The sequence below is a fragment of the Callithrix jacchus genome, chromosome 18, assembly GCF_049354715.1.
Source record: "Callithrix jacchus isolate 240 chromosome 18, calJac240_pri, whole genome shotgun sequence".
In the NCBI taxonomy this organism is placed as follows: Eukaryota; Metazoa; Chordata; class Mammalia; order Primates; family Cebidae; genus Callithrix; species Callithrix jacchus.
The window spans coordinates 40,590,448-40,839,675 of record NC_133519.1 but is presented as its reverse complement, the minus strand read 5'-3'; the positions used below and the strand labels follow the sequence as shown (position 1 = coordinate 40,839,675).

Genomic DNA, 249,228 nt, shown 5'->3' with positions numbered 1-249,228 from the left:
AGTCTCCCAGTGAGGGTGAATGATTCCCTCTGGCTGGTGGACCGTTCCTTCTCAACAGTGCCCCAGCTTCTCCCTTCTGCAGTCTGCTTGCCCGCTTGGACAGGTCCTAGCTTGAATTCAAGCTAGTCTTTCTCTCCAGAGGCCCACAGCGGGCCCATTGGCACCATTTGGATCTTATTTTTCCCTAGAATTAGAAGAAAGCAGCTGCTCTTCTTGCTCTGCAGCCAGTGCCCCCAGCCAGCCAGCTGCTCACATTTTTTATTTTCCAGGCTGGAATAGACACCAGTCTCCTGGGTCCTCAAGCATCAGGGGGCACATGTCAGGCTCCAAAGACCCAGGGAACCCACACTCCCTTAGAGTGAGGTGAGAGGTAGACACCTCACCTGCCCTCCTTCAGGGGGCTGGGGTTCACAGCGCACAAACAGCTCTCTCCAAAAACCTTCACAGGTTCCTCCAGCCCCTGCTGGGGGACAGGTTCTCAGTGCCACCCACTGGTTCTCCACTCCCTCCCTGGAGTGTTGGCTTGGTCTGGAACCTGCTCTGGTATCTGAGATCACTCTTCTAGGCCTTGACAGAGGCTCTTCCATGTGGAAGACCCTTTGCACTATGCCCAGCATCTCACTAACATGCAGCACATGTGGAGAAACACAAGCCAAGTCCCTTCTACGAACAAAGCCATGGAGAGAGACAACAGAGGTCACTGAGATAACTCCTTCTGGAGTGTGCTCCTTAGCTGGGGCCTGTCTGGGTCTGTCTGGACTGCTGTAACAAAGCACCATAGAATGGTGGTTTATAAACAACCGACACCGATCCTCACAGTTCTGGAGGCCGGAAGTCCAGGATCAGCGCGCCAGCACGGCCGGGCTCTCTTCCAGGTTGTGGACTGTTGGCTGCTTCTTGTATCCTCACACGATGGAAGGAATGCTGCCTAGCTCTCTGGTTCCTGGTAAAAGTCACTAATCCCATTCACGAGGGCTCCACCCTCATGGCCTAATCACCTCCCACAGGCTCCACCTTTAAATATCATCCCATTAGGGTTAGGGCTTCAGTATGTAAGTTTTAGGGGCTGAACACAAATAATCAGTCCATTTTAGAGTCTGTCCTCGTCCCCTATCCAAAAAGGGGAATAAAGCTGGAGGGAAAGGGTGGGGACATGCTATGGGTGCTGCCTTCCCTGTTCATGCCTTATTCCACAGCACAGAGGGACATCCCAGTCCACACCCCAGCTCACTGGCTGGATGCCCAGCCATGGAAATAGAAAAGCCACAAGCCTGAGAGCCTTTGACTGGAGTTAGGTGAGCACGCGCTTCCTGATCATTTGGACTAGGGTCACGTGAGCATGCTCTTCCTGACCATTTGGGCTGCGATGCCAGATTGGGTTTGAATCTCAGCTTTAACTCTTACAAGTGGTGTGATTCTAGGAAATTTACTTCCCCCTGCCTCAGTTTCCTCATCTGTAAAACTAAAATAATGACAGAGTCAACTGCTTGGGGTCATTACGAACATTAAGCAGGGAAGAATGTGGCACATAGTAGGCCCACAGTGTGTGCTAAGTGGCATCATTCTCTCACATTGGAATCACCACGGAGTCAATTCAGCACCTCATTCATAGCTCACTTGCTTCTCAGATAAACGCAAAAGAAAAACACTCAAAGCAAATGATATAGAATCAACATCACATCCCTTCCCTACTAAACTCTAAAATCCCTGAAGGTAGAGAGAGACTGTAATTCCAGACCCCTGGGTCTCTTTTGTTCGCTGCCCTAGTTCCTAAATATTTATTGGAAGAACATTACATCTGCAAATATTTTTTAAGCACCTCTTATAGGTTAGGCACTTGGGCAGATTGGGGGTGGAGGCAAGAAATCTAAAACCTGGACCCTCATTGAACTGACTTGATTCTTAGAAAGACTTAATGCTTTATAAGCCTTGGCACTTACGAAATGAGTGGGACAGAAAGGAAATAGCTGCATAATGAGAAGCGGCTGTGCTAATAGGAAACACTCAGGGGCCAGGCACTTCATCAACAATTTAGATGCTTTATCTAGTTGGGTCCCTGCAACGGTTCTTTATTATTATTATTTTAGAGATGGATCTGGAGTACAGTGGTGCTATCATAGCTCACCGCAGCCTCAAACTCCTGGAATCAGCAATCGTTTCACCTCTGCCTTGTGAGTAGCTGGGATTGCAGGTGTGCACCATTATGCCTAGCTAATTAAAAAAAATTGTTTTGTAGAGACAGTGTCTCACTATGTTGCCCAGGCTGGTCTCGAACTCCCGGGATCAAGCATTCCTTCCACCCCAGCCACCTAAGTAGCTGGAATTACAGGCATGCGCCACCAAGCCTTGCCCCTGCAACAATTATATGAGGCAATGTTTGAGTTTGCTTGGGCCACCAAAACAAAGTACCACAGACTGCGTGGCTGAAACGAGTTTTGTTGTCTCACAGTTCCGGAAGCTAGAAGTGCAAGATCAAGGTGCTGGCAGGGTTGCTTTCTTCTGAGGTCTCTTTCGGCTTGTAGATGGCTGCCTTCTTGCTGCGTCCTCATAATCTTTCCTCTGAACCCTAACCCTTGGTGTCTCTTCCTCTTCTTATAAGAACACCAGTCATAGTAAAGCCCCATCCTAATGGCCTCATTTAACTTAATCACCTCTTACAAGTCCTATCCCTAAATACAGTCATATTTTGAGGTACTAGGGTTAGCCTTCATCATAGGAATTTGGGTAGCTCAGTTCAGCCCATCACAGACAGATACTGTTATTAATTCCCACGTACGGGTAAGGAAACCGGAGCACAGAGAGGTACTTCCATGATCTGCCCAAGGCCATACAGTGTGTATGTGACAGAATTGGGATTTAGAACCCTGGGTTTAGAAATCCAGAGCTGGTGCTCTGAACCTCTACTGTGCTGTGGACTAGATGGAAATATGGGGAAGGGTGGGAGTGGGGCAGGTGCCCAGGTGACGGGATGGCAGGGGGGAGGAAATGGGGGTGGTGGGGTGTTGTCAGGTTACAGGATGGCACAGATGAGTCCATACCAGTGCCGATCAGCTAGGGGTGAAGGTAGGAGGAGAAATGGGAAGGTCAGTTCTCTGTCTTCTGCGTGCTCAGAAATGCGGGCTCCTGGAGAAGCTGGAGGGCTGGTGGGAAATGCTGGCTAAAAGACGCTGCAAAGTCCACTAGAAACTGGACTAGCCAATTCTCCGCCCAAGCTGTTTGTTTCCTGGCAGCGGGAACAGGCACAGCCATGCACATTTGTCTTGCTTCTCTCCCTTTGCACTCTCTCCCGCTCTGATTAGGTTGGTCAGTGTGCTGCTTTCTCCCAGGGCACAAGCAGCCCACATCCTCGAGCATGTCATTCTTCCTGGGGGGCGGAGTCCTGGCCCTACCCACAACTCTGAGGACCAGTGTTGCTCCATCCCCTGAATCTGCCGAGAACACATCTGTGGGGTGCAGGCTGCAGACATGGTCTTCTCCAGGAGAGAGAAGTTGCTCCCATCTCCTTACACACTAATACCAGCCTGCAGGCGCCACGAGTGGCACAGCGCTCTCCCCAGAGCCATGTGATGTGGCAATAGAGGTGGGATTTGGATGTGGACGGGCCTGAGTTGGAATCCTGATGCTGTGGCTTACTCTGCGTGTGTGAAACACCAGGGATGGTGCTTGGCTGCTCATAGCCTCAGTTTTCTTATTAGACACATTTCCAGGCAGGTTGCTGCAAGGATGAGAGCTGATGTGCAAAGCATCTGAAGCAGGACCTGATACTGAGCAGGTGCCTCAAAATTAACAGCTGTGAGTATTGGAGATACCCTGGCTTGTAGATATCTGAGCACTAGGTCTCTAAATCTTGTCTGGGGATCAGAGGCTGTCGTGGAGCAGTTAGGAGCAGAGAGTCAATGGAGCTGGGTTGATGTAAGTGCACTTGCAGAAAAGGAGGCCGTCTGTCAGCTAGAAACAAAACGAAGTGCCTTTCATTCAGAACGGTGCTCTGCCCCAACCAGGGTGTTAGCAGCCCACCCCAGGTGCCCTATGAGCTAAATATAACAGGGCTCATGCACTGCTCACACAGGCTTTCACTGCAACCCCCCAAATGCAAGCAGACTAACTGGATATTTGAGTTGGCAGAGTTAAAAACAAAAGAAAACACAGCATAAAATCCCTGAGTCAAATCGACTGATCACGTACTTTCGACATGCTCTTATCCTGTTTGTCCTGGGCTGACCAGAACTGTACTTTTGGCTTGACTTGTGGGAAACACTGGAAACAGAACTGATGTGGATGTTCTCATTCAAGGTGTAGAGTTTGTAAGTGGCTCTGGAATAGATTAAAATGAAACCCACCTCAATGTCAGAACAGCTGCATGTAGGTTTGCTGGGATATTAAAGGCAATGGTTTTCGGCGTATGTTCTAAAAATGAAATTGTCAGGATTTTCCAGTAGGTGCTTTATTAGGCCAGGTTTTTTTTTTTTTTTTTTTTTTTTTAACCGATAAGTAAGGTTGATTGAAACCTGTAACTTCTCAGGGCCTAGATTGGCAGCATCTCCCGGGAAATAGCAAGGAAGGGGTGAGGAGCTGGGAATGGGCTGTGGGACTGTGTGCATCATAATCACATCCAAATCACAGCAGCCTAGGAGACAGTGGCATGCTGGGTCAGGGCAAACCTCCTCCCCTGTCTCCCTGCAATATGGGAAGAAGGAGAGTTGGCTTTTGGGGATGAATGTGGAGTGGGCACTCATAAACATTCTTGGCCCTTGCTTTGGCCATGGTGTGGTTGAAATGGGGCAGGCCCAGTGAGGACTGGTCCAAGATCAGAGGGAAAATAGGCTTGCCTTCTGGACTCAGGGGCTGCAGTTGCTGTGATAAAGTGACTTGCAGAAGAGGAAGGGAGCTAGGGGACCCTCGCTCATCCCACCAGCCAATGGCCCTTTGCAGGCGACTAAGTGGAGAGACTTGTTTCAGCCAGGAGGACACATTCTCATGCAGAGGGGCAGCCCCTGGGCCTGCTCTGCAACCATGGAGATAAACTTGCTCTGTCAAGGGAGCAGCTGCTGGCCACCTGCTCACCAGCCCACGCCAAGTCCTTTTTTGAGCAGGAGTGTCGGAGCCTGACCCCTAGAATAAAGGGCTGGAGGGACAGTGGTGAGAGAGCACAGTGTGTTTTTGCCAGCCTGGGCTATTAGTTCCCCAAAGTGGCCCAGGTGCCCGCCCCACCTAAGGTCCCATGCACAGGGACCTCTTAGCATGCTGAGGTCCCATGCGTAGGGACCCCCTCAGCTGTCCTTGCCAGCTGACCTTTTTGTCTCAGCAGCCCCTTGACCTGCTCCTACTTCCTTGTACCAAAGCTAGAGCAGCTAGCAGGAGGCTGGGCAGGGGTTGGTGAGGCCAGGCCACTGTGGAGGAATTCTGGGGCTTTAGCCCCCTCTCCCTTCCCCTCCACAGGATCACATGCAGCCTATCCTGCAGGCCTGATCAGAACCAATTGCTGCCACACTGCCTCTACTGTTGATTCTCTCCTTTTTACCAAGACCATAAACTCTCGGAGGGCAAGACTCAAATCTGATACTTCTTGGCCAAGACTCTTATAGGATACATGATTAACACCTACATGTTCTGTGATGCATCAAGGTGACACGGGGCTGTCCTTCTGTGCAAAGATGATACCCTGACCCTCTATCTGTACGGTTTCAGTATTAGGGCATTTTTCCAGCTATGATTCACATTCTCCCCTTATCTCCCTTGAAGTCTTCAGTACATTCCACCAGAAGAAGGCCGGGCTGTGGGAAGATCTGTGGCCTTGGGAAAGAGTGAGACTCCTATCCCTGAGCCTGAAGGGACTCTGGAGGGGGGTTTTATGGGCCCGGCCATGACTTAAATAGACACAGATTGGTGAACCCTGTAAGCCTGAGGGCAGCGAACAGCTGGTGTGCCAAGGGCATATTTGCCTGGTAATTTTAATTATTTGAATGCCCATCTGCCCCATCGCTGACATCATAGTGCAGCCGAAGGTCTTGTTTTTCCTTCCTGTTTCATGCGCCTGCAGCATGGCCTTGCACTCGGGATAATTAAATGGCTCTGTGGGTGGCCTCACCCTAATTCATGGATGTATGGGTTGGGGTGGGGGACAGGCTGGGCCAGAGGGCCAGAGCCCTCCATCAAGGGATCCTCAGGCTTTGTGTCCGTGTTCTGTGGAGGAAGGCGGGGCCCGGCTGGGGCAGAGCCTGGGCATACCTTATTTGATGGGAGGAAGTAAGTGTCTTGGGAACAAGCTTGTCCTGAAGCCCAGGAGGATTTGCCCCTCCCACAACAACTCTCTGAGTCCTGGAGATTAAAGGGTTCTTGTTCAGAGCCAGCACCAGAGGTTTTCTAACCTCCGGGCTTCCCAGCATAGGCCAAGGCAAGGAAAACAGGTATGCAAGTGCCCAGAGCCTTCAGGAAACAGAAATTCTTGCCTCAAGCTTGGGTAGTTTCCTCATCACTCTGATTTCCCCCTACATCCCCTGTCCCCATTTTTTTCTTTATAGCAGTCCTGGATTCAAATCCTGATTCTGGTTATTTACTTGGTGTATGATTTTGAACAGTCTCATTAACTTCTGTTAGCCTCAGTTACCTCATCTGTAAAATGGACCCAGCAACTCCACTTCTAGATATGTAAATCTCAGAAACATTTTTATAAGTGAACATGGGAAAACACATACAAGAATATTCTTAGCACCACTGTTAGCAAGATCAAAAGACTGGGCTCTTATGAGAAGAATGAGAAGCATAAGCTGTGGTACGTGTGCACAGTGGATTTCATAAGGCTGTGAAAATAAATGAACTCTAGGGATACTATTGTAACCATATAGATGAAACTTAGCACAATAATATTGGGGAAAGGCAAGTTCTTTTATTATAATTTAAATATAATTAAAATAAGAAATATGTTTTAAGGTTTCCATATACATGCAATAAATCCAAAAGAGAGCAAGGAAATAATTGGGGATGGGGTTGTATTGGGTAAGGGAAGGGAGGGAAAGGACAGGGAAGGAGCAGATGAGTAGATATAAGTTACCATCAGTGTAATTCCTGGGTTGAGTATAGGATCAAGGCTATTCATCAAATCACTAAAATAAGTGATGGAAAGAGAGAACAAATAAATACCTAAGACCCAAGCATGTACCAATAAGGAGAGCTTGAAATGAATCAAGGATTACAAAGATTAATTTAATTTTGTGCACTGAGGTCTATTAGCAAATATGGTTGCAGGGATTGTGGGATTGCATTAAATGAGATAATGTACATCATGACCTACTAATACACTAGCTGTCATCTAGTAGGTGTTCAAAAATAAAGTTAATCTCTCTATTCTCCTAGCCAAGCAGGGGCTTTATCTTCGTTCCCATCATTCAGGATTCTTAGTGCTTTGATCCTTTATGGCTGAATCCTAAATCACCCACTAACTTCCTTCCCTTTCTTCCCTCCCTTCCTCTACCCTCCTGCCCCACCCCAGAACAAATAAATCTTCTCTGTCCTACGTTACAGAGTTGCGGGGACAGGATATATGAGAAGGCTTTGAGTCTACGAAGTGCCCCCAGTATACTCTTGTTTTCCTGTGTGCCCTGCATTCCATCCGTGGATGAAAAGAACAAGACACAACTCTTGAGCCTAGGTAGCTTGCAGTCCTTTGTGAGGCTCACATATATGGGCACAAGCCATGCCCTTGGTGTTCAGAGGGGAGAGATTGTGTGATATGTAATATTCTAGGAGGAGCCTGGAGAAGGTGGCCTGAGGTTGCACCTGAAATGATATCTGTGGGCTTAATGGAAAGTACCTTGGACTTGGACTTGGAGCTATAGAATCTTGCAAACAGTCTCACTCGCTGGCTGTAGGTGGGCAAGTTACTTAGCTTCACTGAGCCCTGCTTTTCTCATCTGTGGAATGCAACTTGGAATGCCTGGAATGTGAAGAAAACACACACACTCACAACCAACACAATGCTGAGCACAGAGTGGACATTCCAAAAATGTTTCCTGAATCTGAACCCCATGTCCTCTCCAGAGCCCTAGTTTCCCTCTGGGAGATTGGCTGGTATGCTCACTCCAGCTGGAGTGGAAACGGCTTTGCCAGATTTGACAGGAAAGCATCACTTTGACTTTCAATGCTGACAATTGGTGGGACAGATAGGTGACATTTGTCATGGGTTGGGAGTGGTTTCCTCATTCCCATTCATGTCTCCTGAGCCCTATATCCGTTGGAGTAGCACACCTGGAAAAGATGTGACAAGTCACACACACAGGTGCCTCTTTTCTCAACCGTGTGCCACATGGAACCAAGGGAATCAAACAATTAGAGCAGTCCCGGGCGGGAAAAGAGATCTGAACAGCAATCCTGGAGAGCCCGATGGTGAGGGAAGCCGCGGGAGAGGATTGATTAGGGGAACTGGTGATTTTACAAACCACAGGCCTTTGAAAAATTGTTAGGCTTCACCGGAGAAAGTTACTTCTTTTTACCAAAAATGTTACTTAGCCCAGCCCATGATTCATGATTTAGTCTGTGAGACAGATAGGAAGCCTGGAGTGAACTCTGCCATTTATTTTCAAGACAGAGATATACTGAACACCCATTCTGTGCTGGCCATGGTGCTAAGCTTTTTATATACTTAAAAAAAAATCTTCACAGTATCTAACCATTCAATGTCTCCAAATATTCATTTTCTAGGTAAGAAACAGACTTGCCACAGTTTCTTAGGGCAGATGGGGTTACCCAGAGATAAACAGCAAAAATGTGGGTACAGAAACCAGGAGTGGGTGGAGGTGATGGACGGCGGTGGGCGTTGTCCACTGCCACAGACAGGAAGTGAGGGCATCCTGTATCTTAGGTCACCCCTGCCTGTCTAACTCAGAGGCGGGGGTGGTGTCTGCAGATTTTGACCAAGGCACATTTATGAGACTTCGGCGGGGGGGAGGGGGGTGGCTCTAGAGGTCCCCAGCTCAGTTAGAAATATCTCTGCCATTCATTACTGACCTTTCCACAGAGCCAATCCTGCCACACGACGTGGTAAATGGAGGATGACTAATGTGTGCCCATCACAACAACCACATTTACATTTAGCTGAGACAAAAGCCTCAGTTCCACCAAGTCGGGATAACGCTTGGTGAGATTCTGAGCATCAGTCAGAATTTGGGAGAGAAGGAAGAGTTTATAAAAGGCCCTTTGGGTGCCCTGCACAGCATGCAGGAAGGGCTCGGGTTTGTCCTAGCTGAAAATGTGACCTGCCTTCTCTTCTCCCCTACCCTCCCACATATTTGAAACTCTGGATATTTGCTTGTCTTTATGTCTTTGTGAGTAGGGAAGATATTTGGGAGCTCTTTTTTGAGATAAGGTATATGAAAGTGTTTTATAAATAGTAAAAGCTTACATAAGACCAAGGCGATGCTTTTATTACTGCTTCCTATGGAGCTGGCTGCAGAAGAGGCCTCTGATCTCACTCCCAATAGGAGCCTTTCTCCATTCACTGGAGCCCAACCCAGATTGGACACTCAGGAATACATCTTATGTAAGATTTGGCTAAATTGAACAGAGCCCATCTTTCCAGTCCAAGTTGGGTTGCTTTATTTCAATTAAAAGTTTCTATTGAGTGTTCAGAATGTGCTCAGACACTGTACATAGCTAAAGATACAAAGGAGAATAATATACACATGATTCCTATCTTTAAGGAATTTATAGTTCAGTGGAGTGGCTTAAAAAAGTGGAAATCTTTTTGTTAAAGAAAACTTTAGTTAAAACTTCAATACCTAAAATGAAAAGGGAGCTGCTTTGAATAAGGTGGAGGTAGAAGCAAGGAAAGGCAGAGAAGGTAGAGGAGGAGGAGGGAGGCCAGGGTGCTGTCGGCTGGACCTCACCATGGCCTGCAGAGGCCCTCGAGGGTTTCTCAGAGGCCAGTTCAAGCAGCAATAATTTCCATAAGGCTTCTAAAAGAAAACAGGAGAATATTACAATGGCTTGAGGAGAAGCAAAAATTTCTTAGGACATAAGAAGCTCTAAGCATAAAAGGTAAAAACTAATAAATTGGCTGAGTGTGGTGGCTCACACCTGTAATCCCAGCACTTTGGGAGGCTGAGGTGGGCAGATCACCCGAGGTCAGGAGTTCAAGACCAGTTTGGCTGACACAGTGAAACCCCATCTCTACTAAAAGTACAAAAATTAGCTGGGTGTGGTGACACATGCCTGTAATCCCAGCTACTTGGGAGGCTAAGGCAGGAGAATTGCTTGAATCCGGGGGGTGGAGGTTGCAGTGAGCCAAGATCGTGCCACTGCACTCCAGCCTGGGCAACAGAATAAGACTCTTTCTCAAAAGAAAAAAAAAAACTGATAAATTCTATTATATCAAAACTGGAAATTTCTACTTATCATATAATGCTGTTAAATAGGAGAGCCAGTTTGGGAGAAGATATTTGCAGTACATATATCTGACAACAGACTATGTCAATAATATGTAAAGAATTCCTACAACTCAATATAAAACAAACAAAATACAATTTTCAAAATTAATAAAAAGACTTGAACAGACACTTCACAAAATAATATACATGAACGCCAATAAGCCAGATCAAAACCTGGTGAACACCATCAATTGTTAGGAGAATGCAAATCAGATAATTTGCCAACAGTTTGCTTTGTAAACAGTGGTGCCAGAATTGGAAACAGCCTGTGCCCTTCCCTGTTCCATGGATCTCCAAGTACGTTTTTCTACTTTAGTTATACAATGTTTTTTTTCCTATCCCTTCTCTGCCTCCAAATTATTTTTATCTACAGCACTAAAGCCATGAAGAGACAGCTAGATTTCCATAGATGTCAATGGTTATGTAATTCTTCACTTATGGCCCTGGAGGCCTCTTTTCTAAGTTCACAAATGACATATTAATATTTCTCTTTGCTAGGGAGCAATCTCCCAGTGAGCTGCACTTGCTGCCCTCTGTAAACATGAAACACACATTACTATTAGTGTATGACCTTAATGGTTCTCTCCTGCCCATAAACAGCTGCACATGTGAAGTATAAAGGACAACCCAAAAGAGTGTCAAGAGGCCTCTTCTCAGAGCTGTAAGAGGGTCTTCCAGGGACTGGGGACCATTTGGAAAAAGAATGCCAAAACCCACAGTGAAGTTCCACTACGTATCCACTAGAATGTGTAAAATGAAAATCCAGATAACAGAAAAGGGTTGGCAAGCCTGCAGTAGCATGGCTGCAATTCTTAGACAGTGCTGGTGTGAATGTAAAATGGTACAAAGCGCTTTAGAAGGCAGCGTGATAGTTTCCCATAAAGCTAAATATATACCTTCCTTATGGCCCAGCTGCTCCACTCACAGGTCTAAAAACATATGTCTCCAAAAAGACATCGCTGCAAATGTTCCTCACAGCTTTATTCACAATAGGCAAAAACTTGAAACAACCCAAACAAGCAAGACAATGAGTAAGAAATTGTGGTGTAGTCGTACTGTGGAATTCTACTCAGCAATGGAAAGAGAGACACTACTGATAGATGTACCAGCTCAGATGAATCTCAAACATATGCAGTGTGCAGGAAGCCAGAGGCAAAAATACTATGTTCTGTATCAAAGTCTAGAACAGGCAAACTAATCTACATTAAAAAAATCAGGAGATCGGGTGCAGTGGCTCAAGCCTGTAATCCCAGCACTTTGGGAGGCTGAGGCGGGTGGATCATGAGGTCAACAGATCGAGACCATCCTGGTCAACATGATGAAACCCCGTCTCTACTAAAAATACAAAAAATTAGCTGGGCATGGTAGCGCGTGCCTGTAATCCCAGCTACTCAGGAGGCTGAGGCAGGAGAATTGCCTGAACCCAGAAGGCGGAGGTTGCGGTGAGCTGAGATCGCGCCATTGCACTCCAGCCTGGGTAACAAGAGCGAAACTCCGTCTCAAAAAAAAAAAAAAAATTAGACAAGTAGATGCCTGGTTGGGGACAGGGTGGCAGCGGGAAATTGGGAGAGGGTGCAAGGGAACTATCTGGGGGGATAGGAATGTTCCATGTACCAATAGTGCGGTGGGTTACACAAACACATGCATGGGTCAGAGCTTCTTGAATTAAAACTGTTAAGATCCCAGCATTTTGCTTTCTGTAAACTATATCTCAATATGAAATGTTAGGCAATGACATTCTGGAAAATAAAACTGTAGATGGTAAAAAGATCAGTGGTTGCCAGAGGCTTTGGAGGGCAGAATGGGCAGAGCACAGAGGAGTTTTAAGGCAGAGAGACTACTCCGTGTGATACTGTGATGTGGATGTATGTCATTAATATGGCATACATTATGTCATATGAATGCATGGTGCCAAGAGTGAGCTCCAGTGTGAACTATGGACTCTGGGTGATAAGGATGTGCCACTGCAGCTTCCTCTGTTGAGACAAATGTTCCCCTCTGGACAGGGATACTGATAATGAAGGAGGCTGCGCATATAAGAGGCCAGGGATCTATGGGAATCTCTGTACCTTCTGCTCAATTTTGCTGTGAACTTAAAACTACTCTAAAACATAAAATCTTATTTTAAAATATATTAGGTAAAGAAATCACTAGATTCCTATTTCAAGAAGGCAGAGTCGAGACCTTTCTGCACCCTTCTTTCTTAAAAACAACGGGCAAACAGCTAGAGTAAGAGACAGCAAAATAAACTTTAGCTCATTGCAATTAGATAACATCTGTAACCCACATGGAAACAGACAGCAGAGGAAGGATGACAAATGACTCAGCAGAGAGGATGGAAGCCAAACTTGAGCCCAGAGGGTGAGCGTGGAAGGGAGAGGTGGGGGTTAACTGACAAGGAGCACGTTCTTCACCTCAAGAGTCCCTGAAAGGCTCAGGTATAGAGGGATCAGCAGGAAGGTGGGCAAGGGCGATGCTGATGGAAGCAGGACTGTCTGTGAGCCTGCTGAGAAGTGCTCACTTTACCCTCCCCTCCACTTCCCTAAGATACCATCTGTATGAACCCACAAATTCCTTCTCCTTTTCCTTTTCTGTAAACCTGAACACTTCTAAAGGCTTGGGTCTGGGAAATCCAAAGCCAGGAAGATCTGCAGGCTACTTTTGTTTTTCTAGTTTGTACAATACTTGCCTGACAAAATAAGGTGCGGAGTCAGCTATTTGCTTGAATGAAGGGAAAGTGGAAATTTTAGGTAGAAAACACACACACACACACACACACACACACACACATTAATATTGTCAAATATCTTCTAGCCACTTACACATGAATATTTTAATGGCTTGTGGATTATCCATTTTCTAGTATTATACCTTGTGCAGTATTTCCACCTTAAATACATCTGGGAGGTAGGGCAGACACAATTATTTGCTACCATAGTGCAGATAAGGGGAACTGAGGCATAGAAAGGTTACATGACTTGTCCAAGGTCAAACAGCATGTTACCGTGTAACCAGAACAACAGCCCTGGACTCTGGACTCCAAGATCAGTATTTCAGTCTTCAAGGATGACTGCTTATTGCTCTTCAAAAATATGAGCAGACAGCAAGACAATGAATAAGAAATTGTGGTGTGGTCATATGATACGATTCCATTTATGTACAACTCTAAAAAATGCAAACTAATCCATAGTCACAGAAAGCAGATCAGTGACTGCCTGGGGATGGGAGGGTGGGGAGGAGGGAAGCAGGGATTACAAAGAGGCATGAGAGACTTTTGGGGTAACGGATGTGCCCACACTTTTGATTGTGATGATTTCACTAGGTGTTTGCATGTGTGAAAACCTGTCAAGTTGTCCACTTCAACCATGTTCACTGTATGCTCGTTGTCCCTCATTAAAGCTATTTTGAAAAATATGGGCGGAAATGACTCGCTGGGATTTCCTGCAATAATAATTTTCACCTTTTTAACATTGACATAACATCCAAATACATGCTAGACATATAGAGGGGATATATGCGGAAGGGTACAAAATACCCCTGCCTTCATGGGGAAAAGCTTGAAAGAGAGGGTTTCAAACAGCGAAATAAACAGAACAAACATTTTCCGAACATCAAACTTGTTATCTTTTTCGATCCTCACTAAACTCTACATGACAGATATTATCGTCATATCCATTTTCCTGGTAGGAAATTCTCAAGCCACTATTAGCTGGGGTTTGAGGGAGCCAATAATTAACATCTCTGCTTTTCACCCACTTCCTGATTTCGGAACCCTCTGACATAGGAGTCAGACATCTGATGATAAAAACGTTAGCTTTATTACAGAAAAAGCTGGTTTTGAGGGCTTGGCTAAGAGCCATATGCTGCCCAACGGGTCTGCTAATAGATTCTCCTGAATTGAACTTAATTCTTAAATTGCAGACTTCCTTTCAGGTTCCATTAAACTTACTTTGAAGTAGGACTTGCTGGCCTCTTGGAGACAGGACACTCCTGAAGAGAAGTGGGTACGTCTGCTTCCTTTTTCTAAACTCACCAATCAATTAGTTGCTACTTCTATGGGTAGGGCTGACTAAATTTAGGGAGAAGTTGGGGAGAGAGGCCACAATTACAACTTTAGGGCAGCACCTTCTCACGAAAACACAGGAATAAAAAAGAAATGTTCCCCTAAATGGTTAAGTGGGAGTCAGACCCAGATTCATGTGCCAAAGCATTTATTTATTACACCGATAGTTTTCATTCCAAAAAATTTTGTGCAAACTAATTGATGTGCACGGAGTCCTAAATTAAATGGACTAAGAGACGTTAGATTTGAATGAACACAGTGGTGAAGTTTTTGCTCATGGGTAACTTTTTATATTCTTCCATTCATTTGGATAGCTTTTGTGCACCTTCCCTGCGATAGGCCCTGAGCCCATCACTACGCAGGCCGGGACAAATGTCCTGGTCCCTCGCTGTCCTCAGGGAGCTGGAGGACTCATCAGCCATGCCCAAGTCTCCGCCCTGGCCTCAGCTTTCTTTTTCAGCATATCGTCTGTTGATTGATTCCTTTTGTGCCTGCTGTAACCCACAAATAGGATTTCTCTTTGAGGCCTCGACATACACGCCCCACTCCCTTTCTCATCCTCTACCTGGAATCCAATTCAATTAAGCAAACATTTTTGAGCATCTGCTGTGTTAGAACTATGAGAGGAACAATATCCAGCTACAAGATCCTGTAAAGCTTGGCCATTAAATGTCTAAATCCTATCCATCCTTCAAGGTCCACTTCCTCCATGACGTCTCCTTAGGTTTCTCAATCAGCTGTAATCACTGGTATTTGCCTCTTTGGAAGTATTTCAATTGTAGCTTGGAATGATGCTTTCACCAGCTGATTAAGGACTCCGCAGCCACATGTACCTAAGGGAGCACAATGGGAGCAACCCATAATTCCATGACTCACCTCTATAGCCGGGTCCCTGAAAACTGAGTCTTTCATTCCCTTGCCTAAAGTGTTGCTGCCCAGCATACAATGGGCAGGAAAGGACATAATCAATGGATGGCAAAGACCACCACTTGCTTGGCCTCTCCCTATACCTTGCTCAGCTACCTCCCCCCGAGTTCACCTTTGCCTCAGACCTTCCTGTTGCCATGGCTATTGGTCCTCTCCCCATACCCCTCCCCTACCCTCCCTTTATAGCTTCTGCACTTCAAGCTTGAATGAGCCTCAGCTGCAGATGCTATCACCTCCCCTTCAAGCCCCAGACCTCAACCTTTCCGGTCCTTCCTTTCATCCCTTCCCACAGCCCTAACCGTTCCCTTGGAAGCCAGAGCTGCTCTGTCCTGGGCCCAGAGCCAGATTACATTTTGATGCAACCCAAGGGACTCTTTGGGGTTTTTTTCCAGGCCTAGGCTTATCAAATGTCTCACCAGACCAGGGAATATAGTCAGATCTCTTTTTCTGCTGCTTATACAGGAGGGAGAATTGGGGGAAGTCTCTTCTATTATTAGAGAAATTTTGGTTTGCAACAGAAATTCAACTCAAACCAGCACGAATGAAAGGGAGTTTTGGTAAGAATACTGAACATCCCATGGAATCTGTGAGCAGAAACTGAGCAGAACCCTGAGGAATGCAGAAGCCCATCTTTCCTCCTCTTTCAGTTTCTCTCTGTGCTCTACCTTTCCCTCTTCTTGCAGACTGTTCTCTGTTTACCAGTGCACATGGCAAAAAATGGCCAATAGTTCCCACATTTATATCATCAATCTTAACACGAAGACACCGAGAGGGAAACCAATCTATCCCTCAGCCTGGAGTCCAAAATTCCCAGGTAAGAAATGGATTGGCCCAGGTTAATTTGAACGCACCCACTTTGGTCAAGGAGGCAAGATTGCATTATCAGGGTGCAGCATTTCTGCTGTGACTATGTGGATGCAAGAGGGGAGGGGAAAATTTCTAGAGAGGGGTACTGGGGTCAAAATTCAAAAGGTGTCTTCCAGGCCCTCTCATGGAGCAAATTTTAACAGTCACCCCTCTAGGAAACTGGATCCCCCCATTCTGTATCTAGCCACCTAGATGCTATGGCTGGTAATATGCCATTTATAGCTGTATCTTCTGCACCGCTCCTCACCCCTCCTTAATCTCCTGGAGGGCAGCGGCATGCTTAGGGTTGTATGTGCCCCCAGTGCCTGCACCCAACAGGTTCATCTCATGTCTGCTGAGAAAACATAATGCTTACATGTACTGGCAATTGTTCTAGGCCCTCAGCACATTAACTCATCTCATCCTTGAAGTAACCCTATGAGGTAGGAACATGTGAGGAGGGCAAGGAGGGTATGTAACTTGTCCAAAATCACACAGCTAGTTGGTGGCAGAGCCAGGATTCAGTCTGGCACTCTGCTCCTAGTTCCTAGCCAGTAGAGACCACCACCTCTCCATCCATGTTTGGTGAGTTTCCACCTTGATCCTCAGGTTTTTCTCAAGGGAGCCAAATCTGTAGATGCACATGGGCAGCGGTGTTCCTGGATAAGAAGGGAAAGCAGGAATCAGAAAGTACGTGGCCCTTCCAAGGTGGAATTGGCTACTCTCTCTTTCATGCCCGTACCTGACCTGTGCACAGGTAGCACTGGAAACTTTTTCCTTCACCGATTCGTTTGTGTGTCTGTTTTACATACATGACCAGTAGGATTTGTTTTTAAATTTACTTAATATACTTTTATGTAAAATAAAAGTATTGCTGGGCAAGTGATTTTAAGTTGCATATGTAGAAAAAAATAATGAAATTTACTGTCTCTTATTCACTTCCCCTCTGGCCTACCTCCCTTTCACCGGTGAAAACCACTTTCGGCTTTAAGGTCTTCATCTGTGTTTCTCACTCACAGAGTATGTGGCTGTCTCTTGAGTCATTAACTCTAGACATTAGTTATAGACTTCCTATTATGGTAATGAAGATGGTAAATTCACATACATTTTCCTCTTTTCTTCTTTTAGCTGCCTAGTACCCCAATTTCTGGTTAACAAAGCTTTTGTTATTGTGATTGTATAAATATTGTTTATGATTAAGCCATGTGATATATTTTAATTACCTGTACATTCTTGCATATTTTTTTCTTTTTTCCTGGAGTTAGTAATTGCCTTTAATTTTTATTTGTTTAGCTTTCTATCAGCAGCTGACTAAGCCTTTTCACGTGCTCCCACAGCTGTGTGAAACATGGCTCAATAACATTACCACATTGTCAAGCCTATCAGATTTTCCTCCCCTCTGAGACGTCTCTCCTGGAGCTCTTTGATCCCTTATTCAGGGCTGGTTGCTCTCTAGGCCCTCTGTTATCCAACTCTGAAGAGCTCCGTCCACCTTTCTCTTATCTCCTGAGTTCTGCCTTCCACTCCATCCTCTTTCTTGTTTTATGGACTTATTTCAACAAAACATTTTTTCATTTTTTGAGATGTAGTTTCGCTCTTGTTACCCAGGCTGGAGTGCAATGGTGCGATCTCGGCTCACCGCAACCTCCGCCTCCTGGGTTCAGGCAATTCTCCTGCCTCAGCCTCCTGAGTAGCTGGGATTACAGGCACACACCACCTTGCCCAGCTAATTTTTTTTTCTATTTTTAGTAGAGACGGGATTTCACCATGTTGATCAGGATGGTCTCGATCTCTTGATCTCGTGATTCACCCGCCTCGGCCTCCCAAAGTGCTGGGATTACAGGCTTGAGCCACCACACCTGGCCTTCAACAGAACATATTCTCTAATGTAGCTTTCTAAGAAAGGATGCCATGGGAGATAATTTTTTTGAGACTTTTCCGACTGAAAATCTTCATTCTCTGCTCAATTTAGAGTTGGGGATATAGAATTCCAAGTTGAAAATGATTTTCACTGGGCGTGGTGGCATTAGCCTGTAATCCCAGCAACTCTGGAGGCTGAGGAAGAGAATCACTTGGACCTGGGAGGCAAAAGTTGCAGTAAGCTGAGATCATGCCACTGCACTCCAGCCTGGGTGACAGAGTGAGACTCTGTCTCAAAAAAATCATTATTATTTTATAATTATAATTATTTTATGTATTTTAATAATATTGTATACAATTATATATTATATAAAATATATATTATAATGTATCTTTATATGATTTATATTACATTATTTTTATATATAATTATAATAATAATAATTATTATTTTCACTTAGAACCCTGGAGGTGTTCAACATTGCTATTGGGAAGACTGGTGTCATTTCAATTCCTGTGTATTATTTCTGATCTGTTCCCCAGATCCTCTAAGTTCTTAGGACCTTCTTTGTATCCTAGGGTTCTGAATTTATAATGATGTCTGGCTTTTTATATTCAATACAAGTGAGGGCTTGGTAGCCTGGTCCATGTGGAGACTGACACTTTGGGGATGGTTTGCTTATAGCAATTCTTTGATAATTTCTTCCCATTGTTTTCTTTCTGGCATTCATATTAGTTAGAAATGAAACTTCTTGGCTTTATCCTTTAATTTTCTAATTTATTATTTTCTAATATACTTTTTTTCCCCCTGACTTTCTGGAAGATTTCCTCAACATTGTTTTTGAACACTTCTGTTGATTTTTTGGTATCATATTTTTAATTCCCAGGAGTTTATAATTTTTCTCTGTTCCTTAGAAAACAAAGTTCTGTTCTTGTTTTATAGATGCAATATGTTTTCTTACTTCCCTGAGGATATGAATGATGGGTTTTGTTTTGTTAATTTGTTTCCCTTCTATTCTGTTTCCTGCATTGTTCGTGTTTCTCTTGGGTTCCATTTTATTGTTTATTTTAGTCTTTTTCTTTCAAGTTCGGGGCTTTGCTCTAAGGCCTGGTGATTCTTGATTGTTCAGTCATATTAAGAACCAAGGCAGTAAGAATGTGACTGAGAGCTCTGTGTGCATGAGCAGGACTTTTACAACTCCCTGCTTTTTGCCATGGCGAAGCTCAAATGTCAGCATTTGGTCAGCAGTGGTTTGATCTCTCCACTGGAAAGAGATTCTGCTGGGGCTGGGACATGAAAGAATAAATAGCTTCTGGATTATCAAAGCAAAAGCCACTTGGGTGTGTTTTCCAGAGGCATTCCTGGGGACTCAGTGAGAAGCTAGAGGGGAATGGCTGAGAGGGTGAGGGGTCCACAGACACACTGCAAGAGGTTCCTACAGACCAAAAGAAATAGTAGAGCAGCAGAGAGCCACCAGACCTGAGCAACATGTAGACAGGGATTGGCTGTCTCAGCAGAAACCTGAGTTGACAGAAGACCAAACACCAGACGGCCACTCACATCCACTACTGGGTGCCTTGGCATTGTATGAAGCCTTGTAATCTTGGTGCCACTCACGGAGAGGTGCTTCGAGAAGGTCTGATGTCTTGTTTGTTTGTTTTGTTGCCTAAGAGTCTGCACAAGGAAGACTCTGATTGAGAAATCAAGTTAAGCTATAGGAAATAGAGAAAATAGTTTGTGGACTGAAATTCATAACTGGTATGCACCATTTGCATAATCAAGTTAAGCTATAGGAAATAGAGAAAATAGTTTGTGGACAGAGATTCATAACTGGTATGCACCATTTGCATAATCAAGTTAAGCTATAGGAAATAGAGAAAATAGTTTGTGGACTGAGATTCATAACTGGTATGCACCTTTTGCATATAAACAAATGCCAAGTGTATCAAATAATAATGACATTAAATCAATTCCTAGGCTCCAAATGCAGGACTTCTGAATAGGTGTCTTAGGCTCTCCGGCTGCCCTCAGCCTCTACATTCTGAGTCTAGGTTGTGTCTATCATTGGAGGAGGCAGATGTTTCTAATGGCATCACTGCAGTCGTATATCATTTGGGAATCACCAACTCTATGATGGGAAAGTTAACTAAATGCAGCTTAAACTGTTGACATTTCCGGAGGGAATTTCAGTCTTTCAGTTTAGGAATCACACATGTGATATATACAGAACACATGGACTGGGTTCTTAACTCAAGCAATCACAGGAAAGATGGGGGAACCGGGCTCACTTTCTTCCCCATCCCTACCCAGGGGTCTCTAGGCAGGGCCCCACTGCCTCTGGAGATGTAACCACAGTCGCAAACAAGCATCCAGGGCAGGTGTCTGACAGTTGCAGAAAGGCAGGGTGAAAAGGAGAGATGAATTCAGGGCAGTGAGGCACATTCCAAAAGGGACTGGACTCTTCCCGAGCTGGTGAGCAGCAGCCCTCGCTCCCCTCCTCCATCTCCCTGAGAGCCCCAGCACTGAGACAGTGTGTCACCATATTTTCAGCAATTCTGCTAAGTTGTGTCTCAGAGAAGGGAAAGAAAAATCTCCAGAGGTTTGCATGTTTGATTCACACCTAACACAGCAGCTGTCTGCTGCCAGGGGAAACACTTCTGTGTAGATTTCCAGCAGCAGCCACAGACGATCTGAAACCTTATTGCCAGTTTGCCTGTCGTGTTTTCTCAGGTCTTGGGGAAAAGTGTGAATGATGTAATGCCACTGTCCCCTCCCCCCACCTTGCTAGAAATGACTCAGGCACTAGCACTTTGGAAGAAAATAGAATGATCCTGGGAGGGCACATAGCAAGAGGGAGCAGCAATCTCTCCATCACACTCAGAGGTGAGATGTTTCTCTCTTCATAGATGCCCAGATTGCAGTTCAAAAATACTTTGTGCTTATCTCAAAGGGCCCTAAACAGTGCCTCATTAAAATCTCATGGCAGCCTCATGATATATACTAAAGACTCTGCTCCGTATTGCAAAGAGAGAAAGTCCTGAAAGGTTGGCTGGGGTAGCCCACCTATAACCAGTAACAGAAAGGCCCAGAAATCCATATTTGTTTTTGTTGCCTCTGCCTCTCCTCTTTTTTTCCTCATTCTTTCTGACCATATTACCCATTTTAAAGGGCTGCTTTTTACTATACCACTAAGTATATGCATGCAACGTGATTAATAAAAACCAAGAAAAAAATCAAATTCACAATACAAGTGTCTTAGGGGATGATCTTTTTATCAAGCAGTAATTTTTTCACTTTATAAGATCATTCCCCTGGGAATCCCTTAATCGTGAGCTTCCTCGGTATCTTTAAATATTGACTTACAGATTGCTGCTTGCCAAGAAAAGTAAGGAAGTGGGGGCAATAAAACTTTAAGCTAAAGTGCCTGGTTGTCAATGAGAGCTGAAGAGCAGCTGGAGATTAACAATGGTTTCTGAAGTGATGATGTAATCCAGTCCGTATAGAATCAATTCACAAACATTCAACTCACACATGCGTTTGTGTAAAGTGAGCCCTACCTGTAGCAGTATAAACCCAGAAGGGTAGAGCCTCAGAGGGACTTTATGGAAGCTATGTGAGCTAAAGGTCGGCGGGGTGGAGGAGTCTGCCTTGACACATGAGGAACCAACTGGCCTCACAGAGCTCATCTACCTGGGAGGATGGGACAGCTGCAGTGGTCAGGGTGTCAGGAGGGTCTGTAGGTGGTGGGCAGGGTCAGGGGGCGGTAGAGCCCGTGCTCATAAATTCAGGTGGAATGTCCCCTCTCCCCACGTGTCATGGCTGGGATTTTGGAGCAGGGATCACGTCTGTGGTGATTATTTTTTTGCCTTTCTCCTTTGGAGTTCAAATTTGGACTCCACCCCTTCTTACTCCAGAAAGCCTGGACAAGATTCCTAACAAGGGCTTCTGAAAATGGGGAGAGTAATTAATTACCTTGCAAGGGGTAGCCTCAGAAATGAAGGCTTACTTCTGTGGTAGATTTGCATATAAATAGGCACTAAATATTAGTAGCGACTATTTTTTTTATTGGAAGAGAGGCTGAAATGCTATCAGAAGGAGAGAGAAAAGGCTGCACCAGCCAAACGGGGTCCTGCATGTTTGAGGGGACTTCAATAGAGTGGATGGATTGTAAGTACTCCTCCCCCTCGAAGCCCTCCTCCTCCCCCTCCCCTGTGCTTAGGTCTGCATGCTCAGCGGCACTGTTCCCAGTGCCAGCGGCTGTGCATTGCCCAGTACAGCTTGGAATTTTGCATCAGAAGCAGCGGGGTGCCGATTAGGGGGTGGTGATGCGAAGAACTGGGGTGGTGGAGAATCCGCTGTGGCGTCAGCGGTGGCGGCCGCATCCGGTTTAGGGCGGCAGAGCCAGCGGGGTTTCTGGGGAGTTCCAGCGTTGGTTGCGGAGTAGGATGTATCTAGCTTTCAACAGTAGCACCTGTTTGGTCCTCATCAAAGTGGTTTAGTGGAGGGACTTTTGGCTGCCAAACCTCCCTTTGTTCTTGTCTGTATTCTAAGACGTCCTGAAATTTCTGTGGGTTACCCCAAACTCTTTGGTTTTTTCTAAGTCAGAGAGAGTCCATTTCTGCCCTTATGAACAGAAACTCCATTCCAAACTATCTTGCTGAAAGTAGTTCTTACTTTTACTCACTTCCTTTACGGCATGAATCTCCACTGGTAATTATTTCACCAGTTTGAAACTTGTTCATGATCATTCTTTCCTTCCGGAATGTAAGCTACTTGAGGGACCTCGTCTGCTGTCCTCACCACGCCTCTCCCCGCCAGGCTCCTAGGAGCTGCTTGGCGGCAGGGAGCGGTTAAGCCCACAGAGGCTGGAGCCAGACTGCCTGGCTTTGAATGGTGGCTCTGCCATTGTGAGATTAACAGCTTCTACTTACAATTGTGAGAATTAAACCACTTAATACAGGTGCAGAGTGCCAGGCACGTATGTTTATGAATGGATGCACTTAGCAGAAATTCGGTTGAGAATAGCGGTTGTTTTTCAGAATTTTAAGATCTTTGTTCCATCACTTTAACCCCCACACTCTGGGAGCGATCCTTTCCCTAGGGTCAGGCTGAAAGTTTGCCAGATTGGAATTTAGTCTGCTGGGTCACAGAGCCAAGGGCCCAGGCTTCAAGGTGATGCTCCACTTCTGAGCACTTTAGGCCGCCCACGTTTTGTTTTGTAAGAATCCCGGCCGGGTGCGGTGGCTCACGCCTGTAATCCCAGCACTTTGGGAGGCCGAGGCGGGTGGATAACGAGGTCAGCAGATGGATATCAGCCTGGCCAACATGGTGAAACCCCGTCTCTACTAAAAATACAAAAACAGCTGGGCGGGTGGCGCCTGCCTGTAACCCCAGCTACTCAGGAGGCTGAGACCGGAGAATCGCTTGAACTCGGGAGGTGGAGGTTGCAGTGAGCTGAGATCGCGCCATCGCGCTCCAGCCTGGCGACAAAGCGAGACTTTATCTCAGAAAGAAAGGAAAGAAAGAGAGAGAGAGAGAGAAAGAAAGAAAGAAAGAAAGAAAGAAAGAAAGAAAGAAAGAAAGAAAGAGAGAGAGAGAGAGAGAGAAAGAGAAAGAAAGAAAGAAAGAAAGAAAGAAAGAAAGAAAGAAAGAAAGAAAGAGAGAGAGAGAGAAAGAAAGAAAGAAAGAAAAGAAAGAAAGATCCCAAACTGGCCCTTGGAGCATGGGAAGTCGTGCTTCTCCGAAACCACTGAGTTCTGGAGACCCCGCGGCCTGTCGCCCTTTCCCCGCAGCCTGAGCTGATTCCTGGAAGACCCGCGCCTTCCGGAGCCGCAGGCCGCGGAGCTCACAGGAGCATCGGAGCAGAGCATCTGGCGAGGGGCAGCCGGCCAAAACGCCGCGTTCCTGGTGACTGCGTTTCCCTGGCAGGCACGAGTTCGCGGCTCGGCGGCCGCGGCTCTTCCGGGGCCGAGGGCTGCAGAGCGTGAGCCGACGTGTGTGTCCTGCGCAAGCCGCTGATGGCGCCACCGAGCCCGGGGCGGCGAGCTGCGGATATTTGCTGCTCTATTTTAAGATTCCCTGTCCTGTCTGTTTCCGAGCAGTTGTCACTTGGTCAGAGGAAAGGGAAAGCGGGGGTGGAGACAATGAGGCCCGAGCCTCTGGAGCTCCTTACCGCTGGGTGGAAATTCCCATCCCTTGTGGAAGACAAGCGCGGGCCCCTCTCCCAGGACTCCTCTGCCCCCTCCCCCAAAACAGTGATTCAATTCTTCCCTGGTCACGGCAGTCTCGCTCATGTTAATAACAAAAATAAGGACAGTGCCGCACTATCTGCATAACATCTCAGACTTTGCAGAGGACTTTAGCACTTCTCAACACTTTCCTGCTTTTTTTTTGGAGATGGAGGTGCGATCTCAGCTCACTGCAACCTCCGCCACCTGGGTTCAAGCAATTCTTCTGCCTCAGCCTCCCGAGTAGCTGGGACTACAGGCGCAAGCTAACTTTTTTGTATTTTAGTAGAGACGGGTTTCACCATGTTTCCCAGGCTGGTCTTGAACTCCGGAGCTCAGGCAATCCGCCCGCCTTGGCCTCCCAAAGTGCTAGGATTACAGGTGTGAGCCACCGCGCCCAGCCTCAAACACTTTTCTTCATTTCTTGGCCAAGACCCATTATTACTCCCTGTTTCCAAGTCAGAAAACAGAGGCACAGAGAGCTTAGTGATTGGACGTAGTCACACAGCCAGGTAACCATAGGACCAGTCACAGACGCTGGATCTCCTGAGTTTTAAACTACGGTGTCATTCAGTCCATAGCCATTTATGGTCTTTCCTCCCGGCCTCGGCACCTTTCCTGTGCCCAAGAGCTTCTGTGTTATAGAGAATGAAGCACCAAAACATAGTGTAATAACTCTGGTATCTTCCCACTTTGGTGGCTTACTGATTCTCAAGTACAGCCTCATCTGAGAGGACATTCAGGTGTGCAAACAGTTACTGAGTGCCTACTGTGTGCAGCTACTGTACTTTTACACAGCCTATGGGAGAAGTTTCTTAGCAGACAGTTAGAGTGAAATGTGATAAAGTTGTTGGTAAATGCACAGTATTAGGGAAATAGAGAAAGAGGTAATCCACATGGTCACCGGGCAGCCTTTACAGCTTTTCCCACAACTTTTTATTATACAGATTTTCAGGCATGCAGAATATTTGAAAGATTGTCACAATGACTACCACTTCCATTCAACCAGTGTAGAATGTAGATAGAAAGAAAGATAGAGATATTGCCTCAGAAGCAAAAGTTTTTCTCTCCCCTTTTCTTGCATTCCTCTATCAGTCTCATGCTCTCATAAGACCAGCCCTAGGAACTAGAATCCCCCCTTCTCCAAGGCAGCCCTAAAAACTAGAACCCCTTTTCCCCAGAGCCAGCCATAATACCTAAAATTATTGTTCTCACTTTATCTTCATCTTTCAGCGTAAAAACTGTCCATGAAGAAATGATTGATCTACATTGTTTGATTGTAGCTCATGAGACCGCTGTTCCAGAGAGGGTCCTGCCCCACACCCAGAAGGAAAGCATGAGAAAGAAAATGTCTTGGGCCCCTCCAAGCTGGAGACTGCTCAGGGCCTCCTATTCTATTCAAAGTCATCCCTCTGCTCACAGAGACAGCAGAGATAGATGCAGATTCTGATTGCCTCTTTTGGAAAGACTTATGGGTAACTCAAAAGAATGCAGCCATTTGTCTGTCACCTACCTGTGACTTGGAAGGGAGTCTTGCTTTGAGCTGTCTCCACCTTTCTGGACGGAGCTAATGTGCTTCTTACATATATCGATTGATGTCTCATATCTCCCTAAAATGTATAAAACCAAGCTGTGCCCCGGCCACCTTGGGCACATATCATTACTTCCTGGGGCTGTGTCACAGGCTCATCCTCAACCTTGGCAAAATAAACTTTCTAAACTGACTGAGACCTGTCTCAGATTTTCTGGGTTCACAAAGGAATGCATGCTCAGAGAGGCCAAGAAGAATCCAGACCCACAGGCCTTGCTTGGTTTCCCCACTGGTTCTATTAGCATTAGATCATCCCCTTTTTGTCCAATTATTTCTATGTGGCTGTCCATATTTTGTTGTACCTAAGCATAAAAGTGGACAATTTCAGCCGGGCATGGTGGCTCATGCCTGAAATCCCAGCACTTTGGGATGTCAAGGTGAGTGGATCATAAGGTCAGGAGTTTGAGACCAGCCTGGCCAACATGGTGAAACCCCGTCTCTACTAAAAATACAAAAATTAGCTGGGCATGGCAGCAGATGCCTGTAGTCCCAGCTTTTCGGGAGGCTGAGGCAGGAGAATCACTTGAACCCGGGAGGTGGAGTTTGCAGTTAGCCAAGATCGTGCCACTGCACTCCAGCCTTGGGAACAGAGCAAGACTCCATCTTAAAATAAAAAAAAGTGGACAATTTCCACTGTGTCTTTGGGTCTTCATTCAGAAGGCTCCTGTGTACTCGCATAAAATAAATTTGTGTGACTTTTATCCAGCCTCATGTCAGTGATTTTCAGTGAACCTCCAGGGAGCCAAGGGCCTTGTCCTTAGTAAGATAAGGAGAGTAGCCTCAGGGTCAAAGGCTGCTGAAAGCCACAGTACCTAGGCCCTCATTAAACTGCACCTAGGCAGCTGAAGGTCCTTTCCTCTGCCCCCTGCCACCCCTCCCAAGATGTGAAGATTAGACTGAACTGTAAGAGAAGGTAAACATTCATTTTACAAATTCTCTTGGAGCTGGGAATGTGAGTGTTTCAGAACTCAGAGCAGGAAAGAACTTTCTGTGACTCTGGGAGCTGGGGCTGGAGGAAGTCTGCAGCATAGGTAGCTCATGCATGGACACTGCAGTCAGATGACCCGGTACCAAATCGTGGCACCATCCTTCCGTCCCTTCCTCCCTTAACCTCTCTGTGCTTCAGTTTCCCCAGCTATAGAAGAGGGTCAGAGGACCTTCTTCAGAGGTTACCCTGAGGACTAGATGACATGAGGACCATAGTAGCTACAGATGTAGAGCACAGAAGAAGTGTGCACACCAAATGTAAGTGACTTGTCATTGTGCTTACTGCAGCCAGGGTGTTTGGGACGCCTGGGGACTTGGATCCAGAAAGTTCCCCTGTGGTCACACTTGAAGCAGCACAGCTAGATGGCTGGTGGAGGAGGCGTGGCTCACCCAGGCTCAGTCACACAGCTCACCGCGTGTGCCCCCCTTGCTCAAATGTGTGGGGCCTATTAGGGAGAGCTCATTTCTTTCTCTGCAAAAACATCATGCACCCCCTGCTGTGCTCTTCCCTCTGTCCACCTGGGCCTGTTTCTAGGACAGCTGCTGTGTCAGGGACTGAGGGCCTGGGAGCTTGTGAAAGGACCACCTGTTCCATTGCTTTCTCCCACCCTCCTCCCCCGCCCCTACTCTTCCAGCCCAGCCTCCCAGCTGCTCACACATCACACCACGTTTCTCCCTCTTCTCAGGTGTTGTGAGCACATTGTGAGAGGCACGCTCCCTTCCAGCTTGTCGCCACATTACAGCTAGTGTTGGTGCTTTTTTTGAGCCACTCCTGTTTTCCTATAAAATGGTTTTTCTTCTGTGCCGCTGCACCAGACTGTACCACCCCCACACCCCGCTCTCGGTGTTGACACGGGGACTCATGGACGGTGACTCAAAGAAGGAGGGGGGACCCCACAGAAAGTAGGTCCTTAACTCCCAGGAGATGACAAGGCCCCTCCCATGCCTCTGACCTGACGTCTCTGCACATCTGTGTGATATTCACATGTTGGGGCTTGCTGTTCCTGGGGTCCTTATGTCTCATCTGGGGCCTAGGTAAGCACCTAAAAATCTCTGACTACAACAAGGAGGAGAAATGGCCTGAAGTAGCAGCCAAGGTCCAGAGGGAGAGATGCTCAGAGGCTAGGGGACAAGGGGACAAGGCATTGAATAGCCCCAGGGTTGGACCTTGTGGATACAATTGGGTTTCCATCCTGGCACTCCTGTTTACTAAGTGTGTCACTGTGGGGAGATTGCTTACCCATGAATGTCTGTTTCCCATCTGTACAGGTGGCATCTGTAAGGCCGTAAGCCTCGTGTTGGATCATGGGAGGCCCTAAAAATGGCAATTTCCTTTTTTCTAAGTTAGGGCCTAGGGGAGGACCAGACATCAACCTCCCAAGCTGGCTGAAATCGTCCTACTATCCGACACAGAGCTGGGGTCTCCCTAGTACCTGCTGCTCTGGAGTTCCTAGGAGAGGAAGAGGAAGGAGGCAAGGTAAGCTGGGGGCTTTTCACACTCAAGGCCTCCAGAGGGGTAGGGAGGATTGGCACAGGTGCCATGTTCGTTTGGTGTCTTGCTTTCAACTCTAGCTGGGCCCTGGAGCCACCGACGTCTGCTCGACCCTTCCCTGATTTTGCTCCAGTTTGCTCTGCACTGGGAGACTGTAAGCCTCAGGGGGAGGGGAGCGTAAGGGGGCTGTAGAGTGATAAGTTTCAATGCATAATTCAGCCCTCCTGGGACCCATTTCCAGAAAGTGGACTGGCTGAAGTTTGGCTGAGAAAGCCTGCAATCCAAGGATCTGGGTGAGGCAGCGTTGACAGTTAATGTCCAAGGACAGTCACCGTATCTGGAGTGGGGTTCATCCACTCATTATTTAGTGGAGTGCCTCTATTGTATCAGACACTGCGCTAGGCACCCCGATTTGGGCCTCCAGGCCTCCCTGATGCCATTTTAGACCTGTCTAAGTAAGCACCCACATCTCAAAGGCAGCTTTGGAACGGAGGAGAGAACAATGAATGTCTTTGGAAACAGAGGTAGTCTGATTTGTTGGGTTTTCCAAGAAATGAGGTTGAGTGGCTACTCATAGAGGTTTCCCTCTGTGAAGGTCTTTCAGTTCCAGTTCCCTGTCCCTACATACCACACACACACACACACACACACACACACACACACACACCCTCTGAGAGTAAAACAATGTTCCCTCCCCACCTAGTCCATATACCATGTTCTTCCATTGACGTAACAGGCCGAAGAGCAGACTGCTTTCCTCTTGCCCACAGTGTCACCCATCAGCACTGGCTGTGGTCTTGGCTAGAGTATACAGTACGGGGAGCAATGGTCAGAATCCCTCCTCTACTCCCAGATTAGTGGTGGCACCTGTTAGATTTCTTCCGGTGCTCATTTACTGCTGGATATTGAGGCACCATCTGGGGTGCAGTCCCTGTCTGACTTTCCCGTTCTAAAATAAAGAAGGGCTCAATCCTCAGTTTGCAAAGGACTACGGGATGGGAATATAAACATCACCTCCTTTCAGTCATTTGCAAATCCCAGGCCTTATATTTTCCCCCACTCTAATCTTTCTGGCTGGCTTCCCAGGGCCTTGGAAATTATTAAATGAGAAAAATGCAGATTCTAATAAGCCTTGTTTCTAAGTCTTAGTGAATGGAAATGAGATGCTCTCAGAAAAATGACTTTTGTGACAAAAGCGACGAAGGCCATTTCGGAGGAGGTGTGGTGAGAAAGAGGAAGATATTTAGAAACTCCGGCTTCTTGGGTAACTCTTACTTTGGAAATGGAAGTGTTAGGATGAGATGGGCCCATTTATTGCTGATGATTTACTTGGTACTTTAGGACATGCAACAACGTGATGGCGAGGGTGGGCAGGGGTGGGCGGGGGTTTGCAGGTGAGAGTGGAGACAGCACGGGCTGGCGAGCACAGGGAGAGGTGGATGAGGCTGGATGCTGGCAGGCAGGGAGACGTTGGGAGCCTGGAGGCAGGTGGCTTGTTATGTTATGGGGTGGGGACCAGTGGACCTTACAGCCAGGCAGATATGCTCACAAACACTAAGACCTGGGCCTGGGAAGGGCTGAGCCAGCATGTGAAAACCAGGAAAGCATAAACCTCAGAGGGCCAAGGGCCATCCCCCAGCTCTCAGGGTCCCAGGAGGTTGGGGAGAAACAAAGGTGCTTGGGCTCTGACGTGTCCTGAAGATTTTGGGAGCTGCCCCTGGGCTCCCTCCCAGCTGGGACCCAGGCTTTTCCATGAGCAAAGGAAGATGGGACTGCCTCGGCTGGAAAGGGTGGCAGGGGAACACAGAACTAAACTCTGAATTGTTCTGAAAAAACAGAAACAAAAAAACCCAGATTCTGACTGAGGAACATTAGCAGAGAAAGGGACTCTCCACAGCCACACTTGGGAACTGTATACACAAGGGACTGGAAAGTGAAGCAGCAGAAAAATCCAGAGCCCGTGACGACATCACAGCTAAGGGCAAAGATGGGAAGTGGAAAATGTGAATGGGGAGAGAGGAATGGAGTGAGGAAGAAAGAGAGGATACAAGGAGACAGAGCTGCAGAAGACAGCAGGATGAGCTGGAACATTGCGCCATGATTCCCCAAGGACGTGTTTCATTCTTCTCATAGCAAGCCAATTCTGAGTTCCAGAAAACACCACATGGCAAGCCCACACAGTATTTGCTTAGGAACACAGGTCTTGGAGTTGGACTATCTGAAATGGAAACCCAGTTCCACCACTTGCTAGCTTTGTGGCCACAGGCAGCTTACTTAAGCAATCTTCGTTTACTCAATGTAAACAGCGTTTACTCAAATGTAAAATGGGGAAAATCCATTCCTCATCTTGTGCATGTAATTGTGAGCATCAAAAGAGATACTTCAAGTCAAAGCATACAGAACAGAGCCTGGCACATAGTAAGTGTTCGATAAACGTTAACTTTTCTTATTTGTGTCAAAACAGAAGCCGTGTATCCAGCCAACATTTATGGAACATATGCAGAGCTGAGCATGGCGACGGGGCTGAAGACAAGAAAAAGAATACCAAGTCAATGGTCCCTGCCCTCCAGGAGCACACAGAAGAAACAGACTGTAAATGGATTCTGAGAGTACAGGGCAACAGGGATGGCTCAAAGGAGGCCTGGCCAACTCTGCAGATGGGGTGAGGTGGGGGGAATTAGGGTGGTATGAACTTCCGGGACTGAGACTAGCGGTCGCCTCTGTCTGGGGGAGGACTTTGCTGGAGCAGGCATGAAGGAGTGGTGGAAGCCAAAGCTTGATTCCATGTTGGTTACATGGGTGTATACATTTGTCAAAACTCACTGAATTGTACTCTTAAGATTTTTGCATTTTATTATATGTAAATTACATCTCGATATGTAAGTAAAATCAGTTTATTGAAAAAAAATTTTTTTAAATGAGTGGTAGAGGAAGGGGAAGTACCTTCAGGCCAAGATAATTTTATGTTCAAGGGTTTGTGGGTATAAGGCAGCATGGTGCCCAGGGTAATGTGCCAATTGCTGAGTTTGGCTGGAATTTAGGGCGTATAAAGGATGTGAGAACAAGTGGTTAGAACCTTACATGCCTTACAGAGGAGTCTAGACATCGTCCTCCAAGTCTAGGTTTGTGGGGAGTGCGGAGGGAGGGAAAAGAAGAAGCCAGAGAGGACCAATACAGCAGCAAGGCAAGCTGCACCAATACCCTAGACACTAATCAGGAAAAAGTCACTTCCTACATCCAGGCTGAACTTGGTCAACTTCTCCTGCCCAGGAGGAGAGGGTGCCCAGAGTGTTTGTCATGAACCAGCAGGGAAATGTCCCCAGTGATTGTCTATTTCACTTCTGCTGGAGATGATCACTGCTTCCTCATTCAGCGGCCTCAGGATATACTCTTAAATCTAAAAGTGGCATCCAGTTGTGTCCCACAACCCTAAATGCTTCTGCAGCATTTAATAAAAGGTTTAGTTTTTCTGCACCTTTGCTGTACCTCCAAATGACAGCAGCTTTTCCTGTTTCTTTAGCTTCTTTCTTCCTCCTACCTCTCCTGCTTCTCACTAGCTACCACAAATCCATCACTTTTTTTCAATACTGTCAACCCTCTCTGATCGGCCTCTTCCCTTGGCATCTGTTTCTGTGACAAACAACAGTTTCCTTTCACTTTCCCTGCTCCCCACAATGCAGTTCTGTTTCCTTAGCCAGTATATAAGGTCCTTGAATTCATACATGTCAGTATATAAGGTCCTTGATGTCGAAAAAGCTATTGTCTTCCCATCAACTTGAGAATATAGTAAATTCTTAAGAAATGTTATTTGTAGATTGATGATTGAATTTGGAGGATCGAAACCACTGTGGGGATCATCTGAACTGAATCAGAAAAATGGAGGAAGTGTTCTCATTTCCCCTTATTATTTTCAGTAGACAAAGATCCCCACCTAGACTTCTGCCTCCATGGAAAGGGTGGTGCTGGGGGTGGGGGCTGAAGAAGATGAAAGGCAATATGGCTGGGATGCTATGGGAGATTTAATCTTGACCACAGCTTTGCCCAGATTGCTGACCCCAGACGACCCAGGGTGCAGAGCCACGCCCCCATGCCGCCATCCATTAAAGAGATCACAGCTGCTCTGGGAGTGCTGGGCAAAAATGAGGTCAGGTTTTGTCAAAGCCAGTGAAATTCACAAGCCAGCTCAACTCGCTGGATTTACAGCAACTGTCAAGTCATCCTGCATTACCAAAACTGCAGATATGAACCGACCTGCTGGGAAGAGAATTTGGGATAAACTGTGAACTTCAAAAAGTTTCTGCCTGGAAACTGAAGAGGTTACCATGGCAACGAAGAGGCAGGTTGAACTCGGAGAGGGACGTTCATCTGCAGTAGGGAGCTTTGTGCTCTCAGATTTGCTGGTCTGTGCACTGTGCATCAATTCCTTTGTTTCTTTTGCAATGGCGTGATCTTGGCTCACTGCAACCCCTGCCTCTGGGTTCAAGCAATTCTCCTCCCAAGTAGCTGGGATTCCAGGCCCCCACCACCATGCCCTGCTATTTTTTGTATTTTTAGTAGAGACGGGCTTTAGCCATATTGGCCAGGCCGTTTCGAACTCCTGACCTCAGGTGATCTCCCTGCGTCAGCCTCTCAAAGTGCTGGGATTATAGGCACGGGGCACTGTTCCCAGCCTCATTTATTTTGCTTTCTTTACCAGAGCAGGGGAAAATACTAGCTCAGAAATTGGGAGACAGGGTCCAATTCCAGCTATTTCCAGTTCCAGCACATTTGACTAAGAGTGCCTCAGATACTTTAAGTTTTGTTGTGTGTAGGCAAAACGAAAATTAAAAACTCCCTCTGGCTATTTGCAGAAATGCAGAAAGGATGGGAAGGTTTGAGATCTCCAAATAATTATTTTATTGTTGTCACGTGACCATGCCCAGGGTGATCCAAACGTGGTGCTACTGAGGATGAAACTGGGTTTGATCCACCCATCAGTTCACATCTGTCAAATGGAGAAAACTGTCTCACAGACAACACCTACCTCCCAGCTGCATGGTAAAAGCAGGCCTTGAGGCCTGAGCTGCAGCAGGTCAAACGACCTTCACCTGGTGACCAACTTTTCTGGCACACTGCCCCGCTGATGGGGCTGGAATGAATGAAGCTGCCAGAGAAACACAGATGTTCAAAAGGCATCCTTCCATTGTCTGCACTCCGTGGCTCTGCTCCCAACCCTTGTTCATCAGCAATCCCTGCCCCAAACCATCCCAGCCCTGCACTTGTGAGATAGGAAGAACGAGAGCCTAGGTTGGCAAGACGGGGCGAGGGTGGGATGCTGGCAACTGAGATAGTGCTGCAACAGGACTGTTGTCCCAAACCCCTATTGACTCCAGTGGGGATGGCACCATGTTCAAGAGGCCAAAGAAGAGACCCAGAGCCGCCAAACAAGACATGAGGTTTTACTGGGGGCTGACATACAGAGGAGAGAGTTCACCGTCAGCAGACTGGACAGGAGAACCTCAGATCCCAGAAGCAGCAGGCTGGGCAGGGGAACCACAACTGTTTGCAAAAGGCATGCAGTTTATATAGCATTTCCCTTTAGCACCCTTCCTTAACAGCTTCCACCTGGCAACCTTCATTCAACCCAGACTCAGGGCCTCCATTCCCTGTATGGCTCATGTTCCATGGGTCGAGTCAGGGGCTCAGGTGTTCCTCATCGACAAGGAATGACTCTCCAGGTTGGCTACTCTGGGTTCCTGAGCTTGGAGCACACATCAGGTGTGTCACCACACAGCGCCATTCTCAGAGTATACTTCAGTTATTGCTACCAGGTGTGTTTGCCACACGGGAAGGAGCTGCTGCTGTGCCTGCCTCTGTTCTCCACTAATTAACCAAGAGGTTTGGGAAGGGTAACAACTGTGTCAAGTGGTATGTGCCTGTAGTCCCAGCTATTTGAGAGGCTGAGGCGGGAGGATCTCTTGAGCCCAGGAACCAGGGATTTGAGACCAGACTGGGCAACATAGCAAGATCCTACATCTGAAAGCAACAAAAAAGCCCTCTGCAGAGTGCTGAAGTTTTGACTAACTGGGTCAGCTTCTACAGGTCCTGGTTCAACAGCAACTCTGTGTTGACAAATGGCCCCTCAGTGTCTTGTGATTTTGGCCTCTCTTGCTCCAGTGGCCTCAACCACGACCTCACAGGTCTCACCTTACCCCATTGTGGTTTTTTCCCTTTCCTTCCCTTACTGCTTTTTCTCAGCCTTCTCACTGAGCCCTCTTAGGTGGGGAACCTGTTTTTCCCTTGCTTCTCTTTTCTTACCCTTGGCTTCCAGGAACATAGAGCAGGCCTTGCTGGGGAATAGCAACTCTTAGATGTCCCTTATGAAATAAAATCCTATACTATATTCCAAGAGGCACAAAAGCCCACTGTTTTTCCTTATTCCTAGCAATCCCAGTATCCTTATTAAGTAAAACTGAAAGCTATTGTAACATTTGTTGAGTGCTGACTACGTATTGAGCACTGTTATATAAGCACCTTTTATGCTGTCATGGATGCTGTGCTGTGCCACCCAGTCTTGGGGACTGTGGTCATCATTCCCCAGGGTGTTAGTCTCTCCCAGGAATGCTCTTGACAAAGGGAGCTGCCTTATGATTAAGCTGTCTCCTTGGGCAGCTGTATGGAATGATGGTCTTTATGGGGTCACCAGGGCCTGTCCTCTTGCTTCAGTAGACAGTTCCAAAGGGCCAGCTGAGCTTCAGGCCATTCCCTGGAAGCCGCTGGGGTCTCTCTTGAAATGGCATGGCCTTCAACTCCTCCCTCTGTCCAAACCTGCTTCCTTTACTTGCTCTCAATTCTGAACGCTCTCCCCAGTAAACCCCCTGCACGCAAGCCTCTGCCTCAGAGTCTAGTTCGTAGGAACTCAAACTAAGAATTAATTTATTTGGTTCTCACAACCACCTTATGAAATAAGTTGTTCTCTTCCTAGAGACAAGGACATGGAGGCACAGAAAGGTTAAGCAGTTTGCCTAGTCTCCCATCAGTGACTGGCAGAGCCGTGACTGGAAACCTGAAAATCTAACTCTAGACCCTGTACTCTTACCCTCACATGCAGCCTCTTAATAGCAATCCCAAAGGGAACTGAGGGGTGTTGGGGGAGGATGTAATGCCTTTATGGGAAGGTGAGGAGAGAGGCAGGGCATTTATTACCTTTATCTCAGAGATGGAGACACTAAGGTAGCAACTGCTTAAACCCAGGATGGTCCACCAGTTATAGCTGTGACTGGATTCTAACCTTTTCGGGTGCAGGGTTGGGGGGGGGGCCGTGCGGGGAAGGGGAGGGGGTGCAACAGAAAAAGAATGATAAATTCACATTTGAATTTGGGAGTCAACACCTACTAACTGAACATCTTTGAGCAAGTTATTTAATATGAGTCTTAGGTTATGTGCCTGGCACATAGTAGGTGTTCAACAAAATCATCAACCCATCCCTGTCTGTCATCTCCAACTGTGATCTTGGGAAAGTTTCTTTAGCTTTCTGATTCTCACCTGTTTCAACTATAAAATGGAGATGATGATGAAGAAGAGCTTACTTAGGTCCGTGTCCATCGATCGGGGTAAGAGCCCCGTAAATGGTACTTATCGGTATAATCGGATGCTGTTTTGCCCCAGCGTGCACCCTGTGCGCCGTCCTTCAGGACCCAGCAGGCTCAGACTTGCCTGGGATCAAAGCCCCGCGTGCCTCCCGGACCCACCACCCCCATGCAAACCCTCCCAACACGACACCGCTGCGTGAGTTTCCTGCTGTTACTACAGGTCGGCGGGTTTTTTTCCCTAGGAAACTGGGTGCGCACGTCTCATCCCCGTGCCAATCCTCTTGCCGCTTCTCCTTCTCCACGCGGCGCCCTGCGGGCGCAGGGTGCAGCGCCGCGTGCTCCAAGATGCAGCGAAGCTGAGTCCGGCACGGTCTGGCTGCTGGCCCAGCCTCCGCCGTCTCGGCGCCCCGCCCCGCCCTCCGATTGGTCAGAGCGCCCCGCCCCGCCCCGCCCCTCCGAAGGGATAAACGCAGCGGCAGCGCAGCCTGGGCGCATGCAGGCTGCTAACCCCAACCCCAGCACACTAGCACCTGCTACTGCGCCTTTGCTTTCTCGCGCTCGAGGACCCTCCTGGAGCCCGCCACCATCCTGCCCACTACGTGCTGCCTTGCGCCCGCAGCCATGTGCCGCACCCTGGCCGCCTTCCCCAACACCTGCCTGGAGAGGTAAGGGGAGCTTGTCCAAATGCTTGTTGGAAGTCCCACCAACTTCTAGGGAGTGGAGCGGCAGGCCTGGGGACCTAGGTGGGCGCGGGTATGGGGCGCTAGAGACTTGAGAGGTAGAGGCGAACTTGATGCCACGTGCTCAGATTCCAGGAGCAGGGAGAAAGCAGGGGGAAGGGAAGCGAGGGCCTGCTGCTTGCTGCCATCCCCATCCTCTGACAAACTGCAGTCGTGCTCAGGTGACCTGCTGAAGAGCCGGCTGCAGGAAGGCCACGTTGACATTTCCAGGCAGAATGGAGCCTGCCCATTTCTTAAGCACTTGGTTTTCATTCCTCAGCCCAGAGCTAGGGGCATGGCCCCCTTTGCCCCTAGCAGGCAGGGAGATTTTTTTTTGTGGGGGGGGGGTCCCACTGTTGAGGGTGTGTCCATGTTTCAGAGAGCTACTCAACAGCTTCCAATTGTTACTGGCTGGCAAGGAAAAAGTAAAGATGAAGGCAGGAATCAGTTTCCACACAGTTCAGAAATACTTCTGAAAAGAATGCTGAGTTCTCTTCTGAATCAACAGGCATGAAGAGAGAGAGATCAGTGTGACTTTAGGATAAAGCCCATATATGCAGTGTGTGTATTACCCAGAAAGTGTAAGACCCACCACCGCATAGCTCAGACGGTGCTGTCGTCGTTTTGGGGTTGATGATGCTGTGAAGAGAAGCACATTTGGGCCCTGGGAACAACCAACAGTTCCCAGGAACTCTTGAGGCTAAAGTTTCAGTGGGGCCGCCCAGAACTCTTCTGGGATCCACAAACCTCTCCACACTGGCTGAGCAAATGAGAACCCTTTCACGTTTGTGATTTGTTTTCCAGAGCCAAAGAGTTCAAGACACGTCTGGGGATCTTTCTTCACAAATCAGATCTGGGCTCCAATACTGGGAGTATTGGCAAATTCGAGTGGAGCAGTAAACACGGCAAAGAGAAGTAAGTGTTGCTGACCAGCCCAGGGTTCCTAGTGGGAAGGGAGCGGGGAAAAGGAGGAGGGAAGTTGTCACGAGGAGGGAAATGCAAGGAGAAGCCAGGACATGCTAAGTGGACCTCGGCATCCCCTCTCTAGAGATTTTAGCGGGACTTGTCGCTGGTCTGTTATGACTACTTGGCTCATGGGTGAGTGGGTAGGTGGCTCCAGGGCTCCAAGTCCATCCACAGATGAGGGCACACAGGGCATGAATGTCTAGTTACCAGACTCTCCCACCTGGGCGTTCATTGCACATACGTCCGGGGCTAGGACGGTGTCCAAGACTGCTTGAAGTTTTTATTAATGACTCTAGCATGCGCCTTGCCTAGAAACCCTTTCATACTGGCTATCAACAGTACCAAACTCTGGAGTTATGTGTAGATGTCATCTCTATGAGCCCCAGTTTCCTTGGGGAGGTATACAAAACAAATCTTTGAGAGTCAGGGGAATCGAAATAACTTTGGGCAGAGAAGAGACAGCCTTAGAGATATTGACTGAGGACTAAGGAGTCCCTAACTTTGATTTCTGGTTGCTGAATTGCTCTCTAGAAAACACAGTGCTTACCCTAAGTCCAACTAAGAGTTTGAGGTGTCAGCTTCAACAATCACCAAGCAAGTCTTTGTGTGAATTTTACTCAACTTTCCATCAGAGTTCTGGCTAGAATTTGTGCTATGCTTTACTTTGTTGATTTTTTTTCTTACTTTCTTTTTTTTCCTTTTTCTTTTAGTAGAAACTTCTCAGAAGATGTGCTGGGGTGGAGAGAGTCGTTCGACCTGTTGCTGAGCAGTAAAAGTGAGTAGGAGCCTTTTGTGTCTGTCTGTGGGTGGCACGTGGGTACTCACGTGCTTTGGAGCCAGGCCCAGGACTGCTGAAAGCTTGGGCGGAATAATAGTAGTAGTAATAATAATAATAATGACCCCTAGTGTGCCAGCCTCTATTCAACGTACAAAGGCAGGTCCTTTGTTCAAGAAAATTATGTTTAAAAATAGGGCCATTAAGTGAAATTGCTGTCCTTTCTTTAGTTGCCTTCTGTCCCTTGTCTGACCTGTTTCCTCCTTTCTCCCACAACCCAGATGGAGTGGCTGCTTTCCACGCTTTCCTGAAGACCGAGTTCAGCGAAGAGAACCTGGAGTTCTGGCTAGCCTGTGAGGAGTTCAAGAAGATCCGATCAGCTACCAAACTGGCCTCCAGGGCACACCGGATCTTCGAGGAGTTCATATGCAGCGAGGCCCCTAAAGAGGTTAGAGCCCCGCCATGCATATGAATCTGCACCACCCTGCCTGCTCCTTCCCCTCTGAGAGTCTGGGCTAGTGGGGAGGAAGGTGTAGAAATAGAAGGGCCTTACTTGACACAGGGGTGAGTGGGCTTCTGTGGCCAGAGACTAGGAAAGCCAGACTCAATGCCACTCCTGGGTCTTCACCCTGTGACTCATGATGGGGCAAGATGGGTTGGCAGGATTTTTGGCTTCAGTCCATACCCACCTTTATAAACCCGTCCATTTTTAAAGGCTCAAAACACTCACCAACTGGAGAGAGAAGGTTAGCACGAGGACCTTACATAACCTGGCTCAGTCCCCAGGCTGACCTGCCTGAGGCTTGCAGGTCTGTGGTCTGTGATTTTTTTCTAAGTCTACTTCCCTCCTGGCCACTACGCACGGTGGCTGCATTCGATAAAGAACACAGCGCCACCTGGTGGAGAGATCAGAGTAATGCCTTACTTTTGTACCTTGTTTTTGTTTTCTGACCACTGATCGCTTCCACATAATTCGGTAAAGGTATTTTAAGCCCCAGTTATATTCAAGACACTTACAGTCGCTGTCTATGTCACAGTTAACTAAACAAAGTTCCTTACCTAGTGGAATTATATTTGAATGGGGGAAGATGCCAATAACGAACTAGACAAATATACGCCAGGGGATGAGCTTTGCACTCATAAAAACACAACAGGAAATGAGAGGCAGGGAGTCCCAGAGGTAGGGCCTGGGAGGAGTAAGGTTTTCCATTCTGCAAAGGGAAGTCAGGAGGGGGCTGTTTGACATGGTGACAACAGAGACATAGAAGAATTCAGGGAGGGAAGATCATTCTAACACAGGAAGCAGCAAATGCAGTCACAGATGAGGAAGCAGGCCTCTACAGAGCAGGCAGGAGCAGGAGATGATGTCAGACGGGAGGCAGGTGGCCAGTGTGGCCTCTGGGAGCCCAGTGGGCCCAGAAAGCTCTTTGGCACTTCCTCTGAAAGACAGGAGGAGACAACAGAGGTGTCTCTAAAGTGAGCTGGGTTTTAAAAGGCTCACTGTAGCTGCTGAGCAGAGAACGGACCATGGGGGTGGGGGTGGGTGGGGGGGGCGAGGTAGCAGAGGGACCAGGTAGGAGGCCCCAGTGCAAATCCCAGGAGAGCTGAGAGTGACTTGAAGTCGGGTTGCTTTAGAAGAAAGGGTGAAGGGGGTTGCATTTGTATACATTCCCAATAGAGCCTCATGTTCATTCTGTTAGTTCGGAGCGACTGGAGGACAGACACTGGGTTAGATGTGGGGACATGCCCAGAGCTGAAAAGCTAGTTAGTGATCAGCTCAGGAGCCCCTGCTTCCTGATACAGTATCTGATGCTCTTTCCGATGCCTGGCCCGCCGCTGTCCTCCCTCAGCATTGCCCACCCTCCTCCCCAACTCATCTGTGCATGACTCCTTCCTGCAGGTCAACATTGACCATGAGACCCGCGAGCTAACGAGGATGAACCTGCAGGCTGCCACGGCCACGTGCTTCGACACGGCTCAGGGGAAGACACATACCCTGATGGAGAAGGACTCCTATCCACGCTTCCTGAAGTCACCTGCTTACCGGGACCTGGCTGCCCAAGCCTCAGCCGCCTCTGCCCCTCCGTCTAGCTGCAGCCTGGCCGAGCCCTCACACACCTGAGTCTCCATGGCAGTGAGGAAGCCAGCCGGGAAGAGAGGTTGAGTCACCCATCCCTGAGGTGGCTGCCCCTGTGTGGGAGGCAGGTTCTGCAAAGCAAGTGCAAGAGGACAAAAGAAAAAAAAAGCACTCCAGCAGCCTGTTTGGAAAACAGCAGCCTCTCCTTCAGATACTGTGGGACCCATGCCAGAGAGGGGCTGCCACCTCCAGGACCTGTGAATAAGGGCTAATGATGAGGGCTGGTGGGGATCTCTGCGGGAAAAGGTGGTGCAGGGGTTAGCACCGGCTCTTGTTCTCACCGGAGAAGGAAGTGTCCCTCCTAACACTCCTGCGTGTCAGTCCGGCCTTGCAGTTACATCAGGGCCAGCACGCTTATGAGTTGTTTATACCTCAAACACTGGCCCGTGAGCCCTTTCCAAGTCAGTGGAGAGCCCTGAAAGGAGGCTCCCTTGAATCTGTCCCGGTGCTCTGGGTGGCCCCCTGCAGGTGGCCCTGACCCTGTGTTGCAGCAGGGGCCAGCTGTGAGCAGGCCCGTGCCGGGGGCCTCTTGCTGGATGCCCTCTCTGAGCCCTGGGCTGCCCTTGGAGGCAGGGCCCAGGCGAAGACAGTGTGGAGGCCTCAGGGAGTGGCTTTTCAGCTCTCATGCCTCGCAGCATGGAACGAGACAGAAAAGGATCTTAGGAGACAAATCTCTTGGCAGTCCCTGAGAGTCCTGCTGAAATCGAGCCAGTGTGTTTTGTGGGTATGAGAACAGGCAAAAGCAGATGCCCTGAGATTGAAGGGAGCCTCGTGTTTCTTTCCTGCCGACGTGACATGCACCATTGAAGTAGGCAGAGGTGGCACAGGACCATGGCGCCCTCGGACAGAGCGCAGAAGCTGCGGGGAGAGGCTGCTTGGAACCGCGGGACTGTGGGAAGTCAGAACCTGCTTGTCACCTCAGGGCATCACCGAATACACATTTCGTGATGGGAATCCTGCAGCAGAGCCCAGGCTGGGGAGGTGAATTACCCAGGGCAGCCCCCTTGTGGCCCAGGATAATCAACGCTCTTCTCTCTGCACCCTAGCTCCTCCAGGAGATTACTTAAGTGTATTGTATCGCTGGTTTTGTGCGATTGTCGTAGCGTGTTGTTTTTGTTATTTTGGTGCTGTTATTTATTATTGTAATTTCAGTTTGCCTCTACTGGAGAATCTCAGCAGGGGCTGCAGCCTGACTGTCTCCCTCTCTCCACCAGACTCTACCTCTGAATGTGCTGGGAACCTCTTGGAGCCTGTCAGGAACTCCTCAGTGTTTAAATATTTATTTATTGTGACAAATGGAGCTGGTTTCCTAGATATGAATGATGTTTGCAATCCCCACTTTCCTGTTTCAGCATGTTATATTCTTATAAAATAAAAACAAAAGTCAAATATGACATCCTGTCTCCAAGTGCTGTGTGGGACGGGAAGAGGGGAAGTGCCGGGAAGAGGGGAAGTGCCGGGGAGAGCTCTGGAGAGGAGCTGGCTTTGGGAATTCCACAGAACAGGCAGAAGCAGTGGGAGGGCTCAGTGTTCACCTGGGACCTGCCAGAGTCAAGAGAAGGGGATAGGTCCTAATGAGGGCTATTATGTTCAGTGACTCTTTAAGCTCATGACAGCCCAGCTTGTGTTGGGCTGTTGTGTGGATTGGACCAGGCTCAGCCCACTGTCATTTCAGAGCCCATATCTTTTGCCCACCTGACTGGGACTCAGCAGGAGCCATTCCCAATTCTGCCTATAACAGTGCAGGGGTCAGTGCCCCTTGGTCAAGTAGCAGGGCACCATCGGGGTCACTTTTGTAGCATTTTTACTTTTAAAAGTAATTTGTTATTACATCCAATGACAAATATTTCACAATTTATGTTCAAGAAATTATTATTCTTGTATAATTTCATCGAAGTATCTGAGATGAGGCACATTGAAGCCACTCTATACATGAGGCTGCTCCATTCCGTGGGCCTAGGGAATAAGGGTTGAGCTGTGCACGAAAGAATTTGGGGATAGGGAGACAGGCGTGATGGCTCCTGCCTGTGAGCACTGAGGGAGGGAGGCTGTGAAGGTGGATCACTTAAGCCCAGGAGTTCAAGACCAGCAAAGTCAAACATTAGCAGACGAGGTGGCACATGCCTGTTGTTCCAGCTACTTGGGAGGCTGAGGTAGGAAGATGGCTTGAGCTGGGGAGGTCAAGGCTGCAGTGAGCTGAGATCACTCTACTGCACTCCAGCCTGGGGGACAGAGTGAGACCCTGGGGGCAGGTGTGCAAGCATCGAAATCTGTTCTTCCTCTGCCAATTGGCTGCGTGCTCTCCTTTTCCATCCTATGAGTCTCTCTCATTTTTGTCTCATTACTACTACTTAAATTTTTTCCCTTCCCTCTTGAATGACCTGTTTCTATACAGATCTAGACCTGACATGGACCTTTATTTCTCCCATGTTGGTAGTCTGAGTAAAGCGATGGGACTTCAGGAACGTGGGGTAGAACACACCATCTAATCACATCTTAAGCACAGATCTAAGGAGTGATTCTGTGGACACCGGGGCAGGCCCTGCCCTCTGTTAGTCCTTACAGCAGCTCTGTGGAGTGGATCTGAACTCTATCATCCAGATGAGGAAACAAGCTCTGAGAGGGAAGGACATGCTGGGGGCAGCTGGCCAGTGAGTGGCAGAGCAGGTGCCTGAACTCAGTTATACCATGGGGGAGTCCAGTCTGTGAAAGATGATGGGTGGAGGAATATGACGGATGGGAGGATGGAGCAGAGGACCCAGGGAGACAGGGAGGTACTAACACTTGCCCTTTCCCACCACTTTCCTTCCATTTCCATGTCTTTAACATGCACGTATCGAGTGCATCAAAATCCCACGGACCCAAATGGGTGGGTCCAGCTTCTCCACAGGCTCAGGAGACTTCCTTAGAGGACTCTCTCACCCTCTTCAATCTGGGATACCACAATTTCGCGGCGGGTCTCCCTGCCCCAGCCTCTCCCTGTGCTGATTCATTTTCCAAGCTGTGCCAGTCTTCAGCTCTAATGCACAGATCTGAGCTCTCCGTGGCTATATTAAAACCCTTCAGTGGTTCACTTTGACTCTAAGATAAAGTCCAGCTTTAATCATGACGCACAAGGGGCTCTCTGACCTGACCCAAGTCCCTCTCCAGCCGCATCTCCTGCCTGGACGGCCTTCACTGTCAAGCTCTTTCCTTCTCATTTTTTGTGTGGCTGCACATGCTGTTCTGTCTGCTTAGAACACCTCTTCCTCCTCGTTTTTTAGAAAATATTGGGGGTTGAGCAGTGAGGAGGAGAATGTCAACATTCAAAATTCAGCAAAAACGTCTTCTCCTCCATGAAGCCTTCCCAGATATCCCCGTACAGAGTTAACCGCTCCCAACTTGCATGATTCTAAAACACACTGTCCTTACTTTCATTGTAGCACGTGTGGACTTTCTCCGTAACTTCTCTCTTCACCACTCTTGCTGTCCCATTACACCAAACTCTTCAGGGTCAGGGTCATATTATTCACCTTGGTGAGAGGGGGCAGAACAGGGCACAGCAAAGCTGTGGAGTCGGAACATTGGGTTGAAATCCTGGCCGTTCTGACAGAGCAAGATTGATGTAATAAATACATAGTTTAACAAATCAACCTAACAAAAATGTATAAAACCATTACACGGGTACAAAAAATATATATTAAACCTTTATGAAGGTTAAAATATTTTATTCCATTTCATTAAAAAAAAACACCTAAGACATTTCACAGTATTTTTAAATTTTATTTATTTATTTATTTTGAGACGGAGTTTCGCTGTTGTTACCCAGACTGGAGTGCAATGGCACAATCTCGGCTCACGGCAACCTCCACCTTCTGGGTTCAGGCAATTCTCCTGCCTCAGCCTCCCAAGTAGCTGGGATTACAGGCGCGCACCACCATGCCCAGCCAATGTTTGTATTTTTAGTAGAGACGGGGTTTCACCTTGTTGACCAGGATGGTATACTATAATTTTGAGATGGAGTCTCTATCTGATTTCCAGTACTTAGCACAGTGCCTTGTATACAGTAGGCATTAGTCAAGTCAAAAAGTCTTTAGACTTTTAGAAATGGCAGGATCAGAATTTGAACTCAGGATTCTAAATCTACTTTTTTTTTTTTTTAGTATAGCTGCTTCAATACCATATTTCGTCTGACGTTTAGAGCGTTCCAGAATTTCAGCTAATGAAATGGAAGGCTGGAGGCATTAAGTAAGCCAGTGTTTTACAGGGACCGTGGGATTCCTGCAAACCCAGGTCAGCCAACGCTGTTTTCAAATACGTGCCCTGTGACTGTGCAAGGCCGCTCGTCTTTCACCCTCTACTGCCTCACTGTGGCCATGGCAGGCAATGCAAGCTTTTAAAGTGGCTTCTTCCTTTGGAATTATACATCCAATGGCTTTAATTGGTTTCACTACAGTTTCATTTATGAATGCACTTTAATAAATGTGAAATTTTAATAGAAATGAGAATTATTAATATCACTACTAAAGCAGCCCAGCAAATACAGGAGTTAAGCCAAGATTTCTTTAGTTTATAGAGATGAAATTATCTTTAAAAACGGAAGCTGGAAGGTAGAGAGAAAAAAGGTGTCAGGACCTATTACCGTGCTGATGCAGAGTAATTTGCTGTCACGAGTCCTTTAAATTGTTCCAGTTATTCAAATTGCTTTAAGGAAGAAAAGAAAGATTTGAAATTTAAATAACTGAGGCGTGCTCCTAAGGGTAAGAGAAACACACCGGTTAAGTGCTGGACAATGGAGCTGGAGACCACATCCTTTAGAAAGATGTTTCTTGATTTACAATGTTGGTGATTTTCTTCTTTCTGTCTTTCCTTCCTTCCTTCCTTCTCTCTTTCTGAGATGGAGTCTTGTTCTGTCACCCAGGCTGTAGTGCTCTGGAGCTATCTCAGTTCACTGCAACCTCCGCCTCCCAGGTTCAAGCAATTCTCCTTCCTGGGCCTCCCGAGTAGCTGAGAATACAGGCAGGCACCACCATGCTCAGCTAATTTATTTTGTATTTTAGTAGAGACAGGGTTTCACCATGTTGCCCAGGCTGGTCTTGAACTCCTGAGCTCTGGCAATCCACGGCCTTGGCCTCCCAAAGTGCTCAGATTATAGGCGTGAGCCACCGCGCCCGGCCAATGTTGGTGATTTTCAAGCTTTGATCTGTAACCTGAATGATTTAGTCTTTCAGAAAAGTGATAGTGTGTGGATTAATCTTGTATTTGTAATGGGATCCCACTTAAGGGGCAGTTTCATGCTGGGGAGTAGAATTGCCTTAGCTCAGTTCATGTCATGGTTCCAAGGGGCAGCCTCACAGGCTGCATGGTATATCCTAACCGTAGAGTCAGCAGGCTCGGAAGTCAGCAGCTGGATTCAGTTCCACGTCTGCTGCTTGTCAGCTGAGTAAACAGCAGCACATTACTCAATTTCTCAGAACCTCACTTTTTCCTGTAAAATGTGAATAACAATAATATTGGCTTCATAGGACTTTGGTGATGACAATGAGAACATCTGCAGAAAATATTTATCACAGCACATGTGATAAGTGTTCAAAAATGGTGGCTGCTTGCATGGGGCAGGCACTGTTCTAAGTCCTTCACATATGTTAGTTTCTGTAATCCTCATTACACTGCTATGAGTTAGCCATTATTATCATCCTCATTTTACAGACACAGAAACCAAGGCTTACAAAGTTTAAGCAAATTGCCCAAGAGCTAGAAGTAGCTATTGCTGTGTATCATCCAACCTTTGTTTTCTTTATTTTCTCTTTCCCTTTCTCTTTCTCCTTCCTTCCTTCCTTCTTCTTTCTTTCTTTCTTTCTTTTTCTTTCCTTCTTTCTTTCTTTCTCTCTCTCTCTCTCTCTCTCTCTCCCCCCCCCTTCTTTCGACAAGTCTCATTCTGCCACCCAGGCTGCAGCGCAATGATCAGTTCAACTCCATTGTCTTCTCACCGAGATCTAAGAAGGGCTTTTGTTAAGTAAAATACAATTTATTCCTAAGCTTAGAGAAAATCTCTGCAGTCTCAGGGGTCTTTCTTGTCAAAAGAAGGAAAGATTAATAATTCTAACATCTTGAGTGTGGGAAGGAGGGAGCTGGAGGGAAAGCGGGAGCTATCCTTTCACTTTGCCTTGGCCTTGGTTTCTCTCTCTATGTTCCCAGCCTGGAATTCCCGTCCACTGCTGGAAGGGGTCTCCTCTGTTCTTGGTGATTCCATCTTCAGAGTCTGGGCCTCTGAACACAGCAGCGACTGAGGTCTCTTTGTGGACAGACTGATCTCTCCTGCCAGGACTGTTGTCAGACTCCATCTGTGTCTTGGGGCACCCTCCTTGGTACTCCCAGCTCCCATGGAGCAAAACAATTCTGCAGAATGCAGCAATGAGTAGATGATGTTATCCCATGACTGCGGTAGAACAAGACAAACTAAGGCCACTTCTTAGTGAGGGCTGAACACGAAGCGAAGAAAAGACGGCGTGCCGCCACAAAAGTAACCAACACGCCTCTCCTGGGTGACATGAGCCACTGCTGTGTCTTTAGCAGTGACAGTGTAACTACGCTTCGTTCCCCGTGATTCCTGGATGATCACAATGAAGGCAGCAAAGTGCCCTGCTTGCCGGCACCACTCAGCTGAGAACAGACCTCTATTTCCTTAAACCCTCCCTCAAATCACCTGACATAAAGCCCAAACCCTGTAAGTATCCTGCTTCCCTCTTAGAAGATATTCTGGGGCTGGGTGCAATGGCTCCCACTTACAATCTCAGTGCTTTGGGAGCACAAAGCTGGAGGATTGCTCGAGGTCAAAACTAGCTTGGACAACACAGTGGGAACCTATCTCTACAAAAAAAAATTAAAAAATTAGTTGGGCATGGTGGCACATGCCTTATGATGGGTCCTAGTCACTTGGGAGGCTGAGGCAGGAGGTTCACCTGAGCCCAGGAGGTTGAGGCTGCAGTGAGCTATATGATTATAGCCGCACTCCAGCCGCCGCACTCCAGCCTGGGTGACACGGCAAGATCCTGTCTCTTAAAAAAAAGAAATCAGCCTGGCCGACATGGTGAAACCCCGTCTCTACTAAAAATGAAAAATCAGCTGGGCATGTTGGTGCATATTTGTGATCCCAGCTACTTGGGAGGCTGAGGCACAAGAGTCACTTGCACCTGGGAGGTGGAGGTTAGAGTGAGCTGAGATCACACCACTGCACTCTAGCCTCAATGACACAGTGAGATTCCGTCTCAAAAAAACAAACAAACTACCAGAAAAAAAGGGGAAACTGTTTCTCTGCGATGTTCAGTGATACAGATCAAATACTTAGAGCAAGTTACTTAACCACGTTATGCTTCAGTTTCCTCATCTGCAAAATGGGGACAAAAACAGTACCTATGTCATAAGGATAAGATTAAGTAATTTAACATATGCAACGTGCTCAGAACAGTTCCTGGACCCTGTTGAAGAGCTCTGTAAATGTCTGTCATTAACAACATTGTCCACATCTTCACCACTCTTACTACTATCGTTAGTTCCGTAGCAAAGCAGCATGGGCCAGGGCGTAGAGGTAGAAGCCTATGACATAAGGTGATGGAGAACGGGAGGCTAGCACTGATCATGCACGAGAAGTAGGGACAGGCCGGGACTGTACTGTGACCTGAAATCATGATTTATTGGGTTTTTCAACTGTTTATGATCCATTTCTGCTTGTTAAGACGCAAAGTCCAAGAAGAACTTCATGAGGAACCTGTGTGGTAGATCACTCTATGCCAGACACACAGAATAGTCACTAGTTACACAGTCAGCGCTCAACCTTTTTTTATGAGATAAAGTCTCACTCTGTTACCCAGGCTGGAGTGTAGTGGCACTATCTCGGCTCACTGCAACCTCCACCTCCCAGGTTCAAGCAATTCTCCTGCCTCAGCCTCCTGAGTAGCTGGGATTACAGGTGCACACCACCATGCCTGGCTACTTTTTGTATTTTTGGTAGAGACAGGGCTTCACTATGTTGGCCAGGCTGGTCTTGAACTCCTCAACTCAGGCTATCCGTCTGCCTTGGCCTCCTCAAGTACTGGGATTACAGTCCAGTGCCCACAGACTAAGTATTAATTAAACGAATACTGGGTTAAGGATTTTGAACTGTGTCCTGGAAATGATGGTGAGTCAGTGATGCAGGGTGGGACAGTGGGAGAGGGACTAGGAAGCAAGTCATCAGTCTCTTGCTATACATGATGACGAGGGCCTGACTCATCATTCCTCTGCAGATGAAAGCAAGGAACTCGGTGTTGGGATGAGGATGAGGGGTGGCCTCCAGGTGGTGGTGCCATTTGTGGAGATGGAAAAAATAAGATGGGCAGACAGGAAAAGATGAGTGTTTCCATTTGACACATGTTCAAGATTTTGGTCTAAAGCTCAGCAGAGAGGCTGGGGCTAGAGAGCGGGGTCTGGGAGTCCTCGGTGTGTAAGGGCTGGCAGAGGCCTCCGGTCTGCATGGCGTGGCACAGGTGGTTGTCACGTGACCACGCACTACTTGCTGTCCACAAGCTCAGGGCTTTGTCTCCCCAGAAAGACTGGGTATTCTTTGGGGATGGGAACACTTTCCACTGCGGCATGACGTACACAGTACACAGCTCAGTGCTAGGAAGATGGTCAAGAACAGAACTTGTAGAGCAGAAAGGAACCTTCAAAACCTTCTTGCAGGAGAGAACTGAGGCCTGACATGGTTGAATCACATGTCTGAGTTCACTCAGCTAAGCAGGCACAGAGCTAGCTGTAGGACCAGGTCTCCAGGTGCCCTTCTGAGGAGGCCACACTGCCTCAGGGCTGTGAACTGAGTGAGCTGGGACAGGTCACAGGGCCCGGGCTTCACGCTTACTTAACTTCCGTGAGCCTCAGTTTCATAATCAACAAGATTCTCAGGAGTTAACTGGGACCTGCTGCCTGTAAAGCATTGTGTCTGGCACACAGTAGGTGCTCAATATGGGTTTACTTTCTTCACATATTGAGCACACAGTAGGTGCTCAATATGTCTTTTACATTCCTTTCTTCCAAGAAGACCAGGAATTGCAATGATAAAGAAAGGATGCAAGAGTGATGGATGGAGCTGGCTGCTCCCACCTGTAAGGTTGCAAGACTGAGAGGTGAGCCACATGACCTGGGGCATCACATTCCTCATCAGCAGACCATAAGTGGTCATTGCTTTCCTCCAGAAAGTGTGCAAGCAGAAGCTCGGCTCCTGTTTTTCTCCTCTTCCACAATCCTCACTCCTTTCCAGGCTCCACCCTCCTGGCTCAGTGACGCAGCAGGAGGAAACGGCTCAGGTTGCAATCAGTCTTCCAGGCACAGCGGCTGGCAAAGGAATAATGGAGATGCCTGAGTTGAGAAGGTAAGGCAGGCAGAAGGAGGGAAATCAGAAAATCTCGAGAAGTCGATCTTGAAGAATTACTGGGCTTTGGGGACTGGAGAGGCTGGGGGCGGGAGGACTTGGGATGTGGGAGGAGAGCTCCTAGCCGTTGGCTACCCCGAGATATCTTCCTCCAGAGCCCTTCCAAGGTTCTGTCACAATCCACGCATCGTTTATCCGTGTCCCTGGTGTCTCAGGCATCTCTGGTCGCGTAGAGAAAATGAAATTGAAAGCAGAACTGTCTGTTGCAATACGTCCGCTGGCGCGCCTCCTCTCAGCTCTGATGTGTCACTCAGCGCTTCCTTGACTTCTCCTTCTCGGCTTTGTTCATGCCAGCCCCCCTCACATCTGACTGTAACCGGGACTGTCTACACAAACCCTTGTTTGAAGTGTTTGTGTTGCACGATTAATTAAACCTCTAAGAGGCTAATCAATTAACCTCCGAGGCTTTGAAACTGTCAAGAGTGGTGATTGCTGAAAAAGGGTTACTTTGTGAATTCTGTAGCAGCTGCAGTTATTTAAATATTCAGGTAACAGTTTTGGGCTGTCTGATGACTGCATGGAATCTGTAATTCTCAGATCTGATTGACAGTTGGACGAAATTGATAGCTGCCAGTTGCCTCTTTCTGTAGTAGCTATATGCACATGCGTAGGGAGAACAGAATCCATTAAGCAGTTTATTTTTTCATAAAAGGATATAATTAGCTTTAACATTTATTGAGTGCCTAATATTTGTAACACACTGTACTTTAATGTACTTTACACACATGACTGTATTTATTTTTGTCCCCATTTCAGGAAATAGAAAATTGAGATTCAACAATCTAAGGTTACAGGAAGTAATAGTAAAAAATTACACAGCCACAAGCTCCAACTTAGATCTCTCTAAGGTCAGAGTACAAGCTCTTTTCACTACTGCAGATGTTCCTTGACTTAGGATGGGGTTATATACAGATAAACCCATCCTAAATGGAAAATATTGTAAGTCAAAAGTGCATTTAATACCCCAATCTACTGAACGTGATAGCTTATCCATCCTGGCTTACTTTAAATGGGCTCAGAACACTTACATTAGGCTACAGCTGAACAAAATCACTTAGCTCGAAGCTTATTTTATAATAAAGTGTTCAATGTCTCATGTATTTATCAAATACTATGCTGAAAGTAAAAAACAGAATGATTGTATGTGTACTTCTACTGAATGTTTATTGCTTTTCTACCACTGCAAAGTCAACAATGGTAAGTTGAATCATCATAAGTCAGATATTGTCTGTACTTTAAATAGGGGCACACGGTTGTACAAAGAGGACATGCTCAGAGTCAGCAAATGCAGTGACCAACGCTTCCGGTGACATAAGAAATGCAAAGGGAAAAAGACCATGAAATGTATTTTTCCTATTGAATGAGGGTTTTTCTTGTTTTTATTGATAAATAGTTGGTATACATATTTTCAGGGTCTTTTTTTTTTTAAAGCCAGCTATCTCTGGTAAGAATATATTTATATGACATTGAGAACAATTTGTTAATATAGGTTAAAAATCCTAAATACAATCATATCTTTTGAATAGTCATTGAATTCTTTGAGGTCTATCATACAAAATCTATCATAAGAAAATAAACTAAAATAAGCTGAATTAGCTGCAACATCATTTAGAATTATTTAAAAATTTTAATTTTAGGAAACGCTTTAGAACTTTTTTTTTCTTTTTGAGATGGAATTTCACTCTTGTCGCCCAGGCTGGAGTGCAATGGCACGATCTGAGCTCACTGCAACCTCCATCTCCTGGGTTCAAGTGATTCTCCTGCCTTAGCCTCCTGAGTAGCTGGGATTACAGGCATGCGCCACCACACCTGGCTAATTTTGTATTTTTAGTAAGATGGGGTTTCTCCATGTTGGTCAGGCTGGTCTCGAACTCCCGACATTAGGTGATCTGCCCACCTTGGCCTCCCAAAGTGTTGGGATTACAGGAGTGAGCCACCGCGCCCGGCTAAAACTTATTTTTGAAAACCACTCAGTGATAGAGAAATAAAACAATTGTATGATTTCATATTATGCCGCCATGAACAACATTTTACAAGACTTTGCAATAATATAGGAAATAACTTATAGTATGGCATTAAATGAAAGGAAGCCCGGGTGCGGGGGCTCAAGCCTGTAATCCCAGCACTTTGGGAGGCTGAGGCGGGTGGATCATGAGGTCAAGAGATCGAGACCATCCTGGTCAACATGGTGAAACCCCGTCTCTACTAAAAATACAAAAAATTAGCTGGGCATGGTGGTGCATGCCTGTAATCCCAACCACTCAGGAGGCTGAGGCAGGAGAATTGCCTGAACCCAGGAGGTGGAGTTTGCGGTGGGCCGAGATCGTGCCATTGCACTCCAGCCTGGGTAACAAGAGCGAAACTCCGTCTCAAAAAAAAAAAAAAAAAAAAATTAGATAAAATAAATGAAAGGAAGTAGGATACAAAGTTACTTACAGAGTATAATTCCAAAAGTCTTAAAAACTCTGTAGAAATACACTAAAATATTAACATTGGCTGTTTCTGGGCATTTGGACTAGAGAAATAATTTTATAATTTTGAATTTACATATATTTATAATATTCTGTAATGTAAAAGTTTTATAAGAAATAGATATATTTAGAAAAAAATACTAGTATAATTAATTTCTCTGATTCAAGTGTTTTCTCCCTATTGTAAAATTACAAAGCACCTCTCTTCATCCCCAGGTGGAATGTCAGAAGACTGAGAATCTCGTGCCTTGCTCATGCTGCTGCTCTGTTGCCAGAAAATCCCACTTTACACTCAAAGCTTCTTCGATTAAGTGCAAGGAGATAAGTTTGCATTTTCTCCGAAAAAAGGCAAAAACTGGCAGCAGGTGGCATTTACCGTCATGGAGACTGGGGATCATAACAACCTCCAGGGGGAACCGACATCCTCCGGCAGTAGAAGAGCTACAGTGGAAGACGATCACTTGCTGATTGAAGCTGTTCAAAAGGAAGATGTTGGCCTGGTCCGGCAATTGCTGGAAGGCGGGGCCAACGTTAATTTCCAGGAAGAGGAAGGGGGCTGGACAGCTCTGCATAACGCAGTACAAATGGGCAGGGAGGACATTGTGAAGCTTCTGCTTCTTCATGGTGCTGACCCTGTTCTGAGGAAGAAGAATGGGGCCACCCCCTTCATCATTGCAGCCATTGAGGGGAACGTGAAGCTGCTGGAACTTTTTCTTTCTAAAGGAGCAGATGTCAACGAGTGTGATTTTTACGGCTTCACAGCCTTCATGGAAGCCGCTGCGTATGGTAAGATCAGAGCCCTACAATTCCTTCATGAGAGAGGAGCAAATGTGAATTTGAGGCGAAAGACAAGGGAGGATCAAGAGCGGCTGAAGAAAGGAGGGGCCACAGCTCTCATGGACGCTGCTGAAGAAGGCCACGAAGAGGTCTTGAGGATTCTCCTTGATGAGATGGGGGCAGATGTCAATGCCTGTGACAATATGGGCAGAAATGCCTTGATCCGTGCTCTCCTGAGCTCTCGCAATAGGAATGTGGAGGCGACTACACGCCTGCTGCTGGACCACGGGGCTGATGTCAATGTGAGGGGAGAAAAAGGGAAGACGCCCCTGATCCTGGCAGTGGAGAAGAAGCACTTGGGGTTGGTGCAGAGGCTTCTGGAGGAAGAGCACATAGAGATCGATGACACGGACAGTGAAGGCAAGACGGCGCTGCTGCTTGCTGTTGAACTCACACTGAAGGAAATCGCTGAGTTGCTGTGCAGCCGTGGAGCCAGTACGGATTGTGGGGATCTGGTTATGATAGCGAGGCGGAATTATGACAGTTCCCTTGTGAAGTTTCTTCTCCATCATGGAGCCAAAGAACATTTTCACCCTCCTGCCGAAGACTGGAAGCCTCAGAGCTCACGCTGGGGGGCAGCCCTGAAGAATCTCCACAGAATATACCGCCCCATGATTGGCAAACTCAAGTTCTTTATTGATGATAAGTACAAAATTGCTGATACTTCGGAAGGGGGCGTCTACCTGGGGTTCTATGAGAAGCAGGAAGTAGCTGTGAAGACGTTCTGTGAGGGGAGTACACGTGCGCGGCAGGAAGTGTCTTGTCTGCAAAGCAGCCGAGAGAACAGTAACTTGGTGACCTTCTATGGGAGTGAGAGCCACAGGGGCCACTTGTTTGTGTGTGTCACCCTTTGTGAGCAGACTCTGGAAGCGTATTTCGATGTGCACAGAGGGGAAGCTGTGGACAATGAAGAAGATGTGTTTGCCCGAAATGTCCTGTCATCTATATTTAAGGCTGTCCAAGAACTACACTTGTCCTGTGGATACACCCACCAGGACCTGCAACCACAAAACATCTTAATAAGTGAGTCCCCAATCCTCAATTCTCTCTTAGCAACTCTGAGGTCTTTCTTTACAAAAGGAAAATCTTTTCCTTGCAGAGAGGAAAGGACTAGAGTAAATGTGGATTATTCAATTTGAGGATCATTACAACACATTCATAATTACAGGGCAGTGTCTCCTGCTACCAATCATACTGGGTTCTCTTAGTCTACATGGAGGTTGGCAGATGCCAATAGAATACCAGGCTAGCTTTATGCTTCCACTGGCACAATAAACTGATGAAGGCATTTCATGGATCAAACTAGCTCCAGAAATTTGAGACTCCTAGAGGTGAGTTCCTTCAGACTTACTGGCAAAACTGAGGTCAGAACTGAGGCTGTCAGGACAAGATATGACATAGTGAGGACACAGACCCCAAGGCAGAACAAGTTAGAATCCACTGGTCCAAGCCAAGCAAAGGAAAGAAAAATAACATTGAGGGAAACAAGCAGAGGTGACCGTAAATCCCCAGGAAGCAGTCCGGGGCAGTGGAACAAGCCAGGGCTTTGGCGATGATTCGGGTGGCTTGAAGCCAGCCTCAGCAGTGTGTAGCTTTATAATCTCAGACAAGTCACTCGATACTGTGAGCCTCAGTTTCCTCACTTGAGGCTGATAATGCCTCCTTCATAAGTTTGCTATGAGGACTACGTGCGATGATGAAGTAGTAAGTCATTCGGTGTATCACAGGTGCTCAAGAAAGGCTGTTCTCGCCTAAAGGTTTAAGCAGAATACGCACCCGATCCATAGACATGCACTGAGATTTAAGCTCGGTGTGAGGGAACAGCTCCTTTACAAATCTGTGCTTTTGGACACAGGAATTGCATGAATGAGGAGCTGCTTAAATTTATCCTCATCCCTTCCTATCCATTGGCCTGGAAAAAATAAAATGTGAGTGCTGCTCTTGACAGATACCTAAGAGATAAATACAGTGTTGCACATGGCGGTGTTTTGAGGGGTGAATGGCAATACAGATATAAGGTTTATTATTGCCTTCCACAGAGATGATGATTTGTACAGCATGTTACATGTTTACATAAATCAACTGACTCTCACTTTATGGAGAATGAGTATTTTCAGTGTGCCTCTGCAAACTTTTCTTTAGATTCTAAGAATGCTGTTTACCTGGCAGATTTTGATCAGAGCCTCAAGTGGACTGGAGATCCACAGGAAGCCAAGAGGGATCTGGAGGTAAGTTCTACAATCCAGTTTACCTTTCTTCTTTTGGCTTCCATATTCTTTCATGTATTAGTCAGTGTTCTCTAGAGGGACAGAACTAATAGGATATATGTATATATGAAACGGAGTAAGGAGAATTGATTCACAGGATCACAAGATAAAGTCCCACAATAGGTGGGCTGCAAGCTGGCGAACAAGGGAGCCAGTGGTGGATCAGTCTGAGTACCAAAACCTCAGAAGTAGGGAAGCCGACAGTGCAGTCTTCAGAGTCTGTGGCCAAAGACTACAGAGCCCCTGGCAAACCACTGGTGTCAGTCCAGGAGTCCATAAGCTGGAGAACTTGGATACTGATGTTTGAGGGTAGGAAGCATCCAGCACGGGAGAAAGATGAAGGCCAGAAGACTTAGCAAGTCGTCTGCTCTTTCATTTTCTGCCTGCTTTATTTTAGCCATGCTGGCAGCTGATTAGATGGTGCCCACCTGGACTGAAGGTGGGTCTGCCTCTACCAGTCCACTGGCTCAAATGTTAATCTCCTTTGGCAGTATCCTTACAGACACACCCGGGAACAATACTTTGCATTCTTCACCTCAGTCAAGTTGACCCTCAATATTAACCATCACAGTTCATTACCTTATTTCCTATAGGCAATAGGAGGGCATTCTATTTTTTTTAAAATTGTGCTTTAAGTTCTGGGGTACATGTGTAGAACGTGCAGGTTTGTTACATAGGTATACATGTGCCATGGTGGTTTGCTGCATCCATCCCCCTGTCATCTACATTAGGTATTTCTCCTAATGCTATCTCTCCCCAATCCCCCCACCCCCTGCTGTCCCTCCCCTAGCCCCCTACCTCCGACAGGCCCTGGTGTGTGATGTTCCCCTCCCTGTGTCCATGTGTTCTCATTGTTCAAGATTCATTTACGAGTGAGAACATTCAGTGTTTGGTTTTCTGTTCTTGTGTTAGTTAGTTTGCTGAAAATGATGGTTTCCAGCTTCATCCACATCACTGCCAAGGATGTGAACTCACCCTTTTCTTCTGACTGCATAGTATTCCATGGTGTATACGTGCCACATTATCTTTATCCAGTCTATCATTGATGGGCATTTGGGTTGGTTCCAAGTCTTTGCTGTTGTGCTGAAATAAACATATGTGTGCATGTGTCATTATAATAGAATGATTTATAATCCTTTGGGTGTATACCCAGTAATGTGATTGCTGGGTCAAATGGTATTTATATTTCTAGATCCTTGAGGAATCATCACATTGCCTTCCACAATGGTTGACCTAATTTACACTCCCACCAACAGTGTAAAAGCATTCCTATTTCTCCACATCCTCTCCAGCATCTGTTGTCTCCTGATTTTTTAATGATCGCCATTCTAACTGGCATGAGATGGTATCTAAATGTGGTTTTGATTTGCATTTCTCTAATGACCAGTGATGACGAGCTTTTTTTCATATGTTGGCTATATGTACTGTTCATATCCTTCACCCACTTTTTGTCGGGATTGTTTGTTTTTTTCTTGTTTGTGTAAGTTCTCTGTAGATTCTGGATATGAGTCATTTGTCAGATGGGTAGATTGCAAAAAATTTTTTCCATTCTGTTGGTTGCTGATTCACTCTAATGAAAGTTTTGTTTATTGTGCAGAAGCTCTTGAGTTTAATTAGATCCCATTTGTCTATTTTGGCTTTTGTTGCCATTGCTTTTGGTATTTTAGTCATGAAGTCCTTGCCTATGCCTATGTCCTGAATGTTATTGCCTAGATTTTCTTCTAGGGTTTTTATGGTGTTAGGTCTTATGTTTAAATGTTTAATCCAATCTGGAGTTAATTTTTGTATAAGGTGTGAGGAAGGGATCCAGTTTCAGCTTTCTGCATATGGCTAGCTAGTTTTCCCAACACCATTTATTAAATAGGAAATACTTTCCCCATTACTTGTTTTTGTCAGGTTGGTCAAAGATTAGATAGTTCTAGATGTGTGGTGTTATTTCTGAGGACTCTGTTCTGTTCCATTGGTTTATATTACTGTTTTGGTACCAGTACCATGCTGTTTTGATTACTGTACCCTTGTAGTATAATTTGAAGTCAGGTAGCATGGTGCCTCCAGCTTTTTTTTTTTTTTTTTGCTTAGGATTGTCTTGGCTATGTGGGCTCTTTTTTGGTTCCATATGAAGTTTAAAGAGTTTTTCTCCAATTCTGTGAATTGAGATGGGGATAGTTTGATGGGATTAGCATTGGATTTATAAATTACTTTGGGCAATATGACCATTTTCACTTCCTAACCATGAGCATGGAATGTTTTTCCATCTGTTTGTGTCCTCTCTTATTTCCTTAAGAAGTGGTTTGTAGTTCTCCTTGAAGAGGTTCTTCACATCCCTTGTTAGTTGTATCCATAGGTATTTTAATCTCTTTGTAACAGTTGTGAATGGGAGTTCACTCATGATTTGGCTGTCTGTCTGTTATTGGTATATAGGAATGCTTGTGATTTTTGCACATTGATTTTGTATCCTGAGATTTTGCTGAAGTTGCTAATCAGCTTAAGGAGATTTTGGGCTGAGACAATGGGGTCTTCTAAATATACAATCATGTCATCTGCAAATAGAGACAATTTGACTTCCTCTTTTTCTAATTGAATATGCTTTATTTCTTTTTCTTGCCTGATTGCCCTGTCCAGAAGTTTCAATACTATGTTGAATAGGAGTGGTGAGAGAGGGCATACTTGTCTTGTGCTAGTTTTCAAAGGGAATGCTTCCAGTTTTTGACCATTCAGTATGATATTGGCTGTAGGTTTGTCATAAATAGCTCTTATTATTATGAGATACATTCCATCAATACCTAGTTTATTGAGAGTTTTTAGCATAAAGTGCCGTTGAATTTTGTCAAAGGTCTTCTCTGCATCTATTGAGATAATCATGTGGTTTTTCTCTTCGGTTCTGTTTATGTGATGAATTACATTTATAAATTTGCGTGTGTTGAACCAGTCTTGCATCCCCAGGATGAAGCTGATTTGATGGTGATAGATAAGCTTTTTGATGTGCTGTTGGATTTGGTTTGCCAGTATGTTATAGAGGATTTTTGCATCAATGTTCATCATGGATATTGGCCTGAAATTTTCTCTTTTAGTTGTGTCTCTGCCAGGTTTTGGTATCAGGATGATGTTGGTCTCATAAAATGCATTAGAGAGGATTTCCTTTTTTTGTATTGTTTGGAATAGTTTCAGAAGGAATTGTACCAGCTCCTCTTTGTACCTCTGGTAGACTTTGGCTGTGAACCAGTCTGGTCCTGAACTTTTTTTGGTTGGTAGGCTATTAATAGCTACCTCAATTTCAGACCTTGTTATTGGTCTATTTAGAGATTCAACTTTTCCTGGTTTATTCTTGGAAGGGAGAGTAAGTGTCCAGGAATGTATTCATTTCTCCTAGATTTACTGGTTTATTTGCATAGAGGTGTTTGTAGTAATCTCTGATGGTAGTTTGTATTTCTGTGGGATCTGTGGTAATATCCTCCTTATCATTTTTATTGCATCTATTCACTTCTTCTCTCTTATCTTTTTTGTTACTCTGGCAAGCGGTCTATTTTGTTGATCTTTTAAAAAAAACAGTTCCTAGATTTATTCATTTTTTGAAGGATTTTTTGTGTCTTTATCTCCTTCAGTTCTGTTCTGATTTTAGTTATTTCTTGTCTTCTGTTAGCTTTTGAATTTGTTTGTTCTTGCTCCTCTAGTTCTTTTAATCATGATGGTAGAGTGTCAATTTTAGATCTTTCCTCGCTTCTCTTGTGGGTTCTTAGTGCTACAAATTTCCCTCTAGACACTGCTTTAAATGTGTCCCAGATATTCTGGTATGTTGTGTCTTTGTTCTCATTGGTTTCAAAGAAAGTTTATTTCTGCCTTCATTTCATTATTTATCCGGTAGTCATTCAGGAGCAGGTTGTTCAGTTTCTGTGTAGTTGTATGGTTTTGAGTGAGTTTCCTAATCCTGAGTTCTAATTTGATTGCACTGTGGTCTGAGAGACTGTTTGTTATGATTTCCATTCATCTGAATTTGCTGAGGAGTGATCTTCTAATTATGTGGTCAGTTTTAGAATAAGTGTGATGTGGTGCTAAGAAGAATATATATTCTGTGGATTTGGGGTGGAGAGTTCTGTAGATGTCTATTAGGTCCACTTGGTCCAGATCTGAGTTCAAGTCCTGGATATCCTTGTTAATTTTCTGTCTCGTTGATCTGTCTAGTATTGATAGTAGGGTGTTAAAGTCTCCCACTATTATTGTGTGGGAGTCTAAGTCTCTTTGTAGGTCATAAAGAACTTGCTTTATGTGTCTGGGTGTTCCTGTATTTAGTGCCTATGTATTTAGGATAGTTAACTCTTGTGGTTGCATTGATCCCCTTTACCATTATGTAATGCCCTTCTTTGTCTCTTTTGATCTTTATTAGTTCAAGGTCTGTTTATCAGAGACTAGGATTGCAACCCTTGCTTTTTTTTTTCTCTCTCCTTTTGCTTGGTAAATCTTCTTCCATCCCTTTGTTTTGAGCCTATGTGTGTCTTTGCATGTGAGATCGGTTTCCTGAATACAGTACATGGATGTGTCTTGACCCTTTATCCAATTTGCCAATCTGTGTCTTTTGATTGGGGCATTTAGCTCATTTACATTTAAGGTAAATATTGTTATATGTGAATTTGATCCTGCCATTTTGATGCTAACTGGTTGCTTTGCCTTTTAGTTGATGCAGTTTCTTCATTGCGTCAATGCTCTTTACCATTTGGTGCATTTTTGTGGTGGCTGGTATTGGTTGTTTCTTTCCATGTTTAGTGCTTCCTTCAGGAGCTCTTGTAAGGCAGGCCTGGTGGTGATGATATCTCTCAGCAGTTGCTTGTCCATAAAAGATTTTATTTCTCCTTTGCTTATGAAGCTTAGTTTGGCTGTATATGAAATTCTGAGTTGAAAATTCTTTTCTTTAAGAATATTGAATATCGGCCCCCACTCTCTTCTGGCTTGTAGGGTTTCATTTCTGCTGAGAGATCTGCTGTGAGTCTGATGGGCTTCCCTTTGTGGCTAATCTGACCTTTCTCTCTGGCTGCCCTTAGCATTTTTTCCTTCATTTCAACCCCGGTGAATCTGACTATTATGTGCCTTGGGGTTGCTCTTCTTGAGGAATATCTTTGTGGTGTTCTCTGTATTTCCTGAATTTGAATGTTGGCCTGCCTTGCTAGGTTGGGGACATTCTCCTGGATAATATCCTGAAGAGTGTTTTCCAACTTGGTTTCATTCTCCTCATCACATTCAGGTACACCAATCAAATGTAGATTTGGTCTTTTCACAAAATCCCATATTTCTTGAAGGCTTTGTTAATTTCTTTTCACTCTTTTTTTTCTCTAATTTTGCCTTCTCACTTTATTTCGTTGAGCTGATCTTCAATCTCTAATATCCTTTCTTTTACTTAATCAATTTGGCTATTGAAAATGGTGTATGCTTCACAAAGTACTCGTGCTATGTTTTTCAGCTCCATCATGTTGTTTATGTTCTTCTCTCTGCTGGTTATCCCAGTTAGCATTTCATCTAACTTTTTTTCAAGGTTCTTAGTGTCCTAGCATTGGGTTAGAATATGCTCCTTTAGCTCGGAGAAGTTTGTTATTACCCACCTTCTGAAGCCTGCTTCTGACAATTTGTCAAACTCATTCTCCATCCAGTTTTGTTCCCTTGCTGGTGAGAAGTTGTGATCCCTTGGAGGAGAAGAGGCATTCTGGTTTTTGGTGATTTTAGCCTTTTTGTGTTGGTTTCTTCCCATCTTTGTGGATTTCTTTACCTTTTGTCGTTGAAGTTGGTGACTTTTGGATGGGGTATCTGACTGGATGTCTTTTCTGTTGATATTGAAGCTATTTCTTTCAAACAGTCAGGCCCCTCTGCTGCAGGTCTGCTGGAGTTTGCTGGAGGTCCACTCCAGACTCTGCTTGCCAGAGAATCACCCACAGGGGGTGCAGAACAGCAAAGATTGCTGCCTGTTCCTTCCTCTGGTAGCTTCATCCCAGAAGGGTACCTGCCAGATTTCAGCCAGGCATTCTATTTTAACCAGGAAAAAAAGAACATTCTATTTTAACCAGGAAGAAAAGAGCATTCTATTTTAACCAGGAAAAAAAGAACTGACTCACATGTTAATCTTTGGCAACACCCTCACAGACACACCCAGGAGCAATACTTTGCCTCCTTCAACCCAATCAAGTGACACTCAGTATTAACCATCACCTTATTTCCTATAAGCAATTAGAGGGCATTCTATTTTAACCAGGAAAAAAAGAACGTTCGAGACTTTCTCCATCTTCCTCACTGTCCTGACTCCCCTGCAGACCATGGCATTTCCCTGGGGCTCTCCCACAGCAGAGCTTTCAAAATTACAAGGGGAAGGCGCAACAGCTTGGGTCAGTGTGGAGCTGGCCATCGTTGTGGCCCCTTACTATATCTCTTTGAATCCCTCTTCTTCCACTACCTTAATAAGTAAATAAATTGAGGGTGCCACGTCACTTCTCCAAATACCTCCAGGAGGCAATTTCAAATATCTCCAATATTCGTCAAGGGGTTATTTTTCTACCTAAGAACAAAGTAAGTGAAGTTTCTTTCCCCACAAACAGAAACTCATGGGCTACACTCTGAAGAAGACTGGATACTAAGGTTCTCTGAAAACTACTGGGAGGAGTGAGGTCAGTTCTGTTTGAAGAACCTAAAAGCTTGGCCAAAAAGATTAAGACTCTGAAATAGCTGTTGCTCCTTAGAGGACATGGAGATTGGCCTGTGTGGACCAAAGCCCCCAGGCTGATTCTGACCCTGTCAGAGTAGTTCTTTCCTGGAGAGTTTTCCAGGGTGCTGCACTTTCAACCCACTGGGCAAGAGCTCTCCATCCATATGTCTGGCCTCCTGGTTTGGTGGCACCAGATTTCAGCTCCTTCCTTGACTCATGGCTAGTGCAAAGAGTTCTTTAGGCAAACTTCTGCTTTCCTTTCCTCCTGGCCGTGGCCTAACCTCTGGGGTCATCACTGTGCCTCTCCTGGCCTGGACTGGCTCTTTTATTTGCCGCATGACGTAGCCCCAGACCCAAAGTCCCAGTTCCCAGCCAGGCTTCCAGTTCTCCCTTTGTTTAAAGCATTCTCCCTTTGCCCAATTTATCTATATTCTGTCCATACATTTAAGGCCCAGCTATAATCCCTCTTCCTCCAAGCAGTCTGCCCTGACAACTGTGACTCATACTTACCTTTTGCTCTTCTTCGTAAAACTAAGTGCTGTGGGCTATATACTACCTTGGAGAGGTCTCTATGCACAAATCTGTGTCTTCTCTCCCTAAGAAGCCTACAAACTCCTTGAAATTTCTCCTGTCATCTTCTGTTTGTTAATATCCTGCACCACTCCTTCCAAGCTTATCCAAATAATTCATAAGCACCTTTGGCTTGATTTACGGCTTTTGTGCAGGATCTTGGACGGCTGGTTCTCTATGTGGTAAAGAAGGGAAGCATCCCATTTGAGGAACTGAAGGCTCAAAGTAATGAAGAGGTGGTTCAACTTTCTCCAGATGAAGAAACTAAGGACCTTGTTAATCGTCTCTTCCACCCTGGGGCACATGTGAGGGACTGTCTGAGTGACCCCTCACATGTGCCCTTCGGGGACTATCTGAATGACCTGCTAGGTCATCCCTTCTTTTGGACTTGGGAGAGGTAAGTACAGTTTTGAGCAGATGTCGCATGCCTGCAGGATGGAGAGGGTGAGGTGGTGCAGACAGACGTCCAGGGTGTAAATCAGCAGACCCAGGCTCTTTTTCAGCTTGGCATTTACTGGCTGTGTGTCCTTGGAGAGATGATTTAACCTCTCTGTAGTCTGCTTTTCATTTCTGAGGAATAAGGGATGGAGGGGAGGAAAGAGATCCTTGCCTCCTCCATCATGCGGAATTTTTGAATACATGTTTTGGTTGTATTATTTTGGTTAAAACCCAAAATATGGCCAGACATGGTGGCTCATGCCTGTAAATCCCAGCACTTTGGGAGGCTTAGGTGGGTGGATCACAAGATCAGGAGTTCTAGACCAGCCTGGTCAGCATGGTGAAACCACGTCTCTACTAAAAAGAAAAAAATTAGCTTGGCATGGTGGCAGGTGCCTGTAATACCAGATATTCAGGAGGCTGAGGCAGGAGAATTGGTTGAACCCAGGAGGCGGAAGTTGCAGTGAGCTGAGATCATACCACTGCACTCCAGCCTGGGTGGCAGAGTGAGACTCCATCTCAAAACCGCCCCCACAAAAAACAAAAAACCTCACAAAAGGCCAAAAAAAAAAAAAAAAACCCAGAATCCACCCAAATCTAAAGTTTCCTTTTCTCTGGAAAGAGTGGGAGGAATGGGATGATCATGATCATTTAGTCTTCTTCAGCCGCTATAGGACACTTCGGAACGTGGGAAATGAATCTGACATAAAAAAACCAAAACCTGGAAGCGAGATCCTCAAACTGCTGGAACCTGGGCCATCTGAACCTCCCACAAGTTTTGACAAGTGGACGACTAAGGTATGAACAATTCCTATGGTGCAGGGATTATCCCAGGAATAAGAATCCGTGTAAAGTTTTATGTTAGTTTTTCTAACTTAGTTTATACCAGTGGTGGCCAACCAGAGGCTGAAAGAGGTGATTTTGCCTCCTGCCCCCCATCCCTAGCCCTCTAGGCTCCCTGCCAGAGTATCTGCTCCCCCTTTTAGAGTCTGGCCTTCTATCTCTCCCATCCAGACTTACACACCCCTGATAGACTGTTATTCAGACTCCCCCTGGATGGCCTTATCCCAGCCCACCAGCCTTTCTTCACACTTGGCTGATAATTCTATTACCATTGTAACAAGAGCATCCGAGTAAATAGAGTTTAATCCAAGGGAAATGCTTCACCATGGGGCATATCAGTCCAGGTACAGCCTGGCTGCCTCCACTGCCTGTGAACAGCCCAGCTCTCAGGATCCACACACAGACCTACGTTCTACCAGGAGAAATAGTCTATGAAGAAAAGACAATCTTTCAAATTGCTCTCTTTAAGAAAAGTTCCACCTAACTTGCATTAAGAACTCTACAAAATTATTCACCATCTCATTCATCTAGTCAGTACTAACAGAACTTTCATTATTAATTAACAAAAATCTATACAATACCAATTATGTGTTAGGCCTATGCGAGGCCTTGAGCATACAAAGCAGAATACAGTGTATCCCTGTGGAGCTGAGAAGCCCATGGAAATGATGCTGTGGGATGTGTGCTTGGCATCCCAGGTACATGTGCAAAGCACTGTGGGAGAATCCATAATCTTCAGGTCTTGGAAACCAACAGCTTCCTTTCCTAGGCCTGTCCTGGGACTCTGCTTCTCCTGATTCTTGTTTTGCTTTCCTTCCCTCACTGGTCTCTAGACCTCACATCACACTCATAATTACTGGCCATTTTTCTTGCTAACCTGAAATTCCATGAAGGCAGACACTACTCATTGTCTTGCCAGTTATTGCATCCCTGGCATGGAGTAGATGTGCCATGACTCTTTACTAAACGAATGTCTATAAAACGTTGGCTAACACTTTAACTTGTAGAAACAGAGACATTTGAAAGCAGCTATGATAGTGATAGCTAATGATTATGTAGTGCTTGATCATGTAGCAGCCTTAGTTCTGGAGACTTTACACGAGTCACTGCATTAAATCCTATCACAACTTCAGAGACAATCTATATTTTGCAGATGGGCAAGCGGAGGCACAGAAAAATAACTTTTTCAATTACACAGAACCAGTAAGGGGTGCACCAGGATTTGAAGCCGGGAAGGACGGCTGCAGAGGCCGTATCCATATGCTCAAGCCACACCACTACACAAAGCTATGACGGTGTCAAGTCCAGCAGCTCATTTAATCAACAAGGAAATGGAGGCTCAGAGACCACACTCAAATTATGCATGCCTGGACAGTCAGAGATTGGCAGAGCTGGAAAGAGAAACTCGTTCTTTTATTTCCCAATTTATTGGTTCTTTTCCCTAAATTCCATGGACTTATATTGAATTTTGATAGACTTCAAGTTTTACCTTTCAATTCCCGTTTCATACTTTGTTTTTCTGTCGACTTGCCCATTTTCATGGTCACACAATTAATTTTGTCAGCACAGGCCCGGAGCCCCAGTTTTCCAGCTTGAATGAGTGTATTGGTTCTCAACTTGCCCCATCCTGCCATACGTACGTGCTTGGGATTTCTCAGGGGTGCTCTGCACAGAGTGCACCGGGCCAGTGTCAGCAGCATCCTCACCAGCATTGCTCTTTTCATCACTTACTCTTCCTAAGTGACCCGCTGGATTCATGACTGTCGCACCTTGATCTCGTAGCCCAAACTCTTTCTAAATATGAGAGCCATCTATGGCTCTGTATCTATGAGGGTGACAAAGAAAGAGGATGACATTACTATGATATGAAGGGACTTAACCTGGACACCTGCAGGCAAGGAGAAACAAGTAACCTTGTCCAAAATACAAATTTAAGGAGGTACAAATACAGTTTTGTTACACAGATATATTATGTAGTGGTAAAGTTGGGCTTTTAGTGCAACCATTACCTAAATAATGTACATTGTACCCATTAAGTAATTTCTCATCCCTCCCCCTCCTCCAACCCCCCCCACCTCTCCGAGTCTCCACTGTCTATTATTACACTCTGTACATCCATGTGTGCACGTTACTGAGCTCCCACTTACAAGTGAGAATGTGTGATATTTGACTTTCTGCTTGTGAGTTATTTCACTTAAGAAAATGGCCTCTAGTTCCATCCATGTGTCCACAAAAGACATGATTTCATTCTTCCTTTTTGTGGCTGAAATATATATATAAAACATTCATTTTTTACATAGAAAACATTTTCTTTATCCAATCATCTGTTGATGAACACTTAGGTGGATTCCACATCTTTGCTAGTGTGAATAGTACAGTAATAGACATATGAGTGCAGATATGTTTTTTATATAAAATTTCTTGGGGCGAGTGCAGTGGCTCACACCTGTAATCCCAGCACTTTGGGTGGCTGAGATGAGTAGATCACTTGAGGTCAGGAGTTTGAGACCAGCCTGGGCCAACATGGTGAAACCCTGTCTCTGCTAAAAATACAAAACTTAGCTAAGCATTGTGGCACATGTCTGTAATCCCAGCTACTTGGGAGGATGAGGCACAAGAATTGCTTCAGCCTGTGAAGCAGAAGCTGCAGTGAGCTGAGATAGTGTCACTGCACCCCACTCTGGGTGATAGAGTGGGACTCTGTCTCAAGAAAAGAAAAACCACAAAGAAAAGGAACAGATTCTTTTGGTAGATATTCAGTAGTGAGATTGCTGGATCAAATGGCAGTTCTATTTTTTGTTCTTTGAGAAATCTCCTTACTGTCTTTCTTACAGGTTGTACTAATTTGCATTCCCACCAGCAGTGTATAAGCATTCTCTTTTCTCCGCATCCTCACCAACATCTGTTATTTTTGACTTTTTAATAGCAGCCATTCTAACTAGTATAAGGTGATATCTCGTGGGGTTTTAATTTGCCTTTCTCTGATGATTAGTGATGTCCAGCATTTTTTCATATGCTTTTTGGCCATTTGTATGTCTTCTTTTGAGAAATGTCTATTCAGGTCATTTTAAATGGGGTTATTATTTTTATTTTTCTTATTTTATTGTTGAGTTATTTGAGTTCCTTGTAAATTCTGGATATTAGTTCTCTGATGGATGCATAGTTTGCAAATATTTTTTCCCATGCTGCAAGTTGTCTGTTCATTCTGTTTATTTCTTTTGCTGTGCAGAAGTTTTTAGTTCAATTAAACCCCATTTATCTCTTGATTTTCATTGCTTATGCTTTTGAGGTCTTAGTCATGAATTCTTTGCCTAGACCAATGTCCAGAAGAGTTTTTCCTAGGTTTTCTGCTAATATTTTTATAGTTTCAGGTCTTACATTTAAGTCTTTACTCCATTTTGAGTTGATTTTTGTATGCAGTGAGAGATAGAGGTCTGGTTTTAATCTTCTGCACATGACACTCTAATTTTCCCAGCACCACTTATTGAATAGGGTATGCATATGCTTTTGCCGACTTTGTCAAAGATCAGCTGGTCATGGACATGTGGCTTTATTTGTGGGTTCTCTATTCTGTTCCATTGATCTATGTGTCTATTTCTATACCAGTATTGTGCTGTTTTGGTTATCTTAGCCTTGCAGAATAATCGGAGGTATATCATACACAATGTGATGTCTCTAACTTTCTTCTCTTTCCTTAGGATGGCTGTGGCTATTTGGGCTCTTTTTTTTGGTTTCATATGAATTTTAGCATTTTTTTTTTCTAATTCTGTGAAAAATGATGTTAGTATTTTGATGAAGATTGTGTTGAATCTATAGATTGCTTTGGGCAGGATGGTCACTTTAACAATATTAATTATTCCTTTTGGAAATATACCTAAGAAAACAAAATAATAATAATAATAAACACTCACTTTGGCCATGGTTGCCAGGCCTGGTTTCAGTCTGAATAGCCCTTTTTAAGAAAGAAATGTAATCAAGTATGAATTTGAAAGGGTGGCCACAGGATAAAAATATTGTGTAGTATAATGAGCAAATTTCCTAGTACAGTAGTCAGAGTTTTTAACCATATTTTAATATATTTAATTTCTTATGAAAACAATTTACTTGGAAAATACAGACACAAATTTGAACATACTTATAATCTTACATCCAGACAAAATTATATATTTTTTCAATTAAAAAAATTTTTTAATTTTTTTGAGATGGAGTCTTGCTCTGTTGCTGAGGCTGGAGTGCAGTGGTGTGATCTCAGCTCACTGCAACTTCTGCCTCTTAGGTTCAAGCGACTCTCCTGCCTCAGTCTCCCAGGTAGCTGGTATTACGGGGGCACCAACACACCTGGCTAATTTTTGTATTTTTAGTAGAAACCAGGTTGCACCATGTTGGCCAGGCTGGTCTCGAACTCTGGATCTCAGGTGATCCGCCCATCTCGGACTCCCAAAGTACTGGGATTACAGGTGTGAGCCACCACGCCCAGACTAGACACAGTTATAGTTAGCATTTTGGTATACAGCGTTTACTTCCATTTTTCTACTATTTTGCCTTATGAATTAGTTGGTAATTATAGAATATATGAATAGATTCAAATTTATATTTTGTCTTTTGGTATTAATATTCCATCAGGATTTATTTTGTGTTGCTACCATATTTTTGTGTTTTTTTAGATTAATAAATATGTTATGAAAGAAATGAATATGTTTTATAAAAAGAGAAGAAAAAATTGCTACGAGAACACTGTGGGTGATCTGCTGAAGTTCATCCGGAATTTGGGAGAACACATTAATGAAGAAAATAATAAAAAGTAAGCATCGTTTTCATTCCTATACCTTATATGTGGAATGAGAACAATTTAAAAAATCCAGTTCTAGTTTCATATCTGTGATGGAAAAAAGAAAATTCATTTTGATGAAAGAAAAGTAATTCCTTCCCTCTGTAAAGGGCTCTTTCACAATGGCCTTACAACTGAGGAGGGGCATGTCCAGCAGGCTCTCGTCTTCCTTGTCATTTTTTTGTTGGAAAAATGGTAAAGGAAATTTAACAGGACCTAGTGACTCCCTTGTGTGAAGTAACACAGGAGACTGGATGGCTGGATAAAGTGAATGTAGAGTTATATGTGTCTAAAAATAGCCCCCATGATTAGATCAGCTTTTGCTGCCAAAAGTGTTAGCTGCAAACACAAAATACCTGGCAGTTCAGGGCTCTTCTGGATTTTGAAATTGTAGGTAGAGGATTGTGGCATTGCATTATTTCCATTGTGTGAATGAACAATTTAAAGTTCAGAAAAACTGTGGCCAAAGGTTGCACAATGAGTTGAAGAGTGAGGGGAGGAGTCTTGCTCTGTCAGATTCCAAAGTCCTTATTCATTCTGTTAGACATCAAGAGAGCAAAGAGATCATCAGGGCTATATGCTGTGAAGTGGGAAGAATAATTTGGGGCAAGCAATGTTGAACCGTTGGTGTTTTATTTCAGGATAAAATTAAAAATTGGAGATCCTTCCTGGTATTTTCAGAAGACATTTCCAGATCTGGTGATCTATGTCTATGCCAAACTGCAGAACACAGAATATGGAAAGCATTTCCCCCACACCCACAGTCCAAACAAGCCTCAGTGTGATGGAGCTGGCGGGGCCGGTGGGCTGGCCAGCCCTGGGTGCTGATAAACTGAGTTGTTGGAGTTCAGGGAGCTGCTTATCAGCTGTAGAGTCCTTGGAAAGTCACAACGCTCTGGGTCTTTTAACTCACCAGCCTGCTTGTGAGGTATGAGTTGCATAGCTGATATGTCAGTCCCTGGCACAGTGTATTCCACATTCTGTAACAAAAGCAGTATATGCCCAGACTGCACCAGTCCATAAGCTTTACCCACTAACTGGGAGGCCATTCTGCTAAGATTCCTTTTGTCACTTGCACCAAAAGAATGAGTGCCTTGACCCCTAATGCTGCATATGTTACAATTCTCTCATTTAATTTTCCCAACGATCTTGCAAAACAGGGATTGTTATCCCCATTTAAGAAATGAGGAACCTGAGACTCAAAGAGTGTGAGCTACTGGCCCAAGATTATTCAATTTATACAGAGCACTGTATAAATGGATGTGGTATTGTTGGTACTTCTCATTTGGGCACCTTAAAACTTAACTATCAGCTGGGGCTCTTCTGGATAAGGCCCAAAACATATATAGGGACTTCAGGAAGCTCATTCATTCATTCAATATTTATTGAGCACTGGGCGCATGAATTCCATTCCTTCTAGAACCAACTGCATTGGTTTTCCATGACCTCAAGGCAGTAGTTTTCAACTGGGGGCAATTTTGCCCCTCAGAGAGCATTTGGCAGTGTCTGAAGAAGTTTTTGGTGTCACAGCTTTGTGGCGGGCATGCTATGGCAGTTAGTGGGTAAAGACCAGGGATGCTGCCAAACCTACATTGCACGGGACAGCCTCTGCAACAAATTATCCAGACCCAAATATCAATGGTGCTGAGGGTGAGAAAGCCTGCCTTAAGGGGCTAGGATGCTTTTGAACTAGCTCAGAGCCCAGTACCGTGGAGTATGTGGACTACCCCACAGAGGAAGAACTCAGATTTGTTTACTCTGACTGGATATGTAGTGATGGAATTCCTTCCAGTGTCAGCCCCTCAGGCCGATGGCGATCTTTTCTTGACTTCGTATCTTCACTGTCAAGCAAAAAGTCTGTCAAGTGGGAATATTCAATAAATATGCACTGAATGATGAATGGACTGTCTTTGTACGTGAATAATAATACTGCCTTGCATTTTCCAGGTGCTTTATAATGTATACATTACATCTGTATATTTTATTTCATTTAATTTTCAAAACAATCCTTTAAGGTCAACTTCACTATCCTGTTTTGCTCATGAGGAAACTAAGGTTAGAAGCATTTTGATTTACTCTAGGACATATAGCTGGGAAGTATTTCTATCTTGATTTGAACAGATTTTCTGGTGTTAAGTCTGGCGTTCTTTCCATGACTCATTGTGGTGATTTAGATGGAGCTCTGTAATGGGAATAAAACAGTACCTTTAAGTTCTTTCTGAAAAGGAGGTGTCTAGCAATGGATAACTAGATATCACTGAATGAAATTAAATGTTGGTTAGGAACACATTTAAGGCTTAAAAAATATGTTATGAGCAGCAAGATTGCTTTAACTTTTAAAATGAAGCTTTGGTTGTCTGATTTGTAATGAGTACCTGGATATGTCAATCAAAATGCCCACCTGTGGAGCTTACTCAATAAAACTTTAAATCATCTTATTTAGTCTGATTTTCTTTAAGCGGCATTTCCACTTAAGGGAGTGGTGAGATCTGCAATAGAAAATGCTTCCTAAACAATACCTGGGTAAGTTTTAAGAAAGGACGTCCTGCTCTCTGAAAATGGGAAAAGGAGCTATTTTTGCCTCTCTGGTTATTCTGGAAAGACGTGGGCCTGGCGTGCAGGGAGAGAGAGAATTCCCCACTGTTTGGATTCTCTGAGTTTCCGTTGACACTTCTCTACAAACATTTCTCGTTCAGTGGTCGTCACCGCAAACATTTCATTGAGCATGTAGTTCATACCAGGTCCTGCGTTAGGCAGGCCGATTCTGTGCCCAGGCTTGCCAAGCAGAGGAGGCAGCTGTATAGAGGAGACAGGAGGTTGCCCACCCAGAATGCACCAGACAAGCAACACAGGTGAGAGCATGATGGTGATACTCAGAAAGCTACAACTCATTGAGCTCGTACTCTTTCCGAGAGCCTTATACTTTCCAGCAATACCCATGATGATGCCATGAGTTGCGGTTATTGCCAGCTTATAGAAGAAACAACTGATGCTCAGAAACAAGTGGTAAGTTGCCCAAGTTCACTTCCAAGTAAGTGGAAGAGCCAGGATGCGAACCCAGGTCAGTGAGTCCACAGGGTGTGGTCTTTCTGGAGTGTCACAGACAGTGATTCCAGGCAGGCTGGACTGGCCACTGTTCAGATATATCAGGGCACTCATCCAGTTCTCTCCATGGAAGCCTGGTGCCAAATCCACCTGTCTCATCAAGGTTGATTCCCTGTCTTCATCAACCTAACAATTTAATTAGGTTAAATTGCGCAGTGGCTCATGCCTGTAATCCCAGCACTTTGGGAGGCCAAGGTGAGCAGATCGCTTAAGTCCTGGAATTTGAGACCAGCCTAGGCAACATGAAAAAACCCCATCTCTACAAAAAAATACAAAAAATTAGCCGAGTGTGGGTAGCACGTGCCTGTAGTCCCAGCTACTTGGGAGGCTGAGGTGGCAGCATTGCATGAACCCAGGTGGTGGAGGCTGCAGGGTGCTGTGATTGTGCCACTGCACTCCAGCCTGGGTGACAGAGAGGGATTCCGTCTCAAAAAAAAAATATCAGATTGGGTCACGTCCCTGCTTAAAGCCCTCCAATGGCTTCCCATTGCAGCTGGAAGAAAATCCAAACAATTTCACATATGTGACCTGGCGAAGTCCACAACTTGGTGCTCACTGCCCTACACTCGCCTGTCTTGTAGGCTTAACCTCGCCACAGTGGCCTAATCTCTGCTCCCAGGAATGCTGAGACCACTGCCTGCTCAGGGCCACTGGTTTTTCAGTTCCCTCTGCCTACAGTTTTGTCCTGGCAGACTTTGTGTGCTGGTCCCTTCCCATCTTCTAGGCCTCTGTTATAATGTCACTTCCTAGTTGGGGCTTTCTTACCCAAAGTTGTCCCCAACTCTTATTTTAAAATCAACATTATGGCAATAATCACTATCAGAAATAATCAAATTTACTTGTTTCAAAAAAAATCTTTTTATCCCTCAACATGATGTAAACATATGTTCTATCATGTGATGCTCTCTTATTTGCCATCTGATACTACCCTCACATCTAGCTCAGTGCCTGGAACAAAGCAGGTTTCAGTAAATATTAATTGAGTGGAGAAGCAAATACTTCTGTGATTGCAACATATCACTGAGTCATAATGATCTAGAAGTTATAAGCCTGTACATTCTTTCTTCAAAATGTGTGCATCTTGAAGGTCATTTTTTCATTGCGTTTGGCATGAAACAGCAACTCAATACAGTCTGAGACACTGAATTAGTTGATTGCCCCCTCCTAGGAGGCTCTGGTGTATTAATATGAGTCTCTCAATGAATGAAGAGCCTTAAGACCCTAGTCAAAAATATCTGGCATCATAGCAGGAGGTACGGAAGATACTTGTTTATTTTCTGGTATCTCTCACATTATTTCACTCAGGCATTTCCCCTAGAACAGCAGCTCTTAGGTCCTTCACACCCCCTGGTCTGTGGAGCACCCAGAAAGTCCCCTAGCCAGGCTCACGGACACACAGTCAGTGGTTCCTCCCCGCAGCCCAGCTCTTAGATGACATTTCGTTCTTATGGTTACCACCATACTCTTGCTGGGGATAAAAGTTCTATACCCATATGCTTTACTCAGCAGGTGGTGGCATTTACCTGCCTCTCCAATAGGCCTGGGAGGGCAGAGGTCATATCCCAGTTCCTCACATGGTGCCTGGTGTATTATAAGTGTGTTGTGTCTAAGTTATAAGAAACTCCTTGAATTCGCTGGAATTGCTTTTTGGTGGGTCTTTGCTGGAACTGCAGTCTGGGAGAGAGGTGAGTCCTGGAGCTGACCTCTGGGGCAGTTCTTCCATTCTCTACCCCATCAGCTTTAGGATGCAGTGGGCTTTCAAGATGATTTGGGAAGGAGACCCTGGGAAATTCAGCTTTCTTTTTTCCTTTCTGATTTTCTCTCAGGCTTGCCTAAGTGCCTAGTACAGTGCCTAGCACATACTACACACTCCGTTTTACTTGTTGCTGTTCTTAATTCCTGCAATAGACTGAATTGTGTCCCTCCTAAGTTCATACGTTGAAGCCCTAACCCCTCAATGTGTTAGTATTTAAAGACAGGGTCTTTGGGAGGTAATTGGTGTTGGATGAGCTCATGAGGATAGTGCCCTCATGTTGGGATTAATGACCTATAAGAAGAGAGAGAGCTCTCCTTTCTCACTGCTTTATGAGCACACAGAGAAGTGTCCATCTGCAAGCCACAATGAGAGCCTTCGCCAGGAACTCAATGGCCCAAGGTGACTACGGCGATCACCTGGCACGTAATAGGCTTGCAGCAAATGTTTATGCTCCTCTGCTCTTCTATCACATGAACAGAGTTTTATTTTTTTAAAGGATGTTTTGCATCAACTCCATAGTGTTTTTCATGTAACCTTTTCATTGCTTTATGGCCTGTTTGCTTAGACTAAGACCAAAAGATGGGGCCAGGAGTGGTGGCTTACATCTGTAATCCCTGCATTTTGGGAGGCTGAGGCAGGAGATCACTTGATATCAGGAGTTCAAGACCAGCCTGGGCAACATGATGAAACCCTGTATCTGCTAAAAATGAAAAAAAAAAAAAAAAAATTAGCCAGACCTGGTGGCATGTGCCTGTGGTCCCAGCTACTCGAGAGGCTAAGATGGGAGGACAGCTTGACCCCAGGAGGCAGAGGTTGCAGTGCCCAGAGATCGGGCCACTGGACTCCAGCCTGGGCAGCAGAGCCAGACTCCGTCTCAAAAAAAAAAGAAAAGACCCAAACATGGTACTAACAACAGGAGAGAAGTGGGTGGGGAAAAAGCAAACGAATTGGAATTTTTGAGGCTCTAGAACATCATTCACAGGATTATGTGTTGATAACATGTATTTTAAACATATATTTATATTTAATATTATCTATTAATAATATTTATTCAAAAATAATAACATTACTATGTTGGCCACTAATATTGGCCTATAAAAATTTAACACAGGAATCTTGAAGATTTGATGTCCACAGAAGGCGTGAAACCAAAGCATGAGAAATATAAACACAGAGAATTTCATTCTTTCTGCTCACTGAAAATTCTTTCTTGAAAATCAAGTCTTTCAAAAAATATATTTTGTGAAACTGAAATAATCGGCAAGGATTTTGTTTAGCTCTTTTAACAGAGACCAAATGACAGTGACTCAGACAAGGTGGAAGATTGTGTGTTTTTCATGTTAGAGCCTCAGCTGCTCAGCAGACCAGGAAGTAGGAAGTTCTGTGAACGAATCACACCAAACTCCCTGCCCTCGTGAGGTGGGGGCAGGGTGGGGTGGAGAAGGAAACCAACATCCATAAAGACAGAGGGTACTAAAGGGTGACAGCAAGCAGGAAGAAGGTTAAGCAGGGTAAGAGTTGGTCGTCAAGGAGAGTAGATTAAATTTAAAGATGGGGGCCAGGTGGACCACCTCAAGAGGGAGCCTACCAGGTGCAACTAGAAGGAAGCAGAAGAGCAAGCTGTGGAGGGATTTGAGGGAAAGCAAGCAGAGGGGATGGGCAGTTAGTTCAGAGGCCCTGGCCCTGTTCACACCTGAGCTGTCTGAGGAGCACAAAAGCGTGGCTGCCATACACAGGGTGAGCAAAGGCCAGCAAGAAGTTTGGGTTTTTCCTGAGATGGGAAGCCTGCGAGGGACTGTGGCAGAGAAGTGGCATGATGGGACTTAACACTTAAAAGAACCACGCTGGCTCCTCTGTGAACAGAAAGCAGAGGGCAAGGGTAAAAACAAGGAGATCAGTTAGGAGACTTAAATAGTTTGTGCAAAGACTTTAGTAGGCGACCCTGGGTGACGGCAGCGAGGGTGACTTCAAGTGGGCGGGCAGACTGTGGATGTATTTTGAAGGTAGAACCAGCAGGATTGGCTGACAGGGTGAGATACGGTGTGAGAGAGAGACGAGTCCAGGACAGTCATCAGCATTTGGGCCCGAGTGACTGGAGGAGTGGGGCTGATATTGAATGGGGTGGAAAGGCTTCCAGAGGAGCAGGGTTAGAGCGAAGTCCAAGAGTTTCACCTGAAACATGCCAAATGTGACATTCCTAGTAGACATTTAAGTGGAGATGTCATGTAGGGTCGGATGTGCGGATCAGGAGTTCGGGGAGATTGGCTGGGGAGAAATATGTGGGTCATCCAATGATGGTATTAAAGGCCTTGCAATGAGAAATGATTATTGAGAGAATGAGTGTGGGAAGAAGGTAACAAGGAGGAAGAGTAAGAGGAGGTCAGGTGGTCACTTCTATCACTTTTGCCTATATTCCTTTGGGCAGAACTCAGCTGCATGTCTTTACCCAGCTGCAAGGGAGGATGGGGAATGAAGTTTCTACTTGGGTGACCAGGGGCGCAGCTAAAATGTAGGGGGTTCTATTACTAAAAATAAGAAGAGGAGAAGGGAAATAAGACGAGGAACAGTTAGCAATGGCTTCCAACTTGATGTTTTTATGATGCATCTAAGGAACAAAAAGTGAGATGTGAGTGCTGAGTCCCTGCAGGTGAAGGGAGGAGCGGGGAGGGAAGGGGAGAGGAAGGCATCCTCTGGGCGCCTTTAGGAAGGGAGAGGGCGGCTGTGTGCAAAACTTTAATTACCTCTGGGTTTAATTTCCAAATTTCTTTGACAGATGACCCCTGCTAAAGCAGATGCTCCCCTGTTCCCTGCTGGGACCTGGTCCCAACCCCAGTACTAGCCCCAGTGGTGAGTATTCAAATTCCCAGGCCCATCCCATTTTGGTTGGAGGTGTGGGGAGTGGGGGCGGGGAGAGGGCCTGTTGCTGGATCAAACATAGGATGTTGAGTTAATTTGAATTTTAGGTAAGTAACAGATAACTTTTTTAGTGTCAGCTAAATATGTCCCGTGCAATATCTGGGCATACTTATACTAAAAAAAGTACTCATTTCTTATCTGAAATTCACATTTAACTCGGTGCCTGTACTTTTATTTGCTAAGTCTGGCAGTCCTACATCTCTTCAATCTTTCCTTTTGTTTCCCCCTACTGTTCCCATTTCCACCTACCCAAACCCATTTTTGGGCACAAATATAATTCTTGAAAAAAAATGACTAGCATAGACTCTCTGATTTTCCTTTGACATTTAAGCGAATTTTTCAGTCTTTGTGAACAGAATCTTCACATGACACCAGGAAGCATCACATATTTTGAAGCCACTGACATCTTCCTGCTCCGTTACTTTGCCTGTAGAATGAGGCTTACAATTCCTATCCCTGCTGTCACATAGTAAGTGTGTAACAAAGGCTCACTAATATTTTAAAAGTATGTATATCAGGGGCTCAGGGTGTGCATGTAGAGGGCATGGAAAGAAGTCCCATTACTCCCCATTAATAATAAACATATAATGCACAGATATCCTCCAAAGGATACATGTGCATCAGTAATTAAATGGATCTTGTGGGGTTTTGTTGTTTTTTGTTTTGTTTTGGGACAGGGGCTCACTCTGTCGCCCAGGCTGGAGTGCAGTGGTGTGATCTCTGTTCACAGCAGCCTCGACCTCCCAGGCTCAGGTGACCCTCCCACCTCAGCCTCCCATGCAGCTGGGACTTGTGATGTCATGTTCATTCTGCCCTAAAGGATCCTGTAACTTGTTGGAGAAAATACCTTTAGAATCTTCCCAGGAATAAGTTATTCACTGTACCACTCTTGACCAACCACTTCCTTCATGTCCTGGGAAGTTTAGGGAAAAGACAGAAAGAGGGAAAGCAACAAAAGCCTCCCACCCTCCTCTGCTCCTGGCCTTATGCTGTGCTCTTGGACTACATTATATGAAGTCAGTTTTCAGACAACCCGATGAGGTAGATATCATCAGCTCTATTTCACATACAGTGTTGGGAGTCAGCGAGGGTAAGTAATTTGCTGATGATCACGAAGTTGCTAGGAGCAGAGATGGGATTTAAACAAGACTGCCTCATGGAAAACTGTGAACTCTGAAGAAAGGGCAGCAGGGCCTCCTGGTCTGGACTCTGTTGGTATAGGAGGGCCCACGTGTCAAAGCCACTGGGTGGGACTGGCTGGCTTGGGTCTTCATCTGGGAAGAGAAGTATTATATCCATGAATCCTTTGGATTGGACATGGCCTTGGGAGCAACTTATCACTTTCCCTGTGCTTTTTTACTTAAGAGGATGACAGGCCCACAGATTGTGAATTTACTCCTTTATTCTGGCTAATGACCTGCAGCCCTGGAGGTGTATGGCTGAGAGCCGGCACCCTGAGGTCCTGCACACATGAGCCGCCTCCTCCTCTGGACGACACTTGGATCAGTTGGAGGCTCTCTAAATGAGGGACAGATGTCTTTTCATACTTCTGTAGAAAGAGGGGAGAATTTATGTCACTCTCTGACGTGTATCAGAAAAGGCTTCTCTGAAGGTGAAGGCAGAGCTCAGTCACTCTTGCTCTTTCTGCTTTCCTCTTTAGTCTGAATGGGTTGTATGAGCTTCCTAAAACACAAAGAGTTCTTAAAAAATCAAGATTTACTCGCATAAAAAAAAATTCATGAAGACAATAGCATTTGCTATTTCTTCTTTCTTGTGGCAGTCAAAACTATAATTGATAGTTGAACTGATTTTCCGTTAATTGCACAGTCTAACTGACTATAAGGTCAGTGAAAGCAGGAAATTCACGGTCTGTTTTCTCCACTGCATTCCCAGCACCCAGCACAATTCATCTTCATGCATTCAATATGTATTTATGAGGCAACCATTATCTGCATGTCACTGTGCTAGGTATGGGGAAAAATAGTTCTTGGTCTATTCTAGGTACAAATCAAAATAGGACTTGGTATCTGCCCTACAAAAGCAAGTAGTCTCATAGATGAGACACGTACATGAATAAGTATCTTAGGGAGAGGAAAAAATGTGTCTCAGAAACAAAGAGGAGAGAGTAAGTGGCGAAAGGAGAATCAGGAGTTGTCACAGTGTGATGTCTGCACAATGGAGAAGAAAGGGGAGGACCCTTTAGACAATCACAGTGTTGCTGGAGAATGGAGTATATGAAAGAGAGAGAGGAAGAAGATGAACCTGAAACCTGGACTGAGGTCATATTAGCAACGGCCTTGTATGTCCCGCAAAGGAGTTGAGTCTTTTTCAACCAGGTGAGGAAGGGGAATAAAGGCTTTCATGCGGAGGAAATAAGCAGGTTGGATTTGTTCTCAGTGTGGGATGAAGCAGAATGTGTTGGCTGTGTGTGGAGAGGGAGGTGTGGTGATGTCACAGGGCCAGTGATGGGGACGAGGGCCTGAAGAAGGCAGTGCCAGTAGGACAGAAAGGAAGGTCTGGATGCCAGCGACATGTCCAGAGCAGAGTGGCAGAAGTTCCCGTTCCTGCAGGTAAAATATGGGAGGGGAGGCAGAAGAATGAGTTGAGGATGGTTCTAAGTTTTCTAGCTTGGAAGATGAGGTTGACTGGAGAAGAGAAATAAAGGGGCCGAAATTGATTTGGGATACATTAAATTTGTGCTGTGGATCCTGTTAGAATGGCAAATTTACAGTGGATCCTACTGGACAAGAAGCTAGGGGCTAGGGATCTCAAGCGAATGGGAGAGTGCATTGTAAGAAGATAGTTGAACAGAAGAGCCACAGGGGGCACTGATATTTAAGGAAGAAGCAGAAGAAATGTGAAGAAGAATGAGAAAGAATAGTCAGAGATATGACAAGAGAAAGAAAAAATGGGTTTCCCAAGTCTCTAGAAGGCAGTAATCGCATCAGAGGCCCAGACTGTGAGTTCATACATTCTTTTCTAAGGAAGGTGTCTAGAACTGTGGCAGGCAGAATATCTGTTGACCTCCCTAGGATAGCCACACTTTAAACTCTAGAACCTGTGAGTATGTGACTTTCCACAGCAAAAGGAAGGTGGTGGGTGGAACTAAGGCTAAGGACCTTAAAACAGAGACATTATTCTGGATTATCTGGGTGGGCTCTTGAAAGGGAGTTGGGAGGCAGAAGAGGGAGCCAGAGAGATGCGATGCTAGAAGAAGCAGGAGAAATTCAAAGAACGGGCAGGACTTGACCCATCATTGCTAGCTTTAAAGACAGCGGAAGGAGGCCCTGAGCCAAGGAATGCAGGTGGCCTCTCGGAAGCTGGGAATGGCTCTCAGCTGACAGCCAGCAAGGAAGTGATACTGCAGTCCTACACCTACAAGGACTGAATTCTGCCAACAACCTGAATGAGTCAGGAAACAGATCCTCCCCCACAGCCTCCAGAGAGGAACACAGCCTTCCTGTCACCCTGATGTTAGCTTGAGTCCCAGGTCAGACTTCTGACCCACAGATTTGTAAAATAATAGTTTGTGTTGTTTTAAGTCACTAAATTTCTGGGAACTTGTTATTGTAGCAAAATGAAACGACAGGAACTGCAGTGGGTCAGATTCCTCACCTGGCCTTTTCCTTAGATGGCAGTGGCCTCTGGATCTATCGTTGGGACTCCTTTTCATCCCCTCCCATGTTTTTTGTTCAAACTAGACCCAGGACCAAAACCATTTTTAAGGGCAAAAAAATAATAATTAAAGCAAAGATTGCAATTTGTTGGGTTATGAGTCAATCTTGTCCCCAGCTAAGTTTTGTTTTAACTGTAATATTACAAAATTTTAAAATTTCTTTCCCCTCCCTCCCTCCCTCCCTCCCATCCATCCATCCATCCATCCATCCATCCATCCATCCATCCATCCTCTTCTAAGTAGAAGCTCTGGCAACACTAGGTTGGCTGGCTTGAGCAGACTGTCTCTGTCCCCTCTGGGACATGTTCTCTGGTTAGCTGCAGTCTCTACCACTCCCTCTTTTCTCTCATGGGCTGCTTTACTCATGTATATACCTTGCCTGTATTCTGCAGGTGACTGACTTAGTGACACTAGCCTAACTGGCATGAGAACATGTTCGATCTGGGATCTCTGAAGGGAGTATGCAAGAAACTGAAAAAAGCAATCAGCAAGACTTAATAAAAGAGAAGATGTTTTCCAGCTCAGGGTTGCTTTTTATCATGAAGCCTTTTAAATAAGACGTTTGTGTGTTTGCATACCTGCACATGAGTATACCCATGGTGAATGTGGAGAGAAAGATAATTAAGAAACAGGAAGACAGGGCAAAGATCCAAGTTAAATGTGTCAGGAAAACTACCTTTCTTTTCCTTAAGGGACCCGTCTACTGCCAACACGCAGGTTCAGCCATGCCCCACTCCAGTGCCAGTGTATTTCAGTATGTGGCCATGAGTCAGTGTTTTACTAGGTCCTCGTCAGTCACCTTGTTGCTGGCCTGACATCCTCCCTAGTCTCATGCATAAGGCTTGTGACTTGTTCCTTTTTGAGGAAGCGCTTCCCTGTTACCTCAATTCTAGTAACTGAACTCTTCTGTATTCCTTACCTGGGATCTTGCCTTAGTTTTTTGCCTGATTTTTAGGAACTGGGACTTTGTCTCATGCCCACTCTTCCTTCTATTAATCACAGTGCTGTTCTAAAGCTCTAGCCCTGTTAGGGAAGGGAAGCCTCATGCCCTTTCGTCCAGGTCTTCCTGTCTTGCTGGGCCTTCTCCCAGGGGCCCAGGGAGGTCTCCACACCTGGCCTTCTTTCAGCGTCCTCTAGAATCATGTCTGCCTACAGTTTTCCTGGATCTCCTGCAAGCACAGCCCCACCAGGTGACCTCAGAGTCTCAGGTGTTCATGAGCTCTGCTCTAACATCACCTTTTTCATCCTTGTGAAAAGTCTGGGAAATAAAAAACATTGACACAACAGGAAGCTTTGGATGCAAATGTGAAAGCGTTCTCCAAAAAGCTTTCCAGTCCTTTCCTGTTGTGTAACCCACAGAGATGACAAGCCAACCTGTCCTCAGCTACCTCAGCTGGGGGCTTGTTCAGGAAATTCTGAATCATTTTATTTCTGATTTTTTTTTTCAAAGGAGAGAAAATAGGCCTATTCATTTAAAATTGTGACAATAGTTCAGGGCTTTAGCTCGAAACCTTTAAAGTTTTTTTTTTTTTAAATCTGGTAGTTGGCAAATGAACAGAACTCTCAGGAAGAACAATTCCTTTTGTGCATGAAAAGTTGTGTAAATGGTTGGCATGGAACAAGAATGGGACAAAACATCAGAAGTGTGTTCCAGCCCAGATACTGCCATTTACTGCCTAGTCATCTTAAGAAAGTCACTTACCTTCTCTATGCTTTAAAAATAAATGATTTCCGACGTGGCACCCACAGCGTTGTTGTGAGGACTTCCTGAGACAATGGTGTGAGTCACTGTCCAAATGGGAGGCCCTACCATTAAAAGGTGCCATCTGTCCCTGTTGATAATTATAGCACCTTGTTCCTGACTGCATTCAGCGATCTCGACATCCATTTTTCATGGGATTCTTTAACAATCTGAGCCAGGATCTGCGCAAGGCCATGAAGCTGCAGAGCGAGACCTAGAGCCCAGGTCTCCTGACCCAGCCCACTGTGGAAAGAAGCACTTCCTCTCATGCTCTGCCCAAGTCTTACCCACTGCAGTCTGGTCCTGCCATATCTGGGCCGTTACCCCATTACCCTTCTTCATCATTCCTGGGGAAGATGGCACTAGGGCCTTTCATTTTTGACCAGAGAAGGTTCTGTCAGTGTTAGGAGGCCTCTGAGCAATGATCTGCCTCTGTTGGGGGTCTGGCTTACTTACTTCTTCTCTTTTTTGATGTAGGATAATTTCTGTCTAAAGGGAGAGAGAAGAGCCAGTTATCACAGTGATGATGCAGTAATTGAAGTTGCATTCTCTACTGGTTTGTCACTGTCATTTCCTTTAGGAACGGTAATAGCCAAAACTGAAACCTTTGGGCTTCAGAATGGGTCTTCTCACATTCTTAGTCTCACCTTCTTCCCCAAGATCTTACATGCTCTAAGTCATGCATTGCTTTTCCAGTGTAAAGAGCCTCAAAGTATCTGGTTTGTCTTCTGGGCACTGGCACCAGCAAATAATACCTGGGCAGCTCCAAGTCCCTGTTGGAAGGACAGGTCTGGAAGCAAGCCTGAGAAGTGACTTGGCTGGCGAGTACACCAGGCCTGTCATTCAGAGGCTGCTGTCTACCACTTTGGCCCTCAAACAACCCGTTGGCACTCCTCAGCTATGGTTTTCATGACCCCCGAGGTTCTTCCAAAGCCCAAACTTAGCATCAGTTTCACTTGGAAGCTTGTACAGAAGTGAGTTAGCCTGAAGCAGATTTTAACAGATTTAAGTCCCTTCTGTTCTTGTTGCCAATATCCTGCCAAGCAGAAGAACAGATCTTCTTTCTTTCCTACCTTACGCACCCTGCCCTAAACAGCTGGAATATTCAGGAAGCTGGCAATAAAAGACCATTGAATAAAGAAAATGCAGGACATACACACAATATAATACTAATCAGTCATAAAAAGGTAAACTCATGTATTTTGCAGCAACATGGATGGAACTGGAGACCATTATCTTAAGTGAAATAACTCAGAAATGGAAAGTCAAATATTCCATGTTCTCAGTTATAAGTGGGAGGTAAATAATAATTACACCTGGGCACAGACAGCAAAATAATAGACAATGGAGACGTGGAAGGGTTGGGAGAGTGAGAGGTGGGTAAGGGATGAGAAATTACCTAATGGGTACAGTGTACAGTATTTGGATGATGGCTACACTAAAACCCCAGACTTCGTTACTCCCCGATATATCCATGTAACGAAACTGCACTTGAACTCCTTAAACCTAAAAATATTAACAAATACAAATACAAGATCCTCTGGGACGCTTCCACCAGCAGCAGTGTTCTACCGAAAAGTGGGTCAGAAACTCCAACTTCTTAAAAGTGCCTGTCCTAGTTGGAGGTGAGAAACACAGAGAAACCCCTCCTTAATTTCCCTCCAGATGCAGCAAGCTCTATTTCTAGGTTCTGCATGCTGAGAAGAGGCAGGGTTCGAGGCTAGTCTCTAGAAAGTCTATCCCCTCTCCCATTGCATGCTTGGACGTAGCAGGTCTGAACTGAAGAAGATTTCCGGCTCATGCCTACCCCTGGACAGGATACAGCTGCATGGCAGATATCATGAGTCTTGGCTGAATAAGGCTGCTTGATGAAGCTAAAGAGAAATACAGAGAAAAACTGCTTCAGAACTCATGGCACAGACACAGTCACTGATAGGCCTCCAGCCTGGGGGGGGCGGTGACGCCGGGGAGGGCTTCTAGGGACACCTCCAGGGCAGGGGTTGGAAATTGAAGGTAAAGTGGGCCTGTGCCAGGGATATTTGGGAGACCTGGTTTCTATGCTGCAATTTGTGTGTTTGTGTGTGTCCCACGAGACCTTTCATCTGGACACAAAGGCCATGACGTCAATCACATAGATCCAGGGAGGTAAAATAGATTAGGCCAGGTGAACACTAGAATCACAGGACTTCAGAGCTGCTTGGACCCTATGGATCACAGGTAATGTTCCATAGTGGCCTCCCCCATTAAGCAATGAGGAAACACGTACAAATGGGCAGGTCAGGTTTGCTGGCATTTCATGCTTGTGAGAAGCAGAAAAGCAGTATTTCCAACCTCTTTCCCTAACAGAAGCTGGCAGTTGGGATAGAAAGGGAAAGTTTGTTGGGAGAGACCATGTGGAAACAAAGGCAGGGTTAGTGCATGGGAGTGGGGTTGATTCCTTGAGACTGAAGATGGGGAAGGAAAAGAATATAATATGGCCTCAGTATGGGAGGTTAGAACTGCACAGTTTGTGACAGGGAAGAGATTCATAGCGGGAGCCCACATGAAGCAGGAGGTATGGTGTGTTCAAACCAGCAGTTGGTCCCAGTGTGAGGCGGAAGTAACAGTTAGGACATTATCATAGTCTCTTTTTTTTTGTGAGACAGAGTTTCACTCTTGTTACCCAGGCTGGAGTGCAATGGCGTGATCTCGACTCACCGCAACCTCCGCCTCCTGGGTTCAGGCAATTCTCCTGCCTCAGCCTCCTGAGTAGCTGGGATTACAGGCACGCGCCACCGTGCCCAGCTAATTTTTTTGTATTTTTAGTAGAGACGGGGTTTCACCATGTTGACCAGGATGGTCTCATTCTCTTGACCTCGTGATCCACCCGCCTCGGCCTCCCAAAGTGCTGGGATTACAGGCGTGAGCCACCGCTCCCGGCCATCATAGTCTCTTACTAAAGATCACACATCATGCCTGGAAATGGGAAGACGAGTCAGCAGAGATAGAGAGAAGCTTAAGGTACCTGCCTTCCCGGGTTACAAAAAAAGAGGAAGATATGATTATTCAGACGAAAGTTGCTCACAGAGGCATGGAAGGAGGTCAGGAGACTCAGTTTTCACCTCCTCTCTGTCGCCTGCAAGCTGTGTGATCTTCAGTTAGTTACTTCACATTTTGGGGGTCTCAGTCTCCTTATGGTCAATAAGGGGATTGGCCACCCTGGTTTTAAAGTCACCCTCTGATTGAGTAGTAAACTTTTGCTAACAGTGGGGATCCAATTCCAACTCACAATTTTGAGCTGAACTTATTGCTTCCCGTTGAGGGTGCAACCACTCAATACCTCTGAGCAAGGTGAACCTTAAGATGGCATTGTCTCCTGGGGAAGGACAAAAACAAGCATTAAAAACACTTGCAACAACTGCTTATTTACTGAAATAAATCTTTCTAAGTAAGCAATAAAGCTCTTGTTTAACTTTATATTAGAAAATGTTAATGCTAAAAATTATCTCCATCTAAACCTTTGTAACTGAGAAGCTGTGGTTTGAACGTTGCCTCCAAAACTCATGTTACAATTTAATTGCCATAGAGATGGTATCAAGAGGTAAGACTTTTAAAAAGTGATGAGGCCACGAGGGGTCTGCCCTCATGAGTGGATTAATGCCATTATCATGGGAGTGGGTTTGTTAAAGGGTGAGTTCAGCAGCCTCTTGTTTTCTCTCACACTCTCTTGCCCTTCTGCCTTCCACCAGGGGGTGATACAGCATAAAGCCCTTTGCCAGATGTCAGCGTCAAGCTCTTGGACTTCCCAGTCCCCTGATTCATGAGCCAAATAAATTTATTTTCTTTATAAGCTACCCAATGTGAGATATTTTTGTCTTAGCAACGCAAAACGGACTGAGACATGAGATCAGGGGCATGAGGCTGAGAGGGAAACACCATGCTCAAGGTCTCTCAGCTTGTACATGATGCCTCTCCAGGTATGGAACCCTGATCCCTTGATTCAGGTGATCCTGCTTGCTTTCTCCCTCCTTTTGATATTAGAATAAATGCAGGGATTTACTTCCCTGAAGCTCAGCCATAGGAAATGAGCCACGAGCTGGAAGCTGAATAAGTAGTGGTACTCACTCCTCAGAATGGATATTGTTTGCTTGCCCTGCTTACCTGCATCTCTGTCCTTTTCCTAGTCTTATTCTCCTCTTTCTTCACTCCCACCCCCATCCTAAACAAGTACATCCCACAACCCCTGCCACAAGGACACATTACCCACGTACGGACAAGATTGCTGATTTTTGTCTGCTGATGAGGCATTTTGCAAGGCAGATAATAGGGTATTGAGGAATGTTCTGGATCACTGGGGTGACTGCAGCCAGAAAGGTCGGCGATTTCCTTTCTACTGAGGCGAGGAACCCCTCAGAGGGGCAGGAGTTGGGCTCCACAGCCAGCCAGTTGCTTCTCTGACTGTTCAAAGGGTTTTAGGTCTCAAGGGAACTCATTTGCACTACAAGAAGAGGGTGGGAGTTGGCCTGGGAGAATGGGGAGGTACCTGGGAAACGTGGACAAAAGAATCAAGCAGGTTTGAGCTAAATCAAGAGAATGTTCAGCTCCGTTATGGGGCAGTTAGTTGCTGTTTGTAATACGCTTATTACAAATAGTTGCACAAATAGTTGCTGTTTGTGTCCTATCTCCATACTTTGTTCTGTTTCTGTTCCCAGATTCACAGACCTGTTTTCTTTGGTTTTCAGAACTTTCCCCCAAAAGACACCCAGTCTTGTCCTCACCAGCCACTGCCCTGTTCACCATCCCCTTCCTTGTGAAAATTCCCCTTTGCTCAAGTACCAGTCACAGCTGCGTGACAGAGATATATGCTGAGAAATGTGTCCTTAGGTGATTCTGTGGTTGTGTGAATATCATAGAATGTCCTTACACAAACCAAATGGCAGAGCCTGCTACACACCCAGGCTTCATGGAATAGCCTGTTGCTGGTAGCTTACAAACCTACATAGTATGTTACTACACTGAATGCTGTTGCAATTGTGACACCATGGTGTTTGTGCCTCTAAACATATCTACACATGGGAAAAGTGCAGTAAAAATACAGGGTTCTAATTTTATGGGACTACCATTGTGTATCTGGTTTGTTATGGATTGAAACTTCATTATGTGGTACATGACTGTGTGTGTCTGTATATATGTATATATGCACATATTTACTTATTTTTTACAAATTTGTTCATAAGTAAATATGTGCTTTTATACATCAGCTTTTTACATAAATATGTCTGCTTTCATGGAAATTACATATGCATAAAGATATATATTTATCACATTAAAATGATATATACAGTTTTTAATGTTGTCACTTAATGCTATAAAATAAATGCTTTCTTAATGGGAGGGTTTAATGGAGATAAGCAGGAGGCTTCTTAAGCAGCAGAAAAACAGGTCATCCTCTCCATGTACCCTCAGCGTAGATGCAATGAGCAGGCACAGAGGCATCCGGGAGCTACTGCTAGTGACAGATAACTCACGCTTTACCCTGAGTGCTCCGTCTCCCTGAGGGCCACGTAAGAGAGCTGTCCCGCTCCAGCAGGCACCCTCGGGGAAGTTGAAGTTGGCCCCTTGGGCCCTTGCTTTCTCTTCACAAGTCTCAGTTGCTAGAGAATGGGGCTGTGAGTCGTGGTGGAGCTTACCTCCACTCCACAAGGAATACTTGTTCACAGATTTAGGAGGGCTTTTTCTGTCCTTGAACTTCTTCCTCCTATGCTGTAAGTAAGAGCGGGTCACCTTCCAGAAACAAAACCTGTGGGAAGAATGGCTCCTGGTCACAGGCGGGAACCCCCAGTGGAGGGGGCTGGAGCACTGAGCACAGGGGAAATGGGGCTAAGCCAGTCCTCGGAGAATGTGGGTGTCTGACAGAGAAGAGGAGAGCATCCTGGCCTCGGGTACTACTGCCAGTGGCCTTTTTTCTGAGGCCTCCTCTTTGTCCAGACCTGGCTCCAGTGAGGTCCTGGCATGGGCAGTTTGTTGGGACTTCTTTCTGGAATACCACCGGTGAATGGAGCCTGTAAAGAGCCTGCTAGCCCCAGGCCTAGGGTGAGGCTAACCCCTGGGGTGCACCCCAGCATCAGACTCTGACATCCCTATCTGACCCCACCTGGCATGGCCAGAGGGCCTGAAAGGCTTTTGCTCCGGTCCTCAATCCTGGTTTCCACCCTGCCCCTTACTGAGAGCCTTGCCCACCTCACTCTATTCCCAGCAGGCCCTTCCCTGGAATAGACCTGGTTTCTCATGTGAACTCAGATTTATGTCCTCTTTATGACCTGAAAACTGTTGTTCTCTAGAAGCTTGTGCAACACACACCATCTCTTTTTACCTGGCTCCAAACCCCTTGTTATCCCTACCCTCAGCCAGTCCTTGGATTAGACCTTGGAGGTCAATCTTGGCTAAGACTGAATTTATTTTCTATGGCACTTTGTCTCTGGTGGCTTTGCTTGCTGTCCTCCTCCCCTCTCCTTGAGAGACAGTCTGTTCTATCCCAGTAGGCTCTTCCCATTTCACTTGCTGAACTGGGTCTCCTTCCCCTCATGGACCTACCAGTATACCACACATGCATTATTTATGGTGATGAGAGACGAGGAGACCTTTTTTCTAATGCTGGTTTTACCACTTACCTAGTGATCCTAGACAAATCCCTCAACCACTCTGAACCTCGGTCTCCTCATCGGTAAAATAGAGATAATAATACTCCTTCCCACCCACTGCATACGGTTTGGGAGGAGTATTTAAGGTAATATATGTAAACACAGTTTGTATAATATAAATTTCTTTATAAGTATGTAGGAAAGTAGGTAAAGAAACTGCAGGAGGAACAGGAATTCAAAGCCTCCCTAAAGCATGTCTGATATTTCTTCTTTTTTTTTTTTTTTTGAGATGTAGTTTCGCTCTTGTTACCCAGGCTGGAGTGCAATGGCGCGATCTCGGCTCACCGCAACCTCCGCCTCCTGGGTTCAGGCAATTCTCCTGCCTCAGCCTCCTGAGTAGCTGAGATTACAGGCACACGCCACCATGCCCAGCTAATTTTTGTATTTTTAGTAGAGACGGGGTTTCACCATGTTGACCAGGATGGTCTCGATCTCTTGACCTCGTGATCCACCCACCTCGGCCTCCCAAAGTGCTGGGATTACAGGTGTGAGCCACCGCGCCCGGCCTGCATGTCTGATTTTTCTAAGCACTTAGGAGACAGCTGAACACTGGCTCATTCAAGAGGAGCATATATTTCCCAGAGATTCCCACTCCCTCCAAAAGTCTCCAGGTGAATGTCTATTGAGTCCTTGCCTGGAGAACTAGAATTAAGTGCTGGACAACATTTGATGTTCAAAAAGCCAAACTGCTTGTTTTGAACTTAGATTTTTGTACTTCTCTAGGTTCTGTATTAATAATTTACTGTCTTAGGGATTTTAACATAAGGGTTAGCGATTGCTAAGCAATTTCACACTTATATTTTAATAAAGTAACTATTTTTTTGGTGGAAGATGGGAACTCCTAAGTGTCCAAGCCACATGATAATCTGAGTGTCCTGAATAGCTTTGCCTGGGAACATTTCAGCCCCGTGTCCTCTGGTCACCACCACCCAAGGCACTGGCATTCACCATGTGGAAGACATGAGCTGGGACTCTGGCAGACCACAGGAATAAGCAAGCAGCTGAGAGGGCTCAGGCCAGACCTCCACGGGACAGGTTAGGAACCAGTGGGCCACAGACTGCATTCGGCCACAAAGTATCTGCAGATAGTTTGCTGGTTTTGGTTTTGGTTTTTGGCCTTCACAGGCTCTTCACCGGGTTTTCGTTTTGTTAGTTGCCACATTTGCCACTTTAACCTTGAGAGAGAGGACATAAAAATTTCAGTTTCTAGCTCCTCTTAATAATCGGAGCATCTAGCAACTGTGCCCCCTCAGTGGTAATTATGGGAGTTTGGGCAGAACAGAGCAAAACACTTCCGGCTTCCTTCCTTCATGCAGCTCCTTAAGCACATGTGCTTGTGTTGGTCTTGACAGAATTTCTCCCCAAGTGGCTGTGGTTCACTCTTACCCTCTGGCGAGAAACTCAGGCCTAAGAAAACCTCACATTCTTACTCCAAGCAAGCACAGAAAGAAGAGAGGTGGGAAACCAGGTGTTTGGGTTCTCAGTTTTACTCTGATTCTGTCTGTGGATTCAGTGTTTGGTGTTCTGTGTGAGGGATGGAGTGAGGGGAGTAAGATAAGAAAACATCATCTTAGCTCCCCCTAGAAACTGGAAACTACGAAACAGAGGGCTAGAGGAAGACAGAAAACTCTTTCCAAGATAAGTGTGTTTTCCTGACCTGGCAGTCATTGAGTAAGGGGAAATAGTTACCTTTTCCAGAAGTACATAATGATGGGGAAGACAGACATGATAGCCCCGTGGAAGATGCTTCGATCTAGGTAGCCCTCTGTGATGGCAGCAAGGATGGCATCCTTCTGGGATTCAGAGACATTCACCTACCCACAGAGTGGGAGCCTGTCACTGGCAGGCCCCCAGAACCCCATGACCGCCCCCTCTCCAGAAGGCAGAAGCTTTTGATGGAGTTGCTAGATAAAGGATATTGGGTTCGCTGGGACTTACAAGGTGCCTGACAATTAGTTTTCTAATTGTCCTTATGGGGGACATGCTTCTTGGCGAAAGGCCAGAGTGGAGTGCGAGTCTCTCTTACCCTCAGCTTTGGAGGGATGTCAGAGTTCAGGAAGAGCTTTTGGATAATGTTAATTTTGGACCGCATTAGGACCACATCATTCTTGTTGTATACCCGGTTGACCTGCAGCACCTGGGCTGAACTCACCAGATCATTAAATCTAAAAAAAAAAAAATGTTAAGAAGGAAATCAGGAGGAGAAGATGAAAACAGTGACTAAGAAGGCACTCAGCCTAGACTTACTTCTGGCCCCAAAAAGGCAAGGCCAGTTCTAGGCCAGGTTGTGAATTCCTTTACCACAAACCCTCTTATTCATCCCATCCTCCCTTCTTTACCTATTCTGGCCCAGCAGCATTTTCAGTTCTAATGACTTCAAGACCTAAGGGCTATCTTGCTCTTCCCTCTCCCGTGCAGACCTGAGGCAGGCCCTGATTTGCAGGCAGGTTCCAGTGCTGCAGAGCACTTTAGGCAATGAGAGGAGGTTTGGACTCAATTCCAGTGGTAATGGGAAGCCAGTAGAACTTTTTAGGCAGGAGAATGATCTAGTCTGGCTTATGTTTTTAGTAGGACACGCTGGTTGCTATACAGAGAAGAGTTTGCAGAGGTCAAGTGAGGAAGAAGAGGCAATGTGGTGGGAATTGGAGCAGCAGCAGGCAAGGCTGTTCACTCTGACTAGTATCTATTTCCCTCTGCTCTTCCCTTACCTCCCCTACCTACTTTATTATTTGACTAACCCCTACTCTACCTTCAAAATTTAGCTTAGATGACCCAAGAATTTTGGGTATCCCAAGAAACCATACCTGAGGACTTACAGCTGTCTAAGTGCTCTTCCTGTGCCTGACTCTCCCATAGCACCTATCATCCTGAGACATTTCCTAACTTTTATTTCTGTCTTTTCTGCCACACTCATTAGTTTGTGGAACCTTAGAAGTACAGAACACCTCTTAGTTGTTTTTGTATCTACAATGTCAAATCCAGTGTTCAATAAAGAGTAAACGATCAACAAGCATTTGTGGAAATGAGCTAAATCCATCACTGGGGTGCAGGAGAAGATCTCTTAGCCAAACTCTTCTAACTGATGTATGAGTTACCAGGTGCCTATATTTTTGAAAGACACACTGACTGATACCCACGACATGTTGACTGCATAGATTAGTGGGACATCTTTAGTACACTCTCACCTTTCTCTAACTAGTTGAGGTGAATGTGTACCAGGAGTGTGTTTCTTTCCAAATGTCATCCCTTCTGTAAAGATAATTAGTAACTATAATTGCCATGATAAGTAACTCGTGAAAACTGATAAAATATGAACATAAAAGAAAAGTTGTTATTTATAAAAAAACAAATTAGAATGTTTTGGAAATTCTAATGAAGGCAAGCAGCTTTAAAAAAAGTGCTGTCGGTCGGGTGCAGTGGCTCATGCCTGTAATCCCAGCACTTTGGGAAGCCAAGGCAGGCAGATCACGAGGTCAGGAGATTGATACCATCCTGGCCAATATGGTAAAATCCTGTCTTTACTACAAAACTTAGCTGGGTATGGTGGCATGTATATGTAGTCCCAGCTGCTTGGGAGGCGGAAGCAGGAGAATTGCTTGAACCTAGGAAGTGGAGGTTGCAGAGAGACAAGGTTGTACCACTGCCCTCCAGCCTGAGGAGAGAGCAAGACTCCATCTCAAAAAATAAAAAATAAAAAAAAGCACAAAAATCCAGAAGGATTAAATTGCTTCACAGTAATCTTTGAATTCTGTTCCACTTTAAAGAAATCAGAATTCAAATCAGTAGACAGACACTTTAGCTTCCGAAATGTTACCATGGAAGCAAGTTGGCTTCATTCCCCCATATGGAAACTCAAAACAAACAGTACTGAGGTTATTACCAGCAACACCTCAGAATTCAAATATGGTGAGACAGAGGAGAAAAAAGTAAAATTACTTCAAAAGATCAAATCTAAATATTATTGGTGTTTGAGAGGGAGTTGAGCAAGAGCAAGGAAGAGAAAACTTATTCAAAACAGTAACAGAAAACATCCTAACACTTGACAAAGACATACATGTTCAGGTACAGGAAATCCAGAGAACATCAAATAAATTCGACCCAAATAACACTACCCCATGTACTATAGCAATCGCCTCTTAAAGGTTAAGGACAAACAGAGAATCCTAAAAGCAGCAAAAGAAGAAAATAACATATAAAAAACTCCAATTCATCTGGCAACAGACTTCTCAATGGAAACCATAAAGGCCAGGAGAAAACGAGAAAACATTTTCAAAGTGCCAAAAAAAAAAAAACCCCCACCATCCAAGAGTTCTATATCCCACAAAGCTATCTTTCAACTATGAAGGAGAGATAGCCTTTCCTAGACAAGCAAAAGCTGAGAGAATTCATGACCAACAGACATGTCTTACAAGAAATGCTAAAGAGAGTTCTTTAATCTGAAAGAAAATGAGACTAACGCACTTTGGGAGGCCGAGGCGGGTGGATGATGAGGTCAAGAGATCGAGACCATCCTGGTCAACATGGTGAAACCCCGTCTCTACTAAAAATACAAAAAATTAGCTGGGCATGGTGGCGTGTGCCTGTAATCTCAGCTACTCAGGAGGCTGAGGCAGGAGAATTGCCTGTTCCCAGGAGGCAGAGGTTACGGTGAGCCAAGATCGTGCCATTGCACTCCAGCCTGGGTACCAAGAGCAAAACTCCGTCTCAAAAAAAAAAAAAAAAAAAAAAAAAAAAAAATGAGACTCACATGCAAGAAGAAACATGTGAAGCTATAAAATCATTGGTAAAAGTGCACAGACCAACCCAGAATATTCTAATATAGTATTTGTGGTGTGCAGTTCACTCATAATCCTGGTGTAAAGTCTAAAAGACAAATTTGCCGGGCACGGTGGCTCACGCCTGTAATCCCAGCACTTTGGGAGGCCAAGGCGGGTGGATCACGAGGTCAAGAGATCGAGACCACCCTGGTCAACATGGTGAAACCCCGTCTCTATTAAAAATACAAAAAATCAGCTGGGCATGGTGGCGCGTGCCTGTAATCCCAGCTACTCAGGAGGCTGAGGCGGGAGAATTGCCTGAACCCAGGAGGCGGAGGTTGTGGTGAGCTGATATCGCGCCATTGCACTCCAGCCTGGGTAACAAGAGTGAAACTGCATCTCAAAAAAAAAAAAAAAAAAAAAAAAAGACAAATTTATCAGAAACAGCAATAGCTAAAGCAATCTGATAAGAGATAAACAATATAAAATATGCAGATTGAGACAAGATGTCCAAATGTTGAGAGGATGGAGTTAAAGTATAGAGGTTCATTTTACTTTTTTCTTTGTTTTTATTCTTTTCTTTCTGATGTATGGTAAGTTGTCATCTCTTTAAAGTAATTTGTTATATCCACAAAATACTTTTGGTAAGCCTCATAGTAACCACAATACAGAAACCTATAATAGTTACACTAAAAATAAAAAGCAATGCATTAAAATGTACTACTAGAGAAAATTACTTAATCACAAAGAAGACAGTAAGAAAGGAAAAGAGGAGTTCAAAAACAACCAGAAAATAAGCAACAAAATGGCAGTAGTCAGTTCTTACTTATTAACAAGAATGTTGAATGTAAATAGACTCAATTCTCCAATTAAAAGATGTACAGTGGCTGGATGACAAGAAACAAGACCCAACTACATGCTACTTACAAGAAACCCACTTCGCCTAGGAAAACACACATATACTGGAAGTGAAGGGATGGAAAAGATATCCTATGTCAGTAGAAACAAACAAAAAATACCAGGATAGCTATAGTTATATCAGAAAAAATAGGATACAAGTTGAAGACTCTAAAAAGAGACAGAGTCACTATATAATGATAAAAGGGCCAATTCAGTAAGAGAATATAAAAATTATAAATATCTATGCATCCAACATGAGAACACCCAAGTATGTGAAGCAAACGTTAAAAGATCTAAAAGGAGAGAAGGATTGCAATACAATAACAGGAGATTTCAATGCCCCACTCTTAGTAATGGACTGATCATGCAGACAGAAAATCACTAACAAAATTGTAGTTAAGCTTCACACCACAACAAATAGGCCCAACTGACGTTGACAGAACATTTCACCCAACTGCTACAGACCCACTCTTAGTAATGGACTGATCATGCAGACAGAAAATCAACAACAAAATTGTAGTTAAGCTTCACACCACAACAAATAGGCCTAACTGACGTTGACAGAACATTTCACCCAACTGCTACAGACCCACTCTTAGTAATGGACTGATCATGCAGACAGAAAATCAGCAACAAAATTGTAGTTAAGCTTCACACCACAACAAATAGGCCCAACTGACGTTGACAGAACATTTCACCCAACTGCTACAGACCCACTCTTAGTAATGGACTGATCATGCAGACAGAAAATCAGCAACAAAATTGTAGTTAAGCTTCACACCACAACAAATAGGCCCAACTGACGTTGACAGAACATTTCACCCAACTGCTACAGAATACACAGTCTTTTCATCAGCACATGGAACATTTTCCAAGCTAGACCACAGAACAAGTCTCAACAAATTTCCAAAAGTATAAATAGATTCAAGCATCCTGTCTGACCATGATGGAAAAAAACTAGAAATCAATACCAAGTGAAACCTTGAAACTGTACAATATGTGGAAATTAAACAACATGCTCCTGAATGACCAATGGGTCAATGAAGAAATGAAGAAAATTAAAAAACTTATTGAAACGAATGAAGACGGAAATAAATCAGCATGGTGCTGGCATAAACACAGAAATATAGAACAATGGAACAGAATAGACAATTCAGATATAAATCTATGCCTTTGTAGCCAACTCACTTTTGACAGAGGTGGCAAGAATGTACAATGGGGGAAAGAACCACCTCTTCAATGAATGGTGCTGGGGAAACTAAATGTCCTTATGCAGCAGAATGAAATTGGACCCCTATCTCTCACCATACACAAAAATCAAATAAAAATGTTTAACACGTTTAGACTTAACTCTGAAACTACGGGAAGAAAACACTGGGGAAACATGGCAGGACACTGGTTTGGGCAAAGGTTTTTGTGTAAGCAGCACAGGCAACCAAAGCAAAAATGCACAAATGGGATCACATCAAGCTAAAAAGCTTCTGCACAGCAAAGGAAAAAATCAACAAAATAAAGAGACAACTCACAGAATGTGAGAAAATATTTGCAAACTATCTATCAAACAACAGATAGAATATATAAGGAGTTCAAACATCTCAATTATAGAAAACCCAAATAATCTGATTTTTAAAATACACAAAAGATCTAGACAGACATTTCTCAAAAGAAGACATAAAAATGCCCAAATGGCATATGAAAAACTGCTAACATCACAAATCATGAGAGAAACACAAGCCAAAACCGCAATGAGATATCATCTTACCCTAGTTAAAATGGCTATTATCAAAAAGACACGGACACTGGTGAGCATGTGTAGAAAGGGGAAACCTTGTACCTGGTTGGTGGAAACATAAATTAGTACAGCCATTGTGGAAAACAGTATGGAGCTTCCTCAAAAAGCTAAGAACAGAACTTCCATGTGATCCAGCAATCCTAATACTGGGTATATGTGCAAAGGAAAGGAAATCAGTGTGTTGAAGAGATACTTGCACTCCCATGTTTACTGTAGCACTGTTCACAATAGCCAGAATATGGAATCAACCTAAGTGTCCACCGACGGATGAATGGTTAAAGAAAATGTGCTGTATACAGATACACAGCAAAGTAGTGTTCCACCACAGAAAAGCAGGAAATCCTGTCATTTGCAGCAACACGGGTGGAGCTGTATTTCACTTATGTTAAGTGAAATAAGCCAAACACAGAAAGACACATCACGTGTTTTCACCCATATGTGGGAGCTAAAAAAGGGGATCTCAAGTCGTTACCAGAAGCTGGGAAGGGTAGGGGGTGGGGGATGAAGACAGTTTGATCAAGGGGTACAAATACACAGTTAGATAGAAGAAATAAGACCTAAGTTTATGTATCAATTAAAAAAATAACTAGCAGACAGCTTTTGGGGTATAGTTTATGCAAGAAAAATATATAGACCTCCCATTGTGGATTGACTTTGTTTGGCTTTATATAAAAAATTTGACAGGTGAATTAATGTACATTAATAAGACTTAACTTAAAAATATCTCTTTAATGTCATACACACACACACACACACACACACACACACACACACACACACACACACAATTTATATTATAATTCCTGGCTTTAGCTGAAGAATATTGGTACCATGGTGTTACATAATAGGACTTTTTCACATTTATAAATAATAAAGAAAAACATGCTGCCTTTTCTGGGACTAAGTAACTGCATTTTAACATTGGAATTTCTGGAATACTGAAGAGCTCTTAGGACCCCAAGAAAAGAAAGATGGAAATCAACTGAGTGACAGCATTCCGCAGGATTGTCAGAAAGAGGGACTCCTACTGGGCAGGGCTGAAATCACCGCGTCTCTTACAGATCAAGCCAGTTTTTGCTGGGCAGTACTAAGGATGAAAAGTCATTCTCAGGGCAGAAGAAGGGGAGGTGGGAAACTTACTTTTCCATTTCAGAAAAGAAATATAGATCATTGATCACAAAGTTGACAGTGATAATCCTGTGTCCAAATATACGGCGCTTTACGAGGGTCGATTCTCCGTTCTCTTGGTCTGCGCTCCGGGTGCTTGCGGTGGGTGGAGCTGGACGGCCCAAGGTGCTGTGTGGTGAGGTGAAATCTGAGAGAGAAAGAAGAAGGAAGTACAATCTTGTTTGAGCAAGTCACTCTCATCCTCAACCTGGGCATAACAAAAACGAAGAAAGGAGACTGTCCATCTACCCTATTGGCCTATTGAAATAGTCACTTTCTGCCATTGGGCTCAACCTTTTACTCGGACTTGAAGGACTGCTGAAAAAGCCATCAACTCAGGTAGTATGACACACACACAACATAAGTCATCTGAGCACTGAAGGTGCTCATCTAATAGAAATGTAATCCCACTATAGTTACACTAATGCCCAAGGTTTCTGCTGAGGCTGTGAAAATGAAACATGCAGATGTGACCTTCCAAATGGAGTGTGTAGCACCAATGATGCTTACTCACGTTTTATCAGGAAGTAGTTTACGAGCAAATGAGAAAAGCAGCACAAAGCAAAAGTCAAAATATCGTGAGTAAAGACGTTTATTAAGGAAACTGAGGGTAGAAAGCTAGAGTAAAGGAGAGCACAAGAGGCACTGAAAGATGTGGATTCTGTGTCAGAAAAATAAAATGCTTCTTTTAGAAGTTTATCGACTAGATTATAGCCAAAGAAATCTATTCATAGGGATTCAGGTCTGAGAAAAGAACAGGTTTGGGCTGGATCTGACAAATAGACCTTGGTTAGTTATCTGGCTGGGTTTCAGAAAAATGTCTAATCTGGCTCTAGAATTTACCATTCTTTCTGTAAATCCTTTATTCTGGAGTGCTGTTCAGGATTTACTCAAGCTGGTGTGGTGCTCCCTATGGTGTAGGTAGGATTCCTTTTGGTGCAGTGTTTATGCAGAATCGGAGGGTAGGCCAGGCGTGGTGGCTCACACCTGTAATCCCAGCACTTTGGGAGGCCAAGGGGGCAGATCATGAGGTCAGGAGTTCGAGACCATCCTTGCCAACATGGTGAAACCCCGTCTCTACTAAAAATACAAAAAAAAAAAAAAAAAAAAAAAATTAGCCTGGAGTGGTGGTGTTCGCCTATAATCCCAACTACTCGGGAGGCTGAGGCAGGAGAATTGCTTGAACCCTGGAGGTGGAGGTTGCAGTGAGCCCAGTGTCACTGAATTCCAGCCTGGTGACAGAGTGAGACTCCATCTCAAAAACAAAACAAAACAAAACAGAATGGGAGGGTAACTAGAAGATTCCATAAATACCTCACACTTGTTATGTCCCAGACGCTGTGCCAGACCCTAGGGTTGCCATATTGCATAAGACATAAGGTCCCTCTCCTACTGTCTTTCAATCTTTCTCTCTTAGACTTGAGTTTGAAGTGAAAAAAGTCTAGCTAATAGTGGAAATTGATATGATGGTTAGGGATTCTAGGAAATAGGGTGACAAATTCACCCAATTAACCTGGAAGCCATTGGATGCCTGTAAACTGGCTTTGATGGTAGAAGGGGAGACCTAATTTGTATTATTCACCGATTTCAATAGTAAATATTTTCACTGTACTACATTTTAAGCTACTGACGCTGATTAGGTAGCTCACAAAATTTCAGAATATTTAACAGCTGGCTCTCACTAACCAGTCTGAGCAGCTCCAACTCATTACTACCTGGGAGTCATATTTGACTTCTTTCTCTTTCCACATCCAATTAGTCACCAAATACTGTTGGTTCTGCTTTCTGAATATATTTCAAATAGATCTACTGTTGGTCCTTCTTGCAGTGACCTTCGTTCACAGCATCATCATCTTTCACTTGTTGCAAAAACCACGTAAGTGTTCTTGGGGTCAGGACTAGGGTCAGGACCTACTAAGGTGACGGAGGTGCCTAGGACACATTTTAAGGAAGCGTTTACTATCAAAGTGGTACAAGTGTGGAGTTGCCATGTGTATGAGCCTGAGGGTCAGTGCCTCCTTAATTTATGTGTGTTATATGCCTTTCTTGCCTCAGCCTAGTTCCTGCCCTGACTGTGCTTCCTACTCTTAATTTTGCTTTTGTGTAGTATATTCCCTACATTATAGTCAGGAGGATCATTCTCACTTGGCTACTGTTACTAATCTGTTGAAACTTTTGTTTTTCAGAGGGAGTTTTTGCTCTGTCTCCCAGGCTGGAATGCAGTGGTGTGATCTCAGCTCACTGCAACCTCCGCCTCCTGGTTCAAGCAATTCTCCTGTTTCAGCCTCCTGAATAGCTGGGATTACAGGTGCACATCACCATGCCTGGCTAATTTTTGTATTTTTGATAGAGACAGAGTTTCACCATATTAGTCAGGCTGGTCTCGAACTCCTGACCTTTGGTGGTACACCCACCTTGCCTCCAAAAGTACTGGGATTACAGGTGTGAGCCACCATGCCCAGCCTGCTGAAACTTTTTTATTAGAATGCTCACTTTTGTCTAAGATAGAGTACTAAGGAATTCTCCCTCCAGAAACAATTTTTAAAAGTCAGGCAAAATATATTGAAACAGTTTTTAAGACACTATCAGAGAATTAAGGACAGTGATCACTGAATTTGGGAAAAATGAGTGAGCTCTACTCTTGCCCCACTTTACCACCTTGAGGTAGGATCCATTCCATAGTCAGGGAGGGAAAACCCAGACCAAATTCCGTGGACTCTCTAAATTGAGAAGATGAACGTGAGAGTCCAGTGAGATCAATGTGGCTAGAATTCACAAGATGGAGTTCAAAGAGGAGAGGGAGAAACTGGAAATCTGCAGAGGTTCCCTCAAGTACTCAGCAGAGTGCTGACCCGCTCAAGATATGAGGAAACCACCCAAAGCTTGAGGGTAGGGGGATCTGAAAGCATTAAAGAACTGTCCTTGATGCTCACACAGAACCGGAAATAGTGCCTGCTTCCACCAGGAGACTAGAAAAACTTATAATTTATGAGGAACTTGGTAGAATACCCAGGAAGGTTTTACCTCAGTAGTGGAGAATAACTAGCTATGCAAATGACATGGCTTTCAATTCACTTAACCAATCATAAAAGGAAGACCCAAAAGAATAAAACTAGTTTTGAGTAACTTAACTGCATCTCACAACAAAGTTCAGGCATATTTTATAGGAATATAAAAACATCCAACACCTGAAAAGATATAATTTACAGTGTCTGGAAACCTATTTTAAGGTTCTTATACTATGGATTGAATATCCTTTATCTGAAATGCTTGGGACCAGAAGTGTTTCAGATTTGGATTTTTGGAATATCTGCATATATACAATGAGACATTTTGGGGATGAGACCCAAATCTAAACACGAAATTTATTTATGTTTGAATACTCCTTATGCATATAGCCTGAAGGTAATTTCATCTACACCTTGGGGACACTGCACAAATTGTGTATTGTGCCCCTCCCTGCATTTTCACTGCAACCTGTTACATGAGGTTAGGTGCAAAATTTTTTATTTGTGGTAGATTTTGGAGTATTTTGGATTTTGGATCTTCAAAAGACACTAAGTAAAAAATGAAAGAGCAAGCCATCAACTAAGAGAAAATAATTTCAAAGTATGTCCCTCAAAGAATATATCTAGATTATATAAAGAATTCTTACAACTCAATAATAACACAACAGAGTTTTTTTTTAAAATGGGCAAGAGATACAGACAGACACTTCACTAAAAAATGCACCATATGTATGGCAATTTATATGGTGTGGCTGTGTCTTCACCCAAATCTCACCTTGAATTCCTACATGTTGTGGGAGAGGCCCAGTGGGAGGTAACTGAATCATGGAGGGCAGGTCTTTCCTGTGCTGTTCTCAAGATAGTGAGTAAGTCTCATGAGATCTGATGGTTTTAAAAGGGGGAGTTTCCCTGCATAAGCTCTCTCTTTGCCTGCTGCCATCCATATAAGATGTGACTTGCTCCTCCTTGCCTTCTTCCATGATTGTGAGGCCTCCCTAGCCACATGGAACTGTCAGTCCATTAAAACCTCTTTTTCTTCCCTGTGTTGGGTATGTCTTTATCAGCAGTGTGAAAATGGACTAATACAGCAAGCAAGCACATAAACACATACTCAACATCATTAGTCATAACAAAATAAAAATTAAACTAAAACAAGATACCATTACAGACCCTCTAGAATGGCTAAAATTAAAAAGACAGATAATACCACAGGTTAGTGAGGATGGGGAACAATGGAAACTTTCCTACACTGGTGGTGAAAATGCAAAAGTGGTACAATCACTTTGGAAAACAGTTTGGCCATTTCTTATAAAGTTAACATATACTTACCACATAACTCAGCACTTCCTCTTTTAAATATTTACCCAAAAGAAATAATATATATCCACACAAATACTTGAATATTCATAGCAGTGTAATTCATAATAGCACCAAAGTGGAATCAACCCAAGTATGTACCAATTGGTGAATGTGTAAACAAAGGATGCTATGGTACAATGGAATACTACCCAGTGATAAAAAGGAATGAGCTACTGATATATGCAATAGCATAGAGGAATCCCAAAAGCATCAGGCTATGTAAAAGAAGCTGGTCACAAAGGACTATTGCATGCATGCAGTACTTACTGCATGATTCCATTTATATTAAATTCTTTAAGAGACTAAGCTGTAGTGATAGAAGCAGGTCAGCTGTTGCCAGACCAGAGAGCAGTAGTGGAAGGGGGAGGGTGTTGATTGAAAAGATGCATAAAGGAATTTCTTGTGGTGAAGCAAGTATTCTATATCATGATTGCAAAGGTAGTTACATTAATCAAATTGCACAATTAAAATTAGTGAATTTTACTGTATAAAAATTGTAGCTTAAAAAGCTATTCTAAAAAGTAATTTAAAAATAAATGGGAAGAAAAGAAAACAAAGTAGCAAGAATGCATAACTCCCGAGAATTTTTGTTCAAAAGGGAAACAGACAAATGTACCAGATAATTGGAGGGGAATGTAGAATCAGGGATTCATTTTTAGTTGAGAGGTACTATGCCATATTTGGTGCCGAGTGAATAATCCAGTAGAAAAAAATAAAAATGATGCAGGAGAATATGCAAAAATGACTGGATGAATGCCCTTGAGTAGATGAGGGCCTGGATGCTTCCTTAAGAGCAAGGTCAGGCAGTCTATTCAGTGACCAGAGCATGTGAATACAGGGCAGGCAGACAGGTGATTCAGTGGAGGGAAGCTGTAAAACTCTTCTGATTGCTTCTGTTTTCTCAGATACTAAACACACACACACTCTGGCATAAGAAAATCAGTGAGATTAAAAATTCAGTGGAGGTTCCAATGGGAATCAAAGTTTGTTTGAGGCAGGAAACTACAGAAAGAGTATGAAAACACATGTACGCTTTAAAAGGCAACGGTAAAATAAACGCTTGTGTTGAAGATAGGGGTTGCATCAAGATAGGAGTGCAGTGGTGTGCTCTAAGCTCACTGCAACCTCTGCCTCCTGGATTCAAGTGATGGGTAAAGGGGGAGTTCTATTGAAGAGGGACATCAGGTGTCATCTGAGTTATGCCATTTTCTATTTCTTGGTTTGGATGATGGGTATTCATACAGTCACTTATAAGTATGCTATATTTTAAATAAAAACTTAGACCAGTGTCAGGCTGAGTGTCATAAGCTCTTCCCTGCATCTAAGGGGAACCGGAAGTTGTGTAGACTTCCTATTGAATTGGGTAAGTACAGGTCTTGCGTTCTAACATAATACTGGGGAAGGGAGGAGTCAAAGAATGATGAAACAGGACTTCCTACCAGTTGGGGGCATGAGGGCTTGAGCTGGTTTATTTAAAAAAAAAAAAGCAACAAAAGCGCTAGAGCTATTTTTTTTTTTTTTTGAGATGGAGTCTCGCTCTATCACCCAGACTGAAGCACAGTGGCATCCCAAGTTGCTGGGATTACAGGCACACACCACCATGCTCAGCTAATTTTTGTATTTTAGTAGAGATGGAGTTTTATCATGTTAACTAGGCTGGTCTCAAACTCCTGACCTTAAGTGATTCACCCACCTTGGCCTCCCAAAGTGCTGGGATTACAGGCATAAGCCACTGTGCCCGGCCTGCTAAAACTATTCTTAAAGCCAAAATGTTTGGTTTTGAAGCAGTTCATAAAATACATATACAAACATTTTTCAAATTAAAATAAGTAACATTAAAATACCAATAGAAAAATAGACGAAGGGCATAAACAGTTAAAAAAAGAATACAAGTGACCAGTAAATAAAGATGCTCAATTACTAAAGTAATATAAATGAGAATAGAATACCTGGCCCATTATTTTTCATTTACCAGGTTGGCAGTTTTAAAAAATGTATAACATACTGTGTTGATGAGAATGTGAGGAACCAGACACTAGTTTATATGGTTGGCAAGAGTTTAAATTAGTGCAGTGTTTTTGGAGGGCGAAAATTTAACTGTTTTTAACCATTTACCCATCACTCCCATTTTAAAGAATTTATTTCATAGAAACACACAATTGCAAGAGATGTATGTTTTGCAGCATTGCTTAAGTGAAAGTTAGAACAACTCACATGTCATCAAGAGAGCCATGATTTGTCACTGTCAGTCTTTCAAGTCTCATCTCAAGCACTTTCCCCATCTCATGAATCTCTAGTCCGACTGGCCTGATGGTAGTTTCTGAATTGCACCATCCTCTTTTTTATTTTATGATTCTGAGCATACCTAGAAATCACTCTCCTCCCATCCCATCTACCTAACTTGGTCATTCCTGAAAACTCAACTGTATGTCATTTTCTGGGAAAAATTTTCTCTGGCCCTCCTGCCTTGACTAATAGAGTCTCCCTGCAATTATCATTGGGATCACTCATCACAATTATATAATAATAGCAATAACACTAGCTAACCCTCTTATAGCATGTACTATTGCCAAGAACAGTTCTAATAACTCTGTGAAATAGAAACAATTCCCATTCCTATTCTACAGACAAGAAAATGGAGGTACGAGGTAACTTTCTCAAGGTCCTTCAGCTAGAGAACGGCAGATTCAAATCCAGGCACTCTGGCTCCAGCCTCTGTGGCTTGCGTTTTCTGTTTGAAATCTGCAGGTACACAGGGCAGACCCTCTGCTGCAGGCTCCCTATTGTTCACGACTGTATCTCCAGCATCTGGCAAACTGCCTGCCATGTAGTGGATTCTCCAAAAGTGTGTTAAATGAAGGAATTAATTAGTGAAGCAGTTGAATTAATCCATATAATGGACACTTTATGGCAGTCAAAAACAAGGCAGATATACGTGTACTGACAAAACGATGTCCACGATACATTGTTGAGCAAAAAAAAAAAAAAAAAAAAAGCGAGTTACAAATCAGATATATGGCCTCAATTTTGCGGGAAAAGTAATATACAGAAAAATAATGAGGAGGCAGGTTCACAAGTATTAACAATGTCATCTCTGGAGGGATGTTCACTTCTATACTATATATTCCTGTAATTTTTATTACCTCTTTATTAATAGCATGTGTTAATTTTATAAGCAGAAACATTTTGAAAATAATTTTTAAAGAGCAAATTCAAAAACATAAGGCAGTTATTTTGTAAATATGAGATTTGGCAATGCCTTAGGTTAGTTATTTCCTATCCTTGCTGGCTCCTTAAGCAGAGGCCTCGGGGCTTGCATCCTCTCTAGGCAGGCCTGGGCTTGGCTTTGCACACAGGACCTGGGCATTTTTGCTAGACTCCAGGCTGCTGCAGACATGACACAAAGCAATAAGCTTCTTATGTGGGCTGACCCTGATGGCTAAAATATCAACAGGGAGTGGGGCAAATATAGAAATGACTTACTTTCCTTGCTATTTTGCATTTCCTGGTGAAGATAGTCTTCAAATTCCTGGCGCTTACTAGGATTCGACATAAATCTGCGGTACTTGCAAAAGCTCCTGATAAAGCTGATCATCCTCAGCCAGCCTTTCTTCTGGGGAAAGAAAGAGGAGTATAACGTGTTCCTTAGTATAGCTGCTGTTCTCCGAGAGTCTACCTTATGCCAAAGCTTGGCGTTCATTACATTGTATAATCTGCCCCAAATTAAGTAGCTGGTGGGTGAAAGATTCTAGCCTCAACAGTCATGGCCGTAGCCATTTGTTCATGCTCCTCCTACCACAGCCTTTCAACAGTGAAGATGTGAGATGCTGTGATTAAGAGAGGGCGCATGAGAGCTAAAAACTGGAAGAAAACGAGAACAGAAATAAAGAACCGAAGGCTCAGGCAAATTTTGAAACATTGAAGGAATAAGGAAATGAACATTACTAAGCATTTAAAAAAGAAAATATAATTTTTTTTTTGAGACGGAGTTTCGCTCTTGTTACCCAGGCTGGAGTGCAATGGCGCGTTCTCGGCTCACTACAACCTCCGCCTCCTGGGTTCGGGCAATTCTCCTGCCTCAGCCTCCTGAGTAGCTGGGATTATAATTACTTCTACCCACTCATACACCTCCTCTCTCTCTCTCTCTCTCTCTCTCTCTCTCTCTCTCATGCACACACACACACACACACACCCCACATACATGAATTTTGTAAGTTTCTTCATCTGTTTCTAAATAGGTACCCAGGAACCACTGTACATTTTATTTGTCCTTCAAGAAATTGATACCTAGAGCCAGAAAGACCTTTGTTGGTTAAGTAGTTCAGTTGTTTCAGTCTGCAGGGAGGGAAACAACGTAAGCATGGCTTTAGACAGAAAGCAGTGAAGTACAAAAAGCACTGAATTTGGGATCAAAAAGTGCTTTGAGTCTTGAGTCTGAAGCTTAGCTTCTCAGAACCTCATTGTGTAATTTGTGTCAAGTTACTTAACCTGTGTCTCAGTGTCTCCATGTGTAAGACAGAAACAATAGCCTTCAGGGTTGCAGTGAGACTTGGTGGTTATCTACGTAAACCCCAAAGCAGTGCTTGGCAAAGAGTAGGCATTCAGTACATGTTGGTTTCCTTTCATCTTATTTTCTAAGAACAACTGGAAGGCCTGAAATTAAACCAAGTGCACTGGTTCTGGGTAAAGTATTCTTTTTAGTAGTCTATATGACCATTCATGGTGCCCTGACATGGAGTTTATTCATATATGGAGAAAATACAGAGGAGAGAGGAGGGAGCAATACATTTTCATCCCTGGAGTACTGGATCAATGGGCTTAGGCATTATTTTCCAAGTTATCTTGGAATGATCTTTGGAGTCAGACAGAGCTGGGCTAAAATTCTTCCGATGCTGACCAGCCTCTAAAACACATGGAGCAACTGATTCTCTAAGGGGACATGTATTGTCTTTCTTTTTTTTTGTTCTCATACCACATAGAGACTTTCCTGAGTAACATTCCTTTTCCTCGTTCTTCCTTTTTTCTGTCCTCCCATAGGAGAAAGAATGAGCTAGATAGTTTGAAAGAAGGAAATGGTGCGCTTTGTTCTCAGCTCTTTGCATTCTCTCTCTGGTTTGTTTGTCTGCAGGATGCCTTTTTTAAGCTCGGCTTTTGATATACAGTAAGAGATTCACCCTGGAAAGTGGGGGTGTAAGTTGTTCTGTTAGACCAGTGACTGGGTTTGTAAATTTAATTTGGATGCAGAGGACCAGCCTCTTTGCTTCACTGCCAAGCCATGTCCTCCACACTAACTTTCAACTAGAAGAGCTCCATGTGTCCGGTCCCTGTACCTATTACTCAGTTGATTCTAATCACAGGTAGAGAAGAGAGGTACTTCCTTAAATTCCTAGTATAACAATTTCTCTGAGTCTCAGATTCCTCCTTTGCAAAATGGGGATTTAAAAACCTACCCCTAAGACAATGATTTTCTTGTCTCCAGTGTCTTGTTCCACTTTCTTCTGCACTAACCTGGGATTCCTGTAGGAAAGCTGACACTCTCTTTGAGGGTTTCCTAGATGAACGTTGTACTTCACTTCGTACGTCCACCTCCTGAGGGCGAGGTGGGAACAGGTCTTGATATTCTTTAAACCTGCCAGAAGGAGATCAGGAATATCAAACAGGACAAAAACTTGGCACATAAAAGATAACAGTCCAGGCAAACCTACGGCAGCTTCCGGAGGAAGTCTCAGTGGTAATTGGGGAATGATGAAATACTAAAAAATTATCTTCTTACTATATCAGACCTTTGTTAGTGTCAGCCTAACCTTCCTGATCAACACTATTGTTTATTAATGCAAATAAACAGAAACGTGTGTGTGTGTGTGTGTGTGTGTGTGTGTGTGTGTGGTAGACAGGTAGGAGAGTTCAAGATGAGTTTGACTTTTTATTTTGTAGAGAGGCTCTAGCAATGAGTTATGAAAATGGATTATGAAACCCCAAGGAGCAACTCCAGAAGAATTCTTTCTTTCACTGAGTATACTTACCACTTTTCTTCTATAGATTTCATAATATGTCCCTGGAGCTCTAATACTTTGGTCACGGTGACATGATGCATGCGAGCGATTTCTTTTATGATAGGGGCATCATACTGCAGCATTTCTTCTAGAAAATGCAAGAGAGAAAAGAAGCCGTAATCCTGGTCTGCCATTTCTGAGACAGCTGGTGGTTTTTTCATCCTGAGTCTCACCACACCCATTCTCAATCTGGCTAAACTCTGAGTCCTCCACAGTTTGTTAGAAAATCTCCAAAGCATATTTGAAATGTGATGTGCAAACCCATTTGTAAACCAAATTCTTTTCCTCATTTGGTTTTATTCAAATTTCGAAGATACGTGCTTAAGAGGAAAGAAATTTTTAAAGGACTTATTTCTGCAGCTGGTTTGAAAATTTGGATTTAGAGAGAAAGCAGAAGAGGAAAGGATTACAGTTAAATTGCTGGGCAGATAGGGCATCCAAGATTTCAGATAAGTATTGTGAGGGTAATATGGTTCTTCAGGTATTCGGACTGTTGTGTTCATTGATGAGACTTGAAAATAATCAAGGATAGGATCTGGACACTCTTCCTCTTCTAGCTTATTCAAAATATTGTACAGAACTCAACATCCACAGATTCAACAAATAAATAATGCTTATGAATAAATATTTGTTAATTTGACCTATTTTTCTATATTCACAAAAATTTATTTCCTTATCTTGGTTTACTAAAAGCAAAAACCAAACATACAAAAATACCATCTGCGACAAAATAGGAGGCTCTCTCTTCATCGCAACTTCAGCTGTTGGCCAACAAGACTTTATTTACCATATTTATCCTCCCAACTTAGGAAACAAAATAAGACACAACTTCAAAAACAAAGATTTTTCAGGCACACAGTTCTCCTTCCCAGTACAACTGTCTTCACAATTCACGGGTGGCAGACACGCCACCTTTGCAGACAGCTAACTTTTGCTTTTTGTATCTAACTTCACCCTAGTTGGTTTAATGGCCAAATGACTTGAATTTGAATTCAAGTTCTATGAAGTGTACAAGCTAGTTAACCTCTCTGTGTTTCCCTTTCTTCATTAGTCTAGTGGAGATGCCTGTCCCTATATTTCAGGGATTAAATAAAATTCTGGTTTTAGAATTAAATAAAATTAAATGAGAGGATACATGTGAAAGTATCTTGCTCTTGGCTTCCTTTACTAGTGATATGATTTGACTCTGTGTCTCCACCCAAATCTCACCTTGAATTGTAATAATTCCCACATGTCAAGGGCAGGACCAGGTGGAGATAACTGAATCATGGGGGTGGTTTCCCCCACACACTTCTCATGATAGTGGGTGAGTTCTCATGAGATATGATGGTTTTACAAGGGCTTCACCCTTCCCTGGGCACTCATTCTCTCTCTTGCCACCCTGTGAAGAGGTGCCCTCCACCATGACTGAAAGTTTGCTGAGGCCTTCCCAGCCATGTGGAACTGAGTCAATTAAACCTCTTTTCTTTATAAATGACCAGTCCCAGGCAATTCTTCATAGCAGTGTGAGAATGGACTAATACAGTAAATTGGTACTGGGAGGTGAGCTGTACCCTGCAAAGCCACAGGGATGGAGCTGCCCAAGGCTGTGGAAGCCCACTTGTTGTATCAGTGTGACCTGGGTGTGAGACAAGAAGTCAAAGGAAATCATTTTGGAACTTTAAGGTTCGGTGACTGCCCTACTGGATTTCGGACCTGCATGGGGACTGAGCCCCTTTGTTTGGGCCAATTTCTCCCATTTGGAATGGGTGTATTAATGCAATGCCTGTTATCTCCATTATATCTGGGAAGTAACTAACTTGCTTTTGATTTTACAGGGTCATAGGCAGAAGGGACTTGCCTTATCTCAGACGAGACTTTGGACTTGGACTTTGGGTTAGTGCTGGAATGAATTAACACTTTGGGGGAATGTGGGAAGGGCATGATTGTGTTTTGAAATGTGAGGACATGAGATTTGGGAGGGGCCGGGTGGATGACATCATCTGGCTCTATGTCCCCACCCAAATGTCATCCCGAATTGTAATAATCCCCATGTGTCAAGGGCAGGTGAAGATAATTGAATGATGGGGGTGGTTTCCCCCATGCTGTTCTCGTGACAGTGAATTTTCAAGAGATCTGATAGTTCTACAAGGGGCTTCCTCCTTCATTTGGCACTCATTTTCTCTCTTGCCACACTGAAGAGGTGCCTTCTGCCATGATCGTAAGTTTCCTGAGGTTTTCCCAGACATGTGGAACTGTGAGTCAATCTTTTGTCTCTTTTCTTTATAAATTACCATTCTCAGGTATTTCTTCAATAGCAGTGTGAGGACAGACTAATACAACTCATATTAAGACTTTGGATTTATTATTACTCTTCTCTGCTTTTGCCCTCCCTCTTAATCTTTGTCTCAATACTGCCCCATGTGGCTGTCACTCTGTACTGCTGTCTCTGGGGCCTCACATAAGACAGGTTATTTCCCAGGCTATTCTCCTAAGACACTGAAGGGAGAAGGAAAACAGGATCAGAAGAGGACGCATACCAGGAGAGAGACGGCCATGGAAGAAAGTCTTGATTACTTTTTCTATGAGAGACTTGCAAGTCTTTTCATTGGTCTCTATACTGATCTTCTGTACAGCTATCAGGAATTGCAATGGGCTTCCAGCATTCCGTTCTTCGAGAAACTCCCCGAAGAACTCCAAGTGCTGTGTATTTAAGAGGACTTCTGCCAAGTTTCTGGAAAACAAGAAACCATCTTTGGTAGAGAGAAAGGAATGATGACTATGGATTCTGTCTCAATTAGAAAATGGGGAAGTGCATTGCCCAGGCTGTAGGGCCCTCAGCCATGTGTGAAGAGCACTGTGGATGAATTGGTTAAATCTGTCTGTCTCTTTGGTGATAAACTTGAACTTTTATGAACCCTTTCTAAGTTTGGTCCAATATCTTCCTTCCTAATGGAAGATGAAGGAAAATATTTTAATGGGTACGATTTTTTCAAGGGGATTCTCTTTTCACATTACGGATTCAGAACAACTCCTAATTGGCACTTATTTCTGTGAGGCAGGGCATGATTAGCAGTTTTTGATTAATGTTTCTAAATTTCCTTTGCTGGTTTCTTCTTTCACTGCCCCTTGAATAAAGGTGCCCCTAATGTTTCATCCTCAGTCCTCTATTCTTTTGCCTTATGGGTTTTTCTCAGTAATCTGTGCCTCCTCTGGGGTTTCAATGTTTATTGATAGGAGGAAGTGATTTCCAATTTTATTGATGGGTGAAACTACATCTCCAGTTCCTGTGTTCTCCACTTTTAAATTTGAACTGCCCATGAAACCTCATCTTTATGTCATAGTTATTATTTAAACCTCTCTACACACACACCTACATCTTGACCAACTTGCTCTTCCTTTATACACCTATTTCATTATGATGTTAACCATAGATTTTTAACAGATGCCCTTTATCAGGATGAGATAGTTCCCTTCTATTCTTATCTTATTGAGAATTTCAAAAATCACAAATATGTGCTGGACGTTGTAAAAGGCTTTTTTTCTGCATCAGTTGAGATAACCATGTGAATTTCTCCCCCTTGTGTCATTAGTATGGTATAATAACTGCTTTTTGCATTCCTTGTATTCCTAGGATAAATTCCACTTGGTAACCCAGACTGGAGAACAGTGACATGAACACAGCTCACTGCAGCCTTGACCTCCCAGGCTCAAGTGATTCCCCCTGACCTCAGCCTCCAAGTAGCCGTAACTACAGGCGTGCACCATCGTGCCCAGCTAATAATGTTTGTATTATTATTATTTTTTTTGTAGAGATGGAGTTTCACTATGTTGCCCAGGCTTGTGTTAAACTCCTGAGCTCAAGCAATCTGCCCACCTTGGCTTCTCATAGTGCTGAGATTAGAGGCACGAGCCACCAAGCCTGGCCACTGATCTTTTTTTATGTATTGCTGGATTTCATTTGCAAATATTGTATTGAAGGTTTTTGTACCTAGAAACTAGAGGGAGTATTGGTCTGTGGTTTTCTTTTCTTATTACGTCTTTGGTCTGGCTTTGGGATCAGGATAATACTGCCCTCAAAGAATAAGGTGGCAAGTGTTTCTTCTTTCTCTGTTTCCTCAAAGAGGTCATGGAATATTGACATTACTTAGCCTTTAAATATTTCATAGAATTCCGCAGTGAAGCTGTCTCTGCCTGGGTGTTTCTATGTGAGAAAACTTTAAATTATTAATTCGATTCTTTTCTTATTATAGATTTATTCACATGTTCTACTTTTCCTTGAAAAGTAGCTAGCTTACTTCAGAATTTACTTCATAAATTCTAGAAATTTATGTATTCTATCTAAGTTGCCTAATTTGTTTCTTGCATTTCCTTAAAATCATATTAATTTCTGCAGGGCAGAATTTATGCTCTTTAAATCCAGATGTTGATTATCTGTGTCATCTTATTTCCCTTGGTCACTATATCTTACAATTTAACAATTGTATTGATCTTTATAAAAAACTAACTTATTTGCCTAGATTTCCTGTGTTTTTCTCTTTTTTATCTATACATTAATAGTTATTATTTATTTCCTTTCAATTTAGTTTGAATATATAATTTCAGTACCTTTGGTATCATTGTTTCTGATGTGAAATAAACATTAATCTTGCTGTAGTTCCCTTGAATATGATACATCCTTTTTCTCCTGCAGCGCTCAAGATTTTTCTGTCTTTATCTTTCAACAGTTTGATTATGATGTGTCTTTGTGTGGATCTCTATGATTCTTCTGTCAACTTACATCTGTTATTGATTGCCTCTAGTCAATTTTTCATTTTAGTTATGTACTTTTCAATGCTAGGTTTTTTGTTGTATTTTATAATTTCTATCTCATTATTGATATTCTCTATTTGATTAATCATTGCCAGAATACCTTCCTTTAATTCATTTTTTTTTTTGAGACAGAGTCTTGCTCTGTTGCCCAGGCTGTAGCACAGTGGTGTGATCTAGACTCACTGCAATCTCTGCCTCCAGGGGTTCAAGCGATTTTTCTGTCTCAGCCTCTTGGGTAGCTGAGACTACAGGTGCGTACCACCATACCCGGCTAATTCTTGTATTTTTAGTAGAGATGGGGTTTCCTCATATTGGCCAGGCTGGTCTTGAACTCCTGACCTCATGATCCACCCTCCTCGGCCTCCCAAAGTGCTGGGATTACAGGTGTGAGCCACTGTGCCCAGCCTTCCTTTAATTCTTTAGACATGGTTTTCTTTAGTTTGTTGAACCTACTGCTTGGAAGTCTTTGGTCCAACATCTGAATCACCCTAGAGAGAGTTTCTATTGACTGCCTTTATTCTCCCTGTGGATGGGGCATACTTTCCTGGGATTTTTCTTTGTGTGTGTGTGTCTTATAATTTTTTGTCTAAAGTTGAATTTGGGATAATATATTATCACAACTCTGGATTCTGAATTTACACCCCACCCCCCATCCACCAAAGATTGCTGCTGTTGATGGTTTCGTTTGCTTTTTTTACATTTTGTTTTCTGTTAAATGACTTATGTGGGCTAGCTCTGTAGAATATATTTCCCCTGAAGTGTGTGGCTACTAAAGTGTCCGCTCAGTTGTTTCTCGTTTTAATACGTATTTTTCTTTTTACACTAGTTTTCAGTGCTTCATTATCAGCCAATGATAAACAGATAATTGGGCTTCTCTTCAGTCTGTCTTGAGCATCTGCACAGCATTTGCACAGTCCCTTGGGAATATCTTGCTCCCAGATTTTTCTTTTATACTTTTGGCTGTTTTACCTTTTTTTAATACTTTTGGCTGTTTTACCTTTTATACTTTTGGCTGTTTTACCGCTTGCCCAACTAGTACCACTGCCTTAAGTGGGTGTGAGAGTGGTCTCCTGGTTGTTTGCCACAGGGATGGCTATTGGTTTTGCTGGTCATTGGCTTTTTTGTGGCGCTCCAAACCGTATCACTTTCTTCGGCTGGCAGCAAGATGGCTGGTACTCATGGCTGTCCAGCTTGCTGTGATGCGGGTGATTACAAGTAAAATGCCACAGGTGACACTGTTCTTACTGAGGTCTGGTTGTTTTCTTGGATAAACAGTTTTTTTTTTTTTTTTGAGACGGAGTTTCGCTCTTGTTACCCAGGCTGGAGTGCAATGGTGCAATCTCGGCTCACCACAACCTCCGCCACCTGGGTTCAGGCAATTTTCCTACCTCAGCCTCCTGAGTAGCTGGGATTACAGGCACGCGCCACCACGCCCAGCTAATTTTTGTATTTTTAGTAGAGATGGGGTTTCACCATGTTGACCAGGATGGTCTCGATCTGTTGACCTCGTGATCCACCCGCCTCGGCCTCCCAAAGTGCTGGGATTACAGGCTTGAGCCACTGTGCCTGGCCCGATAAACAGTTTTTGATTTGTTAGATGCCTTTAGTTAGTTGACAGAGTTCTGAAATTCTTTTTGACAGGTTTTCCCAGCTTTGCTTTTATGGAGTGACTACTTACAAAGTTCTTGCTCTACCATTCCAGAAATCGAATCCCTTCCTTCATTGTTTTGTACATCTGCATTCTCCCTTCCATTTCGCTTCCACAGTTTACTCAGATCTTTATTGTTTGCCCAAATGACTGCAAAGACTTTCCAACTATGATTTCTGCCTTCAACCGCTGGATGTCTGACTCCTTATATTCTCATGTCTGTCAGAGTAATAGTTTAAAAATCCACATAACAGATACTTCCGCCACCCACTGCTCCGACAAACCCCGAAGAATCCTCACTGCCATTTAAACAATGCAAGTTCCTTAATAATCTACCCAAGACCTTTCTCTAATTATTTGGTCTCAATCTGGCTTTTTAATTTTATGTTTTATGTCCCTTCGCCGCATGCACTGTGTACTTCAACACCACTGGACTATTTTCAAGTCTTTGAATATTACGTTTATATTCATGAGTTTATAGCTTTGTGTTGCATCTTCATCTTTGAGTAGGGTTTATCCCTACCCACAAAATACTCCAATTTCTTTGCAATTGAATTTACACATGCAGTTCTGGGCATCTTCTGATATTCTAACTTTTCCCAATCCTCACTCTAAATTTCTCTCTCCTTTCACTGTATTTCCATACCAATCGGCTAATATTTTATCATACCATTTTAAAGTCAGCCTTGCATTTTCTTTAGTTACCTAATTTGATTAAGGGTAAGGACTATGTCTTATTTTTGTATCATTAGAATTCACAGAGTGTCTAGAATACAGTACATGATCAGTAGCCATTTACTTGTTGAATAAGAGACAGGGACAAGGTTTAAGAGGATCGCAGCTGTGATTTCCCTGAGCTATTCTGCTTGGTCTTAACCGAAGTCATGAAACTAGACGATATGACCCTGATGCGTCTTCTAGAACTTAATTTTCTTACAGATATGTGATTTAAGACTTCTGTGATATTCATGCTTAACTAAATTAGAAAATAAATATATCTATAGACATAATGGAGAGCAGTGACTAGGACAAATTGGAAAAGCAAAAGGGACAAATGATTGAACCTCAGAGAATAATTTCAGTTGCCTAAAGGGAGCAAGATCTATTTAGAGTGCTTGGAAGAGACAAAGACTTGTCACCCTCAATGAATATCATCAGTAAATGAAAACATTCTTGTCTGGGTACAAGTGCCTATAATCTCAGCACTTTGGAAGGCTGGGATGGGAAGATCACTTGAGCCCAGAGTTTGAGACCAATCTAGGTAACATGGAAAGACCCAGTCTGTACAAAAAAAAAAAAAAAAAAAAAAGTCAGGCATGGCAGCATGTACTTGTAGTCCCAGATACTTAAGAGGCTGAAGTGGGTAGATCACTTGAGCCCAGGGAGGTTGAGCTACAGTGAGGTGTGATGGAGCCACTGCACTCTAGCCGGGATAAAAAAAAGTGAGATCCTGTCTCAAGAAAAAAATTAATTAAAAAAAAGTTTTTGTGGGAGTTTTTTCTATGCAAAATATTCTGTGGACATTTTGATTAACATATTTATATGTTCTTCTATAGCCTCATCATCTAGAAGAGGACCTTTCATATAGCTAGCCATTACAGATAGTAGAAAATAACTGAATAAATAAAAATACATAAGTAACTGAATGGTATGACCTACAAGAAAATTATACTCAAGTTAAGAAGTTGGAAAACATACCTAAAAAGTAAAGATCAGTAGAAAGTAGTACATATAAGTGCCTGATATTGTACCTCAGACATTTAGGGTTTCAGACGAGAAGAAAGTCACAGCAGATGTAATATTTGGAGAACTTTTTTTTTTTGAGACAGAGTTTCGCTGTTGTTACCCAGACTGGAGTGCAATGGCATGATCTTGGCTCACCGCAACCTCTGCCTTCTGGGTTCAAGCAATTCTCCTGCCTCAGCCTCCCAAGTAGCTGGGACTACAGGCACGCACCACCATGCCCAGCTAATTTTTGTATTTTTAGTAGAGACGGGGTTTCACCTTGTTGACCAGGATGGTCTTGATCTCTTGACCTTGTGATCCACCCGCCTCGGCCTCCCAGAGTGCTGGGATTACAGGCGTGAGCCACCGTGCCTGGCCCTGGAGAACTTTTTATGTATAGGTGGCACTCATGCTAATGTACATGGAAACAAAGGTGGGTGGGCCCTCCTGAAAGAAGAGGCCACAGGGTCTTTGCCTAGTTGTGGGACCTTACCAGAGGCCGATTCTCAGATTTGTTATAAGTGGAGAGAGACAAGAAGTAAGAAACCATTTAGGAGGCTACTACAGCAGTACCTAACCCAGAAAACACAAGTAGGCAAAGAAACACATACAAAGATGTTTATCGTGATGCTATTTAGAGCAGTTAAAAAATGAAAGGCGATGCAAAGTCTATGTAAGTTCTACCACACTCAGGGAAGGAGCAGACCTGCATATACTGGCGTGAGATGTCTATGACAGTTTAAGTTTAAAAAGTTATTATATAGGCCGGGTGCGGTGGCTCAAGCCTGTAATCCCAGCACTTTGGGAGGCTGAGGTGGGTGGATCACGAGGTCAACAGATCGAGACCATCCTGGTCAACATGGTGAAACCCCGTCTCTACTTAAAATACAAAAATTAGCTGGGCGTGGTGGCGCGTGCCTGTAATCTCAGCTACTCAGGAGGCTGAGGCAGGAGAACTGCCTGAACCCAGGAGGCAGAGGTTGCGGTGAGCCGAGATCGCGCCATTGCACTCCAGCCTGGGTAACAAGAGCGAAACTCCGTCTCAAAAAAAAAAAAAAAAAAGTTATTATATAATATATATGTAGCATAGTGCTAAGATTTAAACTATGAAGAGTGTCTGTGCCTATATGTATTGTATGTAGAAAAGGGTCTGAAAACCTACGCATAGAAAGATAAGGTTGGTATTAGCCATGTTGAGATTTTTCAAAAATCTGTGCCTGAAGATGCTGCTGTAGCCAGGTTCTATATCTTACCTGGGTCTCGTTGATGGTTTAGTTACACTAGTTTTTTTGAGGAAGGACATTTTCCTGTTTGAGTGTGAAACTCTCTTTTGTTTCTCGATAATTTCCATTGCAAAATCTAAAAAAGAAAATCACTAAGTTGGAGAACACTATATTATAAGCAATGAAAAGGGAAAAAGTAGCAAAAACATTTTTCAGACATTAAGTTCATGTAAAAAAAAAAAAAAAAAAACCTGTCTCCCCATAAGCTGCCATCTCAGGTCATTCGTGTTAAGAACAGACGTAAGGATGACTGACACCCCTGACATGAACATCAGTCCAGGTTATGTTATCTAAGTATGTTGGCCTTTAGATCTAATGCCCACCTTCCTCAGCAAGATTGCCTCTCTCCCCGTTACATTGGTTAACACCAAGTGTCAGGCCTCCTTCAATCAGCTGCTTTTACTAGACCAAATTCCACGTGACATTCCATCTTCCTTGACACTTCCATTGTCCTATCTTAAACCTTTCCATGTGTTCCCTGGAATTCCTGCTTTGCAAAAAGCTAACTTTCACAGATTCTTGACTTCTTCTTTAAGAGTTCCCTCCATCTTCTTGTTTTAATAAAAACCATTTTCTTTCCCAAGGACACTGCTTCGCCATGTAAGCTTCTCAAATGATACTCTAGTACACTATACAAGTTCAGAATGGGTGTCTGGTTCCCTATTGCCATTTAGAAATCATTATTGCCTGTAATATATCAAAACATCATTATTGTCTGGGCACAGTAGCTCATGCCTATAATCCCAGCACTTTGAGAAGCCAAAGTGGGAGGATCACTTGAGGCCAGGAGATTAAAACCAGTCTTGACAACACAGTGAGAGCCCATCTCTACAAAAAAAAATTAAAATTAACTGGGTGTGGTGGTATGCACCTGTGGGCCTAGCTACTTGGAAGGCTGAGGTGAGATCAGTTGAGCTTAGGAGTTTGAGGCTACGGTGAGCTATGATCACACCATTGCATTCTAGCCTGGGCAACAGAGCAAGACTCTGTCTATGAAAATGATTTTAAATAATAAAAACAAATCAAACATTATGATTGAAGAACAATCGATTTCGTGAATCTCCGTATTGTAAGAGCCCTTTGAGGTTAATGCTGTAGAAGAAAACAGAAACTATGAACTCATCAAGGGCAGAGATGGTGTATTACTCATCTGACTTACAGAAGTGAGAACATGACCTAGTTATATAGTCAATGTTTTAAAATGTGTTTTAAATACAATATACCCATATAGAAAATGTTTGTGTAGTTTGGCAATACTTTTTCCAAAAGCAATCAAAAAGAATGAAAAGAAATTGGATCTAAACAAATGCAACTGAGTAAGAAAAAATAAAATATAGACTATGGAAGATCAGATATAAAATTTAAAAAAAAGCAAAACAAAAACCCTCCCAATACAAAAGACCTAGAAATACTGGATAAAAATAATATACTTTCAAAGTGAAAATAAATGTATAAAAAATTAAGACAAAGCAAAATCAATACATAGAGATTAGAAACAAAGAGGATGCTAAAATCCAGGAATGTCAGTTTATATCAGAACTTTAGCCACCCTAGAGGCATTTACAGTATTAAAGTCACAATGGGACACAAGACAAAGCCATAGAGCTTTAGAAAATGGGCAAAACACCGGGCATTGCTTTTATTCTTAAGACATATGACAATTATGTAAACAAATTGCTACTGGGGAATTTAGTAGAGCGTTTTGGCAGATTCTCAGGGGAGAAGGGGGCAAAAATTACAAAACAGCACAGGAGACGAGGCCCTGATAAACACCCTGATCTTTCAATTGGGACTCCAAAGAATAAAGAAAACAAGAAATAGCTGATCATCAAAGGGAATGAGAACTAGCTTTGAAATAACTTAATCCCTGAGTAAATTAAAGTTATCTAGATGCTACTAGTTTAGTGCATGTTGGAAGTAAAAATCCTCTCTGGAGGAAAATAACTTCATCCAGAGGTTCAAATTGGCTCTACAGATTTTCACCAATGATGTTCATAAATCAATCAGAAATAAACAGATATTTTAAAAGACTTTACTAAAAATCAAGGGGGGAAGTGGCACTTGAAATAAGCAAAGAAAATTCAAACATGAACTTTAAAGTGACTATTAAAATAGTTCAAGTAATTTTCAGACAGAAAGGAAAATATCAAAATAGACAATATTACAAAAAAATAAGAATGCTAGAAATAAAAAGTTTAATGATTACAATTTTTAAAAGTCATAGCTAGTAGATGAGTTAAATGACAAATTACAAAACTAAAGAGAAAATTGTTGAACTAGGAGTTAGATACAAAGGACATAACCAGACTGAAACATACAGGGGGAAAAATAAAAAATACAGAAAAAGTATATGAAATATAGTGAAAATGTGAAAAATATGTGTAATAAGATTATAAAAAGAGACAGAATGGAGTAGTAAAATACTTAAAGAGATAATAATAAAAAAATTCCCTAAACTGACAAAGGATATCTAGTCCAGAAGTTCCAAAGCTACAAGCAGCATAAAACCTGAGGCATATTATAGTAAGGTTATACAAAAGCAAAGACAAAGATAAAATGTGAGGTGGGGGAAAAAAACAAGGGAAAAAAGAGAACAATTTTCTTCTACTAAGCAATGTCAATAAACATGGACAGGTGACTCCTCAAAGTGAACTAAGGAAGCCAACATACAATGAGATAACATTTTCAAAGTATTAATAGAAGAGAACTCCAAGAAGAATTCTATATCCAGAAACGATATTCTTCAGAAATAAAAGCAAAATAAAGACATTTTTCAATGAACATGAAAGGAAATATCAAATGGCATTCTTTTTTTTTTTTTTTTTTTTGAGACTGAGTTTAGCTCTTGTTACCCAGGCTGGAGTGCAATGGCGCAATCTCGGCTCACTGCAACCTCCGCCTCCTGGGTTCAGGCAATTCTCCTGTCTCAGCCTCCTGAGTAGCTGGGATTACAGGCACACACCACCATGCCCAGATTTTTTTGTATTCTTAGTAGAGACAGTGTTTCACCATGTTGACCAGGATGGTCTCGATCTCTTGACCTTGTGATCCACCCGCCTCGGCCTCCCAAAGTGCTGGGATTACAGGCGTGAAAAAAAAATTCTAGATGGCAGCTTGGGGAGCAAAAATCAATGAAAAGGAAAGAAAAAGGTAAATATATGAGTTAGCCTAAACAAATATTGAATCATTAAAAAAATACATTTTCAGTAGGAATACTGATTTACATTAAATTTTAATGTGTCAAGGATGCATTTGGAAATCTATATGGTAAAAACTAAAAGAATAGAAAAAATATAGAAATTATTGACCTATTCCCCCCATCTTAATCTAAAAGAAAAACAAAAGCAAAGGAAAAAAATATATAGAACAGAAGGGACAAATAAAAAATAGTAACACAGAGTACCAAAATGACAGCATGGAAGGATGCTGGCTTCAATCCTCACCCACCACAACCCATAAAACCAAAAACAAATGTACAACGCTGAGGTTATTGCCAGAAATATCCTGGAACTCAAATATATTATGAGACAGTTCCCAGGGATGCAGAGAAGTGAACAAAAACTCTGAGCAGATGTTAAGAGAATTGGACTTCCACATCTGAGATACCCCTCCCTGCATTCTGCCCAACACCAAGTACACGGAAAAATTTCTGCCAACTTGCTGTTTCTACAATGGAAAAAGTGATATTGAGGTTTCAAAACAGCTTCTCCACTATCTTGGGTTTCCTGGCAGGGGAAGCATCTTCATGGGAAAAATTAAGAGTGCCTGAAGTGAAATTTGTTTTTGAGGACAGGCAAAGGGAGGAGGTGGGACTACCATACCCAGTTCTGGAAACTCTGATCTATAAAGTAGTCAATGGAGACATCAAATGAGAGTGATTGTCAGCAACACCACACTCTAGGAGGTTTGTTCCACAGGTCCCATGGGCAGAAACCCCTAGCTAGCCTTCCCACATTGCCAGGATCCCTTTGGGATCTCCTCCATTTGGGAAAACCAGTGCTCCCGTCCTTTACTAGAACAAGCAATTCTTAGGTTAAGGTGCCACCTAGAGCTGAAAAAGAGGCAGTGACCTAGCAGACCAGCTTGGGCGAAATGGTGAGACATCAACTCTATTAAAAAAAAGTTTAGCTGAGTATAGTGATGCTTGCCTGTAGTCCCAGCTACTTGGGAGGCAGAGGCAGGAGGATCACTTGAGCTCAGGAAGTTGAGGCTGCAGTGAGCCATGTTGGCACCACTGCACTCTAGTCTGGGTGACAGAGCAAAACTCTGTATCAAAACAAATGACAACAACAAAACTCTAAGCAAATATATTCAATAGAAAACAAAACAAGCCAGACAGAGAAGAGCGAAATAAATAATCCTTTAATGCAAAGACACATATGTAGACCCACAAGAAACAAGAGCAAACAGAACCACAATCTTCCCAAATGGACCAAAACAAGGAATCTGAAACTAACACTAAGGAGACAGTGACTTGTGAACTCTCTGACCAAGAATTCAAAATAGTATTTTCAAGGAGACTCCGTGATCTCCAAGATAACACAGAAAAACAATTCAGAAATCCACTGAAGAAATTTAACAAAGAAGTTGAAATAATAAAAGAAATTAAACAGAAATCTGGAACTTAGAAATACATTCACTGAGCTGAAAAATTCATTAGAGGCTCTCAACAGCAAAATGGATCAAGGAGAGGAACAAAATAGTGAGCTCGAAGTCAGTCTATTTTAAAATACACAGTCAGAGGAGAAAAAAGAAAAAAAATGTAAAAATCAACAAAGGTTGCCTACAAGAGATAGAAAGTTATCTTAAAAGAGAAAATTGAATTACTGGTGTTTAGAGGGAATTGAGCAAGAGCAAGGGATAGAAAATGTATTCAAAAAACAATAATAATAGAAAACTTTCCAAAACTCAAGAAAGAGATAAATATCCAGGTACAGGAAGGTCAGAGAACACCTGACCCAAATAAGACTACCCCAAGGACTATAATAATCAAACACCTGAAAATCAAGGACAAAGAAAAAAATACTAAAATACAGAAATAGAAAAGAAGCAAATAGCATACAAAGGACTTCCAGTTCATCTAGTAACAGACTTCTCAATAGAAATCATGTAGGCCAGGAGGGAGCTGAACAACACTTTCAGAGTGCTGAAAGAAAAACACTGCCATGCAAGAATACTGTATCCAGAAAAGTTATCCTTTAAATGTAAAGAAGAGGTCAAGTCTTCCCTAGACAAACAAAAGCTGAGAGAATTCACCAACACTAGACTCCTTTTACAAGAAGTGCTAAGGGGAATTATTTGATCTGAAAGAAAAAAACACTAACATGAAAAGAAAATTTAAAAAGCAAATAAATAAAAACTTATTTATGAAACCCACTGATATAATTAAGTACACAGACAAACCCAGAATACTCTAATACTATAATTATGATGTTCGACCCACTCATAACTTAGTATGAAGCCTAAAGGACAAAGCTATCAAAAATGATAATAGCTACAGAAACTGTTAAAAAGTAAGCAATATGTAAATTAAGATAGCTGAAATCAACATGTCAGAGGGATAAAGTGTAAAAGCTTTTTAAAAATATTTTCCTTATTTTTATTCTTTTCTTTATCATCTAAGATAAAGGTCTTCATAAAATAACATATCTAAGATGTTTTTTTATAAGCCATATGGTAACCAGAATGCAAAATCTATAATACATTCACTAAAAATGAAATGCAACAAATTAAAGCATAATACAAGAGAAAATCACTTCACCACAAAAAAAGATATAGCAAGAAAGGAGTTATAAAACAACCAGAAAATAAGCAACAAAATGGCAATAGTAAGTCCTTACTGATCATAACACTGAATGTACTTGAACTCAATCCTGCAATTAAAAGGTGTAGAGTGGGCCGGGCGCGGTGCCTCACGCCTGTAATCCCAGCACTTTGGGAGGCTGAGGCGGGTGGATCACGAGGTCAAGAGATCGAGACCATCCTGGTCAACATGGTGAAACCCCGTCTCTACTAAAAATACAAAAAATTAGCTGGGCATGGTGGCACGCGCCTGTAATCCCAGCTACTCAGGAGGCTGAGGCAGGAGAATTGCCTGAACCCAGGAGGCGGAGGTTGCGGTGAGCCGAGATCACGCCATTGCACTCCAGTCCGGGTGAAAAGAGCGAAACTCCATCTCAAAAAAAAAAAAAAAAAAAAAAAGGTGTAGAGTGGCTGAGTGGATAAAGAAACAAAACCCAACTATATGCTGCCTATAAGAAATTCACTTCACCCGTACAAGTGATATGGATAGGAGATGGAGACTGGAAATACTGGGTAGAAGAGGGCAGTTCCCCAGCAAAGGCCCCACTCCCAAGCCTGGAAACCCAGGACCCTAAATGGGAACAGGCATTTGTTTTTGTGCCCAAATGTTGCCTTTTGCCCCACTGTGCCTGTCTGTCTTGTACTCATGTAAACCCCAAACCCCAGACTTCATGAGCTGATGGGCAAACAGAAGAGCAGAGGAGCAGGAGAGCAGCATGGCAGAGAAGGAGAGAAGAGAAGGAGTGTCTGAATGTAGAGATGAATTCGGCTGGGGACAGTCAGAGGGGAGATCGGCCATGGGACAGCCAAACTCCAGGAGAAGATCATCTGCCCACTCCATCCCTTTTTCAGCTTCCCATTCATCTTTCTGAGAGCTACCTCCATTGCCCAATACAATCTCTGCATTCATCATCCTTTAAGTCCACGTGTGACCTGATTCTTCCTGGACACTGGACAAGAACCTGGGTACCAGGAGGGCACTGAGCTGGTTAACACTTAAGCCATCTATGAATGGCAGAGCTAAAATAGCACTGTGGCACACCAAATGGGGCTTTGAGAATCAAGGCACCCATCCCTAGAAGCTACCATGCGGCTGGAGCCCAAAAGTGTTTGCCCTGGCTCCTGCACCTGTCGGTCTGAATGCTCCCCCTCCCATAAGGAGTTTGAGCATGTGGTGGCCAAACAGACAAGCCACACTCCTGTCACACATCCTATGAGGAGGGTCAGGGAACTCTCCTGTTTCATCTAGGGTCTTCCCCCGGATCCAGAAGGGTAAGTACAGATACAGAACTGTTGGATCTGCCTTTTTCCCAAGACCCTGACACCTCTCTCTTTGCTGTGGGTAAAAGGAATATTGGCTGTTTCCCTTTCAGGGAGGTCTAGCTGTCGCATGGGACCAGAGGAAAGCCCTGGGGCAACCAAAGGCATCTTTTGTTGCCAGAGGACCCCAAGTCTGAACTCCATCAGCCAAGATACCCAGACTTTGCTGTGGTATCTCTTCTTTCACGGTTTGAAATGGCTCCTATCTCTTCTTTTATAATGTTAAAGATTTTGCTACAGACTGTGGCAATGACATTAAATATAATGTCCCAGCCATCAGAGTTGCAATTCAGAATCATGTGGTTACCCTTTGGTGAGATCCAGAACTCCACCCCATGGCCACAGGATCCTACGCACAGTGGGTCCCCTCCTTATCCCCTCCCCTTCTCTCTAGGACACCTGAGCGAGTCTGCAGCATGCATGAGCAGCACCCAGTGGCCACGTGGGGTGGGTGCCTGTAATCCCAGCTACTCAGGAGGCTGAGGTGGAAGAATCATTTGACCACAGGAGGCAGAGGCTGAAGTGAGTCAAGATCATGCCATTGCATTCCAGCCTGGGCAACAAAGCAAAACTGTGTCTCAAAAATAAGGAAGGCAGGCAGTCAGGCAGGAAGGCAGGCAGGCAGGAAGGAAGGAAGGAAAGACAAGACCCCACCGCCTTCTTGGAGAGGCTAAGAGGAGCCTTGGTAAAGCACACCTCTCTATCTCCTGATTCTGTTGAGTGACAGGTAAGCCCAAAGGATAAATTTATTACTCAGTCAGCCCCTGACACCAGGAAGAAGTTGCAGAAATGGGCCCTGGGACTGGATAGTACTTTGGAGGACCTCCTGAAAGTGGCTGCCTTGGTCTTTTACAATAAACATAGGGGGACACAAGAAAGAGGCAGAAGCTTTAAGGGCCACCATGCAAGTCCACAAACCCCAGAATTCCTAAGGTGCACCTGTTAACTGCCACAGATGTGGCAAGCACAGCTATCTCTCTTCTAAACTTTAACTGCTCCCATACAAGGTTCAGTTTCTTTCACTAGGGTAAAACAACTTGGGGTACAAGTTCTTAGTATATTTCACTTCTTATTTCTGTAATCTTTGGCATTAGATTCTTTCCTTGCATAATATACATGTTTAACCCATCGATACTTAACCTTGTAAAACTTGTGTTTTTCTCTCTCACCTAGGCCATCAAACTCCAAATGGTCAGGCAACCAGAGCCTTGGATGATGGCTTCTTTCTGCCAGAGACCCTTAGATAGACCTGGGAGGACTCTGACTTCTGTTTTCCCTAAAACAATGCCCCCATCAGCAGGAAGTAGCTAAGACTGGCCGTTGTCCATATTCTAATACAGTTAGATGTTCCTCTTCAGAGTGGGATAATGATATGGACAGAAGACAGGGAAATACTGGGTAGCAGAGGGCAGTTCCCTGGCAAAGGCCCCACCCCTAGGCCTAGAAACCCACTACCCCAAATGGGAACAGGCATTCCTGTTTTTTGTGCCCAAATGTTGCCTTTTGGTCTGCCATGCCTGGCCCCCATATTGTGCCCATATATTCCCCAAACCCTAGGCTCCATGAGCAGATGGGCAAACAAAAGAGCAGAGGAGCAGGAGAGCAGCACGGCAGAGGAGAGATGAAAAGGGGCATCAGAACGTTGAGAAGAGTTTGAGAAGAGTTTGGATGGAGACAGACAGAAGATCAGCCATGGGACAGCCAAACTTCAGGGGAAGATCATCTCCCCACTCCATCCCTTTTCAGCTCCCTATCCATCCTGCTGAGAGCTACCTTCATCACCCAGTACAATTTCTGCATTCACCATCCTTCAAATACGTGTCACTGTACTCTTTGGATGCCAGACAAGAACCCAGGTACTGAGGGCATTGAGATGTTAACACTTAAGCTGTCTGTGGATGGAAGAGCTAAAAGAGCACTATGGTATGCCCACTGGGGCTTTGAGAATTACAGGAATCCACCCCTAGACGCTACTGTGGGGCTGGAGCCCAAAAGCGCCTGCACCTGCCTGCCTGCCTGGTTCTCCTCCTGTAACGGGTTTGAGCATGCAGCAGCCAAACAGATGAGCCACACCCTCATTGCACAAGGGGGGGTCATGGAACTCTCCCAATCACAGATACAGACTGAAAGTGCGGGGTGGAAAAAGATATTCCATATAAGCAGGAATAAAGAGGCAAGAATAACTATACTTACATCAGATATAAGAGACAACAAATCAAAGACTGTAAAAAGAGACAAAGAGAGTCATCATATAGTAATAAAGAGGCCAGCTTAGCAAGAAATTAAAACAATGATAAATATCTATGTGCCTAACACCTGAGCATCAAAGTACATAAAAGCAAACATTACTAGATACAAAGGGAGGGAAAGACCGCAATACAGTAACAGCAGTGTTAGAACTGAAAAACAAATCCGGCAAAGTTTCAGGATACAAAGTCAACATACAAAAATGAGTAGCATTTATATACACCAAGAGTGAACCATCCGAAAAATAAAAAGCAATCCCATTTACCATAGCTACGAAATATAAAATAAATAGGAATCAATTTAACCAAAGAAATGAAAGATCTATACAAGAAAAATGGCAAAACGCTGATGAAAGCAACAAGAAAGAAGATATAAACAAATGGAAAGATACTCCATGCTCATGGTTTGGAAGAATTAATACTGTTGAAATGACAGTACTATCCAGAGCAATTTATAGATTCATCCCATCGAAACACCAATGACATTCTTCAGAGAAGTTTTTTTTTAATCCTGTAATTTATATGAAATCACAAAAGACCCCCAAATAGCCAAAGCAATCCTAAGCAAAAAGGACAAAGCTAGAAGCATCGTACTACCTGGTTTCAAAAGTTTCTACAAAACTATAGTAACCAAATTAGCACCACAAAAACACACACATAGTCTACGGGACAGAATACAGAGCCCAGATATAAGTCCATGCCTTTACAGCACACTCATCTCCAACAAATGTGGTCTCTTCAAAGAAACTGAGGTACGCAAAAAAAACAAAACAAAACAAACAAACAAACAAACAAATATATATATATACACGTACATATATAGATACATATATAGATATAGATACATATATAGATACGTATATATAGATATAGAAATGTATATAGATATAGATACGTATATATATAGAAACGTATATAGATATAGATATGTATCTCTCTCTATATAGATATATATATAAAGAGAGAGATATATATATAGAGATAGAGAGATACATATCTATCAATCTATCTCTATATATAGAGATACGTATCTATCTATCTATCTATCTATCTATCTATCTATCTATCTATCTATCTATCTATGGCCCATTCACAGAAAAAAAGAACCAATGAAAATTGTCCATGAGAAGTCCAGCCATTGTACTTACTAGTCTTTAAATCAATTGTCTCAGACATGCTCAAAGAACTAAAGGAAACCATGAACAAAGAAAGTCACAAAAACCCGTAGAATGATGTCTCACAAAGAGAATATCAATAAAGAGAAATTGGCTGGGTGCAGTGGCTCACACCTGTAATCCCAGTACTTTGGAAGGCTGTAGGCAGGTGGATCACCTGAGGTCAGGAGTTCGAGACCAGTCTGGCCAACATGGTGAAACCCTGTCTCTACTAAAAATACAAAAATTAGCTGGCTGTGGTGGCATGTACCTACATTGCCAACTACTTGGGAGGCTGAGGCAGTGGAATCACTTGAACCTTGGAGGCAGAGGGTGCAGTGAGCTGAGACTGCGACACTGCACTCCAGCCTGGGTGACAGAGTGAGACTTCATCTCAAAAAAAAAAAAAAGAAAGAAAAAGAAAAAGAGAAATTATAAAAGGAAACCAAATAAAAATTCTGGGGCTGAAAAGTATGATAGCTTTGTTTTTTAAAACTTTTAATTTTTGTGGGTGCTTAAGTATATATATTTATGGGGTACATGAGATGTTTTGATACAGGTATGCAATGTATAATTATTACATCATGGAAGATGGGGTATCCATCCTCTCAAGCATTCATACTTTGTGTTGTGAACAATTTAATTATGTTATTTTAAAATGTACAATTAAATTATTATTAACAATATCACTCTGTTGTGCTATCAATACTAGGCCTTATTCATTCAAACTACTTTTTTGTACCCATTAGCCATTCTTACCTCCCCCTTGCCAGCCTACACAACTGCCTCCCCACCCCACAACTACCCTTCCTAGCCACTGGTAACCATCCTTCTACTCTCTATCCCATGGGTTCAATTGTTTTGATCTTTAGATCACACAAATACGTGAAAACATGTGATGTTTATCTTTCTGTGCCTGGTTTATTTCACTTAATATAATGACCTCCAGTTCCATCCATGTTGTTGCAAATGACTGAATCTCATTTTTTTACAATGGCTGAATAGTACTGCATTGTGTATAGGACCACATTTTCCTTATCCATTCATTTGTTGAGGGACATGTGGGTTGCTTTGAAATCTTGGCTATCGTGGCAGTGCTGCAACACACGGGGGAGTGCAGATAATGCTTTGAGAGTCGATTTCCTTCTTTCTGGGTGTATACCCAGCAGTGGGGTTGCTGGATCACATGGTAGCTCCATTTTCAGTTTTTTGAGGAACCTCCAAACTGTTCTCCATAGTGATTGTATTAATTCGTATCCCCACCGACAGTGTACAAGGTTCCCTTTTCTCCACATCCTCGCCAGCATTTGTTATTGCTTGTCTTTTGGATATAAGCCATTTTTACTGGGGTGAGATGACATCATATTGTAGTTTCAATCTGCATTTCTCTGATCAATGATGTTGGGCACCTTGAAAAGTATATTAATTTTGAGCTAAAGGGAAATAAAAACATCACATGCCAAAACCTATGGGATGCAGTGAAAGCATTGCTCAGAAAGAAACTCATAGTTATAAGTGTAGATACTAAAAAAGGAAGAGAAGTAAATAATCTAGTCTCACAGGTTCAGGAACTAGATAAAGAAGAACATGCTAAATCTGTTTTTATTGTTAATTTTTAGAGATGGGGTCTCACTCTGTTGCCTAGGCTGGAGTACTGTGGTGTGATCGTGGCTCACTGCAGGCTCACCTTCCTAGGCTCAAGCAATTCTCCCACTTCAGCCTCACAAGTAGCTGGGACTAAGGGCATGTGCCATTGTGCCTAGTTAATTTTTTTCTTTCTTTTTTTTTTTGATACAGAGTTTTGCTCTTGTTGCCAGGCTGGAGGGCAATGGCTCAATCTCGGCTCATTACAGCCTCCACCTCCCAGGTTCAAGCAATTCTCCTGCCTCAGCCTCCTGAGTAGCTGGGATTACAGGCATGCGCCATCAAGCCTGGCTAATTTTTTTATACTTTTAGTAGAGACAGCATTTCTCCATGTTGGTTAGGCTGGTCTCAAACTCCCAACCTCAGATGATCTGCCTGCCTCGGCCTCTTAAAGTGCTGGATTACAGGTGTGAGACACCATGCCCAGCATGCCTGGTTAATTTTTAAATTTTTTTGTGGAGTCAGGGTCTCATTATGGTGCTCAGACTGGTCTCAAACTCCTAGGTTCAAGGTATCCTCCTGCCTCGGCCTCCCAAAGTGCTGGGATTACAGGTATAAGCCACTGCACCTGCCCAGGTTAAATCTAAAACTAGCAGAAGAACGGAAATAATAAAGACTAGAGTGGAGGTAGACAAAATAGAGTAGAAGCATTTACTCTCTGAGAGCAACAGAGACCATCAACAAAAACAGTAGCTTTTTCTTTTGAAAAGATAACTACATTGACAAACATTTAGCTAAACTTATTAACAAAAAAGGGAAAATAATTATATTATTAACATCTGAAATAAAAGTGAAGACATTACTACCAACCTTACAGAAATAAACAGGATTATAAGAGACTACTATAAACAATTTTATTGCAACAAATTAGGTAATCTAAATAAACAAATTTCAAGAAATGTACAAACTTCTAAAACTGACCCAAGAAGGAACAAACAGTTTGAATGGGAGATTGAACCAACAATCAAAAACCATCCAACAAAAGAAAGCCCTGACGACTTCACCGGTAACATTTAAAGAAGAGATAACATTAATTCTCCTTAAACTCTGCCAGAATATTGAAGAGGAGGAGATGCTTCCTTAACTCACTGTAAGGTCGGCATGATCCTGATACTAAATCAGACAAACACAACCCACAAAAGCTATGGAACAACATTCCTGATGGATATAGATGCAAAAATGCTCAATACAATGTGAACCTATCAAATCCAGTAGAAAATTAAGATGGTTATACATCATGGCCAGGCGCAGCAGCTCACACCTGTAATCCCAACACTTTGGGAGGCAGAGCCAGACCTCAAGATCACTTGAGGTTAGGAGTTCGAGACCATCCTGGACAACATGGTGAAACCCTATCTGTACTAAAAATTAGCCAGGTGTCATGGCAAACACCTGTAATCCCAGGTACTTGGGAGGCTGAGGCAGGAGCAGGAGAATTGCATCCTGAACATGATAAAGGGCAAAGTCACAGGAAATATTATACTCAATGGTGAAAGACTGAAAGCTTTCCCCCTCAGCTCAGGAAGAAGACAAGGATACCTTGTTTCACTGTTTCTCTTTAGCACTGTACTGGAAGTTCTAGCCAGAGCACTTAGGCAAGAAAAGAAAAGAAAAAACGTCCACATTAGGAAGGAACAAGCAAAGCTATTTTATTCAGAGATGACATGATCCAATATATAGAAAATCCCAAAGAATCCAAAAAACACTACTAAACCTAGTAAACAAATTCAATAAGTTTTAGGTTACAAGTTCAGCATGCAATATTCAGTTGTCTTTCTATATACTAACAATGAATAATCTGAAATGAAATAAAAATAGTTCCACTTATAATAGCATCAGAAAGAATGAACTACTTATAAATGTAATTGTGGAAATGTAAAACTTATAAACTAAAAATTATAATTTTTCAAATCCATACCTACCAATACATTAACGTTGAATGTAAATGGGCTAAATGCCCCAATTAAAAGGCACAGAGTGGCAAGCTGGATAAACAAGCAAGACCCACTGTTCACTGTCTTCAAGAGAATCATCTCACATGCAATGACACCCACAGGCTCAAAGAAAAGGGATGGAGAAAAATCTACCAAGCAAATGGAAAACAAACAAACAAAAAGGCAGGGGGTGCTATTCTAATTTCAGACAAAACAGTCTTTAAATCAACAACAATCAAAAAAGACAAAGAAAGGCATTACACAACGGTAAAGGTTCAATTCAACAAGACTTAACTATCCTAAATATATATATATGCACCCAATACAGGAGCACCCACATCGTAAAAACAGGTTCTTAGAGACCTGCAAAGAGACTTAAACAATTACACAATTAACAGTGGGAGACTTCAACACCCCACTGACGGTGTTAGACCATTGAGGCAGAAAACTAACAAAGATATTCCAGAAGTGACTCAACACTTGACCCAAATGGATCTAACTGACATCCACAGAACTCTTCACCCCAAAACAACAGAACATACATTCTTCTCATCTGCACATGGTACATACTCTAAAACTGGCCACATAAGGGACAAGTGCTGTGGCTCATGCCTGTAATTTTAGCACTTTGGGAGGCTGAGGGGGGCAGATAGCCTGAAATCTGAGTTTGAGAGCAGCCTGGCCAACATGGTGAAACCCTGTCTCTACTAAAAATACAAAAATTAGCCCAGCACGGTGGTGGATGCTTGTAATTGCTGTTCTCCAGGAGGCTGAGGCCGGAGAATTGCTTGAACTCAGGAGGTAGAGGTTGCAGTGAGCTGAGATCATGCCATTGCACTCCAGGCTGGGCAACAAGAGTGAGACTCCATCCCCACTCCCACCCCCCCACAAAAAAACTGCCCACATAATCAGCCATAAAACAACTCAGTAAATTAAAAAAAAATGAATTTATACCAACCATTTATTAGCCCATGACACAATAAAAATAGAAATCACTAAGAAAATCACTAAGATCACTCAAAACCATACAATTAAATGGAAATTAAACAACCTGCTTCTGAATGACTTCTGGGTAAACAATAACACTGAGGCAGAAATCAAGAAATTCTTTGAAACCAATGAGAGCAAAGATACAACATACCAGAATCTCTGGGACACACACATTCTTTAGCTCTATCCACTAAACAGATCTGATTGCAGAGACACCGCAGTAGCAATGAATTAAGCTAGTTTCGGAGCTTGGCTTTTAAGCATCATTCTCTAAGAAAAGGAACCAGGCTCTTAGAATAATGGCTAATTCTAGAGCTGGCGCAGGGAAAGTATAAGATGCACCTGGGAGACATATACAAGAAAGCAAGAACATGCTCAACAGACATTTCAAAAGGAGACAAAAGCCAGCTTGAAATGGGTGCCACTTAACAAACTGGGGAAAATTTGAGCACTAAAATAATAATAGTAATGAATTATAACCCATTGAATTAAAAAATGAGTTCATACAGATATAAAGAAACAACTACCATGAAAGAGGCACTAAACCAAGCAGACACCATGACACCCTGCCAGGTGATGCCAGCAAATCTCTGTCATGAGCCACTCCAGTGCTGGCACAGTGTTGGAGGCTATGTACAGAGCAACAGCATGTGCCCCATGTTTGCACACCGAACACTTAAGTTGCTGGCAACAGAGACAAATGCAGAGCCCCCAATATATTAATATCCCTAACAAAACCCAGCCACTTGGTGACAAACTGATTACACTGAACCCCTTCTACTCTGGAAGGAACAGCAACTCATTGTGACTGGAACTAATATGTATCTTACCTGCAAGGTCTCAGACAGCATCAACATATGGGGGCTTAAAAATGATTGATCCCTCAGTGGGATCTCCCATAACATTGCCTCTGTCCAAGGGATACACTTTATAGCAAAGGAGGTGTGGCAATGGTCAGTGGGTTCCATGAAGATGAGGTCTACTGGTTCTATTTCCCTTGAGAGCTGCTGGCTTGATAGAGTGAAGGAGCCACTTTTAGAAGGCATAGCTGTGAAAGCAGCTTGGAGCTACCGGAATGCTGGGGGAGAATGATGATGCCTTGGGAAAATGAGGCATCATCCTCCAGGATAAATCAAAGACCATTATAAAGTGTGTTTTCTGTGGTAGAATACATGGGTCCAGGTACCAAAGAAAGAAAGCAGTGTTCAGTTTAACAGCAGTATCAGTGACTTACTCGGGTAAATTCGTCGTCTTTCTACCTGTAGGTCTAGACCAGTGCTGTCCAATAAAAGTACAATGTGAGTCCCATATATCATTTAAAATTTTCCAGTGGTCACATTGAAAAAGTCAAAAAGAAAAGGGTGAAATGCATTTTAATAATGTTTTTAACTTACCTACATGTACCAGTCACATTTCAAGTGCTCAGTGGCCACATGGGGCTAGTGGCTCCTGTACTGGACAGTGCCAGTCTAGAGACCCTGGTTCCTGGAGGCAGAATGCTTCTACTCAAGGAAATAGTAGGTATTCAATCGCTTTAAGCTCCTTATGCCAAGAAGCCAGCAGGCAAGCAAAGGTGTCACTGTATTGATAGGGTAATTGATCCTAATAGTAAAGATCACGTAACATAACAGGGATAGTGGAGAATCCACCTGCCACTCTTTGTATTCTCTAGCCCAGTGTGTATGATAAGCTGACAAGTGGAGCAGCCACAGCCTGAGAAGTCATGATGACTGGGGGCTCAGATATCTCAGAGATGAGAGTCTAGTAAGACCCCAAGACCAACAGAGGCACTAGCTGAGCACAAAAGAAATCTAGGATGGGGAGCAGGAGAGGAAGAAGAGGAGTATTAGCAACGGTCTTCAGATAAGGTAGAGTAATGTGAGCCAGCCTTTCTCAAATACATTTCCCAGGACAAGAAACCGTCAGATTCCTGGAGGAGCTACTCCAAGGTGAGGTGAAATTTCTATACAAAGCAAATGGACAGTAGTGGGTGGTACTGGGTACTTCCTAGAACCTCCCTTCAGGGCCAAAGCACTCATTTCCCTAGATGTCTGAGTGTTGGCTGCTGATGACCCAGAGATGAGGCCCCTTCTGAGAGTTGCTCCAGCCACAGGAAACTGCCTGGCTATAAACCCTAGGTTATATCCTCCCAGGGGCATTCACATCCCCTGTAGGTCAATGTGGAAGACCTAAAGCCCACATTAAATTTCTTACCTCATTGAGGGACAACTCTGAAGGGCCATCCTATCAACACAGTTTCTTATGGCACCTGCTGAGGCCCGTTGTGATTGCCTCACAGTTGAGTATCTATCTCTGCCCAGTCCTGCCTTCCTCACTCTCTTATAGGTATTATTCCCAAGGCGACAAACCTCCCTTCAAAAATCTCAGCCTCCAGGTAACTTGACAGAGATGAATCCACATTATTGAAAACCCCAGAGTGATAACTAGGTAAGAAAGTAGAAATGAACCACCTTAACCGTCATCACTTCATTCATTAAGAATTACATCTTACTTTCATGATGTCCTTCTATGGCTTTGTAGGAGAAATAAGACATAGTCATTACCCCCTAACCACTTCTCCGTTTACAACAAAGCATGGTTCCTCTTTTGGCTTTTGTTCCTTAAGTTTAGACATTTTCTCTTAGATTTCAAAAAACCAAGTTGCCTCGTCTGTCCCTGATTTTAAACACTTGCCGCTTTTAGGTGCTTTCTCACAGTACATTTTGTAGTCATTGCTGATCTTCTCTATGGCCATCTTTGGATTCTTGTAGCAGAGTTCCTCAAAGGACATTTTAGTTATGTCTGTGAAGTAAGGAGAAACAGAGGTACAGTCTGCGTGTCCAAAGTCTATGTTCAGATTCATATACTTTTGTTGAAGGTATTGCCTTTAAAATGTCATGTAAAGAGGCCAAGGGCCAGGCGCGGTGGCTCACGCCTGTAATCCCAGCACTTTGAGAGGCTGACGTGGGTGGATCACGAGGTCAAGAGATTGAGACCATCCTGGTCAACATGGTGAAACCCCGTCTCTACTAAAAATACAAAAAAATTAGCTGGGCATGGTGGCGTGTGCCTGTGATCCCAGCTACTCAGGAGGCTGAGGCAGGAGAATTGCCTGAACCCAGGAGGTGGAGGTTGCGGTGAGCTGAGATCGTGCCATTGCACTCCAGCCTGGGTAACAAGAGCGAAACTCCGTCTGAAAAAAAAAAAAAAGAGGCCAAAAATGTCTTAATGGGATGCTTGCAGAAATAATACAAATTCTCTAAGCTAAATTATAAACAAGGGAATAAGCCTTCTCTCCCTTCCAGAATAAGAAGATCCTCTCCTTCTTAGGGAAAACTGACCCATGGAGATTATTTGCCTGGGGGTAGCCAAGGTATGACTTGAAAGAGCTACTAATTTTTAATTTATGTTTGAAAAGGAACTCATACAAACAAATGGAGACTCCTTCAAAGCATCCATCTGTTGAGGGGTTGAGTAGAAATGTATTTGTTTTTGTTTTTTTGCAGAGATGGGGTTTCACCATGTTGCCCAGGATGGTCTTGAACTCCTAGGTTCTAGTGATACTCCTGCCTTGGCCTCCCAAATGTCGGGATTAAAGACATGACACCACACCTACAAATGTATTTCAAACATTCTACTATTGTCTCAAAAAAAGCTGAAGAACCTAAGAACAAGAAATGGCAAAGAACATGCTATGCTGTTTTCCCTTTCTCAGCTCTGACTTTGGGAGTAACTTCCAGGATTAACTTACGTGTCTGAATATTACCAATAGTTGCAAACCATTGTCCTTTGGAGTAGATTTTTTTTCCCAGAACCAGGCATATATCATCTTACGTTATGCATAATGAATTGAGAGGGAATACCCTTTCGTATCCAGAAGGTGGTGAGACAATGAGGCTGAGATAGCAAGAGTAGTTTTAACAGTGATCTGGATAACAGAAGCAGAATAGTAGTACCTTACTTCCTACTGGGGAGAAATATTCATTTGGATGTTGAGTTCTGGGATTTAGAGTATATCTAAATGCACAGAGTTCTCCTGGAACTCTCTAGGCAGGAAAGTTATTTCTAGACTATTTGAGTCTAGAAAGAGTACTGGGGTGTGGACCCATGAATGTGAGTTATTCTTATGTCATCATCATCATCATGTGTAATCAAGGGGAATTTGACCATAAGTGTTAAGAGCAGTGGATTGTTTCTGCAGTGGATCCAGGTTTCTAGTCCTGTATCAATTCCTCCCTTGCTGAGCAGCCTTTGGCAAGCCTTTTCACCTTTCTGGAAGTCATGTTTTCCTGCATAAAAGATGATAGTGGCCAGGTGTGGTGGCTCACTCCTGTAATCCCAGCACTTTGGGAGGCTGAGGCAGGAGGATCACTTGAGGTCAGGAGTTTGAGGCCAGCCTGGCCAACATGATGAAAACTCATCTTTACTAAAATACAAAAATTAGTCAGGTGTTGTGGCAAGTGCCTGTAATCCCAGCCACTAGGGAGGCTGAGGCAGGAGAATCACTCGAACCCAGGAGGCTGAAGTTGTGGTGAGCAGACCGTCATTGCACACCAGCCTGGGCAACAAGAGAAAGACTCATCTCAAAAAAGAAAGAGAGAGAGTATTCTAACTCTGCTACTCTGAGAGTTTAGGGTACAGCTGGAGACACCAGCCTACCTGGGATTCAGGGCCCTGACCTGACCAAATGCAAAGAAGGCTCTTTTTTAGGCCAGACTTGTGCTCCCCAAAAGCAGAGATAGAGGAAGTAATGATGTGTGCTTTGGAGAGGGACAAGGAACTGCTATAAGGTGTGGTTCACATTCTTTCTAGCTATCCCTGGTACCCCATAGCCACCAAGGTAATGCCCATCTCCCAATATGTGTGTGGTGAAATTTACCAGCCATCTTTTCTTCTACTTCTGTTTTGATTCCTGGGAAAGAATCTAAGATCCTCAGGTTTTAGAGAGGGTGGAATCTCTATGGGTAAAAAAGAGGGCCTATGCATGCTAGATTTAAATAATTCATGCCCAAGCATGGCTCCAAGGGGCAAGTATCCAGGGCATCTTGATTTATATAGAGAGTCCATAATAAAGTTTTAAAAAAGAGCTGGATGTTACATTCTTTTGGCAATCTAACAAGTACCATTTACTTAGCACCTGCTTGTTACTATATTACCTCTAATCCTAAATAAATTAGGGGCCATTATCTCCATTACGTAGATGAAAAAATTAGGTTCAGAGAGATGGAGTAACTTGCCCGAGCTCACAGAACATATGAATGGTACAACTGAATTTTCAAAGCTTTTGCTTACTCTTTACCTGTGTTTTTCAAAGGGTCATGACTCATTAGTATACCAAAAAATAAATGGTGACATTGCCAGCTTTTGCATGACATGAAATAGGATAGAATAAAAAATGTTGGAGTACAACATCTCATGCAATAAGGGCAAGTATTGCTTTGGAAATTTTTGTTTCCATATATACGTGCACATGTATACACAACTATATGTTTAAGGGATTATGAAGACAAACATATTTATTGTGGATCAAAGTTTGAGAAATATGCAGTGTTCCAACTGTCTCCATATAGATAATTAAAGCAGTATGTTCAATATGCATAATAATGACTAACATTTACAGTGCTGAACTCCTGAGATCATTCATAGATTGTCTCGGGTCACCTGTACAAGTTTGTTATCATTCTTGTTTTACAGTTGAGAAAACTGGGCTTAAAGAGAGGTTAAATACATTGCTCACGTATACAAGTCAGTGGGACAGCAAGGGTGTAACCCCAGACTTCTGGGACAGCAAAGCCTTTTGCTCCCAATGACGCCTCTCCTCCGCCTGGGTGGGCTGGTGTGTTACGTTAGGGAAGCGGGTAACTATAATCTATGTTCACAGAAATGCGCTTGGATTCTATTCTGGAGGAAATGTGGTGAGGTGGAACATGCTTATCAGATGTACGAAATGCAGTTATTCAGCATCAGCTGTAGTATTGCTTTGGTGAGCAAGAGTCTAGCTAAAGCTGAGAGATCTGGCTCCCTCAGATCCAGCTAGGAGCTCTACAGTCTGTCTGCATTCAAATCCTGACTGCAACTTACTCTGTGACCCTGGGGAGGTCACATCTCTGTGCCTCAGTGACTTAGTACTTACCTCATAGGTTATTTTGATGATCAAATAAGGTAATCTCTGCATTGCATAGTGCTGACACTTAGTAAATAACCCATAAAGGTTAAATAATGTTTTCCAGTTGCCTATATGCAAAGGTCAAAAAAATGACAGTGACTGCTCTGACCTGTTAGAAACACGGGAGACGCCAGCTCCACCTGGAGAGACCCTCCTCGTTTCAGGTCCTCCGTAGCTATCTTTCGCCACTGCTTAGAGTCCATTTCCTTCATGTCAGCCAAAGCCTGGCTTAACTCCAAAGACTGCTGAATCCTCTTATAAAGAAGAACGCTCTCTTCTTTGCCTATAAATTCTTTTTTATGCCGTCTGGAGCTGATGAACTTGTTCTGTGTCTAAAAGAAGAGGGTGAAGGGAAGACCACATTTGTTACAGGAACTAGACCAGAAGCAATAGTTCTGTAGTATCTCAGTGCTCCATGCCTCCCTGTAACACGGTCTTACGCAGGTTGTTTTCCATTGTTAAGAACCATTGCTCCTTTAGACGCCAACCCCCACCCCCTTCTAATCAAACTCATTTTCTATAAGGGAGAAATTTTCTATGTCAAAATTTTCAAAGTCATCTTATGCACCCAGTCCTTTTCCTTGAGAGGTTTAGCTTTAGAACAACAGGGACCATGCCAATCTTTGGTTGACTCTAGGAAAAAGAACAATTTCATTTACTTTAACACATAAGCTTTTAAAACAGAAAGTACTCTTCCTTTTTCCCTCATCCTCATGATTCCTTCCCAACCCGAAGTCCTTCCTACTGTAAAAATGAGAAACCAGTAGTCCTCTTCATCCAGGGATTTATCATACCAGGGACGGAGCATCTGAAAGCCAAACACAGCATATGCATTAGGAGGTGGATGAGCAGCTTGCCGCATCTCTCCTTCTTATGTTCACCTAGGAGCAGAGTAGGCTGAAGATTCTGGGTTCTGTAATCTGGAGGTCTAATGGAACAGCAAACATTAGCTATGACCAACTAGGTGGCGTTCCTTTATCTCTGAATGGAGCAGCTACCACAGCTTTTCTCTAAGTCTCAGAATACTAAGTATTTATTTAAGAAGAGAGACGATAAATAATTTACAGAACCATTACTTAACATCTGCATATTATTTCATTCTTTTCCAAAGTAATATCTCATTTTTTTTCTCAAAATGGCCCTGAAAACCAAGCATTTCTCTTTGGTGTATCTACTCATGTCTCCCACTTGAAGACCTTATGATTTTGTGAAGAACATTTTATTACATTAAAACAAAAACAAAACCTATGAGTTAGGGCTTAGCTAGATATATTAATCCATACTCTAGTTTCATTCATTCATTCATGTGACAAATGCTTTATGAGTGCCTCCTATGTGTCAGGCACTTTACGAATTGCTGGCAACACTGAGATCAGCAAGCTGCAAGTGTTGTTACAAGGAGCTCAACTTCCAGCATGAACGGCAACATAACACATGCACTCATAGAGGTATTAACAAAGCTTCTGATTCAGTCAGGGAAATCCAGGAAGAATTCATAACGGTAAAGAGGTTTGCTCTAATGTGCACCTTGCAGGGTAAGTAGGAACTCACCATAGGGAAGTTGAGTAAAGATCAGCCCAGCCACTACAAAGAGCTTAAGCAAAGGCATGGAGATGGGAAAGATGTTTGGGAATGATGAGACTCCAGTGTGGGCTGAAATGTAGCATTCATGTGAAGAGCTCAGGAATGGGGAAGTGGCAGGAGAGAAAGCAGGGAAGCGTTGGAATTATATATGAGGGACTTGAATGCCTTGCTGAGTAATCTGGGGATTACTTTGTAGGCAATGAATTGATGGTAATTTTTAAGAATGTAAGATTATCTCTGCCAACTGCCTCAATCATGTAGCCAAAAGGTGAGTTTAGGGATATAAATTTTGGTAGTTTTAACAAATCTCCTTGGCCCCTGGGAAACTTGAGTGAAGTATACTCCTGAGACAATTCAGTTCAATGATTGAATCTGAACAATATGTAACATAATGTTACTTGTTAACAAATAAACTGCAAATATATATTAAATATGAGTAATAAACAAGCATGTGTGAAATGAATATCCTATTAACATCCCTTTTAGTTTAAAAGATTTATGACTCAGGCCAGGTTCTGTGGCTATTCTCCATTTCATGTATTTCTTCTCTAATCTTTATCCTCTTTTTCCTTCTGATAAGTTTCGGTTTACTTCTCTTTTTCTGGTTCTGTAAGGTGTAAACGTAAGTGGTTTATTTGAGATCCTTCTTTTTTTTTTGAGAGAGAGAGAGTTTCGCTCTTGTTACCCAGGCTGGAGTGCAATGGCACGATCTCGGCTCACCGCAACCTCCGCCTCCTGGGTTCAGGCAATTCTCCTGCCTCAGCCTCCTGAGTAGCTGGGATTACAGGCACGCGCCACCACGCCCAGCTGAGTTTTGTATTTTTAGTAGAGACGGGGTTTCACCTTGTTGACCAGGATGGTCCCGATCTCTTGACCTGGTGATCCACCCGCCTCAGCCTCCCAAAGTGCTGGGATTACAGGCTTGAGCCACAGCCCCCGACTTGAGATTTTTCTTTTTAAGATAGGACTGATTGCTATAAGTATCCAACTTAGTACTGCTTTTGCTGCATCCCATGAGTTTTGGTATGTTGTTTTTATTTTCATTTATCTGAAGTATTTTTGACTGCCCTTTTTGATTTTTTTGAGCCGTTAGTTGTTTCAAAATATGTTATTTAATTCTATGTTTTTATAAATGTCCCCATTTTCTATTCTTGATTTCTAGTTTCATTCCATTGTACTTGATTAAAAAGTATTTGTAGTATTATCTCATTTTACTATTTTAGAAACAGGGTCTCATTCTTTCACCCAGGCTGGAGTGAAGTGGTGTGATCACAGGTCACTGTAACCTTGAACTCCTGGACTTAAGTGATCCTCCCACCTGAGCCTCCCAAGCAGCTGGGACTACAAACCTGTGCCACCACATCTGGCTATAGAATGTTTTTAATCTTAAATTGGTTAAGACCTTTTTGTGACCTAGCACATGATCTATTCCGGAGAATATTCATGTCCACCTGAGAAGAGTAATTATTCTGTTGCTGTTGAGTAGAAAGTTCTGTATATGACTGTTAGGTCAGTGATTTATGAGGTTGTTCAGTTCTGCTGTTTCTTTATTCATTTTCTATCTGTGTAATGTACCCATTATGAAGAGTGGGGCGTTGAAGTCTTCTATTAAAGCAACACAATAATAATAGAAGATTAAGTTCTTCCTTCAGATCTGTCAATGTTTGCTTAATGTATTTAGATGATGATGTTGGATGCATACGTACTTATAACTGCTACATCTTCCTATTAAATTGACCCTTTGTCATTATATAATAACCTCCATTGGCTTTTGTGACAGCTTTTGACTTAAATCCTATCTTATCTGATCTAGTATAGCCACATATGCTTTTTTTGGGTTATCACTGCCATCAAATATCTTTCTTCAACCTTTCACTTTCAGCCTATCTGTGTTCTTAAATCTATCATGAGTCTCTTGTATTGTTGGGTCTTGTGTTTCTATACATTTATCTACTCAATGGCTTTTCACTGGGGAGTTAAAACGATTCACACTTAAAGTAATTATTGTTAGGTAGACTTACTGTTGCCATTTTGTAAATTGTTTTCTGTCTGTTTTGTAGTTATCTTCTTCCCTCTCTTTCTCTATTGCTGTCCTTCCTTTGTAATTTATTTATTTATTTATTTTGGTAGTGATATGCTTTATTTTCTTTTTATCTTTTAGGTATCTACTGTACATTTTTTTGTGGTTACCATGAACCTCGCATTAAACATTTTATACTCATAAATCTGTTTTAAGCTGATAACAACTTCAATTGCATACAAAGTTCTACACTTTTCACCCTGCTTGCTACAGTTTACATAATTGATGTCTTGATGTCAGCTTTTGCTTTTTTATATATTTTGTTTTTATTAACTAATTTCTGTGATTATAATTATTCTTACAACTTTGTCTTAATACTAGTGTTAAAAGCGATTTATATACCTTCATCATATTACAATACTATGTGTTTGTCATTATATCTACCTTTAGCAGTGATATTTATACTTTCTTATGCTTTTTTGTTGTTATTTAGCACCTTTTAATTTCACCTCATTTTTGAAGTTCCTGTAGTACTTCTTGTAAGGCAGTATTGCTTTGTAGTGGTGACAAACTGAGATTTTGTTTGGGAAAGTTTTTTATTTTTATTTTTATTTTTTACTTCTTCACTCTCAAAAGATAATTTATCTGGGTAAAGAATTCTTAATTGGCAGTTTTCCTTTTCTTTCTTTCAGCATCTTGAATATATCATCCCACTGTCTTCCAGACTATAAGGTTTCTGCTGAGGAATCGTCTGGTAGTCTTTTCAAGTCTCCCTTGTGTATTAGAAGTCACTTTTCCCTTGTATCTTTCAAAATTCTTTGTCTTTGACTTTTAAAAATTTATTTCTAATCTGTCTGAGTCTGAAACTCTTTAGGTTCAGCCTATTTGGAGATCTTTGAGTTTCAGAAATCTAGATGTCCTGTTCCCTCATATTTGTGAAGTTTCTAGCCATTATTTCTTTAAATTTCTTTCTATCCCTTTCTCTCTCTCTTCTCCTTCTGAGATGTCTATGTGTATATTGGTTCACTTGATGGTGTCCCATAAGTCCTATAGGCTTTCTTTGGTGTTTTTAAACCTTTTTATTTCTCAAATGACCTGTCTTTGAGTTCATTTATTTCTTCTGCTTAAAACATAAATCTGTTTTAAGCTGATAACAACTTCAGTTGCTTTTAGCCTTTGAAGCCTAATCAAGTCTGCTGTTGAAGCTCTTTGTCAAATGTTTTCAGTTTGGTCATTATATTTGTCAGCTTAAGGATTTCTGTTAGGCTCTTTTATGTTTTTTATTTTTTATTAAACTTCTAATTTGATTGATGCATTTTTTTCTGATTTTGTTCAGTTGTTTGCCTGTGTTTTCATATCACTTATTGAGCTTCTCTAAGATGATTATTTTGGCTGGGCATGGTGGCTCACTCCTGTAATACCAGCACTTTGGGAAGCCAAGGTGGGAGAATATAGCATAAGGCCAGGAGTTTGAGGCTGCAGTGAGCTATGGTCCTGCCACTGCATTCCAGCCTGGGTGACAGAGTGAGACCCTGTCTCTTAAAAAAGAGGATTATTTTGTTGAAAAGTTTGGAAATCCTTTATAAAAAGAAAAAGGAAAAACATTTTTAAAAAACATGTTATTTTGAATTATTTCGTCAAGCAGTTTATGAATCTCCATTTCTTCAGGGTCAGATAGTGAAATGTTATTAATTTCCTTTGCTGATATTACATGTACCTGATTTTTCATGACCCTTGTATCCTTGCATTGCTGTGTGTACACTTGAAGGAACAGTCACCTCTTCCAGTCTTCACAGGATGGTTTTGGCACACACATAAATGCCTTTGCCAATTAGCCAGTCAGAGATTCTGGGCTGGTTAGCTGGTGATGTTTATAAGCAAACCTATTGTTGGGTTCCATGAGTAAGATCATTGTGTCTATGGGTGGGCAGAGCTGGAGCTGTACCTGTAGGCAGATGGAGCTAGAGCCTGGTTCAAAGGCTGTGGAGCTGCCTCAAGGTCTGCAGGTGGTTTGGGTTATAGCTGAGTCCACAGGCGGTCAGGGATAAAGCTGGGGCTGCTAGCAGTGTGAAAACCCCATTGAATGTGGCTGTCTCTAGGTCTGTGGGTGGACAGGGCTGCCTCAGAGTCTATCATCAGGTCTGGGGTCAGCAGGCCTGTTATCAGGGTGTGGTTCCTGCTGGATCTCTGAGCAGGCATTTCCTCTGTGACTGCAGTTGAGCAATGTGGAGCTGGGTCACAGGGCTGTTTCCATGTCAAATGAGACCCAAAGGCATTAGGCCTGTTAACAAGGTTTTAGGCAGGCATAGTTTCTACTAGGACCATAGAAGGGTAGGTCTGGTGGCAAAATTATGGACAGATGATTCTGAAGCTGAGTCCACAGGAGATGAGGCTGATGATCCTGATTGACAAGCCTGCTACTGGAGGCATGAGACTGCCTTTTCAAAGCAGCTTTCCTTGATCTTGAACTCCGCTGGGGTGGTGCAGCCTCCAACTTGGGTCTCAAAGCTCATCAAAAGGCACTTTTGTCTGTGTATAGTTGGCAAGTCCATGTTTCTATGGGTGAACAAAAGCTGGGGACCTCCTATTTCACCATATTGCTGATGTTACTCTGAGTATGGATGTATTTGGTGATATGTGCTAAGGAGAAAAATAAAACGGGAGTGTGCTTGAAATTTTACATCAAATGACCAAGGAAGTCCTCACTGAAAAAGTGACTCTTTAATGGAGACCTGAGGGAGTGAGAGACTAAGCCATGCAGATATCCGTATGTTACACAGAACAGCCAAGCTGGCAGTGTGCCGGCATAGTGGGTGATGAGCATGGGGTGGGGGTGGAATAGTAGATGAAGCCAGAGAGGAGAGGTGGAGTGCATACATGTAGGGCCTTGCTAGATTTATTAGGAACTTTGGATTTTACTGAAAGAAAAATTGCTTCATTGAGACAGCCATCTGTTTTCATGGTCCTCACTCATTTCCTGTTAAATTACACTATGTTTTGAGAGAATCACTGTGGTTGGTATGGAAATGAGTTGATGAGGGACAGGGTAGACACAGAGGCATCAGTTAGAAGACCATTGTAATATTACAGGTAAGAGGACAGGAGGTGGGTGGTAGTGGTGGTAACAAGGGTGGAAAGGAGTGGTCACTCTGGATTTCTTAAGGTAGTGCCAACAGGGTTTGCCAACAGACTAGACATGGGTGTAAGACAAAGAGGGGAGTCAAGAATGATATAAAAATGTTTAGTCTGACTAACTGTTATAGGCCAGTCTTCCCTATGTACAAATATCTTCAGTATCTTTCCACCAGGTAAAAGTATTTGCTGTGAGATTCTGATCCAAGAAGCACAATCTCTGTCTGAATCTCTGTCCTAAAATGCTTCCACAGAGACCTCTGGGCTTTAACTAATCAAAACTTGAGCAAAGGAGCACTTTGGCTGTGGATCCACTAGACAGATCTGTTCTGACACTACCTCACTTACAACTCTGGATAATTATGAGATACTGGAAATCATGCTAGACTTAGAGCCAAAAACTCCGGGATTCTGATCCTGGATTATCTACTAGCTAGCTACATGGCTTTAGGATAATTCACTTACTCTCTGTGTGACTCACTTCCCCTATCTGTACTAGAGAAGCAACAATGCTACTCCGTCTGCCTCCTGCGAGTGCTAAGAAGCATGAAGGAGACAATGTGTGTGAATGTGCTTTATAAGGTAAATATGTTATAATCTGATGCTTTTATCCATTTGCTCCTCCAGATCTACTCTCTACTCTTCTCCAACCTGTTTGTGCCTTGGAAGATTAACCTGTATGAGCCACATCAATCAGTTCCCTTGTCCTCTGTTTGGGTTCATCAGATGAGGTGTCCTCACAGGAGATGGGAAAGCAGGAGCAGAGTAACCTTGGGGTATCTATTTTTCCAATGCCTCCAAGCTAGATCACTGTGAATTAGTTACATCCCTCAACTGATGGTTACAGCTTCTGCCAAGTAAGTGTCCCACTCCATATGGCTCTTTCTCTCCTGGTTCTAGTAATTTCTTCCTGTCCCCAGTTCTTCATACCTAGGAATGATAAAGGAGCCCTGCCCTTACTGACCTTGTGCTGTTACACTATCCCTGTGGTTTCCCTACTGCACCACCCATTCCTTTGTGAGTAGTCCCTCTTATTTTTCTCTCATCTGTTACCTAACTTGACTTTGCCATTTGCCTTCTGCTAAGAACTTGATGATACAATAGCTACGTGATGGGCTTCCCTTCCTGTGAGTCTTCAGAATATTCCATTGCTTTTAGCCAATGTTTTGAGATGAAAATAAATTCATCCTAACTGAACATTGCCTTGATGGCTGGTCTAGTAAAGGGAGCTTGCTTTTCAATACGTAATGTTCATAACAGAAATTAAAAACTTTCCTCATGGAACACTCTGAAGTTCATGGTTTGCAGAGGCTTCGTATAAAAGGAAGATGAAGAAGGAATGGATATCAACACTCCCCACCTCTATTCTACTTTAGAGTTTTTGGCTGATTTGGGGGAAGTTGCAAAATTTGTGCCTTAAGACAGCGGTCCCCAACCTTTCGGCACCAGGGACCAGTTTTGGGAAGACAACTTTTCCATGAACTGGGGGCTGGGGAGATGATTTCGGGATGCAACTGTTCCACCTCACATAATCAGGCATTAGATTCTCACAAGAAGCATGCAACCCAGAGCCCTTACACGCACAGTTCACAATACTGTTTGCACTCAAATGCTACCACTGATCTGACAGAAGATGGAGCTCAGGCAGTAATGCTTGCTCACCCTCTGTTCACCTTCTGCTGTGCGGCCCAGTTCCTAACAGGCTGGGGGCTGTACAGATCTGTGGCCCAGGGCCTGGGGACCCCTGCCTTAAGAGATCAACCAACTCTTCAATATCTGAGGGTTTATGTGGGTAATTATAGAATTAACTTAGTATAGATGACCAGATGGGATTTTTAGTTCAGTTTTGACCTAACTTGCCAGATACTAACTCATTTCTGTGAGGCAAGGCCTACCTTGCAAATCTCCTTCTGGGCTTTAGAAATCCAGGGGATCACATCTCCAGAAGGCAAGAGTTCCTTCAGGCCCTGAATGGTTTGGGATTTGAGTGGTAAGCATGGACCAATCTGCTCATTCAGGTGGAGCTCGCAGATTCTGTCACCCAGCAAGTGACGAAAGACTGTATTCCCATTCTTCTTCTTATTCACAAGGACACTGAGGAAATGGTGCAGGTCCTGCCAGAGGTCAAGAAGTTGGGTCTCCACTTTCAAATTCAGCTTTTTCAGGTAGTCCCGGAAAGGGTTCCCTGCACAGGCATCAGCACACAAGGCCAAGTGGGTGTATCCTAAGGAGAAGCCTTGCTTGATGGCCTTCTGAATTGTCATCTTGAAGGAGGGGTTGACCATGGGGGTGACAGTCCTCAGGTGGGTAGAGACCTTTGTCTCAAAGAGACCCTCCATGTGAAGGTGGCTGTTGGCTTTATCCTTTACACTGGATGTTTTTGCACAATGCGTTTCCTTTTCCAGGGAACTGATTCTTGTTCCCTTTGAAGAAGACGTTTTCAGGGAAGGCATTTGTATAACCACCTTCTCTTCAGAACATGTGTCCCGTAGGGGCATACTGATAGTATCTGGCTTGATGTCCATTTCCAGAGACCAAGAGTCAGGATCTACCAATTGCCACATCTTCCTCTTGGCTTTCCTGCATGAGTACTGCTTCTGAAAGTGGTGGCACTTCTTGATGCTCATGTTCAGAGGAAGTCCTCCTACGTGGGTGTAGCAAACGCTGTATAATTGAGTCTCATACTCCTGCATCAGACCATGGCATGCTTCCTCCTTGGCCATGGTCATCTTGCTGTGGGTGTAAAAGTTGGGAAGCCAGTAGCTCTGCAGTTTGAACAGAGCCACTGTCTGCATGTGCCTCAGGATCTCCCTCCTGGTAGTTGACTTGTTGGGATGCCAGATGGAGAGGTTCAGGAGGGATTCTGGAAATAATACAGAAAAATAATGTGATGACGGCAGTGAAGATGATGATGGAGAGGGTTTTGAATGTCTTTGTGTATAGCATTAAGTTCCTCACACAATCCTGGAGCGTGAATAGTTAAAATATATAGTCGACACGTTTTCATGGTTTTCTCAGCACACAGTGATCCCTTTATCTTCTTTCCCAAGCCATGTTATGGGATTACTTTTTAGACTATTAAATGTTATTTTAAAGAAAAGCAAAAGCACAAGAAAAATGTTTAAGAATAAGAGACATCTACATTGAACAGGATTTTTGATGAACAATTTAGGACTGGATAAGTAGCACTAGCCCTGATTTTAATGCCATCAATTCTCAATCATCTGTGGGAATAGAGAGGAGTGTGACGAATCCAAACAGTGCATCTTTTGGAACACATTCGTATTTGAGTTAGGAATGCCTCCTCATTTAATCAACAAACAAATATAAATAAATCTTGCATTCTAGAGAAGGAGTTGGCAAACTTTTTATGTAAAGGGCCAGATGGTCAATATTTTGGCTTTGTAAACCACATAACATTTCCTTCTTTTTTATAAAGCCCCACCCTAAACTAGGGTTTAGGCCTGGATGAAAAACAATCTTAGCTCACAGGCCACATATACTGCATTTGGCCAGTGGGCTGCAGTTTCTTCTAGAGAATCCCAATTAAAAAAATAAAATCACAAAAGTATGTAGGCTCAAATGTTACAGGTGCTTTTCAAGTATCCTGCCCCAATTCCTCCTCCCTCCCTTCCAGCCAGCCTTCATTGGTGGGTTTGAAAGAGGCAAGTACCAGCTTAAGGACAATGGTGTCTTTCAATACTTTCCTGTTTAAGGGTTGCAGGTGCCACTAGCATCTCTGATACATAAAAGATGGAGAGAAGGTGGGGTTTCCTGCAAAGAAGGAGACTAAGAATTCTCAGACACTGAATTTCTTTTTTGTTGTTGCATTCCCCAAGAATATACTTTATAATTCTTACTGATGTTCATGTTGCAGAGGGTTACTACCCTGGAGCCCTCCTGCAGATGAGTGGCCCTCAGCATGAGAAGAAGGGACAGGTAGTGGTCTCTCACTTCCAGGTCCATCTCATCTATGCTCAGGATCTTCTCAGCAAGAATCCAGAAATCCACCAGTTCTTCACCTACAGATGAGATAGAAGAGGCACAGAGCTGTACCCTGGTTTTGCCTCTTTGGTGGTTGCATCTGGGTGAATCAGCTGACATCCCCCACCAGCCTGTTCCACTGCAGCAATCATCATTCCTGGTAATTGGTTCAAGGTATCATCTCTAGAAAAGTTCTACTGTGGGAGGCATGGGGAGAAGAGACTTAATGCATGGGAATCCGTTGGGTTTTTGTTGCTGGCGTTAGAAGAACCATTACTAGGGAAAACTGAAAGACTCTGGGGTGGATTATGAAATATTTAAATTTTGTCCAAAAAAATGAAATTGGGAGAAAAAAAATTTTCTAGATCATGGACTGAGAGTGGCCTGCAGAAGGACACTGGAGGCAAAAGATGCCAAGACTACATTCCCTTTATTGAACACTTTTCCAGGGCCAAATTCTGAGTGACAAAGTGAAAGATGTAATCCATTTAGTTCTTCCCTACCTGCTCCCTGGACATCCAGGATTTTACCCTTAAAACTAGGGTTTAGGCCCCTGGATGAAACTTAATGTTGAGCTGGAGTGTCAGCCAGGACCAGATGCCAGCCTCCCAGCACCCAGCACCCAGCAATTAGCCAGACCCAACGGAACAGGAGGCAGTGTTTCCAACACTCCTACTATGGGGATTTGTTTACTTGTTCCTTGTCTGTCTCCCCGCCAAAGTGGCAGCTTTGTGAAGAAGGGACTTATGGCTCTTGTTCACCTTTGTAACCCAACCTACCAGCACAGTGGCTGCCACATAGCGGTGCTTAATGATACTGCTAAATGAATGAATGAATAAATGAGTAAAAGGGATTCTGATTGCTTTTCCTTTAACCTATACTATAGACCTCAGTCTCCAAAGATTATTATCCAAACCACATTATTGAACGTTTTTATATTGAACAGTTATATTCACATATAACTGTTAACTGGGGCTTAGGGCAACCTGAAAACTATTAGGAACTTGAAAACGCCCCAGGAACAACCCCAAGAACCCACCTGCGCTGCCTGTGAGGTAGGAACAGAAGCGCCACATCCCTCTGACCCCGCCAATGCATTTCTGGAGTAGCCACTGGTCTGCCTTTTTCCATCTCATCATCTTGGCTGCCAGGAAAAGTTCACCATAAGAGAGAGAATGAACTTTGACCCTGGCCCCTCTCCCAGCCAGACCCGCATTTGTTTAGTGTGGTGAGGACAAATTGTGACCACTTAGATGAAGAGGGTCCAGATCATGTGGTGCTTCTGAAGCTAGGCACCAGACCGTTTGGTAACATGTGTTAACATGGCAGGGACACACAAGCATCACGCAATTCACAGCTCAAAAACACCCTCCAACCAGCACCACCACCAATTACATTTTAAGAGGCTCACTCTGGCTTCTATGAGCAAGAGAGCAAGAGCAAAAGCAAAGAGACTAATTAAGAGATGATTTTATTAACTAGGTGAGACATTATGGTGGCTTAAACCACATGACAGTAATGAAGGTGGTGAAATCTGTTTGATTCCAGATTAGGCAATTTTACTATGTTCTCCGGCCACCATTAAGTTTCTCATTTCTGGCTACAGTGAGATAAATGGCCCAGTCCATCTGATTCCCGCATATTTCTCTAGATACCAATTTTTCAGGCTAAGGTTTTACCTACTGCCATACCATGAGCTGGGCTATGCACATATCTATAAATTCAGCCAATATTTGTATCTTGCTATGGGACTGACAGGCATAAGATTATTATGAAGTGTGACTTCCTATATTTCTCCACACGTACACAAACAGACATGCATACCAATGCTTACCTCCTTCTGGGGACTTAATGAAACTGAGGAGCTCCTGACAAAGAATGTAATGGAAACACAAGTTTGTTTTACAGAAGAAAGGTAATCGGTATTTTTCCAACCAGGTCAATAATCCTTTGTATTTGGCAATCTAGATTCAAAGCAAAATAGAAACAAAAAAACTAAATGAAACTGAACTGCTAAGAAATACAACTTAGTAAGGGGCAGCTGATCGCCTCACACTTGCAATGTCTAGCCAAAGAAGAGGTGTGTTGATTAAAAATAATTTCTATAAACCTGGAAGCTGGACTTAAAAAAAGAAGCATCAAAGAGGAGGAGACTTGCAAAGAAGCAAATGGATCATTAGAAAATGACATCGTGATCTTTCATGAAAAAAAATTCTTTCTTATTCCTGAAGTTGTTATAGAAAAAAATCTAAGTCTTGCTTGACAGAAGAAAAGCCAAAAATATTTGTGTCTGTGGTGTCAGATCGTAACTCTATTCAACTTGCTTCTTTGTAAACACATTCATAATTTCTGACAAGCTCCTACCCCCTATCAATTGTACAACATGTACAAAAACAGATTCACACATAGCAGCATTCAGGATACAGGATGGATTCCTGAGGGATCATGCCACAGAGAAAGAGTTTTTTTCAGCTTTCAGGGTTATCCTTGGGAAATTAAATATAAGAGTCAGCATAGAAGGCCAGAATAGAAGGCCTGCCACCACTCATGCCTGTAATCCCAGCAATTTGGGAGGCCAAGGCCGGTAGATTACCTAAGGTCAGTAGTTCAAGACCAGGCTGACCAACATAGAGAAACCCCATCCCTACTAAAAATACAAAATGTTAGCTGGGTGTGGCGGTGCATGCCTGTAATCCCTGGATTATGCCTGTATTACTTGGGAGGCTGAGGCAGGAGAATCACTTGAACCTGGGAGCCGGAGGTTGCGGTGAGCCAAGATTGTGCCATTGCACTCCAACCTGGGCAACAAAAGCGAAACTCCATCTCAAAAAAAAAAAAAAAAAAGTCAAAATAGAATGTCTCTTCTCAGCTATCCAGAGCTCAGAGAGAACAAAACCTTGTTGTTATCAGGTTTAGAGCGGTCTTTCTGATCCTATATGCCCCCTTGTAGGGCACGTGGAAGCCATTGGTAAGTCTAAGGTCTACATAGTAGAAAAGGAGAACAGGAGTGGGGAAAGGGAAAAATAAGACAGGAAAAAAGGCATAAAGAGAAGAAATTGAGAGAAAAATATGCCTTTGGAGAAGAATAGTTGAGTAGTCATTAGAAATTGCAGAAAAGCATCTTATCTTGATCTGTGTCTGATAACACATATGGATAATAATTACGTGGCCCATGGGCTGCCCCTTCCCACCCCACACCCACTACAGACGTTGCCAGCCAATTCCCAGAGTCTTTCTTGCTTAGATGTGCCCTGTTCTCAGCACAGTGTCCCAGGTGTCTAACCTATCACAGGGGTGAGAATCCCATTTGCTAACTATGGACTGTGGAAAGAATTCACCAGCAATTGCTTGCACAAGAGGTGAAAAATGTAAAAAGGAGAAATGTCTACTTGGTTTGATGCTGTTTGTTCTACTCCTCTCTTTATAGTTTCTCCTATAGTTATTCTGTGTGCCTCATCTTTTTCTCCCTCTCCCAATTCACATTTTGAATAGTTCCCTTATGCCTGGCACCATGGGTCTTGCCTGTAATTCCAGCAATTTGAGAGGCTGAGGTGGGTGAATTACTTGAGCTCAGTAGCTTGAGATCAGCCTGGGCAACACGGTGAAACTCCATCTCTACCAAAAATACAAAAATTCGCTGGGTATGGTGGCAGGTGCCTGTGTGGTCCCAGCTACTTGGGAGGCTAAGGTGGAAGGATTGCTTGAGCCAGGGAAGCAAAGGTTGCAGTGAGCCAAGATCACACCATTACACTGCAGCCTAGGTGACAGTGAGACCCCAAGTCAAAAACAAACACAAATTAACAACAAAAATATAGCTTCCTCATCCTCCCCACCCTAAACCCTCTACCTCTGAAGAATTTTACTCACCAAGTTACAAGGTATTTCTGGCCACAAGCTCCACTGTGAATTTTCAACAGTATAAAATGGCATCTGACCAAAAACCTGCAAAAGAAAGCTAGGAAACGTCAAGAGAGTAGAGATTGTCTTCATGCATATGACACAGCCCATCTGCAGCCACAGGGGAAGAGAGGTTCCACTGCTCTTTTATTTCAAGGAACATTAATTTTTAAATTTATTCTGCTGTATCAACTTGCCCCGCACACACGCGCAAAAGCCCTAAAGAGATTGAACTGCAAGATTCATTTATCTTTTGACTCCACCAGCCCACCATGTCAGTCTGACCATCTCCCCAAGACGAACAGCCCCACACTGTTGTTAGTCTATGGCCCTCTTCCCTTGATCCCATCTGTCCCTTGCCCTCGGCTGTGAGGTGTTGAAGGAAGGTGATGGTGCTGTCTGCATCTTACGATTAGAAGTTTGTAAAGGAGACTCAGTCCTTAGGGGTCTCTCTCTGCTCTGCACTCAGTGTGTGAGTAACACAACATGCCCTGACTGGTGTGGTAAGCTGCCTTTAAGGAGTGGTGATAGGACTGTGAAGGTGTGCGATTATGTGGGAGTGGTGTTCGGAAGCAGTTCCACTACCCGACATTTGCACCATAGAGGGCAGAGGTTAATGTGGAAAACACATCAGGCCTGGGGCCAGCAGACCTGGTCAGCTCCTAGAACTGCCCCAGATTCACTGTGTAATCTGAGGCAAATCTTTTAACTTTTTTTATTTTTTGAGAAGGAGTCTCGCTCTGTCATCCAGGCTGGAGTACAGCGGTGCCATCTCAGCTCACTGCAACCTTCACCTCCTAGGTTGAAGCAATTCTCCTGCCTCAGCCACCTGAGGCGCTGGGATTACAGGTGCATGCTGCCATGCCTGGCTAATTGTTTGTATTTTTAGTAGAAATGGGTTTCACCATGTTCCCCAGGCTGGTCTCAAACTCCTGAGCTCAGGCAATCCACCCACCTCAGCCTCCCAAAGTGCTAGAATTACTGATGTGAGCCACCACTCCCAGCCTTTTTTTTTTTTTTTTTTTTGAGATGGAGTCTCACTCTGTCACCTGGGCTGGAACGTAGGAACACAATCTAAGCTGACTGCAACCTCCGCCTCTCAGGTTCAAGCAATCCTCCTGCCTCAGCCTCCCCAGTAGCTGGGATTACAGGTGTGCGCCACTGCACCTGAATAATTTTTATATTTTTAGCAGTGACAAGATTCACCATGTTGGCCAGGTTGGGCTCGAATTCTTGACCTCAAGTGATTGGCCTGCCTCTACCTCCCAAAGTGCTGGGATTACAGCAAATCATTTAACTTTTGAGATCCATTGGTAAAAAGGGAACACTTCCTACGTCACATGGTGACTATGGGAATTGAGTGGTAGAAGTTTGTAAACTTAAGGAGTATTCAACATGAGCCACTACTGCCGTCTCTCTTTATAGACCACAGCTGCCTAAGTGGTCAGAATGTTCTTATAATCTTGGCTGGAACACCCCTCCCCACATCACTCTGTTTCTAGGACCTTACTGTGAGCTGTTTTAATTATGCTGGCGAATTGACTGATTAATGTGTTTTAAGATTACTTTTCGGCCAGGTGTGGTGGCTCATGCCTGTAATCCCAGTCCTTTGGAAGGCCGAGGTGGGTGGATCACCTGAGGTTAGGAGTTTGAGACCAGCCTGGCCAACATGGTGAAACCCTGTCTCTACTAAAAACACAAAAATTAGCAGGCGCTGTGGTGCACACCTGTAGCCCCAGCTACTTGGGAGGTTGAGGCAGGAGAATTGCTTGAACCTGGGAGATGGAGATTGCAGGGAGCCGAGATTCCATCACTGCACTCCATCCTGGGCAACAAGAGTGAAACTCTGTCTCAAAAAAGAAAAAAAAAGATTACTTCTGAAACTTTCATATTAAGACAGTGGCAGAGACAATAGTAAGAGTGATAAACACACAAAAACCACTCTCGGAGAGGCCTCTTCCTTATCCCGGTTTTAATTCCATTTCCTGGCACCACCATCCATCCATGCACCCAAGCCTGTTACCCTTGCTTCCTTCCTTCCTGTTGCTCCTCGCCCAACATTTATAGTGACATGGTCCTATATTTTGTTTTGTTAACAATCTCCTCTCTGTATCCCATCCTCCTCTTCCCTTTCCCCTTTGGCCCTCATTACTTCCCACTAGATGACTGAAACAGCCTCGTAACTGCTTTCCCTTCCTCCATTAAGGTCTCCTGCCCACCCATTGGCCAAACCTCTGCAAGATAGTTTTCCCAAATGAAAGCCTGAAGATGCTATTCCTTTACTTCAAATCCTTCCATGGCTCTCTCGTGACTTAAGGTAATGTCCAAACTCCTGGGCATGGTTTGCCTGATCTCCAGCGCTTGGCGCGGCTGCCTGGGCAGCTTATCTCTTGTGGCGTCTCACCCTCACAACCTTCCTGAGTTACTTACAATTTCCCCCAAAGCGTCAAAGGATTGCATTCTTTGGTGCCTTTACTTTCTCTATTCTGTGTAAGGCTTTTTCTTTTCTTTTTTTTTTTTGGGGGGGGAAGGCAGGAAGGGAGGGAAGAAGGACGGTAGGGAGGAAGGAAGGGATGAAGGAAGGAAGGAAGGGAGGAAGCGGCGAGGGAGGGAGGGAGGGAAGGGAAGGAAGGAAATCAAGCAATGAGAGAAACATTGCCGACCTGGATGTAGAAGTTTACAAGTTGATTTCTTTTTATTTGAGAGAAGGAAAGAAAAAAAAATAAGTAAAGGAGAGGAAGAAAGAGGAAGAAAAAGAGGGAGAGTAAATGGAAATATTGCTTTATTTTGAAAAAAATTGGGTATTAATGATGGCCAATCAATGTTTCATTTAAACTTATGGGTAGGTGTGATGTGGTATTGACAAGAATGTATATTTTGTGTATTTGAAGTGGAGAGCTCTATAAATATTTATTAAGTTTACTTGTTCTGGATCTGAGTTCAAGTCCTTGATATCCTTATTAATATTCTGTCTCATTGAATCTAAGTCTCATATCTGGGTGTTAGGATCGTTAGCTCTTATTGTTGCATTGATCCTTTTATCACTATATCTTTGTTGCTTTAAAATCTATTTTATCCGATACGAGAATTGCAACTCCTGCTTTTTATTTATTTATTATTTATTTTTGCTCTCCATTTGGTTGGTAAATCTTTCTCCATCCCTTTGTTTTGAGTCTTTGTGTATCCTTGCATGTGAAACAGGTCTGGATGTAACATGCCGTTGGGTTTTGGCTGTGTCTTTTGATTGGGGGATTTAGTCAATTTAAGTTTAGGGTTACTGCCATTTGATGTTGACTGGCTGTTTTATCCATTGGTTGGTGTAAATTCTTCTTTATATTGGTGCTCTTTACTTTTTGGTATATTTTTAGAAAGGCTAATACTGGTTGTTTCTTTTGTGTGTAATGCTTCTTTCAGAAGCTCTTGTAAAGCAGGCCTGGTGGTAATAAAATCTCTGAGTTCTTGCTTGTTCATAAAATATTTTATTTTTCCTTCAGTTGTGAAGCTTAGTTTGGCTGGATATGAAATTCTGGGCTGAGGGTTCTGTTCTTTGAGGATGTTGAATATTGGCCCCCACTCTCTTCTGGCTTGTAGAGTTTCTGCTGAGAGATCTGCTGTAAGTCTGATAGGCTTGCCTTTGTGGGTTACCTGACCTTTCTCTCTGGCTGCCCTTAGTATTTTCTCCTTGGTTTCAACCCTGGTGAATCTAACGATTATGTGCCTTGGGGTTGCTCTTCTTGAGGAATATCTTTGTGGTGTTCTCTGTATTACCTGGGGTTGAATGTTGACCTGCTTTGCTAGTTTAGGAAAATTTTCCTGAATAATATCCTGAAGGGTATTTTCCAGCTTGGATTCATTCTCTCCGTTGCATTCAGGTACACCTATCAAACGTAAATTTGGTCTTTTCACATAGTCCCACATTTCTTGGAGACTTTGCTCATTCCTTTTTATCCTTTTTTCTCTAATATTTTCTTCACGTTTTATTTCATTAAGTTGGACTTTGACCTCTGATATCCCTTCTTCTGCTTGAACAATTCGAGTGTTTAAACCTGTGCATACTTCTCAGAGTTCCTGTATTGTATTCTTCAGTTCCATTAATTCACTCATACTCCTCTCTAAGTTGTCTATTCTCAATAGGATTTCATCAAACCTTTTTTCAAAGTTCCTAGTTTCTTTACGTTGGGCTACAACATGTTCTTTTAACTCACCGAAGTTTGTTATTATCCATTCCCTGAAGAGTGATTCTGTTATTGGGATGCGCTCGTTCTCCATCAAGCCTTGTTCCATTGTTGATGTGGAACTGTGATCATCTTTAGAGGGAGAGGTGTTCTGACTTTGAGTGTTCTCAGCCTTTTTACGCTGGTTTCTTCTCGTCATTGTAAATTTATCCTCCTGTCGTCTTTGAAATTACCAACTTTCAGATTAGGTCTCTTGAGTGGACGTCCAGGTTGTTAGTTCCCAGGGCCAGAGCAGCGGCGTTAAAACTAATGGTGCTTTTCTGCCCAGGATTCTCCTGTCTGGCTTCCTTCTTGTGTTCGTAGTAGGCAACTCTACCTTCCCGGGACTCCAAACCTCGGTCAGAAGGGGAACCGGTCCCGTTTACTCTGCGCCAAGCACTGCTGTGCCTAGGTGCTGTCACAGCCACTGTGCTGGGCTCTGGTGTCCTGCTGGGAGGACCTGTGCGGGTCCTCCGAACCTGTTTACTCTGCTCCGAGAGCTGTCGCGCTGGTGCCGGCGGAACCACTGCGCCGGCCACGAGAGTCGCACTGGCAACCCGTGTGTTTCCTCCACTGGGGGATCTTCTGCTCCGTGAGCGACCAGAATTTGTCTGAAAGTGTGGCGTCCTCTAGTTCTCCGCACCTTCCCTGAGAGCTGCAATCTCGGGATGTTAGCGATCGGCCATCTTGGATCGTTCTCCTTTGCTTTTCTTATTGCTCACTCCCTAGTCTTTTGTTTCCTCCTATTTTTATTCTTTTTTTTTTTTTAATTTGAGATGGAGTCTTGCTCAGTGGCTCAGGCTGGAGTGCAGTGGTGCAATCTCAGTTCACTGCAACCTCCGCCTCCTGGGCTCAAGTGATTCTTGTGCCTCAGCCTTCCAAGCAGCTGGGATTACAGGTGTGCACCACCACACCTGGCTAATTATTGTATTTTTGGTAGAGATGGGGTTTCACTATTTTGGCTAGGCTGGTCTCGAACTCCCGACCTCAGGTAATCCTCCCCACCTCGGCCTCCCAAAGTGCTGGGATTGCCAGCGTGAGCCACGCCTCTTCCTATTTCTTTATGCATCTTTTTCTCCTCACCTTCTGCTTCCAGTTAACTGTCAAGTGCCTCCTTGTCTTTTAATATTTGGCTTGTGTCAGCTTTTCCTGAATCTTCCAGGTAGGGATGATCTCTTTCTCTCATGAGTACTGTACTCCTACTGCCTCCTAAAAAGTTCTGTCATGTCACCCAGACCGTCAATAAATATCTCTCACACTAGACTGGGAATTCCATAGGACAGGGATGCTGTCATTAATATGTGTGTCTCCAATCCTAAGCCCAGGCCAGGGGTTGGCACAAAGTAATCACCCAATAACCATTTGTGGGATACACAGGATGTTTTTCCTACTTGTCTGAAATTTTGCCTTTTACTATACACCATCTCATGGGAAAGGTGCATCAAGAGGAGCCACAATTCATAAGGCACCAGTGTTAAATTGTCACCAAGGATTTAAACAAGAAAAGATTCAGGAGAAGTCCAGGTTTGGGTTTAAGAATACTTTGATGTTTGAGATTTGTTTTAGTTGCATAGATTAAGGAAATAGATAGGCTTGTTCCAGTCAACAACAATTTCTATGTGCTAAACACCCGATAAAGGGAGTAGAGCAGAATAAATAATCCTCAGTCCTTGTCCTGCAGGAATTCACTGTCTCATAATCAGCTGGGGACACACACACACACACACACACACACACACACACACACCTCAAGAGAGTTGCAAAGTGCCAAAGGGCTCAGAAGCAGAGAAGTTTCCATCAGGAGGTTCCAATTGTGAGGACCTAGGACTTCCTTCAGGAGAATAGAATTTAAGCAGAGATTTGAGGAATATTTAAGACTTTTGTAGGTGGAACTATGGGAAAGGTATCCCTGGCAGAAAACAAACACAGCCCAAGGAGAGGTTCAGAGGTGGGGGAATGCCAGGTGTGCCCAGTGAGGGTAGAGCCCCTGTCACTAGAGCACTGGGTATCAGCAGAGGGTGTGATAGGAAGTCACTTTGGACAGGCAAAGGCAACTAAGGAGGCTGGGGATTTAAGATTTGATGACATCAACAATGGGAAGCTTTTTGGAGATTTTAGAGGCGGTTCTGGTTCACGTTTATTTGCTCAAATTAAAAGAGTTTTTGTTTTTAAGAAGAAATTTAGTAAAACCCAAAATAATGACAAACAAAAAAAAATCACTCAGCTCTGTGAGATTCACTATTCAGCTGCTAATGAAATATTTGTATTTAAATCTGAGAATGCTTACCGGGAGAGAAAGAAATGTGTTGAAAAAGTCGGCAAAGATTTCATCCTCCAGCAGAATTATAAGATTTGTAGACCTGATTATCTCTATATGGAGAGAGAGAAATAAAAAAATTAAAAAAAAAAGATGAACCAGAATTGCATTCAGGTTGAGAAAATGATCAAATGGATCATTTCACATGGCCAAATCTCAGCATGAGGACAGCCTTTAGGGCCATCCAATTCAATCCCTCCCCTTCTCCAGGACTCTCTTTTTCAATATCGTTCTGCTTAAAGACTCCCAGCTGTGGGGAGCTCACTGATGCACAGGGATGCCCATTCCATTTATGAAGAAGATGAAATGGTTAGAAAAATTTCTTTTTTCCTACTGTGACTGAGTTCTTTTACCTTGTTTCTGTAAAAATTATGCCCTCTGAAGCTTGAAAGAATCTACTTAAGTCCCCTTAAAAGGGACGGTCCTTTCAGTATTTATAAAGACATCACAGACGTCTGCTCACCTCCAACCCTGCTGGCTAGTCACTAAGCAATTCTTCAACCCATTACTCATACGGCCTTCTCTTCATCTGGTTCTCTCATTGGCTGGAGTGCTGCCCATAATTGAAACACTGCAGATGCTTCCCAGAGCAGAACATAAGAGAACTCTTGCCTAGGTTGCTTCTGATGCTAGTGCAATGGGGCCTGAAGTGGGGTTAGCTTTGGGGGCTCTCACATCACACTATTAACCCCATTATGCTTTTACTTATATAGTCACTTTTCAGAAACCCAGGGGCAGGAATTTACATTTATTTCAGTCAAATTTCTACTTGGTACGTTTGGTCCAACGTTAAAGCCTGTCAAGAGCTTTCTTGAATATTAATTTGATCATACAACGTATTTATTAATTCTACTGTCTATGCTCCTTAGAGCAGAAAGTTCAGCTAGAGAATAATAAACTAATCTTTTTATCAATGGCCCAACATCACTTCATCATACCCAAAGTTCATAATAAAAGACTGAAAAATGGGTGCAAATATTATGTCCTAAGCTCATGTTTCAGTCGAATCTGATGAGGATAGTGCCACACATACTCACAAACAGGTAGTTATGATAACATAAGAAACCTAAACAATCATTTTTCCTGATGACACTGGGTGATTATTGGCTTCATATGATAGAATTAGAAACTCTTGGCCTGGTATGGTGGCTCACGCCTGTAATCCCAGCACTTTGGGAGGCTGAGGAGGGTGGATCACAAGGTCGGGAGTTTGAGACCAGCCTGGACAACATGGTGAAACTCCGTTTCCACTAAAGATACAGAAAATTGGCCAGGCATGGTGATGTGTGCCTGTAATCCCAATTACTCTGGAGGCTGAGGCCGGAGAAGTGCTTGCACCCAGGAGGCAGAGGTTGCAGTGGGCCAAGATCACGCCACTGCACTCCAGCCTGGGCGACAGAGTGAGACTCCATCTCAAAAAAGAAAAAGAAAAGAAACCCAGACAATCAAACATTGCTGTGAGTGACAGAGCTGGCATCAGCACTTGCTCTCTGTTCGCAGACATCTTTTTTCTTGCTGTTATGTGTTATGTGTGTTTTATCTGTACCCCTCCCAAGCCCTCTGCTCTTCTTTTTTCTAAGCAGTCCTTGATTTATTTAATCTATTCCACATGGATCATTTCAAAATCTGTGTTTTCAGTCCAGACTTCTGTCCATGGCTGGTTTGTTTTTGTTTGTTTGTTTGAGACAGAGTCTCGCCCTGTCGCCCAGGCTGGAGTGCAGTGGTATGATCTCAGCTCACTGCAGCCTCCACCTTCTGGGTTCAAGTGATTCTCCTGCCTCAGCCTCCCAAGTAGCTAGAATTACAGGTGTCTGCCACCATGCCTGGCTAATATTTTGTATCTTTAGTAGAGATGGGTTTCACCATGTCAGCCAGGCTGGTCTCAAACTCTTGACCTTGTGATCTGCCTGCCTCAGCCTCCCAAAGTGCTGGGATTACAGGCGTGAGCCACAGCACCTAGCTCTGGTTTTAAATATACATGAGCTATGGGACAGTTCTACACGCACATCCATCAAGCACTTTCATCTCAACATGTGCAATGTGTCCAGGCCTCCCAGCCTGCAACTTTTCCTACATTCCTGGTCCCAGTTACTGGAATAATCATTTATTAAAATATCTAATCCAGAAAGCTGAGACTCTTCTCTATGTCTCTGTCTCTGCCCCTGTCTCTCACTCTCACTCTTGCTCTTGCTTTCTTGTTCTCTCTCTTTCCCCTCCACGCCCCCTACATGCAATGGGGGACCATGCTATATGGTTTCTCTTTGTACCTATCTCTTGAATCTGTCTTCTCCTCTCCATCCATGAAGTTACTGTTCCATTACAGCCCTCTACACTCTCACCTAGACTACTGCATCAGCTTCTTAAATCATCTCCCTAGCTTCTACCTCTTGCCCTTCCAAGCACCCTCCACATACTGCCACCATTATCTGTTGATATTATTATTGTTAAAGTCTTTTGAAATCTCCTCTATGTCTTAGAAGGTAAAGCCCAAACTCCTTAGTATAGTATCTGAGGCTTTACCCCACTTGGCTTTTGATCTTCCTCCCAGCCTCATCTCCTGCCTCTCTGCACACTCTGCCTCCTGTTTGCAAGCGAAGCGAGGCATTACTGAGAGTACCTGCAGCTGCTAGGTACTCTCACTTCAAACCTCCATGCCTTTGTGTCCATATTACATTGCTTAAAATGTTTTCTCAAGCATAGTCAGCTTCACAGATTAATAGTCATCCTTTAAGAACTGGGTTACGTATAATCGTGGTGAACCAAGAATGGTAGAATCTACCGCAATGGCAGAATTCATCACGGTCTCCCTACACCATCGTGTACATCCTCCATCGTTACACTTAGCAAGTTTTATTGTTTTTATCCACTGAAATATCTGTCTTTCTCATCAGACTGAGCTTGTGAGAGGAGGGACTTCGTTTTTGACCTTTCTTCCTCTAGACTCTAAAATTGTTTTTACAGTGTCTAAATTCTGTAAATGTAGAATAAATTGTTCTTTCAAAAGATAATCTTCAATCTTTTTTTTTTTTTGCCAAAGTATCACTCTGTCACCCAGGCTGGAGTGCAGTGACATGATCTCGGCTCACTGCAACATCTGACTCCCAGATTCAAGCAATTCTTGTACCTCAACCTCTCAAGTAGCTGGGATTACAGGCATGCACCACCACACCTGGCTAATTTCTGTATTTTCAGTAGAGACTGGGTTTCACCATATTGGCCAGGCTGGTCTCAAACTTCTGACCTCAGATGATCCACCTGCCTCAGTCTCCCAAATTGCCGGGATTACAGGGGTGAGTCAGTGCTCCCAGCTGATGATCTTCAATCTTTTGGACTTTTGTTTATCAGTCATAGAGTCTAACAAGGACTTGTTGAATGAATACATTACTGAGCCCATCTGAAAACAGAAAAGTGGGGTTTGGCAGAAATTCCCTAGTGATTGTTTTTCACAGCTACACACACTGCTGGTGTCAAGGGGCTTGCCTATTCTAGGGCTTGCCATTGACAGGACAGTCTTAAGGAGATATAAAAACGAGGCTCTGAACGTCCTTCCCTTCCTCGTCCTCCCATTTCTCCATTCTTGTTTTTCCTTCTTACCTGTTCTGCCTTCAAACTTCCTAATAATTTGAGAAGGCTTTTAGCACCAGTTTCACGTCGTAATAATATTGACTTGGCAACAAATGAAATCACTGCATAATCTCAAACCCCATACCAGTCTTCTCTCTGGAGAAGAGATGGCCCAATCCACAGTTTACTTTCTCCCTCTTGCCTTAGTTGTCTTATGAATAAGGCCCTGTCCTATCCTCAAAGATCTGGTGGCAAAAGATAGGAGGAAGGGGAAGAAGAAGGAGAAGGAAAACAAAAGCATGAATAACACAAAAGTCACATATGGTGCCCTTGAGTTGCTCAGATCTATTAATAATTGGGAAGATGAACGTTTGCCTTATTTAAGGGACTCAAGGCCTTGGAGACATCCCTCACAGAGACTCACCAGCACTGTTCATGTTGCTCTTTCTGACACAGTGATTTGTTAGGGGCAGAATTATCTCCAAGTCAACAGAACTTGATCCCTTGTGAACACATAATGACACCTTCTCTAAGGGGTTCCAGATTCTGTCAGGCAGTGACCTCCTTACCTCTGGTGTAGACCTTAATCTGAAGATAATAAGTTTTTATCTCACCTAATCTGCTGAATCCCCTTGGACACACAAGACTCCTCCTCTACTTAAGCCTTTAGTTCATAGTATTTCATTTGACAAGTTCTTTATAATTGTGCCCAAGATCTCTTGTCTCCTCCGTCCTCTCCCATGCTAGGGTGACTTTTGCGTTGATAAACTCAGCTCCTACGAGTCTTGTAAGTGATTACATTTGATGTGATTTTAATAAGCAATATCACCCGGATATTCAGCCCATTTAAAATATCAACCTCCATGGCTTGAGCCCAGGAGTTCAAGGCTACTGTGAGCTATGACCACACCACTGAACTTCAGCTTGGGCAGCAGAGTGAAACCCCATCTTTAATAAATTAAAATTAAAACACTGGCCTCCAAGAGGCTTGAATTCCCTTCCTCTGAAGGCTCTTCAGACACTTGGTTTTCTCATTAAACAACTTTTTGTTTTTCCTGCTCTTCCCTAATAGGAAGTAAATGTTAAGATGAAAGACCAACAGCCCTATACCCCTTAAAAATTTAGCCAAGAATTACTGAGAATAGAATTCTTCAGTATCACACCCAGAGAAGGATTAAAGAATTTAAAAGTCTTGGGATTGTAGGGAAGTTTGTATAATGTCTAAAAGACCTTCCCATGGGGGTGGGGGGAAAACTGGAAACTGGAAGGATTATTGCTAATAATGAATTGTCAACAAATCACTTATATTTGAAAAAGTGCATACTTTCTTTAGCACATATAAAGACCAAATACTGCATTTTAAAGTGATTTTAGTGAGCAATTCTTTCTTTACATCTTGATGTTTTATGTATCGCGAGATGAGTTTGTAGCTTACCCTACTTTTTCAATCCATTATCAATTACCTTATTCATCAGTTTAACATACACACATCTTAAGAGAGTTCAGGGTGAAGCACTGCATGGTTCTACAATATCATATTATTCCTTGAATTATGAATTATTTTGCAAAATAAATAGAGTTGTGGTCTCCTCCTAAAATAATGGCATATACGGTAGTCATATATACCCACATTCCTTAAGACGGAATGCTTTCAGACTGTTTTCAATCCAGCTGTGTGCACCTACTCTTGAGTCCTAATTGCTGCCCCACCATCTTTCCCACAGCTCAAAAAGGCTGACTACTGAAGTCGTTAACAACCCAATGCGGTCACTCTAAAAACGGTAGGGATAAAAAGCCAGTATCACTGGCCAAAGCTTGAACTGTATAACGGTTAGATCCCTGACCCTTTCATGACCTTCTAGTTCCCCAAAGAAAATGGCATCAGATGTCTCCCAAATGTGTGGTAATAAGAGTTACCTTACTGATAGGGTTGTTGTTAAAAACCTAAATTGCCAGGGCCTTCCCCTGGCAATTCTGATTTAGAAGAAATGGGGCTCAGGAATCTGTGTATTTTCCAAGTGCCCTGGATAAGTATCATCAGGCAAATATAGAAAATATTGGGGCCAAGATACAGTGCCTCACATCTATAATCCCAGCACTTTGGGAGGCCAAGTTGGGTGGATCACTTGAGTATGGGAGTTCGAGACCAGCCTGGCCAACATGGGAAACCTTGTCTCCACTGAAAATACAAAAAAATTAGCCAGGTATGGTGGTGTGCACCTATAATCCCAGGGACTCAGGAGGCTGAGGCATGAGAATTGCTTGAATCTGGGAGGCGGAGTTCGCAGTGAGCTGAGATCACCCCACTACACTCCAGCCTGGGCAATAGATCTGGTATGCAAAACTCTGGGCATTTATTTTATCCAAGTGCACAGTTACCCTGGAAATGATAGCAGGTCTCTTTGGCAAAAATTAGGAAGAATATTCACGGTAAATACTTGCAAAATATTGCAAGATTCTTCATAATGGGTAAAATGCTTTTTCATTTCAGTGCTACTAGGTCTGACTCAGGGCTGAAAATTGGATGAGGGGCCTGATTCTCTACCATGACAGCTCATTTTAGGCTCCTGCTCATTTATTCATTCACTCAACAAATATTTATTGGGCATGTCTATGTGACACAAACTCTTCTAGGTGTTTGGGATGCATCATTGAATGAAACAGTCTAAAATCCTTGCCATCACAGAGCTTATACTCTCCAGTAGAATGTTATTGAATGACCACACATTTTTTACGGAACTCCTTGATCAATAACCACCACAAAGAATCTGTGGGTTAGATCATTCAGATAACCACACAGGCTGAGCTGCCTATTAGAATAACCACTCTTGTTTTGTTTTTGGTGGCTAACATGCCCTCCAATTAGAAATCAGAGCCAATTTCAACTACAGCACATCTTTTTCAGCATTTGTGGTTGTCCTCATTGTGCCACTACTGCTCACACCTGCTCTAGTGAGTGAGTGTTGTCATAGGCCCCGCCATGCATAATCTCTCACTGCTCCTGAGCTTCTGAGTTTTCCTTCAAGATGAAAAGTGTTGGGCTGGTCATGGTGGCTCACGCCTGTAATCCTAGCATTTGGGAGACCAAGGCAGTTGGATCACTTGAGTTCAGGAGTTTGAGACCAGCCTGGGCAACACAGTGAGATCCCATCTCTATTAAAAAATGATTTTTAAAATTAAATGTGTATATATATTATATTTAATTATATATTATATATTTACTTTAAAAATTAAATGTATATATATTATATATTTACAATTTAAATGTATATATATTATACATTTAATTTTTAAAATGAAATGTACATTGCGGGGCACAGTGGCTCATGCCTGTAATCCCAACACTTTGGGAGGCCAAGGAGGGCAGATCACCTGAGGTCAGAAGTTTGAGACCAACCTGACCAACATGGAGAAATCCCATCTCTGCTAAAAATACAAAATTAGCTGGCCGTGTTGGTGCATAGTTGTAATCCCAGCTACTCAGGAGGCTGAGGCAGGAGAATCACTTGAACCCAGGAGACAGTGGAGATTGTGGTGAGCCGAGATCATGACACTGCACTCCAGCCTGGGCAACAAGAGCGAAACTTCATTTCAAAAAAATATTAAATATACATTATATATAATTAAATATAAATTTAGAAATATAAATATATACATAAAGAAAAGTTCTGGGTGGAGGATCTGATTGCTGAGTCTAGGACAGGTGCTCATGTCCTTACTGCCAGGCCCAGGAGAGGAACTGTCTGGCTCCCCTGGGCATCCATGAGGAGACAGTCCCTTCAAGACTCACACAATAATTTTTCACTCCAAATAGGAAAGATGGTCAGAGAGTGAATGACCAAAGGGTTTTGAGATACACACACATACCTCTATGTTAACTGAATTCTGTGCTTAGTCATATGCACCTAAGTTTAACAGGAAAAAGAACTACATGATGTTTTACTGGGTGCTTGGACAATACTTGCTTATATACTTTTCCTGCTCTTCTCTTTATCTCTCTGTCACTTTGCTTAAATGGGTCACTCAATACCTGATGGAGAGCGAGTGCCCTTTCCAGGCTCATGTAAACATGGTGCCCTCTGCTGCACAGTGGTGAACATTACATTTTTCTTCCCAAAACTCCACTCTGTAATTTGAAGGTTTTGTTTCTGTTTTTCCCCAAACATAATCTTCAGTTTGTTTTGCTTTCCAAAGTCATTAGGATGACTGCCAGAGTGCTCACACCTGCAGTGACATGAGGCGTACAGAAAGGCCCTTATCATCCAAACAGTAGGTCTGTCTATTCCACCATCGTATCTGGCCTTACCCGTAATTCTCTGTGGCTTTGTAGGCCCCTGCTAATATTATTTTACCTGGAAGATACATGCTGTGAGATATAATATTTGGAGGCAATCATTTACTACAAGAGATGAATTTATTAGTATTTAACAAGGCTTTGAAAGTACTCAAAATGGAACCAGCCTAAGAGTTAATAAGCAGTTTTGGTATTTCTTCAGCTTTCATTTCTGTGGAGAAATAGTATCTTGAAATACTAATATTTGGGTTTTGCTTCCCAACCCTTGTATATGACTTTTCCTCAGTTTAGTCAAAGATACTGCATCAAGATGAGGTCAGATTATAATAGCAAAAACTAAGTCAATTTTAGGTTAAAAAATATAAAATATGCTTTTAATATCAAAAACAGCGAGGCGTCTCCAGGCATGGTGGCTCACAGCTATAATCCCAGCACTTTGAAGGGCTAAGGCTAGTGGGTCACTTGAGCCCGGGAGTTCAAGACGAGCCTGGGCAACGTGGCAAGACCCAGTTTTTACAAAAATCAAAAAGAAAGAAAATTAGCTGGGCATGGTGGTGCCACTTATAACCCAGTTACTGGGGTGGGTTGAAGGGGAGCTGAGGTGGGAGAATTGCTTGAGCCAGGGAGGTCGAGGCTACAGTGAGCTGAGATGGCGCCACCGCACTCCAGCCTGGGTGACAGCAAAAAAAAAAAAAAAAAAAAAAAAGTCGGGGGAAGGCCGGAGTGAAGTAGAAAACAACTTTGCATTATCAATGGAAAAGCATGTACAGAGGAGCAGATTCCCTGCCCCCTCAACCTCAAGGGTACTAGAGGAGGCTCAACAGAGCTAGAGGAAGGAGGAGCTGCAAGGCAAATGTATCCAAGGTTGTGGGGGAGAAACGAGGGGCTGGGAGCCAGAGGTGGCAACCAGGAAAAGGGCAGAACCTATAGGGGACACTGCAGAGCTCCACTGGTCCCCAGGACCAGAGAGAAGCACAGAAGCTGAACTGCACCTGAGGCCTATTTTGTTTCTGTACGAGGGACCCCTGCCCATCTCCAGTGAGGAGCAGCATTGCTGTCTGATCATCCCAGTGATGCTGGTGTTCGCTTTCTTTGGAAGCTGCCTGCTGGTCACGCGGTGAACGTGCGGCACATGCAGGCCATCCCACGATCTGTGATGTGGCTGAGCCCCCTCTAAATGACATTGGGAAGGACGCTCCACCCCCACAATAACTCAGAATGCCCATCAACTCCCAAAACCAGGGGGTAAAGGTCCCTGACAACCAAACAACTCATGCCTGCTGCACCTTCACTTTTGACTGAGAACAAGGAAGAGTAGGGCCAGAACCAAAAGATGCATTTGTTCTAGGAACCAAAACAAGAAGGATGATAACTCTCTAGAATCCCTGCCCCCGCCCTCCTCTGTCCTAACTGGATGCTTTAGTCTTGACCGGAGTGAGGGAAGCTTGACAGATTCTTCATGCTTTCTTCATGAAGGCACTCTTTGTAAGCCCCCAATAACTTTACTCGGAGTTCTACCCTCCTTGACAACCAGCTATAGCATTACGTGACATAGCTAAATAATCTAGCTACCTTAAGCCACTTTCTTAATCCTTATCACTCACCTCTAAACCTCCCTGATAAGACATTTGTGAGGATTTAAAAAAATATATGCAGCATAAATAAGCCATTGGACTTTATTATACACAAGAACCAGAAAGGAGTGGTTCCAGTTGAGTCTACTCCTTGGAAATCAGTAAGACATGTACAGAGCAGTGGGCTGAAAGACCCGAAAGAAGAAGTGCCAGACTCTACACTCGAGGAGACTGGGCTGAAGAAAGTCTGGAAGCGGATGAGCCTTTGAGCCCTCACTACGTGCAGCGTGTTGCTTTGCTCTATTAAACCCTGTAGAGGGCGGGGCACAATGACTCACACCTGTAATTCCAGCATTTTGGGAGGCAGAGGCAGGCAGATCACTTGAGCCCAGGAGCTCGAGACCAGCTGGGGCAACATAGGGAAAACTCATCTCTACAAAAAATAAAAAATGAGCTGGGCATGGCATGATGGCTTGCACCTGCAGACCTAGCTACTCGGGAGGCTGAGGCGGGAAGACTGCTTGAGCCCGGGAGACTGAGGCTGCCATGAGTGATTACTGCATCACTGCACTCCAACTGGGCAGCTGAGTGAGAACCTGTCTAAAAAGAAAAAAACCCAAAAATCCTGCAAAAGAAGGTAGCTTCAAGGGTCTGATGTTTTATTTGATAAATCACAAAGCAATCAAAGGAAAGACCTCAGGAACATTCTAGGAGCTCTCTAGAGTCAAAAAACAGTCTCTTAAATATGAGCATTGAAGAGGTCCAGACAAAGAAAGAATGAGGAGGTGGTTATTATCATGGGTACATTCTTATGTACTAAATATAACTAGTGGTAGACATTCTATGTGCTGGGTGAAGGATATTTATAAAAAGGCCTAAAGGCAGGATATCATGAATTTATTTTAATGTTCTCATGGGAGGAGAACGAGGGATGTGGAGATGTGTGGGGCATGCAGATTACTGTTGCTGGAATTGAGGAGAGAGCGGAGGGGAAGGAAATACTTGGGGAGCTGAGAGTGAGGGTCATAGCTGCATGTCTTGTTTCATTCTCCCGTCCTCTGCACACTGTTCAGGAAATGAGACTGAGAGAACCTAATGGAAAGGGGGCTTTGCCTGTCCCAGAGAAGTCTGACGCCTCATGACGGCACGCCTCTGAAGGAAGGATGCAGGATTCTCCTGTCTGGAAGCTCCACCTCCCACAACGTCTCATCCAGATGTCCTGCTGTATGCAGATGATAGAGAACCAATTGCGGCACATCCAGGTTCAGGCCTTAACAAAAATGTAGCAATAGCACCAAAAGGAGAAGCCGTAGATCCAGATCATCAAAATGGCACTGAAGATCACATGCCAGCAGAAGAAGGTGGTGACAAACATAATGTCATTTCTGTCATCATCCATCCATTGATAGCCAGAGATTGGTTTGAACAGCATGAAGCCTATGTGCATTAGCCAAGAGCCTGTGACCGTACACAGAAAGGCTTTCATGATCCAGATCAGTGGCTTGTTGGGAGCCCACAGCTCTGCGGTCACCACCAGAGTCAGCAGGAGCATGGCCTGTGTGAGCAGCACGTGAGACTGAAGCTCCACTCCTTCTGTGTCCTGCAGGTGAGACACCATCAGGGGCAGAAATACGAACATGCCCAGAGCTTGGGCACCTTGCTCCAGGGCAGCACATCTCTTGGGCAACAGGTTCTGGCTCACCACATCTACACACCCACTCAGCAAGAAAGTCATATAGAGAGTGAGATGCTGCCACTGTTTGCGGAACATGAAGTTTCTCTGATGATACATCTTGCTGATAAGTACGAACTGTCTAGGAACGCTGTGCAACTCTTGGGCTACTAAAACACAGGCGCTCAGTATCTTCAGCAACCCAATGTAGTTTATTTGCCGTAGCTTTGCCCATCTTCCTTTGCTCCAGGGATGGCGTGGTGGATACTGGACAGGGTGATTGCATATCAAGGCTCTGGAGACAAGTTGTGCATGATAAAGTCCATAGAAGAAGAAAGACAGCCCTGGGTACAGATGACCCTCGAAGCCTCCCATTGAACTGAAAGTAGGTCTGGTCAAAGGCAGAAGCAAAAGGCTCAGGAATGGCCATTCACTCAGGGCCACCTCAGGCTCTAGAATGTGGAGGGAGCCTCCTGAGGCTTACTTATATTCTCTATCCAGCCCACTGAATCCACATACAGAAGGGAAATGGATTTGGAGGAGGTCCAAACCTCAAGTGATCCGCCTACCTTGATCAGGTAGGGTGGGTGTCATGGTTTCTGTCTGGTCTTCTGCTCCGGTTCATTGGTAATCAGCTAACCATTGACAAACAATAAAATAAGCATTTTTTCCAGCATAACGCTTGAGTGTCTGCTATTCTCAGAGACTCTAGTAGAGGGTCTCCCCGCTTGCCTCTCCTCCCACTAGCCCTTGACCCCATTACTACCTTCCTTACCTCCCTCCTGTACTAGTCTGTTCAGGCTGCTATAACAAAATACCATAAACTTGTGGCTTATAAACACCAGAAATTTGGCTAGAAGCAGTGACTCATGCCTGTAATTCCAGCATTTTGGGAGGCTGAGGCGGGAGGATTGCTTGAGCCCAGGAGTTCAAGACCAGCCTGGGTAACATGGTGAGACTTCATTTCTACCAATTAAAAAAAATTATTTGAAAATTAGCTGGGTGCAGTGGTGTGCACATGTAGTCTCAGCTATTCTGGAGGCTGAGGCAGAAGGATCCTTTTATCCCAGGAGGTAAGGCTGTAGAGAACCATGATCGAATCTTGTGGCCTTTCATTAGTCTTACAAAGGTAGTTTCAGGCCGGGCACAGTGGCTCATGCTTGTAATTCCAGTGTTTTGGGAGGCCGAGGCAGGTGGATCACTTAAGGTCAGGAGTTTGAGACCAGCCTGGCCAACATGGTTAAACCCCACCTCTACTAAAAATATAAAAATTAGCCAGGTGTGATGGCATGTGCCTGTAATCCCAGCTACTATGGAGGCCGAGGCAGGAGAATCACTTGAACCCAGGAGATGGAGGTTGCAGTGAGCAAAGATCATGCCACTGCATTCCAGCCTGGGCAGCTGAGCAAGAGTCCATGTCAAAACAACAACAATAACAAGTTATTTATCTTCTCTAAGACTCAATCGCCTCACATGTAAATGAGGAATTATGGGGATTCCACAAAATATTGTATTTTAAAGCAAGTTATAAATATAAATACCTAGCCAGGCTTGGTGGTGTGTGCCTGTAGTCCCAGCTACTTAAGAGGCTGAGGTGGGAGGACTGTTTGAGTTCAAGACTCCAGCCTGGGCGACAGAGTGAGACTCTATCTCAAAAACAGAACAAAACAAATGCCAAAACCTAAATAAATAAATAAATCATTTTATATGGAATCTATGCATTGTATTATATTACATTATATGCTAGCTATATTACATGTATAAGAAGTACATATAAAATAAATATATTAAATAAATAAAAACTTTGTTCATCTCAGGACTGAATGAGGCCAGTAAAGCTAATTTCTTCCAAATTCCTCTTTTATTTATTTATTTATTTTTTTTTTACAGATGAAGAAGCTGAAGCCCACAGAGAAGTGACTCACAGGATGTCACATGGTTAGCAGGTTAGTTGGTAACAAAATATATGCTGAGATGCTCAGTCACAAGGCAGCTGTCAACAAGAAATACAAGAACACCCCACCTAGCTCAGCACCAGGCACAAAAGTTAAGTGGGCCAGGGCTGTCACTGCAGCCTTCAAGAGCCCTTCCTCCCAGGGAGCCCACAGATTCACGGGAGAGCCCAGCACTCGGGCAGGCCTACGGGCTGGATCTTGCTGTTCGGTCCCACACTGTCTAACCTCTCGGTAATATTGCCAGGAGTAGAGACCAGAACTCGGGGACAAGGAGAGTCAGCACCAAAGAACAGCAACCATCTCTGCACAAGTGTCTCACATGAACAGACACCCAGTGCTATGTTGTATAAATCCTGAAGTCTAGAACACAACTGAAAAAAGCTTGAAGCAAATCTCCAATTGTTTTGAAAGCAGAAGGGAAGAGGCTGGTCAACATGGGGTCCAGAAACACAGATATTTAAAAGTGAGAATTTATCTGACTTCATCCAGTACTGGCCAAAGAGAAAGATGTTATTTGGGAGAAAAAAAGCAATTATTACAGAAGTGAAATCTTTTTGGAGAAGAGACACTTTGTCTAGCTTTTCCTTTACCTGCTGTATTTTTCCTGTGCATTCACCCAGTATCTATATTCTGAGTCCATGTTCACCAGGAGGTACTAATTAAGGAACCCTGATCCCAGAGCACAAGGAAGAGGAAAGTGTGGATGGGTGTGTGCGTGCTTGTGTGGGTGGTGTGCATGGGGGATGGGGGTCTTCCAAGCAGGCATGAGTATGTCAGGCATGGAAAAACATCTCCTTCAATGTTAATGAACAAATAGGCCTTCTGGTTTATCTATTAGTGTCAGTCAGTCCTTCAGAACCCTGATCAAATGATACAATTGAGTTTCTGGATCTGTAAAGCTGAGGTTTGGGTGCTGCCCAGATTTATCCTGCTTTCTGTGATCCCCACATCCCCACCCCTCTTTCTGCCATTTTAGCTACAACAGTATCTAATACTGTTCACATCACTTACTTGCAAAACATGTGGGAATGTGAGAGGCGGTCTGGCTGCTGCAGCTGCAGAGAGAATTGGAACCTCTGGCTAAAGCGGTCATGGTTTTCCATATTACCTTAATGAGCAGAAAGACTGGGTCTATATGCTAAAGAAATTCGACCCTATGGGACATCAGACTTGCTCAGCCCATATTGTTCTGTTTTATTTTTTTACTTGGAATTCCAAAATCAAGCTCAAGCCATCCTCCTGGATTCTCCCCAAATAACAAACACTCGTGACACCGAAGCACCATTAAGAAATGCTTCAAGACGGTCCTGACCTAACCTCAGAGGCTCTGTAACTAAAGTCTTCAATCTGTGAGCCATGAGGTCTTTTCACCAGCCATGCCCTTTGGAATCTATTCTTATCAAGGTCTTTGACCATGCTGTGTGAGGCAATCATGGTAGCATCCCCCATAAAGGGAACAAATTTGACTCTTTTCTTCATATCTTAAATTACTACCAGGTTACTAAAGATAAAATGGGCCTGGTGCAGTGGCTCATGTCTACAATCCCAGCAGTTAGGGAGTGTGAAGCAGAAGGATTGCTTGAAGCCAATAGTCCAATAGTTCAAGACCAGCCTGGACAAAAAAAGCAAAGCCCCATCTCTATAAAAATAAAATAAATAAAAATTAAAAATTAGCCAGGTATGGTTATACTAGCCTGTAGTCCTAGGAGACTGAGGTAGGAGGATCCCTTGAGCCCAGGAGTTCAAGGCTGCTGTGAGCCATGATCCTGCCACTGAACTCCAGCCTGGGTGACGGTGAAACCCAGTCTCAATAAATAAATAAATTAATAAAGATAAAAATAAAATAACTTGAAAGAAAATAAATTACATATTTATGTGTAAAAGGAACACCCCAGAAACCTTAACCTACTCCACTGCAAATTCAACAAATATTTCTTAACCACCTATAATCAGCCAGATCCTGTGCTAAAAGCTGGCATTACAAAGACACATAAAATATGTTATTCAGCCTTAAGGAATTGAAAAGCAGTAACTTTTGATTCCTTAAGGCTGGGTAACATATTTTACGTATCTTTGTAATAGCAGCTTTCAAAGTGCGGTCCATGGGCTACCAGTGTCCCCGGGGAACTTGTTAGAAATGTAGAAGCCCAGGCCCCATCCCAGACCTACAGAATCTGAATTTCCATTTTACCAAATCCCTAGTTGATCCGTATGTATATAAAGTTTGAAAAGGACTGATTAGCAGAAAACACTGAACTAAAATAATCTTGTATTAAATTTTATAATGGTGGTGTTTAAAAAGAGAGTGCAATGGGAACACAGAGGAGGATGTGGTTAATTTTGGGGGAGGGGGAAGTTGGGGAAATCCCTACTGAGCCGTAGACATTTGCATTTAAGTTGAACAGGTCAACAACTTGGGGGTGCGGAGCAGGTGAGGGTAGGAGCATTCTGGTTGGGAGGTGGGAGGTAGGCCTCCTGGAGAGCCAGCCTAGGACAGAGGGAACAAGATCTCACCCAGGGATGTCAGTGCCACGCTCCCCTTAGCACTGACACAGATGAGGCTCTGGAGTCTCTCATGATCCTTGTCCCCAGACTTCCAGACTAGGAGCTGATCAGTGTGTGGACAGAGAGAGGGCTCTTCCCAGCTCCTCACTCTCAATGACCTGCCAGGCATGAGGGGCTGATGTTTGCAGCCGGCAAAGGATGCCGAATCTCAGATCTCGTGCCAGGCCACCTGGCCCCTGGCAGTAACTCTGCAGAGCGACCTTGGTAAGAAGTAGATGCACGGATTCCCGTAGATTCCCGGCAGCCCAAACAGCCTCTGGGGAGAGGGCTTTCATTCAGATTGTGAGGAAAGTTGACTCTGGAGAAATCAGAGAAGTTATGAAAAATAATGAAAAGAGTTTGGTTAGGAGTCCCAGCTTGGCACCTTGCTGTATCTTTAAGGAAGTCTTTGGGCCTTCACTGTAAAATGAGGATGGACCAGATGATTCCCAAGTCTTTTCTAGCCCTGATAGCCTACGATTCTGGCAGCTTCCAGACAGTTTTAAGAAAGGTCTGCCATTTCCCCCTTTTTCAAACTACTTTGATTCTCCTGGAATTCACTTCTCAGTGGCAAAATAAAACATTCTTGGGGACACAATCTTCCCACAAATCAAAAGGGCAGAGTCTGGGTTGGATTGTCCATCAGCATTATACTTAGGGAATATACATATACAGTGATTAATGATGAAATAGGTATTAAACATCAACTATGTATTTTGCTTCTCAGCTGAGTGGGACATTCAAGAAGCAGAAGCTTGAGTTCTGGCCAAAAATAATCTCACATATATTTGGAGAAATACAACACATTAGTGTAAGAGCCAAGGGATATGTTCCCTGTGGCCTTCCCGAAGAGTCGCTGAAAAACCACTGACAAGATGCAGATTAATAGCAGGGCATACAAATTTATTCACTGTGTATACACGAGGAGAATCAGAGAGTGACTGTCCACCTCCCAGCGGGGTTCAGAAGCCTATATACCATCCTGGCAAAACAGGTTATGGGAGCAGAGAGAAGAGCCATCCGTTGAGGATCACTCTGTGGAAGAGCTACTGTTTGCCCTTCCAGGGCAAGGACTGGGTCTCATTCATCATTCTCTTTCTCTTTTCCCCTGTCTCCCCCAACACCAAGGTGGATGAATGGATCAGGCAACAAAGATTAACTGGTACATTATCTTGTGAAAAAGCCTGTTCAGGTGTGGTTACTTCTTGGTCTTACAGGGAGGGAAAGGAGAAACAATTGTTTCTCTTGGGTCTGGATCTCAGGGAGATAAAGGTTTAGGGAAAGACAGCCGGGTGGGGAGGACAGAGAGACCTTGAGGCTCCTTCCTTCAGCATGTCCAAGTGCCATCTTGTAGGTATCGGCTTTCCAGCCAATGCTAGTAAAGAAGAAAGCAGTATATAATTCCGTAATAAAATGTTCTATGAATGATAATTGTTAACATTTCACAGTGCTGAACACTTTATAGGGATTACTTCATTTACTCCCTACAGATCTATAAGGTAAATCATTTAGGATGTTTTTGACTATAAATAATACAAGACCCTAAGCAGTAAAACATTTATTTTCTCATGTAGCAAGAACTCTAGAGGCAGTACAGAGTCTGAGCTGCATAATTCAGTGGCTGAACAAAGTCATCAGGGATCCAGGTTACTTTTAGGCTTTCTCTCTGTCATTCTCATTGACCTTATCCTCAGATTAGCAACCACGGTGGTTTCGAGATGGCTGCCACACTTCCGGTTACCTCATCCTCACAAACGTCCAGGGGCAGAAAAGAGACTTTATTCTATAAATATATATCTGTATCTATATACTAGATAATATATTTCTTTACTTTCTTTACATTCTTTATATTTATGACAAGGGAGGACTTCGTTCAGAGACCCTGCAGCAGAATCTTTCTCACACGTCCCTAACTAGACCTTGATTTCCCACCCACACCTCAATTTATCACCATGGGAGAAAAGGGGCATGCCCATGATTGACTGGGCTCAGTCTGCTTCAGTCTCTGCAGCCACACGAGCATCCAGGCCTACCTCCTTTGATGTATAGGAGAGGAAGGAGGATAGATTACAAAAAAAAAGGCCACACACAGCATAATCTCTGCATTTTGGGAGCCCAAGACAGGAGAATAGCTTGCAGCCATAAAAGGGAACAAGACTATATCCTTTGCAGGGACTGGGATGGAGCTGGAGGCCATTATCCTCAGCAAACTGACACAAGAACAGAAAACCAAACACTGCATCGTCTCACTCATAGGCGGGTGTTGAACAATGAGAACACATGGACACAGGGAGGGGAGCATCACACACTGAGGTCTGTTGGGGGGTGGGGGACTGGGGAGGGACAGCAAGGGATGGGTAGGTTGGGGAAGGATAACATTGGGAGAAATGCCTAATGTAGATAATGGAGGGATGGAGGCAGCAAACCACCATGGCCTGTGTGTACCTATGCAACAGTGCTGCAAGATCTGCACATGTACCTCAGAACTCAAAGTACAATTAAAAAAAATTTTTTTAATAGTGGACCACAGTGCCACACACTTGTAGTCCCAGCTACTCCAGCGGCTACTGGGAGGGTCACTTGGGCCCAGGAGTTCAAGGCTGCAGTGAGCTGAGATTGCTCGACTGCACGCTAGTCTGGGTAACCCCGTCTCTAAACAAAATGAAATGGGGATTCTGTAGGAAGAAAGAAGAGGCACATGGCTATTAAGAAGGCAGACAATTATTTTCATTTTATCGTTCAAGAAACTGAGGTTTTGAGAATTTAAGTAACTTGTTCAGGGTTGTACAACTTGTAAGAAGTAGAGTTGGGATTCAAAAGAAGCCCATACCCTGGAATATTCCAGATGAGGTCCAACATCACCTTGTCCTGCAGCTCTCCTGACCCTGACCCCCAAGCCATTCTCTATTCCAGGGTCACAAGGCTCGCCTGCACCCCTGAACACTCCTGCACATCTACTGTTTGCCCCTCCAGGGCAGGGACTGGGTCTCATTCATGGTTCTCTTTCTGTCTGTCCCTTCCCCCCACCACCAACACCATGCTTATTTGCTTTTTTAAAATAAGTCTCCATCTACCTTCCTCACTGGATTTTCCTTCTCAGAACAGAGTACATCTCCTTTCTTTTGCCTCCTCCTCCCCCTGGACACTGCCTAGAACTTAGCCTTAATACCTGGGAAATATTCAACATAACGAAGGGCTCAGACTTTGGACCGACAGGCCAAAGTTTCAATTCTAGCCCTGCTACTGCCTGGCCATGTGGCTTCTGGCAAATGACTTAATTTACCTAAACTGTAATCTTCTTATCCACAAAATTAAGAAATTTACTACACAGGGTTATGGGTAAGAATTGAATGAGATAATGTGAGTTTAGCATAGCCCTGAATAAATAAGAGTTATTACAGTGTCTTTAATTAACTAAATAATAAAAATGAAAAGTATGTGGCAGTCTGCAAGGTGCTTGCACATACACTATCTAGTCTGATGCTTATAAAAGCTGTGTTACATGAAGGATGGTCTCTACCTGTGACTACTCGGACGACTGAGCGTGAGCGAGTTTCAGAGCCTTGCCTCTTTCAGACTGCTCTGTCACTTCCTGGGGTGCTACTCTCCTTCCGTGTGTGTACGTGTCGCTGACCCTCCTTGTTGGGATTGCCTCTGTTACTGGTTCAATTGCGTTCTCCCCAAAATCCATATGTGGAAACCTCTAGAACCCTATTTGGAAAAAGTATCATTGCAGATGTAATTATCTAAGTTAAGGGGAGGGTATACTGAAGTAGCTGGACCCCTGATCCAATGCAACTGGCATCTTTACAAAAAGAGAAAATGAGAATGCAGACATAACACAGAAAGACTGCTATAACACAGGTGGAATGAAGGCAGAGACATGGGTGATGCTTATAAGCCAAGGAATGTCAAAGATTGCCCACAAACCACTAGAAGCGGAGGAAGAGGCCTGGAACAGATTCTCCCTCACAACCTTCGGAAAGAACCAATTCCGCTGCCACCTTGATCTCAGAATCCTAGCTTCTAGAACACGAGAAGGTAACTTTCTGCTGTTTAAGCCACTCTATTTGAGGGTCTTTGCGACAGCAAGCTAACATAGTCTCCTTAGGCAGGGGGCTCTTCAGCCAGGATTGCGTTTTCCTTTGCAAGCCTCATATCTGCTTGTGCTGGACATGACTGGATTTTACTAATCCAGTACCAGACTGTACATTAATATCTCAGTTTGGGATGTATGCACTCCTGGTACATGGAGTGTGAATTTGGAGAGGTTTCAGATACTCATGGGAGCTTTGTTTTATTTTCTGCCTGGAGCTCTTAGCAGAGAGTAGTTTCTTTGCTCCCTCTTGAGCTGGTGGGAGGAGTTCATCCAGCCTCCCTTACACAGAAGGGGCCCCATTTCCAAATTTCCTAATCCAGCTGTTATGCAGAGTCTGAGCTTTAGTCCCTTAAGATCATATCTCCTGTCCCCCTTTTTGTATGGAAACCTCAGCTATTGGGGCTTATATCTGGGGCCAGTCTCACCCTGCCAGCCACAGGACCAACTCATTTATGAACTGGTGTTCTAGCTATGAGCCACATTTTATAGTTCATCCCCTGGGAATTTTGGTTTTCTTCTTTAGATATTGACTAAAAAGATTTTTTTAAATGCTGCATCTTATTTATTTTATCCAGCATGTCTTTTTCTGCAGGTTTGGGAAGTGGGGGGCTAAATTAGTCTGCCATGTTGCTGAAAATGAAAGTCCTTGGAGTAGGTATTAGAGAGAAGTCCGTTTTCTAGAGAAAGTAAGGGCGTTTGAGTCAGGGCAGTTCCACATGTAGGTGGGTGTTTTGCTTTCTTCTTAGGACATGGTTCAGTCAAGCCATTGTAGGCATGTGGTAGGGAGGAGGTTTTCCACAATATGGAAAGAACTGCTCCTGGAGGCTACTGTTTCTCCCACAGAAGGGTCCTAAGTGTGACTCCCTCCTCCTTCTCCTTCTCATCAGGAACCTGTAATACTCAGGAAAAAGCAGAGAACATTGCTGGACTAGAATAGATTTCCAGGCCACCTGAAAAGGATTTCCACTTCTCCTCTCCTTGGAAGGAGAGACATAAGAGAGTCAAGTACAGAAAATTCAAACTACCTAAGTCAAGGTTAGAGCATGAGAAATCGCCCACTAAACCCTTTTCAGACCATAATTAAGAGCACCGGCCCACTCTCATTAGCATTATTTCCATCGTGGACTCACACCCGTAAGAGACAGCCCAATTTCTCAGGTGAGGGAAACAGATGAGGGACTGCAGCTTTAAGGCTCTGAGAACATGAAATTCCTCCTAAATGGTCTCACGAGTCCCCCTGCATCAACAAGATTTGGTACTGAGATGCTTCAGCCAAGTATTAATAGTTAGCCAGCCCAGAATGTTCTAGAATAGCCTTGTGCCACACCACATTGAAAGTCAGGCCTGGACCCTGAATATGCCACTGCCAGAGGAAACCTGCTTGAGTTTCCCATCAAGAGAAGCGAGAACTTCCATAGTACCCAGAGTAACAAGGTAGTTACTGGGGTCATTCTGAAAGCTGACTCAGGTGCATCAAAATAACTCTTACATTTGAATGGTCATAAGAATCAACAGCTCGGCTACGTGAACATCAGGCAAGAGGGAACACAGCTTTTTTTCCCGGATTTTTTGCCTATGCAGATGTAAAAATTATACATAAACATTTTCACACACTCTGAACAGAAGTAATGTCACTCATTTCTCTTTTTTCTTTTCGTTTCTTTTTTTTTTTTTTTTTTGGAGGCGGAGTCTCGCTCTGTCACCCAGGCTGGATTGCACAGTCTCGGCTCACTGCAGAGTCTGCCTCCTGGGTTCAAGGGATTCTCATGCCGCAGCCTCCTGAGTAGCTGGGATTACAGGAGTGTGCCACCATGCCTGGCTCATTTTTGTAATTTTGGTGGATGTGAGGTTTCACCATATTGGCCAGGCTGGTCTCCAACTCCTGGGCTCAAGCAATCTATCCTGCTTAGCCTCTCGGAGTGCTGAGATTACAGGCGTGAACTACGGTGTCTGGCCATGTCACTCATTTCTAAAATGAAAACACTGGCTTCAGGCCCCGAGACTGTCAGGAAATGGACCCTTCATCATCCACCTCCATTTCTCCTTTTCTCTAAGAACCCCACGGCTAATGCAGTCTCAAAATCTATTGAATAGCCAGCTATTCTCAGAAAAGGGAGGCTGAGGTGGGAGCATTGCTTGAGTCTGGGAAGTCAGGCTGCAGTGAGCTGTGATTGTTCCATGGCACTCCAGCCTGGGCATTAGAGCAAGACCCTGTCTCAAAAAAAATCATATGTAATATACCGTGCCACTTATACTTTGATGGCATCATAGCCATTTCTGCTCAATTTTTATTTATTTATTTTTGAAATATTCATTTAAAGTTAAGTTTTTGGTGACTCATTTTATTACACCAGAAAATGAGGTATCATGACTTTGAGATTTGAATCTTCTGCTAGTCCTCTGAGCTTAATAATGGTTATGCACACAAATCGCTTTTCAGTGACAATGAAACCTCAGTTTACCTGCCATCAAATGGTTTAGAAACCTGGAATGAAAACAGTTTTTGACTGAGTAGTGCTCTTGTTATTGCTATGGTAACAAGCCCCACCTCTGTTCCCCTCCACCTCTCACCCTCATCTACCACAGGGAACTGACTCCATAGCTCCCTAGTGCTGTAACCTACTGAAATAAAGGGGCTGCCATAGCTTAGTCCCTGTTCAAGCCAGCAGGGGCTTTTTAAGGAGGACAGCTCTCTAAGCGACCACATTCTCCCTTGGGCCACCTCCAACCCCAGTGCTCCTTGCGAGGGCCTCAGGGCTTTCTGTCCCAGTGGATTCCATCAGCTCCTGCTGTTTCCTCTGAGGTCTTGCTCAGAATGAGTGATTGCATCTACTGCCAGCCAAACCCCCAGTCTTGTGCCCTTCCCAGTGTCTGGGATTTCTTGCTGGGCTGGACTGCTGCTTGCTTTTTAACCTCCTAAAACCCCAAAGGTCCATCCTGACCCTTCTTGAATAGTTTGAGTATTGTACCACCAGAAGGGGCTTGCATTTAGAGGAAAACAAAACACACAAAAAAACTGTCTTCTCTCCTGGGTGACTAGGAGGATCCAGATTTCAGGAACACAAAGGCCTATTTGCCACCCTTTTGGTATAGCGAGGACAAGAACTTTCGTTCCTTCTTTCTTTTTCTTTTTCAGTTTTCCAGTTTTTTTAAATTAAGTTTTTGGCCAGGTGCAGTGGTTCACGCCTATAATCCCAGCACTTTGAGAAGTCGAGGGAGGTGAATCACCTGAGGTCAGGAGTTCGAGACCAGCCTGGCCAACATGGTGAAGCCTCGTCTCCACTAAAAATACCAAAATTAGCTGGAAGTGGTGGCGGGCACCTGTAATCCCAGCTACTCGGGGGCTGAAGTAGGAGAATTGCTTGAATTGGGAAGGCAGAGGTTGCAGTGATGCAAGACAGTGCCACTACACTCCAGCCTGGGTGAGAGAGGGAGATCTTGTCTCAAATAATAATAATAATTTTATTATTTTTTAAAAAGTATCATATATAGGCTAGCCATGGTCACTCACACCTGTAATCCCAGCACTTTGGGAAGCCAAGATGGGAGGATGACTTGAGCCCAGGAGTTCAAGACTAGCCTGAGCAACATGGCAAGACCCCATCTCTACAAAAAATAAAAAACTAGCTGGGTGTGGTGGTGCATACCTGTAGCCCCACCAACTTAGGAGGCTGAGGTGGGAGCATTGCTTGAATCTGGGAAGTCAGGCTGCAGTGAGCTGTGATTGTTCCACGGCACTCCAGCCTGGGCATTAGAGCAAGACCCTGTCTCAAAAAAAATCATATGTAATATACCGCGCCACTTATACTTTGATGGCATCATAGCCATTTCTGCTCAAGTTTTATTTATTTATTTTTGAAATATTCATTTAAAGTTAAGTTTTTGGTGACTCATTTTATTACACCAGAAAATGAGTATCATGACTTTGAGATTTGAATCTTCTGCTAAGTCCTCTGAGCTTAATAATGGTTATGTACACAAATCACTTTTCAGTGACAATGAAACCTCAGTTTACCTGCCAGCAAATGGTTTAGAAACCTGGAATGAGTGTGTTGAACTATCGCTGCCATCTTTGATAAAGTATTTTGAACTTACTTAACTTTTCATTGTTTATGGCTCACTCACTGTCCCACATCATACAGGAGCACCATGGGTGGTGGGGGGAGAATGCACGGAGAGTGCTGTGGTTATTTACACTTTGCCCCAAACTGTTCTGCTTGTCAGAGTTTATTCTCTTGTCAGACTCCTGTTAATGCCAATTTTCTTCTTATATTAGTATGTTTCTTATAATCTCCTATTATGTAGGGCATGAATCAGCTGGGCAAACTGGTTAACGTTGTGTCTAAAGAAAGACAATTGGCTCTGAGTGAAGTGGCTCTCTGCATAATTTTCACTGCCTGAAACTTTAGAACGTTGATTCTAGCTGAAGTTTTTGAGGGTGGTCTTTTGTTCTTTCATTTGTTTGTTTTGTTTTTGTGAAACAGAGTCTTGCTCTGTTGCCCAGGCTGGAGTGCAGTGGGGAGATCTTGGCTAACTGCAACCTCCGCCTCCTGGATTCAAGTGATTCTCCTGCCTCAGCTTCCCGAGTAGCTGAAATTACAGGTGCGTGCCACCACACCCAGCTAATTTTGTATTTTTAGTAGAGATGGGTCTTTGCCATGTTGGCCAGGGTGGTCTCGAACTCCTGACCTCAGGTAATCTGCCCACTTTGGCCTCCCAAAGTGCTGGGATTGCAGGTGTGAGCCACCATGCCTGGCCTGTCCTTTCTTGAACATTCTTTATATTTTGGATACTTGAAGTTTCTTATATATGATTTTTTGAAGGAAAGCGGAGTGCAGCTGAATGTGGATTCGCAAAGATTCCACAATAACACCTAATTCCATGCACAAAAGTGTCAGTCGGCACCCTTTCATATTTCCTTCCCGTGTGACATCTAATATTGCCCGTCCTCTCCTCTCTAGGCATTCATGCTGGCAGCATATTGTAATGAAAAAATTGGCTTTCAAAGTTGGACCACCTAGTTGGATTCCTAATTGTTCTTACTACATGAAGTTGGAAGTAGCTACTCTGAACCTCAAAAATCATCATCTATTTTAAAAGAGTTATAATTCTTCTTAATTATTAGGATGTTGTGAAAATTGAAAGTTATAAAGCGAGTAGAAGTATTTTCTAAAAATATTATCGATACCCAAGGCAACATTTTCACATGTTCATGTTTTATCTACTTTGTTCTTTCTTTTAAATCTATTTATCTATTTTATTCTTTAAGCTTTCAGTGCTACTTTGCCAAGGTTTATCGTGAGTTACTCTGTGACAGATGCTAAGTTAGGTTTTTTGTTTTGTTTTTTTTGAGACGGAGTTTCGCTCTTGTTACCCAGGCTGGAGTGCAATGGCGCGATCTCGGCTCACCGCAACCTCCGCCTCCTGGGTTCAGGCAATTCTCCTGCCTCAGCCTCCTGAGTAGCTGGGATTACAGGCACGCGCCACCATGCCCAGCTAATTTTTTGTATTTTTAGTAGAGACGGGGTTTCACCATGTTGACCAGGATGGTCTCGATCTCTTGACCTCGTGGTCCACCCGCCTCGGCCTCCCAAAGTGCTGGGATTACAGGCGTGAGCCACCGCGCCCGGCCCTAAGTTAGATTTTATATGTTTTTTCTCATTTAATCTCACAAAAAATTCTAATTTATACTAATAAGAATGCCAATTAGTATCTTCATTTTGAGAATGAGGAAACTGAAGCTTAGAAAGGCTAAGTAACCCAAATTCATGCAGTTAATACATGTTACTGCCAGGGTTTAAGTTCAGGCAGACCAATTCCAGGCCCCAGCCCCAAGTCTCCACACAATGACAGAATTCAGATATCTTGGCTAGGGGTGTTGGGGCTGGGGATCAGGGAAAGTGAAGGGGTGATTAGGGGATGAAATTTGCAAAGGCCCCTCAGATCCCACCCCAGAGGCAGCCCTGGCTGCTGGTTCCCATCGTCAGCCTTCAGAGTTCCACTTTGAGAGGAATTCAAATGCCCTTCTAGAAGGCAGTGTCAGACTTTCTTCCCTCACAGGGCATGGTGGGTTTCTATGCCTGCCCATATATAGCTGACACTGCAACTTCTCTATGGCAAACGAAACAAGCAAGGCCATAGCACTTGGAGAAACATATGTGATGTCTGGATAATCCCAGCCAGGGCTTCAGACCTCCTTCACAGCCCAGCTACTAACAAGCCTTCAGATTTTTCATTTGCAATAACAACTTGTATCTTTAGATATTTCATTTCAAGTCAAACAGGTTTATTTGAAAAGAAAAGTAAAAAACAATTAATAATCCAATAGAAAGCTGTAGTTTTGAGCTGCTGATAGAGCCAAAAGTCACCAGTTTACAAATATTGTCTTTGCCTACTTGTTCCCTCTGTCCATGCACCTGCCCAGCCTCTCTGTATCGAAAGCCCCAAGATCAAAGTAGGCTTTACTCCTGGAATGCAAGATTGACTAAACACACAAATCAATAAGCATGATTCACCACATAATGAGAATTGAAAACAAAATCCATATGATCATCTCAGTAGATGCAGAAAAACTTTCAATAAAATCCAACACTGCTTCATGGTTATGAGCCCTTAACAAAGTAGCCATTAAAGGAATATGTCTCAAAATAATAAGCTGTCTCTGAACTTAAAGCCAACATTGTACTCAATGGGCAAAAGCTGGAAGCATTCCCCTTGAGAAGAGGAGCAAGACAAGGATGCCCACTCTCATCACTCCTATTCAACATGGTACTTTTCATCTCCTCAATCACTCCTTCTATGTACTTCCCATAGTACATAGAAGTCCCAGCCAGAGCAATCAGGCAAGAGAGAGAAATAAAAGACATTCAAATAGGTAAAGAAGTCAAATTATGTCTCTTCACTGATAATATGAATCCATACCTAGAAAACACCAAAGATTATGCCAAAAGGCTCCTAGAACTAATAAACCAAGTTAGTAAAGTTTCAAGATATAAAATCAGTGTAAAAAATCAGTAGCATTTCTACACACCAATAATAATTAAGCTGATAGTCAAATCAAGAACACAATTCCATTTACAATATCCACATACACAAAAAATACCTAGGAATATGTCTAACCAAGGAGGTAAAAGATCTCTACAAGGAGAACTACAAAACATTGCTGAAATAAATCACAAACAAATGTAAAAACATTCCATGCTCGTGAATTGGAATAATCGATATTATTAAGATGGTCATAGCAATCTACAGATTCCAAGGCTATTTCTATCAAACTACAATGTCATTTTCCACAGAATTAGAAAAAAAATTCAGCCAGGCACAGTGGCTCATGCCTGTAATCCCAGCACTTTCAGAGGTTGAGGAAGGAGGATCATGTGACCCAGAAGTTCAAGACCAGCGTGGGCAACATAGCGAGACCTTATCTCTATTAAAAATTTTAAAACTGAAAAACGTATTCTAAAATTCATATGGAACCAAAAAGAGCCCAAATAGCCAAAGCAAAATGAACAAAGCTGGAGGCATCACATTACCTGACTTCAAGTTATACTACAAGGCTGTAGTAACCAAAACAGACACAGAGACCAATGGAACAGAATAGTGAACCCAGGTATAAAGCCACACAGCTGCAATCACCTGAGCTTTAACAAAGCTGACAAAAATTTGCAATGGGAAAAGGACTTCTTATTTAATAAATGGTGCCGGGATAGTTGGCTAGCCATATGCAGATGAATGAGACTGGACCCCTACCTTTCACCAGATACAAAAATTAACTCAAGATGGATTAAAGATTTAGATGTAAGACCTCAAACTATAAAAGTCCTAGAAAAAAACCCAGGAAATATGATTATGGATATTGGCCTTGGCAAATAATTCCTAAGTCCTCAAAATCAATGACAACAAAATAAAAAATTGACAAGTGAGACCTAATTAAATTAAAGAGCTACTGCCCAGCAAAATGAATTATCAACAGAGTAAACAGACAACCTAAAGAATGGGAGAAAATATTTACAAACTATGCACCCGACAAAGGTCTAATATCCAGAATCTACAAGGAAGTTAAACAATTCAGCAAGCAGGCTGGGCATTGTGGCTCATGACTGTAATCCCAGCACTTTGGAGGCTGAGGTGGACAGATCACTTGAGGTCAGGTGTTCAAGATCAGCCTGGCTAGCATGCTGCAACCCTGTCCCTACTAAAAATACAAAAAAATTAGCTGGGCATGGTGGTTCACACCTGTAATCCCAGCTACTCAGGAGGCTGAGGCAGGAGAATTGCTTGAACCTGAAAGGCAGAGGTTTCAGTGAGCCTAGATTGCACCACTGCACTCCAGTCTGGGTGACAGAGTGAGACCTCTGTCTCAAAAAGAAAAAAAAAAATTCAACAGGCAAAAATATAACCCCATCAAAAAGTGGACAAAGGACACATACAGACACTTTCCAAAAGACAACATACATGCAGCCAACAAACATAAAAAAATGCTCAGTGTCACTAATCATCAGAGAAATGCAAATCAAAATCACAATGAGATACCATCTCACACCAGTCAGAATGGCTATTGTTGAAAACTAAAAAAAAAATAACAGATGCTGGTGATGCTGCAGAGAAAAGGGAACCCTTATACACTGCTGGGAATGTGAGTTCAGCCACTGTGGAAAGCAGTTTGGAGATTTCTCAAAGAACTTAAAACAGAGCTACCACTTGACCCAGCAATCCCACTGGGGATATAGCCATAAGAAAATAAATCATTCTACCAAAAACACGCATGCCATTCACAATAGCAAAGAGATGGAATGAACTTTGGTGCCCATTGGTGTGGATTGGAAAAAGAAAATGTGGTACATAAACACTGTGGAATACTACACAGCCATAAAAAGAATGAAATAATGTCCTTTGTAGCAACATGGGTGCAGCTAGAAGCCATTATCCTAAGCTAATTAATGCATGAGCAGAAAAACCAAATACCATATGTTTTCACTTTTAAGTAGGAGCTAAACACAGGGAATTCATGGACATGAAGATGGAAACAACAGACAATGAGGACTACTAGAAGTGGGAGGAAGATAGGGAGACAGAGGCTGGAAAACTGCCTATTGGGTACTATGCTCACTCCCTGGGTGACAGGATCATTCGTACCCTAAGCCTCAGTGTCACACAGTATACCCACGTAACTAACCTGCACATATACCCCCGAATCTAAAAGCTCAAACAGAATCCCCAAAATCAAAAAGAATATTGAGTCATAGTCTGAAGAATTCTGAAATGATAGCATCCTCCTGTTAGAGCTTTCCTGATCACCTGAACCATATGAACAAAACAGGATTGTGGAAGAGAAGACTATCATCTGCAGCCAAGTGGACTTCGCCACACAGAATCGTCAAGTTTAGGCCAGAAAACATCACTGCTCCTCCCTCAGTTCTCCACTTGCCCCATCAGTTCACAACTGGCCAGAACAGGATGATATTTTAAAAAATTAACATTGGTGATAAACATTCTTCTTAGGCAACAAACACTGGCGATAGTTAATTCCCATAATCAGCATCATTCTTATTTGACATGTAAAGAAATCAAGATTCAGGAACTCCTCAAAGGCCATGCAGCCAGGAGATGGAACTGGGATTCAAAGCCAGGTCCAGCTGGGGCCAAAGCCTGGTTTGCTCATGGCTGTGCCATACTCAGTGCCTCTAGGATCCATCCTCACCACTCTATCCTCTGGGTAAATGGACTTCACCAACATGTGGCCAACCTCAATACTGTATGTGACAAGATGAGTTACTGTGCCTCTGACATGCTCAATAAGGTCTGAGTTTTCACCCAGATCCATGGAAATGGGAGAGGGGCCATTAAGGCATACATGCTTCTGTTTGAGAAAGCAGAGCTTGCTTCTCACAGCCAGATGAAAGGACAGTGCCTGGCTTTCTGCACGGTATGTTGTAAAGCCGCATCCAATGCACTCACTGAGGAGGACCCTTTCTCCCCAGCCCACTCTTAAATGCCTAAAGCACACTTCTATTTCTTTTTTTTTAATTGCGTTTTAGGTTTTGGGGTACATGTGCAGAACATGCAAGATAGTTGCATAGGTACACACATGGCAGTGTGTTTTGCTGCCTTCCACCCCTTCACCCACATTTGGTATTTCTCCCCATGCTATCCCTCCCCAGCTCCCCCCGCCCCGCTGTCCCTCCCCTATTCCCCTCAATAGACCCCAATGTGTAGTGCTCCCTTCCCTGTGTCCATGTGTTCTCATTGTTCATCACCCTCCTATGAGTGAGAATATGCGGTGTTTCATTTTCTGTTCTTGTGTCAGTTTGCTGAGAATGATGTTCTCCAGATTTATCCATGTCCCTACAAAGGACATGAACTCATCATTTTTGATGGCTGCATAATATTTCATGGTGTACAGTCCAGTCTATCATCGATGGGCATTTGGGTTGGTTCCAGGTCTTTGCTGTTTCTTATTACTCTTTATCCCCAGGATTTTACTCCCATGACTGCCCCAACGCAGAGAAGAAACTGCAGGTGCATGCACTTCTCATTAGACCGTCCGGAGCACGAGTTGTAATCTGCTCCATTTCAACACTTGGAACAGAAGCACAGCACAGAAAAATAGAACTACTGCTACATTCCCGTTATGTCCCTGACTGCTCGAGACCTCTGGCTTGTTTGTTATTGATCAGACCCAACATAAACACCACAATGAGGCCTTCAAGGTCTTCTGTCTGCTGCCTCTCCAGGTCCCTCTATTCAAGCCTTCTGGTCCTCCTACCCCTTCGACTCCCCTTGTACCACACACCCTTCCCCCTGGCAACTTTGACAAGCAAGCTGCTTCTCCCCAAACCCCTCTCCCTCCCATTGTGCCTTGGCTTATGCATAAAACACCCTTTCACCTCTATGTTCCTCCTCTAACACCATCATTTCTTTGACACTCAAATGAAAAGATGCCAAGAAGGCTTTTCTGACTGGCCCCTACAACTGCGGTCCTTTTTACTGACACTTATTCAGTAGGCCAACAGTTACTGGGCACCTCCTATGGATCATGAAGCTCCTCTTTGGGCAACATTTACTGAGCCTTTTTTATGTGCTAGGCACCAAGCGCCTTGCATACCACCTTATTTATCTGCTCCTCTTTACAGGAAATCTCCTCAGATACGTTGTTCATACTATTTCTCAATTCCTGTCTTCCATGCTGTTTGAACCAACTTCAAACAGAGTCTTGACCCCACCTTTCCAGTGAAATTGTTCAGGGTGGGTAATGATTTCTACACGGCTAAACCCAGTGGTCAATTTTCAATCCTCTTCCTCAATCTCTCAACAATATTTGATACAAGCATCTGACTATGTGCCATTTTAATGAAGAAGTATTATTTAAGAGAAGAGAATGTTCAAGAAAAGATTTTTCTTCATCTTTCACCTTATGAAATAAAGGCCAAATAAGTACATTTTCAACAAAATTGCTATAATTGTATCAGTTATAAATGGAGTCTGATATAACTGCAGTGATTCAAACAGCTAATGTTTCTGCTAGAAATGTGTTTACCCCAGTGTTGAATAAGTTTTGATAGAATTCTGAACAAAACAAAGTACAATGTTCCTTTGATTTAAATGACTTAATTTTAAGTGCATATTAAGCTGTACTAAGAATATTTTGTAGAGTAGAGACAGGGTACAGGCTCAGAAATTATAGGGGTTTTCCCTGTAAACCCAGCACTTTGGGAGGCCGAGGCAGGTGGGTCACTTGAGGTCAGGATTTCAAGACCAGCCTGGCCAATATGGTTGAAACCCAGTCTCTATCAAAAAATACAAAAATTAGCCGGGCATGATGGCACGCACCTGTCTGTAGTCCCAGCTACTAGGAAGGGTGAGGTGGAAGAATCGCTTGAACCCGGAAGGCAGAGGTTGCAGTGAGCTGAGATCACGTCACTGCAGACCAGATTGAGAAACAGAGTAAAGACCCTGTCTCGAAAAACAGAACATAAAAAAAATTATGGTTTTTTTCCCCCATTTACTTAATGCTGGTAAGTTAAGTAAATGCTTACCAGAACATTCCAAACTTGTGTGGGGCATGAGATAATTCATTCTGCTTGACAGTCTCTTACTCATTGTGGAATATCTAATATACCTGGCCCTGGCCCATGAAATGACAGTGGCACTGTCAGTCATTGTGAGAAAACAAAAATGCCCTTTAAAATCTCCACAGTGCTCCTTAGGAAGGTGATACTTTGATGAGAGACAATTCCCCACAGATCTGTCTCATTTCGGCAAGGCTCATGAGCAGAGCCACTGACTGGCTTTATTCTGAACTGTCTTTTCAAGGATACTTGTATAGCAAACAGCTTTGAGACACGGAAAGAGTGGATCCATTGGAGCAGAAGGTAGCATGTTTCCTGCTTGTTGGAAAAGCTTCAGGCCTCCTAAGCCTGGGTTTCTTTCCTCTCCTGCGACCCACTGCATGGGCATCTTCTGCACTCTTCATGCTGCTTGAGGAATTGAGACCCTGGGGTCTGGGGTAGCCAAATGCAGACACTCTGCCTGCTGCCGTTGCTTCAGTAAAGCAACTCTCTGTGAGCTGAGAGTTGTATCTTCTGCAGCATCCGGGAACCAGTGGCAGGCTAACTTGTTAGCTTGTGAACTGGAGAAAAATCCCTTCATAGTTCTTCCTACCTACTCCACTGAAAGTCCCCAGAACTATATGCTAACTCTCAAATCTATCTGCACTCTCTTCCTGACCTTCCCTTGAACTCCAGACTCTTATAGCCAACCACGGCCATCAATACTTAAACATCACTAAGGCATCTCAAACTTTTTATTTTATTATTTTTTATCACTCCTACTATTCTGAACATCTCAAACTTTAGATGCCCCAAGTAAATGCCCAGTTTTTTCCCACAATTCTTTTCTCCCCAAGGGTATGCCTTTGATGAAAGCTGTCACTGTTCTTTACCAGCTCCTAAACTGTAACTGTTGGCTCTTGTCTTTGGGGCTCAGCCGGCTCCTAATGGCATGGTAGATGACATAGCCGTGGCTAGCAAAGTGAGCTCAGCCCATCTCAGTGCAAGCTGGAAGCAGTTTTACCTCTGGCCCCACAAACCTGCCCTATGGAATTCATTTTCTTTGCTCCTGGACAAAAACCTCACTCACTCAGATAACGAAGGTCCATTCCAGTATAGTCATCAAATAATTCATCCCAACTCAAGGTACTCTCTAAACTATAAACATCTGGCCAACTTCAAACTCCCCTCCCCTTGTTGGGCTGCTTCAGGCTAAGGAGCCTGCAGAGGTTCGAGGTGGCTGTGACAGGGCCTTGGTCAGCTTCTCCCTTCCTAGCGTCACCTCCTACCCACTCCCCGGGACCCAGGGAGGAGAGACTGGGGAAACAGCACAGTCCTCTGTGGCTGATGCATTTGTTCATGTCCTCTGAGTCATCTCTCTTCAGATGTGTCTCTGTGGCTGCTGCAGAGATCCTGAGATCAAGCACTGAGGCACCCCTGATGTCTACAACGCCCCTCTTCCAGATAGTGAAATAGAAAGCAGGGCTTCTACTCCCCCTCCAAGGCCAAAGGCCTCTTCTATCCCTCCAGGGTGTCTTCTGAGGAAAGAACCCGTGAAGATCCCAATGCTGCCAGCTTCCCTGGGGTTCACATGTATACCCTGCAGACAACTGCCACTGCCCTTCTCCCGGGTGTGTGTCCAGCTCCCACTCTGAGCCTCTACTCCCTCTGACCAGGCAGGCACAGCCCCACATGAGGGGTAGACACACCCTCTCTGTTCCTCAGACCCCAAAGAACACACACCTGCTCTCCCAGAGCATCCCTGAAGCCTTTCTCATGTGGCTGAAGGGCAGGCGTGGGCACCCCTCATCTTTCCCACTATCAGGGGAACGGTGGGCTACAGAGAATGCACAGGACACTGACAGTTCTCAGAAGACAAGCCCCCCTTGTCAACCTCTTCCCAACTTCTATTCCTTGCATGGGCTGAAGCTGGGAATCACCACAGGCTGATGGCAGCACTGACTCTCACCTCCATTTCAAACTCCTGCAAAGGTGCTCCAGCATCACCCCTTGGAGTGACAGTGTGACTTCCCACCAATACTTTCGTTACTAGCTTCTGCTGAAACTCAGAGACAAGAGGATTGGCTACTGTGAAGATCTTGTTTCAAGTGTTTGTTGAAATGAATACCAAAAATAGAGAATGACAAGCTACAGCTCCAAAGAAGGTCTGCTCCCGAGCCATGCCCAGAAGACCAGTGCTGCCAAGAACAGAGCATTTGATGAATTCTTAAGCAGCTTGCTGGGAACATCTTCAGACTGGGGAAGCAGGGACAGAAATGCCTTTGGAAAATGAGTGATTTGAGAATGTAGATGTGGCAGGACACTGGGGAAAAATGATCACACCACCTGGGAGGTTGTAACAAGGAGGGGAACAGTGAGGGCATTCAGCCTGGAGGTTCCAGTCCAGAACTCATTCTCCAGGACACTGAGGTCCTTTTATGACAAAAAGGAACTGCCCCCGCTGGGAGTGGCCTCTGGCAGTCCCAAACCTCTTTACTTAGGTATCAGTACTTCTCAACTTCTATCTCCAAGTGTATTATTTAAAAATAAATAAATAGGCATCTGTATTGATCCCCCTCTTCTTTTTGCCCCAAAATTCCATATCCCAGTAGAAAGTCTCAGAGATCTGCTTCTTACCAGCTTAAGGACTAGAATAAAGATGTGAAAGACACTAACCACCACTGTTTGAGCACATACGATGATCTGCTTCTCTAGCCTATTACCATACAAATCATTTGACCTTTGCAATTCTTCTGAGGAGTGGATGGACCCAGCTTCATTTAACTTATAGGGAAAATGAGGCTCAGATTGATTGAGACAGTTTCCCATGAAAACACAGATGGAGGAAACAGGGTGGGTACAACTTGCTTCTCCCAGAACATTCCCTGGACTTTCCTGCCAGTGCATACATACACTGTATGTTCCAACTAAAGGGCCACCTTTTTTTCCTGACATAGCTGGACTACAGGCGTGCATCACCACACTTGCCTGGCTAACTTTTTATCTATATTTTTGTAGAGACAGGGTCTCACTATGTTGCCCAGTTGGCCTCAAACTCCTGGGGTCAGGTGATCCTCCTGCCCCAGCCTCCCAAATTGCTGAGATTACAGGTAAGAGCCACTGCACCAGACCTCCATTATTCTTAAAAGAGCAACTCTCACCTAACTCCTGCATCTGGCCGTCTCAGATGACTCCAGGGTGGGAACAAGCTCATCGTCCTGTATCAGATGGAACTTTGTGCCTCTTTTATGACATATCATAGTCTTCTCCCAATGTGGCTGCCTGTGTACATCTTATTTCCTCTCCTAGAATGTGAAATCCTTAAGAGCAGTTACAGTGTCTTATTCAACTGGGTATGACCCAAAGAATTTCATAGAAGCATTAGAGAAGTTTCTTGCTCACAGTAGGTGTTTGACACATGTTTGTTGCATGAGATACACAGAGGCATTGCAAAAGGTGAAATATCAGATATGCTGGTACCACAGCCCCTTGTTTGCAGCTCAGATGAACTAGATCTGAGGGTTCGCTGTCATCAAAAGCAAACGCTGGTCAATTGCCAGAGGGCATCTACCCCATCCTGGCTTCTGCTTCAAAGTTTCTCCTAAGTCCCAGCCGCAGCTCTCTTGATCTTTCCCTATTTGCTCATTAAAGTTAATTGGGGACATGAAAAGATCCAGAACCAAATATTTCATTAAGGCCAGGTCTTAATGCAGCAACTGCAGACGAAACAGGTAAAAATAGGGCAGAGGTTCTGAGTGTGAGACCAGCAAATGTGGCACCTGTTTAACCCTCAGGCTCTCTGTTCAGGGACTGATATCTTCAGTCAGCCTGGGGGAGGCTGAGAATATCAAGGGAACACAATTATGTCTCTTTATAGAAATATTTTAAAAATTAAAGGAGCTCCCCAGTTCCGCTGCTTGAGGTATCACAGAAATAACAGGCCGGGCACAGCGGCTCACACCTGTAATCCCAGCACTTTGGGAGGCCAAGGCCGGCTGATCACTTCAGGTCAGGAGTTCGAGACCCACCTGGACAGCATGGTGAAACCCCATCTCTAGTACATAGACAAAAATTAGTCAGGTGTGGTGGCACACGCTTGTAGTCCCAGCTATTTGGGGGGGCTGAGGCAGAAGAATCAGTTGAACCCAGGAGGTAGAGGTTGCAGTGAGCCGAGATCACTCCACTGCACTCCAGCCTAGGCCACAGAGTGAGAACCTGAAGATAACAAAGAAAGAAAGAGAGAAAGAAGAGAGAAAGAAAGAAAAGAGAAGAAGAGAAAAGAAGAGAAAGAAGGAAGGAAGAAAGAAAGACAATTTCTGTAAAAAGTCTGGTCTGCAGTCCTGGGAATGGACTAAGATACCAATTATCAATATCAGCTACCATTTTCTGAGTTCTTATGAGGATTGTGATAGTATTTTTACATAAATTATGTCTTCTAATCTATACAGTAACAGTAATCCCCTGAAGTGAGAGAGGTTAAGCTATTGGACTGAGCTCTTATAACTACTGAATGGCAGAAAACGTGGCAAAGGTTGAGGTTTCAACCACGGCAGAGTAGTCCTAGAGTCCGTACCAGCAACCACCACCTCACCCTGTTGCTGCTGCTGCTTCTTTTTTTTTTTTTTTAGATGGAGTGTCTCTGTCTGTCACACAGTGGTATGATCTTAGCTCACTGCAACCTCCGCCTCCCAGGTTCAAGCAATTCTCCTGCCTCAGCCTCCTGAGTAGCTGGGATTACAGGCAGGTGCCCACCACCATGCCTGGCTAATGTTTGTATTTTTAGTAGAGATGGGGTGGGTTTCACCATGTTGGCCAGCTGGTCTCGAACTCCTGACCTCAAGTGATCCACCCGCCTCGGCCTCCCAAAGTGCTGGGATTACAGGCATGAGCCACTGCGCCTGGCTACCCTGTTGCTTCTTAGGGTATCTCAAAATGTTTTTGTCTTTCTTAACATGGAGAAAAGACATTAGCCTATAACTGCTGCATTTGGGAGTCCTGCTCTGTGTGAGGTGCCAGTGAGGTAAGGCCTTGATGTTAACTAAATCTCATATATATAATTCATTTATTTGAGGAACAAAAGAGTAGAGGCTTCACATGAACTATTGGTGCCATGAGAAACCAAGGATATCTGTGCCTGTTATATGCCTATATGGTATGTCAAGGTTCTTATGATCCAATGGGGTTGTTTGCAAAGTTTTAAAAAGCTGGAGCTGGAGGAGTGAGGAAGGCTGAAAACATAGGGACATCTCAGGCTTCTCTAACTGAGATGACTTCAATTCTAACACACTTATCTTTGTTTTAGGAGAAATTTTAATTCTAGTAAATGTAAATTACTCATTCCTATGGAATTCTTTTTAAAGGAAGAACTGGGGTCCAAAATATATCAGTAAGTCTAAATACATTAATGATCACAATAAATTTAAGTATCTTAAGTTTCCTTGTCAAAGTAACACAGATTTTCTGAATAGCCCTAACTATAGTGTCAAACTAGGATTTAAAAGACAGAGTCTTAAACTAAAGGGGCACAAAAAGGCTGAAAAATAGGCATTAAAATATACTAGATAAATAATAAAAGAAAGCACATGCTATAATGCTAATATCTGACAAAAGAAAATGAGATGAGAAGCATTAACAATTAAGAGTGACAAAGATATTTTCTTTCCATTGTATTCAATTCACCAAGAATTGAATATAAAATATAAGTTATGAATCTTAACGCATTGACAATGTGGCATTTTATTTATATGTATATAAATATATGCATTAAATAAATGCTGATAGAAATAAAGAGAAATAATACAGAGCCATGGTCAAAGAATATAATAATATATTCATTTCAGAAATAAGGCTATCATACATAAAATTAATATTAATTATTTTTAAATTAATTTTGAAGATTTGAATTAATTATTTTGAAAATTTGAATACTGCTTAAGGAACATTTATTAAGGAAAAAATACGTTCCCCTGCTCACTACCACCCCGCCCAAAGCAGAAATAACATCAACATAGAAAGAACGGTAAAAGAAAACAAAACAATTTGTTTGGAAATTAAGACATTCTTCTAGGTAACTTTTGTGTTAAAGAAAAAGTAAAAATTAAAATGAAAAAACTAATAAGAATTGAATGTTAACTCCATATATCAGAAGCTCTAGAATGCAGACAGAGTAGAATTAGAAGAAAAAGGAAATCTCTTCTAAACCCTCCAGGGACTATGATTAAGGGGTGGCTGAGCTAGTTGTCCCTTATAGGTTCCCCTAACATTACCAATTCCCCTTAGCCTTCAGAATTCTTAAACTAGAGTGGCATTATCCAATGTAGTAGCCACTAGCCCTATGTGCTAAATTTAAATTAATTATAGTAAAATAAAATAAAATAAAATTCAGTGTCTTAGCTGTTCTGGCCACATTTTAAGTACTCAATAGCCACAGGGGGCTAGAAGTTATTGCATTGGACAGCACAAACCATACGAATTCATTGTAGAAATAGAAAGTTCTGTTTGGCAGTGCTTCTCTAGGGTTTACCGGGAACTTCCGAAATGTCAATTCCACTGACTGCAGGCCACCTCTGAGTCCATGTTTCAATGGGCCAACCTAGCAAACTGTACATACTACTTCTATGTGCTCAAGCCAACACATCAAATTCAGAATCTCAGGGAAGTAAACTCATATTGATAAATGTGGTTCAGTCAGCTCTTCAATTTTACTTCGCATGGTCAAACAGCTTTAGGATTCATTCATATCCATGCTCCCCAAACTCTGACCAAAACTGATTGATAACATCTCATAATTATTTTAGTGTATCAGTTTCCTCTCCTACCTCAGACCAGGTCTTGTACATCCTTATTTGGGATTTACTCTTGTGGTCCTGGAGGTAATTAGAGAAGTGGGAGTGGATCCTATAGAGATCAGTATCCCATGGGGCTGACATTCTCCCAGGCTCAGTCATTGAAAGGTGTTTATACAGAGGAAGTGCTCTTTCTGGTGGGAAGGGGGATTTCCTCAGTTAAAAAAAAAGAGGTCATAGGGAATTAAGGAGTTCAAAGTTTTCAGCCTGTCCAGGCACGATGGCTCACGCCTGTAATCCCAGAATTTTTGGAGGCTGATTTGGGTGGATCACCTGAGTCAGGAGTTCAAGACCAGACTGGCCAACACAGTGAAACCCCATCTCTACTAAAAATACAAAAATTAGCTAAGCATGGTGGTGCTGGCCTGTAGTCCCAGCTACTCAGGAGGCTGAGGTAGGAGGATATCTTGAGCCTGGGCGGTAGAGGTTGCAGTGAACTGAGATTGTGCCACTGTACCCCAGCCTGGGTGACAGAGTGAGACCCTGTCTCAAAAAAACATAAAGCAAAGTTTTTAGCCTCACCTGTTTCTCCCTCTCATATCTCAGGATGTCATTCCTTCTCCCACTAGTGCACTTAACTTAGTCTTAGAGACTGGCATGGACAAGCATTTAATTGGCTCTGCCACTGTACAAGCCACATAATACAGCACTTGATGTTATCATTGCCATATCTGCCCTGCAACCAGAAGAAATGAGGGATTCCTTCAAAGCTGGCATAAAAGTGTTTCATCTTCCACCCATCTTCTGAATGGGGTACTTAAGGCCTTCAGTTTTTCTTTTCCCTCTGTACGCTCTCTTGGACAGCACTGTCCAATACAACTTTCGGCAGTGATAAAAGTGTTCTCTACCTGTGCTGGCCTAGAATATAGCAGTCACTAGCCACACGCGGGTTTTGAGTAATTGAAATGTGGCTCATGTGACTGAAGAACTGAATTTTACATTTTATTTCGTTTCAATAATCTTAATTTTAATGTAAATAGACACATGTAGTTAGTGGCTACCAGACACATGTATCTAGGGTGCCAAAAGGAGTTAGCTGACCCAAAATTTGTGTAATCACTATTGTCACCATCTTACCAATTTTTCAAAGCCACTTCCTCTTCCACCCCCCTGCCCTCACTTGCACTTCCGCCCATGCAATGACGGTGTAATTGTGATGCCTCTGTAATTTAGAGATGAAATGCCTCCTTTTCCCTGGCAAGGAGGTTATCTATGTATTTTTCAAGTGTGAGAGCAACCTCGTCCCAGAATTCTCTCTTGAGGGCCACTCTTGAGGCCACCCTGGACATCTGTTACTCTATCAATCATTGATCCAGAATTGCACACTCAAATGGGATAAAACTGTTAAGTGTTAACTAAAGGAGCCATTTAAAACAATCTTGGCAGGGACGCTAACATACCCAAGGGTTAGCAACAGTGAAGAGCCATTAACCACACCTACGCACAGGGAAGCTGCTGACCAGACCTGAGGGTTAGCTCTAGCTATTGGAGCTGGCCTCCTGCTGGAGCTGGGGCCCTCTGTAGGTGATGCCAACAGCCTCTGCACTCAGCAGAGAGGCTACCTGGGAACGGCTACGTCATACCCACCTTCCTCCTGCTCACCACCCTCCTTCTTTCTTCCTGTGCCTTCCTTTAACAAACCTGACAAGAAACCAGAGTGTGAAGAAGGTTGTCACTGCCATCCGTAAAGAGCAGCCTCCGGAGGCATAGAGGGTGGGTAAGCGTGGAGGGTAATTCTAGAGCAGCAAACAAACACTTCTCTGTTTATGCTATTACAGTAGCTCACCCATGTTTGAACTATTAAGAAAAACGTCTGCACAGATGAGGCCTGGACTCTGACCTTGTGTTGACTCCCCATAGAAATGCCACCTGTGAGTTTCTGATGAAGGCAGCTGGTTTTCCATCTCCTGGAGCTGTTTCCTAATGAGACAAAATGAATTATAAACATTAATGATGACAAATACAGTGAGGAAAACTTAAGCAACCAAAGTGGGACAAATTAAAAAGGTGATTTTGAAAGAATCTTACAGTAAAACATAGTAATGGGTAGTTTCTCTTTTTTTATTATAGTTTAAGTTGTGGGGTACATGTGCAGTTTGTGCAGGATTGTTACATAGGTATTCACATGCCATGGTGGTCTGCTGCCTCCATCCCCAGTAATGGGAAGTTTTCTATGACATGTCCAGAGATGATTCCTTGTACCTTCCCCACAAAAAAATATTGTTATTAAAATCCTCTAAGATGCATTCTACACATCACTCAGCATGACACTCTCTAATTCTAAATAATTCTTTCATATAGGTTTGTATATTTAGTGTGTATGTGTACTATACTTTTAGTGATATTGTAATCTCTGCGAGGACAAGATTATGTCATCACAATTAGTAAATTCATCTTTACTGGATTCCTGAGGACCTTCTTGCTCACTGGAGCATTTCATGATGCTAGACACAGTGGTAAAGGCTGTGCTTGGGGCCCCTTGGGGCCCCTTGGGACTAGGGAATGGTGCTTTGGGGAGAGAGGCATAGGGGGAATCTCACTATGGAGTAAACAGGCCACAAAGGACCTCCTCAGCTCTTTTGGTCAGTCTGAGTTTCCCCAACAAAACAGATTTCCTGGTACTCTGTGTTCAGACTCTGGAGCTGTCTGGCAGTTCTGCTAATCATTCACCACCTTTGGCTTCTTTCTCAGCTACTGTGGGCAGTGTCTGGTTTGAGATGGGTGATTACTATCTTCAAAGTCCTGAGATTAGGATGTTCATGGTTAAATGAACAACACATAGCCTTGATGCCTGGCCAAGGAGGGGGACTGGACACCACAGACAGAAGTTTATTTGGGGCTATTTGTTCTGCATCCACATCATTTTAAGCCTCAAACATCTGGTGTTCTAGTACACACTTCTGCCCTCTGCCTCCTCTGACTGTGGACACCCCTGTTCCAGTTGTCAGGAGTTAAACAGGGTATATTTCCAGTTCAAATGATTCTCCTGCCACAGCCTCCCAAGTAGCTGGGATTACAGGAACTTGCGACCATGCCCAGCTAGTTTTAGTGTTTTTAATAGAGATGGGGTTTCACCACGTTGGCTAGGCTGGTCTCAAAATCCTGACCTCAAGATCTGCCTGCCCTGGCCTCCCAAAGTGCTGGGATTACAGGCTTGAGCCACTGCGCCCGGCCGAGTAAGGAGTCTTAAAGGATGCATGAGGGTTTGTGAGTAACCTAGGCCTTCTCTGGATAATCTCTGTGCTCAGGTACCTCTCTCCTCCTATTCTGAGCATTGAACAGGGGCAGAAGGAAGCAAGCCATGAGAGAGAGGGACAAGCATGACCAGAAGGTCCTCAAGGGCCCCAAGGCAGAGCTTCTGAGACCAGAAATTCCCACAGGTGCATCCTAAAAAATATTTATTTTTCTACTTTGGCAGAACTCAATTAGTTACCAGTGTACTAGAATGAAATGCAGCAATGAGACCTACCTCACTAAAAACCTAGGCTCCTATCCAGAATTTTCCATCCTGTGGGAGCAGTGGGCAGAAGGAGATGATAAAAAGAGGTAGAACTTAGCTCTCTCTACACAGCCCAAAACTCCAGGGGCCTGAGACAAGATGCATCTAATTCTCCTTGTTTCTTGGGTTATGTCTAATTACTGGGCTCTTTCCCCTTATTTATCATCTGGGCTCTCACTTTTTTATTGCCATTCTTGAATACACTCATGGTAAGTAATTCCTTATTGGTCTTATCAAGTCATTCCTATCTTAGTTCTAAACTGCTAAGGAAATCTCTGATAATTACTGAATTTCTCCCAACATCTCATAAAATATGTCTTGCAGCTGATATACCTGCATTTGCAGAAACATATTCAAATTAAATGTGCTCCCCTCCAAAAAAAAATCCCCAAATTATTTTTAACAAAATTCAGCAAACCCATTATAAAGAATATCCGAGAAAGAAACACTGAGAACAGTGGGGTCCTTTCTTCCCCAGAAGAAAAAAAATGAAGATGAATATTGTCCATTATGAAATTAATTCAAAAATTAAAATAGTGTGGTATAGGAGAAAGCAAGTGCCACAGGTTCATGAATCAAAATAGTATAGCTTAATAGAGGCTCTAAGAACAGAAATATGGAATGTGAGAATTAAATACATATTATATATGGTTTCTTCAATCAATGTGAGGATAACCGGCTTTTTATTTATAAAAACAACACCTTTGTTTGAAGGTGTAGACAGGTTTGTTCCTCACAGACGCTCTGCTGTAGAATACGCTGCGCAGCTCTCTCCTAGCTTCCTCTGACTGCTGGTAACCTTCGGCACTCCTTGGCTTATGCCTGCATCACTCCCATGTACGCCTCCATCTTCACACTGTCTTCTCCTGTATCTTTGTACGTTTAATCTGCTTCTGCTTTTCTCTTATAAGGACGCCTGCCACTGCCTTTAAGGCTCACCCCAAATCCGAGGTAAGCTCATCTGGAGGTCCTTAACTTAAATTATATCTGCAAATACTCTTTTCCAAGTAGGATCACATCCAAAGGTTCTAGGGGTTAGGACTTGGACCTATCCTTTTGGGTGCCACCATTCAACTCATTATCCTTTCATATAAAAAAGTATCATGTCTCATGTCCCACCTCCCTTTGGGGCCTAGAGGCAGTTAACAGCTCTGACAATTACTCAAGTGTCCCTTATGGGCTCCTTATACTCGGTCCATATCTGTACAAAGAAAAGTACATTTATTTATTTATTATTTATTTTTTGAGACAGAGTCTTGCTCTGTCACCCAGGCTGGAGTGCAATGGTGCCAACTTGGCTTACTGCAACCTCCATCCCCCAGGTTCAAGCAATTCTCCTGCCTCAGCCTCCTGAGTAGCTGGGATTACAGGTTCCTGCCAACACACCCAGCTAATTTTTTGTATTTTTAATAGAGATGGGGTTTCATCATGTTGGCCAGGCTGCTCTTGAACTCCTAACCTCAGATGATATACCTGCCTCAGCCGCATAAAGTGTTGGGATTGGCAGGCAGGAGCCACTGTGCCTGGCCCAGAAGAACCTTTATTAAACCCTCTTTAAACTATCCCAACTTGGGTTTCCATCTATTTCTCATTGAAACCTACCTAAAAGACCAGTGGAGGAATTACACTGCAGGCCAGAACATTAGAAAGAATTCACCTTCAGATGTTGGGAAGGGTGAAGAAAGAAAACGTTCACTGGTAAATTTCACGAAAGTGAAGATCCAATGAAGGACACTTATTTTTAAGCATGTGATCAATAGATGAAGAAAATTTTTCACCTCCAATCAAAATGACCAAGGGATTAATTAATATGTTTAGGAATTCTAAAGAGCTACTATTTTCAAGGAACTATGCAAGGTTTGACAATAAAATAATGAGAAAAACACATAACAAAGTACATAATTATATTGCAACTATGGTAATGGATGAAAAGGATAATTAGATGGTGTGGGAAGTAGAATTCTAAGATGTTCCCAAGATTCCTGCCTTTGGTATACACATCCAGGTGAATCCTCTACCCTTGAGTGTTGCTTGGACAGTTAATATAAGGAAATACCAATTCTTTGCTTAGTTACTAATCAGTTGACTTTGAATTAATCAAGAGGAAGACTGTCCTGGGTAGGCCTGAGCTAGTCAGATGAGCCTATCAGAAGAAGGTGAATCATCAAGGATTCACTCCTGCTGGCCTGGAAGAAAACTCATAGTCATGTGATTTATCTATGAAAGCTACGTGCCAAGCACTGAGAGCAACGTCTAGAGCAGAAGACTCAGTTAACTGGATTCCTGACCCACGGAAACTGTGAAATGGGAAGTTTTCATTCTGTATGCTACTAAATTTGTGTTAATTTGTTACAAAGAAATAGGAAACTAATGAAGGTGGGTTAAACTTTAGTAAAGGTTTATCTAGAGCCCTCAGCAGTAGAAAACACTATATAGTGCTGAGACCTGTGGCCCTGTAACTGAAAGATTGTATCCAAAATGAAGAAGGCGTACAAAGAAGAGCCAGAACCATTCTTACCAAAACGATTCCAAAAAACCCAGGAGGAGGGATCCCTTCCTAACTCATTCTACAAATCCAGTATTACCTTAATACCAAAACCAGGCGAGGATACAACAAAAACAAAAAGAAAATTACAGGCTAATATACCTGATGAACACAGACGCAAAAGTTCTCAACAAAATGCTAGCAAACGAGATGCAGCAACATATGGAAAAGTTAATTTACTATGATAAATTGGGCTTTATTCCAGGGATGCAAGGATGGTTTAACATACAGAAATCAATAAATGTGATCCACCACATAAACAGAACTAAGAACAAAAATCATATGATTATCTCAATAGATGCAGAAAAAACATTTGATAAAATCCAACATCCATTCATGATAAACACCCTAAAAAAAAAAAAAAAAACTGCCTGGGCACTGTGGCGCATGGCTGTAATCCCAGCACTTTGGAGGCTGAGGTGGGTGGATCACCTGAGGTTGAGAGTTCAAGACCAGCCTAGTCAACATGGTGAAACCCCATCTCTATTACAAAAATTAGCCAGGTGTGGTGGCACACAGCTGTAATTCCAGCAACTCAGTAGGCTAAGGCAGGAGACTCACTTGAACTTGGGAGGCAGCGGTTGCAGTGATGCAAGATTGCACCATTGCACTCCAGCCTAGGCAACAGAGTGAAACTCTGACTCAAAACAAAAACAAACAGACAAAAACTAAGCATGAACAGAACATATGTAAAAACATTAAGAGCTAGTTACGACAAACCCACAGCGAATATCATAACAAATGGGGAGAAGTTAAAAGCATTTCCCCTAGGAACTGGAATAAGAAAAGGCTGTCCACTCTTACCTCTACTGTTCAACCAAGTACTGGAAGTCCTAGCCAGAGCTATCGGGCAAGAGAAAGAAATAAAAGAGAAAGTCAAGTTATCTGTTCACTGTATACACAGAAAACCCTAAAGACTCCTAGACCTGATTAATAACCTCAGTAGTGTCAAGATACAAAATCAATGCACAAAAATCGGTAGCATTTCTATACCTTTAAAATGTTTAAGCTGGGAAACAAATAAAGAATTAAATTCCAGCCGGGCATGGTGGCTCATGCCTGTAATCCCAGCACTTTGAGAGGCTGAGGCAAGTGGATCACTTGGGTCAGGAGTTGGAAACCAGCCTGGCCAACGTGGTAAAACCCCGTCTCCACTGAAAATATAAAACAGTTAGCCTGGAGTGGTGGTGGGCAACTAGAAGCCCAGCAACTTGGGAGGCTGAGGCAGAAGAACTGCTTGAACTCAGGAGGTGGAGGTTGCGGTGAGCCGAGGGACAGGCTGCTACACTCCAGCCGGGGTGACAGACAGAGCAAGGCTCTGTCTCAAAAAAAAAAAATTCCTTTCATTTGCTATAGCCACACACAAAAAGTAAAAACTAGGAATACATTTGACAAAGGAGGTGAAAGATCTCCACAAAGAAAACTACAAAATGCTGACAAAATAAATGGTAGAAGACACAAATAAATAGAGAAACTTCCCATACTCATGTACTGGAAGAATCAATATGGTTAAAAAGACCATATTACTGAAAGCAATCTATAGATTCAGGGCAATTCTTATCAAATTACCAAATTTCACAGAATTAGAAAAGCAATTATACTGCAAAGTAAAGTAACTAAAACAGCAAGGTATTGGTACAAAAATAGATCATGGTACAGATCATGGTACAGAAATAAAGCCAGATCATGGTACAGAAATGTACAAGGTATTGGTACAAAAATAGATCATGGTACAGAAATAAAGCCACATACCAACAACCAATTGATTTTCAATAAAGTGGAGAAAAACAAAGAATGCAGGAGAGAGAGAGACCCTATTCAATAAATGGTGCTGGGTAAACTGGCTAGCTATATGCAGAAGAATGAAACTGGACCCCTATCACTCACTATATACAAAATTTAAAAGGAAATGGATTAAAGACATAAATGTAAGGCCTGAAACTATATACATATATTAAAAAAACTCAGAAGGAAACCTAAGAAAAATTACTCTGGACATCAGCTTAGCCAAAGAATTTATGATAAAGACTCCAAAAGCAAATGCGACAAAAACATAAATAGACAAATGGGACTTAAACAAAGATGCTTTTGCACAGCAAAATAAATCATCAACAAGGTAAACAGACAACCTACATAATGGGAGAAAAGATTTACAAATTTTGCCTCCAACAAAGGATTAATATCTAGAATCTACAGGAAACTAAATTCAAGAAGAAAAAAATAAACAATCCCATTAAAAACTAGGCCAAGGACATTAACAGACATTTCTCAAAAGAAGAAATAAAAGTGGCCAACAAGCACCTGAAAAAATGATTAGCATCAATAATCATCAGAGAAATGCACATTAAAACCTCACTGAGATACCAACTCTCACCAGTCAGAATGGCTTTCATTAAAATATCAAAAAAAAAGCCCACAGATGTTTTATTTTATTTGATTTATATTATTATTATTATTGAGACAGTGTCTGACCTTGTCACCCAGGGTGCAGTACAGGGATATGAACACAGCTTACTGTAGCCTAGAAATCCTGGGCTCAAGTGGCTTTCCTTGCCTCAGTCTCCTTAGTAACTGGGACCACAGGTGGGTATCACTACACAAGGTAATTTTTAAATTTTTTGTAGAAGCGAGGTCTCACCTTGTTGCCCAAAGCCAGTCTTGAATCCTACACTTAAGCGATCCTTCCACCTTGGCCTCCCAAAGTGCTGGGTTTACAAGTGTGAGCCACCTCACCTGGCCAAAAAATAACAGATATTGGTAGGAATGTGGAGAAAAGGAAACACTTGTACACTGCTGGTGGGAATGTAAATTAGTTCAACTTCTATGGAAAACACTATGGAGATATTTCGAAGAACTAAAAATAGAACTGTCATTCAACACAGCAATCCCACTGCTGGCTATCTACCCAAAGGAAAATAAATGATTATATAAAAAGACACCTACACTCACATGTTTATTGCAGCAGTATTTAAAAAAGCAAAGTCACGGATTCAACCTAAATGTCCACAACAGTTGATTGGAAAATGTGGTATATATACACCATGGGATACTACGCAGCCATAAAAAAGAGCAAAATCATGTCCTTTGCAGCAACATAGATGGAGTTGGAGGCCATTATCCTAAGTAAACTGACACAGAAGCAGAAAATAAAATATTGGATGTTCTCAATTACAAGTGGGAGCTTTCTCCATCTTTATGTCCATGTATACTATTGTTATTAAACAAATGATACTCATGGACATAAAGATAGAGAAAATGGACTCTGAGCACTCCAAGAGATGGGAGGGAGGGAGACAGCATTGAAAAATTACCTACTGGGTACAATGTCCAATATGAGGTGATGGGTACATTAGGAGCTCAACCCCCACCAGATGCATGTTATACCGACGTCCAACGTAACAAACCAGTACCCCCAATATAAAATTAAAATAATAAAGTGAAGTAGATACTGTTGAGAAGCGGTTGCTTCACAGCCATTTACTTCTTGTGCTCTGGGTCTATAATCATATGGAAGCCTTTGTGAATTTAGGTTCCTGGACCCCAGAAAGCAGGTGACTTAGGGCTCATAAGTATTGTAGAACTGAGATAGTGAAAGCAGAGGAGAGGATTGGGTGGGAATAATTAGCTTAACTCATCAGGCAGCTGGTCATAATTGATGGCCAGGAGTTTCGGTTACATGAGCTTCCTGTGGTCCTCTCAGGAAATGGTAGACAGCATGTATTAACTAACTGATTTAAAGACATAAACCCTTCAATCTTATTGGCTTAACACCATAGAAGGTTATTAATCCCTATACATAAAGTTGAATGCCAGCATTCCTGGTCGGCAGGAATAGTCTTTCAGAAGCCAGACTCCACCCATCCTCTGTCTTTGCCCTTGTGCAGAGCCTCCCTTGAAGTGGAATGCAGCACTTCTACACACTGGCTCAAGCTCAGTCTCTGAGAGGCTGGGAAATGTAGTCCCTGCCTAGGCAGTCCCCTTCCACAGCTCTACCTGTCGGGCAGGAGTGAGACTTCTTGATGGTCACATAGGTGTATTTCCCAGATGAAATTTGAAGTTTAGAGGGATTCCCAAACTGCAGAATGAATAATCTTGAACAAAAGGAAGCAAAGTTTAACCCCTAACTTGAAGATGCATATTATGGTTTGGAAGAGAAATGATCTTGGAAAAACATTCGGGGAGCTTGAGTTCTGTTGTCACCCACGGGTTGAGTCCATAACATGGTCATAAGGGAAGATATAGGGAATAACAGAGGTAGAGGCTGGGTGTGGTGGCTCACCTGTAAACCCAGCACTTTGGGAGGCCAAGGGGTTGCGAATCACTTGAGGTCAGGCATTCAAGACCAGCCTGGCCAACATGGTGAAACCCCGTCTTTACTGAAAACACAAAAATTAGCTGGTATGGTGGCACATGCCTCTAGTGCCAGTTACTCAGGAACCTGAGGCAGAAAAATTGCTTGAATCTGGGAGGCAAATGTTGCAGTGAGCTGAAAATGCACCACTGCACTCCAGCCTGGGCAACAGAGTGAGACTCCATCTCAAAAAAAAAAAGAAAAGAAAAAGAAGAAGAAGAAATAACAGTGGTAGGGTAAGTGCTTCCACTTTGCAAACATTTCCATAAGAAAAAATGTTTGCAGTTATTGAAATGTGCTAGTTGAAAAGCACCTGAAACCAGTTATACAAATAGTGAAAACTAAGTCACGGTTATGGGATGGAGGTATAAAGCTCACCTTATACACAATTTTAGAGAGAAAAATTGTGAGCTAGTGGTCCAGGTGAAATCAAGGATGTGACTTTCGAACTAAAATATTCGAATGTTGTCTTCCATTTCTTTTATTTTTTCTCTGTCTTTTCTTTTTCTTTTCTGATTTATTTTTTTTACTGTGCCTCCACCTGAGTGCCTGGGCCAGTGGTCCAGGTGCAGGCAGCAGAAAGTTTTCCAGCTCTTATAAGCCTTCTTTTGGTAAGTCAGTGACAACCAAGGCTTATAAGCCCTTATGAACCCAAGGCTTAGTAACCCTTACTTGAAATAAGATGAAAGTTTGAAACATAAGCAGATGACCTTGTTCTCTGACCTTGTTCTGATTTCTCTGAACCCACTCTCTGTATGGACCTCTCAAGCCTCCAGCCTTCTGACCTTCTTTTCCTAAGGCGCACTTGGCCTTGCAGATGATGGCCCTCCTAAACAGAGTTAAATCAAAATATGCCTTTGAAAAACACCGTAGTCTGTGGGAAAAATCCCACAGTCATTAAGAAGTTTATAGTGTGGTGCTCTGATCAAACTTCTACCTCTTCAATGAACTGCCATTTCTGATCAAACTTCTACCTCTTCAATGAACTGCTTCTTTCACTAAAACTTTAAAATGTATATTTCAACAGGTCATTCGATCCCGTCCAATATCTGTGCAATCCAACATGGTAGCCATTAATCACATGTGGCTATTGAGGACTTGGAATATGGCTTGTCTGAATTGAGATGGGCTGTAAGTATAAAGTATACACTGGAGTTTGAAGATTCTGTATGAAATAAGAAATATAAAATGCTTCATTCAGGCTGGGCATGGTGGTTTATGCCTGTAATCCCAGCACTTTGGAAGGCTAAGATGGGCAGATCAATGGAGGCCAAGAGTTTGAGACCAGCCTGGGCAACATAAGGAGACCCTATCTCTGCAAAAAAATTTAAAAATTGGTAGGGTATGGTGGTATGTACCTGTCATCCTAGCTACACAAGAGGCTGAGGCCTGAGAATAGCTTCAACCCAGGAGTTTGAGGCTTCAGAGAGCTGTGTTTGCACCCCTGCACTCCAGCTTGAGTGACGAGTGAGACCCTGTCTCTTAAAAACAAAACTTGCGGCTCATGCCTGTAATCCAAGTGCTTTGGGAGGCTGATGTGGGTGAATCACTGGAGGCCAGGAGTTCAAGATCAGCCTGGCCAACATGGTGAAACCCCATCTGTACTAAAAACACAAAAATTACCCAGGCATAGTGGCACAGACCTGTAATCCCAGCGCTTTGGAGGATGAAGCATGAGAATTGCTTGAACCTAGGAGGCGGAGGTTGCAGTGAGCCAAGATCATGCCACTGCACTTCAGCCTGGGTGGCAGAAAAAGACTCCATCTCAAAAAAAAAAAAAAAGAGAGATTCATAACTTTTATATTAATTATATTTTGAAATAGTATTTTTGATATATTGGGTCAAATCTCATTAAAATTAATTTCACCTTTTTTTACTTATTTAATGTGGGTGTTGGAAAATTTAAATTTACATGTGATGTTTGATTTCTACGAAATAGAAGTAGTTTAAAAAGTAGTCTAAATTGTTCCCTGGTGTGTGTGTAGTGGTGTTATGCCTTCAGCTAAACAGTAAGCTCTTAGAGGGAAAGAATTTATCTTATGTACTCCTTCATAAGCTGCAGCCTCAGCTTATGTCTTATATATACACCTTTATAAGCTGCACCCTCAGAAGGGCCCACAGCAGTTAGGAAATGCATGTTTATTGGGTTCCTGAGGACCTTTTGAGTACTCTGGCATTTCATGATGCCAGACCAGGGGCAGTGGTTGTACCTGGGGTCCCTTGGGCATGTGGGGTGGCAGGTGGGGAGGCAGGTCTTGGGGGAGTTTCACCAAGAAGCAACTGGACCAGGAGGGACCTCTTGGGCGCCCACAGTCAACTGAGTTTTGGAAACTCAGTTTCCCACTGTTTAGGAAAAACTTTTAAACTGATTTTCCTCTGCTCTCATACCACAGCATTCAACACAGAAGACTTCTGTAAGCAAATGCAGGGGAGTTTTCCTTCACACACACCAAGTGGCAGACATCAGCAGGGTGTTGTTAATTCAATTCCAACACTGTCTACCTGAAGATAGTGTCAGATCACCCAGGATGAGGGCTGAATCCCCAAAACTGTCCCTGGACACCAGTTGCAAGTGCGGGCTTCCAGAACTTCTGATGACCAACTTTAAGTTTGGGTTCTCACAACCCTCCCTTTGGATTTGATTAATTTGCAAGAGTAGCTCACAGAGCTTAAAGAAACACACTTGCCAAGTTACTATAAAGCATACTGCAAAGAATATAGATGAAGAGATGCGTAGCGTAGGGTATGGGGGAAGGGCACAGAGCTTTCATGCCCTCCATACGTGTGTCACCCTCCAGGAACCTCCACCTGCTCAGCTACCTACAAGCTCTCCCAACCCTTCTTTGGCCTTTGGGCCATTTTTTTTTGAGATAGAGTCTTGCTCTGTTGCCCAGGCTAGAGTGCAGTGGTGCGATCTCTCCTCACTGCAACCTCCACCTCCTGGGTTCAAGAGATTCCCCTGCCTTAGCTTCTCAAGTATCGGGGATTATAGGCGTGCACCACCACAACAGGCTAATTTTTGTATTTTTAGTAGAGATGGGGTTTCACCATGTTGGCCAGGCTGAGGTCATTTCTGACCTCAAGTGATCCGCCTGCCTCAGCATCCCAAAGTGCTGGGATTACAGGTGTGAGCCACCGCGCCCAACCCTTTGGGCCTATTAAGGAGACTTCATTCACTGTCCATGAATGATGCATGTCATGTCAAATTGTGATTGGACAAAAAAGTTATGATCGAAACCCAGCAAGCCCTGTCTGTTCAGATTCTTCTGGTCTCTCCATGCAGCATTCCATCCTTCACAGTAGGGGGAGGACCCTCTGTGGAATGAAGGTCTTATGACCTGCAACAAGATTAGAGTCCTGCCTTGGGCAAGTGAAAGAAGGGGAGGGGAAGGTTAGAGGGAGATTTTTCTGTTTCCTGAGGTCTGCTTCTGATGCCTGAAGTGTCCCCAGCATTATGACAAAAGACCGCAACAAGGGTTAAGGGAGATATGAGCTAGGAACCATGGACAAAAACCAACTTGTATATAATCATAGTATCACACCCATGAAACAGCTTTCCAGGTGCTTCGTAGCCACAGACTCTGGAGCTGTCTGGCAGTTCTGCTAATCATTCACCACCTGTGGGTACTTGCTCAGCTGCTTGTGGGCAGTGTCTGGTTTGGAATGGCCAATTCCTATCTTCAAAGTCCTGGGATCAGGATGTTCATGTTTTAATGAACTATAGGCAGCCTTGATGTCTGGCCAAGGTGGAGGACTAAACATCCCAGACATACTGTACGTGGGGCTACATGCCCTGCATTCATCCCACTTCCAACCTCCCATTGCGGTTGAGTCAGTGCTGCTGTTGTCCCTCCTCTTCCGACCATTCATGCCCAGTTTGCAGCTGCCAGGAGCAGCTGTGCAAATGAGTGTGGGAGCCGGAATAAGCTCTGCTACTCCTGCCTCGTGTGGACCACGGAGCTGAGGTTCAAGAAGCAATATTGAGTGATCATTGTGACAGATGCCAATACTGCCCCCCAAACACCAAAAAAGAGTGACCAAATGCAATTACGCTTGAGGCCTGAACACCAGGGCTCCTGGAGGAGCAACAGACTGCCTGCTTCTCCCAGGACAAACCCAAGAACCAAGGAGAGTCCCTGGGGTTCTCTTCTTTGAGATTCACTTCAAAAGAATCACTCTCAGATTTTCCCTTTAAATCTCCCTTTCTCAGGCTCAGAGGGCTGTTACCCAATACCTAGAACTCTGTCTTCCTAGGTGCATTAGACACTCGTCAAGCAATCACAGAGAAAGGAAGCTGGTGACTATTTCACATTAAAATATCAGTGGCCAATACCAGCTCACTGGGCTGATTCCTCTCAATGAATCTCCATTTTCAGGATTCTTCCCTTTTTGTATCAGATAGGGATGGCTGGTAGAAGCAGAGCTATGGGATATGGATGGCTGATAGAAACCAGACCTTACACATTTGTGGGATCTGGTGACAACATCTATGGAAAGCTGTTGCCTCACTGCTGTATCAGAGACCTGAAGTCATTTCAGGTTGAGGTGGCAGCAGTCAGCAAGAACCATGTTCTATGAAGAAGGAAAGAGCAAAGAGAAATCAAAGCCAAAACCTACCAGGACAAACTGGAGCCCGTGTCTTCCTCTCCCTGTCTCATACTTCAATGGCAGGCAACCTGCAGAAGCAACTGGCACCCTTCACACCTCGGAGTAGCTCTAGGCCTGGCTGTTGCTCATCTAGGAGGGAAGCCCGCAGATCAGTGACACATGCATGAGCTACCACGGTACCTGGCACCCTACTCCTTCAGAGTATTCTTAGGTTGCTGCTCCACTTCTGCCTTCAGATTCTCATGTAAATTCCACCAGTAGCCAAACCTACTTTGGAACCACATTGGGAAGAAAATTCTGGGAAACGTGGTTGAAGCTTAGCTATGTGGACACTACTACAAAATCACCACATCCTCTAAAATCAATACCCAGGGTGGGTGGCTTTTCAGAGTCATCTCCTGGCCAGTAGACATTTTGAAGTGGTGGTGGTTGGGGGAATGCAAGCGGGTAATGGGGAGATGCTGAAGGGGGCTTTCTTGGAGGTCTTCAAGATGGGTCTATCACAGATAAGTAGAAAAGCCAGATAGGTGCTAAATATATGATATATCCAAATGTTCAAAAGTATGTATCCATAAAGAAAATGTCTGACCTCACAACTGGACCAAAATGATGTGTGAGAATGCTGAAGCACAACCAAGAGTGAATGAGTGTCCAGGCTTTTGCTGGGCACCATCATGGCAACCCACTCCATTTTCCTCTCCTTTCCGCCTCTGAGCTCTGGGCAGGACAGGAGAAAGGAAGCCATGGAATACAGGGACTGCTATACCCAGAACCACCTCAAGGGCTGTAAAAGGGTCCCCTGAAAGCCCATTCACCAGCTTCGCCTTCAGAGTGTAAGTTGAGTTCGTTCCCAATGTACCAGAATGGAATGGAACAATAGGCCATATTCCACCGAATGTGTAGGCTTGTCTTGAGACACATTTCCTCTCTGTGGGGAAGTGGTGGGTGTGGTGAGATGATAAAATAGGTGGAAGGCAGGTCTTTCCAAAGCCCAGAACCTGAAGTGGCTGCATAAAGTGAGGCTGTACATGAGTTTTGCACGTCTCTCCTTCGGTGGACAGATTGAAGGTTCCATGGGAACCTTTATTGGTCATGTGTATCCAGGGCTGTTTCTGTTCTTACATGGACTGTATCAGGCAGTAGTAATCTCCAAAGCTGTAATATTCAGTGACTCTCTCCTGTATCCATCTCCTCCCAGGAGTAAGGGAAGATGTGCCAGGCTATGGAAAATATCCTATGGAGGTCTGTTGAAGATGGTGACTGGCTGCCTCTTGACAGTTTATGAGGTCAGCTGCGTTAAAGGAGGGCTGATATTGATGAACAGGGAACTGCCACCAACGTTCATGTACCCCAAAGAGTGGCAGCACCTCACCATGTTCATCCTCCTCACTCTCAATGGCTGTGTGGACTTTGTGAGCAAGAACGTGCTGCCTCAGAGGTGTGTGGGCCTAGAAAAAGGTACCCTGGTCCTGATTATCTATGAGCTCCTGCTGCTGATGGTGTCACATGTTAAAGAATCGGAAGGGGTGGAGCTGCACGTGCACTCTCTGCTCATCCTGGTGGTGTTCCTGCTGTTGCTGGTGTTCACTGCAGAGCTGTGGGCTCCCAACATGCCTCATCTCCAGCTGATGGAGACCTTTCTGATCCTGATGATGGGCTCCTGGCTGATACAGGCGGGCTTTATTCTATACAGACCTGTCTCTGGCTACCCATGGCAGGACGACGACATCAGTGACATCATGTTTGTCACCACCTTCTTCTGCTGGCATGTGATGATCGATGCCTTGTGCCTGTTGGGAATCTATGGCTTCTCTTCCTTTTGGCATCGTTGTTACACTCCCAGCTTAAAGCTGACGGGGCCCAAGGAAGCTCCGTATTACGCAAGCCCTCCAGGACCCCTCTACAAGTTGCTGCAGGAAGTGGAGCAGTCAGAGAAAGAGGACCAGGTCCTCCTTTTTTCAAAGAGCTCCCCCGAGACAGGGCCTACAGTGGCTGGCACATCATCCACCTCGCCTTCCTCCTGTGGGCTCCTCAGCCACGAGCATGGCACCCTCCTTGGTGAAGGTAACGGCCTTGAAGGCTAGCAGTCGGTCCCATCTGCTGATGCATTTTCTTTTCTTTTCTTTTCTTTTTATTTTTGAGACAGAGTCTTGCTCTGTTGCCCAAGGTGGAGTGCAATGGCACAGTCTCGGCTCACTGCAACCTCCGCCTCCTGGGTTCAAGCGATTTTCTGCTTCAGCCTCCCGAATAGCTGAGATTACAGGTGTCCGCCACCATGTCCGTGCTAGTGCATTTTCTATCCCTGAGACTGTAATTACTGAGAAGATACTGAGGGAGGGATTGAGAGAGACGATAATGAGATTTGGGGGAGGGAGGAAAAAGGACCAGGAGAACAAATTAGTGAGCAAGAAAAGCCGCTGGGGAAGAGACCTCAACAAAAGGAAGGAAGGGCTGTGGAGGGAGGAGAACAGGGTCTGGCAGTTATGCTGTCACTAGTGGCTTCATCAGCCACGAGGGATTGCCTCTTACCTGAAGGAATGAAGACTTCTCACAGCTCAGAACTGGAACTATTCAAGTCCCATCTTGATAAAGAAAAGTGGGTACTTGCTGTGTTCACCAACGTGGTGCCACTGTGTGGAGGTGGCATGCCAGAATTTATAATTAATTCATACAGGCTGAAATTATGCTCGTTTTGCCTCCTCCTCTCCCCCTAGCTTTCAAGAATTGGCTTCATTTCAAATTTTACATATAAAGTGAGACTTTTAAAATAACTTAATAACATTTCAAATTTCCATAGTTCAAATTTTTATAGAATTCAAATGCTTGGTGCTTTCCTGACTTCTCATATTATCACTCTCACTCCAGCCCAAACTTTCCTGTTTCACCATGACCACCTTGCACATGCAATTCTTGAGTCTGCTAATTTCTTTTCTTTGCAAATCACAGCCAGTCATCCTGCAGTCACATATTTACCATGTTCTTAGATTCCCAGTGGCTGGCACTGGGAATAAACCTACATCCACCTCCCACCACATCGAGTATCCCCAAGTCAGCCTTCTCCAAGAACTCTTATTGATTCCCTTGTTTTGGAACGCTTAGGCACTTACATTTAATCTGCCCCATTATTGTGCTCACACGGGTGACACACTTTCTTTTATACTACCTGAAATCACCTTCCTTCAGGAAGTTTTCTTCATGCACTAAAGTACAGGCTTCTGAAGGGAAAAGACTTTGCCTTATCCAAGTTACAAAATTTCCTATGTATACCCCAGCTATGGATCACGGTTGATGTTCAATAAAGGCTTCTTTGCTTCCAGAGTCTTCCCAATCCTGTTTCTTCTAAATGTGCTGTGGAGAGGGAGGGGGTTTTGTGAAACTGTCTGGGTGACAACAGTCCTGAACCTTGAGTCATTACCTTAGTAATGGACCCACTCTCTTCCTTGTTTTGGGGGATAATAAAATCCAGTAACTTGTTCCTGTAGTTGACTCTGTTATTGTTTTGTAATCCTCACAAATGTTTCTATAAGGAATCTCCAGAAAACTGAGACTCCAGCAGGATGGCTTGCCCAAGTCCCACAGCTGGTATGAGGCAAGACAGGAACGTAAATGCAGGTGTGTCTGATGCAAGCGTGACTGTGACCTCTGGGACAATGACTTTGCTAATGGCAATGGAAAAGGGAGTTATCTCAAAATGAAATAAATAAAATTGTGAAATAAAGAAGAAAGAAAGATGGCTGGGCTCTGTGGCTTACAGCTATAATCCCAGCACTTTTCGAGGCCAAGGTGGACGGATCCCTTGAGGTCGGGCGTTCGAGACCAGCTTCACCAACATGGTAAAACTCTGTCTCTACCAAAAACACAAAAATTAGCCAGGCGTGGTAGCATACACCTGTAATTTCAGGTACTTAGGAGGCTGAGGCAGGAGAATCACTTGAACCTGGGAGGTAGAGGTTGCAGTGAGCTGAGATTGTACCACTGCACTATAGTCTGCATAACAGAGCAAGACTATGTCGAGAGAGAGAGAGAGAGAGAGAGAGAGAGAGAGAGAGAGAGAGAAAGTAAGCCAGCCAGCCAGAAAGCTCACGTAAAGCAAACAGCACAGTGTAAACAGCCTAGACCTCCCTTAGGAGTGTGTTTATATAACACTTTCTGTTCCCAGTGAGACCCTCAATCTCCCCTGGGGGGTGAGAATCTGGCAGACTCCCAACTTCTGGCTGGGTGTTATATTTTTGGGCTCAGATGCAAAGTGAGGGCTGGGGATAAGACCTGTTTGTGACCAAGGCTTCTAACGTTTGCCATTTCCCCTTTACTCTTGGTTCCTACACTCTTTTCAATTACCTTTCTCCGGGAGCCTTCCTTTTCTCTTTACCTCTCTTACACACTAACAGGAGATGATGAAAACGCACAAACACTTAGCTGCCTGTTTCCTGTCATGAGGCCTAATTCCATAACAACAAACCTCTGGTAATCAAGTGATACTCCCCAACATCAAGTGATACCCCCCTCAAATATTTAGTGTAGGCAATAAGCCTGCCTGTTATTAACTTACTATTGTTACGATGTAACAGAAAGGTCCTCCCCCTAAAGGTACTCAAGAAAAAACTCAAAACACTTGGGGAGAAGTCTGTCATTCTCACAGAATTCCACCAGAGGGCACTAGGTTCACACCACCCTGGCCAAGCCTCTGGCTCTCCAACCCCACTAAACCAGTCTCCCCAGTTGGCTTTAAAAGAAGTGGGAGAGGAGAAAGGACAGGGAAAATGCAGAACCAGACTAAGAATTGCCCAAGCATCCAGAAAACATACCCTAGACTGTTTATTTCCCGTTAAAATTTGGCAAGTGAATGTGAAATAAACAGGGATCCAAATTAACTAATGGGGTGGGAGGGGAGGGAGGAATCGCTGAGGATCCCATCGAGGGTTTCTTTGGAAATGGTATCAACTAAAGCACGTACTCTGATCTAAATAGTTTTTTGATGAGAATGCTAAGTTCCTCAATTTTTGAATTAGCTTCAGTAATGTTCTAATCAATCCACAGAACAAAGATGTGTATGGTGTCAATTGAGAATAAAGGACAAAATCTATCTACAAAAACCCCAGATTCACAAAACAATAAAACTAGAGGCAGATTATCAGATGTGCAAAATGATCTCTGAAGAGTCCTTCAAAGAGTGTTTTTTTTTTTTTTTTTTTTTCAGTAATCTAGTTATTCACAAAGAAAAGATATACTGAGTGTCTGTTAGACACAAGTCACTGGGTAAGCTTACCCAGGATTGAGAAGTGAATGGTTGGTCCCTGTCCTCTGCACCTTCCTCAGTGAGGATGGTAGGAAATCCAGTATTTTAGAGATGGTGGCCTAGGAACACATCACCCAGAGACCAAAAAGACTAAAGGGAGGGGAGCAGAAAAAGAACAGCACCTTGAAAGCACATTGCTCTAAAATACTGCCTAATGTGACTTCAAGTTACTACGAGTTATCTAGGCCTCAGTTCCTCATCTTTAAGACAGAATGATGTGAAGATCTCATTCTAGAATGGTATGGCTTTAATTTTCTCAATAGGACAGATCTCCCCAACTTGTTAACTAAGATGAACTTGATTCTTCCCAACTTTCCAAGTAGTTTCTGTTAAAGACATGATTCAGGGTAGAGCTCAAACAGACCCAAACCCTCCGGCCTCACATGCAGTTTGGGAACTGAAGTGCTCCTTGATTGAGCTCAGCAGGCATACAACAAAACTCAAATCAGGCTAGAGATATGGCTGAGAACTTCCAATTTCTTGTCTTGAACCAAAAAATATCAAACGATCAAAGACGATAAAGAACAATTCCTCCATTCTGAGTGCTAGTTATTGAACTGAAGTACAATGTAGTCTCCTCTGATTATATCAAGTGAAATGTGAAAGTTTGGCCAACTGCAGCTTCTCCCTAAACTACGGTTTAAGAATAATGCTATCAACTTCCAGAGCTGTTTCTTTTCTTCTTCGTTTTTATTATAATTATTTTGATTTGGTTTAAGATTCTACTATGGTCCATTCTTTTGGAAAGAACTGGTGTTGGTTTATTACATAATAATAATTTTTAAAAGAATATTTTACAATTCTGGGTTGGGTTTCCAGGGTGTTCCCCAACCCTGAGTCTCAATTGTGCCTCTTTAACATGATTTAAAGGTCGCATTGAATGCCTGCTGAAATCATTCATACACAGGGAAAACTCCATTTCCTAAACAGGAAGGGTTTGGGTCAATGTGAGCCCTACCCTAAATTTTGTGTCTAATGAGTATAAGGGAATCACATAGGCCCTGAGAAGGCATTCCAGATCGCTTCACACTTGCAAAGTGAGAATGGACCCTTTAAAAGACAGAGAAAGGGCCAGGTGCAGTGGCTGATGCCTGCAATCCCAACACTTTGGGAGGCTGAGGTGGGTAGATCACAAGGTCAGGAGCTTGAGGCCAGCCTGGCCAATATGGTGAAACCCCATCTCTACTAAAAATAGAAAAAAATCAGATGGGCTTGGTGGCGCATGCCTGTGATCCCAGCTATTCAGGAGGTTGAGGCAGGAAAATTGCTTGAACCCAAGAGGCGGAGGTTGCAGTGAGCTGAGACTGAGCTACTGCACTCCAGCCTGTGCAACAGAGCGAGACTCCATCTCAAAAAAAAAAAAAAAAAAAAAAAGACAGAGAAAGAAGCTGTGAGGAGAAAGAACTCACAGGTAAAGTCCAACTTTCCTAGTAGTTTCCAACAGAGTTAAAATTTTGGATAGAGCAAAACCCTAACACAAAGCCTTTGTTTCAGGCAACGGAACAACATTGAAGGAATACTTTTAATCTTGGGCTATTTCTGCAGATTTTGAACAAAATCTTTCCCTGTAATATTGCTCTCCCACTCCACCCACCCATTGGACATGGCAATTCTACTCTAAGAGAGAAAAACAGCACTTCAAAGCACATGCAATGGAACCCCTTGTCAGCTTCCATACGGTGTGTACCGAGAAACAGAACAGTTCATGGGTTCAAGCATTCTAATGCTCTTTTTATGGAGGAGGTGAAGAATGGGGGTGGGTGGCAATTTAGGGAAGAAGGAGAAAGAGAAGAAAGGGCAGCAGACACAGCAGAGTCAAACTGGATAAAACAGCCCATTTTACTTTTAACTTCTCTAAAAGTACAGTCTGGGTTTCTGCGGGTAAACCAGTTAAAGGGTTTTCTTCTGCTTTTTCTTCTCGCATATGCCTAAACCTCCCTGGTCAGTTCTTGGACTCATCTGGGCCCACATTTCGTCAGTTTAAGTAAATGTGGGGCTGACCAAGGAGGACAAGGCCTGTTGTTCACCCCTGAAAGAGTCAGTGGTCGTGTATTATGTTCCTAACCCTTACAAAGCACGCCCCTGGTCACATGAACGGATCAAAGCAAATCCATTTCCATTCTCGGAAAAGCAGCTCAAAGCACATGTTCTCTTGATGGTGCCGCTGTCACTTCTGTGTGGTTAACAAATATCATTTATTGAACACTCGCTCTGGACACTACTGGGGAATATGACAATGAATAAACTGCTTGATGAGGTCAAGACATCGAGCAAGGGAAGCAGGCACTCAAATGGCAGAAATACTACAGCCTGCAGAACTGCACTGGTGCCTTGCCATTCTGTCCTCTGTCTGCCATCCCCATCTCGGGTGCTGGCGGTGCGTGCAGCAGAGGCTTATGGTTTGGTAGTTTGGTATCTGGAGATTACTAATACCATCTTTTAAAATAAAAACATCAGTTTTCTCCTCCTTTGCTCCCCTTCCTCAACCATTTAAACCCACGACTTTACAGAAAGAAATGAAGACAGCTCACTCTGTTATCAAGTTTTAAGTCCACTTTGATAGAACGAATGGTAAAGCATTACACTGAGTCAGAAAGTTGTATTCAAAAGTCGCTATGGGGAAAGAAAGAATCCAACCACCTCAGGCCAAGATTATCTTGGCCTGCGATAATTATAATGGATGTTTTCTAAACATTTACGAAGCACCAGGTACTACCCAATCTCTTCTCATGTGCTATCACGATTAAACCTTTTATCAGGTAACGATTATTATCCCTATTTTATTATAGACAAAGTAACAGGATTCATGTGGCTAAGTGATTTGGCCAACACAAAGCTGGCATGAAGGGAAAGCCCAGATTTGAACCTAGATTTGCCTGGCCTGAAGCTGTGCCTTTAGTTACCACGATGTAATACTTCAGGGTGCAGCACAGAACTTTAACAAGGACTTTGTAAGGCACCTGACGCAGTCCAAAATGTCACCAGTCTGAAACATACCAAAAACCCGTTTGAGACGAATGCTGCATCTGTCATTTAAAAGCACGACAGTGTTGTACAGCCTTAAAGGAAAGGGATGTTGACCCAAGAAGCCAAGTTATGTGTGTGTGGTGGCAGGCAACATTTCTTTTCCATATTTGTGGTAGAAAACATAACCAAAAGAACAGACTTCTTCCTTTCCTCTTCCAAAGGCACTGGAAACATGAATTACTGGTCTTTAAACGGAAAGAAGCAATAAAGGCTGGACACCATCAGGTTGATTTCCGGCACTAAAAATAGAATGATGGAGTAATAGCAGTATCTACCTACCTACCTACCTATGTTGTCTCTACGTACACACGTATTGTGCGTCTGTTGACAAACATCCATTTCAAGACTGCGTTCACATACACATTTTCCCCACCATCACGAGGTTGAGAGGAGGAGTGGTACGTATTCCCATTTCCCAGATTAACAAGAAGCTACACTTGAAAAAGCGAAACTAGGGAGCATACGTTTAAAGGAATTTCTAAATTTTTGACAATCCCTGGACTTCGAAGGGGGCAAGTGAAGATCTCGATTTCCTTTCAGCTGCTCAGGGGCAGTTTGCACACAGAATTTCAAATCTAGCGGGGGCTCAAAGTTCATTTTAGAAGACCGCTTTATTTTGTAGATGAGGAAACCTGGGCCCCCGGAGAGACCTGCCTAGGTCTGGCCAGCGGTAATGGGACAGGTCTCCAGACTTAGTTTCTACCCACCTCCAGAATCCTCTCTGTGAAATTAGAGAAACACAGCACGTTGATTTCCAATGTGAAATTGCAGAGTTCTGTTCATTTTTCTAGACCCAAGAGGGCCAGGGCCGGCGGCTCTTCCAGGCCTTGGGAACCCGAGTCTGTCCCCAGGGCGGAGCGGCAGCCGCGCTCGCTCAGGCCGGCCCAGGGCTCCCCCGGGTCCCGCGCTCCCTCTCAAACTAACCCCTGCCCGCGGGAAGCGGGGCTCGGAAGCTCCCTCGCAACAAAAGGCAAAATTCGGTTTCCCTTGTTCCGCATGTCTACAGGGAGCTCTCCTCATAAAACTACTCCCCGTGAAGGCGGCAGGGCGGAGGCCCAGGGAGCCTCGGGACCCCGGGGTGGGGGCCGTAGGACCGGCACCCGGCGGGCCAGCGGGCAGCGGGAGACGGCTTCTCTGCCCGGCAGCAGCTCACACCTCCGCCCCCCGCCCTCCGCCTGCCCGGTTCCGTTCCCCTCCCCCACGCCCCTTTCTCTTTCTTTCTTTCCCTGCTCGCCGGCCCCCACCCCAGCGGCGCCCGCCGGGCTCCTCGCCCAATGGCCGCCGGGCCCCGGAACGCATCAGCTGATCCGTCCGGGCTCTCGGCCGCTGGGAGCCAATCAGGGCACCGGGGCGGCCCCGGGCCGCGGATAAAGGGTGCGGGGCCGCGGGTGGCACAGCGGAGTCGAGAGTGGGAGAAGAGCGGAGCGCGTGAGCAGCGCAGTGGCCTCCTCTCCTCTCCTCACCTCGCTCTCGCGGCCTGCCTGCCTTTCCCCGCCCGCCTGCTCGGCACCCAGGTAAGCCCCCTGGACGGCCGGGGGCACCCGCACGACACGCGCCGTCCCTGCCGCCCCGCGAGGCGCGCCGCCCAGCCTCTCTTTTCGGCTCGGTCCGGCCGCCTGCCCGTCCAGTCCCAGCTCTGCGCCGCGGCCTCTGCTGCCCGGGCCTGGGGTCCGGCGCGAGCGCTCCTCCCGCGTGCTTCCGCCGCCGGTGGCCGGGGCCCGTCGGAGCTGGCGCTGGTGGGGCGCGCCCTTGGCGCGGCTCTGGGAAGGGCGGGGTGACTTGTTTTGATCTTCTTCTCACTACTTGAGGCCGAAGCGCCGCCCCTGGAGGCCGTTGGGCCGGCCCGCGCCCTGGGCTCGCGGCGGTGCTCTCCCCTGCGGAGAGAACAGGGCGCTCGGTGGGCACGGGCGCCTCGCCGCCTTAATCGTGGTGGCGCTTTCGGAGCAATTGTCGTGGTTCCGGCGATAGTTGAGACGCCTCGATTGCGGCGTGTAACGGTGAGCGTTGTTTGCGCGGCCGGCTCCCGCCTCGGGGTCTCGGGGGTCTTCCAGTGTGACCGAACAATGGAGAGCCCGGGCCTCCGCGCCGTCGGTAGAGACTTCGGACCCGGCGGAGACAGCAGCCGCGCGCGCGCGCGTTCCCTCCAGCCTGCGCCCCACCCTCCCCCGGACCCCCTACTCCTCCGCGGTGTGGTATGGTCCCCTCCGTGCGGCCCTGAGATCCGGACTGGGGCCTAAGGGGCGGGGCGCCCACTTTAGGGACATTTCAGTGGGAAGGGCCTGCTCTCAAAGTGGATTATTCCAACTCCCTTGGGGGCGGGAAGTGGGGATCCTCCCCCAGCCGCAAGTCCACGAAGAAAGCAACGGATGAAGATGATGAAGACGAGGAGTCAGACTCTTCCGGGTCGCCCTCTAACTGCTTCGGCTTCATCGCCTACTCCGTGAACACCGGGGAGAAATCTCGAGTCAAGATTAAGACCTTAACCCAACCTGCCCATTCCGGCACCTCCGGGGCCGGCAGCTCTCGGTCCCCTTCTCCATCGCCCTCGCCCAGAAAGATCCGGTGCTTGGACCAGCTAGAGTCTGAGAAAGAGGAGAGGCTCAAATCCCTCTCCAGAAAAAGGAGAGCTAAAGAGGGCAAACCCAACGATATGCTTGACTTTCTGAGGCTGGGGTGAGTGAGGGGGCAGGGAGGACGACCCCAGAGCTGATGGCAGCTGCAGAAACGGCTAAAAACTTCGGAATTCCATTACCCCCATATAAAGTTGGCACCGCGGCAAGTTTTATCCAACCCAGCTCCCGGAAAAAAGCGAGATCCAAAACTGAGGCTTAGGACAAAGTGTGCACGATATTGGTGGAGGTAACAGGTTAGAGAGGAGAAATTGCAAGAAATTGGGTTGTAGCTTTTTTTTTTTTTTTGGCAGATTCTCACTCTGTCACCCAGGCTGGAGTGCAGTGGTGCAATCTCGGCTTGTTGCTACGTCCACCTCCTGGGTTCAGGAAATTCTCCTGCCTCAGCCTCCCGAGTAGCTGGGATTAAAGGTGTGCGCCACCACGCCTGGCTAATTTTTGTATTTATAGTAGAGACGTGGTTTCATAATGTTGGCTAGGCTGGTCTCGAACTCCAGACCTCAGGTGATCCTCCTGCCTCAGTCGGTAGTAGCTTTTAGCGGGAGCTGAAGGGATCAGGGATGGAGATGGGAAGTGGGATTTGGCCGGCTGAGTCATCTAGAGGCAGTATTGGGGTGTTGGTCTCCCCCAAGGGGAAGGGTGGGGAGGCTGTCGGAGGGAAGAAGCAGTTAGGTTTTCAGCTGGGCAAACATGGACGGTTGCCCATAGAAACTTTGCCACTGTACTTCAGAATGTTGCCTTAGTCGTTGGAGGAAAACAATGTGTTCCCTTTCTAGCCACCCTGGCCACAGAGGGAGGCGGGAGGGAGAGAACGTTTCCTCCTGTGTTGAGGCTGCTGTGGCTTCAGAGGTTTTGTGGTAGTGGCTGGCAGTTTTAAGCATGCCTCCTGGCTTTTGACATTCCAGATCTTTTGAATTTAGAAGTGGGAATTTTCTGACTACTTGAAGTTTTCTAGTGGAATTCCATGTAGCATTGTGATTCTCGCCTATTTTCTTAAGTGAGACTTTGTGAGACCTGTGGAAATTATGGCAGCATGCTTCTTAGAATCTGGCTTGAGTCAGCTTATATTGTAGGAAACTGCTAGCCTTTTAAAAAAATATATTGTAACCTTGTTTCATCTTCAAATTTAAACGTGTAGTGGGTTTTCTTTTATTGGTGAGGAGTGCTGGGTCTCAGTTAAGACCACAGCTAGGATGAAAGGCAAAGAGAAAATGCAAACAAATCGTGAAAGAGAAGCCTTTTCTGTGGCTGGATTTTGCTTGTATGGGAAGAAGTTCTATGTTTTGTAAACTTTTTGTATTGGTTTTTGTTTCCCCTGATACTTAGTATTTGGATAGTTTATGGTGTTACCTCAGCTACACTGAAGGAATACACCTTAGTCCTCACAAGTGCAGGTTCTGGCATGGAAGCCTTCGATCTGCAGTAGCTTATGTGGCACTCAGGCCTCTGAGCTCAGGGGTGCAGAGGCATTAAGAGTTACTACTGGCCGGGCGCGGTGGCTCAGACCTGTAATCCCAGCACTCTGGGAGGCTGAGGTGGGTGGATCACGAGGTCAAGAGATCGAGACCATTCTGGTCAACATGGTGAAACCCCGTCTCTACTAAAATTACAAAAAAAAAAAAAAATTAGCTGGGCACGGTGGCGCGTGCCTGTAATCCCAGCTACTCAGGAGGCTGAGGCAGGAGAATTGCCTGAACCCAGGAGGCGGAGGTTGCGGTGAGCCGAGATTGCGCCATTGCACTGCAGCCTGGGTAACAAGAGTGAAACTCCATCTCAAAAAAAAAAAAAAAAAGAAGAGTTACTACCAAGGGCCTGATCTTTTCTTTAAAAGGCGTCTGTTATAATTGCTTCAGAAGGTGGTCATGAGTTTTACAGCCTATTATAAGGGAGATTGTTGCCTGCTATAAAACTAATCCCCCTGAAAGAGTGAGTAAACATAACCCTCTGCATGTTGACTTCCACAGGGCAAGGAGTTGGCACTTACGCTCTGACTTTTGATTCAGTCATCCCTCTTGAGCCATTTTTATAAGGGATCAGTTTGGAGTGGGAGTTAACAATTTTTTTTTTCTCTCCAGAACACCTTCCACCATGACCACCTCAGCAAGTTCCCACCTAAACAAAGGCATCAAGCAGGTGTACATGTCCCTGCCTCAGGGCGAGAAAGTCCAGGCCATGTATATCTGGATCGATGGTACTGGAGAAGGACTGCGCTGCAAGACTCGGACCCTGGACAGTGAGCCCAAGTGTGTGGAAGGTGAGACAGCACTGCAGAGTGGAGCACACGTTGGGTGGGATCTGCGGAGGGGTGGGCGTCAGCCTTCGACCCAGCCTCTGGATTAGGCTTCTTTATTCTGTTTGTAAAGCTTTTGTAAGGCAGAGCTTTTCAGGCTTTCTTCAGTCAGCATTAAGCTCCTACACTGCCTCAAAGCTGGGCAACAATGGAACCCTTTATTTAAATGGAATTGTGCATGTAGGCCAGTGTACTGAAGAAAAGCTAAGTCTGGTTTGTGGAGAGTTGGCCGGGGAGACTTAGAGACTGCCACCCTGGGCATCCCCACTTACCTGGCTCTAAGGCACCCTCGGAAAACCACTGCTCTAACCTGAGAATGCCATCTAGTTTATAAACTCTTAGAAAACTGTGCTTAATGCTCTTATCACTGGGTTTCTAGATGTGAAGCAAGTGATCTAAAATGGTTTTTAAATAGGACTAATTTTTAGTTGATGCTCCTTTTGGATATTCTTAAACTGTCTAATTGCCAACTATAGGAGCTGGCAACTGTAGGAGCTACAGTTAGATTATTGTGACCTTAATTTTTTTAGTCTAGGACAAGCCATAGTCCTCCCTCTTCTGAAGAGGGGCCAAAGGAAAGTATCACCTCTTAACCTAGTTGAGGATAGCTTGCTTTTCCTTTTTGAATGAGTGAATGCTCATAATATAAAGCCTATTTTGTGTACTTGCTATGTGGCAGATACTGCACAGATACTGAAGATAAAAAGTGAGAGTCTGGTCTCTCCTTCTGAGAACTCGGTCAGCTAGAGAGACAAAACAGCCTTTAAAAGAGAGTGGGAAAGGTGGACAGGTGATAAGGAGCATCCTTGAGTAAGTCATCCTGCTAGTTGTCTGTTGCCTCACATAAAAACAAGGACATAACTTGCTAGAACACAGTAGGAGAATTAGGAGGAGGAAGTGATACGTTGCCTAATGGAAGAATCAGAATCCTTCACTATCTCAGTATTTTAAGTGACTGATACAATGGTAGTGATGGCAGAATGCTTCAGTTTGTCTCCTGGAAGACATTTAGGAAGGGAATGTCGGAGGGATTTTTCCTAAGGAAGTGATGCAATGGTTTTACTTGGAACTTAGATAGGAAGGGCTGTAGGATCAGGTACAGGTGCCAGGGTATACATGTTAATGATGGTATTTAGGCCTTAGTGACTTCCTGGAAAAGAGATCTTTAGAGATGGGAAAGCGAGTGAAGGGCTGGCTGTATTTACATTTCTTGAAAAGCTGTACATTTTAAATTTAATTTTCCCTCTTTTTACCCCAGAGTTGCCTGAGTGGAATTTCGATGGCTCTAGTACTTTACAGTCTGAAGGCTCCAACAGTGACATGTATCTCGTGCCTGCGGCCATGTTTCGGGACCCTTTCCGTAAGGACCCTAACAAGTTGGTGCTGTGTGAAGTTTTCAAGTACAATCGAAAGCCTGCAGGTATGTATAGCGCAGCTGTGGATGCACCCCCCCCCACCCCAATCTGTGAATGCTGTGAAGGGGAGGGAGAAGACATTCTGGAATCAGTATTGGGAAGGCTAGGCTATTTCAGGACTATTTTAAGAAGCTGAGTGATTGGGTGTTCATCTCTTCCTCAATGTCCGCTTTGAGGAAGAGATAATATGCCCCATCTTTCTGTGGTCTCCTCTGTTACGTAAAATAGCGTTGGATTCATCCAGATCTATTTCCCAGTGCAGTCCCCAGTGACAGCCCTCCTGCCTGGAATGTAGGCCAGGACACCTGTAAACCAATGGACAAATGATTCTCAAAAATTACAGAATGGCTCCAAGTGCCTGAGAAATGAAGAATCCGTCTGATAACCAGAAGCAGCTGTCTTGTGATTAAAGGGTTAAGTGCCTCTGGCATTTAGTGCTTGGGAGGTGGCCAGATGCAGATAAGGTGAAAGTTGCCCTGTTCTAATTCCACTCCCATGTGCCTTGCTTGTAATTGAGTTTAGTTAAAACTGAAGTCTTCCAGAGTCTTCCTACAGATGTGCGTTAACACCTTCTCTCATTTTTCTGACTCAGTGACTCAGGGATCTCAAGGGCTTACACTTGGTCAGTTCAGCCTGTAATGCACACCTCAGTTGTATAGAATCCAAGGACTGTTTTCCCATCAGCATTGGGATTTAGCACCTATGTCTTTAGATCCCTGATGACATATTATTGACTCTTTTTCTAGAGACCAATTTGAGGCACACCTGTAAACGGATAATGGACATGGTGAGCAATCAGCACCCCTGGTTTGGCATGGAGCAGGAATATACTCTCATGGGGACAGATGGGCACCCCTTTGGTTGGCCTTCCAATGGCTTCCCGGGACCCCAGGGTAAGTCTTCTTGGGTTAGAGGTGAAATTCCCAGAAGTGTCTAACTGTCCAGGAAGGCCCCTTCCCAGGGATCGGAATGACTTTCTGAAACAAGCAGCAAAATAATATAGTAAAGGTGTAACAGCCCTCACATCACCAAAATCCAAAAGTGGATATAAATGTATAAAGCAAGGTTTCAGAGGGACCCGTTGGCTCCACTGAAGCTGTGGTGAAGAGGACCTCCCCTACTGCCCCTCCCCTGCACTCTGCCCTCTGCCCCCAGCGGTAGATGAAGACAAGGATAGTGATTCAGGAGGGCAAGTCTGAAGAGCCTTCTTATCTCTGACTTTGGGATTCTCTGAATTTCCTGACTCTTAGCGTTTTGTTTTGATGCTTTTTCGGTAGGTCCATATTACTGCGGTGTGGGAGCAGACAGAGCCTACGGCAGGGACATTGTGGAGGCCCATTACCGTGCCTGCTTGTATGCTGGAGTCAAGATTGCGGGGACTAATGCCGAGGTCATGCCTGCCCAGGTAAATAGAGCTCTAATCCATCATTGAAGAAGGGTAGGTAGGTGCACACAGGACTTTAGCTAGTAAGGGCTACTGATAACACCACTCCCTAACCCAAAACCTAAGAGTGGGGTTGGAGTAGAGGTGAGAACAGGTTTAGGAGCTTCTGAGTTGGAGTGAGCAGTTGGCTTTGTTTTAATGGTCAAACTTCTTGCTTCTAGTGGGAATTTCAAATTGGACCCTGCGAAGGAATCAGCATGGGAGATCATCTCTGGGTGGCCCGTTTCATCTTGCATCGTGTATGTGAAGACTTTGGAGTGATAGCAACCTTTGATCCTAAGCCCATTCCTGGGAACTGGAATGGTGCGGGCTGCCATACCAACTTTAGCACCAAGGCCATGCGGGAGGAGAATGGTCTGAAGTGAGTACCTTCTGCTGGGGCCATCTTTAGTCTCCTGTGGCAGAAAACTTGAGAAGGGGCTTAACCAATCTCTCAGCAAAGTCTCCTTTGCAGGATGACTTGCAAATTTTTGCCAGGGATGAGTAAGCTTGACTTTCCCAGTCTGGACATACCTTAGCTGTTGACGCTTACCTTCAAATCCTCTCATTTTGTTCCTATTTGAAAAATACCAAATAATACTTCTGATTCACAGTGATAAATAATTAACAATTATTTGTTATAATGTGTATAATGATATGTATGTCACATATCATTACATAAGTATTGATATAAATATGTAGTAATATATATGATATATGTGACATAAAAAGAATTAAGCATGGTGACAGGGAAAAGTTGACAAATTCATGTACTTGAAAATCTTTAAGAACTAAATTAGTAACAAGACAGGCATATGGATAAGCTTATGAGCGGGAGAAAGTTTAAATGATTAGTCTTTTCAACAAATAGTAACTTTCTACTGCTTGTTGGGCTCAATTCTCAGCACTGAGACACACAGGTAAGACGACGAAGCCACAGCCCTCATGAAGTATTTGTTACACTGGTTTCATACATTTTGGTGCATTTCACTCTTGGCTCCATACCTGCTCCTGCCCTGAAGGGCCTGTTTCCTGGAGACAAGGTTGGACTTCCCTCTTTTCTGTTTCCTCTAGGTACATTGAGGAGGCCATCGAGAAACTAAGCAAGCGGCACCAGTACCACATCCGTGCCTATGATCCCAAGGGAGGCCTGGACAATGCCCGACGCCTAACTGGATTCCACGAAACCTCCAACATCAACGACTTCTCTGCTGGTGTAGCCAATCGTAGCGCCAGCATACGCATTCCCCGGACTGTCGGCCAGGAGAAGAAGGGTTACTTTGAAGACCGTCGCCCCTCTGCCAACTGCGACCCCTTTTCGGTGACGGAAGCCCTCATCCGCACGTGTCTTCTCAATGAAACCGGCGATGAGCCCTTCCAGTACAAAAACTAAGTGGACTAGACCTCCAGCTGTCGAGCCCCTCCTAGTTCTTCATCCCACTCCAACTCTTCCCCCCTAGTTGTCCCAATTGTAACTTGAAGGGTGGAATATCAAGGTCTTTTTTTTCCTTGTGCCCATTTAATCTTGCTTTCTTTGTTCGGCTGGGATAGAGGGGTCAAGTTAATAATTTCTTCACACCCACCCTCCTTTTTTTCCCTATCACTGAAGCTTTTTAGTGCATTAGTGGGGAGGAAAGAGGGGAAACATAACCACTGCTTCCATTTAATGGGGTGCACCTGTCCAATAGGCATAGCTGTCCAGACAGAGCAGGTTTGCAAGAGGGAGACTTCAAGGTAGCTGAAACGGGAAGACCTGGGTTACTCGAGTTAGGTTGGGACTTGCCCTCGTGGTGGAAACTTTTCTTAAGATTATAACCAACTTTTCTGTTGAAAGTGGGAATTAGGAGAGAAGGTAGGGGTTGGAATCAGGGCGAATGGCCTTGGTCTCTTGTTTGTGGGACTAGCCTGGCTTGGGACTAAATGCCCTGCTCTGAACACAAAGCTCAGTAAGCTGATGGATATCCCTACCTTGAAAGAAGAAAAGGTTCTTATTGCTTGGTCCTTGATTTATTACACAAAGCAGAATAGTATTTTTATATTTAAATGTAAAGACAAAAAATTATATATATGGTTTGTGGACAATGTGTGTTTTGCTAAATGAAAAAACCAGGTCACAGGGGTACCACACTTGAAGCAGAGAGTCTGGATTAGAAATTAAATATCTCCTTTTGAGTAGGGAGTGAGGGAAGTGGTTCTTAGAAAGATGGTGATCTGCGGGTTAGGCCCTCAAGACCACTTTAGGGTTTCTGTCCTGCCCACCCTCTGGAGAAGGTGGACACTGGTTAACGTGACAAATGTTACTAGCAGTCTACTTGCTGTCCGTGACTGGTTTAAAAGACACTTGTCCACATGGGTTAGAGATAAGAGTTGGCTGGTCAACTTGAGCATGTTACTGACAGAGGGGGTATTGGGGTTATTTTCTGGTAGAAATAGCATGTCACTAAAGCAGGCCTTTTGATATTAAATTTTTTAAAAAGCAAAATTACAGAAGTTTAGAGTTTAATCAAATTTGTAGGGTTTCTAGGTAATTTTTACAGAATTGCTTGTTGCTTCAGCTGTCCCCTGCCTCTGCTCTTGGTGGAGACGGGGACGGCGCTGGAGCCAAAACGCTTGTAATTTTGTATCCTGGTGTCTTCCTCCCAGTGTGAAATCTTCCATCTCTTTGTTAAGACTGCTGAGAAATTATTTTTTTCTTTTGTAATAAGAAACAAACTCCACCTTTATTCCTTTACTTCCCCTACCATTTTCTGGTTCTTGTGTTGGCTGAGGCAGGCCAGCTGTGACTTTCTCTTGCCATGACGACTTCTAATTGCCATGTACAGTATGTTCAAAGTCAAGTAACTCCTCATTGTAAACAAACTCTGTAACTGCCCAGAGCAGCACTTATAAATCAGCCTAACCTAAGATCTCTGTGACGTGTTTGTGGTTCTTTTGAATCCCTATGTGCCATTATATTCCTTTATTTCCTGTCAGAAAGGGGAGCGTTTTCCAAGTTTGTTTTTTTTAAGAGCCAAAATAAGCTCAAGTTGAGTTTTTAAACGTTGAGTGATGTTGCTGACCAGCCCTTTCCTGGACCTCTCTAACTTGGGTATTTGTGGGATTTCTGGGATTAAGTTTTTCACCTAAACTTAATATTACACATCTTGGCATTTCCTAGGTAGAGTTTTTTTGTAGGGTACAACCCCCACTCTGCCTTGCTGTGTTCTCCTGAGTTTGGTTTTGGCTTTACCATAACATTGTTTTGACCATTCCTGACCTAAGACACAACAGCCTGAAGTACTTAATGTATGATTAACTGGCTTCACAATTCCTACTTTCTGCCTGCTGTCAGTGATTCATTTAAATAACAAATATTAACTCTCCTCCTACCCTGGCTGAGGAGCCTTACAAGGCTGGCCATGCCCTCGGTATGGGCTTCTCCTTGGGTGTTTCTTTCCTTGTGGAAGAGCAGGGCACTGCTTGTGATTCAAAAGCTCTGGGTTGTCACCTAGGCCTTTGTCCCTTGCTCTATCTTGGACTGTGTACTTGGAAGTTCTTCCACCTTATTCTTGCCAATTCTAACCTTAATTTCTCATGAGGTTGGGTAAAAGCTCCCTCCAGTTCCCATGATGCTGTGCACATACCTAGCAAAAAGCAGTTATTCGAGACATTGGCATGCAATATTAATATCACTAATACTACTAATAAGAGTAATGTGGGCAATAGTGATTGTTTTTAAAAGGCAGTATGCTCTATCAGTTCGAGGCATCTATGATAGTTTTTAGAGATGACACGAGTTCTTCTGGTGTGGGTGTGTATTTTACACTAGTCAAGTAATCCTAGATACTCATGGTTTCCTTAAGAAAGTTGGCTCCTGATATGATTGAATATTCAAAGTAGAGTCATCCACCTGTTAGTTTGCTGGCGTGGGCCTGGTTTGCACCTGTTGTTTCAGCATGGTTATCGAGTACCCTCCTTCATCCTTAGCATTTTCCTGAATTCGTTGTTAAATGATGCAGTTACTCTTACTTCCAGTGAGTCTCTACTTCCACCTCCCCACCTGAAGTTGTCTTGCCTTTGCTTGGTCACCCTTACCAAGATACATTAGCTAGTGTATCCTACACAGTGTAAGCACTAAACTGAAAAGGCAGTGATCTGAGCTCTTTGGATTTTGTTCTTTGTCATCAATTCTCTGACAAAACGATGGCATGAGAAGGAATTTTAAATTCACAGGATCAGAATCTAGGTGGAAACAACCAGCATATTTGTTTCTCCACCCTCTCACCTAGAGTTTGCTTTGACCTACAGGTCACAGTGCAATCCCTGTGTATTTCTAAGGTGTTTTTTATAGTTCACTTGCAGACACCCAGGTTATGTGATAACTTTTATCAGTGACAGAGTATACAGAATAATGACCAAGCTTTCAACCTTAAAGAGCCGGGCCAGTATTTACAAGAGGAGGTCTCCATTAACTCCTTAAACATGAGTTCCCCTATATCCTCTTGCCAGGTACTAGAACAACGACTAAGTGACAGCACAAGCCATAGGGAATTTAGAAGAATTCCATGGATGGGTGCTGTGAGGGCCTTTTGTTGTTGCTGAGAGGGAGTCTTACTCGCTCAGGCTGGAGTGCAATGGCACAGTCTTGGCTCAGCGCAACCTCCACCTCCTGGGTTGAAGCGATTCTCCTGCCTCAGCCTCCCAAGTAGCTGGGACTACAGGTGTGCACCACCGTGCCCGGCTAATTTTTGTATTTTTAGTAGAGACGGGATTTCACCATGTTGGCCAGGCTGGTCTTGAATTCCTGACCTCCTGATGCACCTGCCTCGGCATCCCAAAATGCAGGGATTACAGGTGTGAGCCGCTGTGCCTGGCCAATAAATTATTTTTAAGTATTAGTTTTGTGAGCTTTATGAGATCTTTGTTATCTGACTGTGTTTTAACTTTGGCCATGACAGCAAGACAAAGGTCCATTTTACTGAGCTTAAAAAGAATCAAGGCCAGGGGCAGTGGCTCATGCCTATAATCCCAACACTTTATGAGGCTGCAGCGAGAGGATCTCTTGAGCCCAGGAGTTTGAGACCAGCCTAGGCAACATAGTGAGGTCCAGTCTCTACAAAAAAAATTCTTTTTAATTGCATGCCTGTAGTCTCAGCTATCAGGAGGCTGAGATGGGAGGATCGCTCGAGCCCAGGAAGTTGAAGCTGCAGTGAGCTTCAATTGCACCACTGCCCTCCAGCCTGGGTGACAGAGTGAGACCTTGCCTAAACAACAGTAACAACAAAAATAAACCCCAGAAAACAAATTGAAAATGTTGATTATTTTTGCTACAGACATTATGGTAGGACTTAAAACTTTGTGGGAGTGTATTGTGGAAAATAATGATTACTTACTCAATTAATTCTGGTTGTAATCAGGCTACCACGAGCCCCATGTTGCTTTAAGAGTTATAACTGCTGAGCACAGTGGCTCATTCCTGTCATCCCAGAGCTTTGGGAGGCCAAGGCAGGCAGATCAACCTGAGATCAGAAGTTCGAAACCAGCCGGACCAACATGGTGAAATCCCATGTCTACTAAGTACAAAACGTTAACCAGGTGTGGTGGTGCATGCATGCAATCCCAGCTACTTGGAAGGCTGAGGCAGGAGAATCACTTGAACCTGAGAGGTGGAGGTTGTAGTGAGCCAAGATTGTACCATTTCACTCCAGCCAGGGCAACAAGAGCAAAACTCCATCTCAAAAAAAAAAAAGTTGTAACTGGGGACAAGCATGATGGCACATGCCTGTAATCACAGCACTTTGAGAAGCCAAGGGCGGTGGATCACTTGAGCTCAGAAATTTGAGACCACCCTGGGCAACATGACGAAACCCTATCTCTACAGAAAGTATGAAAAATTAGCTGGGCATGATGGCATGCACCTGTAGTCCTGGCTACCTGGGAGGCTGAGGTGGGAGGATTGCTTGAACCCAGATGGTTGAAGCCGCAGTGAGCCATAGTTGTGCCACTGCACTCCAGCCTGGGCAACAGAATGAGACCCTGTCTCAAAAAACTGAAAACATAACTGATGTCAACTGGCAGTTTAGGCTGGTAGTGGTGGCTCATGCCTATAATCCTAGCACTTTGGGAGACTGAGGCAGGTAGATCACCAGAGGTCAGGAGTTTGAGACCAGCCTGGGCAATATGGTGAAACCTTGTCTCTACTAAAAATACAAAAATTAGCAGAGTGTGGTGGTGGGCGCCTGTAATCCCATCTACTCGGGAGGCTGAGGAAGGAGAATCCCTTGAGCCAGGCAGGCGGAGGTTGCAGTGACTGGGCAACAGAGCAAGACTCCATCTCTAAATAAATAAAGTGGCAGGTCATCATTTAACTCCAAGACTCTGGGTACATTTCTACTGTAAATAATCTGAGCTGATTAGAGCCCTGCCATTTCTACTTCAGGCCAGGCACGGTGGCTCATGCCTGTATCCCATCACTGTGGGAGGCTAAGTTGGGCAGATCACTTGAGGTCAGAAGTTCAAGACCAGCCTGTCCAACAAGGTAAAACCCCATCTCTACTAAAAATAAAGAAATTAGCTGGACGTGGTGGTGGTCGCCTGGAATCTCAGCTACTTGGCAGGCTGAGGCAGGAGAATCACTTGAGCCCAAAAGGCAGAGGTTGCAGTCAGCCGAGATTGCACCACTGCACTCCAGCCTAGGCAAGAGAGTGTGACTCCATCTCACACATGCACACAAGCAAATAAAAAATTTGATTTCTTTTCACAATATGAAGATGGATGTTCATACACATGCATAATCTAAAAGTATGCCATATTTGTGAGACTATGCATATCTGTACACATTAGATATGCAATATAAGCACAATACATATGCCTTTTGCCCAAGATACAGCATCTTATAAAGGAGGCAAGAATTTAGGAATATATGTTCCAGAAACAGTACACGAGAATTTGCCGAGCTGAGAAAGTTGTCACTAGGAATGGGGAGTGGTGAGATGTAGAAGGTGTAATTGTGCTTAAAGTTCTGCTGCCAACTCTTTCCAATTAATCACCCACTCTTCCATGCTTCATGGACAGGAGGATGTCAGGTGCTGTCAGTAACGACTCCGTCTTTGTGCATGATTGACTGCCTGGAGCCCCTCTGGTATAGGGGAGTGATATCCTACTCATGTTACAGAGGGAGTGTCCACACAGTTCCTCTTGTCATTTGATGAGTTAATTTTGAGGGGCCTCGTACCTGAGCAAGTTGTCCTCTTTTTGATGGATTTCTGATTGAGTTACCTGCATTGTCTTGAGACTGCAGGCTGTCTCCCCCACTATACAGCAGAGTCAGCAGATCTATTAGTTAAACTCCAGTGGTCACTCAGTCACTAAATCTATCCTCTGTGCTGAAGCCTTTCCATATTCACCTTTCAATAAAGGTTTAGAATAACCCCTTCTCTCTGACTCTATTTTACTCCTCCATTGACATTAAATTGAATAGGCATTTAAGATATGAATAAAATGAATAATCAAATGAAATGGGCATCAAATAGGCACTATTTTGGTGTGTTGGGGAAAGCAAATGTATGAGGAGTGGTCAAGTGAACGGTCAAGTCTCTCTTATAACCCTCCTCTTACAGCTAAAGGTTGTCACTGGCAGCACCAAATGGAGTGGGACTTCTGGGCCCGTTGCTATGTATCCCAGTTGATTCTCAAATGATTTTGGTAACTGTTTAAATAATCTACAGAATGAAATACAACATCACATTGTAAGAGGAGAGGGAAAAGGATTTTTTTTTTTCTTTTTGGAAGAAGTGAACTCTTGCCTGGACTCTGGGAAAGAACCTGTGATCTAATTAGCTAAATTTAGAGAGACAGTACAGTAAGAGAACGCACTTTTCCAGAGCTTCCCTTGCAAGAGAAGACCCATCACCCAAAACAATCCACCACCAGGCTCATTCCTAGGTAAGTCTAAGATTCTGAAACTATCAACCTGTTAACGCTTTTTTTTATTTTGAGATAGAGTTTCACTCTTGTTACCCAGGCTGGAGTGCAATGGCACAATCTTGGCTCACCACAACCTCCGCCTCCTGGGTTCAAGCAATTCTCCTGCCTCAGCCTCCCAAGTAGCTGGGACTACAGGCATGCGCCATCATGCCCAGCTAATTTTTGTATTTTTTAGTAGAGACAGGGTTTCACCATGTTGACCAGGATGGTCTCGATTTCTTGACCTTGTGATCCACCCGCCTCGGCCTCCCAAAGTGCTAGAATTATGGCATGAGCCACCGTGCCCTGCCAACATTTTCATATAAATACTCATATGGCCTAGCACTTAGCCAAGGAAGCCTTCAATAAATGTTATTTGAATTACATTATCAGAGAAAGGTCACTACTGTGTCACTGGCTAAAGAAAGTAGGTAGAAGGAAGGCTGGGGTGTGAGGCCTATTAATCATAGCATTAATCATAGGTGTTATTGGTTTGTGTATGAGCTGCCCCACTCCTGCATTTCATAACTTAGAAATATCCTCCTCTCCCTCATGTCAAATGCAGGGCCTTCGGGGTGGGCATCTGAAATGCTATATCCTGGAAGCTGCTGAGTCTTCCAGGTTCTTCCCTTCTCTTGGAAGAGGTTGGTTGGAAATATACTTAGAGGATCTGTGTCATTAAATGGTTCACTCCTCCAGGAACTGACACCATTCTTTACAAAATCAGCCTGAGATAAGCTATGACACCCCCAAAATTCTTTCCAAATTTAGAATCTTATGCTGTGAAGCATCACACCCGAAGCTGAAGTTAAGCAGTTTGGGGTTAAACGTGCTATCATGGAGGGTAAAGAGCTCCTCCAACTTACGATGTGTTATTTGTCGTCAAGTTTCTCAGCTGAAGTCAGTGGTGGAGCATGGAAAAAGATGAACAAGCCATTTTTGTTTTGTTTTGTTTTGAGACAGAGTCTTGTTCTGTCGCCTAGGCTGGGGTGCAGTGGTGCAATCTTGGCTCACTGGAACCCTGCCTCAAGGCTTCGAGTGATTCTCCTGCCTCAGCCTCTGGAGTAGCTGGGATTACAGATGTGCACCACTTACACTCAGCTAATTTTTGCTTTTTTCTTTGAGGTGAAGTCTTGCTGTGTCACCCAGGCTAGAGTACAGTGGTGTGATTTCAGCTCACTGCAACCTCGGCCTTGTGGAGGTTGCTGTACTGCCTTGGATTCTCCTGCCTCGGCCTCCTGAGTAGCTGGGATTACAGACACCTGCCACTGTGCTCAGCTAATTTTCGTGTTTTTAGTAGAGATGGGGTTTCATCATCCTGGCCAGGCTCATCTTTAGCTCCTGACCTCGTGATCCACCCGCCTTGGCCTCCTAAAGTGCTGGGATTACAGGTGTGAGCCACTGCGTCCGGCCAATTTTTTCATTTTTAGTAGACACAGGGTTTCACCATGTTGGCCAGGCTGGTCTTGATCGCCTGACCTCCGGTGATTCACCCACCTTAGTCTTCCAAAGTGCTGGGATTACAGGTGTGAGCCACTACACGTGGCCCATATTTTAACACAGCATGGTGGTTTTGTGGAGGGGTAGGCGGGGGATATGAGGCAGCATTTTATATTAGTAGTGATAGGAATATCTAATCATAAAATGATTTAGCATACATTTCTTTCAGGTTGGGAAGAACCATTTCTCTCTGTTCCAGGGCTCCAGCTTCTGCACTTCAGGAGTCCTCAAGCTATATAACCATCATCCTCGGGTAGCTCAGCCCAGCACTCTCTATGCCTGAGGGTTTATACATCATTTGAAAGCATCCTGAGTGTACTATCTATTGCTGCATAATAACCCCAAAATGTAGCAGCTTAAAGTAAGAAATATTTATTATCATATAGAGTTTCCAAGGATCAGGAGTCTGGGAGCGACTTAGCTGAGGGCTTCTGCATTGAGGTTTCCTAGAGGGTTGCAGCCAAACTGAGGGCTACAGTCTCTGAAGACCTGACTGGGCTCGGTTCCCTGCCATTTGGGCCTCTTCACAGTGCTGCCCAGGCCATGCTTTCTCCCAGAGCGAGTGATCCAAAGAAGAAAATGAGAGAGAGAAGCCACAGTTCCTTTATAAGCTAATCTTGGAAGGGACATTCCATTACTTTTATCATACTTCATTTGCTAAAAATGAATCACTAAATTTCATCTACATTCAAGAGTAAGGGAAAGCTCCATTTCTTGAAGGAAGAAGTATCAGAGAATTTGTGGAACTATCTTTAAATACCACCACGAGCAGTTTGGCCCTGAGACAACAGACAAAGTTAAAGTGCATTATCCTAGGGAGGAAGGATTTGGGTTTCCTTTGACTCCTTTAATGTTGTAAGTCCTTTAGTGATACCCTCTTGGCTGGGTGTGGTCGTTCACGTCTGTAATCCCAGCACTTTGGGAGGCCAAGGTGTAATCCCAATCACTTGAGCCAAGGAGTTTGAGGGTAGCCTGGCCAACATAGTGAGATCCCATCTCCACAAAAATTAAAACTGGGCTGGGCATGGTAGTCCCAGCTACCTAGGAGGCTGAGGCAGGAGGATGGCTTCAGCCTGGTAGATGGAGACTTCAGTGAGCTGTGATCAAACCACTGTACTCCAGTCTGGGGAACAGAGTGAGACTGTGTCTCAAAGAAAAAAAATATTGGCTGGGCATGGTGGCTCATACCTGTAATCCCAGCACACTGGGAGGCTGAGGCAGGCGGATCACCTGAGGTCAGGAATTAAAGACCAGAGTGCCAACGTAGTGAAACCTCATCTCTACTAAAAATATAAAAATTAGCTGGGCATGGTGTCAGGTGCCTGTAATCTCAGCTACTCAGGAGGCTGAAGCAGGAGAATCACTTGAACACAGGAGGTAGAGGTTGCGGTGAGCCAAGATAGTGCCACTGTACTCCAGCCTGGGTGACAGAGTGAGACTCTCTCAAAAGAAAAAAAAAAAAAAAAAGAAAATTTGGCTAAGTTAGTCTCAAGACAGATCTGAAGTTTGGTACACATGGAACATGTAAGCCCTCTTCAGCTGATCCTCCCCATAAAAAAGCCCAGGAGTGCCACATACCAGTATTTTCTTTTCATGCTGGATTTCACCCAGCCTGGCATGGGAGGCAGCAGGTTATTTTGCTTTTGCTTTCATAAGCCGTGTTATGTAACTAACATCTTGAACAATGACGCCGAGCCAACTTAGAGGTCACAGCAGAAGGGGAGGGGAATGGGGAGGAGAACAAAGAAACAGAGAATTAGGAAGGAGAGAGAAAGACGGGAGAAGTGGGAGAGAGAGAGAGAAAAAAATGGAGGTGAGACTGGAGACAGAGTGAGACTATGTCATTTCTACTGCCTGCTCTTCTGTTCTTAGGCTCTAGTGGACAGGATATGCTACCTGAAAAGTTCTTCTTCCCTCATTTTAGCTGGGCATCAGGTCTTCGACTCACACTCTTGGGGAGAGCTAGCTGAGTGCCAGCATCCTGCAGGAATCCCTGGTGGAGGCAGCAGCTGCCTGGCATGGTGTGGCACTGATCCTTCTCGGTGGAAGGCAAACAGGCACGAATGACCTAGTCTCCATCCACCCCGCCTTCATCACGACTCCACGCTGACTATGTGAGTCTGGAGGCTGGTGAGTGGGGAAAGAGACTGGAGGCCTGAGGCCTTTCTCTTATTCTGTATTTCAGAAGAATATAACCCACTATTTAATGTTCTAAGTATATAAAGAATCTTTTCCCACCAGTACATGCTCAATGGAAATTTCATCGGCAGTTCATACTCAAACATGTTGGTGTATGAATTTCTTTTTTTTTTTTGAGACTGAGTTTCGCTCTTTTTTGCATAGGCTGGAGTGCAGTGGTGCGATCTTGGCTCACTGCAACCTCTGCCTCCCAGGTTCAAGTGATTCTCCTGCCTCAACCTCCCAAGTAGCTGGGATTACAGGTGCATGCCACTCCACTCAGCACATTTTTGTAATTTTAGTAGAGACGGGGTTTCACCATGTTGGTCAGGCTGGTCTCAAACTCCTGACCTCAGGGATCCACCTGCCTGAGCCTCCCAAAGTTTTGGGATTACAGGTGTGAGCCACTGTGCCTGGCTTGAATTTGAATCCTAGAATCTCAGAATCGAAAGTCATCCTAGGTCAGTCACCTTAAACTGATTTTTGGTTATTCTCCTCTTAGACATTCTGGTTAAGACATATAAACAAGCCAGGTTAAGACATATAAACAAGTTCATGTCTGTAATCCCAGCACTTTGGGAGGCTGAGGCAGGTGAATCATTAGGTGAGGAATTTCAGCATAGCCTGACCAACATGGTGAAACCCCATCTCTACTAAAAATACAAAAATTAGCTGGACATGGTGGTGCACATCTGTAATCCCAGCTACTCAGGAGGCTGAGGCAGGAAAATAACTTGAATCCCGGAGGCAGAGGTTGTAGTGAGCTGAGATTGTGTCTCTGCACTCCAGGCTGGGTGACGGAGCAAGACTCCCTCTTGAAAAAAAAAAGAAAGAAAGAAGAAGAAGATGAAGAAGAAAAGAAGATGAAGGAGGAGGAGGAGGAGGAGGAGGAAGAGGAGGAGGAGGAGGAGGAGGAGGAGGAGGAGGAGGAGGAGGAGGAGGAGGAGAAAAGACATATAAACAAATCAGTCACAGATATTCTCTCTTGAAAATATGCTTTAAATATAATTTCGGAGTGTTCGAAGTCTCCCTGAACTTAATCAGGGACTGGGGTTAAGAACTCCTGTCCCCAGGTCACTCTGTTTAGCCTCTGATGTTTAGGAATCCTTTGTACAGAATCTTTTGCTATATAGTGCTGTACTATTAGGTAGTCATCAAATATATGCTCTAAAGAAGCCCTTTCCATTTATGAAATGCTTAATGATTTTCTTTATGATGAGGTCATATTTGTCTCTATGTAGCATTTGCCATTATTCTGATTCTGCCCTCTGAATCTATACAGACCAAGGCTGATGACTCTTTCACATGACAATCCTTGAGAGAATTGAAGATAGGACTCCATCTTCACTGGGAACAGTGGCTCATGCCTGTAATCCCAGCATTTTGGGAGGCTAAGGCAGAAGGAGACCAGCCTGAGTAACATAGTAAGACCTCCATAAAAACAATAAAAATTAAAATGAACTAGGTGAGGTGGTGCACACCTTTAGTGTCAGCTACTCAGGAGGCTGACGGGGGAGGATTGCTTGAGCTCAGGAGATTGAGGTTGCCTGAGTGACATCAGCCTGAGTGACAGAGTGAGATCCTGTCTCAACAACAACAAAAAAGATCTCTCACCAGCCAGCTCAGCTCTCATTGCTCTAGATATTCTCTGGATTGTCAGCCCAGTCATTTAAAAGGCCAGTTCTCTACAGCTAAGCAGATGCCTCTTCAGAAGTTAGACCCATGAGACCAGACTTAGGGAACTATTCTCTGGATTATCAATCCAGACAACAGTCTACTCATGGCTGTTTTGTTTTTATGTCTTAACAATAATGTCAAAAAGGAGAATAACACAAAATAAGTTTAGGGTGACTGACCTAGGATGACTGATAATCAACTATATGATGGATAATCTCTGAGTTATCAATCCAGAGAAGATTTAGAAGAATGAAAGCTGAGCTGGCTGGTGAAAGGTCTGTTTTTGTTGTTGACACAGAATCTTTTCTGAATAAGCATCAGAAGAAGCAGATGCCTATTCAGAAGACACCAAATTTCTAATTAACATAAAAATTTCACTGACTTTTCGGAAGTCTTACATGCCTATTCCTCTGCAGTCTTATTAAAATCCTGAAAGAAGGGATACCTTGCTCTTAAACCTAGCATCTATCCACTTGTACTCTTGATTTTGGGGACATCATAAGGATCTAAAGTTTATTCTGATTACATTCCATCTTGCTGATTTGGTACATCTTTTCCAGACCGTTGTGATCTTCTTGAATTTATCTTGGTTCTTTCTCTTTGAGTTACTGATAGATTATTTAACTGCATTATTATAAATTCTTCAATAAGTAAATGAAAAAGCTGAATGGGGGCACAGGTCAATAGAACATTCTGCTGCAAAACTTCAAAAGTCTTCTTTTCAGGTTGCAATCAATTCCTTCATCAATGCTCTAGGAATAGCGATTGTTTCAACAGATACCACCTATGTAACTTTCCTGTATCCAGTTCGTTCTGTAAGCTTGTTTAGTTTGCTCACAAGAGATTTTTTTCAAATATCTTGCTGAAATTGACACATTATGTCAAAATTAAATATTGTCCTTATCTGTGAGTCTAGAGACGTTATTTGAAAAAGAAAATCTAACCATGTTGTCATAACTCTCTCATTAGCCTATTTGTTCATCATGATCACAGTTTTTGTTTCTGATTACCACTTGAAACTTTGCTCTAATGAATTTTCTATAATTTTGTCAGTATTATAAAACTTGCCAGTCTCATTATCAAAATTGTATTTTAAGAAATGTAGGCTGGGGGCAGTGGCTCACGTCTGTAATCCCAGCACTTTGGGAGGCTGAGGCGGGTGGATCACTTGAGCCCCGAGCTTGAGACCAGCCTGGGTGACATAGTAAAACCCCAACTTTACTAAAAAATACAAAAATGAGTTGGACATGGTGGCACGCCTCTAGTCCCAACTACTCGGGAGGCTGAGGACCACTTGAATCCAGGAGGCAGAGGCTGTAGTGAGCCAAGATCGTTCCATGAACTCCAGCCTGGGAGTCAGTCTCGAAAGAAAGAGAGAAATAAATAAATAAATAACAAATAAATAAATGTGGGCAAAGAAAGAAGGGAAGGAAGAGAAATAATAAATGTGGGTAACATTAGAACAAAAGAAAGAAAGAAATGTGGGAAACATTAGAAAGAAATTAAATCAATGTGGGCACCATTCACCCAGTATATAGTACGCTTCTGCTCTGAACGTTTCCGCATGTTTACTGACAATGGTTGCAGGATCCCATTCGCAGGTATTTCTCTTTTTCCCTAGCCCTGGAGGGCCTCATTCCCTGGACCCAAGGTTAGTAGGATTTTTGCTTCTTTGCCTCAAGGGAGGATTGGGTCACTGGGTGGAAATGCAAGGCTGCTGTAAGGCCACCTCTCTGATAGTCTCAGTGAAGCCCAAACACTAAATCTTATGGGGAATGGGAGAGGGGGCTACCCAAGAAAGGGACCCCTTGAGAATCCTTGAAGGAAATACTCCCCAAGACAGAAAAGAAATTGACATTGCTTGGGGGAAGAGGGGATGCTGGGAAGGTGAGAGATCTTTTTTTTTTCCTGAGACATAATTCTCCTCTGTCGCCCAGGCTGGAGTGAATGGCATGATCTCGGCTCACTGCAATTTCCGCCTCCCAGGTTCAAGCAGTTATCATGCTTCAGTCTCCCGAGCAGCTGGGGTTACAGATGCGCACCACCACACCCGGCTAATTTTTTTGTATTTTTAGTAGAGATGGGGTTTCACCATGTTGGCCAGGCTTGTCTTGAACTCCTGACCTAGTGATCCACCTGCCTCGGCCTCCCAAAGTGCTGGGATTACAGGTGTGAGCCACCGCACCCGGCCTCAAGAGGACTTTTTAAGAAATGGAATTGCACAATAACTCTATGAGGTGGTGTTACTATTACTATCCCCATTTTTATTATTATTTTATTATTATTATTATCTTTGAGACTGAGTCCTGCTCTATCACCCAGGCTGGAGAGCAGCAGCGCAATCTTGGCTCACGGCAATTTCTGCCTCCCAGGTTCAAGCGATTCTCGTACCTCAGCCTCCCCAGTAGTTGGAATTACAGGCAACCATCACCATGATTGGCTAATTTTTGTATTTATGGCAGATATGGGGTTTTGCCATGCTGGCCAGGCTTGTGGCAAACTCCTGACCTCAAGTGATCCGCCTGCCTCGGCCTCCCAAAGTGCTGGGATTACAGGCATGAGCCACTGTGCTAGGCCTTACTATCTCCATTTTATAGCGAAGAAAATTGAGGAATTTAAAGGTTAAATGACTTGCCAATGACCACACACTGGTAAGAAGCAGTCAGGATCTGATCCCAGGAAGTCTGACCCCACAATGAGCTAGGACTTGGAGTCCTTTTTTCTCATCTTTAAAATGACAGTGAAAACTGCCCTATGTATATACACCGCAGGAATGTGACAACAATGTGTGTTTATTTTAGTTACAAGAGTTACGGATCTCTTTGGAGTGCTGAGCAAAGTCTTGATTTTGGACTCCAAGGACCTATGATCACCCTCCATCTGGAGGGCAATGGCGTGATCTCGGCTCACTGCAACCTCCACCCCCCAGGTTCAAGTGATTCTCCTGCCTCAGCCTCCCTAGAAGCTGGGATTACAGGTACCCACCACAGCACCTGGCTAATTTTTGTATTTTTAGTAGAGACAGGGTTTCACCATGTTGGCCAGGCTGGTCTCGAACTCCTGACCTCAAGTAATCTGCCCACCTCACACCCAGCACAAAAAAGCTTTCCTGACCCACATAGTGAAAACCCAGTGAGGCTCAGGGAGAGCATCAAGAGATCCAGTGGAGTCAAGGTAGCATTTAAAATAGCTCCATGCAAACTCCTGACTTGGGAGGTTCAAAATAAGACTGGCCCTTGGAGTTTTAGTTCCTTAGTGACTTTTGTTCAAAAATATGTTTTCTTTTCTTTTCTCTCTCTCTCTCTCTTTTTTTTCACTTTGTCACTCAGGCTGGAGTACAGTGGCACAATCAAGGCTCACTGCAGCCTCAACCTTCTGAGCTCGTTATCCTCCCATAGCAACCTCCTGAGTAGCCAGGACCACAGGTGTGCACCACCATGCCTGGCTAATTTTCAATTTTTTGTAGAGATGGGCATCTCACTTTGTTGCCCAGGCTGGTCTCAAACTGCTTGACTCAAGCAATCTGCCTGCTTTGGCCTCCCAAAGAGCTGAGATTACAGATATGAGCCACAGTGCCTGGCCTAAGGGTTTGCTTTCTTTTCTCCTAGAAATTAAGCTCCAAAAGTAAAGACACAACTTCTTCCATTTCATTTAAATTCTAACTTTCTCCCAGCTCCTTTAAAGCATGTCTGTGTGGAAGGCAACTTTTGCATAAAAGGAAAAATAAACAAATAAGAGACTTAAAAACAAGTTTTGGGTCTGGGCATTGGTTTTGCCAGATACAATTTAGGTAGAGAGAGGCTCCAAACCTTTCTGGCAAGTTTAAATCACTGGCGGCCTCTCGGATATGGTTAACGTAAATTGGGACAACTTTTGGGGAGGGTAGTTTTACAATTTTGATCATGATTTCCAATGTACCTGTCATTTTGACCTAGGAACTCTCCTTCCGGGAATGTATCCATAGATGTACTTGCATATGTGCACGAAGACATAAGTACAGGAAAGTTCATCACCTCCTGTTTATGTTAGCAAACTACTGGAAGAAACAACTGATTAGATAATATGGCCCATCTATTTATAAATATGCAGTTGTGAACAAGAATGAAACAGATCTATGTGCACTGGTAAGGAAATTGAAGCTATGCTGTTCAGTGAAAAAAAACAGGTGCAAAACAGCATACTGAATCCCACCATTCGTGTGTGTGTATATATGCAAGTATGTCAAAGTGCACGCGCGTGTACACACACACACACGCACACACACACACACTCACTCACTCCAGATGCGTATGCTATCCCTGGAAAGTCTACAATTACTGATATCAGTGACTTATTCTAGGGAGGGAACTTGGAGGAAGGGTTAGGAGAGAATTGTTTGTTTTCCTTCAAGCTTAAAGCTTTTTTTTTTTTTTTTTTTTTTTTAGAAAACAAAACAAAACAAAACATGCACTTATGATCTTTCCATAGGATCATGAGATCTTGTGAAAAGATTTCAATGCAGGAGCAGTATCTGATCTGTTGACTTTGGGCAAGTCACTTAATCTGAGATTCTGTTTCATCATCTATAAAATGGTGATAGGGAAGTACAGCCTTCAGGATGAAGTGAGGCTGCCACATTTACCTGACAAAGCACACTGTACAGAACTAGCAGACATCCAACAAATGCTTGTTGGTCTCCCTTTTCGTCCCCCGGAGCCAGTGGAGCATCAGCTCTCATGGCTTGGGTTTCCTTTCTGAGGCCAGGAAAGTTGCTGTGGACGCTGTAGCTATTTAAGTGACTGACCTTTCCTTCTAGGGCTCAGGACACCTCTACCTTAGGCTGGTGGTGACTAAGGTTACTGATGACAGACGCTGCTGGGGGTGTGTCGGGAGGTGGGGCAGGGTGGGACTGTGCATTCATCAGATACATATGATCCACTGGCTCACCGGCTCTGCAACTTTCTCTTGATAGAGATGCCTGACTGGAGACAGGTGGTCTCAGAGAAGATAGAAATGGCAGGGCTCTTGGCTCCAAGTCCCTGCCTCTTCTTGGCCTGAAGTCGCAGCCCTCTCCTGAGGGTAATAGGGCTTTGTCAGAGGAGCAGGGTTGGCCTTCCAGAGGACAGGATAGAAAAACTGATAAGAGTGTTTCATTGCTGGGTATGGTGGCTCACACCTGTAATCCCAGCACTTTGGGAGGCTGAGGTGGGCAGATCACTGGAGGTCAGGAGTTCGAGATCAGCCTGGCCAACATGGTGAAACCCTATCTCTACTAAAAATACAAAAATAAGGTGGGCATGGTGGTGTGCATCTGTAGTCTCAGTTACTCAGGAGGCTGAGGCAAGAGAACTGCTTGAACCTGGGAGGCAGAGGTTGCAGTGAGCTCAGATTGGGCCATTTCACTCCAGCTTGGGTGACAGAGAGAGCGTCCGTCTCAAAAAGAGGCACTTAAGAGGCACTTAAGAGGCACTGACAGTGTATCATTATCACCTGGTTTCTTCAAGCCCAGTGACACCACCAAGGGAAGGTCTAGGGGACTTTAACCCCCATCATGATCTTCATCAGTTCCACTCATCCTCATCCCCATCATACAATCTACACACACTGTGCTTGCCAACTCTAGAGAGTAAACTCACGCTACCATGGCTTACTGGAAAACAAGTGCTTCCTAGAGTTAAGCTCAACCTGCTCAAGGTTGAACCTCTGAACTGCTTTCTACAAAGTTTTATGGAAACATTGTTCTGGTATGAGAAGCCACTCACACAGAGCTCCCTTTGATCCTTATAGCTTTTATTTATGAAAAGCTTTCGGCCGGGCGTGGTGGCTCACGCCTGTAATCCCAGCACTTTGGGAGGCCAAGGCGGGTAGATCACGAGGTCAAGAGATCGAGACCATCCTGGTCAACATGGTGAAACCCTGTCTCTACTGAAAATACAAAAATTAGCTGGGCATGGTGGCGCACGCCTGTAGTCCCAGCTACTTGGGAGGCTGAGGCAGGAGAATTGCTTGAACCCAGGGGGCAGAGGTTGCGGTGAGCCGAGATCGTGCCATTGCACTCCAGCCTGGGTAACAAGAGTGAAACTCCATCTCAAAAAAAAAAGGAAAGCTTTCACAAAGTGTGATGGGTCAGCTTGGCTGGGCCATGATGCCCAGATATTTGGTCAAACTTTACTCTGGATGTTTCTTTCTTTCTTTCTTTCTTTTTTTTTTTTTTGAGATGGAGTTTCGCTCTTGTCCCCCAGGCTGGAGTGCAATGGTGTGATCTCAGCTAACTCCGCCTCCCAGGTTCAATCGATTCTCCTGCCTCAGCCTGAGTAGCTGGAATTACAGGCACCTGCCACCATGCCCAGCTAATCTGTGTATTTTTAGTAGAGACGGGTTTCACCATGTTGGCTAGCCTTGTCTTGAACTCCTGACCTCAGGTGATCCACCTGCCTCGGCCTCCCAAAGTGCTGGGATTACAGCTGTGAGCCACTGGTATAGCCTACTCTGGGTATTTCTGAGAAGGTGGTTTTAGATGAGATTAACATTTAAATAAGTGAACTCCAAG

The 249,228-nt window shown here is 43.8% G+C and overlaps 5 protein-coding genes across 32 annotated transcripts; 4 read left to right on the top strand and 1 right to left on the bottom strand.

Moving 5' to 3' along the window:
* The first annotated feature begins 36,477 nt into the window (after positions 1–36,477).
* On the top strand, positions 36,478–41,977 carry RGS16 (regulator of G protein signaling 16). Of its 2 annotated transcripts, none has more exons than XM_008984881.4 (5): positions 36,478–36,651; positions 37,510–37,620; positions 38,385–38,446; positions 38,728–38,894; positions 40,347–41,977. In XM_008984881.4, exons 1-5 carry the CDS (start codon positions 36,608–36,610, stop codon positions 40,566–40,568), a joined length of 606 nt encoding a protein of 201 aa, XP_008983129.1. In that variant the 5' UTR covers positions 36,478–36,607; the 3' UTR covers positions 40,569–41,977. The 2 variants fall into 2 exon arrangements, with proteins under 2 accessions (XP_008983129.1, XP_008983128.1); XM_008984880.4 differs by having other exon boundaries at positions 38,382–38,446.
* A 7,898-nt stretch (positions 41,978–49,875) lies between these two features.
* RNASEL (ribonuclease L) lies at positions 49,876–71,399 on the top strand. 3 transcript variants are annotated; one of them, XM_035279757.3, is made up of 7 exons: positions 49,876–49,968; positions 52,716–54,359; positions 55,506–55,564; positions 63,008–63,249; positions 63,956–64,088; positions 68,798–68,934; positions 69,603–71,399. In XM_035279757.3, the coding sequence occupies exons 2-7, from the start codon at positions 52,880–52,882 to the stop codon at positions 69,787–69,789; spliced, it is 2,238 nt and encodes a 745-aa protein (XP_035135648.3). In that variant the 5' UTR covers positions 49,876–49,968; positions 52,716–52,879; the 3' UTR covers positions 69,790–71,399. The 3 variants fall into 3 exon arrangements, with proteins under 3 accessions (XP_035135648.3, XP_035135647.3, XP_035135646.3); XM_035279756.3 differs by having other exon boundaries at positions 55,479–55,564; positions 63,965–64,088; XM_035279755.3 differs by having other exon boundaries at positions 55,479–55,564.
* An 11,078-nt stretch (positions 71,400–82,477) lies between these two features.
* RGSL1 (regulator of G protein signaling like 1) lies at positions 82,478–222,801 on the bottom strand. 23 transcript variants are annotated; one of them, XM_078355067.1, is made up of 26 exons: positions 222,350–222,801; positions 213,329–213,448; positions 206,999–207,093; positions 205,165–205,203; positions 200,157–200,236; positions 159,693–159,775; positions 153,162–153,236; positions 151,129–151,258; positions 150,334–150,438; positions 149,171–149,332; positions 147,206–148,173; positions 139,320–139,382; positions 138,684–138,906; positions 135,103–135,210; positions 117,289–117,394; positions 110,391–110,584; positions 107,842–107,959; positions 107,327–107,447; positions 105,302–105,431; positions 97,425–97,599; positions 90,862–91,000; positions 90,525–90,649; positions 87,825–87,934; positions 85,424–85,510; positions 83,963–84,029; positions 82,478–82,644 (listed from the first exon to the last, which is right to left on the bottom strand). In XM_078355067.1, exons 5-26 carry the CDS (start codon positions 200,218–200,220, stop codon positions 82,608–82,610), a joined length of 3,390 nt encoding a protein of 1,129 aa, XP_078211193.1. In that variant the 5' UTR covers positions 200,221–200,236; positions 205,165–205,203; positions 206,999–207,093; positions 213,329–213,448; positions 222,350–222,801; the 3' UTR covers positions 82,478–82,607. The 23 variants fall into 23 exon arrangements, 21 of the variants coding, with proteins under 21 accessions (XP_078211193.1, XP_078211190.1, XP_035135638.3 ...); XM_078355064.1 differs by lacking the exon at positions 206,999–207,093 and adding an exon at positions 175,296–175,644 and having other exon boundaries at positions 222,350–222,514; XM_035279747.3 differs by lacking the exon at positions 206,999–207,093.
* Positions 214,306–216,630, top strand: TEDDM1 (transmembrane epididymal protein 1). The gene has a single exon (XM_035279762.3). It carries the CDS (start codon positions 214,348–214,350, stop codon positions 215,401–215,403), a length of 1,056 nt encoding a protein of 351 aa, XP_035135653.2. The 5' UTR covers positions 214,306–214,347; the 3' UTR covers positions 215,404–216,630.
* A 239-nt stretch (positions 222,802–223,040) lies between the features above and the next one.
* On the top strand, positions 223,041–232,304 carry GLUL (glutamate-ammonia ligase). Of its 3 annotated transcripts, none has more exons than XM_035279759.3 (7): positions 223,041–223,156; positions 226,348–226,526; positions 227,821–227,982; positions 228,724–228,870; positions 229,255–229,382; positions 229,583–229,782; positions 230,475–232,304. In XM_035279759.3, the coding sequence occupies exons 2-7, from the start codon at positions 226,361–226,363 to the stop codon at positions 230,791–230,793; spliced, it is 1,122 nt and encodes a 373-aa protein (XP_035135650.1). In that variant the 5' UTR covers positions 223,041–223,156; positions 226,348–226,360; the 3' UTR covers positions 230,794–232,304. The 3 variants fall into 3 exon arrangements, with proteins under 3 accessions (XP_035135650.1, XP_078211205.1, XP_054103762.1); XM_078355079.1 differs by having other exon boundaries at positions 223,041–223,639; XM_054247787.2 differs by having other exon boundaries at positions 223,041–224,315.
* The last annotated feature ends 16,924 nt before the right edge of the window (positions 232,305–249,228 follow it).

Coding starts and splice junctions, on each gene's coding strand:
- TEDDM1 (XM_035279762.3), top strand. CDS start 214,348: ATGAGTTTTGCACGTCTCTCCTTCGGTGGACAGATTGAAGGTTCCATG.
- GLUL (XM_054247787.2), top strand. CDS start 224,293: ATGCTTGACTTTCTGAGGCTGGG. Junction 227,983..228,723: donor GTACAATCGAAAGCCTGCAG/GTATGTATAGCG, acceptor CTCTTTTTCTAG/AGACCAATTTGAGGCACACC. Junction 228,871..229,254: donor TGGCTTCCCGGGACCCCAGG/GTAAGTCTTCTT, acceptor CTTTTTCGGTAG/GTCCATATTACTGCGGTGTG.
- RGSL1 (XM_035279742.3), bottom strand. CDS start 175,455: ATGCCTGGCAGGTCATTGAGAGTGAGGAGCTGGGAAGAGCCCTCTCTC. Junction 159,776..175,295: donor CGTGGCACTGACATCCCTGG/GTGAGATCTTGT, acceptor CTCTCCATATAG/AGATAATCAGGTCTACAAAT. Junction 87,935..90,524: donor ATTATGTACTTCTGGAAAAG/GTAACTATTTCC, acceptor TTCTTCCCACAG/GTTTTGTTTCTGGAAGGTGA.
- RNASEL (XM_035279755.3), top strand. CDS start 52,880: ATGGAGACTGGGGATCATAACAACCTCCAGGGGGAACCGACATCCTCC. Junction 54,360..55,478: donor ACCACAAAACATCTTAATAA/GTGAGTCCCCAA, acceptor ACTTTTCTTTAG/ATTCTAAGAATGCTGTTTAC. Junction 55,565..63,007: donor AAGCCAAGAGGGATCTGGAG/GTAAGTTCTACA, acceptor GCTTTTGTGCAG/GATCTTGGACGGCTGGTTCT.
- RGS16 (XM_008984880.4), top strand. CDS start 36,608: ATGTGCCGCACCCTGGCCGCCTTCCCCAACACCTGCCTGGAGAG. Junction 37,621..38,381: donor AGTAAACACGGCAAAGAGAA/GTAAGTGTTGCT, acceptor TTTTTCTTTTAG/TAGAAACTTCTCAGAAGATG. Junction 38,447..38,727: donor CCTGTTGCTGAGCAGTAAAA/GTGAGTAGGAGC, acceptor CCCACAACCCAG/ATGGAGTGGCTGCTTTCCAC.